The sequence below is a fragment of the Diorhabda sublineata genome, chromosome 2 (assembly GCF_026230105.1).
Source record: "Diorhabda sublineata isolate icDioSubl1.1 chromosome 2, icDioSubl1.1, whole genome shotgun sequence".
Classification (NCBI taxonomy): Eukaryota; Metazoa; Arthropoda; class Insecta; order Coleoptera; family Chrysomelidae; genus Diorhabda; species Diorhabda sublineata.
In genome coordinates this window covers 685,400-915,353 of record NC_079475.1, presented here as the reverse complement: position 1 = coordinate 915,353, position 229,954 = coordinate 685,400, and the positions used below count along the sequence as shown (strand labels likewise).

General features: G+C 32.6%; 9 protein-coding genes across 11 annotated transcripts in view; 4 read left to right on the top strand and 5 right to left on the bottom strand.

The window, feature by feature from the left end:
• The first annotated feature begins 847 nt into the window (after positions 1 to 847).
• On the top strand, positions 848 to 1,687 carry LOC130453099 (uncharacterized). Its single transcript, XM_056792696.1, has one exon. The coding sequence runs from the start codon at positions 848 to 850 to the stop codon at positions 1,685 to 1,687; it is 840 nt and encodes a 279-aa protein (XP_056648674.1).
• Positions 1,688 to 5,840: 4,153 nt separating this feature from the next.
• On the bottom strand, positions 5,841 to 19,627 carry LOC130453098 (TBC1 domain family member 19). Its single transcript, XM_056792695.1, has 10 exons — positions 19,526 to 19,627; positions 19,002 to 19,159; positions 17,341 to 17,485; positions 14,949 to 15,043; positions 12,978 to 13,038; positions 11,567 to 11,797; positions 10,689 to 10,826; positions 8,991 to 9,159; positions 7,819 to 8,020; positions 5,841 to 6,099 (listed from the first exon to the last, which is right to left on the bottom strand). Exons 1-10 carry the CDS (start codon positions 19,625 to 19,627, stop codon positions 5,841 to 5,843), a joined length of 1,560 nt encoding a protein of 519 aa, XP_056648673.1.
• Positions 19,628 to 20,022: 395 nt separating this feature from the next.
• Positions 20,023 to 23,186, top strand: LOC130452941 (ragulator complex protein LAMTOR1). The gene is made up of 5 exons (XM_056792483.1): positions 20,023 to 20,260; positions 20,317 to 20,396; positions 20,453 to 20,542; positions 21,838 to 22,048; positions 22,249 to 23,186. The coding sequence occupies exons 1-5, from the start codon at positions 20,168 to 20,170 to the stop codon at positions 22,342 to 22,344; spliced, it is 570 nt and encodes a 189-aa protein (XP_056648461.1). The 5' UTR covers positions 20,023 to 20,167; the 3' UTR covers positions 22,345 to 23,186.
• Positions 23,187 to 23,193: 7 nt separating this feature from the next.
• Positions 23,194 to 25,638, bottom strand: LOC130452940 (protein YIPF1). Its single transcript, XM_056792482.1, has 2 exons — positions 25,261 to 25,638; positions 23,194 to 25,206 (listed from the first exon to the last, which is right to left on the bottom strand). Exons 1-2 carry the CDS (start codon positions 25,451 to 25,453, stop codon positions 24,494 to 24,496), a joined length of 906 nt encoding a protein of 301 aa, XP_056648460.1. The 5' UTR covers positions 25,454 to 25,638; the 3' UTR covers positions 23,194 to 24,493.
• A 1,567-nt stretch (positions 25,639 to 27,205) lies between these two features.
• Positions 27,206 to 56,246, bottom strand: LOC130453238 (open rectifier potassium channel protein 1). 2 transcript variants are annotated; one of them, XM_056792861.1, is made up of 6 exons: positions 56,112 to 56,246; positions 51,175 to 51,325; positions 39,793 to 39,966; positions 37,570 to 37,691; positions 32,245 to 32,467; positions 27,206 to 29,688 (listed from the first exon to the last, which is right to left on the bottom strand). In XM_056792861.1, the coding sequence occupies exons 2-6, from the start codon at positions 51,317 to 51,319 to the stop codon at positions 28,343 to 28,345; spliced, it is 2,010 nt and encodes a 669-aa protein (XP_056648839.1). In that variant the 5' UTR covers positions 51,320 to 51,325; positions 56,112 to 56,246; the 3' UTR covers positions 27,206 to 28,342. The 2 variants fall into 2 exon arrangements, with proteins under 2 accessions (XP_056648839.1, XP_056648840.1); XM_056792862.1 differs by lacking the exon at positions 51,175 to 51,325 and having other exon boundaries at positions 56,112 to 56,193.
• A 338-nt stretch (positions 56,247 to 56,584) lies between these two features.
• LOC130453237 (putative ATP-dependent RNA helicase DHX57) lies at positions 56,585 to 72,741 on the top strand. The gene is made up of 14 exons (XM_056792860.1): positions 56,585 to 59,190; positions 59,240 to 59,351; positions 60,645 to 60,823; positions 61,304 to 62,385; positions 63,770 to 63,977; positions 64,754 to 65,109; positions 66,366 to 66,639; positions 67,021 to 67,263; positions 67,945 to 68,066; positions 68,581 to 68,721; positions 69,757 to 69,938; positions 70,911 to 71,117; positions 71,466 to 71,639; positions 72,239 to 72,741. Exons 1-14 carry the CDS (start codon positions 59,123 to 59,125, stop codon positions 72,611 to 72,613), a joined length of 3,723 nt encoding a protein of 1,240 aa, XP_056648838.1. The 5' UTR covers positions 56,585 to 59,122; the 3' UTR covers positions 72,614 to 72,741.
• A 5,401-nt stretch (positions 72,742 to 78,142) lies between these two features.
• On the top strand, positions 78,143 to 222,875 carry LOC130453097 (dopamine D2-like receptor). Its single transcript, XM_056792694.1, has 8 exons — positions 78,143 to 78,217; positions 80,512 to 80,951; positions 192,781 to 192,890; positions 198,162 to 198,414; positions 207,072 to 207,343; positions 213,683 to 213,894; positions 218,137 to 218,346; positions 222,832 to 222,875. Exons 2-8 carry the CDS (start codon positions 80,517 to 80,519, stop codon positions 222,873 to 222,875), a joined length of 1,536 nt encoding a protein of 511 aa, XP_056648672.1. The 5' UTR covers positions 78,143 to 78,217; positions 80,512 to 80,516.
• LOC130453409 (transient receptor potential channel pyrexia-like) lies at positions 129,347 to 177,775 on the bottom strand. 2 transcript variants are annotated; one of them, XM_056793137.1, is made up of 11 exons: positions 177,626 to 177,775; positions 173,206 to 173,416; positions 159,283 to 159,405; positions 156,509 to 156,808; positions 155,612 to 155,725; positions 154,322 to 154,524; positions 149,262 to 149,385; positions 147,658 to 147,797; positions 131,224 to 131,484; positions 130,247 to 130,478; positions 129,347 to 129,599 (listed from the first exon to the last, which is right to left on the bottom strand). In XM_056793137.1, the coding sequence occupies exons 1-11, from the start codon at positions 177,665 to 177,667 to the stop codon at positions 129,547 to 129,549; spliced, it is 1,803 nt and encodes a 600-aa protein (XP_056649115.1). In that variant the 5' UTR covers positions 177,668 to 177,775; the 3' UTR covers positions 129,347 to 129,546. The 2 variants fall into 2 exon arrangements, with proteins under 2 accessions (XP_056649115.1, XP_056649114.1); XM_056793136.1 differs by having other exon boundaries at positions 129,347 to 130,478; positions 177,626 to 177,769.
• Positions 222,876 to 229,353: 6,478 nt separating the features above from the next.
• Positions 229,354 to 229,954, bottom strand: part of LOC130453086 (paternally-expressed gene 3 protein-like) — a 10,271-nt gene continuing 9,670 nt past the window's right edge. Inside the window, exon 3 of the mRNA XM_056792678.1 lies at positions 229,354 to 229,954. This exon is cut by the window's right edge and continues 234 nt beyond it. Coding sequence (XP_056648656.1) covers positions 229,457 to 229,954 — 498 coding nt within the window. The 3' untranslated portion in view covers positions 229,354 to 229,456.

The following is a 229,954-nucleotide window of genomic DNA, read 5'->3' as shown; positions in this document are numbered from 1 at the left end:
CTCTAGGTGCGCAGTCTAGTTATATAATTGCCAGACCTCATATATATTGGGAAAACTAAGATGTTTATTAGTGTTTAATTTGAATACATTTAAAAAATTAAGCGAAACAATTGATTATTGTTGTTTCTTCACTAATTGATGAAGGTGTTTACGCGGCTTTTAAAAATTTTGAATGAAATTTCTTGGAATTAAAATAAAACAAAAATTTTCAAAACTCTGCCAGTGTGGCCGTTGGGCGGATTGAGTAGGTCAACGACCATGCTGCCGGTCCCAAGCCCGGATAAAAGAGGAGGGTTGTAAGGCAAGGCTAGCTACCTACCTCATGTAAAACAGCCATTTGCTCAGAGAACGAAGAAAGTAGCCTCGGATAGGACTGATAAAACTTATAACGACCCGGCAAAGTTAAGGAAAAAACGATTTTGGAAGCGACAACAATTGCGAATAGCCACCTGGAATGTTACATCAATTGCTAACAAAGACCAAGAAACCATAATAGAGCTTAAGAAACATAAAATAGACATATGTGCCTTGTCTGAGACGAAAAAGAAAGGAGCTGCCAACTTTAGAATCGCGGAGTATATATAGTATACATTGATATATAATGGGAAACCAAAAGATGAAAGAGCAGCATCGGGAGTAAGGCCTATTAGTGCTCGAGAAATACGACAAAAACATAATAGACATAAAGTATATAAGCGACAGACTGCTACAAACCACGTTTAAATTTACAGAAACAACTAAAACCCATATATTAAGCGTGTATGCTCCTGATACGAGTAAAAGTCAAGAAGAAACAGACTCATTCTATGATGAACTGCAGATCACAATACCTAAGCAAGACGAAATTATGATACTGGGAGATTTTAATGGAAGGATTGGTAACGAGGTTATTAGTGGAATTAAGAATCGGTTTAACGAAGAAACACTCAACAGCAATGGAGAACAACTCATACAATTCTGTGCACATAATGAACTACGCATTAACAACACGTTTTATCCCCATAAACAACAGCACAAGTATACGTTCGAGAACACAAGAGGACATAAATCGATTATAGACTACATTATTACAAACAGAAATATTCATCCCTCAAAAATATTAGATGTCAGAACATTAACCTCAGTAAACACAGGGACTAACCACCATATAGTGCTAGCCCTAATGCGGAACTCCTTACAAAGGAAAATCCAGAACAAACCGAAAGTGACAGAAAAGCTGAACATAGAAAGCCTTAGCGATGATACCACAAAATACCTCTACCAGCAAAGACTAAGGAAGGCAATAAATGAAAACAAGATCTTGAAAGATGATACCGTAGAACTAGCATGGAAAAGATTAAGTACTAATATAAGGACAGCTGCAGAAGAGGCATTAGGCAAACGAAAGGTGAACCTAAACGGAAAGCCCAACACGAAACCATGGTTCACACACGAAATCAAATCACTTGCGAAAGAAAAAAGGAAAGCATATCTTCTATATAGAATTCAAACAATTACATATGCTGATTACAAAGTCGTGAGGAATAGGACAAATATGGAAATACAAACGATTAAGAGACAATTCTGGGAGAAATACTCATCAGACATGGAAAACGACTTATATGGGGGACAAAAAAAGATCTGGAATATGATAAGGAACATCAAAAGACCAATCAATGAATACATCCACACGAAAACAATAACGTAAAAAGAATGGGAAAGGTATTTCCATGAACTCTACGGTGACATAATAACAAGCCAATCCACAGAACAGAAACAAGAAAATATATCTGAGGAAGGAGAAGACATCCAACAACAATTAATATCAAAAGACAAAATTGGAGCAACAATGCGCAAGATGAAAAATAGGAAATCACCAGGGCTGGATAACATTAATAACGAGCTTCTTAAATATGGTGGCAATGAATTAATAGACCAAATGCATGTCATGTTCAACAAGATATACGACCAGAGAAAAGTACCAGAGGAATGGAAAGTAAGCATAACGATCCCCGTCTTTAAAAAGGGGAAAAGAAAGATCCAAATAATTATAGAGGGATCAGCCTCCTAAGCACGACTTCAAAATTACTATCAAAAATTATTGCAGAAGAAATCTCAAGTAGCGGCATGAGCGAAGAACAACAGGGATTTAGAAAAAATAGATCAACCATAGACGCTATATTCATCTTAAGACAGATTGCCGAAAAGGCCATATAGTACAATAAAACCGCGTTTATGTGCTTCATAGATTTAACAAAAGCATTTGACAGAGTGAGATTACATGACGTTATTGAGCTACTAAAAAAACGAGGCGTAAACCAAAGGACAATAGAGATAATTCGGGACATGAACAACGGAAATAGCACATATGTAAGAGTAAACAACGAACTCTCCAGTAAAATGCCAGTATCAACAGGGATCAGACAAGGAGATAGTCTCAGCCCAATACTCTTCAACATTATAATGGACGAAATCATAAAAGAAGTCAAAACGGCAGGCAGAGGATACAGAATGGGAAAACATGAGTTTAAGATAGTTTGCTACGCTGATGACGCGGTTGTGATATCTGAAGATGAGGATAATCTGCAAAAACTGCTACACAGATTTGAAACAGTTGCAGGAGAATTCAATATGATCATATCGAAACAAAAGACACAATCCTTGACAATAGCGAGAGAACCAAGAAGATGCAAACTGGCAATTTATAATAAAAGTGTAGAACAGGTTATGTCTTTTAAATATTTAGGGGTTAACATCACGAGCAATAGGAACTTGAAACAAGAAGTCAAAACGCAAACAACAGCAGCATCTAGGATATCAGGATTCCTTCGAACCGTGATATGGAGGAATAAATTTTCAAGTATCGAAAGCAAAACACGGATATATAAAACTTGTGTCAGACCAGTAATGATATACGCCATAGAAACGAGGGCGGAGACTGCAACTACTAAACTGATTCTTAGAACAACCGAGATGAAGACATTACGCTCAATCAAAGGGAAAACACTAAGAGACAGAATAAGGAGCAATGAAATCAGAAGAATGTGTGACGTTCCGGATATAGTGAGATGGGCCAGAACTAGAAGAAGAGCATGGAGAGATCATGTCAATAGAATGAACAACGATAGACTGGCGAAAATCGCAAAGGAAGAGAGACCCAATACAAGTAAACCGCCTGGAAGACCACCAAAGCGCTGGTATGAGAGCTGGTCCTCGCAGTCACAACTTAGGCTGTCTCTTTGAAAACACAAGACACAGTCTTAAAATAAGAAGAAGAAGAAGAAGAAAAATTTTCAACCAATATTATTAAATAGGTACAATTTGAACAAAATTTTATGATACGACTATGTTATCTATAATACGGAGGGCTTTTGGGCTGTCCAAACCTGTTTTTAGTGTTCCATACAACTTATGGTTGAGAATTATGAAATTTTTATTTATTAAATTGATTTCGATAGATAAAAGAATCATTATTATTGTGACCATCAGATTTCGTGTCAACATCATATAGCGAAATAAGTTTTATTATTCATAATTTCTACTATTATAATAAAATCTACCTGTTATTATTACACGTAAAAGATGTAGAAAAAAACTTTTCGTAAGTTCCATTTTTCGAGGTATTATTCCTAAAAATGTTACGATTTTTATGTTGTGGTTCACGATCTCTCTGACATCTACAAACGGCATTTTGATTCAATATGAATATTGTATTTATTCATACATACATAGAGCTGACGATTCTCAGAACCTACAAGATATTACGATTAACGCCCCTTTAAATATTTAAATAACAAGCACAACCACTCCCCTATTCTATCAGCAATTATTTCAGATAATAATTGCATCTTTAAGAAACTAAATATTACATAATGTGTTAGTTAATTTCTATGTAGGTCCGTAGAAAAACAAACTTTTGATTAAATAATTTCATATGATGTAGCGCTTGTGGCATTAAAACATGACAACATTAGATTTCTGTTATAATATAAACACAGTAAAGAGGAATTTACATCGTATACCATCTGTATATATAAAACTAAATTGCCGTTCGTTAGTCTCGCTTAAAAACGAGAACGGCTGGACCTATTTGGCTGATTTTGGTCTTGAATTATTTGACATTTGCTATTTGACATTTGACAACCGCCTAATATGTCGATCGATCGATCCTCGATCGAACCAACGAGCGCATCCTTCTATCTTTGTGAATGACGATTACCGCTACGTGCGCAAGAAATTTCCTTACATCGCTGATCCTTTGTGATAATGACACTTTACAAAGGAGTTGTTGGACATCACGGTGGATATCACATTACCCACAGATTTCTGTCACATCACAGACTGAAAAGAGAAGCTTCTTCAGCGCAACAGTTCAATAACCATAATTTGCTGGGCGAACGAGCAATATTCGCGGCGAAAAATAGAGATGTCGAGGAACTAATAAATAAAGTCACTGAGGGAACAATAATAATACAAAGAAAAGGATGTCTTGATCCCTGGTATACCATTCGATTTTGAAGGTTTACAATTTCCGGTACGTCTGGAGTTTGCGATAACCATAAATAAATCGCAAGGCTACAGACTGTACGATTAGTAAAGAAACAATATTAATATCAATATTACAACTGCCGATTTTCTTTTATAACGCAAATAAATACAATTTCATTTTACAAGAATAATGGTGTTTATTTCAAGTCGATAGGATTGATATTAACAAACTTACAAAGTTTAAAAATCTGGATATAAGACATCACTCAATAAGTCATGCGATTAAGTAAGAAAAACATTTTTTTGGTCAAAAGTCGATTTAATTCATCAATGTAATCTAATTCGAGAGGAATACAATCAGTCCAACGCTTTTTAAACTTCTCGATGCTGAACTTGTAAAAGGATTTGACTTTTGCCTCATAGTAGGCTACAGCTGGAAGCCAAATCTGAACTATACGGTGGATTAGAAAGCAATTCGTTCAATTTAACTATCGTTGCCATCGACTTGTGAATCGGTACATTGTCTTGGTGGAATAGTAGTTTTTTCTTCAACATATGAGGCCGTTTTTCCTTGATTTTTGCATTCAAACGATCCAACAACAATGTAGTATTCGCTATTGACTGTTGTACCTTTGGACGTGGTTCACCGACTGCGGTCCACTAAGATGATGATTGTTTTGATTCCAGAGCCAAGTCCTCTGAAGTCTGAATCATCAGCACATTGTTGTTTTTGATCGGCTGCGAATAAACGCGTCAACCAATTTGTAAAAAGCTTTCTCATGGTCAAATCTTCATGCTTAATTCTGAACACTACGACTTTGTTGGTGTTTTCTGGAATAACGACAACCAGAACGTTCACCATCATTTAAATTCAGCAATGAGCAGAGTATGGATGACACTTTCCAAGACATTGCTGAGCTTGTATAGAATTTTTTTCATCAAGAAGCAATGATATTGCTTGGTGATATTCATACCGAACATACTATTTAGACTACAGCTACACCAACACTCACAATTACACTGTTTGAGTCCGACGCGCGTTTCTATAACCAAGTTCTCGTCTTCAGAGGCTGGAAAAGTAAACTCAGTTTACCTTCTCTATTCTCAGTTCACCGTCAGTGTCTGAAGACGAAAATGTTTCTCGAAAGCTGTGGAGGAGTAATTGAATAATAATAAAATAAAAATCTTTGTCTATATTTTTCTGAATAAAATGAAATTTTAGATGATTATAAATAATTTTACATTCGCATGTATAAAAAAGCAAGCAAATTACAATGAAATGATTGAAAAAATATGATTCTTAGCTACAGTGTGATCTAAAAAATATTCCTGCATTTTCGCTCACAATCAACATTAAGATATCATATCACGTTTTAAACGTCCTTCATAAGCGCCATTTGCAATAACGGTACAACCGCTATGCTCGAAAGATCCGCTAGTACGGCTTCGATATTTTGTAATGTAGATACTTTCATTAAATTGTCCCTGCGAAATATCAATATGGCGACTGCTAAAAGTGATACAATTTCTAGTGAGTCGTATGCTAATACCAAATCCCATAACGAAAGGAGCTGCTCTGGAGGAAGATGGCCGCTGAATGCGCGCATTATCCATTTTATGACCAACCTCAATCTAAAACCAATAGAAATGGAAATGGAAATTATCCATCACTACAAAACTCACAATTACACTGTCTGACGCGCGTTTCGATAACTAATTTATCATACTCAGAGACTGAAGGTAAACTATTAACTTATAATAAATAAATAATAAAATAAATAAAATATTAATAAATTTTCCTACTGATAAACCTTCTCCCGCGAAAATTAAATCCAGCGGATGTTGGATGAATTTGAGAGCATTACTAAATGTAAGAAAACCTTGAATGGGGACAAAGAGCCAATCTTTAGTTTAGTTATCAAGGAATAAATGTAAAGATTCTCTCCAAGGAGCTATTCTCACTGGATTCAATGAAAATTCAGTCAAGTTAATTGTTTATCTTCAACTTTTGAAGATGATAACTTGGTTATCGAAACGCAAGAAGTCAGACAGTGTAATTGTGAGTGTTGATGTAATGATAGTGAAAACAGTGTGTTCAGTATCATTTGTTACTTTCCATTAGTTAATTTGTCATGTTGTATACTCAAAAAGAACTGTACAAGAAGTCATTAATGGCTGCTTGGTGGGAAAAAATGATAATATCCTTTCGACGATGATTCTTCTCAAAATTGAACTTAACCGATTGCAAATCGATTGCAAATATTTCTGTTTGAATAAATACTTGGTACAGTCCTATATCATTTCGGAGCCAATCGTACTCCATTTCATGGTATTTCTGTTTATTTATAATCTGATCTTTGGATCTCACTCATAATATTTATAGTTTTGAGATAAACTCTTTCTCAAAGCTGTGTTTCGTCCTAAGATTTAGTCACCGCCTTCTTACAATTCGAGTGAAGATTTAGTATCACTTCTGATTGAAGCATTGGTCATGATCTCATGACTCCTGTTGTACATGAACAGGTCATTCTTTGCAACTTCGGAAGATCGATCCTCGCGGCTTCAGAACCATTTCTAGGACATCAGATCACTGCCCAATACGTGATGCTTGGTTTTATTAACGTTTGACATCCACATCATGTTCTTGAAGTTGCAAGATTCGTTTCAGCGAAATATATACATGCTGGTTATCTCTTACTTATGTTCCAGAAGAGTTTTATATCTAAAGTGAGTCCCTGTCCTCTTTTTTACACTCAATGAAGTACCACTCCAAATTGATTGGCTTAAGATTGAGTCTTTTCTTCTTGAGGAAGGTTACTGGGTTGATATTTCGAACCAATGATTGATACTACATTCTAGTATAATCGATTCTTTTGCGAAAATCTCTTTGTATAAATCATTATGTCATCAACTTCGGTCCACATAAGATTTCTTCCACTACCAAGATCCATATAAGTGGGGATGCAACTCTTTCTTGGAGACATCTTGTTGAGCTTATATAATGGTGTTATGCTGTTCTTTTATTTGAAGTTGTGACCTCTACTCATTTTTTAACTGCTTTTTCAACGGCCTCTTAAAAAGTATTGCCAAAAACACTTTCTATGTCTAAAACTGCACATATTACGTTGTGTTTGTTCGTCACAGCATTCTAACCTTACTTTATCAGTAGTACCAATGAAGTATCAGTAGATTTGCCTAGAGAATAGAGTGGTTTAGAGCCTCCGTTTCAGTAATTGGGGGTAAATAATATATTCAACGTATTTTCTTTTAACTAGTCGTAATGTCATTAATAGAATTATATTATATAATTTTATTATTGAAACTTAAATTTTTCTTATTCTAATTACTTACGGTGGTATGTTGTATTTTTTGAAATGGTTCCATAACAGGGGATCGAAACATTGCAACAACTTTTCGAATTGCAAGCAAAGTGAAACTATTCCTTGCGAATTCCCACAAACACGATGCAGTCTGTGCCAATACCTCAAGTAGAAAGCTCTAAATGAAAAATATAAATCCACTGGATTGTCGTAGATGTAACAGAATGGGGCAGCTGAAAAAATAATACGAGGGTTGCTACTTAAGTTTTGAAATATGGTGACGTTGACGTGAAATGTCACATTTGATATTACCATCATAATTTTTGACATTTTTAATGGTAAACATTGGATACCGCATAATTTAAAGCACGCTCAAAAAAAGCTTCTGCAGATATCAGAAATCGACAATCGACCTCAATTGGCTTCAATGGATGATAATCGACAATATCTGACAAAAGTAGATGCCAATTAACATGAATATATAAGAATTGATTTGATTCGACTTCAATCCACGTCAATGGACATCAATCAACAGTAAAATATTGGGCAGAAGAGTTTAAACGACCACAAATGACGTCATTAGATATCAGAAATCGAGAATCGACCTCAATCGGCTTTTATGGATGATAATCGGCAATATATGACAAAAGTAGATGCCAATTTACATGAATATATAAGAATTGATTTGATTCGACTTCAATCCACGTCAACAAAAAATGACTATCGACCTTAATCGTCTTCAATAGATGTTATTCGAAGAAGAAGAAAGTGTTGTTTCATCAAGACAATGCATCAGCTCACACATCCGTTATTGGAATGGCCAAAGTTGATAAATTAAAGCTTGAATTACTAGATTATGCACCCTTTTCGACAGATTTAACCCCTTCGGAGCATTTTCTCTTCCCAGACTTGAAAAAATAGCTCGGTGGTCAAAGATTTTCTAGAAATGAAGAGATGATGTTTAATAAGTTTGAGTTATTATATAAAGGGTATCGATTTTATTGAACACGGCTGGGAAAAGTGTAAGGAGCTAAAAGGAGATTACGTTGAAAATAAAGTTTTCCAAAATTTTTGTTGGGCCAGGTAGGTACTTCTGTGACCATCCTCGCATATTGTGACAGATACATTAGTTTTTGTCGATCTGGTGGCCGAGTACTCTTTTATTTTCTTTTAGAGTGATTATTTTAAAATATAAAAACATACCGTACATTGAGAACCCGTGAAAAGGAATAACTCCACTTGGAGGAAACACTATGGTGGTAGTGTTATTTTCAGAAGCTCCTGTTTTTCCTTTAACGACAACTTGCATAAAAGATGGTTGACTCGGAAGATTTTTCAAAACTTCCGAATCTCGTGAAAAACACAACATAACCTACAAAAATTTCAACTTATTTTATTTTTTTTTACACTAACATGGATGGAAATAAATTTAGCATTTGATCTGAAGTTATTCCGAAAATAATTATACTGGCGATGTTATTGACACAGTCCATTGTCTTTGCCTCTTTTTCGAGCATTACTGGTCGTATATCACGAAAAATGAAAGAAGTTTCAAAACACATGACATTGGATATGAATTAACTGATCTATTTCTCGAAACGGAAGTCAAATTTTGATTGTCCAACCTATAGATAGGATTTCAGGATAAGATAATACTGATCTGGGAAGTTTCTTCTGATCTTATATAGGGTGTTCCGGAAATTGATTCAATCAATTGGGAAGTGAGTAGATGATGTGAGTTATAACCATTCAAAGTTGCGAAATCAGAATTGATATTTAAGTATATTTTTTAAATTATACATCGGTGATTACGTATTTGACGGGATAAATAATTCTACTATCTACAGGTTGTCTCGATAAAAGTAACGGATTATTAACCATTGGGCATAAACTGCTTCTGATCTTCATATAGTAGTGTAGGATCACCCTGTATAGTAAATCATAATTCCAGATCTTTTCAAACACTTGTGCTATGTCTAGAAAGACTGCAGAATAGTATTCTCCATTTTCAAATGGTTTTTTCTTTTGGTAATTCGATGTAATTTTTCTATGGTAATTTGCTGTGGTCTGAAGCCAAACAAATGATCAGATATTCATTATTTAGCCCTCAGAGTTAGTTCTAGCTTTTCTAGTAATAATTTTCCAAGTAGTTTGAACGTGGTTGATGAAATACTGATCAGTTTATAAGATTTTACTTCTCCAGCTCGCTTTGATGTCAGTAAAGTATGTCCCAATAGTTTTGGGGCAAAAATCTAACTAATTTTTGCACATTTTTCTAAAAATTCCCCCTCGCAATTCCTCATTTTCACCTTGCCACTCTCTATCATACACTTTACGGGATAAGTGCTTAGAAATTAAACGGGTCTGATATAAATTAGTGAGGTTACGTTTCTTACAAAATATATATTTTGATGTAACCAATTATGATTTCCGTTGTAGGTATAACAGCATGATGATGAGTCCGTCCAAAACATCATATCTTCCCCAACTTGATGATGACATACCAAATCAACTTATCTATTGGGGCAGTTGTCAATGTAACTGTTAGAATCTTCAGCTTTTCTGCTTGCAGACCCATGTAAGATCTGAATGTCGCTCTTGCTGAAATCGCACATCAGACCAGAACTTCATCAGCGTTTTTTTTGTTTTCTGTTTTTATAGTTCCCACACAGCACTTTACCATATTGTCTATCCGGTTGACGACAGCATCTTGGTTTTCGAGATGATCACTTTGAAATAATCGTTTGTTTACGCAGCCATTTTGATCTTGTATCATCACGACCTATTTTTAAACTCTTAAACTTTATATTAAAACTACTGAGTTATAATTTGAGCTACCTTCCATAATATTGGAAAAAAATATGAAAATGAACGGAAAATAACCATTGAAATACAACTTACTTGGAAGAGTACATCCTCAAACACGAAATATTGATCATCGTTTGAAGCAGTCAAAGTGATATCTTTAATTATCAATTTATCTATCATTAAATCATACTGAAGTACGTGATCTTTCAACATCTGAAAATACTTCAGCTCCTTAAAAATATTGGTTAATTAATATTTTTCATTTATGTATCATTTACCCCCTATTCCCAAATAATGTGTCCCATCGACTTATTGAAGTTTATAGACTAGCCTAAACGGCTTTAAATCCATGCCAACGCAACAAGTTTAATTTTGTGGCTAAAGGTTGTTTCAATCTTGTGCCATAAATCAAAACAAATATCAAAATTAGGATTAGTATTAGTATCGGTATTGGTATTGGTATTGGTATTGGTATTGGTATTGGTATTGGTATTGGTATTGGTATTGGTATTGGTATTGGTATTGGTATTGGTATTGGTATTGGTATTGGTATTGGTATTGGTATTGGTATTGGTATTGGTATTGGTATTGGTATTGGTATTGGTATTGGTATTGGTATTGGTATTGGTATTGGTATTGGTATTGGTATTGGTATTGGTATTGGTATTGGTATTGGTATTGGTATTGGTATTGGTATTGGTATTGGTATTGGTATTGGTATTGGAATTAGTACTAGTATTAGTATTAGTATCCAGTCCTGCTTGGTTTTTTTATTTTCAAAAGTCGTGCATTTGGAAATTTTCGAATCTTCTCTACATTGAAGTGCCTTTTGTATGGCAGAAGTTCAAGATCAATATCCACAGTCATCTCCTCACTGTAGGCACCACTCGAACATACAGGAAAAAATGACCAACCAATGATCTACTAAATTATCAATTCATAATGTTAAGAAAATGGAATAAAATACTAACATAGTCTCTAACATCGGATCCTAATAATAAAGTCCACATTTTGGCTCGTAAGCATCTTGGACAACCTTTCTTCAAAAATTCCTGCGCGATTGGTGCGTAATTTTTTGAAAGTACTTTCTCTCCCAAACTTATTCTTTCTTCTTCGAAAAGTGCGAAGCTACTTGTCATAATTAGAGAATTTGTAGCTGTCAATATGTGCTCCCCTCTGGACAACTCCGAATAAAAACTTCTCTATAACAGAAATCAATAAAATCAATTTTTGTTGAATTTGGCTCGTCTTGGAAAACCCATACAGTTGATTGTTGATTAGTTTCGAAAACTTTTCGTGCAACTTTTCCTAAACCCTAAAAACCCAAAATTACATCACCACTGCACATCCAATTGTGTCAGGAGTTCCACAGGGAAGTGCACTTGGCCCAATCCTCTATCTTAGGTACATTACTGATATCCCCATACACAACATAATTAGATGTGACTGCTGCGCTACCTTCTCGCCAGGATCCAGCTATGTCCTCTCATATCTTGGAGTCATATTTGGACGCCATTTTCTTCTGACTAGAAACTTATAGAAGAAAAGTGAATGAAAATAAAGTTGTTCATGTTATCTACACCCAAGGTAGAGGAACCTGTCCAACTGTAATATTTTGGAGCAAAAAGAGAGTGCAGAATACCTTGGAATTCATCTGGACTGACGACTAACCTGGAGGAATCACATACCAACCAAGAGAAAGCAATTGGGTCTGAGACTCAGCAACTCTCGTTTATGTTTAAGTACTGTCAGTCAAAACAAAGTTTAGTATCCACATACTGCACTATTTGAAGATGTTGAAGCTGTTTATCTCTATTTTAAGATGTTTATGCAACAGGAAACTCATCACACAGGATTGGAAAGAGGACAGAATGCTGCCAGCAATTTTATTATTATTTCCAATGCAGACCTCAATGTACACCTCAACAAAAGGAATCGAAAAAGGAAAAGCAAAAACATCTAAGAAGAAGGTACCATTGTCAAGTATCTGTCAGAGCCCCCAAGCAATCAAATTTATTTCATATGCAAAATTTGTTTCATGAAACGTATAAAAAAATCGAACTTTGTAAATCTATTTTATGATTTTTTTCATATACAAATTGTTCTTAAACATTTCCAATGATCCCTTGTACCAAATAAATTAATTATGCTGGTAAATTTTTTGATTTTAGGTCTCTTTTCATTTAAAATTAGTTTCTTTTATAATTTTTTAAAAACACATAAAAATTTGACGTTACGACTTCTTTCAGTCTATATTCCAAAAAATTATAAACTAATTTTAAATGAAAAGAGACCTAAAATAAACAATATTTAGAAATATAAACATATCAAAAGGTCTAAGAAATTAAAGAAATAAATTATTTATAAAAAAATATTACTCACTAAATCTCCTAAATTTTTCACTTTTAGTGGAATTTGGCTGAACTGCCAACCTGAATTTCCCCTAAAAACAAGGGAAATAAGGGTGAGAAAGGTTCTTATTAATCTGTGCGAACGTTTTTTACGATTGTAGATTGTTTACATAAACTCTGCACAATACGTAGAAGATATTTTCTACAAGACTCTACATCTCATAGTTCTGATCCCATAATACATAGCAGAGACAATTCTGTTTTCTGATGAGTCTACGTTTTGTTAAATAGCGATGAGAATATTCAGGAAGAGGAATACTGAACAAACTGTTTACATTACCACTACGTCTAACGCGCGTTTCGATAACCAAGGTATCGTCTTCAGAGACTGAAAGTGAACAGTAATTGCTTTGCTCACTGAAGTAGAGGAATTGACAGACGAAGAAAACTGTGACGATGAAGAATTATCTTCAGCGATTGTATCAGATTTACATTGATAAATTGAAAATTTGATAAAATAGAACGTAAATTGGATCCTTAGTATGAGGATGATCTGAGAAGTACCTGATCTGACCTAGAGATGGTGGTAGTTGCTTGAAATGCCATCAATAGTTAACGGGCAGCCTTAGCTCAACCAATATACGTAGAAGCTGAACTAGATTTTACTCTGGGTGAGGTTTCTCCTTAGTTATCAATTGTAAAATATTGGACAGCAGAGTTTAAAGGAAGCTGTACGACCTGCGAATACCAGCAGCGCTGTGGTCGACCAAATGAGGTGATGACTCCAGAAATGTTGAAGAAAATCCACTGGATGATGGAACAAAACCAGCGTCGTGAAGATGGTTTACGGCATTTTTGAGACGTTTCATAACCATGAATGGAACATGGGTACATCATTTCATACCCGGAACAAAAGAACAATCAAAACAGTGGACTGAAAAGGGTGAACCGGCTCCGAAAAAGACAAAGACCGTACCATCAGCAGGTAAGGTCATAGCGTCGATTTTTTAAATGCGTGTGAGATATTTTTTATTGACAAGTATTATGCGAACATATTTCGACGTTTGAACTGAATAATCAAGTAAAAATGACCGCATTTGACTAAGAAGAAAGTGTTGTTTCATCAAGACAATGCACCAGCTGAAACATCCGTCAGTGCCCAAAAGTAATGAATTGAAGTTTAAGTTACCCCCTCGGAGCATTTTCTGTTCCGAGACTTGAAAAAACGGCTCAGCGGTTAAAGATTTTTTGACAATGAAGAGGTGATCTCGGTAGTTAATGGCTATTTTGATTTTTATTATAAAAAGGGTATCGAATTCATAGAACATCACTGCTAGCTGAAAGGATATTACGTTATAATACAAATATATTTTTTTTTTCAAAATTTTTGTGTCTTCTTTATTGGGCCAGGTGCTTTTGGAACCATCCTCGTATACAGCAAGTAAAAATAAATGCAAAGGAAGTGAAGATAAAAGACGACTACTGCGTTATAATTGAAGAAATCAAAATTTTTTTCCAGCAAACGAGATTATTACAAAATTTCTATAGTACGTACCATAATAAAAATTATAAGTAAATAAAAGTAATGATTATTTTAGCTCAAGAAATTTGCAAATAATGAATAAAAGTTTCAGAAACAGTAAATTGCAAATGATTACAAATTACACTAACCCTGTGTCCTCAAAGGACGACTGTCCTTAATTTGGCCCCCGAAGAATTTTTTTTGCAATAAATCGATTATTTTCTGTTAAGGGGGGCATCATGAATAATATTTATAAGCAATAATTTTTGTTTAAGAAAAATAATTGGGGCTTTAATGGCTTAATATCTCATTCTACTGACGACAATGAGTAATTGGTTTTTGTACATGACTGTTGCATTAATTATTTTTCGATGTTCAATCGATATTTTCAAAAATCACTAGGCTTTGGAAAGGAATATCCTTACAAATCAAATTTTCTATTTTTGCTTCATAAAATAATAATATAAAATATAACTGTACTCTGTGCATTTCTCGTCTGGAGGTCCTTTCAAATTTAACAGCACTTCCAAGAAATCTTTTGGTGCATAAACTGGTCTGTATTTTTGTATATTCACCTGAAAAAAATTGAAATATCTCATAAAAAATACGTGGAAATACGTGTGATTATTATTATAACAATTTTGGTCCACTCCATATCATTATTTTGGATTTTGGCTAGCGTTTTGTGTGCCTACAAATCCTTTTATTTGGGGTAGATTACTCCCCTTGTTCTTTTTGTTTGTCCTGGATTCGTTCGTCATTACATAAAAAAAATTTCAAATAGTTGACTTGTGTTTACCCAAAACTATGACTAAATTTATTCGAAATAAGCTCGAAAATCAAAAAAATTGATAATTTGTACATTTTTCATTCAAAATAATATTCCATTTAGATTCATTTAGAAAGCTGCAAATACCTACAAATTGGGAATTTTTTTCAAAATATTCTCTAAGATCAATGACTTTTGCAAGCATTTGAATCAATCGTCGAATATTTTGTTCCATTCCAATTGAGGTACCTCCAAAACAAGTGACTTAAACGCATCAATCACTTCTTCAGGTGTAGAAAAACGTTGACTTCGCAATTTATTTCCGATCTGCGAGAATTAGAACAAATCATTGGGTTCCAAACAAGGACTCTACGGAGGATGTCCCATCCATTCGATATTTTGGTTGTGCAAAAACGTTTTTGATTGTAAGAGTTCGCATTGTCGAGGTGGAGAACATTTAGGGCAAACAAATGCTTGTTTACCTTTCAAAATTGACCATTCTAAGGTTGCGACATGTCGAGTTATTTTGAACAAAACAGGAGACCATTTTCTTCGAAATTCTTCATGCGCTAATGACTTTTATTTGATTTAGTTCTTCTTGAAAGGCCCATATAGTCGATTATTGTTTGGTTTTGGTTCCATTTGCAAAAAGCAATGATTCATCGCCAGTCAGGATCTTTTACACGTATTTTAAATCATCGCCATTGAATTTTTTCATCTCTGCACCTCTGCATCTCTGCATCAATCAACAAGAACTTTTTTTGAAACATCATCCAATTATACGCGAACGAATCTTTTTGGCAGTCGAATGGTCATGTAATATTGAACGTATACGAGTGGAATTAATGCCCAAGTTTGCCTCAATCTCATGGTATGTCCACAGCATCGACGATTGAATTCGAAAAGCAGGCTCAGAGATGGTGCATCATCACTAAAAGTCGAAGCAAGCTGTTCGGTTGGTTTAGGCCACGTCAATTCCAGTTTTTGACCAAAATAAATGTTGCAAGTATCTGTAAACAACTCAAATATCACAATTTAAAGAGGGCCATGCTAGATTTGACATATTCAAATCAGTACTCGTCGTCTACTGGTATATACGTGCCAACATAAATAGTTTCACAGGTTTCTATGAGAACAACCTATTCCAGAAGGGTCAGTCATTTTTCTCTGTAATTTGGGGACTTTAAAGCATTCCCTGTTCATTGTTACTTCATATGAATATAGTGGCTGGAGGAATTGTAGAGGATTTAACTTCATATTAAGGAACTCTTTACAGTTAACATATGATTTGTATGTTCTAAAATTATCAAAAATAGAATCCGAGAAAAATGTTTTTGACACACGGGGACAAATTATCTGTCATTACCCAGTGTGAACTAAGTTCCCTTTGGAGTTCTTGTTGATTAGTTCTTTGTAAGGTGCTCCAGCCACCATTTCAGGTACTTTTCAGGCTAACTTCTAATGTCCTAAGCCCACAGTTTGAATGAATATAAGCTTCACTTCTAGCATCCCATCTAGAATCCCTGCATTCCTTGTTCACCAGATGTTTCGAATTTATCAATAGAATCGCCAGATTGTTAATTTTTTCTTTTAGAGGTAAGTAGTTACTTCCAGAACTTATACTTGGTTCTTTATCTAGCTTATCTTCATTTCCACTACTTTCGTTACAGTTTTCGTTTCTTTAATCGACATCATCGTCTTCACTAATGAAGCTAATTGTTCTAGCCCATTTAGTCCAAGTGGCCTTTTTTGACACGAAATTATTAAAATATAAAGCAAGAAATCAACCTAAGGAAGACACCCACTGATACATATACTTTCTCCACGAGTTGTACACGTGGTTTTTTGAGTATCATTTTCTTTAAAGTAATGTATAATTGATTGAAAAAACATATAGTTGTTATACAAATATTAATTACAAGAAATTTTAGCACTAGTGCGTAAAAAAACAAAAGATTACTATTGAAATTCTGTAGTTTGATCAAATTTTCGGTCGTGGAGAAAGTATTGTACGCAATTCGTGTGTATAGGACTTTCTTTGATTCAAATTCGTCGACAAAAGGCTACTTCACACACTTGTTACATAAATAATTATTTACTTACTTCGTAATTGCTGAGCTCTGTCCATTTATTTGAAATTTCTTCCTTGTCACTTGTTATACGTGGTTTCGCCAAATTTATACCCAATTCGTTACACATAGAATTTAATGATTTGTGGATACGTTTGTCCCAGTGAATTTGGCATTTCCTGGAAATCGAAAGTACCAAATCAATATTTATATTTCAATGGAGATGTATCTAGTAGTATTTCTAATTTTTGTACATCGTAAAGAGTTTCCCAGAAAATATTATCGTTTATCAGGCACGTTTTTTACATGGTTTTCCACGTAGCTATAATCCACGACATTCAATAAAAGGCTATCTTAATTTTTTTTCATTCATTATCGATATCTTCAGCTTCTCTATCAGTATTACTTGCTGACAAACCGTCGAGTGGACTTATTTCTAGATTTACATCTATATCAGTTGTTGACCCTGCGTTTAACCATAACTGGCCACGCTACACAAACTTTTGAACACCTCAATAGAACATCAGGTGCTGGTGGTAATAATAATAAATCGATTGTTCTGAATTTGAATTTAAATCGTGTCGTTTCTCGAATATCTTTATTACTTTCAATTTTCCTCTCCAGAAAAGTTGAGGCTATTAGTGGAATATTTTTTTTGTTTAAAAATCGTTTTTTCCTGGTTTCTTGAAGGAAAAAGTTATGTAGGCTCAACAAGTATTTGTGTGCACGCATCACGAAAACCCTTCAAGAGCAGAAAATAACTGAAATAACGTGTTTAACAATCAGGAAATAATCTTCAGCTGAACTAAACATGAGGAAACAACCACATTCCTGGCTAATGCCTCGACAAGTCGACCTTTTTGTCTATTATAACATCCCCAATGGCTCGCGCTTTCAAGAACCACGAGTGGTTTAACAACCCAAACGTTAAGAGACACTCTCTTCACTTCCAACTCAATTCAATTCAAATTCAATATTTCGAAAATGTATTCTGTCGTAACAAAAATCGTAAACATGATATAAAACGGCGAATTATCTCGCCACTTTTGATGGGAACCGTGTAAGATCTGTTAACCATTTATTAAGATATACAATATGGCTTTTATCTTATGCTCCATTAACGTAAAGTCCCATGACGGGGACCAACGTCTTACTTAGGCGATTCCATATGTCCTTAGACCATGTGTGCCATTAATTTATCAAATTACTAACTTACTTTGTTACAATAGGATTAGTATTTAAGTGAGCATATACACGCATATAGTATTCTTAATAGTCTTGATATCCATCGAGAATAGTGGTCAGATTATTGAAACCACTTTATTTACTTATATTTTACGTTAGTAAATAGTTTTTACAAAGTTGTGAATCAAGTTATTTAACTGACGTGTACTTTTGGTGTAATTCCAACTTTGAATAATTGTTTTTGAATTCCTTCTAGTTTTTATCCAATTCCAATTTGAAACAAGCATCAACGACGTTATTTGAACTTTGAAATACGTTGAAGCGATTTTGTGAATAGGCTCAAAACGTTGCATGTGTTCTAAGTGTATATGTAGATCGAAGACGTTAAAGTAATTTCGATTTAAGTATAGTTAACTCTAATTAAATCTACTTACAGAAATGAAACAACTCATATTTCATATTAGGTGCTAATACTTTCAATTATTGCATAAATCTGTAAAAAGAAAGTACCTGAAAAAAGCATCATAACTATTTACTTCTTTCTTCTTAGACTTAACAAATCTGTAAATGGTATTTTTCAATTGAGCTTCCAAACCGTTGTCCTGCATCGCTTTCAGAAGAGAATTTTTAAAATCTTCAGCTTTTACACTAGGTGTTATCACCAATTTCTAAAATGTATATTCGAAACTTAGATTATCCCAAATATTATGTCAAAATGACATTCACAGCATTTGTAGTATTGTAGTGTATAGAAAACTATATTTTTTTATAGTATATCTACAACCACACCACACACATAAATATTTAGTTATACAAAAGTTCAAATATATATATATATATATATATATATATATATATATATATATATATATATATATATATATATATATATATATATATATATATATATATATATGTATATATATATATATATATATATATATATATAACCATGCAAAAGCAAACATAATATGAATTAAATTAATAAATAATGTAGTAGCAGGTACATTTTATCAATTTATCAATGGTACAACCTGAATATCCTCAAATAATTTATTATAATGTGGAGATTTATTCAATTCTTCACAAATTTTAACGGTCATATGATGGATACTATTTTCTTTAATATCATCCATTGTGAAATTACGAAAAATGGGATACCAAGAAAATTATGATCTATGTTGATATTTCCATAGCAACTTGTAATTTGAATTATTTTCGGGATCATTACGAAATTTCCTACAAGCGCCATCTAATATAGAGTATAGGTATTAAATAAACACAATAGTATAAACAATGTTGCCACGAACATTATTAAATGAATTCATAAATACGTTCTTATATTTGAAAAATATTACATGAAATTACAAGCTATACATAAAGCTCACAAGTCACTACATGATTATCAACATCCAATCTGCAGCTATTAGAATTTTTTTCTAAATGTTTAAATTATCAAGTTATAGAGATATAATGTGTGGAAGATCGAAAATAATTATTTGGAAATGTCTAAGCTATGGCAACGTCAAATGATGTCATCTGTCATATAATAAAGAGGAGTAAATAATGTTGACATTGTTATTTAATGTGTACATTAAATAAAGTAAATAAACTGAATTTTAAATGCGATAACTAGTAAAAAGTATTTGAACTGTGTAAATAATACAACTTCCTACATGGTTAGTATAGTGAGAGAAATAGCAGAATTCATTTATTTAAAAATGGGATGCTGTTATAGTTTTTTCTGTAGGGATGAGTCGTCCTCTCAAGTAAGTTCGTAGTATGAAAATTTTCGATATTTAGGTACGACTTCTATATATTTTAGTCAGGCGAACCCAACGAAAGGACCCATCTGCTAGTAGATCCAGTATCAAACACAAATATTCATAACATAAGAGCAAATAAGTAAGTATGCAAAATGATTAATTTTATCAAAGGGTCACAAAACTCTTTGTTTCTAGTGAAGATATCTTAAGCAGAAATTCAAATAATTTACCTAAAAAGACTGATGAGCAATCTGCCCTGAATAGGATACTACAAGAAACGGCTACGTGAGTAATAAAAAATTATAATATAAATATCTATTTTTTTCGTACTTGAATATTGAAATTTTAAATTTATTATACTAGTTTACAAACCCTCAAACTTTGACTTAGTATGTTGCCGCGAATTTTGTGTTCGTAATGTCCATTTATGTCTCTTTTGGACAGTTCGAGTTATTTTGATTTTTATCATTTATGTGTACATAATAATCGAGAGGCGTATTTTACTGTATTAAAATTAGTATCTACACATAATTTTTGTTATATATGAGGAAAAGATTCCCGCCAAGGAGGTTTTCCTGCAGGAAATAATTCTTACAGGGAAAGGTTTATTGGTGGGAAAATTTAGTATTTAGTCAGTCTCTGAAGATGATAACTTGGTTATCGAACGCTCGTTAGACAGTGTAATTATGAGTTTTGGTGTGTTCACCAACGGTTCCAGAAATTCCAACTTACAACCACAGCCGATGAAGATAAACAAACAGTCAATGACATCGACGACCCTCAGGAGTACTTCTACAAAAGAAGATTTACTTTATTGGAAGGATGACAGTGAAGGAACATCTTTTAAGATGTCAATTTAATTAGGTTGCGGTGTGCTGGAGAACATGAAAAGTGGACACATGAAGAGTGGGAGAAAGTTTTATGAGATAAGTCAAAGTTTGAGGGTTTTGGGGGTTTGTGCACATGTCAAAGGAAGTACAGATCCATGAGTAATCCTGATTGTAATACACGGTAGAAGCTCTGTGATGGTTTGGGGATGTTTTGGAGGAAGGGCGACTAGAGATATAAAAATTGGAGAGATTTTGAAGAAAATAGACTAGAAAAATGTAGTACATTCTAGCTAGTGTCTAAAAATTTATCTTCTAGCATGAGAACGATTCCAAGCATCCCTTGAAGATGTATAAAGAGTATTAGAAATAATTGGGAAGAAAGAATGTACTGAAAGTAATGATTTGACCATCAAAGTCCTATGTCCTCAACCCGATTTAGATGTGGGACAAATTGGACTGGAAAGTCGGAAATCAGTATTCGGAATTTCTTGAAAAATGAATGGAAACAAAGAGATGATGATTATTAGTAGAAATAATAAAAGCCAAAGCGGGTTACATAGATGAATCAAAAATTTAAATATATAACAATTACAGATTGTATTTCTTATGCATCACACAAACTATAGGGTGGGACAAAACTTTTGGACTGTAGTGTATGTTAACTGTTGTACATTATTAGAACTTGACGTACTAGTGTCGTATTTTTTTTTGTAAAAACGGAGGTTTGAAAAAATAATTTCTGTATTTCAGAAATGTAATCGATGTAGCTGCTCTAGATTCACATAATTTGCAGCAGCATGAGTATTTAGAACGAATGAAGATTTACAATGTTAAAGTGCAGCAAGTGCTTGCAGCCAATAAACAACAATATAGTAAAAAATGCAATTGTATTTTACAAGATATACCTAATCCGGATAAGGTGCTAAATTCAGAAGCAATCAGTACCGATGATTTAACGATGGTAAGTTTTTCAGATACTTTTTTATGCTGCTAATTTCCTTTTGCTATACTAGCGCTATTTTGGAGAGTCTTTGATAAATAATTTGCTGGTTACAGTTGGACCCTTTTTCAATTTTCCTCCAATTCAAAACGATTTTTCTTACCTCTAAATTCCATAGTTTCCAAGTACGATGTATAATTAATTAAAAATTATTTTTTCAGATAACATCCGTAGTAAGCGCTGCAGCCAATACCATAAACAATATGAAAGTTGACCATAAAGAAGACCTGGTTGTACCATTCGGTTTAAATTGTTGAAAATATCCACCATATTTATATTTAGTGGCATTTTACATATTTTTATAATGAGATTATGTTATATTCAAAGTTTTATCTAAAAAAATTCAAATATTATTGTACAGTGTGGCTCTACTACAGTTTTCTATGTATAAGTTGAACAATTCGATTTTGTATAAGTGATAAATGGCTATTTTCGTAATTCGTATTATTTCGTTATTGTATTTATTTTAATCAAATTTTTCCTACAAATTCAACTATTTTTAATGATAAAAATGATGAAAGAAATTTTTTTTACAATAGAAAAATAATTTTCCAATGTGTCCAACTATCGTAGTAATTTATTGTTGATGATCACAAGATATTCCTATTGCGAAGTATAAAAAATAATACTTATAGTGATATGGCAACATTGAATATAATCTAATTTTTGTCGAAAAATTTACATTTTGAAAAAAAAATCATAATAAAATTATTTGTATTTAAAATATTTGAATAATGATTCCACTGTAGTTGAAATTATAAATTTTTCTTGTTAAACAAAAAGATGATTTTTTTTATTTAGCAGTGTAATTTTGATGATTTTATTTAAAAAAAATCTGTCGACCTAATTCTCTAACCAAAACTGAATCTAGTATCAGTTGTGCAGTCACTACAAACCACGAACTCATAAAAATCTTTCCGGTTACCTTCATAGTGTGAACTATGTATCCTTCATAAATCAGGAAACAAATAGCTGCCGACAAACTACAGATCAATATCTCTAATATCAAATTTGGCAAAAATTTTTGAAAAAATACAAAAATTGTTAAGCAAAAATAATATTTTATCCAAGAAACGGTTTGGTTTTGTTAAAAATAAAAGTACAAATGATTCATTATAACGTTTATCACCAAATTTATCTATAAAAACAATCGATTTAAATTCACATTCATAAACTTAGCGAAAGCTTTCGACACAGTAATTGTTTCTTAAATTAAATATGGTATTAAGACTACAATAATTAATCGACTAATGACCAAATAGTTATGAAAGAGCTGGCCTCAAAGTACTGGAAACATGATAGAGGTTTATTATACTATTTATTGACTTTAAGAAGGCTTATGATAGCCTAATAGTATGGGATGTGCCCAGAGAGAATAACATACCAGAAAAGATAATAAGACTAGGTCAGACTAGAAAAAGAATTCACAGATATATTTGATATCACCACAGGAGTAAGACAAGGAGATGGCCTCCCTTCTGTTCAACCTTGCTCTAGAAAGAGCTTTGGAAGCAACTGGAGCTATTCCAAGAGGAGCAAATACTGGAGGGAAAATAAATATTTTAGCTTATGGTGGACAGTGAGAGCGACCTGAAAATACTGGCACAAGTATACTTAGAAAAAGCACGAAAAGTGGGATAGGAGGTAAATGAAAATATGACTGAACATATGAAAGTGGGAGGAGTTGCAGTGCCCAATCAATCGATGTTGAACGTTATGGGATACCAAAGAATTTAAGTAAGAACAGCAACAGACGACCAGATATTGGAGCTGTGATAAAAAGTAGAATTAGGTGGCTTGGCCATGTAAGGGATGAAGAGACAACAATAAGAAGAGTATGGAGAGGTCAACCAGAAGAGAAGCACCCACTGGGAAGACCATGAGCAAAATGGAATGACCAAGTGGGTGAGAATGTAAACAGACTTAGTGGAGACGTAGACATGGTTGAGGATAGAAAATTACGGAGGCAACTTGATTTTTATTGGCCACAGTTGTAGTAGTAGTAGTAAATATAAAACAAGTTTAATTCTTCAAAGTACAATATCGCTCATGTGCATGCAAAGGGAGACGATTTCATAAAAAGTGCATTTTGAGTTAACTACCACAAACTATTTCACAACTTTTATGAGAATCTACCTGCTGAAAGAAATATCCAGGACACTTCACCAAATTTAGATGAAATATCTTCAGCTAATGATTAGTGTGAAAGGAGTTGAGTGTTTTTTTTCTCAAACTTACATGTTTTGCTTGGGGTTTTTTAAAATCAATATATCTCAATACCATCTCCCTTTGCACATGTATCAGCAATGTAAAGTTGGACATCCCCCCATTATATGGGGAAAGTCACGTGTAATACGGGGGATTAGAATGGAGGAATATGATGTGTTATAAGGGGGGATTACTGTATTATGCTGATATAGTTATGTTTTTTGTTGGTAATGCTACTGGACTAGAAACAGGAGTGGTATCGCTAGGACCATGGAAAAAGTACAACATGAAGCCTGCTGATAATACCAAGTGAAAACTGATTATCAAAATTATCAATAGATACTTTTTTTCTGAAAACCTCAAAGCTGGCATTAAAGTTAGTAATAATACTGATCCGGAAATGAATGTGCCAAAAGCCAATAAAGCCCATTGCAATATGTTAATTTGAATGGACCATAATATTGATACTGGAATGTATATGAATAAGGAATAACCATAGACGCAAATTAATTCCAATATTCCAGGTGAGAGTTCATCTAATCCTTCTACATCTTGAACGTGAACACTCCATTTCAATAGTGCCCATAATAAGAATGGCACCAATGTTACATAGAGGAAGATTGCCGTTGCTGAATATGATACCAAATGAAAATCATATCTCCAATGGTAAGGTGAATTTGCGTGTTGTAGATAATTTGCTATATTTCCTCCAATGGCTATGGTAAAAATAAGGGTAACTGATATCCAAAATGGTCCGTAAAGGTCGGGTTTTGATCGTAAATGATGTTTAAGACTGTTATCCCACTTGGGAGTTATTGATGCCATGATCCTTTCAATTACATCTGAAGTATCTACGTCGAAGAATTTCTGGTAATATTCTAAACTCCAAAAAGCTTTTTCAGGTTGAGGATCTATAACAATTTATTTCATTAAAATCTTGCAAGTTTTTATAACTCTAAAACTACCTGCTGGATTGTTTGACACATCTCCCGGTCCTTGTGAGCTCCTAGAATGAATATTACCCTCTACATCGTCAGTAATACTTATTTGTGCTTCTGAAATTGGTATTGTTCTATTATCACCACTCGCTGTGTGAACGCTAGGAAAATCTTGAAACGAAAGTAATTCCTCAGTTGGAACTTCTTGAAGATTAGTCATATTTATTGAATCAATTATTCATATAACATTGCATAGTTTCCCTGGTATTTGTAAAGTGAAATTCATCAAATAATTGACGTTTAGAATGTAAACACCAACACGACAGTGAAATTTTTAATACGTGTCATCTGTCATCATTTGATATGTCAAAAGTGTATGGAGTGTAGAGAAGGAGGAACGTCTCTGGGTTAAAAAATGTGAGCTGATTTTTGATGGGTAAATAGGTGGCGCTGATTATAGAGGGTATTCGCTTGAATTTTACGCGCTGATTTGAAAATAACTGTATAGTAATGCTTTAAATAATGCACCGTGATAATGAAATTAGTAGTATTAAAATAATGAAACGATCAACAAAACAGAATCTCGTTAAATTAACTTTATTATTTAGCTATTTATTTGGTTTAGATAATACATATATTCTAATATGAAAAAAAAGTAGAATCATGTAACAATAATGAAATAGTATAAAAAAAACATTTCTGTTGATTAAAATAAAATGAATTTTATCCGTAACTAATATAATAAAAAATAATAAAAATAATAGAATAATAAAAAAAATATCTCGGTTCATAAAAATAAAATATTGAACTTCATTAGCAACTAATATAATAGTTATAGTCATATAAAAATATCAATAAGAATAATAAAATAATTGAAAATAAAACATTTTGGTTCATAGAAATAAAATATTGAACTCTATCCGCAACAAATATAATAATTACAGTTTTGTTAAAATATCATTGGTAATTAGCTTATGCAAGTAGGTATAGAAATATATCAAGTTCTTAATAAAAAATAAAAATCTAATAAGATATTAAGGATTACACAGCTTTTCACATGAATATAATCAAACGTCAGTCACAACTTTGATAATTTCTTATACAGTAAGTGTTTAACTTCAGATCTCAATCCCATAGTACAATCAGCGCCACGTATTATCCCTACAGAATTCAGACCATATTTTAAACGTACCGTCCATAAGAGATGTTACTCCTTTTCTACACTCCATACAAAAGTGTTTTATCGAGTGCGCGCGGAAAATATACGTTTGTAAAAGTCAGTGTATAAGCGATCCTTATATCATTAATAGTGTACATACACTATTGTTCATTGAAATTTGCTGCCAAGTTCACCAATATTAAGGTATCGAGTAAGTATTTTCAAAAAATGATTCATTATTCTATAATTATTTACCTTTTCTGATTTCATCGTAATGTGTAACCATAGGCATTAAAAACATGTTTGCTTCAAATGAACTCAAATTTATTAATTATTGAATGATCTGTCAATGACAATGACAGTGAAATTAGGTAGGAACCCTAATTTACATGTATACTACAATATACGTGATCTGGTTAACTTTCAAAAGATCAAGATCGAATTAATCGGATGATAGTTTCCGAAAGAATCTATTATAAAGAGTGTCCCAAAAGATTTAAATTTGCCGCCAATTAGGCAGTAAAGTGTTTATAACTTAAATAAAAATCAAATTCACAGCTGACAGTTTAGGGTTAGTAAAAATGGAGATCCTTTAATCCAGAAGTTTCCAAACTCTTTTCCTCGTAAACCGCTTTCGAAATATTTGTTACTAGTTTTAGTTGATACATTTACACCGTATTACCGACTATTCAAATAATCAGATCTAACTCTGGAAATTCAAGTACACTCCTGTAGCAGAGTTTCCCTTGGACCCCTGGGAGTGCACCTGGAATACTTTGGGAATCACATTATTATATGTAAGGAAAAAAATTGTTCATTGAAAAATATTTATTATTCTTTAATTATAATATATACATTATATTTAGGGTCGAGCAGCATGTATTAAACAACGAATTTGTGACTCAATTGTGATTTTTCTCACCCTAATTATAATTGAGAATCGCCCTAATTCAGGATTATTTTAAAAAATAGATTGTTCGCATAATAATGAGTTTATTCTACAGGGTGACGCAATAGATACGCATATTAAAATAAAAACAAAAAAAAACAAAAAAGTCAAAATGACTGAGGCTTAGTTTGAAAAAAATACCATCGAAAATTATTGCAAATTTTCTTCAGTAATGCTAATCTAGTTGGATGTTTCTCGGATTATTATTACAGACTTTGTTTTGAGGTATCCTCATAGATAAAGTCGAAGGGCGTCAAATCTGGACTACGTAGGGGCGATTGAATTCAACCTCTTTTCGAAATCAGTCTGCTTAGGAACGTATGTTTCACAACCAACACGGAGTCATTTGAAATGCATCTGGTTGAAAGGACTCACTCCATTTCCCGAGATTGCTCCTGCACTTTTACTTTAGGACTATCAAATGGTCCTTGGTGCATGAGATTCGGGCTCCTCCTGCTCCAGTAACGATGGTTTACGAACCTATTTATGTGGAGATGAGCCTCGTCAGAAAAAGTGATACCAGGAAAATTTGAAAATCGACCAAACATTTCATTAGCGAAAGGGAGCCTTTCTTTGAAGGCATATTCTTTCAATCTTTGTTTTAGCAGCGTGTATTGGTGCAGTTTAAGATCTAACTTCAAAATTCATTGTAAACTTCGTCGCGATAACGATAAAACAGGCGAAGTCTTGAAGCTAGACAATCGTGGATTTTCTCGCACGAATTGTCCAAATGTTCTAGGAGGGAAATTTAAACGTTGAATAAGTTTAATCTAATCTGCAGTAGCGCATAATCATCTACTAACAATTTATAAATGAAAATTCAGGTGAAATGCGCGAAGTGACTCAAGGTGACTAAAACTACAGAGCGTTCCTACCCAATGGTAGTAAGCTCTTCTCAAAAGATGATGCTATATTGCGCCACCCCGTATAATTTAGCCACGCTTAGTACGTTTAATATCTATTGACAATACTGATAAATTATTTCAAAGTTTTTAATTTCATCAGTCGTAACTTCCCTTTTCGTGTTTGGAAAATTTCCTTTTGTTCACTTGTATTTTTACCGGACTGAAATTATAAGAAGAAGGTGTAGGCCTAACTGAAAATCTTCTACCTTCACTTATATTATATACGGTTGAGGAGTTCGTAGCTGAAGAAATCGGTGTATAAGGCGGTGGTGAGCTCAAAATATGTTCATCCACTGGAGTCATTGAGAATCGTCTAGGTTTCGCTGAAATTCTCGAAGGGGGTACTAAAGAATTTCTTCTATAATTTGGAGGTTTAAATATAGGGGAATATTTAGGAGGCGTTAAAGAGGCTATACCGATTTTTCTTTTCGGCTTCGGATCCGTATCTTCGTCAATAGTAATAGCGTTAAGAGCTCTAATAAATTCCGCTATGGATGTTTGTTCTAACACATTTTGATCGATGTTATCAATAGAATTACTATTCGATGAAACATGATTAGGATTAAATATCGTGTTAATAGGTTCATCTAGAATTTGTTTCTCAATGTCATTTTCATCCATATCGACTGTTTTGAATCTATTAGAGACATTTTGGATTCTGTATATTAAAGAGCTCTTTTCTTTTTTTGATGCTGGCATAGGAACAAATGACATAGCTCTTTTTCGTTTAAAAGCTTTCAAAGCTCTCGATGCGTCACTACCATACCAAGTATTCGTATAATCGTCGTCAAAGTGCAAACCCGGTGGTTTAACATCACTAACTGCTCTTCGTCGATGAACAGGTGTATGCGAAATAGATCTTTCACTAGCTAGTATTTCGTTATCACTGAATCCATGTACGCCTCTATCACTTTTGCTTGAAGTAGAAGCTAAACTTAAAGCGTCTACGACTCGAAGTAGAAGATCTTTCTGTTTCTTAAAAGCATCGGAGGGTCTAAACGTTCTTTCTTTGTCTATTTTATCTAGCTCGGATTCAGATTGAATTCTATCTAGTACGTTATATCTATAACATTCTGACATAGCGCGTTTTCTAGCCATAGTGGGCGATTCGTTGTTTATCCAAATAGTCAAAGTAGGACAGCTTTGACTTCTCTCCAAATATTTTGGAGTATACTCAAACTCTCCTTTATATACTGGTTTTACTCTCATAAAGAGAAGTTCGTGCAGCATACTTCTTAATTCTTTTTGTATTTTGAGAGGAGTTTGTTTGACTTTTTGAGCCAGTAATTTTTCAATTTGTGCTATTTTCCGACTCTTCATGCCTTTGGTGATGAAACCTATTATCATAATCACATAACCTAATCCTCCTATGACCCACACCAAAAGAAATAAGTGGTAGGATACAAAAACCCATGGATGAAAGTTGTGTATATTCTGCGTTCCTGAAAATCAAATAAAAAACTGAATTAGGTTCATTTCAGCACCATTCATTTTATTATTACTCGTATCATAATGTAACATATCTAATAGTCTATTTACGACTATTTGCGAGAGTAATAAAACATAATTACTGATCCCAAACTTCATTTTAAATATTATTCCATAATAGTGTGAATGTACCTGAGCTAGAAAAGTTTTCAAGTTTTTATTGATCTTCTATAACTGTAAACTGTAAAGAATAATAGAAAAAGGTTTGTAGTGGTTAAAAACCTCACAACGACGCATAAAGTCTATTGTGTCCCTTTTTCTTGTTGCTGCTGTTTCATTTTTAACCATAAAAGGAAAAACTTGGCATTTTAAGGTTATTTGATATTTAATTTCTTGAAGTTACATATTGTGATGGAATATTACATTAGTTTTTGATTATCTATCAGAAAATAGATATTGAAACAGACTTAATCCTACTCTAAAGCTTAGCTCAATCGAAACAAATTTCATATACATGTAGTTTCGAGGTAAGTATTTATTAGAAAAGTATGAAAACAATTTATTCGCTAAATATTCTTGAAAATAATTTCTATACTGATAATATTGTTTTTTTATCGAAAAGAATCAATAGTAAACATTTACACACATACTACAATCTATAGCAAGTACCCTAACCTCAATTTCTACATTCTAATGATACTGAATGTATAAATTGATATTAAAAACTCAAATTCTATTTATTTATCAATTTATCTACGAATTAACACGAAAAAACAAGTTGTGAGAAACTACTTCTAATTGTTTTAATATTTGAATGAGAATAAAATCTTCTGTGTATCAGCTACAGATTAATGGAAAAGAAGTTAGATAGCTGCAAAACCAATTTTTGGAACAACCTACAAGGACTGAGACAGGTTAAGATTATAACCAGAGTAGATCTCCAGAATGTATCAACATAAATAAGAACAATCTACGAATACTAATAGGAGTTCTATCGGGGCACTGTCGCCTCAACAAACACCTGAAGATGTTAGACGTAGCAGATAATGCGGCGTGAACATTTTGTTGCATAGAGTTCTCTCGAAGCGTGAGACTTTATGGAACTTCAGAGTACTATACCAGGAAGCGTATGAAAGATCTTCGGAAATCCCGCATTCTGGACTTTTTGAATTGAGTGGGATTAAGGGATCAGCTGTAAACCTTGGATTCCCAAGTATCGCAGCAAGGAAAGGATGATACATCTTCTGGGTATATGATACCCCAATATCAAAATATATACATACAACTGCCTTGAGTCTTTGAGTCTTTTTCTGATTGTCCTGCCACGCTGAGCTGTTGTTGGACTCCAGCGCCACTGATTTCTTTGCGATATGCTGAAAATAAATCATTTATCTCTATCGCTGACTCTGGTCTTGTCGCTTGAGCAGCTTCATTACTTGTTGCCTTTCCAGGAAGGGTCTAGACGAGAATGATCTCAAATCTGATGCTAACCAAACCATACAGCATCAAAAGAGGCGTGCGACAGAGATTCTAATCTTTAATATATATTCGGAAGAAGTCTTTGCCAGAGCGTTAGTTGAAGCAAGGGAAGGTACGCTGATGAAACGATCTTAATTACAGACAGTGAACAGGATCTTCAAGCACTCTTAGATCGCATAAAAATTATAGGAGAAGATTATGGCTTTAACGTCAACATCAAAAAGACCAAAACATCTAACCATCCTCCCATGTCTATCAACGTAAATGGTAGCATCATCGACAATGTTAAGAAATTTGAATATCTGGGGTTTTGGATAGCAAAAGATATAGACCCAGATATAGGAATAAGATCACGCATCGAGCAAGTAAGAAATGTCTTTCTAAAAATTGTTTACATCCCGAGCATTCGACCTTAAAATCTGCCAGATGGAATGCTATGTATACAGCAATTTATTATATGGAACGGAGGCTTGGAACTTTGAGGTGAACTCACCAAGTCGCAGTAACGAAGAAGAGGCATCGACAGGGATCTTATAGAATTAATAAAAACTCCAAAAACCTCATATCTAGGACACTTATATAAAAATGACAAATACAGACTTTTGCAACTTCTGATCGAAAGGGAAATCGAGAGAAAACATGGTCCTGGCAGACGACAGGCTTCATGGATGAAGAATATTCGCGAGAGGATCGGTTTAGACGCTGATGAGAAGGGCCAGAGACAGAAATAACTTCACTGGGGTTATCGCTATCCTAGAAGAGGGCACCAAAAGAAACAGAATTACTTGTTATGTCCATTTGCAGTTCTTGTTTGTTGTAAACAGAGATGTGTATCAGTTGAGGTTTGATGGCTAACTTTTAGGGTAATTATCGCTCATAACTCATATCATTTTTAAGCTAATGCCATTAGCTACAAGATTTTTCCAAGAAAAAGAAAATTTCGTCTATAGTTAGGAATAATCTCTATAATGGTGAAGATGGTCTAGCTTCAGTCTCTGAAGACTTGAACTTGGTTATCGAAACGCGCGTGAGTCAGTGTAATTGTGAGTGTTGGTGTAGTGGTAGTGTAAACATCAAAATAGAAACTTTACCTGCTACATAATCTCCAAATCCAATAGTTGTTAACGTAACAAACGCGTAGTATACTGCAACATCATACGACCAGCCTTCAAAAAAACTAATAATCGTCGAAGGAAGGAATATGAAGAAAGTGAGTCCAGGAACGGCATATAAAATAATTTGTCCTATAAGTCCAAGCTTGGCTGTGTTTTTCTCCAAACGCAGCTTTTTCCATCTCTCATAAAGTTTTGTAAACTGAAACAAGACATCGAAAGATAAAAAACCAAGCAGTTATTAAATAATAAGGCAACGGAAGCCAGAATGGAATCAAAACGGTGCGACTTGAGGCAAAACTACATATCGTATTCAATCGGTTGCCATTCAGGCTCCTTCAACCGACTTTTCCTTCGGAGCTACACGCAAATGCCACGTGCTGTGTGACCACTTGAAGCTTTAAAATGTTATGTTATAATTTGTAATTTATTGAATTTTTCAGTGAAATGCTTAACTGAATTAGGTGGTGCGTCACAATAATTCTTCATAATATCCCATACCGCATCAAATAATGAGATAGATTCACATTATTAGGTTAGGTTAGGTTATAGCTACGACCGCAACGATATTTTCGTATGACAACTCGTTACGAAAAAAACTGAGCTGATGTTTTTCTATCAAGGAAACGGATAAAGAAAAGACTGAGATCGAGACAGACGAAATAGATTCTAGATGCGAAATAAAATATTTGGGAGTGACCTTAGATACGGAGATGTCTTTTCGGTTCCACAGAAGGAAGACAGCTCAAAAAGCGGTTGAGAGGATAGTTTTTTGAGCCGCGTAAAGACTGCTGATGGTGACAACTCACTGAATTCTTCTGTATGAGGCGGAGGTCTGGTCAGATGCCCTGAGAATAAAGAAAAACTGACTATGGTGCACTGAGAAACTTCAACTCCTACCGGACTGCCTCTGCTCAAGCTGTCCTAGTGATGGCGGGCATAATTCCCTTGGACCCTCTTGGCTTTCGAGCGTAAGAGGATGTACAGAAACAGCTTACAACCACTTGAGTGTACGTATTGTGAAAACGACTCAGATGATTCCGAACATACGTTATTCGTTTGTTACAACTGGAGGGGCTTAAGAGAGGAGATAGAGGTTCAGGTGATGCTGGACAAGGTAGAATTCTTGAAACTGATTGATGCCTATACAGAGAGAATTCTTGTAGAAAAAAATGTAGACAGCTGGAACATCATACACGGACAGACTTATCAACCAGAAGGAATACCACAATAGTGCCTGGTTGCACGGAGATGACAGAAGATGGCGGTTTAGTGGGGAGGCTACGGGAGTCCCACACATCCATCAACTCTCCGCATCTTCTTAAGTCTTAAGTAAATTATGTAAACATTGAATAAAAAAAATGATTGTTGTTAAATTTCAAGACTCTATTCTATAAAGCGAATCTCGTATTAACGTTTGGTTGTGATTTCAAGTATCGATATCTCGAAAACGAAGCGAGATATCGGAAAATTTTATTCTCTATTTTCGTTTTATTTTGGTTTAATTAAGGTAAATTCGTTCTCAGATTGCGGCGCTATTTAGAAGTTTTGTTTCCACAGATAGATATTTATTATTCATTGGAAACTGACCTCTACTGCTGAGTCTGATAAAAATTCTGACCTCATAACAATCAAAGTATATAATATTGTCACATTAACATTCGCATCTATAAATAATTCATACCGTTCTATACACATCATGTCAATGTTGTATTTATAGTGTAGTATATGAAATAATTTCTTCGGGTACAATTAATTATGACCTTTTATGAAGTTTTTCACCAATTTCCTTGTGAATGAATATATTTTATAAGCAGAGAAAGACCTGAAACTAACATCTCGAGATTACCATTCATAGAACTTCAAAGTGTTTATGATATGATTTATTTATATCGCGAACGATGAAGCTTGATTTGATCAACATGACTCTCTATATTGATCTTATAATTGAAATAACAACATAGATGAAAATTAACAAGCGATTATCATTTTTGGAATATGGCGCTTTCTGGTACATTCATCTAAACTTCTTGTGATATTTTTTTTATTTACCTTCTTAGAAATTATTTAAAAGAAACAATGCAAATGAACCGCTTGCTATAAAAACTGATATAATAACAAAGATCAAACGAATTCCGGGTATTTTATCAAAGGCGCCAAGTTTTAGAATTCTACTGCATCCAAGCAGGATCGGCTCCAGGGGGAAGATAAGTTCATAACAATATTATCTTCCTAGCAGACCCGGAAAGTTGTTTTGCCATATAAATGATATCTAGGAAATATTTTTCAATAAAAATAACTAACTTACTATAAGTGTGTAGGGATGTACTTATAATTGAAAGCTTTATTTAGGTCAATGAAGTATTTTTTATTAAGATAACGAATATATTGAAAGATAATCATCAAAAAAGTTATGCAAGAACATGTTACATATAGTTTTCCAATGACCACGTTATTTTCAACATCAGGTTAATACTGGACTGTTAGTAGAAGAAATAAATCTGATTTAAATGCTCGAAGAACTTCTTGGCGCCGTTAGTGAATTCCTCTACATCTGTTGATTATGAATCTGCGCGTTTCTCTTCGTTCTAATTATCTCTGTTGATTTCGCTTGATCTTACTGCTCTTATATCTTGTATAACTCTAGATTTGATTGCACGACAACTCAAATTTGTAGTTTGCACATTGAAAATTGTGTGGTGAAAATATAAGTAAATTCTATATTAACACTCGTCAGTTATAATCTAGAAATAGAAATGCGGCGCTATCTACCGGATATATGCGTAACTCAGATGCCATTAGGATTTTAACCTATAAACCGATTTAATTTGCTATAACAAATATTGAGATGAAAACTACCCCATCTCACAAGTGGGATCAAATTACAGATGCTTACAAAATTTGCTACCACTTTTCACTTTTCATTTGACCAAATTGTTGATTTGAAAGCTCTATTCAGTTGGGCGACTCCAACATTTCTAAAATCAATATGAGTACCAATTTTACAATTACATGACTCGTTGAGGTTAATAACATGTGAGTAATACCAAACATGGCAAATTAATTATGGGTACTCGACAATTGGGGGCCTTGGTATGGTACAAACAACAGTTTGAGTTCCAGAACTGCAATACATAATCATAAAATTGTTGTTTGTTGTATAAGGCCTTCAATAGTTCAGTGCCCATACTTATTTAACTTTTAAAAACAAGATCCTATGCTGATGAGACTGGATTTTTGTGAAACATTACAAGAAACGAAATATCTCAGTGCCAATTTTTAAAATGTATCCTTTTTATCGATGGGGTCTCATTTATGCGACAAAAAATTGTCGATTCACATAATGCTCACTACTTAATAATAATAATAATAATAATAATAATAATAATAATAATAATAATAATAATAATAATAATAATAATAATCAATAATTTTAGCAAGAGTACCTTTTTGAAGTTGAAATTAAATGATGTTTATGTTCATTTGAAATTTTGCTTAATAATCTAATATTGAAAAAGTTATGTTTAATACGAACCGTGTAACTAGCGCCCTCTATGAGATTCAGACATAAAAATAAATTCATTGGATGTATCAGCTTCCAAAATATATACGTATAAAAATTCAATGCAATGTTTCCAGTAGTTGCGGTAAAATCGTAAAAAATATGTATAATTTCTGTTTCTTCAACGCCCTTAATTTTGAAGCACCCTGTATTTGATCTCTAAATCTTTACAGGTCTTTAAAGTGTTTGATATTCGATAGCATTTCTTAAAATGATTGATAAAAAATTAGTTTTGTTGATAGTGAACTGTATATTTTTCAAATGTAATGCTTGCAAATCAAACCTCTCAGTTTAATTTTAAAAATTTTCATATCTAGGTCTGCCGGTTTGTTGAATAAAAATATCAATATTGATAAGGAGTGGCGAATAGAATTCGAATTGGAGTACAGTATATGTTGACAATATGTTAATATTTTAAACAAATGTCTAGAGAATACGTGTTATGCGTTTAAATAATAAAAACACACATTACCCTGGATCGTAATCGTATACTAAATACATATACAGGGAGGCAATATAACTGTTGTAAAGACATATGGTGAAAAAAATGTTACATCAGCCAGCATCCACAAATGCAATGTCTGATTAAGTTATCGACTTCAGAGATTTAAAGTGAACTAAAACTTATCAGCTCCTACCGATTTATGCTCGATATTTCAAATGCTGCAAATCATTAATGATTCAACAACTACCCAAAACTGATCCTTGGGGTTGTTTGTAAAAGTCATAGTCGTGGATATCCCCTAAGTTATTAGAACTCAATAAATCCTCATGATAGTCCAAAATGGAAACAATAAAAAATAATCAAATCATCAGTTATAGAAGATTAAAATTTTTACTTTATAGACAAATTCTAAAGGATTCTTGGTTGAGAAACTTTTACTTTGATGAGTTAGGTTAGGTTAGGGTAGGTTAGATTTCAGATAATATTTTCGATAATCCTTTGGAATTAATGGAAGTGTATAAATTTATGAAATTTATGTAGTTTTTTCCTTTGGAATTGTTTTCTGCAACAGGAAGTTCATTGGAAGTATGAATGGTTGCGTCAGATAATGAGCTTTAGTTTACCTTAAGGGCCTTATCCCACTAGCGGATTGCGAGCGTCTTCAAAGCTAAGCGAGCGCGCAACGATCAAGTCTTTGCGAAATTTCATATAACAGCGTGGATGCCATTGTGTACTATGTACTATGAGACTTTCTTCAGGTGTCACTGATAATCTTAAATGTGTGTTTTCGTGTTTTAAGTCAATTTGTATCAGATGCAACAACTCATAAATTGTAAGTCTTGATATTCGTAGGTAATAAGATAAGATTCTAAGTCTCTGAAGACGATAACTTTGTTATCGAAACGTGCGCGAAGCAGGGCGGTAGTGTGTATTGCTGTAGCGGTAGTCCAGTACGGATATTACCGGAAATTCCAACTATTATCTTGATGTACTTAGTAGAAAATTATTTTGAAACGTCAGATGATTTTTGAACAAAACCTTGGGGAGTATTTTCAAATTTTAAAGCTTTGTATATCATTATAATAGAAAGTTGAAAGCAATAATAATTGTGAATGAGAAATTCTCCGATCTGAACGTCCATAGAAAAAATTCTTTTCGTTCAATGAGATTCGACATTGACTGTAATTCAGTTAAATTTAGTATTTACGAGCTGGGATGATTTCTGTTTCCTTTATAAAGTTGAAATTTCATACACAACAACGATAATTCTAGATTCAGTTTGGAAAAAAGGACTTACCGATTTTCCAAAAAAGTCACCCAAAGTTACCATAACGATACCATTCATAGGTATACCAATTAGTCCATAGAAAATTATGAATATTCTGGTAAACATGGTCGTAGGTGATAAATTCCCATAACCTGAAATTAATCAATTAGTGGAGTTAATAGAATTTTTATACGAAAAAAACTGTTTCCTTTTTTCTGAAAAAATTTGACGATTCTTATTATAAAATAACATTACGTTAAAAATAAATATATTTTTTAATGAAATTTTTGTGTTTTCTTTGTTGGGCCAGGTACTTCTGGTACCTATTCGGTGCTAAACCTGAACTCAAATGCGACAACTGCAATTTCAAGTTGAATATAAAACACATAACGCAAAAAAATAATAGCTGACATTTTAAGACCTGAATACGATATAAACAATCTCAAAAATCACCTCAGACAAATCCTTATCATCAACTTGACCTAGTTGTGAATATAAGAGTATACGAGGGTTGCTAAGCAAGTTTTGAGATGGACACATATATTTAAAATTGGATGTGGTTTTATTGTTTTCCAAAATAATCTCTATTAACATCAATATGCGTTTATATGCATTTAAACCAATTGTCGAAGCATTTTTTCCTATCCGAATCAAAACACTTCTTCAGGTGTAGAAAAAGGTTGACCTCGCAATTTATTTTTGATCTGAGGAAATAAGAAGAAATCATTGAGTATCAAACAAGGACTGTACGGTGAATGACCCATTAATTCAACGTTTTGACTGTTCAACAACGTTTTTGTTTGAACTGATGTGTGGGATCTCGATTATTTTTCTGGCTGATATACCATTAAGAATAGACCGTTCTACTTTGTGGTTGACAACATGTTCAGTTGGTTTTATTGAAAGCTCCATGTGAGTCGAACTAATGTCTAAATATTCCTCCATATTACGGTTAGTCACATGACGATCTTGCAATATCAGTTTACGTACAGCATCGATGTTTTCTGGCACAATAGCCGATTTAGGACGACTTTCATCTTGTAGAGAAGTGCGACCACGAATTTGAAAAAGCAGTTAAATATCGTAACTCAAGATGGTGCTGCTGTTTATTTATTCCACATCGTAAGTCGTAGAAAATCATCGTTCGATTTAATTCCATTTTTTAACAAAGATGAACGTTCCAAATGCTAAACTTTATGATGGTACTGTCAAATTTGACATATTCAAATCAGTTTTGCCATATCTCAAAACTTAATTAGCAACTCTCGTATGGTTGATCAGAATATATTGTAATAGGAAAAAAAGTGCGTCTGGTATTATGACATTCGTGCGTGACAGCTGTCAAGCCAGGGAAATTATCACTAATTAATTTTACAGTAAGGACAAACGACAGAAACATTTTTCGAAACATTTAGGTTATTATAGCAACCTGTCGAATGCGTCTAATTGGCTCAAAATAACAGGATGTATGAAATTTTCAGCTCAGATACTCGATTTCGAACCTCTAATATTGAGTTCTTCTCAGACTTAGTTGGCGTTGGTCAGCTGATCTGTGACGTTTGATATTAATCTTGACTTATAGCGCCACTTGTTTAACTCAACTGTTTTCGAGTGGGGTGGTGTCAATGGGAGCTCCTTTTTTTGCTAGGCAAGTTCTTTGATTCGGATGCGAACAACTGTGTTGTTTAGCGAGGTTTTGAATACTCTGGGAGTCCATGCGGAGCTTGTCGTCTGCCACAGGGAGGTTAACTCGACGAAGCCAAAAACCAAGTTAATATTTTGGTCTCGCTAAACGAATTTATAATAATTATTGACCGCAATTATTTAAAAATTTGATTTGTTTTCTCAATTTTGGCACCGAAATCTAGATTCTTCTCCAGGTATCAAAACCAACACTCACAATTACGCTGTTTGAGTCCGACGCGTGTATCGATAACAAAGTTATCATCTTCAGAGACTGAAGGTAAACAGTGTAATTGTGAGTGTTTGTGTGAACAGTGTGTTCAGTGAGTATTTACTTTGTGGATTACATTCAACCGACTAATTGGATGAAAAGACAATTTGAAAATTCATTTTTAAAGGGTTTCACTTGGAAGTTTGTTCAATTTAAAGGTCATTTGAAACCTCGAATTCCATTCAGGATATATATGTATATGTATAAGCTCGTTCAGTAAGCTAAAATTTCATGTTTTTCACGCTTTCCCATTCCCATATCGTGTCTGAAAATTGCTGCAGCTCTAGATTTTAACTTACCTATAGTACTAACTACTGTTATGACGAAAAATATAGAATTGTAGTAGTTCCATTTATAATCCGGGGTATCATCGCTCATGTGGTAGTGGACGGGTTTACCACAATAATCAGTAAGTCTTCTGAATAAATTCTCTATACTCTTGTTGTTGCCCTGATAATTCGATCGTAGCAATTCTGTAACGAAAATTGTAGAATCAAATTTCAGTCTAATCAATTTTCAATAATTATTAGAGCAGGTTTGGCAGGATGATTTCTCAGTGATTTGCCAGAAGTTACGGTGTTTTCATTCTTATTATCCACGTTTTTAATATCATCTGTCGAAACGGTCCAGTACAGCGGATGAACCTATTTTTGTATGGTCACATTAAGAACAAAAAATATTTCCAAGAACAAAGGATAACATGTTGGAGACAATGAGGAATAAATTTCGGAATATTTCTATAAAAAGAAAACTTCGCAATTTGAAGGTCGTTTGATTCCCGTACGGTTTGGGAAATATTTGAAATTATTTGAATGAAGGTTTATTAAATTTTGGTTACTTTATAATTCCAGAATCATACTTTTTTTCACTGTATAAGATTTAAATTTTGTAAATAACAAAATCTCATTTTTTAATGATACACCCTGTATATTAGACCTTTAATATACAGGGTGTGCCATATACAAATTCGAAATTCATACGGCAAAAGTACGACAGCCAGTATGATTCTAGGCTATAAAATTACGAAAATTGAAGAAGTTTAAGTTTTGTGCTTTAGTATTCATTTTGCAAATGATACCAGTTACTTAGCTACATTTTCATTTTGCGAAGGTTTCTAAATATAATGATTTTTCATTTAAAACCTTAATTACTTCCTAAATCATGCGGGTGTTCCGTTTAAAATTCCAAAATTTATGTCGATACTGAAGAATTGGGATACCCTGTATAATCCAATAGTCAATAATCTAAAAATTCCCTTGAATACAAAAAACTTTTGTAATTGAAGTTTTCTGATAATCCTTATAGATTTTGAGAAAAGTATATGGGTCAACTTATATTTGAACCCTGTAGATAATCATTTTTTTTTCACAGAAAAATAAAAATATGTCACGAATCAATATTTTAAGCATATGGAAGGCCTGATAAAAAAATAAAATACAGTGTGATTCATTTGTAAATAATGTTCAAGTATTTCGATTCGCCCTGTATCAGATTCAATTAATTTTAACGAAGTAAATAATTTTCCAGAATTTTCTTCGAATCCCCTGGCGGCATATTTGAATTCTTCTTACATTGAACTTGTTACGATTTTTATGGAAAATTGATTTTTTAATATACAATAAAATACAGAGTATTTCATTTAAAAAAAATGGAACTTTGATATGACACAACATTTTGCAAGATTAATAAATAATTGTGAAATGTGAAGACTAATGATGGTGATAATACCTCAAAGTTTCAAATTATTGATATATTGAATGACAAAAGGGGCACTGAACTTTATCACACCAATCAATTACATAAAATTTTAGTTTTAATAGTATTTATACAATTTGGACTATCTAATAAGAGGGAAAAATTGAAAAAGTTACCAGTTACATAGAAGAAATAACATTCCAAAAACCTTTCAGAATGAAAACAAGTCAGAACCACTTTCAACCAGCTATTTAAAATACCACTTGAATCGAATTGAATTCAGTTCAGTCCAGTTCAATCGTCACGATTCCAAACTTGGGTCCATCTATACAATATGGTGCTATCTGTTAAACAACGACTGTTTAGTACAATATCTTAATATAGATGTCACCTAATAACGCTCGGTTAGACATTATTCTTCTTATTTGGAAGTGAAAACACGGAAAGTATAAATCTAGGATCCAAGACAATTTACAAGGAGATACATCCCGACTCGGTGATTCCACACTTCATAGAAAAGTGCGTATAGCCATCGGACTTAGCCGTTACAAAAAAAGAAGATCTTCTGGAATTACTCACAATATTAGGATGGAAAGAGCAGGAACAATCAGATCTCTTGGAATGATAGGAGGTGACGAAATGATCTTATTCGACTTTTGAGTAACGTACTTCTTTATTTGAAACAGAAAGTTAAGCAAAAGTAGAAATTTTAGTTGAAACTTGGATACGAGAGCTTTCTTATAACCAAAATTCTGAAACTACACTTCAAAGAAAAGATAAAAAGCCTTCAAAAATGTATATTGCAATCTAGGTAACAAAAAAAATCGGTAAAAAATATCTACTTGAAGAGCTCATCCAAAGTATTACAAATTATTGCAATACGTCTCTTGAATTGCATTTCCTTAAAATTTTTTTCTGACGTTTTGGATGCAGTTTGAGACGAGCAGGGAAAAAATTTCACGAGCAGGATCTTCCTATCTACTTAAAACATCGCAGTATTGTACTGAATAAACTGTTTGTCTCACCCAGGAGGTATTAAAACAATTCTTCTTCTTGAGGTGCCATCTACATTCAGTGAAGGTTGGCGACAATTTTGGTATAATTATTTCGGTCCTGAGTGGTGCAAATTGGATATGGTGTTGTAATACCAGTCCAATCGCGTATATTTTTCAACCATAAATGTTGTTTGCGACTAGGTCTACGTTTTCCCTAGATTTTTCCTTCTATTATTAATTTCAGTATATCATAATTGTTGTTAAGGTATAAGTGGTCGTCAGGTTTATGTTGAGTCCATGATGTTATTAGTAACTACGGAAGATCTACATTTCAGAAGCCTCGAGTCCACGGATGCCTTCCGGAGTCTACGGAAGATATTTCTTTGGACTTGGTAGAGCATTCGAATATTCTACCTTATATCAAGCTTTCGAAAAAGAAGAATCCATTGTATTCAATTGAAGGGAACATGGTGGCCATACAAATTGACTTCCCAATCAATCTACCATTTAGAAAGTGGAGAGGGGCTCCATCGTGCATATGTTCAAAGAAATATCACATAAGATGCGTGGGAAGCAATTTTGGAGAAATTCTCTAGCCTACTAAATTATTATTTATATACAAAATCTTCTTTATAAGGGAATAGTTCTTCTAGATAAACCTTTACTTCCATGGCATGCACTTTCTGGCATGAAAGGGTTAAAGAAGCTGTTCCTGGAGAATAGTTGTAGTTGATACGTTAAATTTGTGGCAACAATTTAGTTGTGGAATCAGCTTCAACTGGATCTGGAGCTGGTGTTCGTTGTTAACTTTTGCCACGTTTCTAAAATATCATTTTATGAAAAAATAATGGAAATTAGTTTCCTTAAGCTGCGGAAAGTGTTCAATATACAACCTTCTGACTTACCAGAAGTATGTATGTAAGCATATTCAAAAGGTAACTCCTACCATATCAAATATGATAATTATTGATGACATGTTTTGAAAAGATTGATAGTAAACTGATATTAACAAATCAAATCGCTTGTAATTTTCAATTTAATATAACGTAGTAGCTTTTTTGACAGTAGCTTATTAAATGTTTTAATACCTCTTGTAAGTATTGTCATAAGATAATTACGATTTATAATAATTTTCTTCAGAATGTCTCTTTATGATGAACGGTTTTCTTGTAATATACAACGACCTGAAAATCTAAATATCTAAATATATTTTTGCAATATATTACATTGGAAAGGTTAAGTTCGGTCTTTAACTTACATAGATTCTATTGTTAGATATATTTTATATGCATTTTTTATGTTCGTTAATGGTTTGGAAGTTCTAATTCATTTTGGCGTTATTTCTTTACAAACTATTAAAAACATAAAAACTGCAAATAAAACATGTCTAGCAATTAAATCTATTTACACATAAGTTAAAGAAGATAAAACTAATATTCTGAACCTTTCCAATGTTGTATATTCTTTTTAATATAATTGTGTATACAGGGTTTACTAACAAGAACTTAACATCGATTTCATTCTAAATCGACCTCATGAATATTTCTTTAAGTTAAACAATAACCGGAAATAGTTAAATCAGGCGAATAGGGTGGATAATCAAATATTGCAGGTTAACATTATTCGGTGTAACTAAGCTGTATTCAAACCCAACAACACACTGTGTACTCAAAATATAACCAATTGTAGCTGCCAGCTTTTTCTAATTTATCGAAATGTCATGAAATTTGACACTTAATCTTTCGAAAGTTGGTACTTCATAAACGTCATATAGATTTGTGAATGACAGCGCCATCTGTGTGTCAGTCACATGACTCATTGTGTGTTATTTTTTTTCATGAATTCCTGCTCGTTCGAAAAATACTTGCAAGGTTTTGATAACCTATTATTGATAATCCGCAATGATAAACAAGTTAATTGTATTATTCGTACTTTCGTTTCAATAATATAAACAAATTTCATGACAAGTATTTACATCTTACGGTTTTATCGATTGCGTTAACAAAAAGCGGCGCCTGCAATCAGTTCATTGATAAAACCCTTTTTACGTATAAAATATCAATATATCTTTATGTATTCGAAAAAAAAAACAAATGTTGCAACATTTACGTTTGACTGTTGGGAATATTAGTAACCACAAATAAGTCATTGAAAATGTTATGCAAATTTCAGCAGGGTAGTGAGATCTTACTAATCGTATTTTGGAATATTGAGGGTGTAATTTTAGTAGATTATCTCTCAGACAAGCTTTGATATTGTCTAGCTATGACCCCCAAAATTAAAAGAAGACGTAATTTGGTGAACGATTTCCATTCGTCCAAGAATCCCTGTCATGGTCATCATTGTCTCCTCTATTGGGTTTTGTTATTTGTACTCATTGGAAGAAAGATCCAAGACTAATAATCTAGTGGAAAGGGATTTCAAAAACATTTATTTTCCACAAATCTCAGAATTAGTTGAATTTGGCTTACGAAATATCTGTAAATTTGATTTTTCTGACTGGAGATGAGACTAAACATATCCGCTTTACCGGCAATGGCAATTGACATAAAACAGAGTTCAATTTTCAAAAATCAATTGTAAATCTCCTCAAGAGATTCTTCTCTTATCAAAGAAAGGTAACAGGCAAACAATTTAGCAACTTCTTATATTAGTTACCGAAGTTTACTAAAAACAAATAGTACTTAATTTGAAAATCTAAGGAATAAGCTTTCATAATAAATCCAATCTAAAATAATTATTTCAACAGTCTCTCTCATCCGGCTTCCTTCGCATACTGGAATTTCTGGGAACGAATCTGCAGATCGATATGTCAAAGAAGCCACAAAGAATCCTCCTGAAATCCCAGTACAGCTTGCCAATGATCTGAAGACTAACTTCAAAAATCTTGACCTTTCCCAAAACTTTTTGTATAGGAGAGAAGCTGCGACAATAAGAAGACTCCACATCAACCAAACAAAACTACTCATGGCTATTTGATGTCGTCCTGTCTGCCAAAGTTGTCACGTTGTTGTGTATATTGAGCAGACTGCATACCAGCAGTTTGATATGAATACCAACCTCAAGGTGACTACCTAACGGAAATGAAGAAAATCATGGAGTTTCTTGAAGTTGTATGAGAAAATATAAATAATTTAAATAGTGTAATAGATTTTATAACAGTCCTTTATTTAACTTATGTATCATACGATTACTTTTGCGCTGTCGAGGCACGTTAAACTGAAATAAAAAAAATTGTGTCGATACTGGAGAACCATATGCAGTTGAAGAGCAAAAATAAACATTGTGTTGACGCTTATAAAAAATGGTGTCATTACAATGACCCCCAATGAAGACTACAAAATCTACAAAGGCTGACAAGATATTTGTTAGTTTGAATCTGGTATGGAACTAGTTTTCAAACTATAAATGGTGTTTATAACAATCTAGATACATGCTCTGTTTTATTCATTTTCTATATTTCTTCTTCAATCGACTAACGTAATTTCCTCTCAACATTGAAGAATAATAATCAGTAATTCGTATCGTGAATATAAAAAACTTCCTTAAAAATCAACTTAATATCTATAATCATATGCAATACGTAGTATAAACAATATTTCTAAGTATAAAATTCATGTTTAGGAAAATTAATTGATGAAAACTAACAATCCGCCCTAACACGTTAAAATTTTCAATGTAAATGAGCTTTTCAATTGCATCAAGCAATTGCGACACCCACCCTGTAGATAGCGCTTTCATTTATCGTCTGAGTGGGTTATTTGTACAATTATTTGTATTTCGCTGGTTTTTCATTTGTAGTTGTTAAAAATTTTACCGAGTCAAACGGATGACGATTTAAGAAAGAACTTCTTTATATTAAAATTTGAATAAGAGTTAAAAAATCAACTCAAAATAAGTAACAAATCGACAGCTACAAGTGACATTAGTTTTTATGAAATTCCTCAAAAAGGAAAAGTCTTCTTCCCAAAACCAAATTTCAATTTTGTTATAGAGATAATGTAGTTCAAAAGAAAATTTGAATTATGTGATTTTCTCTGAAATATCACGATATTTGTTTCGTCTTGTAATCTTAATATAATTTAGAAAATTATTATTTTATGATCTTTTAATATTTATTACTTGAAAATGAATACAAAGTCTTTCGAAAGATTGATATAGTATAAAAAAGTTCACAAACTGCTTTCCCCATGATTGAAAAATTGTTTTTTGTATGACAGAAAATGATAATACCCGTTATGCACATGTGGGGACAGAAAAAAATCCCATAAAATTGGAAAATATCATTTCCCAGTTTAAAGTTTTCGGTATTATAAACGACTCATTAGTACGGCCTCATTTTTTTGATGATCCTTCAAAAGTACAGGTCTATTTGGACTTTCTACATAATAGTTGCTTTTCAACACATGTATTTTCAGCCTGATGGGGCATCACTCCAATTTTTACTAGCAGTGAGACAACATCTGTGTGTTATTTTTGGTAATAGGTAGATAAAACGTGAATACCTTATTTAATGTCCTTCTAAATACCCCGATTTCAATCCCTTTGATTACTATACCCAAGAACGATTGAAGTAACCAGTTTACAAAGAGAATATGAATAACCGACAATAATTAATTAATAGAATTATAATTTTTTATAATACTATTAAGGCTGCTGTGCTCCATTCTGAAAATCTACTCCAAATTATTTTATTTTGTTGCAATTATTGTATTTTTTCAGTTTCAATTTTTATGCGTTTTAACTACATAATATCAGTTATTGTTTTAAAATTTCTGCTCATTAGGGTTATTAGTTATTATTTTTTGTTGTTTATCGATACTATTTATCATTTTAGTTATCATACTTGAAAATTATAACATTAGTTCAAATTTATACCTAATTATGGTTATTCTTTGTTGCATATGTCATTTTTATTGATTATTTATGTAGTTCGAAAATCACTCATTGCATTAAAAAAGAATATTAAACATATTTTTTCAACGTCTGTCTTAGAATTTCTAAGCACTATAGCCAAATAACAGTTTTTACAAAAACCTTTGAAATATTGTTGCGAATAAACCAAGTTCTAGGAAAAATTAAACTGATTTATGATTTGTCAAAGGCATTTGATCCGGTAAACCATACTTTATCACTGGATATATTAGAGGATGCAGGATTAAATAAAACTGCCCGGAAGCTATTAAAAAGCTATTTGAATGAAACAATCTGTTCGTATAAATGGTAAAATCAGCATTTAATAAATTGTTACTTGTGGCGTTCCGCAGGGCACAAATCTGGGACTAACATCGTTTATTTTAATACCTAACTCATTACATACATACAACAAATTGAAAATAGAAACCGAATTAAATTTCCAAAACATTTTGAAATGGTTCGATAAGAAATATGAATGTTTCTGTTTTTAAATCGTCATTTTTTAGGTCTTTTCTGATTAAAAATTAGTTTTTTTTATTATATAAATAAAAAAAATGAATATTATAGAAAAAAACGAATTTATAAAATCTATAGAACCATTTATAACAATATACTTCAAATATGAAAATGAAATATACCGGGTGGCGCAATAGAACGTGTATATAGCATCATGTTTTTTAGCGAGGTTGACGGTGCGTGGTCGGGGGGAGCCTAGCGTAATTGGAAAGTTACACTCGTGGAGTTTTAGTAGATTTGAATCACTTCGACGGAAAGCGGAAGATTCACCGACCGATGTTAGAGTGATATTTGACCTCAGAACTAACGAGATCAAAAATAGCGAATACGAGAACTTGGTTCCAGCAAAACGGAGCGACATGTCACTTATCAAACGACTCTATGGCGGCTGTGAGATTAATTTCCGTAAGAGGTAGCCCCACGTAGCCTCGACTTGACTCTTATTGACTTTTTTTGTCGGAACACCTCAAATATAAAATTGACATGAACAATCCGAGAGACGTCAGTCAGCTGAAAGGAAATATCCACCAGGAAATGTCGGCAATCATCCAAGATTTATTTACAAGAGTTTTCACAAAACTGCGTTCGCGTTTAGAGGAGTGCCGTCATTTAGACGATGTTATTTTTAAAAAATAAACTTCATTTAATGTATTTATTTGTTTAGCCTATACAACTAATTGATGATTGTGCTATGGGAGCTTCCATATTAAGTATTATAGTACAATTAGTAATATATCTTGAGGTAACCTTACCAAGCAAACTTAATATGAATATTCCTTTATACTTTCAAATTATTCCAATAAATACTAATTGTGACACATATAGGGCAGACATCTCAGTATTTAGAAAATAGACTAAAAGGTCATCGGTAAGATAAAAATATAAATCTGCGTTAAAGAACCTCGAAATATCAAAAAAAAAACGTGAATTCAATCATAATATTCAAAAATTTTTTAACGGAATCAAATATAACTCAAAAACAATTATAGAAATGGTTCAGATTCATAACATAACAACAAATAATTTAAGTAAAATTTGGCTGATAGCTGCTACATATTTTTAAGATATATAAACTGAGGAAAAAGTAATTTGAAAACAGATTTTCTATTTTTATTTTGATATTTATGATGTTGGTTGATTTAGACCACAACTTTTTCAATATTACCTGGTGTGGTTCAAAAATTAAATAACGTTCTATATGCTTCATGTAACTGATATACCCATATCCTGGTTCAATCGACGACTTAACACATGTCAAAACTTAATTCTTAGCACGTCTTCTGAAAATTATATAAATACAATGCCAAAAAACAGACGTCAAGGTAAATAATACGAAAAGAAATACGATAATATTGAAATTTAGAGAAATGTTTTGGTCAATTTTTGAATAGGTGCTTCCTGGAAATTGATTTATACAGAGACGGATCGCGAGTTTGTGAAAGTTATTTGAAGGGCCACTTAACTGATTGTCATGTTGTCAAAAGAAAAATGTTATCTATAGTTATATAAACTTTTGCATAAAATGAGAATTAATTTAAAAAAATGAATGTTTAACTAAAAATCAGTTATCAATATTAGTTGTATACAAGATATTTGTGAAAATATGGTTTATATAGAGGATGTCTCATGAATTAATGAATGAATAATCATGCAAAAAGAAAGAAATATAACCTATCGTATTCTACGATTTTGGTTGACTGCCAGCTGTCCATCCGTGTACTATGTTCTCTTTTCGCTATTGGTTTCCCTTCAAGTATTTATCCAAAATAACCTCATACATTCTCAACAGCACAATATACCTCGGCATTAATAGCTCCATAATTTTGATAATTATCCTTCGTTTAACACGTTGACTGCCAAGACAATTTCCACAATTCCATTTAATCGCATTAAATCATTAAAAATGATAATTTAAATAAAAAGTTATCACTGAAAGGTATAGAAAATGTGGGATTTTAAAAAAACTTTTGTTTCTTAGTTGAATTATCTGAGAAAAAAACTCTTAAGGGGAGGTGAATTATGAGTTATTTTGTAGTTGGCAGTGAACGTGTTTGTTAACTACCAATTTTCCATGTTCAAGAAGCTACTACCACAAGTAGAGTTTTATCATTCTAATATTTAGGCCCCTTTTTGACATTTTTGATTATTTGACAGTACAAACGTTTTTCGAATATTAAATATTTGAAATCGAAATAGATCAATATCTATACATGTTGTTTTAATTCAGACGACTCAAGTGTAGCAAAAAATTTTCACAGAAACGAAATTCATTTATTTTTTATTTCGAAATAACCGAGTACAAAACTCGTATCAAAAAACAAAAAATGAATACATAATTAGGTACTTGAGAAATTTCCGCTGATAAAATTCGAATTTTGCGTAAATTTTTTAAGCATATCTACCAACGTTAATATTTCCTGATTCGGAATTATTTTCAAACAAATATTTTTGCTTTGAATGTTCCTCATTATATCTTTGAAGTTATATAGAAAACCCATTCTCATGTTAATTTACATTCCAAATAAACACAAGTTTAATAATTATCTAAAGGTTTAGTTTGCTATTTATGACGTACCGTATACAAATTCTGATTAATTAGCAGATCATCAATTGTTAGTAGAACTTATAAACGTATAATTCGTATACAATTTTCTGATAATTGTAAAACCAATAGCAATTAATTTATTTTGATTCGAAATTCACTTGGCGACAATTGGAAAACAATTTTTGGTAATTTTTTATTGAAAAATCAGCAGATCTCTTACTGCCCCAATCGATAAATAAAATACCCAAACTTTTGTATAAAATGAATAAAAGGAATCCCTCAAATATATTTCAGTTTTCTATAATTTTTTGAAACATCCTGTATAACGTTAAGAGCTACGATCAAGCTGCAATCACAAGAACTATGGAAAGAATTGTAGTATAGACAAACTATAAGACAAAGACCTCGAAGAGATTTTAATTTTGGCGTAAAACCGTTGTCTTGTTATCTATAACTTTAGAACCAAACTTAGTTATATCCTTGATAGGTAGAATTGAGAAAATAACTCTATTAAAGACCTCTTTGATGTACAGATGAATCCAAGACTTATTTGGTAGCAAAACAAGCTATTACCAATGACAGGCAGAGTACAAAAGAGACTATCTAATATATTTAAATGCACTTCTTTCAGAAATGCTGGCTTCTGCTGCAATTTCTTCTGTTTTTAAACACCAGCCACTTCTTCTTTTCTTTTAATTTAATGTTTTCTGGAGTAGTCACCGGCACAGGACTTTCTCGTAACTTTCTAATTGTTAAGAAATGATGAACAGCCTCCATTTTGTTTCTAATTTATGTTGGAACTAATCCTGTTTTACTTAAAAATTTTATATCAGCGCTATGTTAAAATTAAGGTATTTCTCAAAATAACTTCACTGAGTGGTAGTTAGAGATCTATTATAATAAAATGGATCGAAGCATCAACTTGAAATTATGTATAAAGTTATTATATGAGGTCAAGAACTTATGTACCTCAAGCGAAATCTCATGAAGAAAAAACAAATTGAAAAACTCACCTTCAATATATTGTCTTTCCCTGATATCAAACTTTTGTTTAATTACTTCTTCTTGAGATTCGATATAAAAGAAAATTGATGCTCCCAATAATAAATAGAGAATGAACAAACATAAAAGAACGAACCACTGTTTTTTCGACATCATTTTTATCTGAAAAATTGATTAATGTATCAAAAGAAGTGGGTAAAAATTTACCAAGGAAGGTGTGTTTTTGAGACGATTTATTAGCTGAGGACGACAGGTTTTTTGGTCAAAAACAAATTATCAATATTTTTCATCAACATTATATATAAGGTTCCAGCAAGATATTGCTCCTACTTGGCAGTAAGATTTGTAAAGATAAGAATTATCTTCATAGATGGGTTGGACGACGCGGTCCACTAGAATGATCACATTAAGATTTTTTTCTTGTAGGAAAAGCTTGAATTAGAAGTTTACGCTACAGCATCTAAGAGTAATGACAATTAGTATGAATAAATAGGAATTCTAAATAATTTTCAAACGAGGTACCACTTGAAGTTCTATTTAATTAGTTTAAGTATCACCGTTCAAAAGAAAAAAAGGGACTTTTGAGAAGCACTAGGTGTAACAGACTGATTACTTCGACTAATTGAAGATAAAAAGTAGATAAAATAGCAATTAAAAATCTGAAAACAATAATAGTTTCCTAGCCGCAAAGAATTCAATCAATTTAGTTCATAAACTGTTGTTTTCACAAATGAATCGCGTTTATGATAACCAGATTAATTTCATGATAAAATTTTACATCATCGACCACATTGAACGTAAATAGAATTTAAATACATACTCGATGGTCTTACGTGAAATAATAAGAATTAGAAACGTAATGAAACCTCTTATTGATGAATATTGAACAATTAATTATACAAGTAAATCTCTTCCATGATCAAACTACTGTAGCTAACTGGGGATTTTTCCTGAATTCTTTTAATGCTAATATTTCAACTTTCCGAGAACTCGTTAGCATGCTTATCGTTTTAATTAACGTCGTATAAGTAGGACGTTCTACACAAAAATACACACCTAAATATTTTGCTAAAATCGTGTCGAATTTTTTCAATAATTTCATCATTGAAAAAAAAAACAACTCCAAGAACTTATAAAATGATAAATATCGAACTAAATCCAACGAAAATAAGTACAAACCCTCGAAGGAATACACTTGATTATGGTGTGGAAGTGAGTATCTCAATTGTATGCAAAAGACTTTTGAAATTTAACCAAAAAGCAAAAAAACCCAAAGTAAAAACTATTATGAATCATAAAAAATTAAAGAAAAACGTTTAATATGGGCTAAAAAATATCAATCATGAGTTGTTGATTAAATAGAAAGGTGATTTTTGGATTTTTAGCGATAAAAAACATTTATTTATACAGTGATATCAATTAAGTGATGTTAGACAAATCGAAAACTAACCTTTGCGACTAAATTTTATACAAAATATTATTAAACATTCTTCTAAACAAATGTTTTGGAGTTTTTCTTAACAAATGGTACCTCCTAGTGAGGGAATGACGTTTTATAGGTTTTCCTACATGATTTGCACCCTTAACACAATTCGAAATTGGTTCCAATAGACCTAAATCTCATTACATATTCTCAAGAAACAAATCCAGCGACGCTCCAATTTTGGAGAGCCTCCATTGGAGACTGTTAAAGGCAATCCAGACCAAACCGTCTTCCAGAGCCTGCGTCAATTTTTACTGAGTGAAAATCAAGATTATAGTTTCCTTTTTGAGAGATTTGATGTAGAAAAACTTGAAAACACTCCTATCTATATGTGTTGTAGTATATCACATTAAGTACATTGAATTGGAGATTTTAAATTTATCAGAAAATAACGTCGTGAACTCACATATATTTCGCCAAAAAAGTATCGTATCATGATGATTTCTGTTCATTAATTTCTGATATAAAACTATTATTTTTTGTATCAATCTTTCCAGATACTTTTAACGGTTTTCTGTTTTTAAATGGAACAAAGAAACTCAGAAAGCGAAAAATACAGTCTAAAATAATTCTTCTATAATTAAATATATGAAGTTTCGTAACTACCTTTTTCTCCTATTAATGATAAAATGGAAAAAAAGTAGAAGCCAAACGCCCAAGAGGCAGATCTTTAACTAGATGAGTAGACCAAACAAAACCGTTAATAAATATGAGACTGCATCATGAAGAAAAGTTGGCACAGGATAGATAAGCATGGAAACAATTGCTGAATCAAAAATAGAAGGTGTTACTTCATTCTTTGGAGGATATTGTAAAGGAAAACGCCCAAGAGGCAGATCTCCAACTAGAAGAGTAGACCAAACAAAACCCTTAATAAATATGAGACTGCATCATGAAGAAAAGATTGTAGAGGATAGACAAGCATGGAAATAACTGCTGAATCAAATATAAATGATGTAACTTCATCCTTTGGAAGATATTGGAAAGACAAATGCAGAAGAGGCAAATCTCCAACTAGATGAGTAAACCAAACAAAACTCTTAATAAATATGAGACTGCCTCATGAAGAAAAGATTGTAGAGGATAGACAAGCATGGAAACAACTGCTGAATCAAATTTAGAAGGTGTTACTTCATTCTTTAGAGAATATTGGAAAGGCAAACACCCAAAAGGCAAATCTCCAACTAGATAAGTAAACCAAACAAAACCCTTAATAAATATGATACTGCATAATGCCGAAAATATTCTAGAGGATAGACAAGCATGGAAAAAAACTGCTGAATCGAATATAGAAGGTGTTACTTCATTCTTTGGAGGATATTGTAAAGGAAAACGCCCAAGAGGCAGATCTCCAACTAGAAGAGTAGACCAAACAAAACCCTTAATAAATATGAGACTGCCTCATGAAGAAAAGATTGTAGAGGATAGACAAGCATGGAAACAACTGCTGAATCAAATATAGAAGGTGTAACTTCATCCTTTGGAAGATATTGGAAAGACAAATGCAGAAGAGGCAAATCTCCAACTAGATGAGTAAACCAAACAAAACTCTTAATAAATATGAGACTGCCTCATGAAGAAAAGATTGTAGAGGATAGACAAGCATGGAAACAACTGCTGAATCAAATTTAGAAGGTGTTACTTCATTCTTTAGAGGATATTGGAAGGCAAACACCCAAAAGGCAAATCTCCAACTAGATGAGTAAACCAAACAAAACCCTTAATAAATATGATACTGCATAATGCCGAAAATATTCTAGAGGATAGACAAGCATGGAAAAAAACTGCTGAATCGAATATAGAAGGTGTTACTTCATTCTTTGGAGGATATTGTAAAGGAAAACGCCCAAGAGGCAGATCTCCAACTAGAAGAGTAGACCAAACAAAACCCTTAATAAATATGAGACTGCCTCATGAAGAAAAGATTGTAGAGGATAGACAAGCATGGAAACAACTGCTGAATCAAATATAGAAGGTGTTACTTCATTCTTTAGAGGATATTGGAAAGGCAAACACCCAAGAGGCAAATCTCCAACTAGATGAGTAAACCAAACAAAACCCTTAATAAATATGATACTGCATAATGCCGAAAATATTCTAGAGGATAGACAAGCATCGAAAAAACTGCTGAATCGAATATAGAAGGTGTTACTTCATTCTTTGGAGGATATTGGAAAGGCAAACGCCCAAGAGGCAAATCTCCAACTAGAAGAGTAGACCAAACAAAACCCTTAATAAATATGAGATTGCATCATGAAGAAAATATTGTAGAGGGTAGGCAAGCATGGAGACAATATAAATGGTGTCACTTCATCCTTTGGAGGATAAAGGAAAGAGGAGGATCACCTCCTCCTGCTCTAATCACATCATGATAACGCCGTGGTATATTCTGATAAAGTTCTTTAAGTAATTTTGTTCCAAAATCTCCTATTTATTAACACCTTTTGCAGTTATTGAAGGTTAGCTGGTAGATCTCACTCTTCACCTCTTGAAGATTCTGGTGTACTATTCTAACAACACTAAATGCGTTATCCTCAATTAACACAAGTCATTGCCTATAAAAGAGGCATAAGAACCAACAAGTGGCTATAAAATCTCCGTAATGTACTCATAAGCAGTTATGGTTCTCTATCTCCGTGATTCCCAAAGTGGTCCATGGGAGTTTCGACGGGGGTCTACGTTGGGCTTGATAAAAATTGATAAAAATTGAATTAAAATTTTGGCTTGACTCATTGAACTCAACTTACAAATAAAAGAACAGCATCAATATAATGAAATATTTGCCAGTGCGAATTTTGACAGTTTTCAAACTTGTCGCAGGTAGAATGCCTTGATGAGGATATTCAGACATACGTTCAACATTCGATTGCCCTGCATGATCAATTTAAAACCAGATTTGGAAATATTCTGTCCATACAAATACCACCATGGATCGTAAATCGATTTTATAAGGAGCTGGAGGTGACATTTGAGGGAGGATCCATCGGATCCGCCAAAATTTTGTGTTCTATGAAACAAAAAAGTTTGGGAACAAGTCTGTCTAACAGTACCACTTCTGGATGAGCTCTTGAAGATATTCCACCCACAACATGATGGGCCCTTTGTCAAAATTTGTTTAAGGTCTTATGGTACATCATCTCTTCTATAAATAAGACTCGTCGATGAAAAGTTATAACCCCAATCTTGAACAATTCACTTTGTATATTCTCGTGCAAATCTTAACCTAGCTCCTTGGTACATTTCGAGCTTCAGCTAATCTAACTTCAGCTGTCTTCTCCGTGAAGCTTGCAGTTTCAAAAATTGTCTGCAAAACTAGTTGCCGCGACGGCCGTCGCTGTACTGACCGTCTATCACAATTTGCCTCTTTGTAGGCGTATATAAAATGAAACAATTTTGGAAAAATACAAAAAGATGAACACACCTTCCCTATTGTATTGAGAAGAATTGAAAGTTTGTCATACTTACATAAAATAAATGGTAAAAAAATCCTCTAACGTTTATAATATTAGAAAATAACAAATCCAATCGGATTAGCTTGAACTAAAATATTCCAATACACTGTTATGTCCTAATTTGTTGTAAACTCACAATATTTTTTTTACAGGAGCGGTACAACAATGAACGAATTGAATAGATAACGACCATTATCACAAGAAATGAATAGAATAGTTGTAGAAAATTGCACACTCGCGACTAGGTTATATGTGACAAAATTATTTGTTTTGCGGTGGTGATTATCGATCTATAACGATTAAAATCAATTTATTCATACTCGATCACTTTTTTTACATTTGTTTTAGAAGGATTCGGAATTCGTTTTGCCTAGTGGACTGAGAATCTTTTATGGTGTTAAGAACAATTTTCTACAATATCTCTGTCCTTGCTTAAACGATCGGTTAGGTGGGGTAATACTTGAAAATTAGATTAAGTTAAGTACAATGAGGTATCAATTGAACGTTTTGATTCAAATAATATCGGGATTCCAGTTACGAAAAATAAAATACAGATAAATACCTCGTTGTTTTAGATAAAAAAATTATGCATCTACATATATATAAATTAAATGAAAGACAATATGCAGAATGCCCTGAATTAAATATTATTATTAGATTAGAAGTCTTTAACACATTGGAAGATATTATTACGAAATACGGGAGATGATATTGATTTGATTTCCACTGGCAAATGATTGTGCATTTTTTGCATTGTAAAATATTGAGCCCTTAACTAATACTAAACGTGGAGCACGACCTTTATCTACCTAGATTCCTAAGTGGATAGCTGTGAAACGACCTTACTGAAATTGGAAAAGCGTGTTTACGAAGGGAGAGACAGAATTTTTAATCTTTTGAAGAAGTCTCTGTAGTGAGCCCTGCTATAGTTTGAAGATTCGCTCAAATTGAGTCCCACCACACGTACCCCAGAAGGGAAGTGCATATCGGAGATGAGATTCAATAAGCGCTGTTAAGGAGGTGGATAAATTCAGTTCTTTGGAAATTGATATCAGCGCAACTTAATTTTTTAAATAAGGCGGCAATATTTAATCCCATTTCAAGGAATTGTGTAGCCATAAGAATTGTGCAGATTCAACAACGTCTATGGTGGTGTTATTTAGTAAAAAATGCAGCAATGTTTTTTATATGATAAAGCTCCTGTATTAGAAACGTATTCAATACTTAAAAGTCTGAATTTAGGGGAATGAGAAGAATTCTTAGCATGTCTTGGTTCAAAAAGTATAAATCACAGTAGCATCTTATGTCTCACAGAGCTAAAATGGACTAAGCTACAATTATAAACACCGAAGAAAGTTTTAACATGTCACACCCCACGACAAAATATAAACCTGAGCTTATTATGAAGCAAAATGATGCCAAAAAAGCTGATTGGAAACAATATAACAAGAAATGTTTAGATTTCTATGTCTATTTCAAAACCAGGTTAGTTTTGGCTACCAGGTAACATGCACGTAATTCTGACCAAATTTCTAATCATGTCTGGTATTACTAAAGGAAGGCTGGAATGTCCAAAAGTTAGTGGGTCAGCTTCTGTCGTCAACTGTGGCGAAGATAAACGATCTGGGTCATAAAATTCTTCATCAACAGAGTTTTCTGCACTCTCTTCTTCATCACCAGACTGTCGTCTGCATCAATTTCCTATTTCCTCTAAGAGCTGTACTCTAGTTAGTGGACGTTGTCGTTAACAACCAGCACAGTTATTGAGGAGATTAAGACGTAAATTTTAGACACCAATGTAATAATTAAACCATGATCAGGTTAACCCAATCATGATCTGAATGTTCAGAAACTAAACCGGATCACGTTGATTGCTGTTAGGAGTAGTCATATGGTAAAACCACTGGGTGAATGCGACCAGGGTTGTTTCATTTGTCTATGGTTTTTTGAACATAAAAATTTATTTACTGATCGCCGCAATCGGAAATTTTGATTTGAATTTCGTCACTTTTCTGTCAAACAATTTTCGTATTTGAACATGAACTCATTAGATGTTTGAGTTCAACTTGTTCAGACATATTACCAATTCAAATAAATTACATTAATGTAATGCTGATCAATCATGTGATAATCATGACTTTTTGAAGTATCAAATAATGTAGATATTATCTCAAATTTAGATTGATAGAACACGCAATTTATTCGAATTATAATTCTTATCATATCGTAAATCAGTATTGAATTGTGAACTAATTTTTTTTTTAGCAATTTCACGTCAAAACAGTACGAATCTATTGAAGAAGCGTGTAACCTTTGCTCATACTTCATGATTACTTTTAAAGCGTTTGCCACCTAAGTATTCCTTTAGCTTGTGAAAGAGCTGATAATCGCCGAAAGCTCAGTCCGGTTTGTACGAAGGATGAGAGAGTCCACCCAAATGTCTTCAAAAGCTACTTTATTTGACGAGCTACTTAGGGTCGAAGCACTCCCTCCATCAGTTGTCCTCTCTCCTCTCTCTTGGATTGATTTTTCACAATATCTATCTACGTTTATTGCACTAGGTTGTACGAAATCGATAAGGAATACTTCTTCAAATTCCAAAACATTGTTGCCATAACATTTCCTCCCGACTGCGTTTGTTTGAATTTCTTTCAACGTTTCGGTTCAAGTTTTTCCAAGTCTACTATGGAAAGCTTCAGGAATGCGTTCAAGAAGTTCACGGACAGTTCTTTGAGCTGCTGACTGCACAGAAAAAATATAATTTTAAACATACGGAAATAAAGTAATAAGAATGAAAGTTTTTGTAGGTTGAGTTTTAAGAATACGCAAACCAGCTGAAATTTCATCTATTTGATATAGATTTTTAGCTCTGGTTTTAGTTGGAGATCAAATTAAACCAGCCTTAAAGCAGTAGATGCCTTTCCGATTCCACGCAGAAGAAGAAATGTCAAAAGAAATTTTTAGTACTTAACCTCACTTTTTATACGAATTTGTAATATAGTCCATTCTTATTAATAATTTATTATGAATATTGAAGATTCCATAGAAAAATCAGATTTCTTCTTGAGGGAAATTCCAGATGTTAAAATATCGTAAGAAAAAATATTCAGTAGTTTTACAACACCTAACTTTTCTTTTTAGTAAACCTACAGCTTTGTCAAAGAAGATTGTTAAAGAGGAATTGCAATTTTTAACACTCTCAGATGATATTCAGGAAAAAATATTAGATACGTTGAAATATATATATGGGCCAGTGAGTACTAATTTTTTATATCCACTGCAACTATAAGAAATTTTAATTGAATTATGTTCAAAATTAATGTATGACTTTTATTATCTGTTCCAATATAAGTTTTTATTGTTAAGAAACTGAGACGAGTTACATCGAGTTGTTTTTATTAATTTTGTACTGTTTTTCTAACTGTTATATCAATTAACTAAGTCACTTCATTCACATATTTGTTTTATTTAAATAATTGTATTATTTAAAGTTGAAGTTGTGACTTTTGGTTATTTTGTGTAGATTAGTTGTCTAGGTCAATATTTAACAATTTCTTCCAAATAATATTATTATTTATGCAATGTTGAATGGATAAGAGCTTCAACCAGAAGTTAATCATTAGTCGCATCATTGGAGGATTCATGGGATTCCTTTTTGGATGCAGGTCCATGCCGGGTACGTTGAAAGGGCGGGGGACGAGGATGACAAAGACAGTCAAGCACCATCACCTTATTGCTTTCTCTTCATCTCCAGTTTTGAGTAAAAGTTGATGAATACTAAAAAAAGGGTACTTGGAAAACCTTGTGTTTGTAGTTTATTATAGCTAATCAGGCGTTCTAGAACAAAAATTTTAAAATTCAAAACCCAAAGTTGTCTTTCGTGCTCATTTGGATGGCTTGCTGTATGTTCAAGTTCCTTTAAAAATTGAAGAAAACGTTGATAATATGAATGCATATCTTATCAAATCAATCTTAACAGCAACCTACGGCTCAATACGAATTAATGATAAATTTACTGCACCTAAAACTCTCGAAAATAATTAAACAAGAAATTATAGACAAACAGAAATTAAGGAAAATTTGGCAAAGAACACACGCTCCTGCTGACAAGACTAAGTTGAATCAGGCAACTTTAGAACTGAAAACCCTACCCAACAATAATTAAAATGATGAAATACAGATCTACGACTTATGGAAAACAAAGAAAAAACTAAATAGACTGCAACCAACAAATCTTCCTATCTGTACTCCTGAAGGGTGATGAGAAAAACTTCAATATTGAGACCAAAACTAAAGATTTTCTGGAATTGAAGGCCAAAAAATCAATACAGCAGTAGAATCCCAAAAAATCTCCCGGATACGACCTAATTAGTGCCAAAATCCTGAAGGAACTATCAAATAACATGAAGTGTGCAAACTATTTTATTTTCATTATTTGATTATTAATGAATTAGTCAGACTGCTTCAGTGGGACTGAATAGTGAGAACCCCGCTTAAGTCATAATTTGATTTGATACTTAATTTATAGTTTTCCTAATAATTGTAGGATTTTAAATTAAATAGTGCCTCAGACTATGAAGAATCTAAATCAAATTTACTTAGAAAATATTGGGTAGGTCAAGGTTCCTTAGTTGTGAAAGGTGGTATTGATTTTTCACAAAGTAAAGATGAACCAAAGGAAGAAGCTGAGAGATTAAAACAGTTTGCCCTAATGAGATTAGAAAGGTAAGATTTCAATTTTTTCATACACTATATATCTTATTTTTACCTTAGTGCCAATATAATCTTAACTGTAAAATGAAAATGTGTATCAGGTATATTGAAGAGGTCTAAGTAGACACTGAGTTTGAATTTCTAGTTGCTGTAATTAATTTGTGATCTGATATTACAAAAGGTGAATGTACCATCATGTTTTACAGATCAGGGTACAGCACATTTCGATAGGGGACTCTGGTTGGCTCATTGTTAGTGTAAGTCATATCCAAGATATACAAGGTGAATCTTGGATGTTGTTGAGTTCATTTTTGTTTCTGTTAGAGCCATGAGGTCTCTTGGACTGCAGATGTATGCCACATATACCAATGAAATAATATTTAAAATGGGTGTACTAAGTTTTGCATTAAAAAGTTTTGTTAGTTCCTTGGACATCAAAATAGGGTGAAGTGGTAGAAACTAATCTGCTACATTATACTTATTTTTTTTTAGTTATGGTTTTCATAGAAACCATTGCATAGAAGCGTTCGATTATTGTAAAGGGGATATCCAAGATTCTATTTATTTACTTTATTATAAATATTTTAATTGGGAAAAGGCGCCGAAAGAAATTGAACACGGTTTAACAAAAAAAGAACTTATGGAGCAGAGAGCTGATGAAAAAAGTTCTTTAGAATCAATATACGATCAAACTTTTAATCCAAAAACGGAGAACGTGTGGATTCTCAACCTCAAATTGGAATATTTAGTAAATATGTTTCATAATAAAGAAGAAAAATCAATTAAAGTTGTTAAAATTGATAAAAGAGAAAAGTGTAGGAATCTTCTTAGACAAGGGCATTGTAAATATGGTGATAAATGTAGATTTTCACATCAAAGGGAAGAAAAAGTCGAAAAGAAAAATAATGCTCATTTAGAATCTTTTATATTCGAACTAGAAATACGTTTTCCATTAAACACCCAGTATCCTTATGAACCGCCTCTAATATTGTTAAAAACTAATGCCGTACTTCCTCCTTTAGTAAATCTTCATATATGCAAAAGACTTTATGAAGAAGCTAAATTGTTAGCGGAAGATGGTATACCATGTGTTTATACTATAACAGAACTTTTACAAAACGAAGAAGAAATAAAACAATGTTTAAAAGAAGATATAAACTTTATACATCCGAATCAAAAACTTTTCGATGAGAAAAACAAAAAGGAAATAAAAACATCGAAACCAAGCCACTACGATAAAGGAAAAACGTACAGATCAAACAAAAAAGAGCAAAGTATCGAACAGTTACAACGGGACGATAAGAAGATTGTAGAATCGTTCATATATAAAATTCAAGATGAGAAATATAAAAAAATGTTGAATATCAGGAAAGATTTACCTGCTTGGGCATTACAGAAAAATATTATAAACACTATTAATCGGTCACAAGTTGTAGTTATAAGCGGTGAAACCGGTTGCGGCAAAAGTACTCAAGTACCTCAGTTTATACTTGACGAATGGATTAAGAATTATTCTAACGACAATAGACATATTGAAATTGTTTGTACGCAACCCAGAAGGATATCTGCTATTGGTAAGTGATATTTAAATTTCATATCCTAATCCTGTCTGTTTTCTCAAACACTTACACTTCACTTAACTAATTTATTTAAATTCACTGGTCACTTTTCTATAACATTCCGTTCACTACGAATTTTCAATATAAATTAACTAACTCCACTAAACAAACTAATTTATTTATCGAAAATGAATTTCTCAAAAATTCTAGAAAAAACATTGAAAAAAAATATATAATTATGAACTTCTAAAGTGTTATATTTCTTATTAGAGTTTATTTTCAACTTTTCAGTTTATTTTATTAACAAATAATAAAAGCTCGTTTTTAAAAAAATATTTGTTTGTTCAATTTTATTTTAGAACTAATTTCTAAGAAGATCTTTTTATTTGTTTGTTTTTTGTTCTAGAATTTGTTAGAAATTCATTTTCGATATATAAGTGAGTTTATTAGTGGAGTTAGAAAAGTGACCGGTGAATGTAAATAAATTAGAATTAAATTAGAAAGTGTAGTGTCAATCAATAATTAAAATATAAAGTTTTAGTGTTAAAAACGTATAATTATGAACTTTTAAAGTGTTATATTTCTTTTAGAGTTTATTGTCACTTTTCAGCTCATTTTATTAACAAATAATAAAAGTTCATATTTAAGAAACGTTTTTTCTTTCTCGAATTTTAGTTTTCAGTATTTTTAATTCGAGATTTTCTATTTTTCTAATCGTTGCAGCTTGTGGACATCGATTTTATTAGTAATCTTTAATTTCGCTTTCTCTAAACGTCCTTTACTATGTGTAGTAGCGTTTGTGTTCATGTTGTTCCCGCGATCCATCCCCCCAGAGGTCAATTGTAGAAGGATGAGGGCTTCAGTACAACAGGGTTCGCCCTGGTACTACAAGGAGCCACGTTAGAGATATGAAATGTTTATACATCCCCATACCATTCAACACTCGGCACTTACTCACCTTGGCATTGAGTCATTCACTTAATCAATCAGACATAATACACATTCATAATAAACGGAACTTACCTATGATCATCTTCCCCATTATCACACCCTGATTACCATCTAGTAACAAAGTACTCGTCAAGACGAATGAAACGAGCCCAAACTCGATGGGGTTCCATCGTTTATTCAATTACGAAGTTTTTATGGCCATCTTCCTCATGAGCAGACACTGGTTATCATTTAGTAATGAAGTACTCGTCAAGATGAGCTCAAACTTGATGGGGTTGCGTTGTTTATTCAATTACGAAGCTCCTACGACCATCTTCTTTATGATCAGACTCTGGTGACCAATAATTTTTTGTATCTAAAAATATTGATCAAAGAATTTTAGAATGTCAATAAATTTCGCATGTAACTGTTCACTATATTGAAGCGCTTTAACTACCTGGAATTTCAGGTGTTGCCGAGAGAGTAGCAGATGAAAGGATAGAAAAAATAGGAAATACAATTGGATATCAAATTAGATTAGAGAGCAAAATGTCTTCCATGACAAGATTAAGTTTTTGTACCACTGGTATATTATTAAGAAGACTAGAAAGCGAACCAACTTTACCAAATTTAACGCATGTGATTGTTGACGAAGTTCACGAAAGAAGTGAAGAAAGGTAAGCGTGGATGATTCAGAGGTCAACTACACTTTGGCTACGGTGATGATGTTAATAGTTTCCGTGTTATTTCTGATGTCATTTGTCAATATTTTACCTGAAGATTAGTTTTGATACTGTTTTCGTTGTTGCGATTCCAGGCAGCTTTCAGATAAATCTCAAAGCCTCTTAAATTAAAAAAAAAAGATTTATGTTAAAGTGAAATATTTTTTTGCGTGTATTAGAGCACCATGTATGCCTCATCCAAAAGATCGATTAGTCTAGAGTTTATAGGTGTCCATTGAGACTCAGAGCTTCGATTGGACTTCAGGTTAATACCTTCAGCAGATCTTTAGTTATAGTTTCTTAGGAATGTCTTTGTCTCAACCTCTCCAGGTTATTCCAATAATTGGTTTTGCTCCCATATACCTTATTTTCGAAAGCTGATAACCACAGAAGAGTCCAGGTCCTATGACGGGTTTTGCGGTGCGTTCCCGCTGCTATTTTTCTGCATTCAAGTAACTAGGGAAGGGTCGATCCACTCGACGAGAGGCCCTTATGCTGGAGCAGGAAAATCTTTGGAAACAACAATCTGTTACCGTTCAGCCGTCGCCACGATGTCTACCACCTACGTTCCACTAGGTACCAGGATCACCACGTGAATCAATATCATCCTATTAGGAGTTTCTAGCTGGATTTGGATTAGAAAGATTTCCCACGACTTTCATCGTACATACTGAAATAGCAACGTTGCCAATATAACTATACACAACTAATAAAAATCTTTAACTTTGCAGCGACTTTCTTCTTTTGATATTGAAAGAGCTTCTCCAAATTCGATCTGATCTCAAAGTGATATTAATGAGCGCGACTATGAACGCTTCCCTTTTTTCCGAATATTTCGGTGATATCCCGATAATCAATATTCCTGGAAGGACGTTTCCAGTCGAACAATATTTTTTGGAAGATATATTTGAAGCTACTGGATACATTTTAGAAGATGGTTCCGATTATTGTCGAAAATTGAAACGCGATGAAAATTATTTGGAAGTTATGATGGCTACTAGTGAAGTTAGTTACGCTAATAATAGACCCAAAGAAAATATCAGAGACGAACATTTAAATCCCGTTCAAATATTGGCCAGATATCAAAGTATGTAAAATATTCTACACTAATATGTTTCTTTTATTAACTTTTCAATCCGCTTCTGTAATTTTTTCGTTATCCAGATGTGCTCTAGATGCTTTAGATAATTCCAGAATATTTATTGACTACGTAATCATCTAGACAAAGGCCGTGCTACAGAAGGAGAATAAAAAAAAATGATCTAGCTTCGCTATACTTTGTTTTTAACCACTAATCGACTTGAGCAGCATGTTCACCGTGATTTCTTGGAGTCAAACTTCCGGTGTTTAACCTGAAGGCTTCTCCATTTACTTCTTCACTGGGTTTACCGGCTAACAACAAGTTCGTGGTAGCCTCATCTCGCAATCAAACAGAAACTTCATTGGTCTCTTAAAGACCACTTCAGCTGGGAGTTTCTTGTAGTCAAACTGCAGATGTTTGACTTAGACACTTCATCATTCGTATCTTCATCGTGATGGCTGCGAAATAAGTTCATGATAGTTTCATCTTACAACTGAATTTGATCTCTTGTCTGAAAATCTCTCTGGCTACCAGAGTATATCAGACCATGAGGAAGCAACGACTCCAAATTTTGGACCATAGCCCTTCTGGGATCACATGAAATGTCACATCAACAAAGAACTGAGCGGATGGCTACACTGAAGAAGCACTCCAAGCCTAAGGCTCCGGTTTTACCAATAATTGGATTAGTTGACTTCCGGTTCGATTTTTTTAACTGGATTTATGAACTACACGAAACTGCAGCTCCTCTTGATCATAAAACCACCGACTAGTTTAGAAGTTATTACGTCTCATCAGAGTGGTTTAACAACCCTCGTTCGGGCTTGAGACTCGAACGAAAAATATTGATTGCATTTTCTGGAAAATGTTTGTCTCGGGGGGCCTTTTTGAGCTTGTTTTTCATTCTTTCCGTTCCATTTCGATCAACGTTACTTTACCCTGCAAAATCCACCAAAACTCCAGCCCTGCAGAGGAAAATTTTTCCTTCATAGGTTCCAAAACTAAAATGTATTTTTACTTCACATGAATAGTCATCTCATTCACAAACAATCCAACCAAAAATGGTCTCCTAAAATAAAATATCCAGTTCAAAATCCGAACCGGAAGTTAGCCAAACAAAAACTGGAAGTTAATCAAACGAAAACCGAAAGTACTCATTTCCCACATCTGGGAAATCGATAAATGGATTTTGTCATCTAAAAAACGCCAAATTAGCGTTTTTGAATTTTTGATAAATAATTTATTTCGTATTAATTTTTTAGGTTATAGTTTAACGACATGCAAAAATTTATATCTTATGGATCCAGAAAAAATTAATTACGATTTTATAGAAATCGTATTAGAATGGATAGTGTCCGGGGATCACAGGTATCCTAAATTAGGAACAATCCTCGTATTTCTACCGGGAATCACAGAAATTACAACTATGTATGATCAACTTATTATTCACCCTCTGTTTGGAAGAAGAACCGGACGTTTCAATTTGCTTCCGTTACATTCATCTTTATCAAGTGAAGATCAATCTGCCATATTTCGGTATGTATCCCATGAACAAAAACCTTTTGACATTTTTGTTTGTGGAATTTATATATCAATTTTAATATTTCGAAAACGTGGTTTACCTTTATTCATTTCCTAAAATGAGGAAACAATTACTTTCCTGGCTAATACCGGGACAAATATTGAATTATATTTTCTCTGAAGATCGTCATTCTAACTAATCCGCTGACCGGTTTCGACGGTATTGCATCGCATCAGAGCATCCAACTAGAACTGAAGTAATGCGTACATACAAAAACATTCAGCAGCATAACGTGTGGTTTTTTATATTTTATGTTTGTTATGTACTTGATTTGTTTGATTCTTTCTAACCAATACTGCAAAAAAATTAATCCCGTTTTATGATTTTTTTTGTAGGAAACCGAAAGAGGGGCAAAGAAAAATTGTTTTATCCACCAACTTAGCGGAAACGTCTGTAACAATAGACGATTGTGTTTTCGTTGTGGACGCTGGTAAAATGAAAGAGAAACGTTTCGATCCAAATAGGAATATGGAAAGTTTGGAAACAACTTGGGTTACGAGGGCTAACGCATTACAAAGAAAAGGACGAGCTGGGAGAGTAATGAGTGGTGTTTGTATACATCTTTATACAAATCATAGGTAGTTACAAATCACATATCCTCGTATTATTGGGAACAAATTGTACTGCTTGAGTATTCAAATTCCGATGTTATTTCGAGGTTGCAAGGAGGGGATTGTAACCACCGACTAGTTTTGACGTTATTACGTCTCATCAGAGCGGTCAACAACCCTCGTTCGGGCGGCTTAAGACAAAATAAACGATTTCTACTATTCACCTCTGAAATTATTTCGAAATTTAATATTCCGAAAATATATTCTGCTGTTCTACAAAGGAGAAAACAACTACTTTCCTGGCTAATGCCTCGACGAATATTGAATTAAATCTACTCGGAAGAACGTGATGTTGTCAATCGAACTTTTTGTCGATATTAACCTTCCCGATGGCTCGCGGTTGTAAGGAGGGGTTTGTAACCACCGACTAGTTTCGACGTTATTACGTCTCATCAGAGCGGTTTAACAATCATCTTTCTGGCTTGAGACAAAATATAATATTATGAAATGAAATAAGCTCAAAATTTAATATTTCGAAAATATATTCTGCCATTAACAATCAATTAATTGATACTATATCTATAGAGCAAGTGCAACAGTATCTGCTCGAATGAGTTTGAGTTTTCACCAAAGTGTGTTATTTTCCATAGAAAATAGATAACTATTCATTTATATGTATTTATAACGAATTTTCAATTATTTTGATAGGTTCAAATATAATATGATGGCACAACCCATTCCAGAAATAAATAGAATACCGCTGGAACAATTGATTTTGAACATAAAGGTGCTGCGAAATTTTGAGAACAGAGATGTAGTAGATGTGTTGGGTAAGTTTTGAATATTAAATATTCTATTATCAATAATAATATGTGAGAAAGAAAATTGTACCATTACATATAAAATGGTACATGACTTTGATATTTCGTATATAGCGTAAGATTTTGAGGAAACCGAACATAGGAAAGAGAAAGATTCGTTGGAAAACTTTCAGGTAGGATAAAGGAAATTTTTTAGACAGGAAGGTTTATTGGAGTTAGCCCTGATATAGGAGTTGCTTCTCTGCAGGGCTGCTAAACAGGTATTTTCGTGTTACCAATACTCTAGAACTGGTTGACTCTGGCGTGGAAGGTGAAAGGTTCTTCAGAGCGCGGGAGAAATACAACCCTTGTAATTAGTAGTAATAGTGGGGAGGTACAACAAACAGTTCATAGTGCTACTTCACCTTAATCTTAATATTTTTTATTGAACAGCAGGTTAAATAGTATGAATATAGTGGAAATAAAATGTATCTATACTCTTTTTTAAATTAATTATCAACTAATTTTCAAAATGTTTTCGTAGGGGCATTCATAGAACCGCCAACATTAGAAAATATATCAACAGCAGTCGAAAGATTAGAGAATGTCGGTGCTTTAGACAAAAATGGGAATTTAACTCCTTTAGGTCACCATCTAGCTATGTTACCGGTAGATGTCAGAATAGGTAAGTTTTGGTAACAAACCCCCCACAAGATGCAGAATCAAAAGAACTCAAACGAGGCGGTTACAATTCTAAAAAGGAATTTTCGAACGGTGACTTTTCAGTTGAAAAATTTATTTTTAAAAACCATCCCTCAAATAATCTACAAAATACTCGTTTCTCTCTAGCTTCATCTCTAGAGTAGAAGTTCGGGAACAAAAAGTTATCGAAAGGAATTAGATCAGGTGAATAAGGCGGATGTAGTAGTAGTTAATAAATTTTCTGTAACAATAGCGGACTAATGGGTATTGTCTTTAATAAAAGAGACGCTTTTTTATAAAATTCACCATCAAAACCTTTCAGTAATTCAGTATAGTATTGGCCAGTCATCGTTTTCCTTTTCCTTAAAAAACTCTAGTCTGCTGGCATTGATATATGATTTATTTTTAATTTATTAATAATCACAATTATGAAACTATCATTATTTTATCGAATTTGCTCTCTTCTATTAGATCTTCAATTTCCTATTCCATCAAAGAGCTTTGATAAATCTAGTAATTCTAACAACTTAGGAAATAGGATACGAAAACCGCAGAATATCCTTTTCAGGTAGAAAAGCCTAAACTGTCCACAACTAAATTAAACTTTTCATTAAACATTAAAAAATATAATTTTTTTTCATTTGTGCTACATTCCTACATCTAAAAGTTTGATATTGGATTTTTATATGATTTTTTGGAGTTGGCCCTGATATAGGAGTTGCTTCTCTGCACGACTGGGGTTGTTCAGGTTGCATAGGGCTAAGCTTGCTGTCCTGTGTAAGTAAAAACGGATCTTCTCGGTGTAGGGGATGTTTTTTCTTGTTTTTTGAAAATTTGAACATAGAAAAGAGAGACAAATAGATTTGTTGGATAATTTTTAGTGAGGAGCTGCTCCCTTGCAGGGTTGGGGCTGTTAAGGTTGCGTGGGGTTGTGTTTAATGTCCTGTTTGATATCGAATTATCCCTATTATGACAAATTTTTCGTATTTTTTTTAATTAGCAATTTGATATTTTTCAGGAAAACTAATTTTGTATGGTGCAATCTTCGGTTGTGTAGACTCGGCTTTAACAATGGCCGCGTGCTTAAGTTCAAAATCACCGTTTATGTCACCTTTCGGCAAAAGAGACGAAGCAAATAAAAAGAAACAAAACTTTTCGCTCGGTATGAGCGATCATCTTACTACATTGACTGCGTATAAGGTAAAATTATTTACTAGCAGCATATTTTGAATATGTTAACTATATAATTAATTTACAGTAAACGTTATTAGGTATATTTTGAGGAAAAAAGTCATTTTTTATGTTTCCAAAATTATTTCTAAAAAAAAAGTTATAGTCCAGATTTATTCAAAAATTTATTCGGATGGAACACTGTGGTTAGAAATTTAGGAAATGAAACTCAAAAAAGCATAGATTTGTAAAAAAAATTGGTATTAGGCTCATTTCACCCCATAGTTCATTTTCTATATTCTAAACTACCCCTAATTGTAACAAATTGATAGAAATGCCATAAAATGATACACGGATGACTCTAAAGAAGCAGACATAACTAGAATAGGAATTTACAGACCCAATGACCAATCAGCCATTAGAGCTCTAAGCTCCAAGCCCTTTGTGGGACCTGAACCCTTCTGGGGTATCAATTACAGGACAATCTGTAGAGGTTGATAAGGCGAGGCTATAACTAGAGAGAAGATCTGCTGAATGTATCAACTCACAAATACTATCGCGCTGGACTTGCATCCTCTTGAAGTGTGAAACTCTACGGAACTCCAAACTACACCTGGGTGAGTATGGAATAGAAAACGAAGATCTATGGCAGTTACAGCCATCCATCATTCTGTATTTTCTAAAAGGAGTGGGATTGACAGATCAGCTGTAAAAACAGTGTCACAGTAATGGCAGAAATGGGGACAGTATAAATCATTAGGGTTACAGTATATATAACACTCCAATATCTACATACATACATACATACTGTATTCTGGGACTAATAGGAAGTGCTGTATGTTGATTTCCTGCGCACACAACGTTCCAAATATTATTTGAATTTGAATTTTTGACAAAGTAATGAATTTGTTCTATAACTTAGTCTAAAGTAGAGTAGTAAAGAACTGCATTCAAAAAATCACGAAATAACAAAAACATTCATTTGTATTTTTCTTTTCGCAGAAATTCCTGCAGCTGTACAAGAAAACAACCATAGGGGCTAAACATTTCGCCAATGAAAATTTCTTATCTTATAGAACATTAACGACAATTGCGGATGTGAAAAAACAGTTTTTAGAATTATTAGTTGATATAGGTTTCGTACCAATAAATTTGAATACAAAAAGAAGATTAGGTTGGGATGACGTGTATGAAATTACTGGACCCGAGGTGATTATATTGTTGCTACTCTATTTTAGCGCGGCTTATTCGTTCAATTAACGACATCTTTAAGTGTTGTTTGGATGGATGGTGAAAATAGTTTCGAATTGATTGTATGGACGAAAAAAAAATAATCAGTACAAACGATAATACGTTCAAAAGACTGAAGGGTGTTGTGTAGATCAATAGTGTATACTCTACATGTCTCTTAAGATTTCGTGTTTTATAGTGACTCCATAACCGATATTGGAGTCGTTTTTGGTGGTTCAAAGTATTTTTATTCTTAACCATAAGCAGGATTATCGTGAGGTGTCCGATTTAGAATAATAACTATAAAATTGTTTTTATTAATTTTAGTTTAATAGAAACGGTGAGAATATACGACTTCTATCAGCTGTTCTGTGTGCCGCCCTCTATCCGAACGTAGTGAAAATATTAACGCCATCTAAGTCATATATAATGAGCGCTGCAGGAGCAGTGCCAAAAGAAAATGTTGCCAAAGATTTGAAATTTGCAACGGCTCACGAAACAGTAAGTATTTTAGTAGGCGGATTTCTATCCAGCCGTGTTTATATTTTAAATTATTCAAATATAACCCAATAATTAACCAAAAATTGTTTATCATCCCTTGATGTAGTAACCTCAAACTTAAAAGCCCTAGATTCGAAAAAGTCACATTTCAGTATGAAAATGGATCGTGTCGAGTGAAGCACGGTGATTAAATATTTCCGTTTAAAAGCGTTCTCTTTAGATAACTTATTCTTGGAACTCTCATCGTTGTAGTAAATTGCTGTTACCAGTTATAATAACGGTTGAAAATAATTGTGGATTTGATCTTATATAGCAATAAAATCAATTTCCTTCTGCATAGGAGGGCAGTTGCTGTACTTTTGTACGTTCTATCTTCTGGATAAAGTTAATTATTAAAAGCATTTTCCTTCGGTTTTGACGACAATCACACTAAATTAAATAGCAGAAATTCACTTGCTACACATGCAAAAAAACTAGCGCATTCGCAATACTTATCACTACCGAACAGGACCGGCTTCACGGTCCATATCTGCTTAAAAATTGTAAATATTGTGTTTGTCGTAATAATAGAAATTTCGTTAAAATTCTATTCTTTTCAGGTATTCATGCATCCTAGTTCAATAAATTATACAGTCAAATCTTTCACCAGTCCATATTTGGTATATCAGGAAAAAATTCAAACCAGTAAAGTGTTTTTCAGGGAGTGCACGATGGTACCTGTGCTCCCACTCATACTCTTTTCATCGTACGATTTAAATATCAGAGTACAAGGAGGAAATACTTTCATAGTGTTAGAAGACGGTTGGATCGTTTTTCAAGTGGACGAGCACAAAATAGCGGAAATGATTAAATTGATACGGCAGGAGCTTTTCAATCTTTTAGAAGAAAAAATTAGGGATCCCCTTCTAAATTTATTCCATAACGATAGATGTGAAAAAATTATTTCGACTATATTATGGATGATAAATTTATAATAGATCACACTGCCTACACTTGTAAATAAGATTATTTATTTTTGTAAAACATACTGGTGCAACTTGAACGTCAAAATTGATTATTTTTTCGATCAGATTTTATTAAATTAAAGCGAAAGTTTTCAAATGCAGTTTTTTTATTGTATTCCCCATATAAGTAAACTATATTAAGTCCAAAATCTTTCTGCGAGATAATGTCAATTCACCGATGATTCCAGAAATTTCTCTAATAATTAATTTTAGAAAGTAAACGAACAAATAAATAAAAATACCTTCCTAGAAATTCTTAAAACAGTATAAACAAATCGTCTTCGTGTACATAATCAGAAAATATCATAACCGAACAGGACCGGCTTTACGGTCCATGTCGTCGACGAGTTCGTAACACTATCGTAAGTTTTTTAATAACAATCTTTACTGTTGATAAACTTCAACTTGGTGATATAGCTTTACAACAATTTGTACTGTTGTAGAAGTGTTGTGTCTATGATATTATCTGAGCCATTCAACCGAGGTTCATCCCTATATTCTTTTGCTTTCCAAATGAAGGAATATGGACCTGTATACAAAACAAAATGAGGAAACAAACGCCGTTTTGAATGCAAACTATGCCATGGGAATCTTGGTTTTTGTGTAAAGTGCTTTACTAAAAAAATTTAGTTCTTGTCAGTCTAGTATTTCCTATATTTTTTGCCACTTGTTTATGTCTTTCTCAAATTCCTGGTTATTTACCGTAAACTAAGCGTCGCCGAAAAATCGAATATTCACATTAAGACTTTCTGAAAAGCTATAGAATTACCATAAAAAATTGGTTCTCTATTATAATATCCAGACGAATATATCTAAGTTCGTCCCTGTACGTTCAAATAGAAACTAAATCTGTCGCCTCTTAAATTAGATCGATGGAAATTTCAAATCACATTTTATAGCTCTCAGATGACGATTACATTCCATTCTGATACCTCCGGATTGATAAAGGATCAGAAGATTAATTTTTTTGTAATTACTTTTATTGGATATTGAAGAAAGTTGCCAGATATGTAAGTTCTTGATTAAATTCAGGCGTTGGATTCCAAATCTATACTTTAATCCGTTACTTTGTACTATATACATCTCATTTAATTTTTCAGACAAATCAATGATTAACGAGATTTATTATTTGAATTTTGAAATATGGCAACACTGATGCTAATATGTCAAATCTGATATTGCTTTCATAAAGTTTAACATTTTTAATTTTGAACGTACTCATACGATGATTTTCTATGACGTCAATAGAATTAACAGTCAGTCAATGAAGTCAAAATGACAGATGACAGCACTTGAAAAATGTCATTAGCAGGACCGCCAACTATTGATAGTGAAAAACCCGCAATTTCCGCAGGCAGCCACTAAAAAAATAACTGTTTTTATTTGTCTATCTTGAAACTTAAGTACCAACCCTCATATGGAATTTTCCTAGGTCTTGAAAGGTCATACATATGAACAGATCTTAAAAGGGCGGACATGGAAAGAGTCTTAAAAGGTAAGAAACGCTCTTAAAAAGGGGCTATGATTGGAGAAGACTCTATCAAGGGAGAGAGCAATCATAGAAAAAGAGTCTTGAAAGGAAGTCTTGGAAAGTACGGTTATAGAAAAAACGAATCTTGAAAAGGGCAAACATAGAAAAGTAGTAACAGATTTGTTTGCTATAATTACTTCTACTCATTCGACTGACTTAAACGGGTTATCGATGTGTACAGGGTGATCAACTATCGTTATTTGCAAATATAGTAAACACATTTGAGCTGCACCATAAGCTACTCTGCGCGGTCTTCCGATGACCTAAGATATAATCCCGATGGTATAGGATGAGTTAAATGAAGTTAGCTCCCTCCAGTCAGTTTGGTGAGTTAGATCTCGATCAAATAGCTTGTTTAAGCGACTTTTAGAAATGTCTGGGTATTTAGGACGATTAGAAGTAAATAACAAAACAATATACTATAATAGAGTATATGTGATTTCGTACGGTATAAAAGTTGTTTTTAACTAAAACGTAGATCGTTTCGTATCATGCCGTTCGGATTGTTACGTTTTTTTTTCAATAATTTGTTATCGACCTCCCACTCCATTCGAGAAATTCAATAAAACCTCGAAATGTATTCTAAATCGTCCTCTATCTATTTACACTTCAAGTAAAAGTAAATTTTAATAAATTTGTGGTGATTTTATTCTTTATATTCGCTGGTAAGTTTTTCTTTGCTTTTTTTATTGTACGAAAATTTCAGATTTTTTTGTATGATAGTTTTCATATGAATTCGTATTTTATATTCATTTGGGGGAACAGAATTAATAGAATAGAACAAATGCTTGTTTGGTTATATTTTAAAAAAATATAAATTCAGTTTTTTTGTATATTAGAGCATAAGCTCCTTTTTATTCAAATCTATTCTTTATACTCGTTCCTTTTTCCGTAATTTCCATCTGTGCTCCCTTTTTTTTTAATGAAACTTTTTTATATTATAGATTTAGAGAATGAAACAAAATTTGTCATAAAATTCACTGTTACGGAAAATTTCTATACCATAGCTGAAAAAAATCTTCGAAATATCGCGATTCGCGAACTAAATAATTGTTTAAATTTCAAAATGGGAAATATCACTCACAGTTATGAATTTGTTTATAGAACAATGTTTTAGCCACTCTTCGGGAAGTTTATTAGTAGATACTTGAGTCGAGAGCCTTAATAATGGAAATATTAATACGCTAAAACTTTTCTTGAACTTGTATCTTAATATTCAAGGTTATATAATGTAGATCAAGTATAGTATTCAACTCGCGGTAATGAATATAACTAACTCGATAAATTTCAACTTTATTTCCGTCCTGTTTATTCAAATCTACTCTTTCTACTCGTTCCTTTTTCGGCAAATTTCTATACCATAGAAAATAGACTTTTTTCAAGTTTTTGTATGCGTTTTCGCATAATCTAAAAATAAAATCAACTCTCAGCCGGTCCTGATATGATATTTCTCAGCAAGAGGTTTCCCTGCCACCATAGTGTATCTGTAGAAAATTAGAGAAACCTTTCAAGTTTGTGGATTTTAAATTATCCGATCTTTGAATTCGACAGCTTGAATCATTTTTGCGAGATGGAAACATGTGGGTTTGACGTGAACAACGTTTAAAAATAAAATTCACTGTATGGTATTTTCAAAGTCATCTGGGCTAATGCTGTTACACATTTTTTATAATGGAATGAGATATTATTCTGCTAATTTTCAGATTTTCCAATTCAGTATACGTCATTCGGCTTGTTACTTGTTGGATATTCCTTTGTTCACGTAGTATTGCACAGTAGTCACTTATTATTACTTTATTCTAACCTTCGAGTTTTTGAAAAAATTAATTTGTTATCGATCTCCCTTTCCATTCGAGAAATTCAATAAAACCTCGGAATGTATTCTAATTCGTCCTTTAATTATTTCAGTGTTTGTATGTATGGGTTTGGGGTATACATTTCGACCTAAAAAATATATTGTGTTCTCCTTTCTTGCTGCGATACTGCAGAATCTTGTGTTTACAGCTGATCCCACTCCTTCAAAAAGCCTAGAATATGGGATGGCTTTAATTGCCAGAGATCTTCATCTCTTCCTCCCTGGTATAGTGCTCTGGACTTCCGTAGTGTCTCATACTTCCAAAGAATATGGGTAGAATTTTCTTTGTTCTTTCTTTGTTCTTCTGGTTATAGTTTCCCAGAAGACTCTTTGCCTGTCTCAGATCTTGTAGGTTATCTTAACAATTGACTCTGCTCGCACTCCAGTGCTTAAAACAAAGTAAATTCCCGGCGATATTATGGAGATGCCAGGCTACGAGTTCCATCTAAACCTCCAGGATCCAACCGGTGCATCACAAGCAACAAATTCAATTCCAATCCAACCACTAGGAATTCAGTTGAGGGCTGCAACCATCCCAAATTTTATTGAGCAGATCGTTGATGTAAAGGAGCGTGGGTGATAAGATGCGTCCTTGGGGAACACCAGCTTTGACCTCCAACCTTTCTGAGTTATGTCCATTAATAAAGATCTGGATGTATTGGTCTTTGAGGAAGCTCCTAAGTGAAGTCGTCAAACCGTACGATCTCAATTTATCTAGAAGATTTTCACTCGTTGATCCATGTTTCACCTGAATAAAATATATTTCATCTTTTGTTTTTCGTTTCTTTCACAGTACTTAGATAATTTCTTCTACATTGTCAAGAACTTTATCTATTGTCGGAAATTCTTTTATAAAGGAATATTTTTCAATATGATTTTCTGCTAGGAATTTTGGTTTTCCTTGAGCTTTAAGTACTGTTATGAAGCTACCACATTTCTCTACTTTAAACTCCGTAAATCTTAGACTTCCCAACAATAAGTGTACCTCTAAAAAATTCACTGCAAGCTGCAACAATGTAATCTTTAATACATAGGGCTTTTAACCAGTCCAAACCTTTTTTATTGCTTTGTAAAACTTAGGTCCATAAGAGACCTAGAATTTCAGGAAATATTTAGTTTATTCTATGAAATTTAGTATTTTGACGTGTAGATTTCTTGAGAAAGATCGAAATAAGGTCCAAACGTCAATTGTAATTACAATTACATAATTACTCCTGATAATCATTTTTTTTACATTTTTGGCATCACTTTCTCCAACATTAGAATTATTTTGACGGAGTCCGTGCCCACTTCTCGACCACATAGTGTTCTAAGGGTTTGTACTAAACGTGTTTAGTGCTCATTTGAGGTTAGGTTTGGTTAATGACGTATACAGCGAAGTTTTTTGCACGATTCTCGCAATAGTTTTTGAAAGACTCTCTTCAACATAGCATTCCGCTATCGCTGCTGATTTCCAACTCCCATGTTGTTTTAATGGAAGAGTAGCTAATTTCAAATAACCTGCGATCTCACTACATATTTGTGCATTTGTATTATGGCCAATATTTTGCCTTTCCCGTTTCGAAAATGAATTCACATTTGATCTAATTCTAGTACTAAAGAAAAATTGCTATGCTGTTCAGAAGAGGACTTCGTGGATAGAGACGTTTTGACCCGATTATATTCGCTGCATGAGTTTTTCGAACATGAGAATGCCTCTAATCTTTTTTGATGAAACTGCTTTCGGAATTCGTAGGAATGGTAATTCCTGGTATATCGATAAAAAACAAAAAAATCGATTTCTATGCGTGTGTCTGTGTGTCAGTGTTACAACGACCCAGAGAAATTCACGAATTAGTCCTCTTCTATAACCGAAAAACGCACCGGTACAAGAGACAGGGCGGCGCCTTGCGCTTCTTCGTTCAACGATACGGCGCTCAACGTCGAAGCACAAACCGTTTTCGAACGTCGGTCCAGATAGATGCGCTTCTATTCCAGAAACACCTGTCTGCCGTCGCGATCGCTAAAATGATCCAATTACTCCAAAATCGAAATATTTTATAGTGTATTGAGCGGGAAATAATTTTTTTTTGGTGGGGGGGTAAAATGTGACGATTTTATCACAGAAAAGAAAGTTCAAAAGTGGGGGAGTATTTCAGTGAAAACATGTGTTTAGACATGTCGTGGGTGCTAGTTTTGAGTTATTGAGGTAAAGAAACTCATTATATTGGGTTAGGAAGAAATTCGATGATTGTCAATTCTGAGTGAGCACAATCCATATATGAATATCTTTATTTGGAAAAGAGTTTTTGGAAATTCAATACGAAAGTTAGAATCGTTAGAATATAGAATAGTAGACAAAATTTTTAATAAGACGGAATTTAAGTCCTCTGATCAGCATTATGAAGTTTTTTAAATTTGGTGCAAACATACATACAAGAGACAAATGAATATTATGTATGACCTCAGGGGTTTTTTGTTAATTTCTTTCGTTATCTCAACTTTTAAATCAGCAATTTTGTTTGGTCTATCAAAATATACTTTAGATTTTAAATAACCTCATTAGAAGTAATCAAATCGGGGGATCTAGCTGGTCATTCGATCGTTCCACGTCTTCCAAACCATCTTTTGGAAAGCCTGGTTTAAATAATTTCTAACTATACGTGCAAAATACGAGGGAGCCCCGTTTTTTTGGTAGTAAATAGATGATTAACATCAGGAAAACGTCTTTGTAGGCACTAATAAGTTAATCTAGATTAACATCATCATTAATTGTGCCCACAAAAATAGGGGCTAATAATTTTATTGTCCCAAACGTTCCCTTTTTAGAATATTGAGTCTGGGCCTCACACATTCAAATGTTTTCATATATTCAAGAATTTTTAACCTAATATTAATAACATAATGCATTGTTAATGTGAAACTCAATTCCTCAATCTTTTTCCATGACTTATTTCGTTAAGAAAACACCTAGGAATTCATCCTTAAATTGAAGTCTACTTCAATATTATATATATTTAACACACATGTTTTATACATGGTTTCCAAAATTTGCTACAAGCTCCAATATATTAGTTTTTGTTCTAACTAGTCAGCAAAGACTATCCGTCTTGGTATATATATATATATATATATATATATATATATATATATATATATATATATATATATATACTTTAATTTCTTATGTATTACACCTTTTGATATATTAATATTTCTAGTCTTGACTTCAGGTTAATTTTGATTTAAAATAGTTTTTTTTTATTTGTTTAATAGATAAAAATTTGACGTTGCCACCTGTTGCAGTCTTTATCAAAATATGACTCGATACTGACAAAAAATTAATTTTTTCTTAGTTTTCACATCTCTTATTTTCGAGACGTCGTTTTTGATAATTAATTTTATCGATAATCAACTTAAATATAAACTTATTTTATTGGAAAAAAATAACATAATTGGAAGTAAAATAACAAGAAAAAAGTGGAGTTTGAGTAGCCCTAATCTTGGATCTCCCTTTCGTTGGAAAAGTAATAAAACTAGAAGGAGATTTCCATCATTCTAATCAAGTTATTAAATGTTTCTATCAAGCGGTTCTTCTAATTAAAAAATGAATATGACACGGATGGTATTTGTGCTTGGATTTACTTATACCTGTATTTGGCTTCTGTGCTTCTGTAGGGACATTTTAAGAGAGTTGTGAAATGTCCCAAGTAGAAACATGCATCTCTATTAAAAGCTTAGTTACAAGTATGGAAAATCAGCAACCAAATATTCCGAGAAACAACCAATGGAATAAAAATTGAAATTTAGGAGTCTAATGACAACGAGTTTATTGACGACGAGTCCTATTTTACTTTTGAGACTGAAATAATGAAATAAACATGGCTAAGAGACTTGGTGACCTGAAAGGGACGGAACTTAAAGCAGGACTAGAGAATAGCTAGCTGGAAACGACCTGTAAGAAAAGATTTAAAATGGCACTGGTAAGTGACGATCAATTTGGACTTCCATTATAACCGGTCGGGACCGGCTTCACGATCAATATCGTGGACGAATTGTTAACTTTATTTGTCCAATTTCCGGTAGAATAAAATATCTCGAAATGATCAATCATAGACTTATAAAACCTCAATTATTTTTGGTACATTCTGTATGACCGTAATATTCATTTGACTATAAAGGAAAATTTTTGGGAAATATCGTCACTAGTAGAGAAATTTTATTGTTATAATGGTGAAGGAAGGATTCAAAATTTGATATTAATTAGAATGGGAAAAACGTTCAAACAAAGTTTAATCTTCTGATACATAAATGTCTGAGCTGATTATCAATTATAGGGATCAGTTTTCATCTGAAACTAAACAATCGTCGACTGATGCCTTGAAACTTAGTTCATATACTCGGTTATTTAGGAGCAAACAGAATGAAAGCATACGGGGAATATTGAATAAACTTAAATTCAATTATGAATGCTCCATATTATAATTAATACCTTTGTTTCAGATTTGATGAAACAAAGTATGGAGGATATCAAAGATGTGAGTAATTGGCAGAATGGAACTGATAAAATCGTCAACTTCCATCGACAACAATCTCCGGATAATTACATGTTATTATTCGAAGATATCGATCAGTTTTTTAATAAAATAAATCTCACTAATGATTCCGAAATAACCAACGTGCTCAATTGTTCGAATTTGTTCGTTAATTTATCTAACGGGAGTTGTGGTGGCGGCGTTCAATTCGAAATCAGCCATCATAATTATTGGGCGTTGATATTAGTACTTTTTCCGGTATTTACATTATTTGGTAATGTACTAGTGATACTTAGCGTGCTTCGTGAAAGGACTCTACAGACTGCTACCAACTATTTCATCGTGAGCCTTGCTTTGGCCGATCTGCTGGTGGCTGTTGTGGTGATGCCGTTTGCTGTTTACGTTTTGGTAAGTGCCGTTTGGTTAATGCTTTCAATTCGACAAAATATTAACAAGGAATGTTCTGTAACTCTAAATCACCTTATAGATGAAGAAGTTTTGTGAAATTTTACGTTTACTAATTAACCCCTCAGAATAATTCAATCGTCGTCTACTTACCATTTCTTGAAGACCTTTACAGTATCAAGCAGTGTATGAAAGTATTTTGAAGGGTTTTGATGCTCTATAATTCTTTAATTATCCAGATTGATATAGAGGTAAATTAGCCCAATGGTCATATTTTGGGAACCTCTATACGCCTCTGTTCTATATCAGTTTTTAGACCTTTGCGAATTTTGAATATTACGAGTGTTGCCACTCTGAGATATGGCAACACTGATGTGGATACGTTATATCTAACATTGCCTAAGAACGTCTATCTGAAAACTTAAGTAATAACCCTCGTATATATTAATTTTTTTTAGAAGTTACATTTCGCAGATTTATCTAAGCGGAATCCTTGAATGTATCTGTAGATCAATATAAATTCATTTTTCATTATTTGTTGGAACGAATGAAGTATAGTAGAGTACCTTTATTAACTTGATGATGCTGATGACCCTTTGTCATGTTTATTAAACTGCCGCTCTTCTGATTAATGTTTGCACGGCTCGATAATCGGTCCTATAAGTGGAAGCGGGAGTTGAAAATAAACGGTGTATGACAATGTTTAACAAGGTATAGTTACATTCTGTCTATATTGAGAAATGAATGTTCCTTCCCTAAACATCCAATAATTGAAGAAATAAATTTCTGTAACCGATGAATATCCTGAGTACTCAGCAATATAATCAATGACAACCATTTGCCAGCGCTCGAACCAATCGTCGAAGCATTTTTTCCATTGCGATTGAGGTACCTCCAAAAACGCATCAACCGCTTCTTCAAGTGTAGAAAAACGTTTATTTCGCAATTTACTTTTGATCTGCGGAAATTAAAAGAAATCATTGGGTTTCAAACAAGGACTGTACGGAGGATAACCCAATAATTGTTGTTTTGGCTGTTCAAAAATGTTTTTGCTTGAGAGAGTTCGCATTGTCGAGGTGGTGACATGTCCAGTTATTGTGAAAAAAACAGGCGACCATTTGCTTCGAAATGCTTCGAGCGCTAACGACTTTTATTTGATTTAGCTCTTCATGAAAGGCACATAAAGTCGATTGCTGCTTAGTTTTGGTTTCATTTGCAAAGAACAATGACACATCGCCTGACAGGATCCTTTAGACGTGTTTTGAGTCATCGCCATTGAACTTTTTCAGCATCTCTTTGCATCAATCAATCAATCAACAAGGACTTTGTTTAAAACATTGTCGAATTATGCGTTTCCAACCTCCAAAACACATGATTTTAAACCATCAACCGCTCCTTCAAGTAAAGAAAAAGGTTGACCTCGCAATTTATTTTTGATTTGTGGAAATAAGAAGAAATCATTGGGTGTCAAACAAGAGGTATACGGCGCTACTAATGACGCATTTTCTGTGAAAAAATCAATAGAAAACAATTCTTAGATTAAGTTGGATTAGGATAGGTTCGTTCAGTTAAAGTACGTTAGGTTAGGTTAGGTTAGGTTAGGTTTAGGTTAGGAAACGAGATAATGATGAGGAAAGAAGACGAGGACAGAAAACGTGAAGGAGAAATGGAATTAACAGATATAAAGAGCGAGTAAGGGAGAGTTGATCTTAGGGGGTAATATCTCATTCCGACTCTTCCTTGCGTAATGGAGGAGGGTAATTTAGTGAGGTGGAAGTCTTCACACAAACTCACGGCATTGTAAATCTCGCAATGAGGTAAACATAAGTTTCCATTCCAATTCAAAGGGCAAAAAAAAGGTTAGGTTAGGTTAGGCTCGTTCTAGGTGCTAAGTTATTCTAACATTTTTTTTAAATTATACGTCATTCATGCGATTTTTTCGTTTCAATTCCTTTTTTCTTGTTGTAGACTTTTTTTTAACCCAGATTTTTTTTATCTTCATAAAGAATGGTTGTTGTTGAGCTTAGCTCTGTTTCGAATTAGTTTTTATTCCAAAATTTTCGCACAGATAAATTTCAGTTCTAATAAAAATTAGTAGTTTGTTTTGTGAGTATTTGAACATTCATAAAAATAATTTAATTTGAAAGATATCATTAAAGCAATAGTTCTGATCATGAATCAAGGCTCCTGAGTATTTATAAGTTATTCAGAAAACGTATCAACCCTTCCCAGACTCTTTTTATAAAATATATTTTTGAAAATGCAGATACAACGAAATCGATTAACTGCAATCAAAAATTTTGTACATCGATATAATTATACAAGTCAAGAAACATTTGTCTTCTTTTGAACGTGAACTATTTGGAGTTTTCGTTTTGTGCATGTTCTGACTTGTAAACAAAGATTGGTTACAATTAACGTGCGGTTTTCGTAATTCATATGGTTTGTTCGAACTTGGAATTTAAATTTTCCAATATTGATTTAGGACTCGTAACATTTTCCCGAAATAGAATTTTTGTTAATCCAGGTAATAAATCTGTTTGTCATATTCCATCCAAAGCCATTCAGGAGTTTTTACGTGATTGAGTACGGAACAAACATCCAAACTTCCACATTTATAATATTAGTTGGACTATTATCAGACCAATTTTCAAACTATCCTCGAATATCAATCACTATTAAAACTGTCATAAATATTCTTGATATATCATTTAAACAATTTTGCTGATTCTTCAAAAAATGTGTCAGTCAACGATAGATAAGGGCAAAAACGAGAATGCTCTTAAAAACTTAACAACGATAATATTTTGTTATAGATCGTTATAACCGTTTATTTTGTCGAATATGAAATCTTTCACGTTATGGATACGGTTTTCAATGCTTAAAAATTGCTTAGCTATTTGAAGGGCTGTGATCTGTATACCAAAACAGTCCAGGGTACTAACGGCAGAGCAATTTACCACATTAATATGCGAAGCTCCAAATTCTATTCGTAGGGTTGATTAATAAACACTGTTTATTGCGTTGTTAATTTATTTAAAATATTCGATTAATTTGCTTTGTCGTACTGTTCACTACGACTATTTATTATAAAGTTCTTGTGAATTCTATAGAAGTAAAGAAACAAATCAAATAAATAAATATACTTTACTAGAAAGAAACAATGCAAATAAATCGCTTGCTATAAAAATGGATATAAAAAAAACGAACATCAAACGAGTGCCGCGGTTTATAAAAAATAAGTTAAAAAAGCCGCGTGCTCTTTCACCGAATTTTGGAATTTCAATACACCTAGACAGGATCGGCTCTGGGGCGGAGACACGTTCGTAGGAACATCTACTGGCAAAAGTGATTTTATTGTTTTAGAGATGAATGTCTTTTTGACGGATAGAAAAAATCATATGTAAGGAAGCTTCAACCATTACCATTGAGGGATGTACATCCTATGCACTTTACGGTGAATTTGCAGATCTACGGCCTAAAAATATGAACAGCAGAAGATTATTTGTTACATACTGAAATCGAAGGTGTTACATCCAGCATGCTGGATACAATATTATCAGCGCTGTCCCGAAAATTGTTACAAAATACGTGAAACTGAAAAATTTCGAAGAATATACTGTTTATAGGCTTCTTGTTGGTGAATATAGAAAGAATACATAGAAAATAAAGTCTGCTTTAACAAGGTACTTCAGATGAGATATTATAGCTGATGAATATTTCTCCTTGTCTTCGCTAGATACGCTCACGTCCATCTGGAGTTTTGAGTTCCATTGGAGAACAGAACTCTGGTAAGCAAATGTTTTTTAACTGGTCTTCTAGCCATTCGAGACGATATATCGAGTGTAACGTTTCAGCCCTTATCCTGGTCTTCGATGGTACGATTTCGTTTAATTATGTCACCTCTCTTTGCGACTGATGCTGGAATGATGTCTTTCTAATAAACCAGCAACATATAACATTGAATATCCTCAATTCAGGAGAGTCGATGCTCGCACTGCCTCCTCCATTGACAAATGGAAATGTCATCAATCAACAGCTTACTTCTATACTATGAATCAACACTTTTTTAGAAAATGTTAACACTGTTTTAGTATAAAACGAAAGACGAATTACTGTCAAAACAAGATTACACTAAACGTTTTTCACTGAATATTGACTTTCATCTTATAATATTTAAAAAAAATTAAGATCAAGTCAAGATTGTTGAAGTGAGATCATAGTTTCAAAATTTTCACAATTTATGAAAATTGTAGTATAAATCAAATCATTAATATTATATTATTAAATACTGGAAGTGTTTTGTTGATACACCGTCTATAACTTGAGAGATTCTTCTAGATAATTATTTTAATCAATTACAAACTTACTAAATTGAAAATTGGAATTTTGAGACGTCCCATTGTGATATAAGCAGATTTCGTTATCACCGTCAGTAAATTAAACGTGCTCAGTGAGTCAATTAATTACAAACCTTATTACTTAATAATTGTGCTGTGAAACTGTCATATACGTTATCTCTTAGTTAGCAGTCGCAAGCTAGCAACGGGGTCAGATATGACAATAATATTATCATATGGGCGCATCACGGAATTAGTTGCATCACTCCAATTCTAGAAATATCACTAAGAAATGATATTTTGTAGAATGATGTTTGATTGAACGTGTTCATTGATTTTATCTGCAAATTTGTAAATTATTAAAACGATTTTTTTTTTGTTTTCTTTTTGATAGTTGCAATTGAAGTCAATCCCAACTACTTCAGTGAAGAAACGACGGAATTTTCATAGCTATCCATCATTTAAAACCAATTTGAAGTTCAAAAAACCGTGTTAAATGATCTTAAAAAGATATTGGAAATTAGTTTTCCAAAACCTGTTGAAAGTTCAAATCAGTATAATGCTTCTAAATGTTCTTGATTTTGGGTCTCTTCTGTTTTAAATTTATTTTTTTCGATAATTTTTGAAAGGAAAATAAAAATTGATGTTCCGGCTTTTATTTAAGTATCAAAATATAATATTGACACTGACGATTTGCGTATTTATATCAATCAATAGATCAACTGCATCATGAATATCAAAATAGAATGATGCGTTAATGCATTTTTATTATTTTTATTTTAGTCTTTTTTATGAATACTGGGATGTCTGCTCTATATAGATCGAAATAGGATGGAAAGTCAATTTATACATATTTTTCGAAATTAATTTTCTACCTAGAGAGACAAAATCAAGACGATTTTTCAAGAATCAATTTACTATTATTTATTTACTATATTTGTCAGAACTTATCTATTTGAATAGATTTGAATAGTTATATCACATCACATCATCAATTTTTTAGTTCAAGATGTTAGGATTTTCCTATTTTATTTACATATATCTTTTAATAGTCTAAAGTTATATTCAATTTTTGTCAAACAACGTCATTTATGCAAACATAAACTTTCTAGCGCATTGACAAAGTTGATAACGGAGGAAATTGCTCTACAGCTTTTCCCATATACGATATACTTAAGTAATTTTCACTATATATTGGCTGGCTTCATTCTATTAATATGTAATACGATCTAATGCCTCACGTAATCAATTTTCTTGAGCAGTTGTATTAGATACTCACTCCATCAAAATGAAACAACTTTTTCTCAAATATTCAGGTTGTATACTAAAATATGATGGTATTCATGTTAATTGTCCTATTTGTTTTCACTTAAAGGACTTTAGAAAGTATAAAAAAATTCCAACATCTAAATTTACATACCAGGACGAGCTCTTAAGCCCTGGTAAGTAATCCAAGAGTCATCGAAAAACACGTGTCTAAATATTTGCTCATTGGTAAAGTGCACTAGGTCCTTTGTCGCAAAAAAGCGTAGATCATAACTAAAATTGACGGATAAAAAAACGGTATTTAGTTTCATTATTCTTGGAAATGATCAAAACAACTATTTTTGAATAACATTTTACTCAAAAAACTTACATACATACTCATGAAATATACTGTGTACAAGGCTACATATAAAAAGAATCGTCTTCCATTTATTTTCATTTAATGTCGTCGTCGTAAGTTAATCCATGTATCTGATACGTTGCCGTCATAAAATAAGCTGACACGCCGCTTTAGTAACGACGCTAAAAAGAAAAACAATCTTAGAGATCGAAAATATATATCTTTATATCATAAACTTCAAAACAAGTTACTAAAATCGATAAATCGACGATGGAAACTCATGTATAAAAAGTCTAAGAGCTGCTACGTAAGTTTGGAGATATGGCAACACTGATGTGAATATGTCAAATTTGAATTTTGGTTACGAAGCTTAATATTGAGCAAATGCGTTTTGCTGGTATTCCGAATTCAATTGTGATCGTACTTAGTTAGAGGATGAATTTTATGAAAGTAGTTCAAAATCGTTGCCAGAAAATATCGGTTTGATGCATTCAAATCACATGTTTGGAGTTCTTAATTCCAGATATACAGACCAATTTCTCTTGTTGGAAAAATTTCCAGGAAAACCAATCGTGCTCGGTAGGCTGGGGTTAATTTATGGCTAGTAGCTGGCCTTTATGGCTCAAGGCTAGCTGCTTAATTTTTTTTCTGACTGTCCAGCAACTCACATTGACTGTTTGTGTCTATTTGTGCTCTTATAGGATTTGGAACCCCAGTGAGGGCTCGATTTCTCAGCGATGTTGTGCATTTTTTTTCTAGAGCTGCGTTTTCTTTTGGTGAGGACGGTAATCATTGGAAACAGCAGATTGACTCATGTTGATCGCACCGGCCACTTCTCGCTTACTCTGATCTTGCTTCAATGGGGTGACCAATTCAGTAAGAATTTTTGTTTTAACGGAGATTTGTTAAGGTTGAAATTCAATGGCTAACTGATTAGCCTGAGTGTTTTGAGATATGGCAACACTGATATGAAGTCAAATCTGATTTTGCCATCATGAAGTTCGATATACAATTGCTATTTGAGATACTTGAAACATTTATTTTTGTCAAAGAATGGGATTAAATTTTCAATATTTTCGTGTGATGATTTTCAACGTGCAATAAACGAACCGAAGACGTGTCGTTTGCTGCAAAGGAATGGAGAAAGAACTTAAAAGACGACGAATCGTAGATCTATCCATATGAGTCCGAAACTTAACAACGATCGACTATATGCGTCTTTCAAGAAGAGCCAAATAAAAAAAAAGCAGATAGACCTCTATGATACTGAATCATTTTCCACCTCTACAATGTGACCCCTGTATCAATTCAAACAAAACGTTTTTGAACAGTCAAAACATTGAATTGATGTTTCGTACGCCATACAGTCCTTGTTTGGCACCCAATTATTTGTTCTTATTACCTGAAGAAGGTGAAAATGCTTACAAAAGTGTATTTGTCTATCTTAAAACTTAAATAGCAGCCCTCGTATATCTTTATTTATCTGAATAAATATAAATGTCATCTTAGTATGTTTATAGTAGATAGTAGATAGTAAGTTTATAGTGAAATAGCATCAAATTTGTGAAGAAGTTTTTGAATTATAGAAAACTGTCTTTCCGTAAGATTGATAATATAACTAACTACGAGAAGACTTGAGCGAAAAAATTGTATCTTTGATAGTTAATAATATTTTGATTGATTGATACTTACCAGACCCCTTCCAATTCCCCAATGTCCTCCAAACCTACGCGGACGGCTTAACTAAAACACGAAAGTAAATAGTATTGATCTCTTATTAATTAATTATCCTGCTTCGACATGAGCAATTCAACGAAATGTCAAAATCAGATGAAGCTTAAGTTGGAATTTCTGGAAGTCACACCACCACTACACCAAAACTAACAATTACACTGCCTGAGGCGCGTTTCAGTCTGAAGACGATTACTTGGTTATCGAAACGCGCATCGGACAGTGTAATTGTGAGTGTTGTTTTAAACAGTGTATTCAGCAGTTGAAGCTTATTTAGTGTCTGGTTGGTGAAGTTATTTGTTGGATTTTAGCTCTTGTATATATGTATGTTTGTAGATATTGGGGTATTTTATATACTACGACCTTAAATTTTTGGTGATTTCTGACAACTGGACAATTGGAAATATATAAAAAAACTCTTCATTCGTAGTAGTTCAAGACATTGTAGTGTTTACAGGGTTTTCAAAAAAGGTGATCCCGTTTCCAGGATAGAGAGAAAACCGAAAAATATTTGGGTTTGACTCAGTAAAGAGTTTTTAACGATTTTAACGCCACTACTGACAACATTGCTGCAAAAATGGAGAGTTATCTAATAGTACAGTCTTAGACAACTCCTTATAGAATTTTTGTTGTTTTGAATCATCCAACAACCAACAATATTGTAAATTAATAGGGGAGTTATTTCTTATACGTCGTGTTATACTGGTACTCACCTCATTAGTTTCCTCATCAAATGTCTCCAATCCCTGAAAAAAATCATTGAAATCAAGTTGAACAACTAAGAATAAAAAGTGATTGTATTCCAAATACTCATTTTCGATACTTTTGTTGTTTTCTTTATAAATTGACTTCGGATATTTATAAATATAAGAAAGATATTGAATATTCCTCTATATCAAATACCCATCTAATGTACTTTAAGAACTAAACATAACAATACTAAACAATAATTGATAAGCCAATGCTGATTTTACAAAGAAGGCGTACATTGCAGACTAGGCATAAAACTGCTGGGCATAAAACTCATCGCAAATTCACTTATTGGGTGTTGAGGCTGGAAGCAGAGTCACGTGACCGAATTACTCCGCAACTGCTTCTAATCCTCTACAAGACCCAGATTCGTCCATCTTCATAATATGATTCGCACATTTGGAGTTGTGCTACCAAGTATACCCTCAGGATTCTTGACTCAAAACAGAAAAGAGCTATTCGACCTATGGACGATCCAGAGATGACTATTATTGATTATTGAGTCCGCCTCCAGATGCTCAGAAGCCTGTGGAATTAACTATCAAGGCACGTCTTTAGAACCTACAGAAGATCAAGATCTCCACAAGGCAGGTACCACTCGATCTACTCCAATGTAAAAGGCTTCACCGTCGTGAGTTTGCTTTTTACGTAAAAAAAACTGTTTTTCCAGTCTTCGAATTACCTAGTCTTGCTGAGCTGATTTCCAAAATGTATATAAACAAGTTGGTTTAAATTGATAGATTATAAATAATTGCATTGAAGTTGTCATCAATTTGACATTAAACAGTTTTTACTACTTTTATATACTGATTTTGTAAGAATATTTATTTGACATGTCCATAAACTTAAACATGTCTGTCTAACGTACAGCTGCAGATCAAATATGTAATTCGTTTCAAGCTGTAAAATCAGTGAATTTGAAATTGGAATTGTCTTAACTCGTACTTATTTTGCGAAATAAAATTTCTACGAACGAAATGAAAATTAATCAATTTTATTTACTTATAGTGAATAAAATCAATTTTCTGAACACTCAACGGAGTGATGTTTTTAAAGTGAACTCGCTTATTTTTATAAGAAATTTGAGATTCACGTTTTCAATATATCGAAATATGTTTAAAATGATGGGATTTTATGTGTTGAAAACAATTTTTTCTGGCAACAGTGATTAGAGAGTTATGGCAGTAAATTCTTCGCTTGTGAGAACCTAGAGTTTGATACACGAACTGATATCAATGATATCGAAGCTAATACCTGTAAATTGGAGCATTTATTTGTTTATTTGCAAGTAGACAGAAGATTAATATTTATTATTTTACATCATTGCAGACGTGTGCCTAGAATAGTGATTCGTGAAGAGAAAACGTCGCAAAGGGAAAGAAAATTCCCTTTACTTCGAAAAGTCAATTTGGAAAGTGTAGTTAGCACCCAGAAACAAAAATAACACAAAATCTGACCTCAAATTTGTAGTTGTAAACGTCATGTGAACGTTTCGTCAATATCACCGCCCAAATCTTCATGATTAGGAATTTAGCGGTGGTTATGAGAAACTGGGTTCTCTGGCCGAAGTTTTTTTTTGTAATTTTTCACAAAACTTTTCAAGAAAAAGTCGAATAACCAAACAAATCTTTTCAATATTGTTATTTAAAGTTAGAAAAAAGTCAAGAGTTGGCTTTGGTTAATCGACTATGAAAATGTCAAAGTTCTATGAAAAATTACGAAATTAAAAAAATATTATAGATCTAAATTATCCATGGCATATTTTTTTAAACCAATCTAAATACATAAAACTTGTTTGAAATTTTGAAGTTGAGTCACCCCTAATTAGCCTCCTCCCTGAATGGTTTAATCGCCTTCTGCTCGCCATTGCCAAATCCCCATAAATAGTTTCAAGAGGTTAATGAAATTTCGTATTTTTAAGTAAAGACATATCGAAATTTTTGACTCAAATTTGACATTCTATGTATAAAAAATCAAAATAAATCTAAGTTATTTGTGTTTAAATTAGTAGCTCTTATTTTGTCCATCCTGTATTTTCTTTTAAACGTATCTCCAGTGTATACGAGGGTTTTTACTTAAGTTATGAGATATGGCAACAATGATATGAATGTGTAAAATGTGACATGGCGATCATAAATTTTCACATTTTGATATTGTAAAATTATGATGTGGCATAACACGAGGTTAAAGCATAATTGGTCACTAATTTTAAAATTTTTGTTTTTGTCTGTCTATCCCGAAATTTGAGTAGCAGCCCTCGAACAACCGTACATCAACTTTTATTACAAAAAATATAGAGTAATTGGAATATTTCATCCCTTCGAATTGAGAGAGACTTTTTATATAAACTCAACCAAAAAAGATAATGTAGGTACTCGATTAAAAATAAGTGAAAACTGTAGAGAAAACACACATAGACGTTACCCTTTGCGGAGATGTATAAGATGTCTTGAGAATCCAATTTCCCTGAAAAAATGAGAAAGATACCTAAGATAATGGAAATTTTATAATTATTTTAGGAAAAAAATTGAAATTCAATTTCCGCGAATTGAAGTATGTTAAAATGTATTACCTCATTCCCTTGTCCGCCCTTGGTATTTGTAGCACATTTCGAAACTCTTATACAGCCTATAGAAATAACTGATAGACAAAGAAATATCAAAATACCAGTTACTTTTAGCAGATCCATTTGAATCTTAACACGTTTATGTCTTAGTCTGAAATATATTTAAATTTTTCCAGTGACGGTATTTATCAGGTCAAATTTGGTACCTAGATAGAACCAGATTTCCTGTAGACGATTAATAACAATTATTTTTATCACAACTATATTATTCAGTCGAATATAGATAAAATGCACAATTAACTGTATTGATATCAAAATCATTTTATAATAATTAATTGGACGAGTTGGTTTGATTTTGTCTCTATTATGAACACGGTGTTTGCTACTATAAATTAATTTGTTAAAAATAAACAACAGCCTTGAATATTTTACAATATTTTCTCAATTATGATTGACATAATAAATAATATAGAAATGAAATTTTTCGATATTCTACAATAGAAATAAAAATACTTTTTTCCTCCACTAATTTTTTTCTCGTAGGTCACAAGCAATCGGATGAAAAATGAAGCTTCCATCACATACACAGCAGTCATTTTATTTGATTTACGTGAGCTTTATTAAGTCTTTTTTGATGCGTCCAATGCATCGTGTAGTCGTAGTGCGCGTCTCATTCGTCGAATGTTTTGCATTCAACGTTGGCCATGGAAAGTCAGTTTTTTGACAGGCGTTCATTGGAACAGAGTTGGAACTAATCCTCGTTGTACAACTACACGCACTTCTTGTCTTTTTGCTTGTGAATTCTACGTTTTTTAAAAGAAAGGAAGTTATATCCGTTGTATGCTGTTCAACATTTTTTTGCCACGTTCTCATTTCGTTCATTTCGTTAGGTGAGTTAAGGTGAGGTTCTAGTCTTTGTTCAATGTTCAACCAACGTTGGAAGGTGAATGTTGGTACAAACGTTGGACGCTTCGTGTAGTATCGGCTTAACCAATTCTACAGTCGTTAAATTAATTATTGTCGTATTAATTGCGCTTATTTCATAAAACAAAAACCAAAAAACAACGACTAAATTCCACTAAAGTTGTGATGGAAAGTTATAATCAGTATTTTGGTTTCTCTGCGACTAATGAAGACAAAATCTCGACTCTTTATATTGATTGCATAAACTTTATCTATGATTCGGATCGAATAATATATAAAAAAGGTATTGATCCCAAAAGAATTTTATTCTAAGAACTAAAAAACACGCTTTTAGCAATAATCCAACTGAATAGAATGAAATTATTTTCGATTTGAAAGCGCGACGTGCTTTGTATGACTTTTCGTTTTTTAATTAATAGTCTTATTTCCAATTTGGAAACTGTCCAAATGATTTTGTCGATTACTGAATATTATTCATTGAGTAGGACTTCCCATTATTCTTTTTTGGTTCTTCACGGTAAAATGGACCATAGTGTTTGTCTATGATTCTTTTAAGTAGGTGACTGGATACAGGGTGATTGATCATAAATTTCAATGCCTCCTTTGTCCCTCGAGATATTAATTTGAAAATTTAAGGGATCTTACCTATCAGTCGTATTCACATTTTGAAATTATTTACAATCTTACAGGGTTTTCCAGAATGCTAGGCCAAATCAATATCATAAATAAGACACCATTGTATATTTTTAAACAGCCTTGATGGAGTTGTATTATATTCTACGGAGTATTTGAAAAGTTATAACTAATTTTCCATGAAAATTGTATCAAGCCTTTCCTATATCTTAAATTATTAGTTCTTTGGATAAATTTCTGTTCAAAACAATGAAGCGTAAGAAATTATTGTTACTATTAACAATGTTAAAATCACTAGAAAAGTAATTCAAGTACTCAATAGAAAGCTGGAATCAAACAAAAAAGATAAAGGTTTGATTTTATCTTACTCTAGATCAGCAATGTGTGTTAGTATAACATTTATATGGATTAAAGGACATACCGGAATATATGGTAATAGAAGATTCAATACTTAATGTAGGAAAAGATGCGATTGATTAATTGAAATATAAAATGTACGTATCCTGCGGGAGAAACTAGAATACCGCTTCACGATTCTCAAATAACACCTAATTTCAAATTTATTCTAAGCTACCTTCACCTCCGAATTATATTTTTGAATACAAATCTTCAAAATTTTACTCGGCAAGTCTACTTAGAATGAAGACTGGTCATGGAAGATACCTCGTTCATCTTGCGAAGCTCGGTATGAGATGAAATTTTGTTTGATTTCGTTTTTCATGATCCTCTAAAAGGACATATCTATTTGATCCCTCTGTTAAATATTTTGCAGAATTTTATTGCCTTCGCGAACGTTGCTATCCGAGGGATGTATTTTCAGCATGGTGGCGCATATGTCGTTATTTATGCAGTTTGAAAATCCTAAATCCTAAATTAATTATTCCAAAGCTTATCTTGGAATTTCTATAAGCTTGATAGTAGTTACTGTGTCATTAAAAAATTAGGGAAATGTATAAGGAGTTGTATAAGCACTATAGCCACTTAACATTCATGGTCAATGTCAATATTGGTAATAGTCAATATATGGTAAAATTATGTTAGTTCTCCATGACTTATTTTGAGTTATTCTAACATGAGATTTTAGTGATTGTGATTATAGACGACCCAGTTATTTTAAACTGCATACATTTACAACGATTAAAGTAAATTATATTGATAAGATAACGAAATACGCTTCCTCGTATGATGGTTTCTTGAGAATGTTTTTGTGGTGGATGTCGTTCCAATTGAACGCCTTATCTAATGACACGTTTGATTCAGTAAAGTTAGTCACACTATTCTATCAATATATATTACGACGAAGTATCAATACCGTTTGCTTTTTTTTGGATCTTTTACCATTAATGGAAAAAACGCTACTTTCCATCAGACCCTTGATATAATAGGCGGTTTGAAATATTAGCGTCAGTTTGATGGATGGAAAGTCACCTTTACGAAAAAAGATTATATTGGAATTTTGTAAAAAATATACTGTACAATATAAATAAATTGATACTCATCAAAAAAGCACACAAATAAAGTTAAATAATGTTTATGAAGACATGCCCAAATAACATAATATGCAATGACTTCAACGAAGACTATTAATCATAACAGCCCGTAATATAACAGGTAAATGCCTATCGGTAGTCGTTTTATGTACATATATTAAATGTTTTAATAATATGGCAACCATGAATATGACAAATTCTGGTAGTTCTTTGATTCCGAAGCCAAATTCTATTATCCTTCCATCCATTAGACAGTATAAAACCAAAACTAGTTTTTATACTATATTTCATACTCATAAATGATTAAATACAGATAGAAAACTTGCCCATCCCACGTTGAACTTTTATAGAGAAATTTTTTCCAGAATTGTGATTAATCGTTCTAGTTCCAAGTTCTAGAAGACATATAAGTAAATTTTTCAACAACATTCCAAAAACTATAATTCATTTTATCTAATAAAGAAAACTGAAACTGACCGCAGGAGTTGATTTTGATTTTCATTGATAGAATCCAGAAGATGTACCAAGGAAATTCAAGAATAATCTTCCCAACAGAGATCTAAAATGAGGTCAGCTGCTAAATCTCCTTCACGTCTGAATCCAAATATGGTGAACTTGCTTTAGCAGGAAAATGAAAGCAAAACCATAATTTTCTCATGGAAAGGTAATCTGTTATAACGCAAACCCGTTTGTTAATTCTGGAATGCTACATGATATTCAGTGAGGACCCAAGACGTAGAAGAACAATTAACTGCTGACAGGACTCGGATCGGCAGTGGGTATTCCTCACCAGCAAATTGAGTAAAACCTTTAGTTATAGAAAGAGGAGGAAAGCAAAGAGACATGGTTCCAATCATATGGCTACACACAAACTAAACCTCTCGCATGGTTTGAGTCATATCTTACCAAAGTTAGCTTGTAAGGGTTGATACAACGATGTGTTAAATTCTTAGTGCCTGTTGTGCACAATTCCTTGAAATGGGAGTTACTTAAAGCATTTTTCTCTCTATTAACCTATCAAGAAGGGCGCAAAATCTATAAACTTTTATATCTATCAAGTAGAATTGAAGAAATTGAAGATACAATAAGAAAACAGAAGTATAGAATGACTCCATAGGTCTGAAGCAATCGAAACGAAACCTTCTTTTTCATAACTGGACACAGAAAGTTTTTCCACGTTAAAGTTTTTTAACATATCAAGATAACCTCTTATTAGTTTATTTTCAGTCTGGAAAAAAAAGTTTTTATATATATTCCCTATATAGTTAAGCTAATGTACACATGGATATTGTACTTTTGAGTTTTCTCTATACAGGGTTGCTTTTAAATAATCATTTGTAATATTCACTCACCTCCTTATTGGCAGTTTGGAAGGAATTAAATCTCAACAAAGCAAAAAAATACAACTGAATTTAGATTTATATCTTCTTAGACGGGAAAAACATTTCCATGAATATTTCATCACATTGTCGTCGCTTACGAGGATTATTGTCAGTTTATCAATGCGGAAAAGTGTCCTGAAATCTTTTAACGTTCGACTTGAATATATTTTACTTTATTTGAATCTGATTTGGATTTTTTTTCAGGTGAGTTTGGAAGTTATAACAAGTTAGCCTTCACGTTTAGGTAAGAGATTGCGATTTTTATTTGCTAATTTCTATGGGTAAAGAATGTTATGGAATTACTTATAAATCGGAGTAATATCGAAAGTGATTTCGCATTATAAATGAAATGTAGGAACCCCAAAATTTGTATAAACTGTTATTTCAGCTTCCTTACAAGTCATTTTCTAATGCATATTTTATTTTTTTTGGTAAATATTCCATCCGAAAAAATGAAAAATGATTCAACATTATTCTAAAATATCTAATTATGTCTTGGATCTGTCAAAGGTTAGGTAGAATGTTCTTTGAAATCCATCAATGATAATTTTCAGACCACGAATTTTGTTAACTATATTTGTAGTAGATACAGATCGAGTTTTTGAGTTTACGTGTATTATTTCAATCAATATCATCGTTAAATCAAAATCACATGTATACTATCTAAACAATCACTTCTTCCAGCAGTTCAACATTCATTGTCCAAAGTTGCTATATAATGAAAGCCAGGTAATAAATATGAAAGGTTATTAAGTTGCAATATAGCGATAGAACAAATTTACGACCACATGTATTATCAAAAATATATGAAGAACGGCTTTCTTATCCAAGATTATTTATTGAATGATCTAATCGTTAAGTTGATGTTATATTAGTTTCCATACTCCCATACAAAACAAAAATACACTCACCTTCAACAGAAGAATCATATTTACACTAAAAAAATTATATGTTCTAAGCCTCAATTAACTTAACAATTGGTTTGATCTCAATTGGACGACCATCATCTGTGTCTGTACGACCACGTTCAAATTCAACAAAACAATGATGAATTAACGCACCAAATTATTTGAATCCATTGTTTTTGAAAATAACAAAAGTAGCTTCACATAAATGGCTGTCACTTTTTTCTGAGCGATCGAAATGTCACAAAATTTGACTTTGGAAAGTTGGTACTTCATAAACGTCATATAGATTTGAGAATTGCAGCGCCACCTGTTTGTCAGTCATATGACTTATTGAATTTTAAATTCACTAAACTTTTTATTGTTGTAAGCCTCGATTAACTTAACAATTGGTTTTATCTCAATTGGACGACCATCATCTGTATCAATACGATCACGTTCAAATTCAACAAAACAGTGATAAATTAACAAACCAAATTGTTTTATTTTGAATCTATTGTTTTTGAAAATAACAAAAGTAGCTTCATATAAATGACTGTCACTTTTTTCTGACCAATCGAAATGTCACGAAATTCGACTTTGGAAAGTTGGTACTTCATAAACGTCATGGCATGTTTAATGACCGGATAAGTCTCTCAAATTCATAATTTGTGATCATTATTATATCCAGAATCATTTATATATCAAAGGGAAGAAAAACTACTGTTGATCAGGGTCAATTAAAAATCAAAATTTTCTCACAAGTTGAAATATGTCTCATTAATATTTCATTTACGGAATGAGCTATGAGTGCATAAGAATATATAAGAGCCTCTTTTGTTTTCATACAACTTTTTAATTTTCTTTCAGCTTTCTAGATTGCTGGAACTGATTCAGGTAAAATTCACAATTTTTTATCCAACCCAAGTAGAGATGAAAAAAGTATTTACAGAAATAACAAATTTTTGTTCAAAGTATCTCTGAATCGTTTTATTGTTTGAGAGAATATCAAAATTAGAAATCACATAGTTCTACATCAATTTTATAAGCTAACTGATCATGTCAACATTTTCTATGACCCGTGGATGGATTTCCGAAAAAAAATTTATATTACCACAAACTGAATTTTTATTTTCATTCAAAGTACTTAGTGCCAATCAATATATAACCAACAGCTCAAAATTTCGATAATATATAGAAAACAAAAATGTAAATTAATAACCAAAGAGGAAGAGACCTAGTGGCAGAAAAATCATTTGCAAAGTAAGTAAACATTAGGACGAATTAAGTAAGCATCAACTTGATGGGGTAGTCTCGTTACAACATAATGAAACTCATCATACATGGGAAATCAGGTATTTTTGAGACAAATAATTCATTCCATAATAGTCCTTGATAATAGAAAGTAGAAATGACGGTAAAATAATCCAAATTTATCTTCTAAAGCGAGAATTTCAATCTTTAATTTCCTACTCTATCCGCTAATAAAAATTCCGATTTAAGTATAAATCAATGATATTAAAAAGTTTCCGATTCGAAAAGAGTTATCTGGAAATAACTTTAGATACCTGATCCAAAAGATTAGTTGGAAAAATTAGAGTGATGGGACATCATAGGAGCAATTTGGATATAATTACACATGGAAAAATTTCAATTATTTAGACTTGTTTAGATTTAACGGTAAAATTAGCAGAGGATAATTTTTCCGCCAAAGTTCTACACGTATACCAAGAAACTTGATCAAATATGAAGGTCGTATTAAGTCATTGTTGAGCTTTAGAGGCTGTTAAACTCCTTTGTAGGATGAAACTAAAGTTTTTTCAGTGTTTTAACAGAGCTTGTTCACGTCAGACCAGGACTTAATAGTAGAGAGATCTTCGTCAATGAAAGAATTTGAAGCTTGTATATTTGGACCATTCCAGGTTATACTGGTGTCTGTGAATACCAAAAAAAGGATTCCACCTAAAACTGACCCCTGAGGCACACCATTGCAACCAACAATTACTCGAATCTTCATGATTACCTCGTACCAGATGCTTTCTATATTCAAGGTTAGATATGAAGCATTTTAAAGGATGCCATGATACTCTAGATTATTAATCAGAATTTCAAGATCAACACCAACGAAGTTATACCATACATACCAAACGAGTTGGAACGTATGTTGAATCAATGGGATCCTTCATCTCTTACATCGACCTAGTGCAGCACAACAATTCCTAGGATTATTAAAGACTGTAATTTACATAAACATACGACTTCATGATTTACAAATTACTAATTATGACAAGAAACGAGGAAATTTCAAATCGTTGGATATCCAAAATCGGATTGCGGTACGTATTGTATGCGCTGGGCAATTTGGTTCGACCATCTTGCACTATAAAGGTCAGCCTTCAGAGTAGTGACATGCTTGATCACCTAGAGAATTTCCAACAGAATCCTATTCCAGTCAGATGGTGATCGTCGCGCATGACTTGCTTAAAACTCTGTTCCTATTGACAGTGGCCGATGTCCAATAGTACAATAGTCCTTTAAAATATATGAAGAATAGAGTGTCGGTGGGTTCTGCGAAATTGGGGTTAGAAGATTAGGTAAGCCCCAGAAAATCCAGAAAATTCGTCCTGTGATTTTAATGTAGATATTCCGTTGCTAGTTATTATCCAAACATGTAATTACCATTTTTTCTTTCACCCTTTTTAGAAAAAAATAATTACCTCAACTCTTAAGAAAGGTCCCTCAATTTAACGTTTTTTGTAGAGCATATTTATTTCATCCGTAAATATAAAAACGTATCTTTGAAGATATGCTTCATAAATTTTCATAGACACATCTTGGTCCCTGTTAGGATATTCCAACGTATTTTGAGGATATAAAGGATGTTTCTCCTTGATATTCAGTCATAACGATTATTGATTCCAACTTTATGTAAATACACAGTCCATTACACAGACCGAAAACGCAATAAATGCATGGATGATAAAAAGATGTATCATATGAAATAGTTTTTTGTATATAACTGTTGATTATATTGAAATTCTATTCATTTATTCAAGTTGTTGATAATTATACTATTCTTTGCACTTATTACTAGGTTTCTAAGTAATTTTTATAGGTAATAATTGCGTACAATCTAATACTGTACTTCGAAACACAGTAAGGTATTATAGAACAGGCAAATTTGGCGATTTTGAATTGAAACCTCAAATTGAATTTGGCTGTTTTGATTTTATAGATTTTTGAATACTGAATAAGTCTAGCAGTTGTTAACGAAAATACGAGCACGGATTTTCGAAATTTTGGGACTTGCCACTGAAAAAATTTTTGAAACGCGACTAACTAGAAAATTACCCAAACATAAAATGGTAAATTTAATATTTTAAACACGCAGATTTCACAAAATATTTTTCCATTTTCAATTTTAATTTGGGGTAATATTTAATCCATTTCTCGAGGTTAATATTATCTACTTTCGACATTTTCGATTATTTACACATCTATTTTGAAATTGTAGATACAAACATCGTTCTGGGATTCCCCGAAAAGTTTATGTCACGTCAGAAATAATGCCTTTGTCGTCATTCGGGAAATAAGATGATTGAGCAAAATTGCTTAGAATCCGATCACCAACCATCTCCACAACTTCAAAACCCTTATTAAACAATTTCAAAATTTCTTTAGTTCATCTGCAATAGTTTCAATTATAAGAGGAAACTTCTTGAAATGATTATTGAAATATACTATTCAATAAATATCAAATAATTGTTCCATTCGTATAAAATACCGTTTAATTTGTTCTGTTTGCCATTCCTAATTTCTGATTCTGATCTCAAAAGTCTTATAATCTTGAAACGAATTCCCGGGTATTTTAATCTCAAAAGGAAAGTTGGGATAAAACCATTTGTAACTGAGGAATAAAACATGTATTGCGCATCGGTTATAGTCTGTGGCAAAGCTGAGAGCTGAATAAATATCTAGAACATAAATATTCATTAAATCGTCAGCGGACCGATCGGTTTTGTGGTATTTGGAGTTAGGTGTTATCCAATATCTAGTAAATTCCAAACCGGTCTAGAGATTACACGACATCACTTCACATTCATAATAATTCACATCGATTTGCAGGTAGTTTGAAATACTATACTGAGAGGTATATTGCGCTAATATTTAACAGCTTCTTGTAGGATTCTATGACATAGTGTAATTGGATGCCAGCCATGGCAAATATTTCGTGTAGGAATCGTGATTAAATTGTCGAGATAATATGTTTAAATCCTAGATATGAATTGCTTTCGGAGTGGAGCGAATATTAAGTTATTTTCGACATCGATCAAATCATACTACATGCGGTGATGATTCTTTGTGATAAATATACTAACTTAGTGGTTTTTCGTGCGACAACTGTTATTCAGAATCTTGTCTGAAAACTGAGTCAATTGCTATTACTGGAGGCAAATTTTTCACACCTCACAACAGTGGCTGAGTTACCTTCATTTGCTCGCTTTCAATAAAAATTTGATGTTATCTTCTCAAAGAAAAGTCCCTTTGGAAGCCACGCTTTGTTGGAGACCTTTCGTCCAATTCTCGTGGGTGTTGATCTTCCTTAAAGAGAGTTCGGTGGAAAGCAGCTCACCAGTGAAGAAAATCCTTCCATTCTTTATAGCAGTTGTTGATATTCGTTTATTGAGTTAACCTTTATCTTCTCGGTTTTAATAATAATTTGATGTTATCTTCTCTAAAAAAAACGTCCCTTTGGAAGACACGCTCTGTTGGAGACCCTTGTTCCAATCCTTGTGGGTGTTGATCTTCATTAAAGAGAGTTCAGTGGAAAGCAGCTCACCAGTGAAGAAAATCCTTCCATGCTTTATAGCAGTTGTTGATATTCGTTTATTGAGTTAACCTTTATCTTCTCGGTTTTAATAATAACTTGATGTTATCTTCTCTAAAAAAAACGTCCCTTTAGAAGACACGCTTTGTTGGAGGCCCTTGTTCCAATCGTCGTGGTTGTTGATCTTCCTTAGAGAGAGTTCGGTGGGAAGCCACTCACCAGCGAAGAAAATCCTTCCATTCCTCATAGCAGTTGCCATTCTACATCTTATTCCCGTCATAGACCATTAGATGAATATATATTTAGACTACTTATAGAACATATTTTTTTCAAAGATCGTGAATTCTTGTTCATTCAAAAAACCTTTGAAAAAACGAGGATATCCATATTTCATTCCATCAAAACTCAAGCAGCAGCCCTCGTAACTTTAAAACGGCTGAGAGTACTATTCAAAGTATTCTAATTTACTGTTTGTTTATTCAAACACTTTCAGGACATCCTGTATAGTTTAAAATAATTTTAGCTGGTAGACTTAATTTATATTCATGTCGCTTGTTCACTACATATCGTATAAATTCAGGTGATTCACCCTGTATATTTAGTCTCATTTTTCGGTTTTGAATTGAGTCTCAGACTATGAAATTAATCATTTAGTGACAAAAAAGTACAAATAAATATTTTTTGGTTCGCAGCATCCTAGTAGAAAATGAAATATGACTTTTGCGCTCAATCATTTTTCTGTGAACTAAATGGAAACGAATTAATTAATTAAATCCAATTCTAGAATGAACATATCTTGTACTAATTTATCAATGTCATATATTGCACATTATTCTTTGCTTAATAATTAGTAGGAACAATACGTTGTTATTTTGTAATAAAAATATTAGAAATAACATGAATGACATTAACTTGAATGCTTTCATGGAATTAATTTCTTTTATTAGAAATTGCGATGATATCTCGACATTTTCACACGCCGAAGTGATTGTTAAATTATATTAATGTGTGACATACCTTGAATATAGTTTATAAATTACCTCGAGGAAATAATAAAACATTTTTATTTCGTATTTCCATCGAAAATTTGACATGCCTTTTCACATTTTCAATAAAGATTATTAAGTTATATCCACCATTACATCTGTTACTTTACTAAATTTACAACGCGACCTACACTTGAACTTCAGGCTAAAATGTGGTTTAACGAGAAAAAATCTGTGTATAAGAAACTTTATTGTCAAAAAATTTTTACATTTTGTAGACAAAAGCTTGTAAAAACTAAAAAACTCACTTCCGAACTTTTTGCTATATCTAAATATTGGATTTTTGTGTTAATTATTGTACGAAATATTTGTAAAAATGAAATAATAATGTTTCTAATAATGTTAGTTCTTGCTAGCGCTCATGGTAGTGAACTTAACTTCATTAATAATAACCTTCATCATACACTCGTGATTAATATACTTTTAAATGCATGTAAGTGAAATTTGAGATTTTTTTTTGTACACTTGTAGTACATGGTGGTCCAATCTTTGGTTAGTCGAGAGCTAATCAAAGTTTGATGCAGGTATGCTGAGGACAGAGACATTCCAGAAAGAAAATGTATTCATAATTTGAATATCAATGTGATTGGCACTACATTTTGAATATCGGTGTATCAAGTTCAAAGATTTTTTGTGAACGATGGCTATTAAATATTCATCCATCACAAACATCGGATGTGAATATATTTGAAAAGCGACTATGCACCTATGTCACTTGAAAAAACGGAGCAAAATATGTTAAACGTCGAGTTAATGTCAAAAGTGAAGCAGGACGTCAGAAACGATGCTTTATATATGCTCCGCACATCGTCGCTTTTTCCACGGAAAGCATAGAGGAATTCGTAATAAATAAAACCCATTTCGTCCAAAAATCCGAAGTTATATCTTCTGTTAATGTACGTCGAGTCGAATTGAGTTTGTCTTGGAAGGCATCGTGAGCGAAAATATAGAAAGAATATTTCCAATTACATATTTTTTCGATGTCTAAGAAATCAGTGGATTAATAAGAAAGAAAGCGACAAAGAATATTAGTTGACTACTGTATTATGATGTCGATTAGAACTCTCTCCAAAGACACCACAGAATTTTAGAAACTTAGAAAATAATTTTCTTATATGGAATGAGAAGGTGTCATCAAGAACACGAAAGAATCTCTTCTATCTTTGCTGCAAGTACTAATGAAGAAACGGTATCAATAACTTCAAAATATAGCTATATATAGAAAACATCAAAAAGTGTGTAGTCCACTGCAAGCTAAGTATTCAAGAAATTATCAACTTGTATGGCAAGACTTTATCTCTAAATGATTAAAATCTCTGAGAGAGAACAGCAGCTGAAAAAAGTTGAGGTTAGGTTAGTCGCCGATAATAAACTACGCTAGATTTCGACTTGACCGCAGCTTGAAGTGAAGATGACGCCAGTTAGCGACCGCTGGAGAATGTTAAATTACGGAACCAAATAACGACGCTCTTTGACGTTTCAGTTCGGGCCTCAAGCACGACCGAGAGTTGTTATATCACTCTGATGAGACGTAACAACGTCGAAACTAGTCATTGGTTGCAAACTTCTCCTTGCAATTGCAAATATAGAAAAGAAGTTATCAACGATTCCAAGTATTCCTCGAAACTGGGCAAATAAGGGAATTTGAAACAATTGGAAAATAATATACTGAATGTATTAATTTGGTCATTGTCGCTCGACCTCAATCCGAGTGAGTTGTTGTGATCATGATAACCCAGAATATAGCTCAAGTTCTGAGGAAAAACAAGAGAAAAAACATGCTAAAATCAGTTATTGGATATTTCGCAATTGTTAACTGTATTATCTAGAAACGAGAGAATACTATGACAGATGTATTTCAAAAAAATATGGAAAGATTCTTCCAATTCGATACCCAATAATTTGCGCTCTATCACTTGACATCGTTACATTTGAAAAAACATTTTGTACGATTCTAGGTGATGAAAGGAAAAAAGTTATATTGCTGAGAATTTCGTTATCGTGAAGAATTTGCAATATTAGGAATAAATATGTTTACGAAGGATGTCGTCTATACACCCTCGTGATCAAAATCCACTTCACAATAAATTGGATATAAGAACGAAATCCTAACTAGAGCTGCTCAACTTCTACAAATAACATTTTGTCAAATTTTCAAAAATAACTTAGGAGACGCGCAAATTTAGGTGGAAAACATTTTTTTCTTAGAATATATAGCTACTTCGAAAATATGTCTATATAAATATCCAATTTTCATCACAATTTATTTCAAACATCGTTATACGAAATACTACGTCTCGTTTTCACCAACTATCCCTGTTGAATCCAGACACTCCATATTATTAAATGCTTGAGTGTCAAATTAATTAAACATACCATAATATCAACATAATTAGATTATTTATGTTATCGTCTAACCATTCATTTCCAATATGTCTGCTACTACTACAAATTACGAATATTATCAAAAGTTCTAGATTTGAATTATTAATTGTATTGTACAAAGTCGTGTCGAAGACGCGTTTTGATCTCATTACCTAACTTTGTTAAAACACTGGAGATATTCCAAAAGGAGGTTTTATGTGATTGGAGGAATAACCACCCAATTGTTGATTCCCAAATACCTTCAACCGTTCACTAGGTCATCACACCACCTTCTAGATTTCTAGCTCTTTCTAGCATTTTAGTTTAAATCGTCCTCCACCAATAAGAAAAAAATGGGAGTTGGGCACGATATAATAAGCAGAAAGCGAATAGTTTAGTGAAACTTATGAAAAAAACCTTTCAGAACATCGGAAGTGAGGTTATTAGATCTACCACTCCAAAAAAAGTTTCTACAGAAATTATGACTATCATAATATTGTAAAGAAATTTCCACGCAAATCTATGGTTAAATTAACCAGATTGAGATACGTTCCTAAGCTGTGGAAAATAGCAGAGATTATAATGATACCCAATTCAGGTGAACCTCCCTAGGATGTTACATCATGAATGAAGATGAAAAACATCATTCCATCTATACCATCTTTGGTTTACGAGAAAAGCGCTCCTAAACCATCGACCAAGTTCATAGAATCACACGCCTAATCGAAAAATCCTTGAAGGAAAACAAAGTGAACTCTGTTGGTTTCCTAGACGTGGTCCAGGCCTTTGATCAAGTTTGAATGACAAGTTAAGTAAGTAAGCAATATTCAGAACTGTCAAGTAAGGTCCACGGCCTAATTGTCGTACAGTAAATTATCAATAAATGAAGAATATCGATGATACGTTAATTTTGTTAAGGAGAAGAATTAAGAAAAAGTATTTATTAATATGGTAGTGGATAAAATATTGTATGATACTCGTGCGTGAAGTACCATCATATCCCTTAGCGTACTTGTATCACAAATAACTATTATTCCTATAAAATTACTGACACATTTTTATGATATACTGCAAACAGTTTTCAATACAATTTTTTCAATTAAACGGCATTTTCCAAAATGTGTAAAAAAAGGAGGGCGAATGTTATAATCGTGCCTTGTTCACGTGCTGTTAATTCTACATTGGATACGTCTGAGGATAATGTTTTTTTCTTTTCAACGAGTTTCGTTGTTAGAGAAGTTCAAATTCGAGAAAATCATTTCGACTTCGAGAAAACAATCAACACGTGGAAGATTGCTGAACTTTATAATAATAAAACTATTGATATACTTTGTATTGGATGGGATTGTTTTAGGTACCCAAGGGAGATTACAAACTTGGCTCCTGAATTTCTTTAGTATAATAATTGAATTTATAATTATACAGAGTGAGTTTTATGTATTGAACAACTCAATTTTCTCGGAAACGGCTTTAAACTAGACTATATTATTTATTATTCTTTTTTGACCAACTAAATCATTTTTTGATGAAGTATGTAATAGTTCATTCTTAAACTGAGTTTTTTTATTGCAAAAAAACACATAATCTATTTCTACTATTTCATTTGTCTCAATAACGTTTACATCGTCTACAAGGAAATAATTTATTACTGTTTCATTAACTATAAAGCTCTTAGTTGATGTCGATGGTTGTTCAATAGTTAATAAACAAATACAAGATAATGATGAAATTGTTTATAACCATATGAATTATACACATACAATCGCAAATTATAGGGAATATAATTTAGAATATATCAATAGCAAATCTGGTTAATTATTTAAAATTAAATTTTTTTTATCGTCCACCACTTAGGGATTCTTCTTTACAGGGTGTTTCAGATAAAGGTGAACCCGTCTCTAGAATAGATAGAAAACTGAAAAATATGTTTTGGAAGCTGAACATCCGATGGATTTGTATTCATGTCATACATGGCGCTAGTTACACGGTTCGTACCAAGTAGTATTGAACATAACTTTTTCAATATTAGATTTATTAAGCGAAAATTCAAGTGACTTTAAACAACATATAATTATGAAGTAATAACCGATGCTGGTATGATGTATTGACTAAACAAAAAATCTCGAGATGAAAATTTAAAAAAAGATTATAACATTAAATGGAATTCAATTACAGTAGGTGTTCGAAATATCCTTCGTTTTCACGAATACACAAGTCCATCCCTTTTTCTAAAGAATCCTTTAATGTTCTAAACGGTTGGAAGTCAGCTGTGAGGTCATTTAAGAGATGTTGAGTTCTCTATCTCAATTCTTGAGGTGTATTTACCTCTGTAGCTTTTTTTACTTTACTGTAACTTTTTTTTAAAAAACGATCAAATTGTGTAATCCAAGGGATTGAAATCACATGACCGAGGAGGCCAATGAATCGGAGCTTCTGCACTTGTACCAATCAATCGATACCTTCTATCAAAGTGTATCGTGCATAAAAAATAGAGAACTTCGATCGTTTAGCGTTAAATCTCTCGTATTTCACGAGATAATTCGAAAAAACGCTAATTTAAAAAAAATCAAGTTTATTATATTCTATGAAATTCCACCAAGTTATAGAAGTTCTAAAATATTAGATTTTTTTTAAGGGGAAGTCTTCACAATCCTCAGTCGAGGATTTGATATTAATTTTAAGGGACAAATTTTTTTTTTGGTACTTTCTTGGTAGTTTTCGATGGGACAGGAAAGAAATTTCATTTATTGAAAAATTATCAATTATGGTGTTATGTTTTTTTTTCTTAGCAGCTATTGGTTTTGGGAAGATGATTTGAAAATAAAAGAATGTTTTCAATTAAAACTAGGAGTTTAAATTATAATTTCATTCTGAAAAAAAGTTTTGATATGAAATAAAGTGAGGTTACTGATTACACCCCCACATAATGTAAGTGGAATATTAAAAAACTATCCGTGGTTAGTCCTTTGAGAGTGCACGAAAATTACAGAATATCAAATATCAAAAAACCTTAATTTTAGTCGCTACCTTTTAAGGGTGATATCTGGATGAGAAAATTTTGTTTTTAGAAAGATCTATCTCAATGAATTTTGTCGTATGTATTCAGAAACATCGTTTATATATATATTTATGTAAAAATAAATCAAATTTTTCAATTTTCGAATCACCTAAAAGCGAAATCGTGTAAACCAGATACCGTTTAAATAGGGAGATAAATCTTGTGTTAAATCGAATTCAATTTTTTTTATCCGTGAATACACCAATCCGAATTCAATATAATTTGAATACTACTACCTCGCCCACCCAAAAAGTTATTTGTGCGTCGTTGTTATACAGTAACGAGCTGAATATTATAACTTTTTCAGGAAAATAAATCCAAATAAACGACTTTGCCAGATATTATTCTTCTGTGAAGTATTTGTTTCTTGCTCGCCCTTTCATGAAGGGAACTTGTGGGGAATTAGTTTTGGTATCTTCCAAGAGAGACTTTCTGATTAAAAAGGTTTCTATTTGCGATAAAAAAAAAACATAATTTCCATCCAGGTTTTCAATTCTTCTCAACGACATAAAAAATAATTTCCTCCCTATATTGTAAGCAATGCATTTTGACTGTGTTTTGAGGGAGGTAAGATAAAAAAACTGTCTGCTTGAAGTTGATGCAGAAGAATAATAATAATGGTATAGGAACCGGTTAAGGCTGTCTATAATTTCATGCGAAAAGTATCGAATCCGTCACATTTATGAGATCAGAAACTAGTAGAAACTAAATTTTTCATTATACTGATAGTGTATTAGCACCAAAAATTATTTCGATTTTATGGGTCTACCTTCGAAGGGCTAATATAGACAATATATTCAAATAAAACAATCACCAGAAATATTGAAACATATTTATTATATCTATAGACAAGTTTTTTTATGCCCCCTTAACAAAAATTGAATGAATTGAATTGAGAATTGACATTGATTTGGAGGTTTTCGTTGGTTTGAAAGCGATGTTATTCTAGCCACTTATTTAGCTCTGGAAAAAATTCGTTGGGTGCTAAGTCATCATTTCGTTCGACTAGCATCAGCTGTAGTAATATTTGAAAAGCATTTCTCTTTGTTTCAAATGACCTTCCACAAACGTCTTGAAGTTTCACGATCCAAAAAACTGCATAGAATATCTACTCCTTACATGAATAGTAACCGATACCATTCATGACAATGCAGAGGTGAGGACAGCATTAAGGAATTACCAATACTAAGAAAAATGCTATTGAACATTTTATTGAATGTTTCAAAAGTGTAGAATCTACTGTCGAAGTTCAGTGGATATATGAACATCCTTTTAATATCGACACAGTCGATTTTTGTTAATATTTTATTAAAAACTATGAAATATAATCTAAAAGCGATGTCAGTATCTTTACTACGAACTTTATCACCAGCTCTTGCTATAGTTTTACCACAAAATAGTTTTTATTTGTTACTTATGTATAAAAAAATCATAAATTCATAAATCCATGCGGTTAACCCTTAATTATGGTGTCAATTACTACAGATGTAGATTCACAATTTTTTGTCTCGCGGTTCCAAATTGATTTTCGTTCTGGACTAAACGAAATTAACTAAATCTAGACAGTAAAAAATTCTACCGGTCTATTTTAAATCCGGGAAAGTTCGTTGCACAGCATTGGACTAGAATATCTTATTTTGGGGTGTAAATTTGCACCAAGGGAGTAGTTATTCTTTCTGAAAAAAACCGTAATGATTCACATTTTCCTCACTGAAGAGAAAATAAATGTCCTCATATCTTATTACTTACCTCACGATAAACTTTTTTTTTAATCCAATTGTTAAATTTTGAGATCGATGTGATTTGTATACGTCTGTTGATAAATCAAATTCGAAGTTACCAAGGGTCTTAATTGGATCTATTGAAGTGTTGAGCTCAAATGAACATTCGACCCAATAGATTCACAATACAAACTTGATTATTTGTAACATTGATGAAACAGTGTAATAATATGCCCTAAACGCCGGAGGTGCTATAAGATTTTGTCATTTTATGATTCAAATTCTAATTCTCACAGGATATTTCGAAATCTCATTTCGTTCTAAACTGAATAAAACAACTGAATGTTTCTTATAGTTGATTAAATACAATAAAAATTCCAACTAACCGCTGTTTCGAAGCTCTTGGAACCCAAGATGTTACCATTCTCTTAATTTGATATTTGATTCTGGTGGTATCAGCAATACAAGTTGATACATCGGAATCATCACCTATATCTATAGTTTCCTCTTTGCCTGATTGGTGCTTACCTAAGGTCAATTCTGGTCTTATAGCTGAACAGTACGCCTTTTTGTAGTTCAAATGGTATAACCAGAACCCAGGTTATGAAAGCAGCAGCTAGAACATCTTGATTACCATCTTAAGGAGTAGAACTTAATTGCCAAAGTAAAATTACAATTTGAAGCTTGAAGCCATCTGTGCCATTTGCCAAATTAGTGAAAATGGAAAAAACCATCGAAAAAAGCGCCTTCAACTACAACACGTCCAAGTGATTTGTTTTTAGTGTGTATAGTGAGACATCGACATAATACTGTAAATGAACATTATGCAGGGTGAATTTGGTGTGGAAGATTCAATTTAGAACCAATATCGCAAAATATTGAGTATGAAGATGTAGATCTTTTTCAACGCACTTCAAGGACAATTATGAAGTTTATTTATCTGAAAATTCATAAGAATATAACCTCAATTTAGAAGGGAAAACTTTCCATGCCACACCACATCGTGGAAACGAACGATTTTTACGTAAATCGTTTTAGAAAAATGAGTGTAGTACGTAGTGGGGTCCATAAGTTTTTTGCCTCATGTCAACAAGCTTCTGACCAGAAAATCACATTTTCTATAGACCATAGTCCATATAGGAGAATACCGTTTAACCAAAAAAATCTTCAAAAACTTCAAGTGACACCAAGCTGTGATGTCCTTTGATGATCTAACTTTGGATGTGAAATATTTGTACTGCATAAGAAAGAAATGAAGTAGCCAGCTGGAGGAGCGAATATCAAATGCCTATGAAAGTTGTACAAGGAAAAAACTGAACACTAGTCTAAATAGATAAAACACGTTCTTGTTAATTAAAATATCTTTTTAATAATAAATTTCTTTTCATAATTTTTGTTTTTATATCTTTCTACTTTTAAATGTGATTTCCTTTTAGAAAAACTTTTCACAACCAGTTTAGAAACATCAAATTTTTCTTTACACAAAAACGTGGAAAGCTGCTGCAAGAGACCTGTTGTCAAAATGGTTTTTGTTTTTGAACATTCCTCCAATTGAAATTTTGTTTTACAGCAAACGTGATTTGCAGTAAAAGTAATAAATTGGGTGATTATACCTGAATATAGATAATCACCACTGAATTTGGTGAATATTATAATTTAGGTTAGGTTTGGTTAAGTTATATATTTATAATTAACTCAAATTGTAATATTAAAGTGAACAATGAGCAGATTCCTGAGCAAAACATTTCAATTCGTTCATTTAATTAGTACGTCTTACTTCAACCGTGAAATCATTTAAAATGACAGAACAAAAAGTTTTGAACGGTAGTTAAAACAATTTTCTGTAACTCCGAGTATCTTGACTAAGTTTGGAACTTCTCAAAATATTATGATACTACTGTTTTAATGAGTTGTTCTTCCAACAATCTCTGACTACTGGCTTCGGTAATGAAGTATGGTAGGTTATGTTGAGTTAAAGTTTCGCCTACATTTTACACCCTAAATTAAGCGAACAACGAACCTAATTCATTGAAACTCTTATCCAAGACCATTATAATGAGTTCCAAATTGATATTAAGGGGTCAATCTTGAATAATATTTGTTTCTTCACTATAGTTTATTTCAATAAATTGGATATTATTAAAATAACAAACTATTCGTAATCCATGGGCGTATCACTACCATTTTTTTATATTCTTATGAATATAATGAACATATTCGGTATACACTTAAATTTTCACTAAATCAAAGTGGTACATTTGATTGAACTATGTACTGATGAAGAAGTTCATCAGACTTTGAATACAGAAGAAAACGTTGATTTAAGCGATGCAGCAAGTCTAAAATTGAAGCTTCTGACGGCGAGAAAGAAGAAGTAGATTATATGTATAATCAATCTGTGAACAGGTAACTACTTTCATGGCAAAAATAGATTCGAATGTTTAAAAACTGAGCCAGCTCCTTCTTGAACATGTATGTATAATATAGTCAGACATCTAACAGTACTAAAAGGCCATGCAGTAATCTACTTACCTATTTGGTAATTGTTGCAGCAGATATAATAACAATAGAAGTTCTAAATAAAAATCTTGTTTCATCTTACCAAGTTGCATAAGCTCGTACTCTCGGGATCATAAGTTGCTCCAAAGATCCAAAAGAAGAACTTTTAGTATTGTTAGTAGACAACGAGATCAATTTAAATCAAATCGTTTCAATAGCAGGTGTTGGAGCTTGGTGAAAAGTGAAGGTTCCAGAAATTTATGTACGAAGAGAAACAAAAATGGACGGCTTTGAAAGGCTCTCTATGAGACTCTCATATTCGACCATGGAATAATCTAGATGCCAACTAATGAATTTAGTGTTCGAAAGCTGCTCGCGGATTCAGTCGCATTGAAGCCATTAAATAAGTATCAGAGATCATTACTAGAAATTCATCAATATGATTGAAAGTAAGAGTTATAAATTAATGGAACCATTGGAACAGCACATTCCAATAGTTTCATTTTTTCATTTGAAAGCATCGCAATAATGACATTTCTTATTAAATCTAAACGAATTCGTACCTGAAGAGGAGTATCAGCTGCTATCAAAACTCTTTGTCGCTCTGTACGCTGTTGTCTTCTCATCTCTGCGTGAACTGGAGATTCTTTATTTCGTGCAACGTGCAAGAGATTTTTTTTGGTCTACGAATAAGATTGTATCGGCATAATCTGTATTTTCAAGCTTTTCCATCATTTCTTCACTTTTTATATCGAACATTTTTTCTTATATATATCCGTGAAGCGTTAGTAATGATAAAAAGTGATAATTTTCTATTTTACTTTGCATGTATTCGGAATTTTCTCAATATCATAACCTCGTTATTGTTGTGGAAAGCATTCCCTCTGATATTATCACCCAATCTGCTGTATAACATAGCTCATAAAAAATCCTGATATACTGGTTTTAGTAACTGACTATATTTTATTTTAAAATGAGTTTTATCACCAAAAATGTAATATGAAGTTGTTAATCAGTGACGAAGAATTTCTCAACTAGAATGTTCAGCTTTATTTGTTCCAAATCTTTGGTTGCTTCACTAAAATTCAGAAAATCCCGCTTTGAATCGTTCTAGATGGAATCAATTAAAATAAACTATCGTGAAGACGCATATAAATCATGCCAAGCAGGAATCAATATGATGAAAATTAAGTATAGCATGTAAAAGAAGCAGACTAATATACAACGACATATGTAGAAATCTTTACTCAGATCCTAATTAGATATGTGATATCTTAAATCATATTAATTAGATTTTACCCACCATTTTACGAAATGATTAGAAAGATCTACAACTTCAATTTCCCATTTCCTTCCCAACAAATATTTGAACCCTCCAATCATGTTAATCAAATGGGAAACTAAAATAAATGAGGGGCCCATTAGAGTTGAGTGATAGAGCTCAGTTTAGTGGCAATCAGCTACCTTCGGAATTAAAAATCGCGAATATATTTGATAAGATCCGAAGATTGAGAAAGACATTCTTCATTATTCTTTCATATCCAATTCTTTTTATAAAGAAATTTCATTTCACGCTTAAAACTAAATTGAAACTTGGTACAAATAATATTTGGACAAGTTTTGAGACCTGGTTGTGTTTAGAGTGGGTTGAATATTGTTTTTAGTTGTATATGCATAAATTACATGTAAAGAGATTAACGCCGCCTTGGTGTTGTTATATTTGCATATATCGACTATCACAAAATCTACCTCGACTGTAAATGATGGAAGTTTGTTTTGGAAAATTAATGATAGTATTTTCAGTGAGTGGAGAGGATTCACTAGTATTTGCTCGTTGTTTGGTCAAACATAATGTAAAATCCATGGAAATTTATCAAAAATTAGTTGAGGGACGATTGCCTCTTCAATATTCAAGTGTATGACCGATGTTTCACTTTTAAAAAAAGGTCGAGATATCATATAGAGAAACTCATTTTGGAAAATTGGCGCAGTACTGAACAGTATAAGCTCGGGCAGCGCACCAAGCATTTTTCAAGCAGAAATCTATGCAATTGATAATATGTCCAGTTCAATCTAGAACTATCCCAAACAGGAGATCTTCATCCAGTCCGATAATCAAGCAGCCATTAGAGACCAAAGCTCCAATATCATAAAATCTAAGCTCACTTCGGATTCCCTAGAAAAACGAACTAAGAAAAAGTCCTTCATGGGATCCGAATCCTTCTGTGATATAAGCTGCAGAACAATGGAAAAGCACTGGAAAAGAAAGTAGATAGAAGCGAAATCAATTATTGGGAGAACCTACAGAAGCTGAGATAGGCAAAGACTCTTCTGGGAAACTATAACCAGAGTAGATCTGCTGAATGTATCAAGAAAAATCTACGAATACTAACAGAAGTTCTATTAGGATATTGTGACCCCAACAAACACTTTAGAACGCTGGACTTAGCAGATAATATGGATCAGCTGTAAAAACTGGGCTAGATCCTTTGAGTCGCAGTATATATGAGACCCTAAATCTTCATATACATATTGTGCAAAAAATCTATGAACGGCTCGGTTTTGGGACGTAAGAGAAGTAATTTCTCTCACTGAACAACGATTTGTGAACACGCAGTATCATGATAACCTTCTAAAAAACAATAAAATATAAAATAACAACAATATCGTATAGAGCTCGACTTACGATGGAAACATTGCACTAATGGAGCTGGAAAAAACCTGGAACATCCTCTTCATAGTCCTGATTTGTCACCATGTGACTATTATTTATTTCGTCCATTGAAAGAGAGGTTTGGTGGACTGCAATTCGAAAACAATGTGAAAGTAGAATCGTTCGTGCGCAAATAGTTGATAAGCCAAAAAATTTTTACTAAAAAGGGATCCGAAAGTGGTAAGAGTATCAGTACGTAAAAGTCCGCAAAAAATATTTGTTCTGTAAGTCAATGAAATTTTGTTTTGTGGCAAAATCATATAAATTATATTTGAAACATCCTCGTACTTATTAAGTAAATATAGAAAAACTTCTGTCAGTTCAAATTCAATATTTTTTTTTATTTCTGTTCATGCTACATACTGGTTATAGTTGAATCGCAAGAAATATCTTGGATAGGATTTGTTAAAATTGTTGTATGAAAATTATATTGTGAGATGGAATCCAACTTTTCCGGATAGATAACTTGGAAAAACACCTTGTCATAAATGATAATAGAAGATCTTTTGAGTTTTGTTAGAATGGCCCAGAAAGGACCTGGTCCAATAAAGAAAATACAAAATACTTTTCTTAGCGATGTTCAATAAGTTCGATACCCTTTTTATAATAAGAAACGTCAAGCTCCTCAAAATAGTCATTAACTTCAGACATCACCTTTTCATATTTGGAGAATGATCCGAGTGCAAAAATTTGGCTTTACTTTTGTGAAAAATTGCCAAACACTCGATGGAAATATCTCCACGACGCTGTTTTTGTTCCATTGTGAGCAAACGCTGCACCCATCTTGTACACAGCTTTCTCATGTCCAAATTTTCAGTTGATATGGCACATTTTCTGTCGACGATTCCCAGTGTTTCATGTGGAATGCGGATAGTTTATCCTAAAGTCTAGAATGAGACGAATTTTAACATCAAAACAAAAGTTGCGTTTGATTCAAATTTCGATTATCAAAAAAATCCAGTAAATCAGAGAAGAAAACGGATAAATTAGTGTAGAACCTTATTTATCGATCTACCCTCAACATAGTAAACATAAAACCAAATTGCTTTTAGGACACTTAAATCGTTATGCTCTTATGAGCGTTCTCAATATAATTATAGAAATTTCTTAAAGTTAGTCACGAAAATTCCAACAAAGAGTTTCATCTCACAAAAGGATGGGAGAGAGGTTTCTTATAAAAACAATGCAGTGCTACTCCAGTTGAAATTCAACCACCTGACATTAGAATTTTCGTTTGATTCGCTTTGTGTGATATTTATGCTTCGTCTTTCTTTCCTCTAACATAAATTAATTAATTAATTAATAATATGTGATTAAAAAAATTGTCTCACTACTCCAGTTTTTCTATTAATGTTTATTTACCTCAATTTATTATTTCTTTTCTAAAATATTCGCTAATTCTTCTAAAAAAGGATTCATTTTATATCACTACCTATAGTTTGTGTGCTAGCTTTATACTAGCATTCAAAACTATTGAATTCATTACCATTTAACTTATAACTTAGCAATTTACGTAGTGATTTTTAATCAATAATGCTCGTGCTGATACTTACTACTTACTGATATTTCAAGATCGTCTTGTCACCAGCATTTGTTTTCTATAAGGGTTCGAAAAAATTAAGGAAACCAATCATCAAAACGATTTGAACAGTCAAAACATCGAATAAACAGTTCATCCGTCGTCCTTATTTTGCACCTTGTGTTTTCTTTTTTCTCCCTCAGATAAAAAATAAATAACAAGGTCAAATCACATATTTTGGAGGTACCTCAATCGGAATGGGGGAGATACTATGAATTTTTGTTTTTATTTGTCCATCTCAAAACTAAAATAACAACCCTCGTATAAGTTTTACATCGCATCATTCAACGCAACTCTCATTTTATTAATCGGTATGTTACGAATAAATTCAATTCATAATTGATACTCTGAAGCTTCAGCTTATATTTTCATTCTGGTATAGAAGTAAAAAATAAAATCGATAGATTGTTGGATCCTTGGGAAGTATAGAGGAATAAGCTTCAATATCATTTGTAGGAGTTTGAGACAAGCTACGTTTTGTTTTTTAGGGTAAAAAGTTGTGTAAGTAATATAGTGCGTGACATAAATATTTTATTCCTGAAAGAACGGATCCTGAATGAGAAGTTTTCTAATCAAGTCGATTACGATGCTCAAAACTTTATATAAGTGATGCAGAATAATTTTGAATATGGGGAATAAATCAGTAAAATGTAATAGAACGGATAGATCAAGTCTCTTAAGAGTGAGAAGAAAGAATCGATGATTATCCTGAGCAAAGATCGTCGAGCAGTCGAATCAAATATTTGGAGAAGCTCAAATTTTATATTGCCTGATAGTCCTTTTATTGCAGTTTGAAATTTTTTCCAAATTCTACAATGTCCTGAAAAGTGAAATTTTTTATGTAATGTATGTATGTATGTAGGCGTTTCAAATTTCAGTCAAGCCAAATATTTAATTCGAGAGGATTCGAGAAAGGGCTACTGTAAGTATCTAAATTGATGTCCATCTTGATCTGTCCGCGAATAGTTTCAAATTCTTCTTCAATTGCAGTTTGGATGTCGAGAAGAATGCGTGGTCCTCCGGCAAAAATGTGGTCCTTGAGAAATAATTGTTGGATAGTTGTCCATTTGCCTACGTCAATCTTTGAGCATAGAACCTCTGAGAGAACATCAATCTAGATCGTGGCTGAGAGTACTGATCTAAACTTATCCCATTATTTCTTTGTTGTAAATTTTTATATTTAGTATTAATTAATCAAATTAATTAGATAATTAGTTTTTGCGCTTGTGTGTTTATTCACGATCAATATATCTGATTTTGAATTGGTTTTTGCGCGACAAAATTTCATTTGATTCATATTCAGATCATTCAATTCGTTAATGGTCAATCTCCAAAGTTTTTCCTTTCTACACATACTTAGTCTGAATTATTTCGTGATCGAATATTTGTAATTATTTGCACATTGGGATAATTAGAATGATATATATGTATATATATATATATATATATATATATATATATATATATATATATATATATATATATATATATATATATATATTTGAAAACTTGATCAATATGTTTGCGCTAATGAGCTCTCTGTATACAAATACTGAACCTTTCAACTAAACTCTTTCGAAACTTACCAAAGTAGTCGCTGACTAATTACTCTACTGCTAGAAATAAGGAATTTACTTTTCACAGAAAAGTTCTTATTAAAACTTCCTACCTATAACAACTAAAAAATATTTCATTCATATAAATAATAAGTCTGTGAAGTATAGAGAAAACTGACAGTTACGGAAGTTGGTACCTTATGAAAAACTTCTACATTTTCGTAGTATATTCATACAATTTCAGATAACTATTATATTTATAGTCAAGATAAGCTTACTTAGAAATAAATATTTCAGCCCATACTATTTCAAAAACAGGTGCTATCATATGGTAATTTTAGGCTTCAAGTCAATCAACAAGATATATGAAGCACGAAATTTCAAAATCAAAATAATAAGAGAGAAAGACCGTAGTGGAGCTGAGCAGAAAAAATAACGATGTCGAAGAAAAAACAAGAAATAATAAGACAGGAACTGTGGTAGAAAATAATGGAGACAGCTATGGTGCCTGCCATGTGGCTTTGCCTGTAGATATTGATCTCGATCTTCTGTAGGCTAGCGTGGGGGAAGCTTTAGATCGGGTTTTGCAGTTTTTATTGAGCAGATCCTTGATGAAAAGGAGAAAGAACGTATCCCTGAGGAACCAGGAAATATTATTGATATTCATAAATATTATGGCTAATTGGTTACATTGATCAAACCTCTGTTTAATGTTAGATAAAACCAGAAGGTTGGGCGACTATGCTTTGAGATCTGAAGTTGGTACTCCTGGTAGATTTAATGCAACCTGGGACAGCTGATATTGCGAAGGATGACTGACTGAAGGAAGTGGTGCTTCTTCTTGACTACACTAGACCCCATGTCGATTCTCAAGAATACAGAAACTTCGGGTGAACCCTTTGAAACCAAAATATTATTTTTCTATAACATTAAAGCAATGTATAGCAATTTAACCGGTATTAAATTGGAGTTTTTTCTAAGGCTTCGTAATGGAAACCAGTAACAAATACCCAGGTTACTAATCCCTCGGTGCAAATAAAAAATGTTTTACTGGCTCCAGCATACTCGTCATCATCATATTGACCTCTGACACCGTCCGAGTACGTGCAGCATACCACGATAAAAAAGTGGTGCCAAAAGCAACTTTGGTGTCAAACCGACTCTTAGAGACGAAAGAGTGTTACATGTTAAACCCTACACAGTACACAGGTTCAAGTAGAATCAGCGGTTATCATTTTTTTGCTCAAGCCAAAGAAGTACTAACAAGGCAAGCGTTTCCAGAGAGATAATGAAGTTCAAGCAGAGGATTGGCAGAAAACTCTTCAACTCGAAAAACTGAAGCACCATCTTCAAAAGTTTGTCGATGAAAATTCGGATCATGGAAATGTAAAAATCCATCTTTGTGAAAAATATTGGAACTTTCCTCTATTTTAAAGATTTCATTGATACACTCGGTATTAATAATTCTGGTAGTAGATGGATTCCGATCAAATATTTGCAATTGCGCTACTCTGTTTTATCATAACATTCATCGCTCCAATTTTCTCGCATTTATGTGAAATTCAATTAAGCCTCAGAAAGCAATTCCGAGGGCAATACTCTAACCACCGCCGTAAACAAGTGGGCTTTAATTATTTGGATTGGAGAGTGAGGTAATTTGCCATTGCAAATAATTCTTCCCTCACTAATTAGATTCGGAATTCGTAAAACTAAGCAAATAAATTTCTTCTGTTAGAGTGATTACAAAGCTTAACAGTTCAATTGACTAAATTAGGAAACTGCAAAAATATAATGAGGGTGCTCAATTTGGAAACCACAGAAGGATTATCTTATCTTTGAAGAATTTGAATGAGTGGGCCATTCAAAAATCCGTTGCAGAAATAACAAAAAAACTTTTTAGAAGCTTTTGTCTACAAATTTTAACAATTTTTTGACCTATGATTGATTCAAATTTACTTACCATATACATTTGGCAAACGCCTAGAGATAGCACCACAACGGAAACAGTTGCGTTAGTATTTTACTGTTTTATCGACAATGTTTGTTGCAAATTAGGAGGGGGGTATATGAACCAGTTATCGGTTGGTTGTGAATTGAAGTGCGTGGTTTTATTCTGTATGTACTATATTTATATACAAAGTTATTATTTCGAAATTTGCTCTTATCGCATAGTTATTTTTAATAAATTTATTCTAGTCTTTTATAATCAATTGAAAAATTTGTTCTAGGGAATTATATGACATCATTATGCTGAAAAGCAGCGACGCAATAGGGAGAAGAGTAAACTAAATCTAGAAAAGGAAACAGAAGATAAAAGAACGGGTTTAGAGAGATATCATAAAAAAACGCTTGGTAGAAGATATTACATCTCGTGAGGATCGACTATTGAAAAAAAGTGGCGAGTTTCAAGTACCAAATGAAAAGAGCACGTCGAATATCACAGAAAATATGAAAAATACAAGAAAAGACGTGACGATAGATATAATTCCTGTAGGAAAATTAGAAGTTTGAAGAAAAAACGCATCATCCAAAATAGAAGGGCATTTTTATTAAACCTCCGATTGCTCTATGCCGACGCTACGCGGGCAAAAAGCGCTGTAGACGACTGCGAAGCATTGAGGCGGCAGTCGGCGTTGTGCTACAGCGACGTAAACGTGTCCGCCATTACTGATGCTCCCGTCAACTGTGAATTGCGAAGTGATTCGTTTCTAAAAACTGAAGGGCATAGTGCTGTAAAAATCCATCGGAGAATGAGTCGTGTGTATGAGGAAACTTCATGAGTGATGTTGTTGTGCGTGAATGGTGTCGAAAGATGAAAGGGGACAAGGACGCAAATCTGTCGTTTCAGATGACATGGTTCAACGAGTCGACAGAATGTTTGAAGTAAACCGCAGTTTCTAGGTCTGTTTTGTACTCTCTTTGAATTCATTGGCGGCAACTTTCTTTGAAGAGGGTATTGAAAAGCTTGTCCACAAATGCAAAAACAGTAATTTCGTGAAAGCGGTGTAATGTCCCTGAAATTAGAAAAAAAGTGTTTATATAAAACACCAAACACAATTTAAACTTCTAGTCTCTATATCAGAATCGCGTTACGTTGATGTCTTTCCAATATAGATGATTAAACTCCTTTATCTCTAGAAAAATTAAAATAACTTGACTAATAAAAGTTTTTCTTGACTCAAAGAGCAACAGCGATTTTATTAAAAATTCCTAATCTCTATACCTTGTACATTTTGTAAGCTAAAGGCCGTTAAGACATAAATACTTGCCACATTCAGACTATGCGGAAAACTTATCAAATTATCTCTGAGATCTGAGAAAACTCATCCATCTCTTAAATGTGGTTGAAATCCAAAGATTCCTGGTTTTTATCTCTAAAACGGTGACAGTAGAAAATAGAAAAAACTCATTTGAAATATAAATCTTCAACGGTGGATTAGCTGTATTATCAAAAAACCGCTCCATATTTTGAAATAAGTGTAGTATATGGATGTTATGAAGAAGAAGAAGAATTATTTTTGTTTTATATAAATTATAAATTATCTGTGTTGCCAAAAAAATAAACAAATTCAATGATGTAAATAGATTAGATAACGAAAATATGTAAAGATTGTATCAGTATCATTCAGTAAGTTATGTGACTAACAAATAGATGGCGCTGACATCAAATCCATATGACGTTTATGAAGTACTAACTTTCCAAAGTCATATTTCGTGTCATTGCGATTGGTCAAGAATTTATAGGGATTTTTTTCTATAAATTTATAGTTGTTTATTGAAAGTGTGTTAGTCTTATTCAAAAACATGACGAAATCATATTTCGAATCGTCCTTTTTTACCCATTGAAATCGATATATTTGAATAAAATACAAGATGAGCTCAAGCGTCAACCATCCATAATATCTCGAGCACTCTAATTTTATTTGAATTGAGAATAAAAATCTGGCGTGCACAAGACAATGATTCGACGTCCTGAATATAAATGAAGAAATTATAAAGAATCGTATTCATATTCTAAAAATAGGTTAAAGACTGAATCTCTATATATTTTTTGAATGAACCTCTTGTTTTTTTTTCTTCGAGAGCACGTAATTTGTTGTAAATAACGGTTATGATTTTATTAGAAATTGATTCATTTCATAAGGTTCTAATGAAATTGATTATCGTCAATTTCATGTAATTGCGGCTGTACACTCTCGGCGAGATAATCCGTCTGCGTCTCGTCTCGTTATTCTCGTGGTGTCTCGACCGCTCTCAATCTCGTTTCGGTTTTTCGAGTCAAAGGGTCTCGGCATGTCTCGCGAGGATGTTTGGGTTATTATATCGGAAGTGAATGAATTCCCTGTGGATAAGCTGGGGAAAAAGAAGAAAGAGAATTCAAAATTTAGTTTATGAACCGCGTATGAGTAAACACGGTACATACAGTCACCTTAAAAAGGTTTATGAAAAAATATTTTAAACAGAACTACTCAAGTGTGAAAAAATAAATAATTGAGAATTTGAAAGGAAAACATCATATTACAGCTACAGGGTGTGAAAATTATGATAAAAGTGGCACCGATTAACACGTGGAAGTTATTTTCAGAATCTTGGGGTGCCTACTAGACGGAGTATTTGAAAATATAAAACTAGAAGGCATACTTTTCTGGCATTCACTTAATTAAGTGGCACTTTATATAAGAACATCGAATGCGTATTTTTCGTTGCACAAGGTCTAGTCTGTCTTTCCAAATAAGAGTTGGGATACAGTGAGAGCCTTGTTATGAAAAAAATTCTTCTGCTCAACCGATTTTTATATACTTGATGTTGTTTAAAAGATCTTCTGTCCAGCAATACTAAATATATAAATTCTAAACAATTTCTTTAGCAATGTGAATGCTAGAGGGCGTTGCTTTATATATCTTACATATTGAATTGATCTTTACAAAATACGCGGAATTTGCTAAAGAATTCTATCATTGCATATAAAGTGTCACTCAATATAATCTGTTACCCACCCAGTACATTTATATTTAATGATTTTTCTTAGAGCTGTATATCCAATAAAAAAACAAAACTTTCTAGAATGCGAAATGATAAATCAACTTCAACAAATATATATCATTCCCAACTCAAGTATAGTTCAGAATATTTATGTGATTCAGAAACTTTTTTATCAACAGGATTCAGTTTTGTACGCTCACGAGAATTTGATTTTTAGAAACACCTTGCGACTATATGCGTGAAGTAACGCATTCAAGGGTGAACTGGAGTCATGCTTTCTACGTGGAAATTTTTATTCATGACATTATAGACAAGAATATTCCATTAGAAGAAAAATATTTTTCTTCTGCTTTCATATAAATGTGATACATGTGATAACTACTAGACGTGTTTAACAGAATGAGCTTTCAATTTTTCATTATACTTTCAACATGTGGTTCTTTAATTAAACAAGCTCAATTAAACAACCTCCCATATCTCATTAATATTAACTTTATGAGTTATGTAACTCAGGATGTAATTGAAGATGATTTAAAAAAAAGCTATTGGTTATTAGACAATAACTCGCTCAATTTACAAGCTATAAACTTTTTTAAAAAAGCATTTTGTAGAAGATTTCAAGTATTTCAACATCATATGAATTAATTAATAATTAATCAATTAATTAATTAATTCAACCTCCGATTTCGAGAAAAGTGCAGTTCAAAGTGGTTGCATAAGCTTCTAATTTTCATGATACGTAGATTTAAAAAAGCAACAATTTACAGATGATCGCAAAATGGTAACTGTGCTAATAATTTCCAAAAAAATTATCATTTTTGATTTCAATGTGTATATGATACAATATTTTTGGGTATTAAAGGAAATTTTCTTTCACCAGAAAGAAGTAATGGTCCGTAAATCTTTAGAAAACGATCGGAAATACATTTTTGGGCCTCATCTCTTCGATGCAATTTGGCTTTGTGATGAAGAGTGTCGGAAAAGTATTTTATTGTACCCTCTCTTGTTTAAAAGCCGTGTTGTGCATTCAATAGTGAAAATATACAATGCTCTTCTCAAGCTCACTCTTTTGTGAGAAAATTTCGAATGAATAGTTTTCTAGGATATTCCCTCGGCAGCAATCGTTTTATACATTTTTTCCCTCATATTTCCAACGGAACGTATCATTTTTATCACACCGGGGATCAAATACTCTTATTTGAAATGAATATAGTTCTTTAAATATCGATAAACTCGTATTATAATTATAGAAGCTTATTTCAAAATGATTTTTCCGACCGAAAATGACCAAGTTAATCTTTCATACTCCAACTGAGACAGTGTATTATTTTATTATTATTAATTTAACCTCTAGAATACCTGAAAATACTAGTTAATTCATAGGGACTTAAAATCTCACTTCAAAAGAAAAACCAGAATAGGTAACTTTCCAGGCCACTCCAGACAATACTTGACCATTGTAAAAAGGATAAGAATCGGCCACCCAAGACTCACCTAGGGATATCTGATGTCTTCTACCGCCAGACTCATTTGTACCAGCTGTAGTTCCAAATTAAATCCTACTATTAAGTCTCTATATTTCTATTTGTGTCGTGAATTATTAGTTTTGTATACATTTACTAATCGAAACTTGTTATGGTAATTTCCAATATCCGGTTCAATTAACAACATCACTCCCATGTACCAGATACTTAACCCCTTTGTTCACATCATGAATCACATAACAGTATCCTGGAAATATATGGATTAAGGAGAATACACCGTCTAAATACGAGTGAAAACTAATTCTAAGCTTGCAGTGCAATGTAAATGCAAATTTGTTGAATACTGGAAATTATATACAGTGTGCAAAAGCAGAATGAAATAAATTCTGATTGCGGTACCTATTAATGAAACAACCCCGAAGCACGTCGAATATTTAGATTATGAATCTTCTTCGCGTGAAGTATAGCTTAATGAAAGATCAATTTGTATTCTCTATTCAAAAAATATTTCCGTTTCCAGCTTTAACAAGCAATTAAGATAGAAAATATAATAACGCAGCTAGGCATTGGCGTTAAGGGCCCTCGCGATAAGCGTAGAACAAATAAGGGCGCACAAATGCCCTCGTTCAAAAATACAAGTGAAATTAAAATTTTATCGATTAATAACAAAAGTATGAGAGTGAAAATCGCATCTTATACAACGAGTTGCATGCAATAAACATCAACGGAATCAATTATCAAATAACTCATTGAAGCATTCGCCCTAAAAACCAGCTGTTTAGCTATTTTCTTCGGCATTAATCAAGCTTTTGACACTGCATGGAATGATTACATGGTCGGTGATTTTTATTTTCTCACAAATTCAGCTTTTCATCTATAACTGTTTAGGACTAATCTGTTTTTCGGATCTGTGAATTATCAGATTGAAGAATATTTTCCTATTTTAAACATTTAAATATATTTAAAATAACTTTTTGTATATCTTTAATAATGTTTACGATTCGATGTTTTCATTGGTACACAGTATAGATGATGAGTCCACGTGGAGAGACGGTTTGTTAGATATTCAACGAATTTTATACGAGGAGTAAACATTATTTTTCATTTCTTGAATGAGTGTCGTGCGTATTTATAAAATATTGATAGCTCCTCGCATAAAGATCTTTTGCAATCGATATTGGAAGCTTTATATTATTTCCATGAGATAAATTAGTTCAATCAAATCTGACTACTGTGATAGACCATTCATGTAACAAAGGGCTGAATAATTGACTTTGTGAAGCTTATAAATTGACTGGATATCCGGAGGTTAATTAAGCAATTTAGAATTATATGTGTGTGAAAAAGTAATATCTTATCCTTTTATTTGGAATATATTTCGAAGAAAAATTTGCTACTTTATTGAATTACCTGATTTAAATTATACCTCATGAAAGCTCTTCCGAATCTAACGGAAGATTATTTTTATTTTGGCAACAACATCTGTTCGATAATAGTAGCTTTCAGCTAACTTGATACAAGCAAAGAAATTTCTAGATAAATCAAGTAATTTCCTAGGAAACTGGGTAAATATTGTGCCATTTATCACAAATTCAACTGGGGAATACTACATTTCCTGGATCTGTAATGGGTATTTCCAGCATTCACATCTTATTTAGAAACGAAAGGATGGAATAGAAAGAAAAAAGTGTTTTTACAAGTATTGCAGAATGCCATTTGGAATTGAATTGTGAAATGTGAAACGAAATGTATCTGTATTTTCTTCGTTGAAACATTGAGACATTTTGATGTGAATTAACCAATTACATATCGAGTATAGGTACGGAAAAATACGGTTCACGATGTAATAAACACTACCGGTTAAAAGTTCAACCAAAAATAATACCAACCGTGAATTATTTCTTTGGTGTTTGTGATTGCAGTTTAGTCCCAACATCTTGTGATTGTAGTTTACGTGGAAGTCTTCCTAGTTTAGTGAAAAGTGTTGTTGTCGATAGAAAATGTTCAGGGAGGCATCGAAAAACCACAAAACCACGAAGGTGCAGAAATTTTTCTTAAAACTTCGAAATAAAATTATAACGTTGTAGTGGGCTAAAAAACATGAAGAGTTTTATTGCTATGGAGAAAAATCGACTTGAGACCTGATGAAAAGTGAAGGAAAAAAAGAGGCTATAAAAATATTGTACGTCATAGCTAGCCCCTAATCTCTCAGATTAAGTCGTTGGGGGACTAATTGGGGAGTGAAGTCTTTATTTCTATAAAGTGTAAGTGTAAAGCTGTAGTTTTTTGCTCGTGTATATTCTCTTCTTATATTTTAGTATCTTTTTTGTATTCCTTCGAATTTCTGAATACTTTCTATTGGTTTTTATTGAGTCAGTTTTCAGTGTACTCAAATTCTTTTCCACTAGCTTCTTTTTACACTCCTCATCAAAACCATTGTTTCTTGCTTGATTTTTTCTCCAAGCTTATGTTTGCTCTGACATCAGTCTCATTAATTTTTCTATTTGGATCCACTCTATTTCCATATTATCGTCTATGTTCATTCTTTTTAGATTTGTGTTGAGATACTATCAATTTCCTGTTTTACCCCGTTTTCCTGTGTCATTAATCCATCAGGGTTGCCATATCTCACAACTTAGTAGAAGCTCTCGTAGAAATAAAATTGTATCCATTAAGTAAATTTGACAATCATGCAGTGCTTAGCAAAGTATTCGGTACGGAACTTATGCAGAATTTATTCAAATATTTGAACTTCATTATTTTTGCTATAGTGTATCGTATGGGGGTTAATACTAAATTTTCATTAATTTACAGCCCTGCAGGCACAAATATTATTTTATTGTTAATCGTAACGTCTCGTATATTCCTAATTGACAATGATTCATGAAAAGAGCTTAAAATTGATCTCATATATCGTAAAATTGTACGCAATAACTTTTCATTATACGAACAGTATGCAATTAAATTCTTATATTACTTGCCTCATTTCGAACTCTTGATTCTTCTTTTAACTGGAACCGTTAGTTTATTGGGAAATCTTACTGCCCATTAAAACCTCACAGAACATTTCTCAAGTTCTAAGTGGAGTAAAAGTTCATCCATAAGTAAATTATGTGAAATTCACTCTCAGATATTTTTATCAAAAATCCGACTTATATCAATTGTTAATAGGCAAGAAACCAGCGACAAAAAACGTTAAAACTGTGGAATTTTGTTAATCAACGTCGATTTTTATGGAAATTTTGATTTGAGATCTACTTTTCAAAATATACCCTGTTCCGAAAGGATGAAAACTATCCCTTATTGTAAAAATTATAAAAATCTTCGATTTTAGGATATATTTGTGAAAAGTGAAAAATTAATTTAAACGATCCTTTTATAATTGGAAATGATTCAAAAGTGTATTTATATTGAATTGAGGATAATTCGTCAGTATTTTTAAGAAGTGTTGCTTTTTAAATATTTCAACCTTTATAAAACCCACCTTAAATGAATTTAAAAATTGCAGTTAATACTTTTTTACTGATATAATAAAAAAATGAGAATGAAAATATTTTTAAAATCAATAAAATTATTTAGAATATAATATAAAAAACAGTTTTGAATAATTATATTTCGTCATCATTAATATCTTCTTTCCCTTCTCGATCATGCCAGCTATTGCTCGATTGTACGCGCTCTAAGTTTCTCTTTTTGCAATGCTCCAAAATTCGTGCTCAGCAATTTTGAAAAAAAAAATCAATAACTCGCTCAATTTTCAAGCTAGAAACTTTTCTTAGAAATCATTTTATAGTAAATTTCAAGCACTTGAACGTTATATCAATCGAAACTGTTTTCAACCTTCGGTTTCGGGGAGGGTTCAGCTCAAAGGCGTCGCATAAGGCACATTTGGTACTTTGAACTAATCTATCTTCATAGATCTAAAGAAGCTCATATTTTTTGGAAAGAAAATTCCTACAATTAATATTTAAAACATTTTCTTGGTTTATTTAGGAAACATTTATATATAAAATGACAGTTCCGACTAAGGAAGACAGATCGGCAATGATTTCTCAATCCTCCGAGGTTCCAGCTCAGTTCTGCGCATTCTCAAGCATGTGCAGTATAGATAAAGTGTCTCGAAAGAGAGAAAAAATGAATATTGTCGTTTCTATATAACACTTTTTGTTATTATTTCAGTAGTAGTAATTAGGTTGAGAGAAATATAATGAAATTACACTAAAAACCGGTATAAAGTATAAATAAAAGAATGGGCAAAATCTTACAACTAAGAAATTATATTTCAACAGATATTTCACGACAAAAAAAGTTTCGAAATTTCCAAATCGCTTGAGGTCACTTTAAGAAATATTAATGTTCTAAATTAACTTCATCGTATTTCTTACTAATGATACAAACTGTTTAAAATTAATTGTCGTCTTAAAGTTTCCATCCAGAAAAATTCTTCGAATTAGTTAATTTTCAATATTCTTCTCCAAATTGCTTATGGCTTTTTGCTATAGCAATGATCGAATCTGAAAACGAATACCGAATGTAGAATATCGTCGGCCTAATTATTAGAAAGCGTAATTTCATACAACATCTAAAATAAGAGTCATCAATTAAAAAAAAATTAGATAAAGAATTTTGCTTCAGAACGTTTGAAGAAACACTAAAAAATAATGACTATGCTAAACAAGTACCAATTGCGATGGAAAGAGACATTTTTGGATGGTTATTGGCAATTTTCCTCAATAATAAAATAGACCCAATACTTGACATATAGCTTATCACCAGCTCCTTAGTTCAATGTACTGATAAATCCGCTATAACAAGAATTTTACATTCCTCTATTGAATATTTAGCACCAACCCATGTATAGATGTAGATGTGATCGATGGATTTTATTATTTATATCATTTAGGCCTTTCAATTCCGCAAACGTTTTATAAAATTGCAGAAATGATCACCATTAATTAAAGATGTCGAAAGATGTAATGGGAATGAAATAGATGCACTTTTTAAGGGTGATATCTCGTAAAAGGGTGGGGGATGAAATTTAGATATACCCAGTATATGAATGATTATACGATATACCATCTAAATTACTACTTCAAATTATATTATTTCAAAAAAGACACAGTTTTCACAGTTAATCGATTTTTCCTAAAAAATGTCTTACCAATAATCCTCCTGGGAATTTTGTGTTTTCTTTGGAAATCTGCTGAAGATTTGACCTCGAACTGCATGTTAATATAATTTCTCCTAACAACAAGCCGCTTTATTATCTCCGGTATATATTTGGAATTCATTTGTTTGGAGGAAAGTACTTTTTCCAATTGATGTAAAAATTCGCTTTGTTTTTCTAATTTTTTTGCTCGACCCCTGCGATGAAGTTCCTGGATATCACTTACCTTGAAACAACGAAATAAGATTTTGTCAACAAGTTCATTTTACGAAATTCCAATGAGGGTTTTCTGGTTTACACAATTGATTATTTTATCAAAAAACGATTTTGACATTCGTTTATATGTGTGCTTATTCGAATTCCCTGGTAATATTAAATATTGAAATATTTATACGAGGAATCTCAAACTGAAGATATCAGCAGTTATTAATCTGATCTACCAGAGCTCGCATTGTCATGGTGGAGAATGATTCATCTTATGAGATTGGTTTCCCTGATGTTTTCGAACACTTACTGGCTTACTATTCAAAATCTACCATTCGATGTTCGACATGCTCAATCCGTGTATAGCCAAAGTTCATGAAAATGTTAAATATGGTTTTTGTGAATACTAACATTTAACATTTAAGCTTGAAACTTCTTTTTCATATTTCAACTTTAACATCGAACATTTTTTTATATGGTTAATGATGTTTCTACAAGTGAAGTTAATTCCTTTCTTTGTTTATAATTTTGTCTCAAAGTGGTTCAAGATTTTTCCGTTGTCTGTGTTATCTTCAGTCTCTCTCAGTGTAATTGTGAGTGTTGGTCTAAGGCTAGTTTTTACAGTGTATTTTGTGGAATCAATATCACCTACCCAAACCAGAACCATAGTTAACCATTTTACAAATATCCCATCATTTTATTTTCTATAAGAGTTCGAAATTTCTTGTGATATAAGATGTTAGTTATGGTATAACTGTTCAACTTACCGCTACTCCTACCATGAGGTTCATCAGTACAATACTTGTTAAAATTATGAAGATCAAAAAAATAAAACGAGACGTAGCTGGTAGTATTTGAGGAGAACCATCATCTTCGTTGAACATATCACTGTATTCAAATTCTCCCATCATCATAACTGTAGTTTTTACCAAAGCTCTCCAAGGATCCTTGAATTGCGGAAATGCGTGGAACTGTATAGCGAAGCTCATAGTAAAACCAAGAAGAAGACATACGTAGGCAAGCAATACCTAAAAAAAAAATATTGGAAGAACGTGTTGATAAGAATTGACATAAACCAACATATGGCGATAGGGTTCGTTTAACCTCCATACCAAATTGCAACCCTTTAGCTTGAATATACCAAATTTGATATGTATCAAAGTGTTAAGGGCATTGATGGATGGAAAAATAATATTTGGACATAGGATTTTATTTCAGACTTAAGGACAATTTAATGAAGAAATAAACAACTATTGTAGAAAGGACAAGCTGAAGAGCTGTGAAGAAATTGATTTTTTTTCTAAATTTTGGCCCTTACTTTGATGCTCAATCACTCCCCAGGGGTGCAATTTGGTATAGTTCTTCCAATATCAATTGCAGAAGACATTTATGTGAGGAACAATCAATATTTCATGAATTTATCCCTGTATAAAATTTGGTAAGCATCTAACAAACCGTCAGTCCACGTGAACTTGATGAATGTGTGTAAAAATTCATTATCTCCACTTTACTAATGAAAACATCGAATCGTAACATAAGTGCATTTCTATTGGCCGAAGCTGTCGGTAAGCGTATGTACACAATTTCTTCGAAATATTCCAGCCAGACAGTCTGCGATAAGCAGTGGCGTCGTTTAGTGAGATTTATTTAATTCATAAATTTCTTTAAATAAATAAAAATATTGCGTTCTTTTGACCATGGACGAACCGCTGAACACCATCTTTGTGAATCCATAATCAAAGACTTCGATGCTCACATTCGAGCTTCTTAAATCCAATTGACGTATCTTAGTGTCTTAGTGTCTTAAAAAGAGCTCAAGAGAAAGTTGTATAATAGTAAATGACAGGATGGGGTCTAATTAAAAGAAAAAGTGGAAGAAATAGTTTTTGAGATGTGTACATACAAAAACCTAGTAGGATACCGGGTTTTTTGAAATTTCTATTAAGATTATGGATGAAAGAAAACATTCGGGTTCGTTTTTAATTTAAAGATTTTCGAGGGATTTATCGATACTCTATTGACAGTGTAGGATTCAGTTAATTATTATGCTCTAGAGGTGTCTGGTGCAACGGATTAAATTGGATTTCGGGGTAATTACCTAAAGAACGAATGGAAATTCCAAGTTCCTCAAATTTGGGGATTTCTAAAATGAACCATTATATCAAGAAGAGAACTGATAACTGACTAATAATTTCAACTGGTGGAGAAAGACGTAGAGAATTATTCAAACGATGATTTGAACTAATTATGAAGTTTCCCGTATTAATAAGCACGTTTTTGAGATAATTTGCATAACTTTTTATGGTGAATAAATTTGAGTGTTTGAATGGAGCACTGGGGAATTAGAAAGACGGAAGCGCCACGAAAGGAAGGTGGCATCAATTTCGGGGTCATTCAACATTTATCTGATCATAGTTTTTTCTATGAGATTAGTTATCTTTTAGAACGGGTGGGATTGGATCGAAATTCGTCGGCGATTTTCTGATTCTTGCCTTTTTGAGTCCTGAAAAACTATATATAAAGACGATTCAAGAGGAACTCCTTGAGTTCCAATTGACATTTGCCTAGGAAAATGAGATTTTCTCACAAAATACCGCAAAGAAAATCTCACTTTTCCAGAAAAATATGAATGGAAACTGAGGAATTTGCCGGGAATCGTAAATACTTTCTATACACTTTCAGAACTCTAGAAAGGACAGGAAACGGAAAGGGCTGCTACTCAAGTTTTGATAGATAGAACACTGATGGGAATATGTGAAATTATCATCATGAAGTTTGACATTTTTGATGGTAAATATACTTAGAATGTGTGGTCATACAAGTGCTTATAGATGCTTGAAATCATGGTAAAAAAATCGCGTTAATTTTCAATGCGATTATTTTCTATGTCTTTCGACGTGGATAAAACAATTTCTGATCAACTCGTTTTGACTTTTGGTGATAATGCACCACCTCGAGCCACCATGTAGGTAGGTAAACTTTGAGGACGATAACTTGGTTATAGAAACGCACGTCAGATAGTTTATCACATTAAGATTTTAATGATTTCTTATAGTCCAGGAAATAAAGCATTTTTTTCTCGCAATTTTTTCGTCCTACCTGGTTTTACTTGAAATTTTCACATAGGTAGATAATAGCCCAAAGATAATTTTCCATATCTTGTCTAAAACCTTGGGGGTAGTTGCCACCCCTTCTAGTAAGTGGAATTTTTTCCCACATTCTGACTACAGGAATCGATGGAAAAAGTAATTTCAAGAAATAAATGATCTTTCTACGTCAAACTAATATTTTTGAAAAATTTTTTCGACGAGATAAATCGACGATTTCAAAGGTGTTTTTGCGAATTACTGGAAAAATTTACTTCTTATCGGAAAAACTGTTGAGGGCAAAATGGTAGCTTTAAGATAACCAAACAAAATCTCTCTAAAATGTCTCTAGAATGAAAATTGAGCGACTCATGATCAAAATGAGATGGTTCCAATTTTTTTCTACGAAAAAATATTTAAAACAACCTTCTTACTACCCCTCTAATAAAAATAGATTTTCACCCTTCAGGTATGTGTGTATTATTAATACACAACAAGTTTGTATAATTTAATTGCGTAATTTAAAAAAAATGGAGTTCAAAAAGTAAACGGTTTTTTCCAATTTAGTTTTTTCACCTTAAACTTCAAAATATCTCCGAAAATACTGGAGAAACGGAAAAATAATAAAATAGTAAATTGTAGCTTTTCCAAAGACTAAAATTTTTCTTTGTGTAGATTTTGTACACGGTGAATATTTGGCGAGATATAAACTCTATTTACGAGCGAACACCACCTCATCCGAGCACTTTAAAGACACCCTATTTAAAATTAAGGGATATTAAGGAATTTAATCCACATGGTCTTGTAGCTCTTGAGAAGCCCTACAAAATCATCTTCAAAAAAACTTTCTATCGTCAAAAATGAAACAGCTATGTTTATAAAACCGATCAATTTTTTTTTCGAAAAATCGAATAGCCCGCCTCGGAGCGTAATAATCTATTTAAAATCGAATAGGAGAGAAGAAGAAACATCTTCTCATGTGATTACGTGTGTGAGTGTATATAATTCTTCGATTCCTGACCAGTGTGTTCTGGTATTCATCCATACGGATGGACAAATCGCCTGAGCCCGATGAACTTCTAAAAATGTTTTTTTGCCAATGCTAAAAAGGACGCGGCACTTGAGGGTGTAGAAAACTTGGATTGTACTGCAACTAAACTTGTTCTGGGTGATCAGGTGCAATAATAGTCCACCAGCAATTGAAGAGAACTAAGACGCCATCGACTTTGATGAAGATAAAATTAATGAGCCAGAATGTGACTATGGAATTCTACCTTTTCTTCTATTTGGATCATATTATAAAAATTGCTGTTATTAAGGGTTGAAATATCACGAAATTTTATCCTACAACATAAAACAATCCTGATTCAACTAATCTAAGCCAAATTTTACCCATGCTTGGACAATTAGTACTTCAGGACGACGCATATCATTAATATTTAATTGGTCCAACCAAAATTATTCTCGGGAAAATCGGGATAATTATGTACAATTGAATAGATTTATATTTGTCAACAGCAAATCTGGATTCATATTTCACCCTTGACTGTACATCAAACTGCACAAGTAAGCTATTCCCAATTAAATGAAACAACTCTCACAATCCTAGGAAACTTGCGCTATAATTCATGAGCTTTAAATAAGTCCAGGTAATTCATTCGAGTATAGTCTTTAATTTGTATCAAGTAATAATTTAGACTCGTCTCGAGCTGTTTGGATTTCATTAAAAATTGAAACAGGCTATGATTAAGGTAAAATTTGCAGTGAAAAGAGAACCGAGAGTCGATATTCAGCCCTTTGGATAGAAACAAGAAAACTTAAATAAGTAAAACCATCCACTAAAGCAGGTACTACACGATGCGTCCAACGTTTGTACCAAAGTTCGCATTCGCATTCGCACCTCTGAACATTGGAAGGAAAGCTGGATGCAGTGCTGCAACTAAACGATGCATCCAACGTACGGCTGAACATTGGAAGTGAGGCTGGATGCAGTGCTGAAACTCAACGATGCAACCAAGGTACCAAGTACTGCAACAAAATGATGCATCCAACGTTTGCTGAACAATGGAAGTAAGGCTGGATGCAGTGCTATAACTAAACGATGCATCCAACGTACAACGATGCATCCAACGTTTTCTGAACAATGGAAGTAAGGCTGGATGCCGTGCTACAACTAAACGATGCATCCAACGTTTTCTGAACAATGGAAGTAAGGCTGGATGCAGTGCTACAACTAAACGATGCATCCAACGTACAACGATGCATCCAACGTTTTCTGAACAATGGAAGTAAGGTTGTATGCAGTGCTGGAACTAAACGATACATCCAACGTTTGCTGAACAATGGGAGTAAGGCTGGATGCAGTTATACAACTAAACGATGCATCCAACGATTGCTGAACATTGGACGTAGGTTAGAACCTCAAAAAAACTTATTGAAACGAAAACGTAGCAAAACAGGGATGAAAATAACTTTGGTTTTTCATATATAGAAAGCACGAAAGAGAACAAGGGGTATGTGTAGTTGTACTACAAGTATTGGTTTCAGCTGACAAAAAATCCGACTTTGCATAGCCAAACGTAGAATGCAGAAAATCGTCGAATGAATAAACATTAAAAAATGCATGGTGATAATATACAGGGTGATTAATCTGTGTGATGAAGTTTGGTGCCTCCTTCATCCTTTGAGATATCAATTTCAAAATTTGAGAGTTCACAGTTATTATTAGTCTTACCATTATAAGATCATTCAAAATTTTAGGTTGTTGCAAAATTGCAAAATTATTAAAATCAAAATATCAAGAACTAATGACTTCAGGTTTATGTAGTGCTTGATAAAAATAATATGTTCGTAGTACTTTTCAATATTGACATAAAATACAGGGTGATTAATTCGAAAAACCGAGAAAATTATGTATTAGTGAATACTAGATTCACCCTGTATAAGATTTAATGATTATTAACGAAATAAATAATTTTTCTAAATTCATAATACTATTCGAATGTGACAGATTTTTATTATTGACTTTCTCTTAAATTGTACAGGGTTTTGAAGTTAATAGGGTTTTTATGAAAAATTAGTTATAACTTTTTTAATACCCCGTAGAAACTATGATAATCCTACATTAAAACAGGGAAATCGAACTTATTTCAAATATGCAATAAAATATAGGGTGTTTCTTGGCTTAGGAATCCAAATCACCCAAAAAATAAATATTCAGAATAATTACTTTATCAGTTTAGTTATAAAACACATTCTTTAAATTTATCTTCAACGACAAATGTAATAAAAACGCGATCTTTTTGAGGTCACCCCTTTTTGATACTTTGAAAGAAAAAACACTTGGATAACGTCAAATTTTCATTTAATGGAAATAAACAATTCTGTGCTTAATAATCTCACGCACTAGAAGGTTCATGGTTTGCCCCCATTTTGACTTTTCATTGCATTGACCTCATTCTATTTAGTACAGAATTTCACACGAGAAAGGTGGAATAAATCATCTGCTACTGAAGTTATGTGAGTTTTTCCACCCTAATGAAATTTTCCCCACGAAAATATATTTTCCATCCCTGTCTACACAGACGTTTCCCTTTCCACTAGCGGGAAACACTGGAAAATATAGGTACGATTTGAATTTATACATAAAATACTGAGGTATATTGCAAATATTATATTTGATGTGTTTTTCAATAATGAGCAAGGAATGCCTTCAAATTATATTGAATATTTTTCGTGATTCTTCACAAACAACACTTGTAGTTTTCAAATAACTTGAATAAAACAACATTTTTCATTGGTACTCAATATTGAAAATTATATCATTCATGTATCGCACTGTTCAAATATTCCCAACATGTACAAATTAAACAAAATGACAGATGTCATGGAACAAGTGGCTTTTTCGGATAGACTTTTGTTTTAGCTCTTACTTTTAATGGTAGAGTTATCAAAAAAAACCCACGTTCTCCTGACATGTGCATATTTTGAGGTACAACTTGCGTAAATTTTGTAATAATAGAATAATATCAGGAAAAGGGTTTTGTGGATAAATATATGAGCTGAACTATTCAATAATCAAACTAATCGTTTCGTTGCAACTGTGTAATTTTTTGTACTCCAAGTATCTATAAAATCCGTTTTATTATGGAAATTATTTCACACTTCCATATCATACTGAACAATGTAAATATTTATTTGAAAAATTGTACAACGAAACGTTATTCCCGATTTAATGTTTTCGAAATACATTGTTGTTCCTATATTTATGATCGCATTCGAATGGTTCTAATCGTTTTCCAATAACTTTTAGTGGTCGGTATTTCAAGTTCAATTGCTTTTTGAAATAGAACATTTGCAATATCAATATTAACAAAAGTACCAAAGTGTAATATGTAACATCAATTTTCTGATTTCAAATTATTGGCAACACTAACAGAAAATAATCAACCATTTAATTTTGTAATAATTATCTTCAATGAAATTTCTCTTATTTGCAATATCTAACGGCTTGATAACTAACAAAGTATTTATGTAAAAAGCAAGCACGAAAGAGCGACTTCCTAAATAGAGTGGTATCTACCATATGGAAATGCCCGTAGATATTGATCTTGAACTTCTCCTAAGAAATTAGTCCAGATGAATTGAATTCCTGCGCGTCTACAGGCTATGCTCTAAGCTGATCAAGTTTCTGGTCAACTCTGGATCGCCTATAAGTCGAATTGCTCACTTATGTATCTTCAGGGTATGCTTAGAAACCGAGCTCTAAGCATACCCAAATATGGACAAACCTGGGCTTGTAGAGGATTAGAAGCTGTCGATAACTTGAACTATATGATGGAGGCCATGTTTCTCAACTAAGCGTTGTTATCTTCCAACATCCCTTATTAGGTTTGGTTAGGTTTATTATAAAATGTACCCGAAAATTTTGTTTTTGTACAAAAGGTATGGCTATGTAGCCACATTATATCATTAATTTAACCAAGCAGTAGTTAATACTTCTTCCAGAATCTACAGCTTTCCTCTCTACTCGATTTACATGAGGTCTGGATATCCCTCTTGTCGAAATCACAGACTAGACCAGAACTTTAACAACGACACTCTTCTACTGAGATGGTCCCAGAAGTACCTGGTCTGACCTAAACATAGCGGTAGTTGCTTGAAAAATAGCACCAAATTAGAAAGTACAGAATCTATACAATATATGTTTCAAGTTTGAAGACTCCACGTTGTTTAGTATTTATTTGGTAGCCATCAATAGTGAACGTTTCCAGTGAATTTGTAAACATCGTTTTGTGATACAATATTTTTGGATTATTTCCCATTTCCATCATCATATTGTAATCATTTTATATAATTCAGTTAAAGTTTTCAATCTTGTTTCAGGTGAGTGAAACTAACTAAAGGTATTGATACTTATGTAAGTATGAACGTTTTTTTCTCAAAACTCTTGATGATCTACTTAAGAATACAGTCTACTCAGATGACTCCAATTTCATCTAGAATTAATGTTAGATTCAAGGAAATCTTTTTTCCCCTTCCATCTCGATGTGATCTCGAAATATTATCAATCAAAATGATTTGGGGACCTATAGCAGATTGAAGTTGTTGCAGTCGATCATTTTCCATCATCTCTTACTGTATGAGAACAATCAGTTACGAGATTCGTCACTGTAGGTCGTGTTCCAATAACAAAGCTAATATTTCTTGTTAATAGCAGTTTGGGTGTTGTAGTTCTTCGTCTTCTAAAAATCCTGGAGTCGATTAAGCATCCTCAGTTCCAAACAACATCGTAAAACGTTAATATTCAGAAGGCTACAAGATGTGAACTAACTGCGGACAACCCCATTCATCAGTGTATGCAATGTACATACGTAGAAATCGAGATGACAAGCTGCAGGAACTCACAACAGAACGTGATGAGTGTAGTAGAAATGAAAACATTGAAAACTATGAAAGGATTGAGCCTAGGTGATTAAATAATTAGCAAAGCTATAAGAGAAGATTTAGGATATAGTACGAGATCAAGACGACGCACATACGTAGATTTCTAGGAATTAGGCAGCCATAAGTCGAAATTCCAATAATCGACTAATGACAAACAATTTTTTTCCTGGAATAGTAGACTACCTGACGAACAATAGCCAACCCCACCCACATCCCTAGACTGCGCGAGCGTGCTGCATTACTAGTCGAAACTTGATTGTCGCACTTACTGCACGGTAAAGTTCTTGACGCCCTTTTCGTATATCATTTTCTGGGGTGAATATTCTATGTGTCGTGTCATATTTGCTTGTTTAAGTGATGGATACCAATAATAAAGGTAAGCATTTATTAAATTAATATGAAATTGTATTAAATATATTGTCAATAAATGACTTAATGAGCCGTCAATAATACCCTTTTTAGAAATGTTTTTTTTTATTTTCCAATTTCAATCGAAAAAAAACTTTACTTCCGCACCTTTCCGAGTTACATTTTTGATTTCATTATATAATATAAAGTCTTATAAAGAAAACTGCTTAAAATCAGCTGCTAGTTTCATTTCATATTTTTTTGTTAATATTATTTTTTTATTGTTATAGGTTCACCTGGCTGCTCGGGGGTGAAAATGTTGACTCGTGAATACCTCTTCGATAAAATGAACGAGCAACATTCATTATCGATAAATGAAAAAATTAAATATTTAGAAAATTATTTACTCGTGTGTTACGGGGACACAGAAAAGAAGTTTTCGTATTTTAAATGTGATTTGATAAAGAGGTGATCTCGGGCGCATAGAATACTTGAAAACTTCTTGGCGGCCAATAATTCTTGGTTGGAAGGAACATTTGAGATACCCGTAGACATGCATCAAAGGCCAGGACGACCTACCAAATCTTTTACCGAATCTAGCGAAAGAACAAAGAGAAGAAAAACTGAAGGAGTCCGCGCATCTTACGACGAAGAAGTAATTGTTCACGCGGCACAAGTAATTTTACAAACAGAAGGAAAAAGAAACGCGTCTACTGTTTTAAAAGACATTACAAATTCTTCTGCGTCTGCCAGTGATTGTAAAAACAGACATTCAAAGCTCCTTATTCCTCTGCAAGCACTGACAATTTTTGTTGAAGCCGATTTGTCCAGAAGACAGTACGAAATTATACCAGCAACGAACAAAAGATTCTATCCACATTATGTATTATTATTGAAGGCCAAAGAAGATTGCTACCCACCCAAGGAGTCATTACGAGTGACGTCTACCTGCGCAGAAGGAAACCTACAATCTTTGTTGGATCACACTGTAACCAGATTATCGCTCTTCTTAGAAAAAGTCTTACTCACACTTGATGCCGTTGAAAGGAACTCGTTACTGTTAATCTGCAAATGGGGTTGTGACTGCTCTCAACAAGCCCAGTTTAAACAAAGACTCTCAACCGAAGATGAATCTGATACTAATATTTTTATAAGCTCATTTGTGCCTCTACGAATTGTTTGTGGTGAGGATAAAAGTAAAATCGTGTGGCAAAATCCAACTCCATCTTCCTCTAGATATTGCCGTCCAATAAGATTTAGATTCGTAAAAGAATCTACGGACATCACAAAAGGAGAAATCAATTATGTAAAGAATAGTGTAAACTCATTAAACTTGACGAAAGTTGACCTCAATGGAGAGAATTTTTTTTTTCAACATAGTTTTAAAATGACAGAAAGGTTTGAAATGCAGCTACAAACACCAAATCGACACCAGCAGATGTTATATATGTGGAGCTACATCAAAACATTTTAATGATTTAACAAAAAAAATGATGTATGCCCTGAAGCTCTTGAATTTGGCCTTTCCGTATTACATGCAAGAATCCGGATATTCGAAAGTGTGCTGCATTTAGCATATAAATTTTCCGTGAAAAAATATTGCGAGAGACGAACCGAAGAAGAGAAAAATCTATAAAAGCAGAAGAAACTTGATAATCAGCAAAGATTTGGAGAGGAGTCAGGTCTCTTAGTCGATATGCCAAAAAGTAACTTCGGAAACACAAACGATGGAAATACCAGCAGAAGATTCTTCGAGAACCCTGAATTGGCTGCAGAAATCACTGGGATAAGTTATGACTTGATTATTAGATTAAAAGTTATATTAGAAGCCATATCAAGCGGCCATAAGATTGACGTAGCAAAATATGATAAATACGCCATGGAAACTGCGAAACTATATGTTGAGTTATATGGCTGGCATCCTATGACCCCAACGGTGCATAAGGTCTTAATTCATGGAGCTTCAATAATAGAAAATTCGTTGTTGCCGATAGGGCAACATTCGGAAGAAGCTTCTGAGGCCCGCAATAAACATTTTAGGTCTTATCTAACATCCGACCCATTTATTAGTTCCATGAGAAAGACCAAAAAAACCGCTTCAAAATTATTTTGGCCTGAGACAATGCAGCTATTAATTCCTGTTGAGCCAAACCGACCAATGGAAATTGATGAAAACGGCGAAAATTTAAATGTAGATGAATAAGTCTCCAATGTATGATTGATTATTTTTAGTGATTATCTATTTAGCTTATGTAACTTTAATATTGTATAACGAATGTAAAGATCCTTTTAATAATATAATATATTTACTTACTTTACAAAATAAACTTTGTTTTATTTAATACCTGAAAGTATTACTAAAACGTAGACAGCTGTCCTTTCTTGGGGAAAGCCGTGAGTATGTCATATGTATTTTCAATATAATATTAAAAAACACTTTGAAATCAACTACGATCACGAATAAAATATTTTTTGATAAAAAATCACAAGTAGTTGTGCCTAACCACCGTGCAACAACAGATAATTTCGATAAGTTATTTCAAACACAGAATTCTTTTTATGTAACTATTTTGTAATATAAATATCACATAAAATAATTATTGAGGAGACCACGTCGACAGATTGATGAAGATCGATGGGCTAAATGGACAAACGATAGAAAACGAGAAAAGCTGAACCTTCTCAAGAGGCTGAACAGTAGATGACATAATTTATCATATCTATAAACAAGCTTGGCAATACCCTCTTCATTAAATGTAATCGCCTGTGATTGAATGTAAGTTATGAGGGTTTCTTTGAGTTCACATCTGGCTGGACACATCACCCACCAAGGCACTGCTTCAGTTTAAGGAAAAGATGAAAATAACTAGGTGCTAGGTTAAGACTGTATGGAGGGTGTTCGAATATATCCTATTAAAATTGTTGAATGACCAAACTGCTACCATAATCTCAACAACACTACTAATTACAGGATAGACGCACGTTTCGATAGCGAAGTTATCGTCTTCAGAGACTAACCAACGTACGATATACAGTGTAATTGTGAGTGAGTAATCCAAATTTAATTACACTTCTATATCTTGATGTATACTAATAGTTTGTACTACAAATTAACTAAGATTTAAATTTCTAAATGTTGAATGCTCACAATATCTTCTAGTCACATTAATCGTATTTTTAAGTTTAGGTCGACTATAACACCGAACATGCTCCATTAATTTCGTATGGAAATATTTATTCGAAGCTAGAAAACTTTACGACTCTGCTAAATACCCTTAAAAGGAATCCCAATTACTTAGGACGCCACCTAAACGTTTCGAATTCCAAGTATTTCTTTCAAGGGACTTGTTCGTTAATGCTTTCAAATGGCGGCTTCAGAATTAATTCCAATTAAATTTTTTCTCTGGGGGGTTATGGAAGTCGAAATGGAAATTATTGAGAAAAAATTTATTGTCTGTTTCTAAATAATTCAATGTTAGACATATGAATCAAATTACTTCAGAAAGAATTACACAAAGATGATATCGATATGATTTCAATTGACAAATGATTGTACATTTTTTTTTCGCATTGTATAATATTGAGCCTTCAACTAATTCTGAACGAGGAGTGGAGACATTCTACACCAGCAAACACACTGGAATAATCAATCAATCAATGTACTGTTACTTTGGTGAATAAATAAAAAAATTAAAGAAAATATTAGCTAGTAATGTCAGAAAAACTTTAGATGTTTCTTTTCAAATTTGTGAAGTAAGTTCTTCATCAAATTCAATTATGAAAATCCTTTTATAACATTATTGTCTACTATAACACAATTTAGTTGTTTCAACAAATTCAGAATATGATAAAATCCTTTTTTTTATTCCATGGAAAGTTTCCTTTCTTGAAATAAGAATATAACGACTATAGGCATATCTCAGACTACGGATATTCAATGTTAGTCATTTTCTGTCATCATTTATTGTCTCAGCTTCAAGACAACAGAAAACCTACCATCATTTTAATGAAAATCTATTTTCATATAAATCCAGATTGTACTTACACAATAAACTCGTATTCTCTTATGCTATTATGTAGACCTGCCAGTCCTCTTGTTAGACCCACATCATTGTTTCGAGTTACAAACTAAATGATATTTACGGAGTTTCATAATCGTTCAAATTAATTTGTCTTTATTATATATTCAAGAAAAGGATACATTTAATAGGAAGGAAAATCATCGTTATTGTTTAATGGGAACACAGAAATTTATTTGATTATATATAAATAATATGTTTCGTTGTTAATTCCAACAATTAGAATAGTCCGTATTCTAGTATTTTCTTTATTGAAGGAAATTTTTGTTGTCTACAAATATTCGGTGAAAATTATGAATCAGTTTGAAAATCAAACAAAACCAAAAATGATCGAGTTTCAGAAAACATAAATTAACATTAAGATGAGTTGAAATAATAAAAAAATTCGTGTAATTGTTTCTAAAAATGAAATTGACTGAAATTTTTAATATTGAATCAGTCCAAATTGATTATATGACATAATCAGTTGAATCAAATTTCTCAAGAATTAACCACACGAGTTTGCAAAACTTCCGTTAGCAATAGTTTTTTCCTACGATGGCCTAGTAGCCCAAAAAATATTTGAGCAAACCACAATTTACATTTACAGACAGTATTCTATAATGACATTGGGTATTGCATGAATTTTTTTAATAGAAAGGATAACTAATGAGGTTAAAAAATTATCAAAAATATTTTGTTCGAAATCTGTGTTTCTCGTGGAAGTTTCTCGATTCTTGATTCATGTCCAGTTACTTTCAAAACTACACAGTCCTTTGAATAGGGTTAGCCGGCTTCGATGTAGATTCAACTGATTTTTATATGGGAAAAACATATATAGGACGGTCCGAGTGCTAAAAGCAATGCAAATGTAATTTCTTGGGTCAAATAAATTTATCTTGCAAACTGAACAAACAATTCAGTACTTCGTTTGATGTATCCTGGGGATCGTCGTCTGAAACTTTTATAAGTTCTTCAAATGTTGTCGTCTTCTATAACTCGAATGTTCCAAATTCAATATAATAAGTCTCGAAAACATATATTTTCATCCATGTATGAATCATTGTCATTTGTAAGTCTTTTTGAGATCAATAAACTGTGAATGAACATTTCATTTGAAGCTGTTGTTTTGTATCAATTCAAGTGTGAGTATCTGGTTAATGTTAATCGCTCTAGACCCTTCCTGGTATTCTCTATCTTTATTGTCTTCACACCAAACTTTTCTATATATCTGACATTTTCTCTTTTATGTCATTTTCTTTCCGAAGATAAGCGATGGATCACTTTTGTAGTATATGAAACTGTCTCTTTTTGAAGCAGACTCGACCTTTGGAATGGAACAATATTCTTTGTAAGATTTGGGTGGTCTTGATTTTTTTTTAAGTTTTGGCATTCCCTTGCACTAATCGACACGATTGTCAAATTATGCGACATAAAATGCGAAGGAATCTTTCAACAGCCAAACGTCAATATAAAATTGAATGTCGAAGTCAAAGCGAGTTGATCGGCACATTGCTGTTGGTTCAATCCACGTCGAAAGTCATAGAAAATCATCTCACCGATTCAATTCCATTTTTTGAGAAAGATATATGTTTCAAGTATATGTGAACGACTCACATAGCACTCGTATGACAATATATTCTATCTTAAGTAGCAGCCTTTGTGATGCATGAGAAATGCTGATTCGAATCTCCTTTGGTCCGTAGTGGACACAGTATCTCAACAAATATTAAGTGAGAGCTCGAAACTCAATTTTCTCCACATTCAAAAGAATCTTTACAACGATTCCCAAGCAAAAAACAAGCGTTTCACAAAGAATCAACAGATCTTTGTTTGTTTTCAAATCAAGGTTTTTACCGATAAGCTGATATAATTATACCACTTGTGATAACGGATTCCCTTAATAAATGGTTCGAAATAGAGTCTACGAGACACGAATACAGATGTTCTCAAGTAATTTATTTGATGGAATTTTTCCGGAATCGCCAATCTCAAATTCGATAAAACTTTCAAGGAACAATTCGAAGAAAAATGAGATGTGATAATTTCCAACGCTGCCTATTCACTTTGAAACGATGCATAGTAACATTGAAATCCTACGTTCGAAGAATACTGAAGAAACCATTAACACTATAGAGTAGGATTCAATAAAACTCTTCCACAATCAGATGCGAAAGAAGGTTTCTAATACGAGAATGAATTTAACTTATTTTAGCGTTCCATTGATATATCAGTACATTAATCAACAGATCACCTGCAAGTTGTTATACACCTTCAACTGAATTTATTTTTATACAGAGTGAGTTTTATGTATGGAAATCATCTCGGAAACAGCTTGTACGATTTTGAGAAATTTTTGTGTACAAAAGTCTTGTGATACGACTGGTTTACATTGTTGTCAGATCTTTTCCTTTTTCCGGAAAAATAACGAACTTTGTTATTTCAATTGTGACATTTCAATAAATTATTATTGTTGTAGTTTATTAAAAGTCACAAAAGGTCGTTTATCTATGAAAAAAAGAAATGTGCAATATGTTTAATAATGTATATCCTAACCAAAACCCCATAACAAGATTTACTGTCAGTAAACTAGTGAAAAAGTTCAACGAAAATGGTTCAGTAAAAGATTTATCCAAATCAAGACGCAGAAAAACTGCATCAACTGAAAACAAATCTTTAGATGTCTTGTTAGAAGATGATCCACGCTTGAGTACTGGACAAAAATCCAGGGAACTTGATATATAAAGTAACGTTGGTTCATAAGTCGTCAGATGACGATTTTGATAAACGTGAAGACTTTGCAGACAATTTTATTTCTTTTATATACTTTATTAAGTTTGTGACATTACAATTCTTGTTAAAGAGACAGATCATATTGTTTGGGAAGTTGTTAGTTAATATTTGGTTTTGGTACTTTAGACAGTTCAACAATAAGTGTTTTACGTTTAGATTCTAACTACAAGATTCACACTTTAGTGTGCACTAGTCTTAAACTATGGTTGAACGAATGGTTTCATAGATTTTAATATCGACTGCGATCTGTTCCACGCACTTTTTGCCACTTGCACTGAACTTTTGTTTTGATTATCCCTTTATAGTTATTTGCTATAACTTCATGAGGAAACTTACTGGGTCTTTGGGGAGAAGTTGTTAAATGTTATGGGCCACCCTTTATATCAAAATTAAAATAATGGAAGCCGACGAAGTCTGAAATCGGGACCAAAAACTTGCAGATTCTTCTCAAACATATCTTTATCAGCAAATACTTTTCATTGAACATATCTTCTAGAAATTATTGAATTCTATTCAATTTTGTTGTAAAAATTCAATTCTGCTTATTTTGTTACACTAATTCATAAAAATTATGGTACTTTCTAGCACCGTGTACTGTTTTAGCAAATAAAAAAAAGCAATAGAACTCTTCTATATGGAAATTTAACTGCAATAATAATGATTCAGTGCTTTGGCTGTGTTATCATGGAAATTCCAGCAGATTATTCCATGTCAACGTCGACGTATCGCAACAGTTGGACATGAAACAATTCATAGGTGACATAATAATATTGTGGAATTTTTCTTACCATAATGATGGATACTTCTCACCGTATGAGGAAATTTTTATTTTGAATATATGGAAACGAAAGAAAATACGCTTTAAATTGTGATTAGCATATTAATTTTTAAGTGTATCTGTGCAGTGGGATCAAGAAACATTTATAAAAAGAGCGTGGATATCGATTTTTAATAAATAGCAGTTAATTACCTTAACGACGTTCTGCAAGACAGATGTGAACATGAGTGCATAATATCCGAGACTTGGCAAACGCCCAATTAGAAGCATTAGTTCGATCCAAGCCATCAGAATCGCGATACTTGCGAAATGCATCACCCAATTAGGCGCGACTGAAAGAATTTAATTATAATAATTATAATTATAATTCACATTGTTTTTCAAGAGTTTCATAGATTAAGAGTTTAAACATATCTACATCTACAATTTTCGCTTCTAGATGGCGATACATACTTAAGTTGCTTATCAATTTCATCTACTGCTATAAATCAATCAAATGGATCGTCATTGTCGCTATTAGTTCAGATAAATTATTATCTATATACATATTTCATTCAAATGTGCAATTTGGTTTTCACTGGACTTTATCCAATCTAATTTTCACAATCAGTAAATGTTCAATAATATTTTCATCCACACACGTATGTTTTCACTTCAGTTTTGTTCACAACTTGTTTTCTAGCTTTTTCTAGTTTTCGAGTAGCAACTTATAGAATTTGGAGGAGTTGTAGTCAGTATAGTTTCGGCAAAATCGTGAAAAATGTCTATATTTTTCAGTTTTATATCTATCATCTTTGCTGAAATCTGTCCAATGACTTGATTCAATTATATCTTGCTGACACGCGATTGACGTACACGATTTTGTTAGTATCTTAAAAGTATTGAACTTAATATTTATTATGTATTTATTATATCATTTAAATCATAAATTAAGTTGAGCTAATCTCCAACACGACATTCGTTAACAAGTAGACGATACAAAGTTCGAGGGGTCATCCAGTTTGATATAAAATTAATAATTCAAAAGCTGTTTTCAGTTAATTACTGATTATCTAGATAAAATAAATGCAGTTTTGTGAACAAATTTAGAATTAACTAGTCACGAAAAATGAAGTTGTGAAACACACTTCGTTTTGTGTTAAATCTACGTTCATGTTTAACTTTGAGTTGAATCGATATTAAAGGGATGAGAAATTCCACAAAAAGTTAATATTTGAACAAGGATTGTAGGAAATGAACACGTAGGAACAATATTCTTCGAATTGAGCTCATTTTTTTTATTTATTTCAAAAAATTTTATCGTGATTTTATTCCTATTCTTGTTAATGTTGATGTCTTTAATGGAGACAGAATAGTGATCCACCTGATTACGTTAATTTTTTATGCTGTATTCTCTGGCAGGTGTATAGATGAAAGATGAATGGTCGATAATAACTCAAGATCTTAATCCTTTGGATTTGATTTCATCAAAATTTCAAAAGTCAACTATCGAATATGAAAGAAATGAGTTTAGCTTATTTCCTAAGTCATGAGAACTGTTTAAATCGGACGTTTTTATTGACATTTTTAATAGTTTGCCAGAAGTATTCGAAAAAAACCAATCGAAGAAGACGAATTATTTTCCACCACCACATTTTCGAACAGTCATTCCCCCTACAGTCTTATTTGGCACCCAAGGATTTCTACACCTGAAGGAGCGGTTGATGTGTTTTGTAAGAAACTATAGACTATTATTATATCATTCATACAACAATTTGGAAAGCACAATTACGAAACCGGATGTGGTCAGTACTTACGGCTTTTATTCGCATTTCCTGTATAGTCCTTCAATGTTACAGCTACAGTTAATGAGAGGCAGGTACAAATTAAATTCATCCACATTTCGTAACGTTGAAAATATTTTCGACGATCCAGGATGCACTAAAATTAAATATTATATGTTATTGTATATTATATATATATATATATATATATATATATATATATATATATATGTACATATATTTTTTTGAAAATAATCAAATAAAGTATAGAGACACCATTTTTTCTCTTGTCTAGATTTACACAAGAAAAAGAATTTTCCCCGTAGACGCCTACTGTTATTGAAGAGTTGATTGTGATAGTCGCAGGGTCGATAAACAATCCCAGCTTCTTTACTTTTTTCTAGCAAGTGGAGACTCATGTAAACCTTCAGAATATTTGAGCCGAACACAAAAATAGTTGAACCTGGAGACAGGTTGGGACGTCTAAACTTAGATTGACGTTCACTGTTAAAATGTCTAGCGTAGTATGAAGTCTTCCATGTCTATCGGGAGACCCTTTTTTTTGGCTCGCCACAGACGGAGATTGGTCTATAGACATGTCTACGCAGATAACCTAGTCTCTGAGACCAAAGTCGCGTAACATGTTCAGTGTATACACGGACTCATTGAGACAATATCTCATACACTTTCCTCTAAAAGGAATAATACTTAGAAAGTGATTAGAGCAGACACTCTAGCATTCTTATTTGGATTCTTTTTTCCATCAATTTTACTGATAACTGAATACTGATCTTCATTATCATTATCAATCGGATCATCGTTATATTCATCTCTCTCGATTTCCCGCAAAATCTAAGTAGTTCTTTTGCTATTATTCGTTAATTAAAAATGTAAGAAACAAATAAAATATATTTTCAAATAAAAAAAATTATCAATATTTTTTGAAAGAAGTCTCTAGATTAATTTGATACAATGAACAAATGAAATCCTCAAAATTATGACATTCAATCTCACTGTTTCGCACATGGATCACAAATAATGAAGATACTGAGAAATCTTACTGGCACAAATATTCCTCAACGATGTACTGAATAATATTGCGTTAACACACACACATACACTCGGTTCTTAACTCAAGGTTTATATACACAATTTAATCGTTAGTCTATCTATTAGAGTTCTTAAGATTAAAATGATACGCATCGAATTTGCTACACCTGGTACATACATTTTGTGTGTCTTATTAATATGATATCACTAATTTATTTTGTAGGTACACGTGTGAATTACACGTTTAAAATACAATGGCATCACAAGATAGAAAATGAAATATGAGTGATGCTACTTAAGTTTTGAGATTGAGGTACCTCGTGATTTGAATGCATTAACCTCATCTTCATATTAGATAAACGTTGATTTCGCAGTTTATTCTTGATCTGCGGGAATTAGAAGACATGCCAAATATTTCATCAATTCGATGTTTTGTCTGTCTGATGCATTGTCGTATGGAGAAGGATTTGTCTTGTGTCCGTCAATTGATTATATCTATCCGTAAATTACGTGAATTACGTGAGGTAGCTAGCACCTTAAAGATATCAGAAGGTACTGTGTCCACGATTATGCATGATGAACATTTAACCATAAGAAAGTCGCGTTTACTCACAGTCGATCAAAAACAACAACAAGTTGATGTTTCTGAGCAGTGTTTGGCCATGTAATAAATTAGATTTTTTCGAATTGATATGTGGCAATCTACGGAATCAAAACGATCATAATCTGAACCACGTCCGAAGCGTCTAAAGGTCCAACAATCAGTTGGGAAGGTTATAGTTTCAATATTTTGAGATGCGCACGGAATATTGTTCATCGACTATCTCCAAAGGAGACCATAATTAGCGCATACTACATAGAGTTGTTGGATCGTTTTAATGCAAAATCGAGGAAAAAGGGCATCTATATCGAAGAAAAAAACACTGTTTCACCAAGCAATACACCGATTCACAAGTCGATGGCAGCGATTGTTAAATTAAACGAATTGCACTTTAAATTGTTTCCTTATCCACCATAAAGTTTAGATCTAGCCCTCAATCACTACTGATCTCTAAAAAATGCTCGCCGGTAGAAAAGCATCTCAAATGAAGAAGCATTTGCTGTAAATGAGGTAAAAGACAAATCCTTCCACAAAATTGATGAATAAAATCGATTTTTGGCAAAAAATCTGTTTTTCTTAGTTAGTCACACGATTAATTGATTGATGTGTTTTCTATCTATCTTCTGTTACACTCTTGATGAAAATTGATTGAAAATGGTACTTCACTTTTACAAGTGGATTTTTTTATCGTAACATTCAAGAAAATAATTTACTGTTATGAATAGGGCGCGTAAAAATGCAGTGTCTGATTACGAACTCAGCGGACTAGCTATGCGATATTTCAAATTTCACTTTGGAACTATCTAGATATTATTAGATGGATGTCTCAAATCGAATTTGATTGAATGTTTCCGATGAGTTGATATTTAAACTGTAGCTTACCTACACTAATCATTTGTGGCAAATTTCAACGCTTTAATCAAATCAGTTCAGCTTAATCAATTATTGTTGTTTCACTATGTCATTCAAGGTAACATCAACGTATGCATAGTGGTTTTGAAATATTGATTTATGCTTGTATATCTGTTAGATATACCAAAATTGGATTTATTTGTTCAAAAAATCCAACAAATTATTTGTCGATTGAAAATTTGTTATATTCACAGCTAGAATTGAGAAACATAGATAAAAACCAAGAAAAAACAAAAAAATCGAGTGTCAACTGGATACTATTCGAAAAGGATGCAAGAATGTGTCCAAAAGGGACATTTAGAGGATACTCAATTGGTTTTAAGTATCTGGAGTTCTTGCCTAAAGACGTGAAACTGGAAGGCTTAAACTCACAACTGCCATTGATGATCGTAAATTGAAATTTACGGCTTCTAAAAATCCAAGTAAAACTACAGACTCATAAAAAGACAAAACAAAGACAAAAACAGATAAAAAATAACAATTCCATTGACACACCAACAAGAGGTTTTTATTCATCTACTACTTCCATCTAGTTGCCTGATTTGAATCCCAAAAAGCATGCTTGGGATTAGTTAAAAAGTCTTTCACGATCAGAAACCAGGAGCTTGGAAATCTTGTTTTACAACGTTGCATAGAATATTAGCTGCTTATGAAACATATTCATGGATATTCAGTTTTCCTCGTGTGCTGACATTGTGGTCATATGCTACAATACCCAGTGTGTCTATTGGAGCATTTGTAGTTAAGTGGTCCAAATTAGTAGACCGGATGTAAAAATCAATTTCCTGGTAAATAGTCAAATGAAAGACATCATCTAATATTCCTCTTAATAAGGAAGAACTAGTAAAAACATAGTTTTAGTTAACTTTTTTCGATTATGTGACATCGCTAAAATTCTTGGACTCCCTTCGTTAATTTTAAAAACGAACTGAAACTATTTAAAAAACCAAATGACCAGAAAAGAACTACGTGAACTTGAAAAGCTGTACTTGAGACTACCAATAATTCGAGTTGAAAATCAATGGTAAAGTAATTAATACCATTCACTATGCTGACGATCCCTGACTGATATTTGTGTCTTCAAAATCTATAAATTCTGTTATTGCAGTTAAACAGAAAATGGAACTGAATATAAATGTTGCTAAGACGATGTTTATGGTTTTTAATCGCTAGCAATACCTCTACGCGTCACGAGAGACTGATGGTCAGAACTTTGAGAGGATCTTCAAATTCAAATACTACATCACCGAGAAATTTGACCCGAATAAGGAAATTAGATGCAGGAATTAATCTATTTACATTTGGAATACTTTTTTTCTTGTTCGTTTTTAATTCAGTTAACTGACGCGGGGCGATGTCTGTAGTTCTAATTTCAAATCAATACATACACCAGTTCCCCAAGATAAACAATCTTGACGGACAGACGGACGAACAACAAAGTGATCATATAGGGGTTTCATTTTTTCCAATCGATATATAAAACCCTAGAAGAGTGTTGATGCATTTTTTTTATTTAAAGTAGAATCGCCAAACAGAACATTTTTATTGCGAAGGCGTACTCAACTATATTTTTTACAATGAATTCAATACACTCAATCTTTTCGATAACAAAAAATTCCCAAGCGAACCCCACGTCAAGCGTAAAGAGCGCGTGTAAACTATTAACCACGTTTTCTTTTAAATGTGTTTGTTCTCTTTTTTGTTCTGTTCTTAAATGTTTGTCAAAAGTGAAAATGAAACGTTCCAACATTTGGCTACAAAGATTGTAAATCAACATTTTCTTTTCTTTCAACATTTCATCTATCATCTGCGGTAAATCAAACCATCGAGTTCAATTTATGCTTGAAGTAGATCTCACAGTTTTGTCAGAGAGTAAACTCGTCGTCTTCTGAATAATGAACTCTTTAATGTGATAGAAATCACATTCAACCCCAATGGTTCGTTGGTCAAAGATTTTCCAACAATGAAGATGTGATGTTGGTAGTTGAGGAGATTACGTTAAAAAAATGTTGTGTTCTCAATGTTGAGCCAGGTTCTTCTGGGATGCTCATATAGACTAAAAGTAGAAACTGCAAGAACTTAACCTGTAATTTGAATAGATAAATACTTGTGTTCAAAATAGTGAAAACATTTAAATTTGTTAGAAAGGTGGTTTGAATATAAACAGGAATGTTGCAAAAAAATTCATTTGAGATGCCTTTTTTGTATCCTCTATGGTGAATATTCGGAGCAATAAATCAGAAGTCTTGGCGCCCTTCTGGCTTCAATATTATCAACGCTGATACCGAGTTCTTTAACCATCGCGTAAAATACAGCGTCGGTTTCCCAAGCTTGACACCATTTCTCAGCCTTCTCGGAAAACGAATCAACGAGACAGTCATCCTCGAGTTAAATACATGAGTTTGCAGAATGTCTAGTGTTAATATTTATATCTAATTGTTGCTTAACGGCCCAAGAAACATTGAAACAATAGACAATAAAAAGATTTGTTTTATTTAGTCTATGTGAATGATATTTTGAGAAATCTTACCTGTAAAATTGCATGCGCTAATAATCCCGAAGCTGTGAATATAACTATAATTTTGAGTGCCAATTTGAGACCATCCACATCTCTAACTTGGTCTATGACTAACATTATGTAAACCCCCATACTAAAAGCAAATATGAGATATACACTGATCCATAAATAGAAGAAGTAACAGATCCTCGACCATTTCAACATCAGGTAAAGCTCTAGAAAAGTGAAATCAATATTAACGTATAAACGATCTGATTATAAGATTTTTAGAGCTTGATGTAGCAAGATAAATTTGCCTAAGGTTTAAGAGATGCAACTTATTAAGTGAAAACATTAGGTAAACATTCTCCTACGATAATTTTTAACTCTGGATCAGCTCACAGAGAAACGCAGCACTCCTATTACAAATTACAATTGACGCGAGCCACCGCGAGAACTGGCTGAGCGAACGCAGGAACAGACGGACTCGGGGGAGCTAAACAAGAATGTTTAGTTCACTTTAATTTAACAGTGTACCATTCGTTGTTATGCAAACTTACCAGATAGAGTGCAAATATAATATTTTTCTAATGAAATATATCAATACATCCATCATAAGCTGATCCCTGCATTTGGTAAATCAAAATATTGGTAATCCGGACTGTTTTTTATGCTTTAACCTTGTAATTTACCCAAAAACGCTATAAAATGATTTTATTTCAACCGCATATGCAAAAACTGGAAATTTCAGCAGATCCTTTACTGTTAAGTTGCAGTCATATAAGCATAGTTGCCACTAGCGATTTCCTCATAAAGTGTGAATTGAGCTGTTATTCGTTTCTTGCGGGCAAAAAGAAGTACAGCGGAAATTCATCTAAAAATGAATCATTTGAAGGTACGGAAACTTTTTAATGATAAAGTGCAGCTTCGCAATTTCTCCACCGTTAGAATACTGATTAAGGAATGTTTTCGAAATCCAATGGATGCACCTAAAGTCTCCAACGAGACCTGTGAAATTCGAACGAACCTTCAATAGTCGTGAAGTTATGGTAACTGTTTTTTACTACCAAACAGGTGTGTGTTGATTGTGGAGCTTATGCAGTCTAGAACAATTCATATTCTGTAACTTTGCGTCGCTTACGGAGAGCTAGCGAAAACAAACGAAGAGCTATCCTGACTTCTGGAATAGTTTTGACAGTACTCGTCTAGCCCAGCGACTCCTTCAGTTTTAACGGGACATTTTCGAATATCCACGCAATTTCACACCAAGTGATTTCCATCTTTTTCTTTAACTGAAATTAAATATGGAAGTAACAATTTTACCAATAAGTGGATGTTGTAAGAATTCAATTTTTTCATCTTCAGTAGCAGCCACAAGCAGGCTAGAAATCACCTCCATTTGTCTTCCATTCTTTCTTGGCGCCAGCACACTAAAATCTGAAAAAAGATAAAGGGGCCGAAAGTCAAAAATATTGCAGTTTTCACATTTTAAGGGCTCAACTTCAAGAGAGTCATGAAATATTTCTAAACGAAAATGAGCATAGAAACTGAGGCTGATGAAGATTAATTGATTGAACAGGCAAATATAAGAAATAAGTGGACTAACTCCAATTTTAACATATTGTACAATTGATTACAGTAGTTCAGAAAATTCCAATAGATGCTTAGATAATAACCTTTGTGTATTAAGGAAACTATAAAGATTACAAGAAGGGCGAAAAGGAGAAGGGATAAAGCAAAAAAAACACGGAACGAAAAAATAGCAGATACAGGAAAACAATGAATAATTAATAAATTTCTGACGCTCTAGAGAAGGCAAAACGAAGAATGTGATAAAGAAGAATATTTTTGTACTTGAATAACTCAGCTTAAACCCTGTACACATGTTCTATGTACTGGGGCAAAAACTAGTTGTTAATTCAGGTACATACACTGCTCAAAAGAGAAAAGATAAATGAGAGAAATAAGATATAGCGAGTCGCTCAAATAGTCAGGCTGATAGTGAAGCAATTAGTTTCCACGTCATCGATTCAAAACGGATTCAGTAATACAGTTGTAAACTCAAGGACTTCAAAAAGATTGATCTGGTTTCCCAGTCGTTCAGTAATCAAGGCTAGGAGTCTTGTACAAAGTAGTTGGTTGCATTGTTGACATGAAGAATCTCAAAAATTCTCATTGTTTTTTAATGTGGTTATAATTTTTTCATGGAACAAGACTCACCTATGAGGTAGCTATGCTTATATTGCTCAAGTTGTTTCGTACGAATTTTCTCATTCAACACACCAGTTATGAACAGCTCAGGATTAACGGTTTCTTGAAAAATAACATCAGCTACACTTTCATTGTTCTCGTCGGTAGCTGATAGATCTCCACCATAATTGAGAAGTACTTCCAAACAATGTTTATGATTATTCTGAGCGGCGTGATGCAATGGAGTTCTCCCGCTATCATCCGGTCTGTTTACTATGTCAGGTGTACAACGTGGATCCTTCAATATCAATTCGAGAGTTCTATTTCCACCTTTAAAACACTAAAATGTTTTTATCTATAGAATACTTAGGAATCAGACTAAACTTTCATCGAGATAGATTGTGGTCAAAAGAATGGAAAAAGATTCAAATTAAAAAAAGATGACACCAACCGAAGGTATGATGAGAATCCATGGACGAAATAACAAGTCAAAAGAAGCTCAAGAGAGTACAGAGAACAGCAATAATGGGAAAAATTGGAGTAATGAGGAGTAGTGTTCAAGTAGAACTAAAAGCAATTTAAACTTGAAACCTATAAAACTACTCATGAAAGTTGTAGCCTTAGGAAGTGCGTTCCGGTTGAAAGACAACCTTTGTATGCGAAAAATTATGAACATGGATCATGGATAAAAAGGGAGGAAAAGGAATAAAGAGTTCGAAATACCGTTATGGTACAAGATAGCCATTGAAAATTACAAAGTCGTTAAAAGATGCTGTTGACAAACGAATTAAAGTCAACCATCATCGATTGTATCGATGATGGTTAGGTAGTATATGAGAACCGGAAATTGAAAGAAGGAAAAACTTCATCAAGAGCTGAAAATTTTTGAAATGAGCTATAAAAGGGAATAAGATGAGAGGGTGATTGACTAATTAAAAATTGTGCTGATAGAATGCGTCTCAGGACTACGCGTGAACCACAACTAATAAAAGTTCTTCATACTAGGCTAGACTAGTCTAGCCTAATCTAATGAGATTTTTTTTTGCAATAACCAGTTTACTATTAATTTATTCGACGCTAATTATCAAAGGTATGAACGATTCGACTTCGAACAAAAGTTTCTAATCTAACATGAAAATACATTTCTCGATACTAATAAAGCACAATCAGTAATACTTATAAAATTGAGAGAATATAAAACCAATTTTTTTATGAAAAGAAAAGCTCATATCCATTCATCATTATTGAGTATACATTGATTTCAGGTTGATTGTCTTATATTAGAGGTTTAAGTATGTTTTTGGGAAGCGTTTGCTATAAATTAGAGCAAAATTATTTCTTTTATATTATCTTTCAAAATAGTAAAATATTAAATTAAATGAATATAGTATGAAATATAAAACACCGACAACTTCTGACCAAAGAATGTGGTAGAGAATAATTATTAATAAAGCACACAAAGAAATAGTTTAAAACTTTTATTTATTGTATATATAAAAAAATCTTCTAATCGCTACCTCGTTAGCCATGAACATATATATCGAATCAAAATTGCAGATTGGGCAAGGAGTAGTTCATTCGAACTACCACAAACATATTTCTATAATTAAGGAGGAAAAGTTGAATTATTCATTATTCCAATGGGACTAGAGAAACTTCTGTGGTGAGGCTTAATAAATGATATTCTATTCCCATGAGAATTCGACTTAGCTGATTTCTTATCAAACCATAATTTTATGGGGTGATTCTTGAATGATGAATCTGTAACTTCAGGTTCAGGCAATGTGAGCACTGTAAGTTAAATTGAAAAAAGAAACGCTAGTTGTTAAACAAAATCAATAGTTTCTTAACAAAAATTTACTCTTTGTTTAACTCCATAAAAGAAAGAAAATTGTCATAAATTGTAATTAATTATTGAAAATACTTCCAGGAGGTATTGAAACACAATCAAATATTGCTTGGAGAACTGATGATTAAGTAAATAAACATTTTTTACATATTATCGAAGATCATAACGTTAATAATTGCCCATTATTGCTAAGTACAGGTTGTCCTTATAAAAGTTGCGGATTTTCAACCATTAAGCATGAGCCGTCCCTGGTGTTCATATAGTATTGTGAAATTATCTATTCCGTCAACTCCACAAAACATGAAAATTTTTAATAATCCATAAAAAATTCATAATGTTTGAATGTATAATTTAGAAAATATACTTAAATATCAATTCTGATTTCTACGATACGAAATTACCTCGATCAGTTCAAATGTCCCAGAAATAGTAATAAGCAGATCAGACATTTTTTGAAAGAAAGTTCGTAAATGAAAACGTTTTCAAATTCTATACAGGAAATAGCAATTTTTTTTGAATGGGGTCTCATGAATTTGGATTCAACTATTCTTGAGATGCTCCATTTTTTACGAAAATGGAAAATTGACAAATCAGTCTAATAATAAAAATATCAAGTCTAAATACATAAAAAACGTTCCGAATTCAAATTTTCAGTACTACTCATAACATTTTCACCGTACGCACATGGAAAAGCTAGAAATCTGATTGACCAGATGCATCCCTTTCTATCCACTTGCCTGAAGAATTTTTATTTGGATAATTTCTAGCAGCTACTTGAACTGCAACCTGATTTTTGCTCTGATATATAAAGGAATATGTTCCAAGAGGCTCCCGAAGCACAGTTTTTGAAAATATTAGGAATTTTCGTACATTCAAGTGTTTACGTGATTGTCCATAATCTCACCAAGTTACGGTTATTATTTATATATAAAATTTGATCAGTTTACCGAGTTACCTGTTTCTCCCAATAAATGAAGCTCGTTTTTATACGACGGCCTTAGCCATGCTCCTGCTTGCAATAACATGGCGACGGACTTCTCTCTTTTATAAAACACTGCGTTGTATAACGGTGTGAAACCTATGGAAAAATGAATTTAATAGAGTTGATTTAGAGAATCGTTTGTTTTCAAATGAGTTCGAAATTGTGAGAAAAAATCGAAATTCTTCAGATTTTACAATCTTTGTACTCTTTAAATAACCATAATAATCTCTTTCGATCTGAGGATTGATAACTTCTCTGTTAACATTTGAAAAGTATGTGCCTATTAGGCATTATAAGATGCCTAAAATACACACATTTGAATAACAAGAACCTCGCAAGTACAACATCACAGTTTTAGACTTATTCGCCTGATGTCGCACTGTGTCAATGCCTGTACTACTTTGAAAAGATTCGCGATGAAGGGTTGATATCAAAATAAACCTTTTGATATGTTTAGGCTTCTGAATTTCTTCATTTTAGGTATCTTCTGATTTAAAAGCAGATTCTTTCATGATTTTTTAATGACGTTAATTTAATTAACGAGAATGTTTAAATATTTACACAAAATTTGAACTTGATATACATATCACAAAAATTTGTTAAATCACGATAATGTCATACTTTGTCGAGATTTCAATCAAAATCATTCAACATTCACCGATTTTGAAAATTTTTGGAATGCGGTTGCCGGGATGGGTTTTATTGACAGTGGTTTCGATGGATGTTGGATAGAAACGGCATCGATTATTATAGTTGTTTTTTTTAGTAACATATATTCAGTTTGTGAGGTAAAATCAAAACGAAACTGTAAAAACAATGAGGTTAAATTTCCCGTGCTTTTATTGAGTGACAGAAATAATAAGACCGTTTTCCTAATTTCCTAATAATCCTTGTTGTTTGTTAACCGCTATAAGTACTGACTATTAGAAAGATTAATTTCTTCAATCTTTAATCAATCGAATTATAGTTAAAGCTTATTAAAAGTCACAATGAATCGTTTATCTGAAAAAGAACGATATTTTAATGATGTTAGGATATGTTGATAAGCGTAAAAGTCAAAAAGAAAAGTGTAATATCGTTAATAATTTATATCCTAACTGAAATCTCATAACAAGATCCACTGTCAGTGAATAAGTAAGAAAGTTAAACGAAACTGGTTCAGTAAAAGATTTATCCAAATCAGGACGCAGAAAAATCAACTGAAAACAAATTTTTAGATGTCTTCTTAGAAGACGTTTGAGTACTAGACAAATGTCCAGAGAATTTGATATATAAAATTAAGTTGGTTCATAAGTTGTTAGATGTCGATCTTATGTTATGTCTACCAACTTACTGACACTAGACCTTGTTACGAGATTTGTATTAGCATTAAAAATATTGAAGAACAGCCAAATTAAACGAGTTTATTCAATCGTAGCAATATCAATGTACAATATTTAATATAACTTGTAATTGAATATCCCTCCACTATAAACTATCTCCTTAACATTGGATTTGAAATTCATTTTCTATTCTTCTATTATGAAACAAGGGTATCATTTATATTATTTTGCGTCATTACTATGAGTGAAGCCTCTTATCCTTCCATCGAGAAAATAGCCCAAATACAGAGGTCGTTTTTGTTTAATATTGATAAATTGCTCCATCAAGCCAAGCTTAATGTGAATAGGAGGCAATAAAACTTTTTTGTGCTTCAAATTGTTTTTGTTACCAGGTGTAAAGCTTATTCTAAAACGGCGGAAACCCGTTGGATCTAATACTAAGACCCTTTGGATTTTAAATGAAATATTTTTCTGGAAATATTCCGGAAATTGAATAGACGTTATTTCTCATAATGGTACTTTAATATTAAATCTCCCTCGTAAACTCGTAATCCAATATTAAATGGATATTTTACACCACTAGCCTAGTAACCAATGACTTTTTGCGCTTTCTTTCCAAATTTTTTTAGACTCGTTTTGCTCGTGCACGTAATAAAACTTTCAGTTAATTAAATTGAAAAGGTGAGTCCAAATCGAGTTATTCATTTGAACAGGAGAAACGACTTCCTTCATACTTCAAAAATAATGAAAACATCGTGTAGACAATGGATATTTTATTTCTGTTTCTACTCATAATTGGAATGCAACGAGAATCATTCCATACAACTGGTCACCTTCCATGGAAGTTCTTTGGAATGAAATTTTTTAACGTGCAAAAATTTGTAGATGCTGCAAAGAAACTTTTTAATGAAAAATCTCTTAATTTATAAGTTCATCAATTTCAATTGCAGGAGACAAGAATTCTTTACAATTATTTTGCTTCTTCAAGTATGAAAAAAACAACTTCACCATTATTTTGAATGATTTTTAAAAGCAATTAATATCATCATATTGAGATTTTTCTAGAATTTCATCAACAATTTCACGGTTCATTTTTTCATCATCCAATTGCTTTCCACACAATTTTAATCTAAAAATGAAAAAGCACAAAATCTCTCAAATTACCGGAGATTTTTTTCTGATATGAAAACATTAAGAAACGCACCCACTCATAGATGCAAAAAAAATTAAAACACAACAGTCCTTAATAAAATTTCATTTCATTTAAAAATTCAATTATGAATATTCTTAGCAGGGGGAAAATATTATTCAAATATTAAATATTATTCTTGTTTTTTATCATAAAATTATTCGATCAATTTGCATAGCTGTTGAATGATAATTTATGACAAGTACAAAAAATCTTAGATATCAAAAATGAATAATGAAGAAGAATTTTTTTAAAATGAGAAATCTAAATTCATCTCAACCCTTATGTCAATACATAGCCTCCACTATGCTATTCAGTATACAATGTACACTACGGGACCATTCTTTAAATGAAATAAAATAATGTATTCCCTTAGGGGTTACTTCTAGAGTGGTTAACTACCTAAGAAACTCTGTTCCTATAATAATACTAACACTGAAATAGAAAGGAAGTGCAGGAAGACCTCCTCACGATTTCACACTACACTTAACTAACTTATAATTATTAACTTCTCTCTAACACTGAAATTATGTATTTGAATTCTTCATTTACTTTTTTATTTCGAGTCATATGACTATTTATTATAAACTAAGTTACTGTGCTAAATGAACTTGTTTATAGATACAAACGAAATTATCAAAAGTTGTAGGAAATAAAAGAACTAAATAAATAAATACACAGACCTTCCTAGAAATTAGTTCAGAAGAAACAATGCTATGACAAAAACTTATATAAAAAACAAACATCCAAGGAATTACGAGTATGTCAAACGTGCGACGCGCCTTCACCTAATTCTAGAATTACATTACAACCGGACAGGACAGTTTCCAGGAGCTTCTCCTTAGATGGAAGTGCATCCTGCAGCTCATGTATAGCTGGTACTGGATGTTTAAATCTCTATTACATGAAAATAACAGGAAAACGTCTTCATTATGTATAGATGATGGGGTGGATAGCTACAAATAAATATGTATCCTGAAGAATAACTCACACAACGCGGTAGGTGGATCTATTTTGTTTTTAATTTTTTATTATCAGGTAAAAGATGTTCCACAAATTGTGTTTGATTCTCGGCGTCTCGCCGGGGGCTGAGATCTGCTCTTCAAGTTTTTCTACAACTAATAAATCAGATTTTTTGCGTCGATATTCAACATTGGATGAAACATAGATTCATAGCTTCACTCATAAATCAAAACAATCATCATTTGATGCTGCCGATGAACTACGGCAGAAGTGTCCAAAGGCACAACAGTCAGTTGAGAAGGTTATGGCTTCGGTATTTTAGGATATGTTGGATTGTTTGAATGCAAAAATCAAGAAAAAACTGCTATAAATGTTGAGGAAAAAACCACTGTTTCACCAAGACAATGCACCGATAGCCCACGAATCACATTTGTTAAAATCCTTAAGATAATTTTCAAGGAATGTTCTGTGAACTTTTACAAAATGATTGCAGTATTGTTTTGAGGTATTTCATGAGTTTTCATTGAGAAAATAGAGGCTCGGAATGAGTTAAAACTCATAAAATAAATCCATTTGTTAAAACTGTTGTTGTTGAATCCCCATCCAGAGGAAATTTTGAATTTCTTAATGGATTTATATTAACAATATCTTTTATTTTTGAAAGTACTAGCCTGAGCTAGATTCGCAATATTTAATTCCGTTGGAAAATCCCACGACGACAGAAAGGTGTTCAAATAGAATGGATAGAAAAGCGTAATAAAGCAACTACCTTCCATTTTCAGTATCCATCAGGGACCACCAGCACCTAAAAGATTCTTGAGGGACCTATAAGAGAACTCGGTAAACAAAAATAATTTATTACGAGCCACAGAATATGCGGGATTTGCGAATTAACTCTGTTATGTAAAACGTTATTTCAGAATATATAACCTAGGGAAAATCTCACAATCTAATTATTTCAATATTTGTGAATGGAAACATGCAACGGGAAGAATTTATAGCAAATGATATACTATACTATATACTATTCGATTCCAATATGTTTATGTTTGTCAAAAATGTCATCGTGAGTAAATTTAACACGATTGTAACCTGTATATTTGTAACTGACTTTTTGGTCTCGATTTTGTCCTACTTTGAGCAACTACAGAGTGTTTGGTTCTAGGCCCGTACACTCCTATTACAGTTCCGTCTGCTGTTTTTGATCCATCCGTATACAATTTAATGGCATTTATGTTCATTTCTTGTATGGTGTTTTGACCTTTGTCTTCTTCTTGTCTAGTATTTTTTCTTCTACTATTCAGCCTATTGAGAGGTAGATGTTCGTATTATCTCTTAGGAGGTTGGCCAGGAGGTCTCTTGAAGTGGGTTTTTCATCATTCGGTTAACTCGTCGTCTCGATCTCGTGGATCGTACTATATACTGAATTTCCATTCTCTCATAGTTTTGTTTCTTATTTGAACTCCGATTCCGATTACTTCATTTTTTTCTTGTATATATTGATATTTGTTTATTTTGATGTCACCCACATCCACAATTAATAACTATTCCCGACTAGTTTCTACTATTCAACTTTTTCTATTAAAACTTCGTTTTCAATACATTTGTTTCCGCATTGTTAACATTTTTCTGATTGAGAATCATTTCCCAAAAATATAGAGTCGTATGCCAAAATCTGACCTGCCCTTAATGGTTGGAGACATAAATTTTCCTTGCATTACATAATTCAGTACGCAATATTCCGCTTTCCGACATTGGAACTCGAATAAATCTCAACATAATAACGCCGAAACCAACCAATTGTAATATTAAATATTAAATACCGGGAACATATGAGAACTTAATAAAATTCGTCTCGATGTTGCTAGACGAACAATACATTTGTTCAACTTAGCCCGAGGGCCAAGAAGGTTAATAAATGGAAAGTCAGTTCATTTAAATTAAAACAATTCATTTATACTAACAAAAAAAAAATTCGTAATGTATTAACAAGTTGAGTGACGGTGCGGTCCATAGCACTTTCCCAACTGCCCAGAGCGGTCCTATGGATGTATTTTATTTCGAATCTTCTCCGCAGCCCAAGGGACCATATTTAAATGTGGTTAACAGTTTGGTAGAACCGTCCTGGGCTCTTGAAACACTCACATCTCTTCTTACCTTGTGACTTGGATCTTCATTCTTCACTAGGCAATGGGTTTTTTGGTTTTGGCGTCTCTTGATCACCAACATTCATAGTTTCTTTCGTCAGTAACTTCTTTGCTGCACTAATTTGAGAATCAGTAATTGCTATATTATTTTTTGATATTCTTTTATAAAGAATATGGGCATTCACCATTTCTGTACCAAATAACAGCGCAATAACAATTTTCCTATGCCCCATCAACGTCCTTCTCAAAGAAGTGTTGCCATTTGATCAGACAGATCTTTAGAAGATTTGTCTTTGTTATAGTCGACCACGGCTTAAGGCCCGATCGTCTGTCAATGCTTATTGTCTCATCGTATACTTTGTGAAAATCATCATTATCTTTCAGTATTATTATTCTTTTATCGTTTCCTTTGTTAGTAATTTCATTTCTTCGGCTTCTTTCGAACAATGTCGACGGGTAGTCTTATTTTTTCACAATGTGTGCAATTTGGTTTCCTTGCAGCTTTTCGACTACTTCAAACTTGTATAATACACACAAAAACATCAGCTTTTGCAGTTTTTATTCGAAATAAATCTTTTTATCATTTTTCCTTAGATCCACACCCCATATGGAGTGGCTTATCAGCTTTTGTTGGGGCTTAACTCTTCTATGTCCATATCAATATTTGTTATGGTAAGTCCAGTTATATCTTCATGAGTGGAATCTTTCAGACTTCCTATATTTTTACTTTATATATTTCAAATTGGATCAAACACGCTCGCAAATATATCCACTTCCATTGAAACAAATTGAAGTCAAAAATCTCTCAAATTTGGATATTTCTGGATTGAATATTTCTATTCCAGTTACTCCTGGAGTTGTAAAAAATGGGTCAGCCAGCAGGCCGCATAATTTTATTCAATATTTGAGATCAACAGAGTTTATATCAATATTAATTGAATCACAAAACGAATCAATAGACGGTTTAAGATCATCAAATTGAGGAAATCTGTAATTATCATATCCAATCTCTTTGCAAGATTCAAAACGAATTGAATTATTTTCAGATTTATAAAGGCAACACACATTATGACCTTGTCCTTATTTAAAATATTTAAATAATTTGTAATATCCGTTCTTTTTCTTCTTTTCGATGTTTAAAGAATCTCCTCAAGCACTTTCCAGCACTTAACCAACAAACGTTACTCTTTTAGTTGTAGGGATAAACCACACAATAATCTGTAGGAAATAGTTCCAGGACTATTGACTCTTTCTTTCTTATTGATATTTGTATCTGTTTTTATAATAGAATGGACGTTTATCGTATTCTAGAAAAGTTCCTAATCCACGATCAGTATTAATTGGGGGCTCAATACTGTACAATGCGAAAAAAATGCACAATCATTTGCCAATTAAAATCAAGTCTATAAAATATTGCGTTTTGCAAAAATTTGAAGGCATATTTAATGGAAACTACTTTGATTTTTACAGCTTTTGTCTAAAAATTGTTGACAATTCTTTAACTTCTGGATATAATCCTACGAATTTTGTATGTATGTGATATACTACACTCAGTTTTCGAAAGTCTCGAAATATATGAATTATTTTTGTTAGCACGTTAAGTTTACTTAAGGTTATTTCACATAATACTTCGGGTCTCATCCTATTCGTAAATATTTATCATGGTATTAGTTTTTTCAACATCGTCTTTGGAATCATTAATAATTTGTTTAGGAATTTATTTCAATCCGAATTCCAAGGATTACAGTCTCCTCCGAGAATAGTCATTCATCTTCATCCATCAGGATGTTTCAAATATTTCTCATAATCTTGTCGTATACTGAATGTATAATTTCTGTGGAAATTTCACAGTTCTGGAATATCGGTTCAAATATTAACATCGCCCCACTAGTATCTGCTATACAATTTTGTGGCACGAAGAATTTACCAATTATTGTCAGTGGGGTTATTTTATGTCCAAATTTGGATAGAAGGGAGAGAAAAACTGTTAATTCGAGTCATACAAAAATGAAAACTGATCATTAAATCGAGTAAAAATATTTATATAAGTGGTAGATCTCAATTAGAAAAGTAATATTTTCATCCGATAACATTTCTAGCATTCAATGATAAATCTGTCACAATCTGACACAAAAATTCTGGACTATCAAGGAAGAAAACAGTCGCTAAATCGTTTTTTCATACCTTGATATTTGAATAGCTATTCCATTCCTATAAGGGGTGGGTTTTATAGATAAACTAAACGATTTGATATAGTTGGGAGGAAATTATATTCCGTCAAGTTCATAGTAAATATGGTTATGGTACATTTATAACTATTTTGAGTTGCCTATTCTGCATTCTGTTGTGTACCGCGATAAAATATTTGAGTAAGTTTCAGTTATCAAATGGCAGCTATGGTAGAAACTTTGGAATTACGTTCGGAAGTTCTCGACATTTATTTTCTGCTGCAAAAGCTAAGGTATTAATTAACATACAAAAAGAAGGTTTTTCAGCATCAAAAGTTTGTGAATTTCATGCAATCTCTTCTTTAATTATAATATATCATAGTATACTTCACATTAATGCAAAGAAACATTCATTTAACTTTGCTGTATTGTTAGTACCAAGGAAAACCAGAATCAGATTCAGTAGTGAATTATTCTGATGTTGAATTTTATTTTTGAATATAATGTATTTCTGAATTATCACTGACATTTTTTAAGGTTCACTCCAAAACGATTATTCATCACAAGGTAACCGAAATATACATATTTTGATATTTATAGACATTTTTCTAAATATTTGCACACACCCTCAGTAAATATTATAGTCCAATATTGAACAAAAATTTCTAAAGGTGTAGAAATTTGACAGTTTACGTTTCTTAAGAAACTAATCTTGAAGCAGATAGTCAACTGAACCAAAAATTCATTAAAAATCTTTGAAAAAAGCTGTAGATTTTGAAATTAGCTCTGACACAACAATAATTATTTGGGTCCAGCCTGTTAATCTGATAATTATAAACATATCTACTATTTTTTTCTTGTGAAACAATCATCATCCTAAAAATTTTTCATCAAAAATAAATGTACCTAGAAAAGATATATGAATTAATTTCTTCAGTGTTTAGTGTATAGAAACATAACAATTGGGGTAATTTTTTTTTTCGAGATTCTTTCAAATACAATATTTATTGATATCGTTCATAATTCTAAATTTATAGCAGAAGCAGATTATAAATTTATATAAGCAAATAAAAAGAGCAAAAATTGGAATCGACTGAATTCAATATTGACTGATAATCCAGTCAAATTGGATCAAAAATTGAATGAAACCTGGTTTTCTAATAATCGTTTTAATACTACGTTAAGGAAACTATGATGAGGCTTAACTCGATGAGGATCTTAATGCTCGGAAACTAACCCGGATCACGGTCATTGTTTTCCGGAACTGATCCAGTTAATCCGGTCGTAATCATATGATCATTCCTATCTTGGTAGACCGCTGGGTATATGCGATCAGCTGACGGATTGTTTTATTTGTCTTTGGTTTCTTCCACCTCAGAAATTATTTATTTTCCTTAACTATCTGCTATCAATTTTCATGCATAATTTACTGCACTGTTTAAAACAGTGATTGAGATGATTAAATTCTGAATTACTGGTAAAAACTAAATTCAAATGTGATATACGATATTATTTTTTTTTCACAGACTTTCTACTTTATAAAGTATCATCATGAAATTATTATATGTTATTTATGTGAGGGTTATAATTTTAAAAACTCACCCTGTTTTTGTAAACAAAAGACCATACTTAGTACACCCGGTATTCTCGCCGTAATTTTCGAACGCTTTTTTATAATAGTCAACTAAGCAAAAAGACTTTTTTATTCCTACCCCACCCCAATTTCAGAGTACACAGTAATTTTTTTTACAAACCTTCTGGTGTATTTTCATCAAACTCCGGAAAAATTTTGGTAATTATGTTATCTCCTTTTTCTTTTATAGGAACTTTTTTGCAGCTATCCGGGTCTTACGTGCATTTGCAGAAATTAAAACAAGAGATTTTTTTGTTTGCTCAACACTTTATCGAACTCTTCATCAAAAAGATCAGCAATCAATATTGAAAATGAGAAACACGTTTAATTATTTATTTAATTGCGCGCTTTTTTCAATGGGAGCTAAGTTTTATGAAATTATTCAATTAAGTTTGATCACCTGCATTATTAAAATCACATAATAAAATTAACAAAAATCGAAATAACTCAACTAAAAAGTCTATTAAACCAAAATTATTTCTCACGCCAAATACTATATGTATTCCTTTCAATATCTGACATAGGCCAAGACGATGGTAGAAGTAATACAAGATCATCTTCGGAGTTATACGAGTCATTGAATTAATTCCTTCCAGTAAGTCTGAATTGAGTTGTCGATTAACGTTGACTTAAGTTTTGAAATTTCTTTACCTAGTTGGCTACTCCATTGAGCTACGTCCTTCTTTCAATTAATTACCGAGAAACTTCCGGATAATAAAACCCCGTGCAGCATCTTGTTGGAACCATATACTAGAGTTTGATGCGACAAAGAACCAGGTTGCTGTTTTTACAAAAAAGGCTATCACTGCAGGATATAGTCCTGTATAGACATATCATAATCACCCCAAATTGGCTTCACAAAAAAGTGACCAAACAGTTATGTTCTCCGCAATAGCTTCTAATCCTCAACAAGGTCTAGATTCATCCCCCCATCTTGGGAGTATTGCTTACACATTTGGATCTCGGCTTCCAATGATTCAGAGTTGAGCAGAAGTTGACTTTGAATTCGCTTTATACTATCTTAAATTATAAATTTTAGCTAGCTAAAAACATTTGTATCCTTCTATTATATCTTCTTGTCTCTATTTTGCACATTATGATGCTATGACGGTCATGAAAATCGATACTACGATATGTCATTGTGACATAAGCCATCATTTTTATTTCTCCTATGACAAAATCTCAGTCTGTTTACATTTAAATTTCGAGACAATGAGAAAATGGTACCCCCAGAAATGTTGATAAGATGTTTATCAATATTATTCCAACGCGAAGAAGTGACGATTATCTCGATTGCCGTTTTGTGCTTTTTCGTAGCTTGGCTAGCTTTCACAAAATTTATACAAATATTAATTTCATTATTATGGCCTGCAGTTGCGGTAACTATTATTATCTATACAATACCTATAGTTCACGAAAGATTATTGTATAGAATTGAGGAACCTAAACAAAAAGAAAATACTAGGAATTGGCAAAGAACGAATACAAAATTTGTGATAAATAAAGACTTAGAAGAAAGCAGCTTAGCAAATATAAGACATTTATAGATACAAATCTAAACAAATACATGTTTTGAATAGGAAAATGATTAGTTATAAATGTTCCTCTTTAAGATTGACATTACCTAGATGTAGAATAATAAATTTGATTTTCAATAAAAACGTTCATTCTCTTCCCATTTAGAGCTGATGTTATTAAGTATCTACCTCAAAAGTGTGTATCTATTCTTTAGAAATTAACAATCAGAGACACAGAATGAACCTCCATGGTATTACCATCGTATTGTGGTACCTCTGGTTCAAGAAAATAGGAGTCATTCGACTAATATTATACGGGGTGCTTCATATAACAACCGAAACAGATTAAAGTCGTATAAGCCAAAATATAACGATTACAGGCAATTCACCTCTGCACCAAGTTTTATCCTTGTGCTTGCTGCACTCCAAATTCTAAGGTTATGTGACTCTTACTCAACCCTTAAAATGGTTTGATCGCTTTCTACTGATTATTTCCCATTGTCCTCAACAGTTTCATACAGTGTACCAAGTTTGGTATATTCAAGTTGAAAGGTTGTGATGAAATTGATTTCTTTGATGCTTTTGACTCATTTAAAAGTTTGGTATATGCAAATTTGGTAAACAAGGAACGAAATGATCGATAAAATAAGCTTCCATTGTGATGCTACAAGGCAGAATATTAGAATGCTCTTGCAAGTTCAAGGTGAATAACATCAAACGCGAAGCTTTTTCAGCTGATTATAAGAGTTGGGAATACCATTCATTAAAATGATTTTCTACAAATTCTAAGGCTGCTCTGATATTTTAAATTCCTGGAACTTGTTGAGAAACAATGTGGATGTGAGAATAAATATGGATAATTTTCTTTCGCATGTTGTTACTTTTTCTAGCATCAACAAATTGAGTTTCCTGTCCCTTGTAGTTTATGATTGAGCTAATTTTGATGAGACGTAACGTCTCACATTAAAGAAAGGTTTTGGGTTCGCGTCTGTTAGTTCTGGAAAGTGAATGCCTTTTTCAAGGAGAAATACTTAAAACATATTACGTCTTTATTTCAATTAAAAATTTTTTCAATTGGCGATAATTAAGAATTTTACATTACACAAGTTTACAAGAGTTTTAATTAATAAAAATGGATTATTTTTCTTAGCAATTTTTTTTAAATCAAAATATTATTGTGGTTTCTGTTTATATTCTTGTCAAAGCTACACATAGGGAGTCTAAGAACAACATGAGAGCCGCACTTTGCCTGTTCTAAGAGATTCATCCACACTTATATAAATTTATCGCTTCTTCTGTAGAGAAATGAAAATGAGATCATTCATAATAAATGAATGAAAGCACGTTACTATTCTGTGTTGATGTAAGCATATATTTTTCATATACAAATATACACTTTGATGTCTCAAGGCTTGATATCACAATTTGTATGTATGTTTTACAATGTATTTATTTATTCCCTTTGCCGCTTTGTTGATGTAACTTATTAAAGTGTGGACAATAATTTTTTAACTTGTGAAAATCCCTTTCAAAATCCACTTTAAATATAATTCATACTTGGCTTTTCCAATTTTTCTATCTACAAGCTTTTATGTATTTGAATTGACATCCTGTATAGTGCGAATGAATATGAATGTTTATAAGGCTTCAATTTGATATTAATAGAAACATACAGTTACGATAAAGTCTATTAATCAATTTAAAACTTTCAGATAATTTTTGTTTGTTTTGTGGAGTGTGAATAAATAAGGAAACTCCAAATAGATTCCGCAAACTTCCAACGACTGGCCTTGCGATTTATTCATGGTCATCGCAATGGTCCGACGTACCAGAAATTGTCAACGTTTAAAATCGAATGGTAAATCTCATCGGTATACGTGAGATCTCTCCTTTGTATTTTTCCCTTATGATCTTTGCACCAATGATGTTATCCATCATTTTTTCCACAGCCAGTCTTGTTCCATTACATAGTCGAGGTTGATTGATGTCACGCTGCATGATGACAACTGATCCTTATTTTAACTGCAAATCGTGAGGTAGTGATTCAGGTAATTCCAGTGAATTTAAAAATTCCGTGGGAGTTATCCTTGTTCATAACGATGTCGACTGATTTGAAGGAAACCAAATGTCCCGCAAGAAAATTCTGAATGGTGGCAAGTGTTGACCTATATCTGGAAAAACGAGCTGAATAAGCTATTTTTTTGAGACTGTGATGTGACAGAAATTTGTGGATAATGTGATAAATTCGGTCGTGGTGTCCACTGCGACTTTTTTATTGTCACTCACTAAAGAACGCAATTCCGACTAGCCATACGACTATTTTCTTGATGTCTCTCAGGTTATCATTGCAGTTAGCTCTTCATACATTTCATTGACCGCGATGACCTAAGTCAGGGCATCGTCTTCTCCTCGGCATCGTAAATTGTAATTCATCAAAGTGAGAAATGTTCTCGCGCACTTAGCAAGTAGGTGTCAATATAACAAAAGTTCAAAAAAAAAGAGCCCAAAACTCGAAATGTCACGGAAAACGTCATTCACAAAGATTGGAAGAGGCGCTCTTTGTTTGAGGTATCAATCGACATAGAGGATGGATCGACATATTAGTTGGTTGTCAAATGTAAAATAACAAATATTATGGTTGCGTTCAGGAAATTAATTTGTTGCTATTTAGGTGGTTTTCCCACTGTAATTATTTTTCGAGGGAGATGGTTTATTGGTGGGAAAATTCAGTATAAGACAGGGGTCGAGGTTTTAGGTTACCTTCAGTCTCTGAAGCCTCTCTGGTAGTGTGAACAGTTCATTCAGTATACCACAACTTGTTATCTAAATGTTATGAATCTTTCGTGAATAATTGAATGAACTTAAGAAGCTCAGAATAAGGGATACTCCTGAAACTTTGAAAAACTCCATCAAATGTTTGAATTTTTGATTAACTGCTTTGTAAAATATGCTATTACCCTTGTTATAAGCATTGACGTCTGCCCCATTTTCAATTAAAGCGGTAACAATCGAGTCGTAAATTTCCTCCTGCTTTATGCATACAGCTAACAATAGAGGTGTGTTTCCGCTGCTGTCTGTTTGATTGACGTCACATTTGTTTTTTAGAAATTCGCGAACTGCTTCGATGTCACCGCTGCGGACTGCATCGTGAAGAGACGTAGGTTGATTCTGAAAATAAGTTAAAACGTTAGAATTTTGTGAAAAGTCACTATAACTTTTTTAAATTTTGTATTACGGTGCTTATAAAGTGAACGTAGATGCCGATGCTGGATCCCTCAAAGACCCCGGAAGAAATGTATAAAAGGATATGATATGAAAGGCCAGTTAAAAAATGAACACCTTACATTAAACATAATATTCGAAAGTCTAAGCAATGATTGCGTATTCTTATAGAGTTTTTTTTTGATGAATTACACACACAAACTTTTTTCAAATGCTGCATCTGGTGTTGAATTTCTTGTGACAGTTACGTGGACACTCGTAACACCTTGCTTGTTTTCCAACACATGCTGCACCTGCAACCTTGGGGAAGATCAAACTTTGAAACGCCACAATCTTGTAAAGCTCTTGCTACCCCTAAAATAAACTAGCTGCTCATCAATTGTAACAGTTTTGTATGGTTGAAAATAAGATATCCCAAATTCTTCTAATTGCTGTTAATTTGTCATTTTTTCTTCTCTTTTGTCGCGTCTTTTTTCGTATCATGAAAAACCAACTAATGCTCAAATCTTTCTCTAGACATGGCGGCTGTAAAAAACATGTGCGTGAATCACATATCTCGGCTTGATTCTTTTCTATATCTTAGCTTTGATCAGAATGCCTATGGAACTAACTAGTTTGATCTTCTCGACTGATAACTACTGTTTTTGTTTGTTTGGTATGATAAAGAGAATTAGTAAAAGAGCTACCAGACATTTATCACATTCTTCCACTAATTTATTATTTATTATTATGCAGTTTTCTTTGAATAAAATCTCCACCTTCATTGTAATTCAATCGATTCTCCAAAACATAAACTGTAAAATATTTTCCACTGCACCAAATTATCTATTCAAACTTTCCGTTCGGAAAGCTGTTGTAATCAGAGCGAACGATGAGTATTTTTTTAGGTACAGTGAACTTATGTTAGTTATATACTTTTTCAATTATTTTCAAATTGAAGTTTATATTTCCATGATAATTCGATAGATATTGGTAATATGGTGGATTACACAGTAAAAGTGGATTCAAATGAATTCCAATTCAACATAACATGCAATCCTGATGTTATACTGATAATTTAAATGAGATTTTCATTGGCATGAGCTTAATATTTTTATCCAGATCCCAGAAAATTTCCGAGGGATTAACACATTTGCATATTTTCAAAATTCTATCCATTTCCAATAAGTTACGAGGGTGGTTGAACTTTTCAGTTCATATAACTTTCGTTTGGCAATTATAAAGTACATTATGTTATGAGCTCCTAATTTATCATATACTAACAGGAAAAAAATTATTTATCATCAATTTTTTGCAATATGAAAATTATGATGTATAATTGATAGTAACTGACTCTGGCAAGATGAGAACCAAGCAAAGTATCTTGGTTTGTAACAACCCTAAATAGTCACTGTATCAATTCAATTTAATATAGTGGATGAAGCAACAACTGTAAAATTTAACCAATTCACCATTTTAAGTCTTCAGATGATCAATTTGCCCAAAAATTCTTCAGAAATGATATCGTTCAAAACCAGAATCTTATCTATTTTTCTAAATTGATTATCTTGGGGCGAAGTTCGATCAGTAAACAAGGCCTGCAAGCAAGCACAAATTGTTTCATCGAATTGCTGCTGAACAATCAGAAAAATATGAAGCCTAAAATCCAAAAGGATGAACTGGACCCATAGTAAGCTATGCAGTTTTCATTCGGTGGTCAAAAACAAAGACTAGAATTGGGGAACAGCCCTGGATATCGTCTGGATAAGTACTCAGCTATACCAGATTGCACTGCAATGAGCTAGATGTCTCCTACCGACGCAACGAGAAAGAACCTTTTACATAGGACAATAATCATGTGTTTCCTAAAAAGGCAACAAGTCATAGTCAGTAGAAAGATAAAAAAGAAGAAACCAGAAACCTGTAGCAAGATCGTAGGTCTGAAACAATCCAGGAAATTTCTTGCTCAACTTTTGTTGTTCGTGCAAGGAACAGAGGATCTCCAAGATTTCGAGGTGGTCTATTGACAAAGGCTGCTGTACATCCAACACTCTTAAAGCCAGACTCCAATATAAACCATACCTTCAAGATAAGATGACCATACAAGGAAAGCACTGACAAAGTAGAATAATTTTGACGATTTTGAGGTTATACTAACAACAAAACTAGAAGATAAAAGTAAATTTAGTACAAAATAGATTATGAAACTAATATGTGGTAATAATTTTTTATTTATTTACATAAAACCAATAAACTTGCCTTTCCAATTTTTTTGTGGTACAACAAACTTCACTACGTGAGATCTCTCACAAACTTGAACCGCGCAATTTTGATTTATAGCCACATTTATTGGTAAGAAATGGAATTATAGCGCAGTTTAATTAGATTATAATAAATAATCGAAGTAAACAGACCGAAATAGAAAGTTATCGAAGAATTTAAATAAATTATTTGATTTAATTTTCTGAAAATAATTAGAAACGACAAAAATTTTGCACTAGATTGTATGAATGGACTAAAAAACAATCAAAACTCCGTTGATTTCCATTCAATTATATATTCCCTGCAATTGACATACATTTTCTCGCCCATTTTCAATTGAACAAGAGATTTTGTGTATCCCTACAAGGAAAAAACAATGGGATCCGAATCCTTGTAATGGATCCTCATCGATACATCAAGTTGTTGATATATTATTGAGTTATAAATTGTCGGTCCCATAGAGAATATTGAGCCCTCGTGTCAAGTCAATTCATCATTCGAATGTGTTTTCGTATTCAATGAGACAACGCGTGTCTCAATAAAAAAATCATGACATATTATATATGGAAATGGATGGATCAAGCATTTTGACATATAGCACCTTATGAAAATATTTGTTTCAAAATTTTGAGCTATATATGTAAAGATAAAATGTTTATACAATAAATTAGTCCACCCTGCATATTATAAAGATTATTTTGTATTTATTCTTTTATACTGATTCTATATCCACTTTCCGTTTTTCATTATCACGTCTAGATTTTGTACAATTCGATAATCTAATTTCACTCGACTACGATGTTATGAAGAAAATACGTTTTTTTATGCTTCGACAATAAAAATTTTGTTTTCAATATTAGTTAACAAATACAGAGATGTATTACTTAAAATTAATAGTTGACAAAGGATGAAATTTTGATTAATTTTAAAAAAAAATCATGAATATCTTTTATATCAGCTTCCGAACTTTCGTATTACCAATTTCTTGCACATATATTGGGTACCTTAGCCATTTTTATTGACATGAAAACGTTCTCATACACTATAATCCCCCAGGTGGTTCCCAGGGAAATAATCAAGATGGTAATGTAGAAGTGGACTTTCACGTTCATGCTGTATCTATTTTATTGTTTTCCTTTTTGATCCATACTTATTCCAAAATTCGGATTTGTGAACCCACTAAAATTCCCGTTGAGTTGACTTCAAAATATTGAAAACTCTTCAGCTTTGAATCCGTTTGCCCAATTCGTAAGCACACTTCTCCAATTTCAGAAAGTTGTTGCACGGCTATCCACTCAGGAACACGAAGCACAACCTTTATCTACCTACTCCACGTTCAGAATTAGTTTAGGGCTCAATATTTTAAAATGTAAAAAAATGCACAATCACTTGCTAATTGAAAACAAATCGATATCATCTTTTCTCGCATTCCGCAATAATTTGAGGGCATATTTACTGGAAAGTGCCTTCTAAACGACTCTATTCGAATGATAATAATTAATTCCGGACATGCTGCATGGTTAAATTTTGCTTGCTAAATACTAATTGTGGTTTTCTTCTGTATATAGAAATTTTATTGTAATTTTATCTTTATTTGGTTATTTTTATGTTTGTTTTTTAGTTTTTACAAGCTTTTGTCTACAAATTGTAAAAATTTTTAGACGATAAAGCATGTTTCTCTCGCTATCAATAAGCAAATCAGTATTACCCAAGTATAATACCAGTAAATCTCATTATTATTGAAATATAGAAACTCTGAAAGTTGAACTGCACATTATAAAAAAATGTTCAGTCCCAAAACTCAAAGAAATGATTTCATTCATTTATATCACTTCTATGATGTATTCTTGGAATTGCATACTGAACACACTGTTTACTTTATCTATATCAACAAAGTTGGATTGAGAAACTTACTTCACTGTTATTACATTCGAAAATCTCCACACTAGACGCCATTTCTTGAAATTTCACTTATTTTATATAAAATATGTCACTAACTAATAATCAATTTAATTGGAGAAAATATTTACCGGAAAGCGATTATCGGTTTAGGCGTAAAAGTTACCGTTCTTGCATGATAACTTATCACTAGCAACCGTATGAAATTCATAATAGCTCTGTATTACCACAAATTAATGACTAATTAATTAATTCAAACGATGCCAAGGCTTCAGTTATCTTGGAAAGTGCGTAAGGATTATATTTCCGACTGGAATTATGAAATTTTGACTTACAGATTATTCTTTCGAGCTCAAAATTATTTAACAATCAAATAGCATACATATGTTGATCATCGTTCTTTAGCATTCAACTTATTTTGCGAATAGGCGGTAAAATTACATCTGGAAAACATATTTTATCAAATTAAGTCGATTTTCGCAAAGTTTTATGATCTCAATGTGATATCAACATCGGAAGTAATTATGTTTAATGTAAAGAAACCATTATATCGTTTATTGTACGTGTTTATACAAAATCTCAAATTCAAAACATGAATCAACTTTCGTCTATGACATGTAAAACCCCCAATTATTGAAAGGAATTGTTATATATTGTTCGAAAGTTCTTTTCAGGACTGTATTATTGCGAAAATCGATATGAAAGAAATGGAATAATCCCATAATCAAAATTTGCTATAATATCTTTATTATAATAATGTGAGCAAAAACTATGACATTGTTCTTTTTATATGGTATCCAGACATGGTACATTGAATAAACTCAATGACAAGTTGGTTTTTTACTTCCGATTCGAATGATCTGAACGATTTAAGTCAAACTACCAATTTTTACAATATTAACAAATCGAAGATTAACACTGACACTATTCTTGGTCATTCTTATGAAAAATGACGTCCTAGATCCAAACATTACTGTCGTTATCTTCCATCACCCACTATTTTCGAGGGAGCACCACACACAGATTTGCGTTCTTGGCCCCCTTCATCATTAAGGCTATCACTCATGAAGTTTTCCCCATACACACAACTCATTCATCGATGGATTTCTACGGCACTATGACCTTTAGCCAGTAGAAAACGAATCACACCTCGCAATTCACACTTGGCGGAAACATGAATATAGGCGGACATGTTTACGTGGCTATAGTTCAACGCCGACTGACTCCTGAATGTCAATTGTCAATAATTGCGGATTGTGTAGTGCGAGAGCTTCGCAGTCGCCTACAGCGCATGCCCGCTTTCTTCTGCCTGTGTAGCGTCAGTACGGAGCGATCGGAGATATAATTCCGCAGGTCTGTGATTCTGCTTTTCTTTTGCAAAATGTCAATAGTGGCATCATTACTGATTGTGGGGTTGGGTTTTGTTGGTTTTTATTATTTTTAAATATATTTCCAACTAATTTTTCATTGTAGAATACTTGGTATCCTCACCCTTTCATTTCACCAAAAGTATATGGGAAACTTTTTCTTATGTCGCAGCATTATTTCCACTTCATCCACTCACTCGCGAATTTTTTCCTAACACCCCGTATAGAATTCAAGTATTCGGTACTTTTGTGAAACGACCTTCAAAATAACGTGTCCATCAACTCCTATTTCCATTCAAGATTTTTGGGACTCGTTATGCCCCCTTTACAGGGTTCAACTTTCAATGTAAACTATCCTTAAAGATTAGCGGAATGTGGATTGACATGTTTCTGTTTTTTGTAGAAGGCGAAATACGTTTCAACATTCACACCCTGTAAGAGCTCATCCGAGCCGTATCTGAAAAAAAATGTTCTCTCCGAATTTATATTTACAAAACAAACGTGATCGAAAATGATTGTCAAACAATTTGCTCTTATCTTTTCGAATAGATCGAATTTTTTGGTGATAAATCAGGCGATTCTGAACAATTAATTCGACGCTGTTATCTATCAACTTCATTGTTGAACGTTGAACAATTCGCCGTGTGTGTAGTAGAATACGATGAAACGATAACTGAAAGCAAACACCAGCTAACAACATAATCAATACAACCAGCTAGAATATATTGGTTTCTCCACGATCATTATTGAATGTAATAATTCCAAAATCGATTCCAATAATTGAATGTAAACGTTTTTGCTCTGGAATGAGAATATTTATACTAGAACATTAACTTGATTTTAGTTAGAATCGAACTGAAGCAACATAAATGGTGGATCATGATAAAAACAAAACTATTTATGGTAGGAGAGGCTTGGTTAGGTAAGGTTAGGTTCAAAATTTCATGCCCTTCCAGAAAATCGCAAAATTTTGAAAATCGCTGGACATAATTTTTGTCAAGTCCTGTCAAAACTAAATTCTCATACAATTTATTTTAACTTAGTTATCGTCAATAAGTGTCTTTACATCATGTATTTGGCACTTCCACGAGCAATTTTTTCACTGCTTGACCCCGCGAGGCACTGCTACAGTTGTAACACTTGAGCTTTATTTAGCATCATATGCTCTTGGTGTGATTTGAGAACTGCTATGATAACATTGACAATGATATTCCAATGACAATAAAAGAAAATTGAAATCGACAGAATAATTCCATCACAAATATATTGATATGAAATTGTTAAATCAATTTATATAAACTTGCTTTAGTCATATGAATTTTATAAAAATAACTTCGCCTCTGCATGAATGATTGTTAATAATAAATAATGATGTTGGAAATATTCAATAATAACTTCACTAGATTTCAAATTGAAAAACAATTATGTTCAAATAATTGTTTCGTATATAAACTAATTCTCTTTGAGAACTATTTCATACTATATTCAATGAAAGGAATAATTGAATTCATTTGTACACACAGAATACAAAATATATTCGTGCAGACATAATTAAAGCAATGCAAAAAGGGGTTGTGGTTTTTCGAATTTCATTGGAGAGCTTTATTGTCATAAGAGAATTTTCCAATTTTATAGATAAAACGACATTATTTTAGATAATAGAAAATATCAAATTGGCTTGATAATGATAATTATAATAATACCAAATCTTACCCCATACTAAATATTGATTTAGGCCAATTAGTCTGGGGTAGATTGTAGAGCTCATACAGAATAATAAAATCTTTCAAGCAGAAATGTTTTTGTCAATCCGGAGATATATTTGTCACTTTTAATTCTGAAGGTAACTGATTGAATACTTTTATAGCATTGAAGATGATGGGATTTTTCACCAAACCTGAGGTAGGTATTGTTAAGCAAATGTCCAAATTTTTTCTTCTAGTAAGGTAAGGTAACTATGAATGGGTTTCTCAGTTCAGTTGTGAAAGTGTTTGTTAACTAAACAAACAGTTTCTGATATAAAAAGAACGGGGAACGGATAGATCTTATTGTGATTTTAATATAGATAGAAGAAGTACAAACTAGAAGACAACAAGTAGTAAGTTGTTAAAGCAATTCGAAAATATAAATGTTTAGACACAAATTTAATAGCAAAACAGGCTGAGGATAGTTTTCTTTTCTAAGGTCTCTGACCACTGAAGGGCACTATCAATATGTAGAGCAGGAAATTGATCGAATTTGAGGATCGTATTGAGTCATTGTTGGAATTTAGAGGTTGGATAAAAGGTTTTTCAGTGTTTAAACAGAAGCCGTTCGCGTCTGATCAGGGAAGCCCGCATATCTCGAATCACTCCAGTTTACACTGGTGTCATCCCCAAATAAAGTAAATTTACCATTAATGTCTATTACATCATTAATGAATACCAAAAATAGTCTAAAGTATGGTCTGCTCTAGCTCAGATCTATCCACAGGTATAAGGAAGAGACTGTCAGTGATTGGACTTGGAGACTTGGAGCTGATATTCTCATTAACGTTCACAAAATAATTGTTGAACTCATCTGGGTCGAGGTCAATATGGCTTAATGAATGCGTTTTGTTTGACAATAGATCAAGTTTTTTCCAAGGAATTTTTAGCTCTATCAATGCGATTCTTCTGAGTTTTGTTTAATAGCTTTCCGATAAAATAATTTATAGTTATAGATATAATTGAGAATGTGAGGTTTGTTTCTAGTATACAAGAGTGATCTCATATTCTTGGATGAAGTACGTGCTCTTTTCATAGTCCATAATTGAAGCATCTAGTTTCAGAAACTTCCAAAATTTAGAGTCATTATCTTGAAAAAGGTCAATCCAATCATTTGCTAAACATAAGTTACGAAGCTTTATTTAGAGAAATTCCTCATTAACTTAGTGCTTCTTACCTCTTCTTACCTCTACGGGGTAATACAAATTCGGCTTCAAATCGAAAACTATGTAATTTAGAGTTTAGGAAGTTATTTTAGGGAATAGAGAAAATTCAAAGCTCGAAAATCATAGACAAATATTTAGTTTAAAAAAACACCCAATCCTCGTATGTAGAAAAATATGGAAACTACAATAATACATTACAGTCATTCTAAACGAATTTATGCAATATCCAATTAGCAGTAGAGAGACAGACTTGAATCTCCATCTTGTAATAAGACTACTCTAAAATGTGTTGTCAAAGCAACGTAGGGCTCTTATAATTACAAGTAGTACATCACTTCAAATAATAAGCTGCTATAACATGCGTGACAAAACATATGAAGCTAGAAATTATTTTATCTGGGTTGATATGACGGTTAGTTCTTGAAGTCGAGTATGTATCAAAATCTGTATCTAGTCATGCAAGGGCAGCTGAAGGTGCATATTCTATGCACCAAAATGCTTGCATAGACTTTAAAAAAAATTACGATGTTTCTAATGGAAACTAAGATGCTAATCAATCATAAATTCAAGGATTTTGATGAAAATTGTACAGTGTAATAAGAAATTTTTAATATGATCTCAAGACAGTTTCAATATTTAACCGTCCGTAAGTGGAGGTTCATATGTGAGATCAGAAGACATAATGTGGTATAGTTATCTCAAAATTCATTATTTCCACATGTGAAAACATCGAATCGTAAACATAAATTTATTTCTATTGGCCGAAGCTGTCGGAAGGCGTATGTATACAATTTCTCGAAATATTCTGCCAGATAGTCTGCGATAAGTAGTTAAACCATGGGTAAATGAAGACAATGAAATTGTACAGTGCAGTGAGAATAAAGACAGCTATTAATTTATTAATAAAGATTTAGATTTAAAAAGGAAAATATTCAGCAATCTGATAATGCAATCATAATAAAAATTAATAAATTACTAGATTTTCCATTTATCGAGTAGTCATGAAAAGGGTTGTTGTGGATCATTCACAGAACCGAAAAACATGTGAAGAAAAATTGAAATTAATTCAAAAAGCTACAGGATTTCTCCTATAAAGAAAAGATGGATATATTCGGGAGTCCTTTGATTCGTCCTCTCAGCCTAGAAACAATAAAATTATCAATCAAACTTGTCAAGAGATGTTCGTGACTAGTGGTAAACCAAATTAATTAACGCGATGACATGTTGTGTTGTACCGCTTTTACTATTTATAACGAACGGCAACCTTAAAAAGGTTGTGATGGTATCATGCAGACTGTCGGATATCATTTATACAACACTCGTGTGAATAGCAGAGTTTGTACGATGTTTTTTTTACCCTCGCATTGAAACTTTTCTGAGAAAGCTGTCCCTATGAAAATAAAAAAATTTTGTCCACTCTATCCCATTATTTGATAACAGTGTCAGCTTGTGGAAAAGCAGACTCGTAGAAAGTTGTCATATTTTCATTAATTCCATCTGCTTCCATATTTATATATTTCACTATTTTATTTTTATTGAATAAATAAAATTCGTTAAATTACAATTTCCAAAAATGTCCTGAATATCCCAACAACAATGTTAAGACATTGTTCAATCTTCAATTGCCTTAAGACTCACTTAGAGTTGAATATAATTTGGTTGAAAAAAAGTAAAATTAGTCACGATTAATGAAAATATCGCTTTTATCGATTTCTAAACATGACAGTTTGGATGTCAATTATTTATTTCATGCGAGAAGCGTTCCTTGAGATAAATCATGGGAATCAGCTCTAAAAAAGAAAATATTCTCACATCATTAGGCAAATATCTGAATCTTGTGCACTTATTGGACATAGCTAACGTTTGTCGACCCTCCTTTCTAGTTTTTCATTGGAAAATGTTCTTATTTTCATACTTAAGCTCCAAGAAGCAAGAACGATTTGAGCATTACTAATTTTGAGATGATATTAATTAAAAAAAAAATGAGAATTGTAACTATTGATCGAATTCGATTTGAATTTTCATCCAAAGTTAATTATAATCGATTGAGCTAGCTATGATGAAACACATGCATTAATGGTCACGTGATTATGTCATCAATTGTTGTCAAACTCGGCCTAACGTCCTCGTTAGACAAATTCACGTCGCGTGCAATAAACACTTACTTTTTCCACTTGTTGCATGAATATCTATTTTCTCCATATCTATCCAGCAACGAATACAGTTTTCTTCAAATGATTATTGGAAATAAGCAACCGTAGCGAAAGTGTCAACTGCTGAATTTTGACTTTATTGTCAAACTCTACTCTGAAGGATCATGAAATGTCAGAACATAATCTCGATGTATTCAGAATACATTCTAATTAATTTTAGACGAGGCTTTATTATCCCGATACGATCCTACAGAGAATAGCATCATATATGAGGAGATGAGGATCTACAAACATTTTCCTCTATTTAATAGACAATGCCACTACGTCGCCAAATTCACTCGACCTACAAGAATAATATGTTTCTCTCCAAATGACTTCAATTACGGTGAATACATTGAAGTTTTGATAAAGAGTTTCATGACATTGTGACAAATTATATCAAATGAAAGTGACTAGAATGTATACGAAATGTGACACATACTAGATAACATTGGTTTTTATAAAATTATCCAGAAAATTTGGTCGTAAATTACTTCAAAGAAAACTATATCGATTTACATACGCGACCTAGAAATATCGAAGCGCAGCAGAAATATTATACGATCTTCAAATTAATTTTCTTTTCAGATTTCTAACAATGAACTTGTAATTAAAAAAAACAAATTTCAAGAAAAATCAAGTTTTTTTCCTTGTTTTATATGAAACTTCAGTTACTTCATACGATATTATCAAATATTCTATTAATTTTATCCCGAATCACATATTATGATCAATTAAGCGAACTTTCAGGTCTGTTGAATGGTTGAAATTTGATTATACAATTTCATCTCAATCTCAATAACACGGAATGAAAAATTTCGAGAAAAGTAATTTAACATTTATGAGTTTTCCTCTCAGGAATTAAATAACAATGATCCTCATCGTTGATTGGAAATTTTCTAGGATGCTTACATATTACAACGGAATCCGATGTTTCCCGAAAATATTTTTTTACCCTACAAGGAATGTTCAACAACCGAAATTGTCGGTCTGAAGTACGCGAAACCCGCATCGTATATGGGTCAAACTCTGTATCCCATTAAAAGTATTAAAGTTGTTTGGATAAATGACAGAAAAATTGGACCATATTTTTTGTAGGAATATTAATTCGGTGAAGTTACATGGTTTTTTCATGAAATGTTTTACTTCATAATACCAAGATCAGTTATTTACATTTGAAATAAATACTAACCCTCATCTGTTTCGTTGATGGTTTCATATGACAGTATAAATTCTTTCTGAATATTTGGCATACAGCTTATTTCAAAAATTTTATTTAATAATGAGAAAAATCCATATTATTATATTACTTCATAATTTCCGGATCAAAATATTCCGAAAACGGTACACAGTATCGAATTTTGAATGTATCAGCTTCGTAAACATATTCGTATAAAATTTCGATGCAGTATTGCCAGTAGTTACGACAATAAAACTCTCTCAATCGTCCAACGAATTGTAGACTGAATGGCGCTTCACCGCGCGCTGCAAACCCCACCCCAAATCTTCTCGTTCATTGCGCAACTTTTAATACTCAAAAATTGGGAAGCTTCACTTTTAAACACGATATCAACCCCTTCCAATAAAAGCTGCTGTAGTTGTAGATACTAGCCCTAGTAGTAATCATATGTATAATGTAGATATATAATTTTAATTCGAAAATTTTAGTTTAATTTATAAACGTCTATTTGCTTAAGGATTTTTGATCGCATTGAAAATTTCGTCGACAATGAATACATTTTTCATCGTCAGTGTATAACTAACACACAACAGTTACATTTCCAGAGTGGTTGTTGTTGTACACCTCATTTATTATACAAGAGACAACAAATTGCACTCTCGATATAAACCACATTTTGTAGTAATGAGCCATCATATCCTTTGTAGGATTCTGGTAGAAACCTGCACTATGTTATATATTCAGATAAATTGCATGTCATTGAAAATCACTACAATTTCTAAAAAAATAAAATAGTTGATATCAGCTGTTTTCAACCACTAAAAAAACTTTCCTAAGTTTGTATTCAAACTTCTTTTCTCTATTATGTACGCGTTAGTTTGTGGATGAATTGTATATTTTTGTTTCCTTATGTACTTTTTGTATATTTCTTTGAGTATTTATCTAAATTTCCAGCATAGTCTTAAATGGAATACCATTTGTTAACTGTTCTCGTTAACCATTATTGGCAGCAATTTTTCTGGATTATCGTTGAGCTACTAATTTGTTCACAATCACGTGTTGCTGAACGTGATGGTGTTTTTGTACAGAAAGATAGTTATGAAACAATCAATAGTTCAAATACTACTTTTTAACTTAAGCAAGTTTCTACGAGATATAACAATATAATCGTTGATTGATGAGTGTAATAAAGTTAAGTGCATCCTTCGTCTTTTTCAATTAATTATGAAAAGAAAGAACAATTAAAAACTTTTGTGTCAAAAGAAAAATGAAATTGATGGTTTACTGGCAGTTACTGAAAACTCACACACAAATATAAGGGATATGCACTTTGATTTCGAAAAAAAAAACTAGCAGTTTGTAGGCGAGCTTCACGAACAGTCTCAACTCGTTGGATCAGGTCATCTGAAACGACATACTAGGCGGGAGCATCAATAATGGTGGACATGTTTACGTGGCTGTAGCACAACGCCGACTGACGCCTAAAAAAACAAACCCTCGTATTTTGGAAGTCTTCTCCTGTAAGCTTCTTCAGTATGAGTGTCGCTTTCTTTTTCACATTCAACGAACTCAGATCTCGTTTTTACTTTGTTGAACTTTGTTGAACTGAACTTGGATCAAAATCTTTCAACATATATTATGAAGAAGATTTTTTTATTTTCTCAGTTTATCATTTTATGCTATGCGCGTGTATTTGCTTTGAGCAAGAATATTACAATATGAAGGTGAACACTGATAAGGTCTTTTGAGCTTGTTTAACTGACAGTCAAGATGTAGTTCCACCACATTATGGATTATTGTTTATTGTCTTATAATTATAAGTAGAAACTATGATTCTAATTCAATTCATTCCAAACTACAGTCAAAGAGAAATAAGATTGAATTTGATATTTCTTTATGTCAATTCTTTTACTATTTTTCTCTAATTATAATTTGAAGTATTAATACCAATACTGAGAGATATGAGAACTTCCGAATAAGGTATTTAAAAACTTCAATCAACCACAGTATAATATTCAGACATGAATTATTTCAACTGTCAAACGTTTTAAGTCACCCTCTTCATCGTTTCACCCCAAACTTAAGCTTCCTGCATTTCATATAAAGGTATTTAAAACAAGCCCTTCAGAGATTCGGATAGCTTCATTATATATAAAGCCAAAAATAACAGCAGCCGTACAAGTGTCAAAACTCTATGATTGATAACAGCTTTGGGCCAGAGAGAACTGAGAGCAATATTTCAATTTTTTTTCTGTGTGTAGAAATTTTAGGTAACCCTTCCAGCGTAGCTTCACCCTGGTTGCCTTTGATATACTCCCAAGGGGTAAAGAGGATTTACTCTTATTCATTGAGGATTAGATAGATTGCATATATTCGACGGATCTCATATTTATTGAAAACACTTGGAGAATATCATATAAGAGATGAAATTATATTTAAAAATCTGTGAGGATAGAAATTTTATTCGTATTCTCGAATATTATTTACATAAGGAATTATCCCTTTTGAAATACATATATCACTGTTACGAGGGTTGTTTGGAAAGCTTCTGAACTCAACTTGAAGATTTCAGGATGTAGCTTAAATTGGGAAATTTATATGCGCGTCTCATTGAAGTTTCATCAATTTTGGATGGTTAGTTTTCATTTGACAATAATGCTAGAGAGTTATTGGAAATAGTATCGAGTATCGAGCCGTTAATTAATATTTGTTTTTCGGAAACAATTCGCTACGCAAATGGAACAGAACTTACACTGTGTTCAGACAACTATCATTTAAGACCTAAAAATTTGGGAGCTAAATTCAATAATGGTAGTTTAAGCTTGACAGCTGCTGCTGCGGCTCACAAAGAAATATATGAAGTTTATGGTGCTGTTTGCTTAAAAAGAGCGCACGTGTCACATACAATTGAAAAACACTCAAAATATCTTAGGCTAGTTAAGAAGATTGATATTTGGTTACCTCACGAATTGAAAGAAATTCATTCAGCCCAATGAATCAACATTTGCAATATACACTTCAAACAAAATGAGACTGACCTTCCTTGGAAAGAATCATCACTGGTGATGAAAAATGAGTCCTGTATGGTCAGATCAAACAAAATAATTTTGAAAAGACGATCTGAGCGTGGATCATCCTCAACAGTTTTTCGGTCATCTTGGAAACGCTCAAAAATTCATGGACATTCATTGCCATACACTTACGCCAATACATTAAAAGTTTCAGTTGCAGTTTTTCAAGTTTCTTTGGACATTTTTCAACAATTCGTTGATCAAAGGAAAAAACAGCCCCCATAAAAACTAAAACAACGGCTACACTGATTTATGTACAGATATCAAATTAAAAAGAGTAAACTTCCGGTTAAACAGCTGATAGAAGTTAAGGTTTTGGGCATGAGTACTATTTTTGTAGTAGTGCTAATCTCGTTACTTAGTAGCCACACCTCGTTATCTCTTTTTATAATAAAGTGATTTATTCATTGACGTGTTACTATTTCTTTGACCCGCCCTCGTACATTTTTCACTTTATTATGCATTTTCGTCGTTAGAGAGGAAAATTACATTTATTAATTGAAGTTTTCCAACTTAACACTTGAAAAATTCATGAGTTATTCAAGAAATTGTAATCGTTTAAGTTTAAATCTACAGTTCCACAATCTTAAGAAATTTCCAAATCGAAATTTCTGAATATTCTAAAAAACGGAATTAATCAAAGCCAATTATCAATCCATTGAAGTACATGAAAAATCTGAGCTGGATAATTAATTGGATAAGTTTTTTTTAATATAGTATGCGAATATATTCAAAAAAAGATTTGACTTCTTTTATTATCAAAATTTCTTATTATAGACAATATGAGTTCAGTTGGACGCAATGAAATATTGACTTTACCCCAGAATAAATATTTTGATTTTTGAATAGAATCTTCTTCGTCGACACAATTCCAGTCTTTCCAAGAAATAATCTTTTAAAAGCTTTTTTTCCAACACTTTCCACCAAATAAGTTTAAATCGTCGGAGGGAAACAGATCAGGTCAAATGCGATCATTTTTTCTCAACAACGATTGGTATAATGACTTTGTCCAAAATTTGAGCTGAAACTTTGGGTATTGAGGAAATTTCTACTTTGAAATTGTAAATTTCTCGAGAAATAATTTCCTTTTTTTAGCCGCATTGTACCTATACATATAACATCACTCAATAAGTCTTGTGACTGACACATAGATGGCACTGCCATTGTCAAATCCATATGACGTTAATGAAGTACCAGCTTTCAAAAGACTATGTGTGAAATTTCATGACATTTCGATTAGTCAGAAAAAAGTGACAGCCATTTAAGTGAAGCTACTTTTGTTATTTTCAAAACTATTTCGTGTGTTAATTCATCATTATTTCATTGTTTCTTGATGGAACAAAATACTAAACAAGCTCAGCAATGGCTTTAAAAGTGTTGTCCCGAATCTTATTTCATTTTTTATTGGTTTGCTGAATTTAAACGTGGTCGTACAGATACTGAAGACGGTGAACGTTCTGATCGTCCAATTCAGATGGTTACTCCAGAAAACGTCAAAAAAGTCCACCAATTGGTTATATCTATTCGTAAATTGAAATTGCGTGTGATAGTTGAGGCCGTAAAGATATTAGAAGATAGTGTGTTTATAAATTTGACATTGAAAAAGCTTTTTCCAAAGTGGGTGCCGCGTTTACTCACAGTTGTGTTGATCATTCAGAGCTGTGTTTACATGTAATAAATCAGATTTTTTGCGTCGATATACGAGAATGGATGAAACATGGATCTATCACTTCACTCCGGAATCAAAACGATCATCTTCTGAGTGGATTGCAGCCGGTGAACCACGTCAAAAGTGTCCAAAAGCACAACAGTCAGCTGAGAAGGTTATAGCTTCAGCATTTTGAAATGCTTATGGAATAATACAGAAATCAAGGAAAAACTGCTTGATATGTCGAATAAAAAAACACTGTTTCAAAAAGACAATGCATTGATTCACAATTCGATTGCAACGATAGTTAAAATGAACGAATTTCTCTCTGATTTTACCTATTTTCGTCTTGGTGGGAATTTATGTAAATTCACTTTTATTCAGCTAACTCAATCTTTGATTGGCAAACATGTTTTATGTGGAGTGAATTTCAAATCACAACATATAGTTAATACTTTTCAGTGTACCAAGAAATCGACTCCTCTTTTTAGAGACTCAAGCTTTCTAATAACGTTAGATTATGTCCAAAATCCTACTTCGTTCATTGTGGAACATTACCCGTACAATGTATCTAATAGATTTTCATTTAAAGCTCAGAAAAGAATCTACCACAAAATATTGAATTCTCGGAAAAAGTTTAAACCAATTAAGTGCGCTCCATTGTCGGATTCCAAATCCCGCTGTATCTTATTTTAGTGACAACAGGAAGTATCAACAATTGAAGCCCAGGGGTAATCGGAGCTAACAATGTTTCTTTGTGGAACAGAATCAATGACTAAGCTAGTGGTATTGGAAATCGTAGACTTTTATCAAGAGAGGTAAGAGAAAAAATATGGAGTGTCTTTTCCAACTTTCATATAAAGTAAATCCCGACTGATTCCAAATTATATAATACAATTTTTTATCATATTTGAATTAGAAGTTGTATGAGGTTTATGGAATTCATTAGAGTTAGTGGGAAATAATAAAGATATTCGATTACCAAAACAATCACCCTTTTTTATATGTCAACCACAATTCAGTTTTTTCAATATTAGTTGTTTGTTGTGAATTTGGTACTAAAATTAAAAATATGGAAAAACGAACAGGAAAACATAAATTCTCAATTATTTCCTCTATGATACAAATTGTCAATGTCAAGATCTTCAAATGAAATGTTGAAATGAAGAAATTTATATATAACAATAATAAGATGTAATTACATTCACATGAGAGACTGTTTGATAGATCTACGCATATACATCATCCCATGTGTTTTGTTATCGTATGGTCTTATTCCGGTAAAAATTAAATGACCACAAATTATAATTGTTTTAAGCTTGGATACTATTCATTTCTAAAATCGGCTTAAGACCAGTCCTGATTCCGTTCCAGATGTACCCAATTCCTTAATGCCTGGAGTAAGCACATTATATTCAGAACAAAATGATACCAGCATTACATAGTTATATTCTACAATCCAAGAAACGTTTACAAGATTTCATTGTTCCATGTTGTATTATTCTCGTAATGAATTCTAGTTTTACTTTTTGTTCGTGCAGCGCTGGTAACTCAAGTAGTTCATACAAAATTTCAATTCAAATTATAAAAATTCAATCCAAATTATAAACTTTATACCTCTGCCAATTTTTCTTCATATATGTTTTTGAAGAAAATAGAAAAATAATCTCGAGGAAATGGTGATACAATAAATAAAATAATCGCCAAGAAAATTTTCCTGTTGAGTCGTTGCGAATTAAAATTTACCGCAAAGTCTTCCCGTAGAAGTGACACAACTCAATTTCGACGAATAAAGCGTTTTACATCACCCCCGTCAAATTTGTTTACGCCTTCTTACACCTTAAACAAATCGATATTTTTGGCTGTCTGCAGTTAATCACAACCATTTTAATATAATAGAAGAGCTTCAGCGAGTAGCTAAAGTGAAATTAAGTTTCTCACAAGGTATTATATTCTTGTCGGCATACGCCGCAAATGCTTTAATGAATTTTCTGCCAAATGCATTCGTTTTATATTTGAACCGTAGTAAGATATCCGAAAACGGTTCACACAAGTCAGTTAACAGATTAAATTGACAGTAACCACATTTTACGTTTTGAGACATGTGTTAAAATCAGAATATTATTAATGAAGTTTCCAAATCATTTCAGATAACTGTCTGTTCCATAAGTTCCGTCATTTAAGGACACGTGTCAAATATATGTTGTTTGTTTGACATTTTCCTATGAATTTTCTATGAATCCAGAATCATTACACCTTATACAGTACTACTAACTGAAGTTTAAACGTTTGAACAAGTACAGAATGTCTAATTTACATTCAGTTTTAACGTTATCATCAACCTTTATATCTTCGTAACCAAAGCAATAGACTGAGGACAGTGCTCTCCCCCATTTTCATGGATTTTCTACCAGATCTGGGACTTGTTAGGTACTTCTCTACCTACAAGACTTTGTAACGTATGTGTAAGTTACAAAAATAAATTCGTTACTTTCAATTCAATTCTAATAACACAGATTTCGTAATATTTCAATGTCACTTCAATCGTAGATGAAATAAACTAAAAGGAAATGATAGATTTTACACGTATGATATAGAAAATTATTGCAATAACGTAAAATATGAATCCTACAAGAAATTTGATGAAGTTGATGATGATGATGATGAAGTTCTGATCTAGTGTGCCATACCCATACCTGAAGCAGGCATTTCACATTCTTTTGTCAAGCAAGTGAGCTGTGAAAAACTATCAATTTTCAGTCTTCCGTGTACATTTTAATCTATATTTTAATTTGTTATAGGTAAGCGGCATCTGGGGCTTGCCAGCTTTCGTATGTGATTTCTACATAGCTATGGATGTTACGTGCTCAACATCTTCCATATTCAATCTAGTAGCTATTTCAATAGATAGGTAAGTTTTCCTTTAAATCATGATGAAATTCTTATACTTTCTATACTGGATGACGAGAAAAAGATAAAGCATTAAATGATTCGCGAAAAAGAGACTTTCCAATGAAAAAAATAAGATAAATATATAATTTCCAAATCATAATTTTCTGTCAGCTCTACCTACTTAGTCCAGCGAGTTTCCAATGTTCTCAAATCGCCTAAAAAATGAGCTTTCCAAAATACGCAAATACTTTTCATTTGTCTGATAGTCAGATTAAGTAGATATGATGGATAAGGTGATAAACCATGATGCAGTATGACAAATTTTGCTGCAACAACCGCTTTGTCTTCTTTAATAACTAATGCAGTTCATATATTTGGAATCTCAAGACTTTTTTATTCGTAAAAACAATTTTTTTTGGTGTACGTTCCTGGGATGAAGTCAATTAGTTTGACTACATTTATTATTCCTCATTTTCTATTTTTGTTTTCTTTTTAGTTTTTCGTTTGTCTTAGCTGCTTTTGTTATTATTTTCCATTTCTTTCAGTTCCGGAATTTTTCCCTCCAGTTCTCTTATATCCTTTATTACGTTTATCCAAGTCTTTCTCGGCCTGCCTCTTCTCCTTGGCCACAATGGGGTCCATTCTTTTGATCATTTCACTTGGTTCTCTTCTCATATGTATACTTAATACTCAAAATCAACAACCTGTAAACATCATAACTTTATGTGATGAATCGATATTCTGCTTTTGTTAATACAAACGTGAGAAGTAACTAAGTGTCTAAATATTACAGTTTAATTTAGTTTTGTCTCTTTATTGTACCGTTGCAATCTACTTACATACCTTGTATTTTCTGGTGGCAAATTGAGTTCTGTAAAACTATTTGAAACTATTAAAAAAATTGGATTATAATCATGAGAAGAAAAGATATTGGTGTGTTTAAAAGATTTTAAGTGGTGTCGCAATGAGAACATTCATCAGTTTCCAAAGCTTAATAACTTTGTTAATCCTCAAAATAACACTTCAAGTAAACTTCTCGAAAGCGTAAAGTGAGACTTGATTAAAACTTTGCAACCAATGTTCTTTGCTTTTCTTTTTATGTATCTAAGCTCCCATTATTAGCCCAATTATTAACAAGTTTGTCGCATTAGAGACTAATTAAATGTCTCAGAGATCCCATTGTCTATGCGATGCGATAAAAAGTTGAATTATAAATTTTGCTTTAATTTAAATATTTAACTTGTTTTACTTTGGAGTTTGAGAAACTCATCTAGAACCGACCGGGATAGATTCATTGATCATTTCATAGAAATATAATATTCGAAAAGTGATGATTTGTTAGGGAAGATTTCATTATTTAATATTTTCTTTCATTTATTATTTCATGGAAACTTTTTCCAAATTCCGTATCATAGTCACGATTTGGTTGAAAACATTCAAATAATCATATCTTGTGTGCTTCTGTTTCTTCTTCTACCTAATTTTTCTATAATGTATACAATTTGATTTCTTCTTCTACTATACCGATAATTCTTTGTCATACATCCACTTTTTCGTTATTAGTTGGTCTCGTTAAAATTTGAGAACGGATGGACCAATTTTGCTGATTTTGGTATTGAATTATTTGGGGTAGTCCAGAGATGGTTTAAAAGGTAAATAAATATGAAAATGCTCGGAATTAAATGAAAACAACAATTTAGTTATTCCTTAACGTTTTGCCACAAACTGAATTACTGAATATTTGACATTTGACAACCAACTAATATGTCAATCCATCCTCTATGTAGATCGATACCTCAGACAAAGACTGCATCATTCAAACTATCTTTGTGAGTGGACTGACGATCTGCTACGTGTGCGAGAACATTCTTCACTTCAATGATCCTTTGTGATAGTGACATTGCAAGTTAGGTACCCTTTTTTGTGATAGTGACACTTGCCAAGTGCGCGAGAATTTTCTCACTTTGATAAATTACAATTTACGATGTCCATCTGACTTAGTCGTCGTATTCAATCAACCTTCTGTCTCTGTAGACGATAACTTGGTTATCGAAATTTAATATTTTAATATCCACAAATTGATTGCCAAAAGTAATGACTGAACTGATCCTCTAGATCGAATTATTTTCAAAAATATAGAACAATAATTTGAGCTTCTATTTTTGAATTTATATGTATTTCAGTATCATTTTTAGCTAGATTTTGTATTATTCTGTACTTGACATGAGTACGAAATAAATATTTATTTATAATATATAATTCTATACATTGTTTATATAATTTTACTATGATATATCAATTCAAAACTCTTGTTAAGTGGTTATTCCCAATAAATTCCAATATTTTCATATTATTAATTGTTTTATATATGATATATTATTATAGATATCATGGAAAAGTTTTGAATTAATTAATTATGCGAACAGTTGTGTAGATATCTCAAGTTTCACTGAATGTTCGTATGAACAAATGATATTATATTCAAGGATATCAGAATCAAGAATGTATGTGATTCGTGGTGTCATATACTGTTTGATTCTGATTTCTGACCCAAAAGCTATTGTCATATTACACATTAGAATTCAACTGGATACTGTGTGGATGGAGACAAGTAACAAGCTTTTTATAATTTAATCGATCAATATTGACCTCCAATGTCTCTTGAAACATTGTGGTCATTAGAAGATTACATTCATGATTATCATATATTGACTATCAGTACTCGTGATGGACATCGATCTACTTCTATGGAATGTTTTTATTCGAATATACAAGGACGTTTCAAGGAAACAGTGACTTTTCAGAAATTTGTAACATTTTTGACGTAGTGATTATACAAGGACCGCTAATTAAGTTAGGAGATATGTCAATTACGATGTTTGGCATTATTAATGGTGGACGTAAGCAGAAGTTATTATCGTACGAGTGTTTATAGATACGTAGAGCATTCATCTTGGTCTAAAAATTAAATTAAATCAAGAATAATTTCCTAAGATTATTTTCTTTCACTTTTGATGTGGATTAAACCAACAGCAATCAACTAGTTTCGACTTTTAGTGATGAAGCACCATATCGTTCGCGTTGGATACTGCACGATTTGTCAATCGTTCAAAAAAAGCTCGTATAGATTGCTAATAGGTAACGAATCCTGAATATGAAACAATAATCGACTGTATGAGTGTTTCAAGATGAACCAAATTCAACAAAAGCTGTTTGAAGCAAATGGTGTTATTTTGGACATATCTCCACCTTTCCATTAGAACAGCGTTGAACGGTCAATTCTGAATGAAAGACCAGCATTTATTTGCCAGAAGTGTTCGAAAAATTAAGGAAACCAATGGCAGACGGCGAATCATTCACCACTGCGACAATGCGAGGTCTCACATATCAGTTCACACATAAGCGTTTTTGAAATGTCAAAACTTAAATAGCAACCCTCGTATTATTATATTATCTCACGTTTCTAATAATATCTATGAAACTAAAAAAAAAAGTTTTATTTCGTCATGACAAGGCGCCTGTGTTTTATCCCTTTTTATTATAACAGATTCAATCCAAGTCAATTAACAGTCTATTAAAATCCGTGCTGGATAATTGATTGGTTGAAATTTCATTTAGTATGCAAATCTATCCTAATTTGCAATTCGCTCCATTTCTTCGAAAAAATTTTGTTCAATATTCCGTTACTGAATGTTTCATGTACACTACCGAGTACTACAAATACATTTTATAAAATTTATATTGGGATAACTAGATATTTTCCCATATTTTAGATCTACATACAACAAACATATACAATTTCAAAAGTTAATAATCATGTTGTTTTGTTCGCGTTTGATAATTTGAATACATTCCCAATAATTTTGATTATCTTCTGAATGTTTTGAAGGCGTATGCTTTGTTCAGAACATATTCAGAACATGCGTTCATCCCAAAACGATTTATGAACGTCTAGTTTGATGCTTATGCTTCGTGGCATATCTAAACACAGTTTATTTAGATCTTTACACAGTGGTTTATAATCCAGGTTTTTCTGTTTTTTCTTTGATTAGATATCCTTACCTTCTCCTGAAGATACATTGGAGGTACACGTTCGAATTTTGATATGTGTGCTCCACGAGCACAAGATTTTAAATCCTTAACGTGTTTGAATAGCACCGGAAACGTACAATTTCAAACTACACTTAGCTTATGGGATAATTCTTGTCAGCCTAACGATCACGTTAGCACTTGCACCCAGACCAGGGTCTTCTAAACGGAGATGTTTTTTGTCATTTTCTGTACCAGCATAAATTTCAAAGTTATATGAATATCCACGAGTTCCACATAAAATAAAAAGTTTCTAGCTCTATTTGTGGGGCTTGACAGCAGCTTTAGAAGCGTATATGTGTTCAACCACTGAAAGTTTTTTTTCTAATGAATGATCATGATTCAATGATCGAGTGTTCGTTTTATATTATTTTGATCCAAATTAGCAAAGTCATTGAAATGAATGCATTTTCTTATAAACTCTAATCGTTTTTCGCTCATGATATTATTTGTTTGATTATAACCCACGACCAATAACTTCGACAATTAGGCATTTGAACCAAAATTCAATTTATTATTATCAGTTTGGAAGTATGTAGTCAAATAATTGATAAAATATGTAACTCTTCCTATCTAAATAATTTAAACAAAATTAGTATATCAATTTCATTATTATATACTTAAACACATGTTATATACATGATTTGAATTTATCTCTTCATTCATATTGTAGTTTCCCTGATGATGGGAAGAGCCTTCCCGAAACTTGGATTTTGGGTTTAATAAAGAGTTTTCAAAATACCACAAGGATTATAGCTAATTTCGTATATCTAGTACTTTATCGTTGGGTTTATTTGAAAATTATTTCAATGTACAGTTGTATATATAAACTAATTTCAGACCAACCAAGTTTTTTAACGCAAACAATGTAATTATGAGCTTTTGGTTTTGGTCATTGAAGGAGAAACCATTATCAAAATGGACGTTAGATAATATGATTATAATTATAAAAATTGATGTTTCTGTAGAACCTTAGAACTTTGAGATTTGCATTCTCATCGTAAAAATGCATTCAGCATTTATTGGTTATTGTTGCAGAAAAATCGTCAACCGCGTGTTTCAAATGATTTGATAAAACTGGAAACTTTCTGAATTAAATATGTGGAGTCAAAAGAAACAGTTGTTTTAATAACAGGTTCCCGAAAACTTCAATTGATTCGTATTATACGAGCAATTGTTGTCACTAAGTGTTTGGTTTCAGGTACATAGCAGTTACTCAACCAATAAAATATGCAAAACACAAAAACAACAGGAGAATATGGTTGACAATAGTATTCGTATGGGTAATATCCGCTGCAATAGGTTCACCGATCGTCCTCGGCCTCAATAGCACACCAGACAGAGATGAAGATGCTTGTCTGTTCTATAACGACGATTTCGTTATCTATTCTAGTCTATCATCGTTTTATATTCCTTGTATAATAATGGTTTTTCTATATTATTCTATTTTTAAGGTAAGTACACAAATATTTTTCCAGAAATTGATGATATTTTCCGTTATATTCTAAAAGTTTATGGCATAACAAATCATTGAAAAAGAATTAAGTTTGAATTTTTGGAACCATTGGTGATATTCTAAACACACAGTACATCCACATCAACATTTACAATTACACTACTAGACGCGCGTTTCGATAACCACGTTATCATCTTCAGAAACTGAAACTCCTCAGGCAGTTTAATTGTGAGTGTCGTTGTAATCGTAGAATAAATAGCGTGTTCAGTATTGAGAAAGGAATTTTCATGATATACGTCCACACCTCTATGATATTTCATTTGAATACTTTCTTCTAATTCTGTATTATAGTTAAATCGATAAAAAAAAATCGATTTTTGTAATCAATTTTAACGTATTTATGACGTTACCTTTCCCATACACCCTGAAAATAATGTCAAATTAGTCTTCTTCTTAACTTTAGTGCCTTGGTTACGATATATCGACAGCTATGTAGCCTCTTCTCGACCGAGATTGAATTGTTTCTATTTTTATTTTCTGATGAGGTATTCAGCGATGTCTTTCAGAAACTTTTTGATGCCTGTCTAGAGATTCCGTCCCGACCAGGAGCGGAGTTCCTCTCAACCACATCGATGGTGGGTCATTCTGTGGGGGCTCCGGGTTCTGTTACTGGTTAATACATCGGCTTTATCGGAAAAACTCCAAGAAATATGGGTTGTCAGCCGGTGTAAAGACAATTTGGAGATAGTAGCGCTTCCGTATGTTTGGTGAACAATGCGCGGAATTTCTTATTTTGAATACGTAGAAAAACTGTTTATGTAGATCTGGGAGGTACTGTCTCACCAACTTTACTTCTCGATACTGCAATCTCATATTTCCGTTTAAATCGATTCCCACAGTATTTTCTTATTTACGAAAATTTCAAAAATTAGATGATGTCCAAAATGTTATATAAAAATATCTCACTTTTCTTATTTATTTGAACAGTTTTCAATTAAAAAACGATGAGGTGAATTCATACAAAACGTTGAATCTCACTAAGACACTAAAATATTCACTTATCACTTAACCAACGTTTAATATCTAATTCATTCAAATTTACCGTTTGATACACCTTATACTATCTCGATATATTCACAATGCCGTTGACTAATTTACTAATTCATCTGCTGCTGAAGAGACTTATTTATATATACTATCATAACTTTTCAGAAGCTGCGATTTCCAGGAAACCTATAATTTTCCGTAAAAGCTTTCTTATATATTTTCTTTATGAAAATTGTCACAATATAATGTAAACAGCTGACAAAAATATACAAAGAATTAACCACAATATGTCGCATTTTTCAAAAGACTATTGATGTCATTTCCCATCCAATAATCAGCTAACAAATAATTCATTTCGAAAATCAATTTCAACGTAGTTAAACAATACATTCAGTTAAATAAATAATATATTATTTTGATTGCTTGTTTGAAATTTGTTTCATGTGACAATTTACGTTTCGAATTAGTACAAACAAAAACATCATAAATTATTATGATACCTCTCTCTAATACAGAAATATGACGAACAATATTTCTTGGTTTAATTTTTGATCTAGTTATCAATTCCAAAGCTGATAATATATAGACATGTATTAAGCTTAATCTTGATTCTCTTATTAATGATCATGCAGCTTCCGACTTACTCATCGTTTCAGATTACGCTCTCAATTGCTTAAGCTCATTAATATATATAATATATACTGCCGAGAATTCGATAATCACCTCATGTTATAACTAATCGATTGAAGCTGGGAATATTAACTGCTCTAATCACAATGATTGTTAATTTAAGATATGATGGTCTTTGTTCAACTATTTTTTTCATTACACAAGCAACAAAAATACTATCTAGATATTTCTCATTGTTTTAAAAGTAGGTTAGGTTAAAGTTTTTGCTTTTATTACTCATTGATTATATTTCCTTCTTTCCACTTTATTTCCCGTGATGGCATAATTTTTGTTTTTATTTTGTTTTGTTCTCTTGTCTATATCTGAAATCCCCTTTCTTTGTCGTGAGCTGAAAAATTCAATTAACAACTTTGTAAAAAGCGCTTCAATCAAGTATCAATCAAGTACAGAAATCAAGAATTTAATTTGAATATTTTTTTAGAAAGATATGATCAAGACAACTGCTGTTTCTTTCATAATGTTGTAATAGATTTATATTTATATCTCATGAAAACGTTCAAAACAAGTCGTGAGGTTTTGTGTGTTTCTGGTTTTGTTGACAAAGGATAGTTTATTTTTTGTTGTTTATTTTTATTTCTACTTTCATGGAGTTATAGATTTCAATAGTTGTTGAAATTCTTGGTGTTTTTTATATAGAGTAAACCTCTATCATTTTTTTTTATTGCAACCTCACTATACACAGAATAGTACCCTCCTAATTTAGAGAGCTCTGGATATATTACTGTGAAAGTTTCTTTTAGAATGAAGCTTTCGAAATAAGTATTAATTTGTCTAAGTAGAAGTGTGTATATATAATTTGAGTTGAGGCAAAATTGCTGGTTGGTGAGTAGATCATAAGCTTTATTAAATATCAATTTCTGAACTAGACGAACAAACAAAAAACACTGAATAATAGTAATTAGCATTTCCTTAAAAAAAAACCTTTAAAAGGTAAATTATTAAACTCCGCGTTTGAACTATAGATAACTTATGTTGTTTAACTTTGATTTCATCTTAGACAGTTTCCGTGCAAGCTCTGGGTTTTGTTGTCTTCATATTCTATTGAACCAATGAGAAATGTGATTTGGATATTTATTTTTGCCGCAAATTGTATCAGTGTAGGGTAGTTATATAAACAGCGAAAGTTTGAACTGATGATCGTAAACTTCGAAATTCTCTTGATAATTATTGTGAAGATGGAAAGTTGGAGAGGCTTTCAGTAGTAACTTCGTTAAAATGAGAAAAGTTAGGCCTATACAATTAGTGAATTCATGTACATACTATACTTTCAGTTTCTGACGTTCATTATAATTGATTGTAATATATTTGCCTCTCAGGGAGTATTTAACAAGAAGACATAATTAGACCTAAATAAATATATGGCTGCTTACGAACACCTTTGATATACGGAATGATTGAGAGTTGAATTGAATAAGGATAGAACTAAGGCATCTGATTACACTAATGGTTTCAGTCATAAACTTCCATTCAAAACAATGATTCGCTTATAGAATATATTTGCTAAAGCAACAAGAAGATTCCAGTCATCCAGAAGACTTTGATAAAATTATGTACTACATATTATTTTTGGAAACTTTTAGATGGGAAAGTTGTATGGTATCTTCTTACTCCTCCGCCAGCTCTATAGCCACTTGAGATCCTTGGCATGTTCAAGGACACTATTATTATGTATCCTGTCTCGAGCTACCCCTCTGCCGATCCCTTATTTCAGCTGTTTCTAGATCTTACACCATCTCAGTGATAATTTAGAGTGTAGATGTCTAAGTTTGCGATTACACCTTCTTACAGTCTTATTTCAGGTTTTGTACTAACAAATAACAACCATTATTTTCATGTTGTTCGTAACCGTATTGCTAAAGATTTTCATACACTTATTATCTTATTTATTCCATTCTTGCTGTTTGTACTTCAAGGTTAGCAAAAGCTACTTCAACTGCTGGGTAGCCAGGGTAGCCAACTCAAGGACACTGTGGGTGACAGCGAATATATCAGATTAGTCATATTTCAACATAACATTTAGTGTCGAGTTCACCAGCTACCAGCTGCTTCATTGCCAAAAACAATTCGTTACATTTGATTACAGAAATTGAATTGAAAATAGAAAAACTAAAATTGGAGGTCTATGATTCCAAAAAGAAAATAGACCTGTATTGGAAAAGTTATGAAGTACTAATTTTATTTTGCACCCAGCTTTTTTCCTATTAGTACCTAGAAACCTCGTATACTTCAACGTTTTAGACTAATACATAGTAACCACTTTGCATGTTTTAAGTAAAATTTTAATTTTTAGTAAGTGTTCTAATTGAAACACGACGGGTCTTGTATATAAAAGAAAGGCTATTAAAAGCGTGTGAAAAATTATTACTCGACGATATTGTTCAAAGACAAGCGACAGGTAAAAGCGAAGTTTACATCAGTGAGGGAAGCTTCGGATCGACCTGCACCGTCACAAAATTTACGTGAAATTCAGTTGATTTACATATAGTTTTTGGGTTACATATTTGCATAATCAGAATAAATGAGAAACTGAAATGGCAAAGTTAGCGATTCAGAAGCCATAATTTTAAAAAAACCTCAATTTAAATTTCAGTATAAAAATGATTTTTATCTTTATAAATTGTCTCGATTTAATGTATATCATATTAGTTTGTAGAATTCAAACAGTTGAAAATTGACGTCTCTAATAAACCTAAAATCATACATCAAACATATAAAAAGGTATAAGGAATGAAATCAGGTGACCTAGGCAGTAATTTTATCGTTCTTTGTCGACATATCTACCGATTTGGAAAGACGTAGCTCAAGTCCAATACAGTATGGTGTGGAGGCGCATTATCTTACTGCAATCATGAATCATTTTTGTTTGAAAACAACCGTTTCAATTCGGGTATCAAGAAATTTTGGAGAAATTCTAAATATGAAGGACCTCTTAAGGTTTCTTTGAAAATGTTTTGTCATATTTTTCGAAGTTTGACCAAAATACACAAATGTCATTGAACTCAAAGAGAGTTTGGTGATTTTTTGCAACCTGATGTCACATACTTACGGAATCGAGGATGGTTTACAATCTCTAATATTCTTAATGGAGATTTCTTGATAATTTTTTCAGTATGAATATATAGTCAATTACGAAAGACCTCAGATTTTCATTTATAGTGGAAAAAATGCTAAAAAATTAATAAAAACATCAAAGACTTACTCAAACATCCATTTTCCAAGCTTTTCCACTTTTTAATAATAATAAAATCGGCGACCGCTGGATTTTAAACACGGCAGAGAGAATACGGTAGCAATAATAATTGGATTTAAGCATCCCCACATACTACAAGAGTATAACTAAGGATATTTTTCATCTGAAAAATATTCTGAGTTTCTATCTAACACATATTGTGCACATTTGTCTTTTAGACATTATATTAAGCTAAGAGCATTCGAATGCTGGTTATGGAATGTTATAAATTTTCCAATGCAGTTGGTACGGCTCGTAGTCGATTTTATCTTTTTTTCTTCATTCTAAAGTTGAAGACAGAGGTAGAAATATTTATTTCGTCGAGATTACTTGAATTAAGCTACTTGTTTTTTTTTTCTTTAAACACTCTCAATTTGAAATCAGTTTAGAATTCTAGGAAATGAAAAGGTGATAGATTTGGTATTAGGGGTGGATCAGTGAGAACCTTTCTTTTAAAATAATTTGATGTCTTGAATGAAGTTTGTATTGCAAAGAAATTTTTTTTGAACTGTAACTTTTTTTCAAACTTATTGTGAATAATGACAATAGTCGTTCGAGAAAATGAATCTCTGGAAATTTTAGGATATCTGATTTTGTGTAACTTTCTGTTTCTAATACCTCGTCCATAATTATCTTCACTCGTGTCGGATTTTACGTTCTTTGGTTTATATTTTCATTCAATGGTCTATTGTTTTCCAATTGAATTGAGTCTCCTTAATAAATATTTCAATAATTTTGATGAATTGTCCATAGTGAAGCAGGGGTTTCATTTGTCTTCTTGGAATGTTGAGTCAATTTTCTTTGCTATAACTTCAATCTTCAGACGATCCAAAACTCTGAAACAACTGTCTCGCTCTTTAAACACAAAAATATATCATCATGATAGATTAATTGATTTGGGATGCCATCTTGCTGTGGTCTCTTTCTGTTTTTCAGCTTTTTAAGAGCTGTATTTACATTACTTTTTTCAAGTTTCATTCGTAATTATTTATGGAGCAAGTTTGAGAATATTCCAATAAGATCCGTTGAAATCAATTCCAGTTAGAAGATGTAATCGAGACAAAATAGAGAAAACTGTAATGATGAGAGGGCAAAAAAAGTCAAGAAATACCAAAAGAAGAAATCGAAACATTTATCAAAAAAAAATGACGACAGACCAAGAAAGATTGAAGGCACGTTGGGAAAGAAATGGAAAAGGCTCAAGATAGGATAAAAGAAGAAATGACAACAGCTGGAAACGTTGATGACATTCATACTGAATGCACTGTTCAAACTACCACTCACAATCACACTGTCTGATGCGCGTTTCGATAACCAAGTTATCGCCTTTAAAAACTGAACTGTTTACCTTCAAGACAGTGTAATTGAGAGTGTTGGTGTAGTAATGTTGTATTCATTATGACAACAGCTGTCAAACGTGATATATAGATTCACTGAATGACGAAGGTTGCGAAACAAGTAAACAAGAAGAAGGAATCAAATTGCAAAATCATATGTTCAAAGGAAAATAGAGGCCATGGTGATTGAATAGAGCTGAACAAGTTCTTAGGAATATTAGGAATTAATTGAAAAGAGCTAGAAGCTATGGAAAGGAATTTATATCCTTTATATTCTTAATTATATTCTCTCAATTCTTTATATTCTTTCATGATTTACGGTATGAAGAAATTTTATATCTAATGTTGGATATTTTTCATTTGAGGAATCTCTTTTTTGCATCTATGAATGTCCGTTCTATATGCTGTAGAATAGAGAGTTAACCTAGCCTGACAACCGTTTCTATTTTTCCGGGCTTAGGACCGGAACATAACCACTAAGCTAGTTAATCCAGCAAGCGGTCATACAGGCGGAGTTAATTAATATAATACAATATGATGGTAACTAATTCACTTTGTTAAGTACATAAATGATTCTCCTGAGGTTTGAGATATCTGAATAAGAGGTGCATTGTTAAACTAACTTATTCGTTTCTAATGAGCTTAAGCAAGAGGGATGAAGTTCATTAAAAGCGATCATACAAATTTTATTTCTATTCCATCATTTGATTGAGTTGACTGAAGTTAAGAGAATAATTCATCTCAGTTATTGTCAGTTATTATTCAGTTTCTGAATAAAAGATGATTCTTTATTAAAAATGGCTGTTGGCAATATATGATAAAAGACGCGATTAAAAAAATTATAGCAAATATAATATCACTCTAAAAAATTGAAATTATAATTAAATTTTATAGCTAGAACGCTTAATTGAACGGAAGTAATTCAATTTTAGAGAAGCAACTCAATTATAGAATACAAACATCGTATGCTCAGGAATATTTTATATCAAAACTTTCAGTCTGTATCCTTAAATTAGGAAAAGGGGATAGTTATGATAGAGATGCTACAAAAAAAATGCCCATTATGCCGGTTTGACTTAACCAATTGATCTTATTAAAAACAGCTATTTTCCAACAAAAAAATTTAATATTTAATATTCTTTCAAATCCAGGCACTTTTGGAAAAAAATTATACATATTTCTCATGATTTTGCCACAACTACTGATAATATTGTATTGAAATTCCATACGAATAAATTTTGGAAGCTGATACATCCAATGAATTTGTCTTTATGCCTGACTCTCATAGAGGGCGCTAGCTACACGGTTCGTACCAAGTAATATTGACAATAACTTTTTCAATATTAGATTTAATAGGCAAAATTTCAAGTTATCTCAAACATCATTTGATTTCACTCCAAAAAGTTGATAAATCTCGATACTGCTTTTCAGATTTGTTACGATACTTTACCAAAATTCATACTTTTATATAAGTTTCCGTGCAGTATTTCATCCAATTTTCTCGTTTCACTTTACGTTGATTATTTTGGTTTTTCATGAGTCCAAATAACTTTCTCTTCTCCTTGTTATCATTCTCTATTCCTTGAATTATTTGACATAATCAATGTTCTATCAATTTTCTGCATATTTTCGTTGTTTTCGAAGATTTTTTTCTCTTCAACCAATCTACACTTTCGCCGCACTTATTATAAAACAATCTTCCTAAAGATCAGGATTTTTTCTGATTGTCTCATCATTGTTATATCAATTTTTTAGAGGTTATGAAAATTCTAGGATATTGAGATTCACTTACATTTTTTAACAAGAATTGTGGTACCATCAAATTTTCATTTTATCTGCTTATAAAGACGAAACTATAAAAGAGAATATAATGAAACATTTGTTTTAGTGCTTCAATCTTTATTATGATACAACGAAAAAGTTGGCGCAAATCAAGTATTTGACAACACACAGAAAATTTCCAGCAAACTCAAAACGTCAATTCACCGTAATTTGTGGTAGTGTAACATTTGGTTTCGTATTATTCCAAAAAAAGGCAAATATGATGAGTTGAAGCATAATTCTGTTTCAGATCTGATCAGAGTATTCGGTTGTACCATATGTTCATTCATTTAAATAATTATATTTGCAATAAGCACTACTATACGTCCAAATTAAAATTCTTGATAGATATCTAAACATCAAAAATAAACTTGTTGACGTTGTTCCTCTATATCTGTTGACTATGAATCAGCGTGTATTTCTTTGTTCTAATTGTCTCTGTTGATTTCTTTCATATCATGCCTCTTGTTATTGTGTACTGTGAACTGTACATTTATATTGTGTTGATACTAATTGATGCTTTGTCCTCAGGCCTTAAAGACTCGAGCGATGCAATTGAAGTTCAATAAAAAACCAATGACGTACGAAATCAAGCCTGGATCCGTGATAGAGAACATTTCCAATACGCACAGATTAGCTGAAACAACGCTGGGCGGTCCAACACCTATTGATGAGCAGGCGACGAACACGGGAAGCGGCTCCGGAGATGAGGACGAAGACGTCATGGCCGATGCCGATTGTCACGTTATATCCAACGATAAGAGCACCGAGTTCATCCTTGCGACAGTCGTTGAAGAAGCAGCGTAAGTATCACGTCTCAACGATAATCTTTGATTTATTTCAAGACTTTTTGTTTCAAGTTGAAGTTGATTGTAACCTCTATAAGTACGAGCAACTTAATCGTAAATATGTTTTCCTGGAATCATACTCATCATACATATAAGATAATAGTGCAACAAATTGACCTAAATACAAAAAAAAGGATAGAATATAGGGCGTGCTATTCACTTCGTCGTATTTTAGATTTATTTAATAGCATTTAGGACATTTAGCATGCACTTGAGATAATAGGGATAACAGAATATTTTATTTTAGATAAAGAGAGAAATGGTTTGTTGTTACAATTTGTAAAAAACTAGAAAATAAGAATACAAATAAATAAATATTGATAGTCTATGATCGGAACCTAAATCACCCTTCATCAAGCTGATAATAGAATGAGACTTAGTTTATAATAAATTTCGTATATTAGAAAATTCTTCAACATGTTGAACAAAAATTGATTAACTTTTCCCAGAGGTCAGAAATTTTGTTTGTGTTTTTACACTCCTTATAAGGTGTGGATCCAAGAAAAAATTTATTTGACATGAAAAATGCAAAAACAAATTATGTGGGCGGTTCTGGGCAGTAGGGAAAGTTCAGTTGCGGGACTATGGACCGCACCAAGACTCGACGTGTTTAAAATGGATTGTCTTAAAAAAATCCTGACCAAAATAATTTATTTTTTAAAAAATAATTTTTCATAAAATTTTCGTTTGTGAACCGTTTAGAATCTTTATCGATAGCAAGTACTGTTACAAGAACCGTGAATAGCCGGAGATTGTGCAGAAAATATCTATACACGCTTCCGATTACCATTCCAAGTACGGTCCCGACTAGCAGAAATCATCAATGAAACTCTTGACACGAATCATTGAATGATAAGTTATCAGAGGCAGTGAATAGTTTGTAATTAACTTGTTCCAATATATTTATTGTATTAATTCAAGAACCAAATGTAGAGCGCAGGAAAACCAAATCGGGATAATCTCATTATAAGCTAGTTGTTTGTTCGTCGAACTGTGTATCTAATAAATTTATGTCAAGCTGGAATAAATAACCTCTAATACTAAATGTTTCTGAAAACACATGTTGCATCTTTATCTAATCTAAGCTTGAATGTTACATGAACAACATCCATGCACTGGTTGGCGATTAAATAGGAAAGCGGTTCGTTTAGAGATGCAATTCCCAGAAAAACACATAAATGGGGTTAGTGTAACTACGAACATAAAACACATACTTTGTTACGGAAACAACATAAAACTAGATGAGAGCACCTCTATCAATTAGGTTTATGTTCAACGATATGAAATCTATATTTTATTGATGGACGTTGAATAGATCAAGATAATTAAAAGTTAGATACTCAGAGTTTGTTTTATTTATGAGATTCATCCAATATATTCATGACTGAATTTCAATCAATTCCGACGTTTTGTTATTAAAGTGTAAAGTGTGAAATATATAAAATGATCAATACTTAATACTTAAGACCTAACTTCATTTATAAAATAAAATATTATAAAAAACATCTTCAAGACAATCTTCGAAAGAAAAAAAGTTTTTTAAAAGCAGGTAGTTTTAGAGAGCCGCCCAACTATCCTGTATCATGTAAGGGTTTGTTAATTACTTGATCAAAATAATAACAATCCAATAATGTAAATATAATCATACCCTGTACGCTACTTTGCATTTATATTCTCTGCATACACTTAATGAATATTTTATGGTTTTTTCTGCAATACGACATAAAGTAACTGCTGCGGCATTCGCTAATGAGAAAATCTTCATTGCTGGTCACGCACACTTGTATTTTTTCAGTAAACTTGATTAGCGGATATATTTGAAGGGCGTTTTTAATGGCTGAGCCACGACCCATGAGAATTTCATTTAAAAAGCTGGGTTATTCTTCTATTGACAAATGTTCCCATGAAACGCTATAAGCATAAAATTAATAGCTAACACATGGAATTTACAGAAATAATACTTAGTATATTCTACAATAAGCGTATAATGAAGTTTATTATTCACAAGAAGAAGAAATTTACAACACATATATAAAAATAGAACGTCAAGAACGGTCTCAAGTCCGAACGAGGATTGTTAAACCACTCTGATGAGACGGAATAACGTCGAAACTGGTCAGTGGTTACGAAACCCTTCTTGCAGCTACGAGAAATTGGGGATGTTAATATCGACAAAATGGTCGATTGACATCAAGCTCTTCAGAGGAGATTTAATTCAATATTCGTTGAGACATTACCCAGAAAATCACTTATTTTTTCCTTTGAAATTCCATTGTATCAAGATCCGTTTCGCGAGCTTGTTCTTAGCAGTACGAAATATCTGATTGGACGACACAAAAATCAAGTTAAAATTATTCAAATGTGAAATTTAGTCGTGTCTATAATCGGAATGGATAATCTATACCCCAATTTATGGAAAATAGTAATTTTATACAACGATACTGCAAGGTTCGCAACTTAGCTTATCTTCTCATGCATCGTGAAAAAAGGTTGAGATATCTGATGAGAATTGTTGACACCAAAGCTTCTTTTATTTCCAAATACATGTGTCGAGTCGTTGAGAAGAAAAATTTCACAATATCTTCATTATCGATCATGTGATTACTAGGAAATAACAAATAACAAAAAAGGGTAAATTATTGAAGCATATTTCGGAATAATTGTCTATCAATCCAGCTACCCAGAGTTAAAAGTTTTATTACTACTGTACTTATTCTTAATATACAAAAAGAATTGGTTCCTGTCATCATATATTAGTCTACAAATTCTAAATTTCTGTTAAGCTATTTACATTTGAAATTATAGTGTCGTATGTCCCCAATTAAGCCATATTCATGGAATCAACTGAAACCTTTCATGAATATTAAATCCATACGAGATGTTACAAAACGAGTTTGATATGATATTCAACTAACGTTAATTGTACAACTGAATTCATTCCACTGAGATGTTGGATGACAAAGCAACTAATAATGAGGGTGGAAGGATACTATATGTCAGTGAAAATGGATACGCTATTTAAAATCTGATATTAATTGATGATGATGGTCTTTGTTCTCAATTATAATGTCTCTCATAGTTTTGAAATCCGTCTACATCTTGTAAATGGCTTAATTTGTTAGGGAATTATTGGAATAGCAATTTCATTAAAAAAGACTATTGTATAGTCGCCATTAATAGTGTTCTTAATAAAGTAAATGCCGTCTTTCAATAAAGTCAACATTAAATATAAAGTTAGCAGAACATTGTCTCATTCGACATATAGCCAAACATTAATTATATATTAAGTTTAATATACGAAAGTAAGAGTGAATTATGCAACGGTTATAAGATAATTGGCACCTAATATATTTCGCATCCGTTAACCGTCACTTTTCACTGTCAACGGAAGCTCATGGCCTCGATTGTGAGAGAGACTAGCCAACACTGACTGGTGGGTGGCGTCCTGATTTTACGAACGAGCGTCACTAACCTAAAATTTTGGTTAGGTTGCTGGAAAAGCCTTATCAGTGAACCAGTTCAAATTTGATGTAATATGGCGTGTAGCTTCATTCTCAATCCACCTCTGGTCATTTGTGATAGCCATTTTGACATCACTGCTACATGCTTGCTTGCTTTCATCATTACATAACTCGACTTGATAATTCAAAACGCTTAGGTAAAATGTGTAGTACCTTGGAGACATTCAACAGTTCAAGAAAATCAACGACGGTTTCTATCTTATGCGTTTTCAAACCAGCTGCAAACTCATGGTGTTGATTTTTTACGCGGGATAAAACAAATGGAACACCTTTGTTATCATTCAATTCGCATGAAACAATTGAGGTGGAATTGTTTTCTGATTCCTCCAGTACTCTAATTGGTTCACATTCTGCTTCATATTCCTCTTTCTGTCGAGTATCCAAATCGGTTAATCGATGCTGAATCATATTTTGTCTGATATTTCTTATCGTTATATATTATTTGATATTTTTCATTAGCCGATCAATGGATTGAATTACATTTTCCATAAGTAATATTCGATTATATTTTTCGCAGTCTTCTTCTTCTTCTTGTAGTAGGACGAGGTCCTGTCAGGTCTGTCATCTGCCCTCTTGTGATGCCGATGTCCAGCTATCGTACCAGCGTTTTGGGGGCCTACCGATTGGGCGTCTTGTGTCTGGTTTCTGTGTTTTGGCCCATTTGGCAATCCGTTCTGGAGCCATTCGTTCTACATGGTCTCTCCATAGTCGGCGTCTTGCTTTTACCCATCTAACGACATCTTGTACTCCCAGTTCTCTTAAGGTATCTGTGTTGGGTATTCTATCGTGGAGTGTGGTACCCTTTATTGTTCGTAATATCTTCATCTCTGCTGTTCTCATTTTTCTCTTTGTTTGTGTTGTGTCTGCCCTTGTTTCTGCGGCATAGGTTAGTATGGGTCTGATACAGGTCTTGTAGATTCGCGTCTTACTTTCTATGCTCATATATTTATTTCTCCATATAATGTCCCGTAAATATTCCGATATTCTAGTTGCTTTCTTGATCTGCTTATCTACCTCGTCCGTTATGTTTCTGCTGCTCGTTGTTTCTACGTCCAAGTAGTTGAAATTCATTACTTGCTCTATAATGCGCTCATTTACTACCAACTTGCATTTTATTGGGTCTTTGGATATTACCATGCTTTGTGTTTTCTCGCGTGAGATTTGCATGTTAAGTTTCTGTGCCAGGTTAAATTTATGAAGGAGGCGTTGTAGATCGTCTTCATTTTCAGCTATAAGTATAGCGTCATCTGCGTAGCAAAGGATTCTCAGGCGACGGTTATTCATTTCGAATCCTGCATTAATTTCGTTTACGCTCTCAATTATTTGGTCCATTATTACGTTGAAAAGGCATGGGCTGAGGATTCCTTTGCGCTGTTCTTTATGTTATTCTTTAGTTTCTCCCAGGCGGCTTCTACGTTGTCGGTTTCTTTTATAGGGTTTTGGACAATTTTTTCGCGGAGTCTGTTTCTCATAGAGGTATTTAATGCTTTCATCCTTAAGCGACTCTATATTAAATTTCAATACGTAATTGGGTGTTTTTCTTTTCTTTATTATGTGGGATACGGAGTATTTACACAATACTAAACCGTGTTGTGTGCCGATATTTGCCGATGTTAATACCCGTACGTCAAGTATCTGGGAGGGGTGGACTTTCCTGTTTGTAATTATGTAGTCAATAGTTGATTTTTGGCCTCTCGTGTTAGCGAAGGTGTACTTTTGTTGTTCCTTATGATCAAAATATGTGTTGTTGATACGTAATTCGTTGAGGGCGCATATATCTATCAATATATCTCCATTATCATTCACTGCTTCTTCGTTGAAACTATGCATGATTCCTGGGATAACTGTGTTTCCAATTCTTGAGTTTAAGGTGCCCATAATAAACACTTTGTCTTTACTGGGTATTTTGTCTAACGTAGCTTGCAAGGCATCAAAAAAAGCTTCCCTTTCTTCTTTCGGTTTGCTTACATCCGGTGCATATATACTTAGTAGGTGTGTTCTTTCGTTGGCCAGCTCTACTGTTATCTGTATGATGCTATGACTTATATACTATACTTCCTTAATATCTTTTTCAAATTTTTTATTCACTAGTAACCCTACTCCTCCCCGTACTCGCAAGTTCTTGTCGACTCCACTATAAAAAAGTATGTAGTTTTGGTACCTTTGACTGCCATTGTCTTTCTTCTTGGTCTCTGAAAGTGCGCAGAAATCTATTTTGTTTTTCTCTATTTCTAAGACCACCTCATAGTCTTTGTTGCTCCATGATGTAATGTTCCAACTTCCGAGTCTTACTATGTTTTCTTTCCATATTCGTTTTTTCCGTTTTCGTGCCGTGTCGTCGTCAATGCTCCGTCCAGTTTCCGAGGCTAATGTGACAGTTCTGTGAGCGTTTTTTCTTTTTACGAGGGGCAGGTTGCTGGCCTCACCCCTTAACCCTCCTCCTTTATCCTTGCTTGGGACCGGCAATGATAGTCAATGGGCTACTCAATCCACCCATCAACCACCCTAGGCGGAGTTATTTTTCGCAGTATGAATATAAATGTAATAACTTTATTTTATAAGTAATTTGCTTTGCTATATGTAAACAATTTTTAGAATCATATTTTGCATTTAGTTTTCAACAAGCTTCCGTTCCCCTATCTTACGTATGTGGAAATTGAAATCTGCCCTTGAAATATTTAAAATTTTTAAAAAATAACAGTAGTCAAATATTTATTAATATTTTTTTTATCAAATATGATGAAGTAATTGAAAATTAAATGCGTTGTTTCAGAACGATGCCTAGAATCATGAGTTCAGCGTGTCCAAAAAATGAAGCATCCTTCTCGCCGACAACGGGTTCTACGGGATCTAAAAAAGAAAGAAAAGCCACAGCCGCGGCCAGATTCACGATATACAAGGTTAATAAAGCGAGCAGAAAAAAACGAGAAAAATCGTCAGCGAAGAAAGAAAGAAAAGCTACGAAAACTCTAGCTATTGTACTTGGTAAGTGGTCATAAATTTGAAAACATTCAGTATTATCATTGATAATAATTGTCTCTCAATTCAATGAAACCGGTTTTACATACCTTACAAATGTCTACCTTGATGGTAGTTTCTATACGATTTTTCAGTTCAATCAACGTTGTTGGTGAAAAAGCGATATAAACAGTGTCCCTCACAAACCCCTACAAAAAAATCACATAAAATAAGATCCGGTAACATTGTAGGCCAGTGATATATTATCAAGTAAAGTAACCAGTAGCTCCGGTGCCAGTATAGATCCATGAGCGACCCCTGCGGTAATTAATCTAGTCACCTGTCCTTCTGTCCTCCACCACTTGAGTCTCGGATCCCCAAGCAGTATTCAATTGCCTCTAGAATATACACCCACCTGACCGAGTTGAAGACATTGTCTGTCCAATTCCAAAAAGGTGGTTTCGGTAATTTAAGGGTGTACTATTCGTTACTATGTAAACGAACTAGGTTGAGTGCAAATATAATGTTTTAATCCAAATTTCAGACCTTAACGGATGGTATCAGGAGCTTTGCAGATTACCTGTGAAATCTCCTCAGAAATAAAAAGCAATAATATGACTATTTCTATACAAAAGCTATACGACTTTTCAGAATAGAAAAAAATCGACGGCGAGTTAAAAAATACAATAGCATGAATTCTTTAGAAACTCGATTTATCGTAAATTCCTCATATTTTCAACGCCTCTATACACAATACAAGACCGATTTCTCGTTTTATATTGTTGAGAATTGCACTTTATTCAAGCTAACAATTTACAAGATCTGTTTCGTTTCAATTGAGATACTGAGTCACTTCTTAGAAGGAGAAATCGTGTCCATAAATATGTGAAAATGTTCCTATTGGGGATTTTTATAACAATCTCGAATTAGTCCACAACTTATTTCGAGAAAATAAGCAATAATAATTATATATAAATAAAAGACGAAGAACATTTTATGAATATTTTCTTTCTTCGTTCTCTGAGCAAATGGCTGTTTTACATGAGGTAGGTAGCTAGCCTTGCCAAACAACCCTCCTCTTTTATCCGGGCTTGGGACCGGCAGCATGGTCGTTGAGCTACTCAATCCGCCCAACGGCCATACTGGCAGAGTTTACAAAGTCGTGAGGAATAGGACAAATATGGAAATACAAACGATTAAGAGACAATTCTGGGAGAAATACTCATCAGACATGGAAAACGACTTATATGGGGGACAAAAAAAAGATCTGGAATATGATAAGGAACATCAAAAGACCAATCAATGAATACATCCACACGAAAACAATAACGTTAAAAGAAAGGGAAAGGTATTTCCATGAACTCTACGGTGACATAATAACAAGCCAATCCACAGAACAGAAACAAGAAAATATATCTGAGGAAGGAGAAGACATCCAACAGCAATTAATATCAAAAGACAAAATTGAAGCAACAATGCGCAAGATGAAAAATAGGAAATCACCAGGGCTGGATAACATTAATAACGAGCTTCTTAAATATGGTGGCAATGAATTAATAGACCAAATGCATGTCACGTTCAACAAGATATACGACCAGAGAAAAGTACCAGAGGAATGGAAAGTAAGCATCTCCGTCTTTAAAAAAGGGGAAAAGAAAGATCCAAATAATTATAGAGGGATCAGCCTCCTAAGCACGACTTCAAAATTACTAACAAAAATTATTGCAGAAGAAATCTCAAGTAGCGGCATGAGCGAAGAACAACAGGAATGTAGAAAAAATAGATCAACCATAGACGCTATATTCATCTTAAGACAGATTGCCGAAAAGGCCATAGAGTACAATAAAACCGCGTTTATGGGCTTCATAGATTTAACAAAAGCATTTGACAGAGTGAGATTACATGACGTCATTGAGCTACTAAAAAAACGAGGCGTAAACCAAAGGACAATAGACATAATTCGGGACATGAACAACGGAAATAGCACATATGTAAGAGTAAACAACGAACTCTCCAGTAAAATGCCAGTATCAACAGGGATCAGACAAGGAGATAGTCTCAGCCCAATACTCTTCAACATTATAATGGACGAAATCATAAAAGAAGTCAAAACGGCAGGCAGAGGATACAGAATGGGAAAACATGAGTTTAAGATAGTTTGCTACGCTGATGACGCGGTTGTGATATCTGAAGATGAGGATAATCTGCAAAAACTGCTACACAGATTTGAAACAGTTGCAAGAGAATTCAATATGATCATATCGAAACAAAAGACACAATCCTTGACAATAGCGAGAGAACCAAGAAGATGCAAACTGGCAATTTATAATAAAAGTGTAGAACAGGTTATGTCTTTTAAATATTTAGGGGTTAACATCACGAGCAATAGGAACTTGAAACAAGAAGTCAAAACGCAAACAACAGCAGCATCTAGGATATCAGGATTCCTTCGAACCGTGATATGGAGGAATAAATTTTTAAGTATCGAAAGCAAAACACGGATATATAAAACTTGTGTCAGACCAGTAATGACATACGCCATAGAAACGAGGGCGGAGACTGCAACTACTAAACGGATTCTTAGAACAACCGAGATGAAGACATTACGCTCAATCACAGGGAAAACAGACAGAAGAAGAGACAGAATAAGGAGCAATGAAATCAGAAGAATGTGTGACGTTCCGGATATAGTGAGATGGACCAGAACTAGAAGAAGAGCATGGAGAGATCATGTCAATAGAATGAACAACGATCGACTGGCGAAAATCGCAAAGGAAGAGAGACCCAATACAAGTAGACCGCCTGGAAGACCACCAAAGCGCTGGTATGAGAGCTGGTCCTCGCAGTCAACTTAGGCTGCCTCTTTGAAAACACAAGACACAGTCTTAAAATAAGAAGAAGAAGAAGAAGAAGAAGAAGAAGAAGAAGAAGAAGACATTTCATGATGTAAAGCTTTACTGAGCCCTCCTCAAAGCTTTAGAGCGTCCAATTTTTGAATAGGTTAAACATGGTATTTATTGTTATTTGGAATTGAAAGCAGCGAATTTTTCCGAAAACTTTTGTTACATAACATTACTTGAAAAATTTGCAACAAGATCTTGTACCTGTATCAAAGTTTATTCGTTTATCATGATGAAATTACTCATTTGCAAGTATTGTCTCGAAAAATTACGTAATTTCCAATTCAATATTGGGATGAAATTAAAAGGGGACGAGACAATTACGAAACGAACGAACGAAAGTGACTGAGAATAAAATTATAAATTTGTAGCGATAGAAACTCAAAAGGTAGAACGTCAACATCAAATGATATTATAAGCATGATTAGGATTTATTGTTAAACAAATTTCATACTACTGCTTCAGAATATTTCTAAAAGGGATTGACACCTTTTTATGTCCAATTATAGCATAGACTATATACCAAAAAAAACAACAATATTTTTAATAGTTTAATAGTATTATCTAAATTTTTTGTTTATATAACTATATATAACGTTAGATATAAAAAAACAATCTCATTCACATTGGTGTTTTGCTTGAACAATTTGTTTGAGCTATGGTTGCAATAAGCATGGATACTATCCAAAAATTTCTTTCTACTATAATATATATATATATATATATATATAGACAAGATAGAAATTGATAAGTTCGAATGTTTGGGAGGAAAATGTTATTACGTGTCTTCAGGGCTTGGTTTTCTCTCTGGTTTATCAAACTCAAAACATTTACCATTCCGAATAAGAACCCTCCTTTATCTCTGGCCTGTTGACCCCACTAGTATAGAATCTAGCTATTGATACAACCGTTTGCATTCACTCTTTTTATTGAGTTTCTTTCTTCTTTTTTATCTTAAGCGCAGGCTATCCAGGCAGTCTCTCCTTGTTCCGACGAATCTATGAAGCACGCTATTTAATTTTGGAGATAGAGGAATATCTAAAATTGGTTATGGTCCGTATTGTTTTCCAAAATATTCTCCACTAAGATCAATAGACTTTTGCAGGCATTTAAATCAATTGTCAGAATTTTTTTCTCCAAAACATATGATTTAAACGCATCTTTGGATGTAGAAAAATGTTGTTCTAGCAAATTATTTTTAATCTGAAGAGATCGTTGTGTGCCAAACAAGGACTGTACTGCGGATGGCCCAGTTCTCTTCATATGTCTTATTTATACGCAATATGTTAACATAAAAACAAAAAAAACTGATAATATAAGTATTCACGTGAATTACCCTCTTCACTAAACAATGTTATTTTTGTTTCAGGTGTTTTCCTGATATGTTGGCTTCCGTTTTTCACATGCAATATACTGAGCGCGATGTGCAGTAAATTCAACCTAGACTGTCAACCTGGCGTTGCCGCATTCCTTCTCACGACATGGTTGGGATATATGAATAGTTTCGTGAATCCTGTTATCTATACAATTTTCAATCCAGAATTTAGAAAAGCGTTCAAAAAGCTCATGTTCTTAGGAGGTTAGATAATTTTATAGTGTTAGATGAAGTTTGCATTCCAGAAACTTGAAGCGAGATCTGATAATAAACACACTTTTACTTAGATATATTGGTGAGGTAATAAAAATTATATAAGAGATGATAAAGTTGAATAGATCCTAGCAATATTTAACTAGATGATAGAATGAATTCCGTACTATGAAAGAGTCACTGATCGAAATCACGTTGTACGTGTACCAGAGTTGTATCAAAAGATTTCCCATATAAAAATAGAAAATATTCTTATTAATTTATGTATAGTTGAAAAACTTGCAATCCTGTCCTGTTTTTTGGTACAAACTTCATTTTTTTTTAATTTTTGTAAATTGCTCTACAGCTTTTGTATTCATAAGTCGGAAAAGTCTGCTCGAAATCCAACCTTGGAGGTAAAGTCCAGGCTGTACAAGTAATGGAGCATAGCAGTCTACTCACATTCCTTTACAATGTGTTTGATGAGCGACTTGGGGTCAAGCGTTCTCATGAAGAAGCACTAATTTCCCCGTCAGTCACCGTACCCTAGGATTCTGGATTGCTGATCGGTGTTTAATTGATGTTTCCCAATATCCGAGTTTATTGTTGTCCTAAGTTGTATGAAATCGACCATTTTAGTCTGAAAACACCTAACGTAACCTTTTCCTCTAATAGCGTTGGTTCGAATTCATTCGATGGCGGTGAACCAAACTGAAGCTTGTTTTGTTTGAGAGATGTAATGGAAAGCCCATGTTTCCTGCAATAATAGAGTCTAAGAAATTCTTCTTGTTGCTTACCCTCTGATATTAGTGCAAAAAATTGCGAGCTCAATCTAAACGTTGCTTATTGCGTCTATCAAAGACCAAAAGCACTGAACTGCGATAACTCATTAGCAATAAAGTTATTGACACTGATTTTGTAGAGGGCACAGTTAATGGTGAGGTTCATCTGGATCTTTTGATCAACTTCTTAGTGCCTACGTTGCAAAGACTTTTTCCTGATGCTAATCATTCTAATAATTAAACGATTTTGAATTGGAAGACGATGGGATGGCCGACTAAATTCCCCGATTTGACAATTCTCGATTACTCCTTATGGGATCATTTAAAATCTAAAGTATATTTCAATAAATCAGACATTATTGTCAAGAACATTTGATTTAATTGTAACGTCAATTGGACACATTAATATCTATCAGCCCCCTTACATGGAGATTCTTCAAAGTTTAAATCGTTGATCGATGATGTTGTTTCCTGGTTTTGATTGAAATTATAGTTTAGTTTTCATATTGACCATCGAAAACAAAATATTTAATTATTGGTGGGTTAGTTTATACAAATTTTGGCGTGTACATGTGCGCTTTCGCTAAATATACAAATATTAGTTTAATAAATGAAAGCCTTCATTAATATTATTGGAGTTATCGGGAAATAGATAGGAACATAATTTCCGTGATAAAACATGATTAATTACGAATATCAACCATTTTTCTATCAACAACGTGGTTAGTGAGTGTTTAAGCTTTAATATTGGTGTCACAAACATTTTGAAGCTTGAACAATCGAAATTAGTTTATTTGATGAATTTTTAAGCTGGATCCAAATCATAATCACGTTTTCTTTCAATACATAGAGTTTCAAATATAAAGAATGGAATGGTTATGCAGAGTGATTCATTAGAGTGATAAAGTTCGATATCCAACATGACAAACTGTTACTGACCGCCAGTATTTTCAAATAATCGTTAAGATTATTCATGTCAATCTACAGACGGTGTCGGTTTTCATATGTAAAAACTCCTAGGCCTTTATTCGTGCATATCGTAACTCTTCAACACTGATCTCTAATTCTATGATGAGTGTAGTTGCTTCGCTTTCTTCTAATCACCCTCTCTTCGTTTATTGAAGACACAGTTCGTTTTTATAATGAGAGTATGAAGTCTGATAAATATTTGAATGTGGACATATTTTGGTAAAGAAAATTTCAAAGCATCCCGTATAGTTTGTTGGTATTCAGGGAGTGCAACTTAAAAACGTTGTACTTTATGAGACCTAATAAACAAAGTTGCCTCATTTAATTGACTACCCTTGTATATTTTATGTTATGATACGATAAATTGTTCTTTCTTACGTTTTTATATACACTACAAACAAATTCATCGAGTACTTATCCAAACAAACCTTCTCAATACTGCCCTTTATCGAGAGTTTTATCTCTTCGGTCGATAAAACGTACATTGGTGTATTCCGAATTTACATAGATATATCGTCGAGACCATCAAAGTAAAACTTCTTGCAATAACGACATTAAATTCTTGATAATAGAATATGCGGATTCCCAATTCAAAATTATATTGGAAATACATTAAAGGATCTGGAACTGATAAAAAAGGACATTCGTGAAATGTTTCACGTATCTAATGCGATTCGAGAAAGATTTTACATTTCAAGTTTTTTTGGGATTGTATGAGGATTTGAGTTACCTCAACTTAAAAAAAATCCATTTGTACAAATATGTATATTCCTCTTTTGAAAATAATTTGATGAATTACTCAGAGTTTAAGGATTTTTTGCAGTAGAAGTACAATAGATTTAAAATTAATTTCCAGTCTCTCGATGTTGTTTCCAAAAAAAAAACATTGTCTCATTACAATGAATTTGTTCGATATTCTAAATATTATTTTCGAAGTGTACAATCCAATTATAATTTTTCCTATGATGGTTAAGTTCAATCTAATGTGCTGATTTTGAAAGTGAAATGAGATTAAGGTTTACCAGACATCATATAATGTTTTATTGACAAAATATTCACATGATACAATGTTTCTAGGCCTTAGATAAAATGACCCTTCCAATACCCTTATATATTTTGCTAAGTGTGACACGAATTCCATTTTATTGCTCCCGATTCTAGCTCCGTAAGTTTGCAATCTCATTGAGAAATTGGAATCTATTTTTCATGAAAATACCAACCTACCCATCTCTTACATAATTCATAACGGATCTGTGAATGCTAGAGAGCTGTTTTGATCGTATGAGCGTAAAATAATTTCATTAATTGTTAAATTTTAGGTATTGAATTTTTAAATAAGAAAAAACTGATATAAAAACTGATGTTTCGTTCTTCAATTTATTATCAAATTCTGCAGCAAAAATCCTGAAATTTTGTGATTAAATTGGTACTTTAATTAGTAATTTGTTATTAACTTTGTGTATCATGATTACTGATCGTTTTCATATTTTAACTAAAATAAATTTAAGTCTTTTAAGGCAACGGAACTCTACGTTTACTTACATTAGTTTTCTCACGAGTACTTAAGGGTGGGTACTGATTTTGGCAATGTAACTTAAAATTCTCTTCATGTCTTCATTTTTGAGCAAAATCCTAAGACAGCGTTGAAGTTAAGGTGATTGAATTGCCCTCTCTATGACACAATTTCATTTTGGGAATATGGGAATAGAATCTTTAATGCGGCATTAGAAACATACTAACAAAATGGTTTCCAAATTACATGAGGATATAAAATATTTCAGTTTAAATACGTACAGCGCAATTATTGTTTCTCATTACAATTTGTATATGTTCCTTCAAATGAGAATATTACTAAAAATATTATGCATACATGTTCTTTGATAGTACGAAGTAATTACATTTATTTTTGAAGTGTTCAATATCGTTTAGTTATATAAATTTAATCTAAGTTCTTCAAACAAATGTCTAGTTATATCAAATATCGCCTCCGTCAATGTTTATTCAATTGATGATTTTTTTCAATAATGAGTTTTTTTGTGAAATCATAATAATTTTTGATGAGAAAAATCCCAGAAAGTCAAAAGTTCCATTTAAATTTATTTGAAATATTCCAGCAAACAATTTTAATATAAAAAGCCTTAATTGAAAATATCTTGTTCGAATTTCAAGAAATATAATATTGTAAATAAGTTGTATGAGTCTACAATTTGGAATGGATGAAATAGTAAAAATACTTCAAAATACCTTAAAACAAAAAAATATTTTATATCGAGTACCTTGTGATGTTATTTACATAGGACAAACATCTCAGTATTTGATAGATAGCTTAAACGTTCATCATTACGATAACAAAAAATAAAACTGCATCAAAAAGCCATCAAATATCAAAAAACAGGCATTTAATTATAAATATTCTTGGAACAGAACCCAAAAGAAAAAAAGAAACTTTCTAGAAATGATTCACATACATCTTTATCGCTGTCTTTGGGTTCTTCCAGGGCTATCGCTCTGCCTATTATGAGAATGTTGGCCGTCTCATAGCAAGGTCTTTCCTATTATAAGAACGCATGCATTTCACTCGAATCTCAATTCCAGCACCTGTACAAGTATTCAATACCACTAGTTGTCTTTGTCTTCAATTGAAAGTTTCGTTACTTCAAATAATGCATTTTGTTCATACATTATTAGATGTGTAAATTCATGAAATAGTTGGATTACTTATAATAATTCAGTTGTGTTGTTTCAGGTCATTTTCCTCTTCAGAATGGACCAAACAGTATTACAAATTGATATGAACGATTATCTAGAGAAAAAAAAATTAAAATTATGTAAAGATTTCGATTCACATTAGTAATTATATATATAGCGTTAATTGCTAGGGAGGATTTTTATTTCAACATGATGTTTCAATCAACAGACAATATACGAGGTGTGGCTGTTAAGTAATGTGACTAGGACTGCTAAAGAAAAAGTACACACGAGCCAAAGATTAAAGACCATCAGCCGCTTAGTATGAAGCCTATTTTTTGGAATACCATGTCTACCGTGTCTGTAGATAAGCCAGCGAAGCCTTGGCATTCTTTTTGCTGTAAAAAAGCAACCCGAATTATGGGAGAAGCTTCTTCATTAAGGCAATGCTCCAGCTCATACTGCACTGTCTGTCAATTGTTAACCTGGGCCTAGGTTAACCTTCAAAAATTTTTTGGTACTTCTGGAGCCATACTCGTACATGCTTATATCGTAAAGAGTCATCTGGTTTAAAAAATATTTCATCTTCCTAGATTCGCTCGTGGGTATACCCATGCTCGATGCAGATAGGGTGAAATGGAAGCTAATTAGTACATGAATAGTACTGACAAATGCTAGAAAGCTCAAAGCACACTTAAAAGTTAATTGTGAATGAATTATTTCCACCCCAAGTTATTGAAAATATTTAAAACGAATTTTTTTCGCGTTTAACAAAAAATGGAAAATAGGAAATTAGTAACATTATAAGCATTTACTTGATTGGAACAAATAAATCATTTGATAACTGATGTACCAAAATGTTGTGATTTGCAGTACAACTCCCCATAGAAAAAACAATAATAGTTTCGGAATAATATTTGTCAAGAAAATCGGTATTCCAGCTATTGAATTCATTCCAAATAACTGACTATCTTTGTATGTAAATATAATATACTCGTACAAGCTGTTTCAGTACAATATAATGAATTAATTTCATAAAGTTACGTAAGTTTTCTTTTGTATTTTTAATACATTTTCAAAAAAAAATTGTGAAGATCCCATAAAAATCTGTAAATAAATAAAATGTATATTCATCATACTATACAGGGTAAACAAAACCGTGTAAAAAGGGTAAAAGTTATTGTTCTTGTCTAAAAGTGTATATAGAATATACCTAATATCGATCAATTGTATTATTAAACTATACTTTAGATTTTGACGTTTTGGAAATATCTTCGAAATTGTAAATAACAGGGTACTTGCATTGTTTGAGAAAAACATACTTGTGGATAGCTTATTTACAACTTTCATTATATTAATTTTTTGGATATTGAAAAATTTTATAGATAGCTTAAACATTTCAGTATGGCCGCCATATTGCGTGACGTGAATACGACAGTTAATTTCTTGATTATTCTAAAATAAGCGTTATTATTAAACTTTAATTAATCCGAAAAATGGCATATAAATCGTGTTTTGTGCCAGGGTGTGAAAATACCACGATTAAAACACTGCTCAATGTGTTTAGTAAACCTATGTCGTCAGAACTGAAAACCAATGAGAAACCCAGTACAAAGGGTTGCTTTTTCCCTGAAGGTGAACAATTGTTTATTGAAAATAAGTACGAAAATCAATGAATCAAGGAACTATCACTTGTTGAAAGTAGATGAGTATTTTCAAGCTTGAAAATGGAGAGCTTCTACGTATAATAACCAAAAATAATGCATTTTTCGGGAAAAACTTACAAAACATTTTTTGAAGTCCTTTAAAAAACCTTTATTTTCATTTTTTACGAGAGTTCCTAACATCAAAACTGAGAGAGTTATGGGGAGAATAATTTCGATTCATATTTTTGCATCGAAAAAAAAATAGTGGAAATCTCACCCTCTCTTCTCCCTCTATAAAAAATAGAAACTGGAACCCAAGTGAATTTAGAACTGAATAATAATGTAAATAAAAATATAGTGATTTCCAAAATCGAAGCTATTTTTAAAGCAAATATCTTTCTAAAAAATAAATTTTTTTAATTTAGGCTCAGAAAAGTCATTACTAACTTTGTATATAACGAAAATTGTTCAAAACACTCATATTGACAAAATATATCATGCTCAAAATTATAGAAACTCTCAAAATAGTATCATAGAATCATAGTGAACTTCTGAATGAAATGCTATGGTTTCTTTTTCACCTAAATTGTTCATCATTGCATATTAAATTTTTGCATTCCAGTAATTTATTTCAGGAAAGCTTGATAATACAAGATGATCTCGAATCTAGATCGCATGTACTTTCTAAGTAGTATATTTAATCTAAATATCGAAAAATTTGCCAAATTCATTTAATTTTTTCTACTCAGAAAATACACGACAGGAACTTATCAGCCATATCGATTCAACATTCACAACTGTAAATTAGATATTATTTAAACAATGTGTAGTGTATATTTAGATTATAAATAAAATTAAATAAGTTTTCTTATTCTAAACTTTGTATGTGTATTTCTATATCTAAACTCCTTTGTTAATTTTTTATATTCGAATCATCATGTACAATTTGTATATTTATGTAAATATATTCTTTACAACTTACAATGAACAGTATTAATAAATTCCATTAATAAGCAATGTTTATAAAAAATCCAATATGATATTGGCATATTGCTTCTATCATATTATTGAGCCCTAATTTTTTATATACATAGGCTAAGAACATCTCTGACTTTAATTCTTACGCTTATTATCCTTTAAGAACGTGTAATATTAGTATGTATGTACTGCTACTATTTTCTGTTAATAAAAAGTTATTTCTCATAATACGTGTTCGATATTTTCCCAATTGTACCATATACCATGTCCAGCTTTCCACCCAACCCATTCGAGAATAAGGCTTATGAAGGAACCGCTATTATCATCAAAGTCTTAAACATTATTTAAAAGTTTCTAGCGTTTTAATGACAACAACAAAAGGTAATAGTATATTATATTATAAGGATTAAAAGTGCATATTTTTTTACGAGCAATATTTTCAGTTGCGAGGCGGAGCGCAGCGCAGCCGAGTGAAAGCAAAATTGCGAGTAAAAATAGGCAATTTTAGTCCGTATGATATATACTATTTTTTCTTCAACCATATCAAAATTAAAATAAAATATCGATTGTGAAGTAGACGTCAGTAGGCGTTCTAATCATATAATTTTTGTAGTAGTTTTTACACTGCTTTCAAAATGAATCCCGAACACGATGAAAATATATAGTTGCCCAATTATTTTGTTTTACTATGTTTGTAAGAGATAATGTTTTTTTCTTCAAATTTCAATTAGAGAGCTCAACTGCAATTACTTTTAGTCCTAGGATTAAAAGTAGCGTTTAAAAAGTAGGATTAAAAGTGTTGCTGAGCAACAAGCAAATTTTTGTACGGTAAGGAAATTGATGGCTTTTGCACCTGAAAATAGTACAAAAATGTCAACATTTTTTGATGAAACTTATGAAACTATGGAAGCAAATAACTATCAACAACCATCCAGTGAAGAGCCTACGTGTTGGCCTTCAAATATAAACAATTATGTTATGATTTATTATCTTACTAATTGGTAATAATGTTAACTGTATATACACGTACATGAAATACTTGCTTTCATAACATCAAAATAGATCTGAATATATTTAGAAAACATCTAAACAAACTACACTAGACCTTCTCTTAAAATCTTGAAAACTAGAGATGGAATCAGCAATTTTGAACTAAGAACATAAAACAAGCAGCATGTACCGCTACATCTATGTACACTTCTTCTCAGAAAAATACAGAGATGTACACTGGAAAACAAATCTCAGAAAAAAAACTCAACCGTCAACCGTTTTCAATTGAATCATCGGAACCGTGGAGTGCTTCAAGGATTTTTTTGAAGAATCTATAAAAATACGCTGGTAATTCCAGATTTGAGCTTGTGATCGAGTTTGAATGTAGCACCATCTTTGCCTTGGGTTATGATATTTCAGTTTCATTGAAGGACTAGTTTTTTTGAATTATATTCTTCCACATGACTCGAACAGAAGCAACAATCATTACTCTGGCTCTTTCCTTCAAGCTATATCATAGGGATGGTACATGAAAAAGATTTTTAGTGCTTTTGATCTTTATAAGGTGCCCAAACTTCATCCCGATCACCAAGTTTCAAACCAATATAAACAACATTTCCCTACATTTCTAATTTTCGTATTCTTCAAGGATTTCTGTTTTGCAAAATAATTGACATTCTGGACCTGTGTATTTATTGAAAACACTATTCCATTAACGAAACTGTTTGAACTAAATAGTTTCAAATGAAATAGTGATTGATGACCTGTTCTACTCAATCAAATTGAATTTTCAACGCAGCTACACTTTCTTATTTCCAAAGATTGATTTTAAAGTTTCACAGAACTGTGGAAGTGGCATTAATTCTCCCATTTTTCATATTATATCGATGAGCTAACTTTTATAATGGAGAAGTTCCTTAATAATTACAACCACTGAAGTAATATTGAAGTTCAAAACTAACATATATTTCACCAAGTTTCTTGTAGATAGTGAACAAAGCAGAATATTTTGATTCGAATGTTCTCAATTACAACTTCTCCAATCTCAACATAATTTGCAATTGAGCTTGTGCATATGTTTATGTATCGAATATAAAACTTTCTGTAGTTTGAAAAAGGGGTCTAGAGTTCCCCAAAAATTTCATCGTTTTCAAGTTGTTTAAACTTGAATAATTAACCATCCTTCAACTGCCAGTATCTCAGACCTGATTGCTTTCACTGCGAAAATTGATTCTTTCATTGTCTTATATATATAGTTCTTTGAATTATTTTGAGAGAATTAGAAAAACTTCGAACACTTCTAACAAATTAGTTAATCTATCGATTCCCGAGGTAATATTAGCCATATACATCTCCATCTTCTAGAAAGTGCTGTTTCCATCCATAGTGCAAAAGCACAAGGTAGATTTTGGAGATAATAAATATCAATTAAATCTCAATGTTAAAACAAATTGTTATTATTTCTTAAAATTCCACGAGAAATTAACCGATGACTGAATTAATAATCTCGAAATATTATTTCTTGAAGCTATGTGATATTATTTGAAACAATAATAAAATGAAAAAACTCACCCCTTAATACACCTACCATTGTTTTCTGTGTTGAGAAAATGTATGTCAGATTTACTTGGATATTCTATAATGGAAATCTTTCTCGTGTCTTTTGTCTTCTAAATTTCATATGTCCATCATATGTTTCAATTTGGTGTTTGTACCGTAATCAGAGATAGTTATTTTCAACAAAAGATCTCTCCCCAATTCTCAATTATTTTCCATCATTTAATCGAGGAAATCGGTTAACGAGCTTTCCTTTTGTCTCCGGCTTCAAACGACTGTTTTAACGATTGAGAGTGCAAATACTTTTTCAATCAACTCAACAAAAAAATTATACATTCGCCCTGACCACAGAGTACAAAAGACTTTCAAATTACTCCAAGAAATGTGATTTTGTCTCCTTCTACAATATTCTGTCCTATCGGATCTTGATATCAACAAAATTGGAAATGAAGAATAATTTGATAGATCTCTAATTGTTTTGGAGCGAGTTTATATAGAGCTTCATGAAATTTTCCCTTTTTTCATATGTATATACAGAGGATGCCATATATATTTGTTATTATTCATAAATGTTAATGGTATTCCATCATTTTTTTACAAAATGCACTTCTAGAGGGATAGATCAAAAACTGATTTTGTTGGTTGGAATATATCAAAATAACAAAAAATTAGTATACTCTGTGTGTGATTTTTCAAATTAACACTCTGGTAATAATAATTATAGCTTCCCCACTATTCTTAGTTCGTTCTTCCTGGAGCATTAACTTCGACATCAGATCAGTGACAGTTCTATTTACTTCTGGAGTTGACTCTCAAGCTGTCACGAAAAGATTCATACTTTCTGTTAGACACTTCTGTCATAACCATCTTGACTATACTTCAATGAGCCTCTAATTTCTTCTAGCTGTGACATAAAATGTGCAGCATTATCTTCCTTGAATCTTTGAAATCTGAAATCTTTGCATCAATAAATGGACACTAACCTGGGTCTGGTGTTTGACTTAGTCACATTTCAGATGTCTGACATGACAGTGCATGTTTAACGACTTTCAAATTCAAAATACCCTTTAGACTTCAATGTTACCTAAAATTATCACACTGCCCAGTTATCTCCTGTCATTCGAAATAAGAGTTTTTTTGGAAAAAATGGGTATTCAAAAATACGAATGACGTGTCCGAGCATCTTCCCTTATTTATTTATTGACGAATTTATTCCTCATAAGAATCTTGTTAATCTTTCACGAAATAATTGAGACGCTCTTTACATAAAATTCACTCTGTATAATAACGCTTTCTCACTTATGGTGGTGATTTTCTCTATAAATATAGTTTGTTCCATCTTGTTGAACTGAATTTCCCCGGGCGAGTATTCCCACGTGATTCTTTCGAATCTCAAATGAAAGACACAATACAAATAAAAACAGTGTATTCCAATATAAAATGAAAACAAAAGAAAATAAAATAGAAAACTATATACAACAGACACATAAAATAAATTATAGTTTGAACAAACTAGGATGAGTAAGTCACACCTCCCTTAGTTTGACCTTGCGAATCCAAAGTATAATATTGAGGAGCTTGTGCTTGTGTTTGAGAACCTTGTGATCCTTGAGAATAGAAAACTTGTGGTGAAGATTGAGCTCCACTTTCATATTCTTGTGGTAATTGATAGGTACTGTACTGTTGTGCGGGAGCTTGTGCATAAGCTTTTTCTTGATTATCTGCAGCTGAAGCACTTTTCTGGTACTGATAAACTACTGGTGCTGGCGATTTTTGATAAGCCACTCTTTGAGGTACAGCTTGTTGGTATGTGTACTGTTGAGGTTGAGCTGGTTGCTGTGAAGTAGCCAAAGCAGCTTTTTGAGCGAGTTGTTGATAGATTTCTTCATAATTTGGAGCAGCATTGGCAGTAAACATAGCAGATGGTGATGCGGTATATTGGCTTTTTACTGGAGAAGTATATTGCAGTTTTGGATATGAATACTGAACTGGTGATGGAGAAAATTGTAC

Excerpts from the sequence above, each read along its gene's own strand:
- LOC130452941 (XM_056792483.1), top strand. The coding sequence starts at position 20,168 with ATGGTTAGTATAGTGAGAGAAATAGCAGAATTCATTTATTTAAAAATG. Across the intron at positions 20,397-20,452 it reads CATAACATAAGAGCAAATAA|TGAAGATATCTTAAGCAGAA; the intron begins GTAAGTATGCAA and ends CTTTGTTTCTAG. Across the intron at positions 22,049-22,248 it reads GTACCGATGATTTAACGATG|ATAACATCCGTAGTAAGCGC; the intron begins GTAAGTTTTTCA and ends TTATTTTTTCAG.
- LOC130453098 (XM_056792695.1), bottom strand. The coding sequence starts at position 19,627 with ATGGATGATATTAAAGAAAATAGTATCCATCATATGACCGTTAAAATT. Across the intron at positions 19,160-19,525 it reads AATTATTTGAGGATATTCAG|AAATTGGTGATAACACCTAG; the intron begins GTTGTACCATTG and ends TATACATTTTAG. Across the intron at positions 6,100-7,818 it reads AAAAAATACAACATACCACC|ATTGAGGTTGGTCATAAAAT; the intron begins GTAAGTAATTAG and ends TATTGGTTTTAG.
- LOC130453097 (XM_056792694.1), top strand. The coding sequence starts at position 80,517 with ATGAAACAAAGTATGGAGGATATCAAAGATGTGAGTAATTGGCAGAAT. Across the intron at positions 192,891-198,161 it reads GTAGCTATTTCAATAGATAG|GTACATAGCAGTTACTCAAC; the intron begins GTAAGTTTTCCT and ends GTTTGGTTTCAG. Across the intron at positions 213,895-218,136 it reads AACTCTAGCTATTGTACTTG|GTGTTTTCCTGATATGTTGG; the intron begins GTAAGTGGTCAT and ends TTTTTGTTTCAG.
- LOC130453238 (XM_056792861.1), bottom strand. The coding sequence starts at position 51,319 with ATGATGTCGAAAAAACAGTGGTTCGTTCTTTTATGTTTGTTCATTCTC. Across the intron at positions 39,967-51,174 it reads GGAAAGACAATATATTGAAG|AATTGCTACGATCGAATTAT; the intron begins GTGAGTTTTTCA and ends TTTTCGTTACAG. Across the intron at positions 32,468-37,569 it reads GTGACTTTTTTGGAAAATCG|TTTACAAAACTTTATGAGAG; the intron begins GTAAGTCCTTTT and ends GTCTTGTTTCAG.
- LOC130453099 (XM_056792696.1), top strand. The coding sequence starts at position 848 with ATGATACTGGGAGATTTTAATGGAAGGATTGGTAACGAGGTTATTAGT.
- LOC130452940 (XM_056792482.1), bottom strand. The coding sequence starts at position 25,453 with ATGACTAATCTTCAAGAAGTTCCAACTGAGGAATTACTTTCGTTTCAA. Across the intron at positions 25,207-25,260 it reads TGTGTCAAACAATCCAGCAG|ATCCTCAACCTGAAAAAGCT; the intron begins GTAGTTTTAGAG and ends AAATTGTTATAG.
- LOC130453409 (XM_056793136.1), bottom strand. The coding sequence starts at position 177,667 with ATGGCGTCTAGTGTGGAGATTTTCGAATGTAATAACAGTGAA. Across the intron at positions 159,406-173,205 it reads CGTCAATGCTTATAACAAGG|GTTTCACACCGTTATACAAC; the intron begins GTAATAGCATAT and ends ATTTTTCCATAG. Across the intron at positions 130,479-131,223 it reads ACCTCATGGTAGGAGTAGCG|GTAAGTGATATCCAGGAACT; the intron begins GTAAGTTGAACA and ends CGTTGTTTCAAG.
- LOC130453237 (XM_056792860.1), top strand. The coding sequence starts at position 59,123 with ATGAATATTGAAGATTCCATAGAAAAATCAGATTTCTTCTTGAGGGAA. Across the intron at positions 63,978-64,753 it reads CACGAAAGAAGTGAAGAAAG|CGACTTTCTTCTTTTGATAT; the intron begins GTAAGCGTGGAT and ends TTAACTTTGCAG. Across the intron at positions 68,067-68,580 it reads AGATGTAGTAGATGTGTTGG|GGGCATTCATAGAACCGCCA; the intron begins GTAAGTTTTGAA and ends ATGTTTTCGTAG.